The 252,273-nt window shown below is 35.3% G+C and overlaps 22 protein-coding genes, 3 long non-coding RNA genes and 1 pseudogene across 53 annotated transcripts; 13 read left to right on the top strand and 13 right to left on the bottom strand.

Annotated features, from left to right (window-relative positions):
- The first annotated feature begins 15,496 nt into the window (after positions 1 to 15,496).
- LOC117793409 lies at positions 15,497 to 16,428 on the top strand. The gene is made up of 2 exons (XR_004618265.1): positions 15,497 to 15,538; positions 16,200 to 16,428. It is a non-coding gene; the product is annotated as an uncharacterized LOC117793409 (long non-coding RNA).
- Positions 16,429 to 16,486: 58 nt separating this feature from the next.
- On the top strand, positions 16,487 to 25,097 carry LOC117785155. Its single transcript, XM_034623064.1, has 3 exons — positions 16,487 to 16,691; positions 20,633 to 20,744; positions 20,809 to 25,097. Exons 1-3 carry the CDS (start codon positions 16,520 to 16,522, stop codon positions 24,905 to 24,907), a joined length of 4,383 nt encoding a protein of 1,460 aa, XP_034478955.1. The 5' UTR covers positions 16,487 to 16,519; the 3' UTR covers positions 24,908 to 25,097.
- A 3,100-nt stretch (positions 25,098 to 28,197) lies between these two features.
- Positions 28,198 to 28,700, bottom strand: LOC117784502. The gene is made up of 2 exons (XR_004617427.1): positions 28,610 to 28,700; positions 28,198 to 28,556 (listed from the first exon to the last, which is right to left on the bottom strand). It is a non-coding gene; the product is annotated as an uncharacterized LOC117784502 (long non-coding RNA).
- A 1,895-nt stretch (positions 28,701 to 30,595) lies between these two features.
- Positions 30,596 to 73,306, top strand: LOC117780297 (GRAM domain-containing protein 2B-like). Of its 8 annotated transcripts, none has more exons than XM_034616787.1 (10): positions 30,596 to 30,714; positions 34,685 to 34,744; positions 41,545 to 42,689; positions 59,464 to 59,703; positions 67,263 to 67,684; positions 68,857 to 68,960; positions 69,018 to 69,417; positions 70,931 to 71,403; positions 71,477 to 71,596; positions 72,623 to 73,306. In XM_034616787.1, exons 3-10 carry the CDS (start codon positions 41,659 to 41,661, stop codon positions 72,800 to 72,802), a joined length of 2,970 nt encoding a protein of 989 aa, XP_034472678.1. In that variant the 5' UTR covers positions 30,596 to 30,714; positions 34,685 to 34,744; positions 41,545 to 41,658; the 3' UTR covers positions 72,803 to 73,306. The 8 variants fall into 8 exon arrangements, with proteins under 8 accessions (XP_034472678.1, XP_034472670.1, XP_034472703.1 ...); XM_034616779.1 differs by lacking the exon at positions 30,596 to 30,714 and adding an exon at positions 33,710 to 33,928; XM_034616812.1 differs by lacking the exons at positions 30,596 to 30,714; positions 41,545 to 42,689 and adding an exon at positions 33,715 to 33,928.
- Positions 54,294 to 54,816, bottom strand: LOC117780388. Its single transcript, XR_004617078.1, has 2 exons — positions 54,690 to 54,816; positions 54,294 to 54,624 (listed from the first exon to the last, which is right to left on the bottom strand). It is a non-coding gene; the product is annotated as an uncharacterized LOC117780388 (long non-coding RNA).
- LOC117780365 (sperm flagellar protein 1) lies at positions 55,085 to 56,058 on the bottom strand. Its single transcript, XM_034616883.1, has one exon. It carries the CDS (start codon positions 56,056 to 56,058, stop codon positions 55,294 to 55,296), a length of 765 nt encoding a protein of 254 aa, XP_034472774.1. The 3' UTR covers positions 55,085 to 55,293.
- Positions 57,306 to 58,872, bottom strand: LOC117780352 (sperm flagellar protein 1-like). 2 transcript variants are annotated; one of them, XM_034616854.1, is made up of 3 exons: positions 58,653 to 58,872; positions 57,785 to 58,598; positions 57,584 to 57,722 (listed from the first exon to the last, which is right to left on the bottom strand). In XM_034616854.1, the coding sequence occupies exons 2-3, from the start codon at positions 58,575 to 58,577 to the stop codon at positions 57,676 to 57,678; spliced, it is 840 nt and encodes a 279-aa protein (XP_034472745.1). In that variant the 5' UTR covers positions 58,578 to 58,598; positions 58,653 to 58,872; the 3' UTR covers positions 57,584 to 57,675. The 2 variants fall into 2 exon arrangements, with proteins under 2 accessions (XP_034472736.1, XP_034472745.1); XM_034616845.1 differs by having other exon boundaries at positions 57,306 to 58,598.
- Positions 73,307 to 74,132: 826 nt separating the features above from the next.
- Positions 74,133 to 87,107, bottom strand: LOC117780288 (DNA-directed RNA polymerase III subunit RPC1). Its single transcript, XM_034616752.1, has 7 exons — positions 86,963 to 87,107; positions 84,992 to 86,850; positions 84,782 to 84,927; positions 79,328 to 79,745; positions 77,863 to 78,298; positions 75,816 to 76,854; positions 74,133 to 74,595 (listed from the first exon to the last, which is right to left on the bottom strand). The coding sequence occupies exons 1-7, from the start codon at positions 87,004 to 87,006 to the stop codon at positions 74,389 to 74,391; spliced, it is 4,149 nt and encodes a 1,382-aa protein (XP_034472643.1). The 5' UTR covers positions 87,007 to 87,107; the 3' UTR covers positions 74,133 to 74,388.
- LOC117780360 (brachyurin) lies at positions 81,230 to 82,824 on the top strand. Its single transcript, XM_034616868.1, has 2 exons — positions 81,230 to 81,411; positions 81,995 to 82,824. The coding sequence occupies exons 1-2, from the start codon at positions 81,286 to 81,288 to the stop codon at positions 82,727 to 82,729; spliced, it is 861 nt and encodes a 286-aa protein (XP_034472759.1). The 5' UTR covers positions 81,230 to 81,285; the 3' UTR covers positions 82,730 to 82,824.
- Positions 87,108 to 87,607: 500 nt separating the features above from the next.
- On the top strand, positions 87,608 to 98,120 carry LOC117780376. The gene is made up of 4 exons (XM_034616892.1): positions 87,608 to 87,763; positions 88,406 to 88,826; positions 96,897 to 96,993; positions 97,897 to 98,120. The coding sequence occupies exons 2-4, from the start codon at positions 88,805 to 88,807 to the stop codon at positions 97,943 to 97,945; spliced, it is 168 nt and encodes a 55-aa protein (XP_034472783.1). The 5' UTR covers positions 87,608 to 87,763; positions 88,406 to 88,804; the 3' UTR covers positions 97,946 to 98,120.
- Positions 98,121 to 98,762: 642 nt separating this feature from the next.
- On the top strand, positions 98,763 to 102,998 carry LOC117780344 (eukaryotic translation initiation factor 5). The gene is made up of 3 exons (XM_034616834.1): positions 98,763 to 99,185; positions 100,402 to 100,881; positions 101,481 to 102,998. Exons 1-3 carry the CDS (start codon positions 98,973 to 98,975, stop codon positions 102,204 to 102,206), a joined length of 1,419 nt encoding a protein of 472 aa, XP_034472725.1. The 5' UTR covers positions 98,763 to 98,972; the 3' UTR covers positions 102,207 to 102,998.
- Positions 102,999 to 103,716: 718 nt separating this feature from the next.
- Positions 103,717 to 105,029, bottom strand: LOC117783229 (lysosomal aspartic protease-like). Its single transcript, XM_034620516.1, has one exon. It carries the CDS (start codon positions 105,005 to 105,007, stop codon positions 103,769 to 103,771), a length of 1,239 nt encoding a protein of 412 aa, XP_034476407.1. The 5' UTR covers positions 105,008 to 105,029; the 3' UTR covers positions 103,717 to 103,768.
- A 1,198-nt stretch (positions 105,030 to 106,227) lies between these two features.
- LOC117793947 (EF-hand domain-containing family member C2) lies at positions 106,228 to 110,076 on the bottom strand. The gene is made up of 4 exons (XM_034634409.1): positions 109,885 to 110,076; positions 109,256 to 109,803; positions 108,075 to 108,345; positions 106,228 to 108,011 (listed from the first exon to the last, which is right to left on the bottom strand). Exons 1-4 carry the CDS (start codon positions 109,933 to 109,935, stop codon positions 106,539 to 106,541), a joined length of 2,343 nt encoding a protein of 780 aa, XP_034490300.1. The 5' UTR covers positions 109,936 to 110,076; the 3' UTR covers positions 106,228 to 106,538.
- A 693-nt stretch (positions 110,077 to 110,769) lies between these two features.
- On the top strand, positions 110,770 to 117,311 carry LOC117793557 (alkaline phosphatase). Of its 3 annotated transcripts, none has more exons than XM_034633905.1 (5): positions 110,770 to 110,963; positions 113,811 to 114,747; positions 115,640 to 116,103; positions 116,691 to 116,995; positions 117,062 to 117,311. In XM_034633905.1, the coding sequence occupies exons 1-5, from the start codon at positions 110,944 to 110,946 to the stop codon at positions 117,193 to 117,195; spliced, it is 1,860 nt and encodes a 619-aa protein (XP_034489796.1). In that variant the 5' UTR covers positions 110,770 to 110,943; the 3' UTR covers positions 117,196 to 117,311. The 3 variants fall into 3 exon arrangements, with proteins under 3 accessions (XP_034489796.1, XP_034489797.1, XP_034489798.1); XM_034633906.1 differs by having other exon boundaries at positions 110,770 to 111,031; XM_034633907.1 differs by lacking the exon at positions 110,770 to 110,963 and adding an exon at positions 113,585 to 113,732.
- Positions 117,312 to 118,267: 956 nt separating this feature from the next.
- On the top strand, positions 118,268 to 129,724 carry LOC117780670 (protein ROP). Of its 2 annotated transcripts, none has more exons than XM_034617307.1 (8): positions 118,268 to 118,747; positions 121,393 to 121,575; positions 121,663 to 121,818; positions 123,281 to 123,384; positions 125,648 to 126,167; positions 126,245 to 126,480; positions 127,575 to 127,742; positions 127,815 to 128,222. In XM_034617307.1, exons 1-8 carry the CDS (start codon positions 118,720 to 118,722, stop codon positions 128,220 to 128,222), a joined length of 1,803 nt encoding a protein of 600 aa, XP_034473198.1. In that variant the 5' UTR covers positions 118,268 to 118,719. The 2 variants fall into 2 exon arrangements, with proteins under 2 accessions (XP_034473198.1, XP_034473191.1); XM_034617300.1 differs by lacking the exon at positions 123,281 to 123,384 and adding an exon at positions 122,517 to 122,626 and having other exon boundaries at positions 118,274 to 118,747; positions 127,815 to 129,724.
- Positions 129,725 to 132,917: 3,193 nt separating this feature from the next.
- LOC117793477 (dynamin) lies at positions 132,918 to 157,429 on the bottom strand. Of its 7 annotated transcripts, XM_034633790.1 has the most exons (17): positions 157,255 to 157,429; positions 151,443 to 151,516; positions 150,608 to 151,364; positions 149,554 to 149,670; positions 149,265 to 149,493; positions 148,267 to 148,424; positions 148,066 to 148,172; positions 146,334 to 146,527; positions 145,198 to 145,317; positions 144,102 to 144,113; positions 143,100 to 143,105; positions 141,632 to 141,835; positions 140,825 to 140,918; positions 140,326 to 140,459; positions 140,118 to 140,260; positions 136,387 to 136,533; positions 132,918 to 133,707 (listed from the first exon to the last, which is right to left on the bottom strand). In XM_034633790.1, the coding sequence occupies exons 1-17, from the start codon at positions 157,398 to 157,400 to the stop codon at positions 133,626 to 133,628; spliced, it is 2,724 nt and encodes a 907-aa protein (XP_034489681.1). In that variant the 5' UTR covers positions 157,401 to 157,429; the 3' UTR covers positions 132,918 to 133,625. The 7 variants fall into 7 exon arrangements, with proteins under 7 accessions (XP_034489681.1, XP_034489686.1, XP_034489682.1 ...); XM_034633795.1 differs by lacking the exon at positions 136,387 to 136,533; XM_034633791.1 differs by lacking the exon at positions 143,100 to 143,105.
- Positions 157,430 to 157,474: 45 nt separating this feature from the next.
- Positions 157,475 to 179,128, bottom strand: LOC117793475 (transcription elongation factor SPT6). Of its 6 annotated transcripts, none has more exons than XM_034633787.1 (7): positions 178,980 to 179,128; positions 178,775 to 178,859; positions 177,734 to 177,957; positions 176,882 to 177,001; positions 176,656 to 176,810; positions 170,422 to 175,354; positions 157,475 to 157,809 (listed from the first exon to the last, which is right to left on the bottom strand). In XM_034633787.1, the coding sequence occupies exons 1-7, from the start codon at positions 179,016 to 179,018 to the stop codon at positions 157,672 to 157,674; spliced, it is 5,694 nt and encodes a 1,897-aa protein (XP_034489678.1). In that variant the 5' UTR covers positions 179,019 to 179,128; the 3' UTR covers positions 157,475 to 157,671. The 6 variants fall into 6 exon arrangements, 2 of the variants coding, with proteins under 2 accessions (XP_034489678.1, XP_034489679.1); XM_034633788.1 differs by lacking the exon at positions 157,475 to 157,809 and adding an exon at positions 170,236 to 170,408 and having other exon boundaries at positions 171,180 to 175,354; XR_004618277.1 differs by lacking the exons at positions 170,422 to 175,354; positions 176,656 to 176,810; positions 176,882 to 177,001; ... (1 more) ...; positions 178,775 to 178,859; positions 178,980 to 179,128 and adding an exon at positions 158,604 to 158,671 and having other exon boundaries at positions 157,700 to 157,809.
- LOC117793478 lies at positions 159,704 to 165,942 on the top strand (annotated as a pseudogene).
- LOC117793479 (cytochrome b5) lies at positions 166,758 to 169,282 on the top strand. 2 transcript variants are annotated; one of them, XM_034633799.1, is made up of 4 exons: positions 166,758 to 166,951; positions 167,017 to 167,105; positions 167,167 to 167,235; positions 168,764 to 168,929. In XM_034633799.1, exons 1-4 carry the CDS (start codon positions 166,844 to 166,846, stop codon positions 168,846 to 168,848), a joined length of 351 nt encoding a protein of 116 aa, XP_034489690.1. In that variant the 5' UTR covers positions 166,758 to 166,843; the 3' UTR covers positions 168,849 to 168,929. The 2 variants fall into 2 exon arrangements, with proteins under 2 accessions (XP_034489690.1, XP_034489689.1); XM_034633798.1 differs by lacking the exon at positions 168,764 to 168,929 and adding an exon at positions 168,969 to 169,282 and having other exon boundaries at positions 166,770 to 166,951.
- A 716-nt stretch (positions 179,129 to 179,844) lies between the features above and the next one.
- LOC117783015 (ceramide synthase 6) lies at positions 179,845 to 191,931 on the top strand. Of its 3 annotated transcripts, none has more exons than XM_034620181.1 (7): positions 179,845 to 180,079; positions 180,258 to 180,655; positions 188,848 to 188,968; positions 189,575 to 189,796; positions 189,857 to 190,194; positions 190,267 to 190,411; positions 191,565 to 191,931. In XM_034620181.1, exons 2-7 carry the CDS (start codon positions 180,471 to 180,473, stop codon positions 191,760 to 191,762), a joined length of 1,209 nt encoding a protein of 402 aa, XP_034476072.1. In that variant the 5' UTR covers positions 179,845 to 180,079; positions 180,258 to 180,470; the 3' UTR covers positions 191,763 to 191,931. The 3 variants fall into 3 exon arrangements, with proteins under 3 accessions (XP_034476072.1, XP_034476062.1, XP_034476054.1); XM_034620171.1 differs by having other exon boundaries at positions 179,845 to 180,087; XM_034620163.1 differs by having other exon boundaries at positions 179,845 to 180,655.
- LOC117783034 (josephin-like protein) lies at positions 185,895 to 186,543 on the bottom strand. The gene has a single exon (XM_034620193.1). It carries the CDS (start codon positions 186,528 to 186,530, stop codon positions 185,940 to 185,942), a length of 591 nt encoding a protein of 196 aa, XP_034476084.1. The 5' UTR covers positions 186,531 to 186,543; the 3' UTR covers positions 185,895 to 185,939.
- A 1,324-nt stretch (positions 191,932 to 193,255) lies between the features above and the next one.
- Positions 193,256 to 194,596, bottom strand: LOC117783716 (splicing factor 3B subunit 4). The gene is made up of 3 exons (XM_034621250.1): positions 194,450 to 194,596; positions 194,301 to 194,384; positions 193,256 to 194,238 (listed from the first exon to the last, which is right to left on the bottom strand). The coding sequence occupies exons 1-3, from the start codon at positions 194,481 to 194,483 to the stop codon at positions 193,334 to 193,336; spliced, it is 1,023 nt and encodes a 340-aa protein (XP_034477141.1). The 5' UTR covers positions 194,484 to 194,596; the 3' UTR covers positions 193,256 to 193,333.
- A 501-nt stretch (positions 194,597 to 195,097) lies between these two features.
- LOC117794171 (dmX-like protein 2) lies at positions 195,098 to 218,400 on the top strand. Its single transcript, XM_034634690.1, has 15 exons — positions 195,098 to 195,355; positions 200,816 to 201,033; positions 202,425 to 202,573; positions 202,646 to 209,728; positions 211,293 to 212,363; positions 213,282 to 213,506; positions 213,569 to 213,928; positions 214,946 to 215,210; positions 215,281 to 215,368; positions 216,462 to 216,731; positions 216,809 to 216,878; positions 216,947 to 217,021; positions 217,824 to 217,957; positions 218,018 to 218,101; positions 218,169 to 218,400. Exons 1-15 carry the CDS (start codon positions 195,269 to 195,271, stop codon positions 218,367 to 218,369), a joined length of 10,380 nt encoding a protein of 3,459 aa, XP_034490581.1. The 5' UTR covers positions 195,098 to 195,268; the 3' UTR covers positions 218,370 to 218,400.
- A 1,356-nt stretch (positions 218,401 to 219,756) lies between these two features.
- LOC117788469 lies at positions 219,757 to 224,283 on the bottom strand. Of its 4 annotated transcripts, none has more exons than XM_034627251.1 (6): positions 223,941 to 224,283; positions 223,233 to 223,432; positions 222,671 to 222,688; positions 222,151 to 222,415; positions 220,515 to 220,743; positions 219,757 to 220,447 (listed from the first exon to the last, which is right to left on the bottom strand). In XM_034627251.1, exons 1-6 carry the CDS (start codon positions 224,125 to 224,127, stop codon positions 220,330 to 220,332), a joined length of 1,017 nt encoding a protein of 338 aa, XP_034483142.1. In that variant the 5' UTR covers positions 224,128 to 224,283; the 3' UTR covers positions 219,757 to 220,329. The 4 variants fall into 4 exon arrangements, with proteins under 4 accessions (XP_034483142.1, XP_034483158.1, XP_034483150.1 ...); XM_034627267.1 differs by having other exon boundaries at positions 222,214 to 222,415; XM_034627259.1 differs by lacking the exon at positions 222,671 to 222,688.
- Positions 224,284 to 230,378: 6,095 nt separating this feature from the next.
- LOC117793579 (transmembrane protein 132E) lies at positions 230,379 to 239,876 on the bottom strand. The gene is made up of 13 exons (XM_034633933.1): positions 239,745 to 239,876; positions 239,078 to 239,382; positions 237,840 to 239,015; positions 237,576 to 237,781; positions 236,550 to 236,709; positions 236,082 to 236,482; positions 235,649 to 236,025; positions 233,964 to 234,446; positions 233,757 to 233,895; positions 232,658 to 232,778; positions 232,097 to 232,598; positions 231,759 to 232,027; positions 230,379 to 231,239 (listed from the first exon to the last, which is right to left on the bottom strand). Exons 1-13 carry the CDS (start codon positions 239,788 to 239,790, stop codon positions 231,225 to 231,227), a joined length of 4,200 nt encoding a protein of 1,399 aa, XP_034489824.1. The 5' UTR covers positions 239,791 to 239,876; the 3' UTR covers positions 230,379 to 231,224.
- A 6,272-nt stretch (positions 239,877 to 246,148) lies between these two features.
- LOC117785092 (probable serine/threonine-protein kinase fhkB) lies at positions 246,149 to 248,011 on the top strand. Its single transcript, XM_034622993.1, has 3 exons — positions 246,149 to 246,565; positions 246,656 to 247,201; positions 247,367 to 248,011. The coding sequence occupies exons 1-3, from the start codon at positions 246,149 to 246,151 to the stop codon at positions 248,009 to 248,011; spliced, it is 1,608 nt and encodes a 535-aa protein (XP_034478884.1).
- Positions 248,012 to 252,273: the final 4,262 nt, after the last annotated feature.

The following is a 252,273-nucleotide window of genomic DNA, read 5'->3' as shown; positions in this document are numbered from 1 at the left end:
GTATTTCCAGAAAAACTAATAATACCCTCTGTAGAGAGTATTACAAATGGAATCAAATGGAATGGAATGGAATTGGCCAAACCTTAGAGCGCCCACATTTGGTCTGACAACGACAATGAAGATGATGATGATGATGATGATGACAATAATGATGATGATGATGATGGTTATGATGATGACGACGATTGCAGCACGAATCGCTACTTAGATGATATCTAACAGCTCTCAACTCTCAATGTATGTGCTACCATTGGCTCACTTGATTTACGACACATCCAATCCTACATATCTAAATATATATATATATATATATATATATATATATGCATACATATTATATACATACTATAGTCTTACTTACATAGTGCAGTAAAACTTGCTCACGACATTTAACCGACACTCATAATCATCAATTATCTGAGCTGTCGACTCGGCCAATTGAAATTGAACATGAAAATGAAATTGAAAATAAAAATGCAATTGCAAATGGGATTCGGAATCGGAATTGGAATGGAAATTGAAATCGCCATCGATGCCGACATCGACATCGCAATTTCAATTGCCGCAAATATGCAAAGCATTTTGTTAACATTTATTGATAAACTAGTCTCAAGTTTCAGTTACAGATTAATCTCCCCCGTTCAATATTATTGTTTCTCATTCTTAATCGCACTCTGTTTTGACTGCAGCTGTCATTCAATGGTTGAATGATCGTATAGCTGTTTAACTGATCGAATTGTTACACAGTTCTAGCTTTAGTTCTTTCAATATTGAATGCTCGTAGGAGTATTAAAGTCGATACCGATTCTTATCTTGCTTTGATTGAAGCTTTCATTCAGTAGTTGAATGATCGTTTATGAGTTTAATGCTTAATCAAAATATAATGCACTTTTTGTGCAGCTCAAACAACTTGTTGACAGTCTTATTGAAATTGAATACGATATTAAACGTAAAATTGAAAATGTTGACTTGTATCCAAGAACTTATCTTTAAATTATATTTATAAGTAAAATAAATCAAGTTGACTTTCCTTTTTCCATTTTGATTGAAAATGTCGTTTAATAATTGAATGATTTTTGAGTTGACACATGGAAATTGAACATGAAACTTAAATTATTACCACTTCAATTTAAATTTTAAAATTTTTTGATTGAAAAAGCCGTTCAATGGCTGAATGATTATTTAGTTGAACAACTGATATGCTAAAAATAATTTCTATGTCAATTAGTTATTACCAGTTCAATGTAAATTTTACACTTTTTTGATTGAAAAAGCCGTTCAATGATTGAATGATTATTGAGTTGATCAACTGATAGAAACTTTACACAGATCCTTTCTCATATACTTTTCAATATCCTAAAATATATTTAATAATTGCAACTTTTTCTTGACCACTTTTGATTGAAAGTCACTTTCAATGAATAAATAACTGACTACCTGTCGAACAGATTGAAATGCTTTACAATTTGCAGAACACGCAATATCGAATAAAAATAGAAAATGCCGTAAGTATAGCAAGTACAGTAGTTATGCAACTTTGATTTGATTGAAGCTGACGTTCAATGATTGAATATTTGAAACTAATTGAAATGCAATGCAAATCACAAGCGAGTATACAGTTTTTTACCTCCCACTCGCCTCTTCTAAATTTGCCATGCAACATTTGGCATTCAACATGCATTCAACATTGAATTGAAATTGAATTTGGTTGAAATTTGCTTCCTTCAGTGTCATTTGCAGTGCTTGTTGTTGTTCTTGTTGTTGTTGTTTGGCTGATTGCAAATGCAAATGCGACAATGGGTCAAATCACGTTGACACTCGCTGTCGTTGGCTAATTGCTGCAACAAGCTTCAACAGCAACAACAACAACAACAGAGACAACAACAACAAAAATAACACTAAAACAAAGACAACACTCCACACAATCATCATCGTGATCCAAGTGAACCCCAGGGATTGCCAAGAGTCTGTCTGAGACTTACTTCAATTTAGTTACTTGAAAATTTGAATAGCTCAACAGTTAGTTATCTGCTAAAAAAAAAAGGGGTATATTGACTACTTAATATCCTATATTCATAGCCTCTAGTTGCATCTCTAAAGTCTCATCAAGTTCTAATCAGAAATCGTAACAGTATCGGTATCTAAAAAAAAATTTTTTTTTTATAATAAAAAATTCATAAAAAATCTACAACTCAACTTTAATCAAAATTGAAAAATTTATTTTTCTTTCATTACTGTCCATTTTTTCCATACCTTCGATCACCATTATTCCATTATTTTTTTGCTTGGATAAAAAATTCATGAAAAAATTTATATTTCTTTCATTACTGTCCATTTTTTTCATACCTTTGATCACCATTATTTCATTATTTTTTTTTACTTAAATAAAAAATTCATGAAAAATCTACAACTCAACTCTAATCAAATTTATAAAATTTATTTTCCATTACTGTCCAATTTTCCCATATTTTCGATCACTGTCCAGCTGTTTCATACTTTCCCCTTGTCAAAACTAAACCAATTTCCTTGCGGAATATCAATTTTGCCATCAATTCAACTCTAATTTTATTTTACATCAAAATTTGGAAAACTAAATTTTTTCCTATCACTTTCCATTTGTTCCATGCTTTTGACCACTGTCCTTTTTTCAGTATCATAACATTGTAAAATCTTTCCGATTTTCTTGCGGAATCTCAATTCTATCATTATTTACCATAGAATTTAATTCTACATAAATATATGAAAATTCATTTTTTTTTTCATTACTATCCATTTTTTCTTATACTTTCGAAGACTTTCATTTTTTTTTTTTTTAACATTTAAGCCTTTCAACTTCAATTGAATTAAATTACAATGCACAACGCTAAACACACCCTGCAATCAATCTAACTATAATGAATGACCAATGGAGTGGAGAATGTTATGTTTTCAATTGGATTTGCTCCAGTTTCAACCAAATGCGATTTGCTTTCAACCAATTTGTTGAACACGCGCTTTGTTTCTCAGCCCAAAAAAAAAAATATATAATAAAGTCGACAAATCAAAATAAACAAAGATAATAACAAACAAAAGCGGTTAGATTTGCATTAAAGCATAATACGAGACTGGCAGATACCCTGTAATAAATTAATTTAATTATTAATTATTTAAATAAATTAATAATAAGCTATGGTTTGAGATACTCAGTAAAAGAAGGGAAAATAGTTCTAAGTAATTTAGGATTTTCTTAAGCATACCTCATTTACAACATTTTCTGTTTAGAGGGTATGCCAAAAAAGCAACGAAAATTTCATTTTTATGAATTTTACGCCAATTTGGCCAGAGCATGTTGACCAGACTCAGAAGTCAGAGGCCGAACCAACAACTGGACATGTCCATAAAAACCGGCTAAATACAAATTTGGAGCTAATTATAAATGCAGGCAGCACCAAAAGTGACTTTGGCCAGGTCTCAATCAATTTGTGGGCGGACTGCCAAATGCTGCTGCCACTCAATGAATACGAGTAGAGGTTGAAGAAGGGAAGGGAAGGGAGCGAAGGAAGGTGGTTAGAGGGGAGTGGGGAAGTCTAATGCCACACCGGATGGTGGTCGAAGGAGTCAAAAAAAAAAAAAGCCAGTCAAGATCTCTTGACGTTCCGCTTGTGGGCGATGTTAAATCTCGAATTTGGTCGCTTTGGCGATTTGGCGATTTGCAAAGTGTGAAACTAATTTGTCAGCATGACAATAACAGCCAAAAGCAATAAACATCATAATAATATTCAATAAACATCAACAAAATGCGACAATTAGTAGCCACCGATTTGGCCAGCCGCAAATTCGACTAAACGAACAACGAAAATATTATTAAAACGTAACACGCGGCGTATGCGCAATGTGGTAATAAATTGTGCGGTAAATTTCAGTTGTAGTGCATTTAAATTTAAATTTAAATTTAAGATCAGGCTTAAGACTCAAAAAGCTCGAATAAAATTTTAAGCAAATATTCCGGTTGATATGTTTGGATTGTAAAAAAAAACCAGTCAAAAACTCTGTGAACTAAAATAAAAAAAATTAGTTGAGATTTTTTATTCCACTGAATTTACTTGTGTTACAAGTTAACTAATGGTCTGGTAAAAATTTCTTTTTGACATAAAGACAAGAATATGAAATAAAAATAATATTATATTAATTCTTATAGACATTCAAAGCAAAAGAACTTTCCAGAATCTGATATTCTAGAAATAAATTGTTGCAAAACAAGGATAAAATAAAAAAATGTTAAGATAAGCTTACTTAATTTTCATAGAACCGACTTCTGTCTAATTTATCTAATGGTCTAATAAGAACTTTTCAATGAAATAAATACAACGAAAATAAAATCAAATATTTTCCTTTCATTTTTTTAGACATTCTTAGAAAAATGTTGCGGTAACTAAAAAAAAATTATTGCAAAGCTAGGATATAATAAAAAAATGCTTTAAGCTAACTTTATATTTCTAGAACCGAATTTTGTCTAAAAAAAAAAGAAGAGAAAATATGAGAGCTGTTAAAGCAAATCAAAATTCCAATTGAATTGCATTTCTATAAGGGCAAAACAAAAACCGTTCAATTTTTATTAAACATACCAGTCTTTTCAAAAAGTTCAAAATAAGAAGCACACAAAACTAGAATCTATAAGAAATTAATTTTAATAAAATGTCTGCCATAGAAATTGGTGAAAACTGGAAGCACTTTAGCGTCAGCAGCTTGTGCCCATAATTCAAATAGTTTGCCCTGTCGGAGAGTTAAAGAAATCGCCCCCCCTCGGTCCATATCATAATTATAATAATTGTCTTTTTCTGTTGCAACAATTTAATTGAATTATAAACGTTGAGCTAATAAAATCGATGATGTAAATTGCGCTCGCTTGCATTTAACACCTTCAACTATGGAATTTCATCTATTTTTATTTATGATCCATACATGTTGAACAAAACATGTTGCCCACTCTCCAACTAGCTTGTCCTCACCCCCACTCCGTCTCTCCTCTGATCATCCCACTGATCAACCCCGCAACCCCCGCACAACGATCGCTGTTAATCGCATGCAAATTGTATGCAATCGCAAGCGCTAAAACAAAACCAAATCAAATCAGAGACTCAGTCTCAGAGCCAGAGCTATACGAGGGGAGTTTCATGACTTTATCGAAAATTGGCCCATCACTAGCGGGTGATTTGATAGCATTATCGAGCATGGTTTCATCTCTAGCGAGTAAGTCAATTACATAATCGATTAGTATTATTATCTAGTGATCAAATCAATTACATTATCGATCACATGGTCATCTCTAGTAAGTGAATTTATAAAACTATCGAACACAGTGCTATCTCTAGTAAGCGTATTAATAAAACTTTCGAGCACTGTGTCATCGCTAGAGCAAAAAATAAATACATTTTTCAAGTAATGCATCTTCAGTAACTAAATCAATAACATTTATCGAACAAAGTGTCGAAAGAAACATTAGCGAAAGAAATTTAATCTCTAGTGAGTAAATTAATAGCATTTTTCAATGAAAGTGTTGTCGATATCTTAAAAATCGCTCAATTTGTCGAAAGAAGTGTCATCAAATTAACAAAATTGTTGAACAAAGTGTCATCTCTAGAGAGAAAGTCGTTATCACCGTTAGTACACAAATCAACAACTATATCAAAAAGTATGATATCGATATTATTATTGAACAGACAGATAACATCGAACAGATTGTCATATTCAGCCATAAAATTGATAACAGTAACGATAAAATTGTCAACTCTACCGAAAATGTCGATGATATTATCGAAAAGGCGAACCTACATAGAGAGCATATCGATAGCACATCGTATACATATGATATCGATTGTACACAATATCCGTAACTTAAATCAAATTTATTTATAATAAAGCAACATTTTTCTAATAAAACACTATCTATATAGTCATAGGAATGTCTAAAAAAAAGTACACAAAATTTATTTTTAACCAAGGCTGCAAACCGGTTCTGAACCAAACCTCGTAGAACCGGTTCGGTTTGGGCTCGTAAGCAGCCTGAACCGGATCATGAACCGAACCCTTTAAATTATTTACTTTGCGAACCCGAACCTTAACCGAACCGCTTTCTAAAATTAAAGGTTCGGTTCGAAAAAAAAAATAATTACATAAATCTTATGGTTTTCTAATATTACGCAATTGTTTGAGATTTCGGATTAAAATTAGTCATATTAAAATCTTCAAATAAATTTCAGCTATCATAAAAATTTTAATTCTTTTAAAATACAAATTTTATTAGTTCAAAATGTGGAGAAAAATGTATAACAATACAAATATTTTTTGTAGGAAATTGAGCCAAGGTTTGAACCCAAACCAAATTTGCAACATAAACTTATCAGTCGACCCTCGCTCAAGACACGGAACGGGAATTGTTTCGTATCGTATCGTAATGTAACATATCGTATCGTATCGTATTGTATCGTGTCGTGTCGTGTCGTATCATGTCGTGTTATCGTCGTCGTCTTAGCCTGGCCTGCATTGCAACTGTATCTGTATTTGTATCTTTAACTTTATATTTTGTATCTGTATCTGCAACTTTGCATCTGTATCTGGAAATGTCTCTGTGGCTCTGGTTAAAACGCCTCGAAATGCCGCCGGGCTGTGTAATTGTAACGCAACAATCAAAATCAATTGCTATGTAAATAAAATTGCAAATTAAATTACAAATTGATTACCTCACTGAGTCATTAATTAAATCGACAAATTTAAACAGCGACAACAACAACAACAACAGCAGCAACAAAAACAAAAACGGGAGCAGCTTACAGACAGAGCGACAGAGATAGCGATACTAGGAGCGAGGGAGTTAGCATAAGAGACAGTCTCGTCAATTAGTACGTAAATGAATTCGAAATACTTAGGATACCAGCGAAACAAATATTTACATACATATTTTGTATCTAAGAACTCATCAAAAAATAAAACATAATTTAGTCCTTATAATAATTTGGACTTTTAAAAAAAACTACCCTTATTATCTTTTTTATAAAACAACTTGAGTTTACAAAATGAAGAAAATATAAAAACAGTAGAGAAAATCGAATTATGAAACAAGATTCTCTTCAAACTTTGGGATCAGAAGATCTTCAAATTGTTTCAAAATTATCTTTAAAATTTGATCTTATCAAAGATCATTTTAATTCTTGGGTTTCTTCAGGTAATTTTTTTCCTATTAGCAATATTTCAAATACTTTTTTCAGGTATTTTTGAAGATATCAATTATAGATATTATCAATATATCATTGAAATTTCTTTACTTTTATCTACACCAACTCTATCTTTCCTCAGCCAATTTCAAGTCTTATCAGCCCTCTTTCAGTTGTTCAATTCTTTCATAATCAGCTCTTTTTATAGTTTTCCGCATTTTAACCCTCAATTCTCTTTTAATTCAGTTCTCTCCGTTCTAGCTGTCTCTTCACTTAGTTCATTAACTTACTTCATCCCTCGTTTCTTATGACCCTTATTTCTTCTCCATGAGGATCTTTTTTGACGATCGCTGTGTTGGTATTTTAGTTTTTGTAGCGAGCTTATAAATTCTCAAAAACTATGGCTTCAATTCTTCTACTAAGTTCTGTAATTATGTGAGTTTCTTAGTTCATTCGTCGATCAATCGATTCTTCGCCATGAGGATCGTCTTTTAACGATCGTGTTGTTGGTTTTTTATTTTTTGTAGCGAGTTTATAAATTCTCAAAAACTATGACATCAATTCTTCTTCTTAGTACTGTTTATTTTAGTCCATTCGTCGATCAATCGATTCTTCTCCATGAGGATCGTCTTTTAACGATCGTGTTGTTGGTATTTTAGTTTTTGGAGCGAGTTTATAAATTCTCAAAAACTATGGCATCAATTCTTTTTCTTATTACTGTAGTTATGTAAGTATTTTAGTTCATTCGTCGTTCAATCGATTCTTCGATCAGTGCGATCATCGATCGCTTGATTTTTTGATCAATCGCTAATGCAACAAAGTCAACGCTAAAGTGGCACAGTGGGCAAATGCAATCAAAACTAAAAACTCGCTCCAATTAGCGCAAAATGTGGGCGACAATTGAAGAGAAATGAGAGGAAGAGAGAAGTAAAGGAGAAGCAGGAAAGAGGAGGGAAACTATCAGCTTACGACTCGTGCCAACAAACTTAATGAGCGGAAAAGGAAGGAGGAAAGACAACCAAAGGAAGGGGAAATGGAAATACGACTTTGTTCAATTCGAAATCGATGTGGAAGTGGAAGTTGAGTTCGAGTTCGAGTTCGAGTTGGAGTTGGAGTTGGAGTTTCAGATCGAGAGGGAGTTGCAGCTCGGAGGAAACTTGGGCGCAGCAACAAGTTAATGCAACAAAAACAATTTGCAGGCGAGGCACAGTGCAACAAAAAATGTAAGCAGCACATGAGCGACTAGAAGATACCCTAGACCTTGATTTGAAGACATTCAAATGAAAAATTTATTAGTGTTTAACACAAAATTTCTACAACTCTTGCTTTCCACTCATGGCGGTAGTTTAGTTAAAACCTCCATTGGGGTTAATTATCTGAATTAATTTAAAGCGTTATAGTTGCATGTTAATGATTAGAATTAGAATTAGATTTGAATTAATACTAAATTTAAGTAAACTGTATTATTTTGTGACAATAATCAAAAGTTCCTTACATCTTGTAAATTAATTATAATTTTCACTTTTACTTTACTTTTACTAAAAGTCCATTGAATTTGTATCTACATTGTTGTCAATGATTTGGGATTTAATCAAATGAAATGTAAAAAAATTGCATGCAACGATTTTGCAAACATTCTTTCACTTTGAGAAAACATTCCTTTTTAGTAGCTGATACTTCCTATTACCTAGAAGGGTATATTTTTATATTATACACTTATTTTTGCCGTAAACCTTTTTGCAAATATATTTAAAATTGTCTTTTTAAAGAACAAAACATTTATATAACCATTTTTCCACCTTAGAAAAAGTTTCATTAATTTTTTTTATTACTTTATATTATAAAATTGTACACAGGGATTAATTTTTTGATAATTTTGCAATAGATCTTGGTATACGGAAGAAAAAAAATGATAAAAAAAAAGAATTACTATCAATATTAAATTAAATTAACTTAAACTATAACATATACCATATTTATATAAAAGATATTAATTTTTGAATAAGCTAAAAAATAAATAAATTGGAGTAGACGAATTTAAGCTAATCCACCCAATTTATTTAGGCACTATATATATTATGGGGTATAATCAAGTAGTTATGTGTTCAAGATCATTTGACTGGCACGACATTTGGCTAAGTTATGGCCTGGCCTAAGCCTGGTCTGAGTTTGGCCCGAACCGTGCCTTGCCTGAACTGAACTGAACTGAACTGAGCTTGAAATTGGCCTGGCTAACACAGTTGACCAAAACGAGGACAGTTTGTTCAATCGATTTAATGCTGGACACAAATTTGACACCCCCTCCACCACCCCCTTCTCTTTTACCACTACACCGAAAGAAAAAAACTAGATGTATAAATAAAATAAATCCAAAGTGTCAATAGTCAATATGGCTCAAAATAAATTTATTTTTGTAGCTTATTAGATTTTTGTTTTAATTATTTTGGTTGCAAGGCTGCAAAACGGTTCTGAACCGAACCTTGCACAATCGATTCGGTTCGAGTTTTTTTTAAGCAGTCCGAGCCGAAACCTTGACAATTAATTACTCCACAAACACGAACCTAAAGCGAACCACATGCTTAAAAAAAAAAAGCGTGATTCAAAAATAAAAAAATTATAGAAATTTTATGTTTTTCTAATATTACTAAACTAATTTAGACTTTGAATAAAAATAATTCATATTTAAATCTTCAAATAAATTTAGATTACTATCAAAACTCGAGTTTTTACAATGAAAAAATGTAGATTTTAATTTAGACAAAATATAAAAAAAAAATATTTGTATTTTATAAAATTGAACGAAGGTTCCAAACCCAAACTCTGAGTTCAGGGGGTATATAAACCGGTTCGCGAAAGGAACCTAAGTCTTGTTTTACCTTTATCAAAATTTTGTTGGTCTGCAGCTTTGACTTGATGAAATATTTTATGCTTTTTTAAATTTTTATAATGAAAAATTGTGCCCAATTCCTATTTTATTTTAATTTTATTCTTAAAACATACTTAAAAAAAAAATATATGTTAAGTTCAAGAATTTTAAGCTTGATTTTTAGAATAAATTTTTTTTCAGTGTGCACTCTGCCTCTCTTTCCTCTCTCTCTCTCTCTCTCTCTCTCTTCCTTAACTCCCTCAACAATTGTTTGGCTTTTGCTTTTGGCCGTGCCCAAGACTGGCGCTTTGTCAATCAGCAGCAGCAGCAGCAACAACAACAACAACCACAAACAAACAAACAACAACAACAGGAGCAGGCGGGAGGGGGAAGTGGGCGCTGTCGGCCAGTTTTTGGGGCGTGTCCGACCCCAAATGCCAAAGCCAAGTTTGTTGTTGTTTATGTTATTGTTGTTGTTGTTGTCTTTCATTAGTCGTGATTAGTTTTGAAAAGCCAAACAACAGCAACAACAACAAGCAAGTTTGCCAATTTCAAGTTGTTGTTGTTGTTGTTGTCTGAGTGCCACTCGTCGCGAACAACAACAGCAACAACAGCAACAACAACGACAACAACGACAACAAACACGGCAACAACTCAAGCGCCACTTGCGACTCTTGACAAATTGTGAGCAACGTTTGCAATTGAAACAATTTAATCCAAACAGCAGCCACAACAACAACAACAGCAACAGCAACCAAAACCAGAGCAAGCAAACAACATTAAACCAAACAACGCACAGTGGCATACAATGCAACAAAAAGCAACTAAAACTCAGAAATGTTAAAAAAGCACACTAATCAAAAAGAAGAATTTTCTAAAATCAAAACGACATAAGAAGTTAAACTTTGAGATTTAGAGAAAAACTTTTTCTTACAAAGTTAATTACATTTGAATGAGGGATGAATCAACAGGTCAAACCATGATCAAAATGACATTCCGCTTGAAAATCAGTTAAGTTTTGCAAAAGTTATGCAAGTTTGAAGTTGGTCAAACCTTTGGACCAAGCAACTTTACAAGTCAAAATTTTTGTCGAATATCCCATGATTTTTTACAAAAATTTGAAGTGTCTCAGAATCAAGTTAAAAGTGTTGTTATATGCTAATTACGATATTAGAAGTAGAATAAAAGGAAAAATTTGAGATTTAAAATTTTAAATTTTCGAAAATCACAAGGGGGGACCCTTAGCATCGAACCCATGATTTATAAGAAAATAATTTTTTTTATAAAATTTATTAAACTTGAATGCGGAATGAATTTTGAGGCCAAATCAAGATCAAAATGACATTCCGCTTGAAAATCGGTGAAGTTTTGACAAAGTTATGGAAGTTTGAAGTTGGTCATACCTTGGACCAAGCAACTTTACAAGTCAAAACTTTTGTTCAATTTTCCATGATTTTTTACCAAAATTTGAAGTGTCTCAGAATCAAGTTTAAAGTGTTGTTTTATACTATTTACGATATAAGGAGTCGATTAAAAGTGAAAACTTGAGATTTAAAATTTTTAATTTTCAAAATATCAAAGGGGGGACCCTTAGCATTGAACCCATGATTTATAGGAAAATAATTTTTTTTACAATATTAATTAAACTTGAATGCAGAATGAATTAAGAGGCCAAACCTTTGACAAAATGACATTCCACTTGGAAATCGGTGAAGTTTTGACAAAGTTATGGAAGTTTGAAGTTGGTCAAGCCTTGGACCAAGCAACTTTACAAGTCAAAACTTTTGTTCAATTTTCCATGATTTTTTACCAAAATTTAAAGTGTCTCCGAATCAAGTTTAAAGTGTTGTTTTATACTAATTATGATATACAGAGTCAATTAAAAGTAAAAATTTAAGATTTAAAATTATGAATTTTCAAAACTTCAAAGGGGGGACCCTATGGTATTGAAATCAAAACCAAGAGTTGAAAGAAAAATAAATATAATATAATATAAATTAAAAAAGAGGTATTCTACATATTAAAACCAAAATAGAAATTGTATTTATTAATTTTTAACTAATTTAATTTAGATAAATGAAATAAGCTATTTATTATTTTATCTTAAAAATATAGAGAAATTATTTTAATATTAAAACTAGTATTTGATTTGAAACAAACTTTGATTACTTAAATTGTTCATTTGAACTAGCTCGTATTTAAAAAATCATACTAAACAGATTTGCCAGAAATAAATAAAAAAAAATTAACAATGTCTAGTTCGTACGAACTAGTTCACGTCTAAAAAGAACTAGTTCACAAAACAAATATATATAGATGAAAAGTGAAAAGAGTGAAAAAAAAATAATAAAAAACTAAAAAGTGTGTGATTAATTGAATCGATTCGAATCGGAGCTGAGTGAAGTGAAGTGTTTATCCAGATATCCAAATGGGCAGTCAGTTAAGTGCATTTGAAAGAGAGCAAAGAACTGGTTCACAAATGGGCGATAACACTTGTGGTACAGCATTTGTGGCACTTGTGGCACATTAAAATACCAAAGTCGCAAAGTGATTAATTGACATTTTACCGTTGAAGTGTTGTTATCGAATGCAATAAGTGGATAAGTGAATAGTTTATGAATCAGATGAATGGCAATTAATGCGATGATGATGATGATGATGAAGGTGGTAATGATGATGATGGTGGTAAGGGAATTGAGGAAGCGATTAGCGGCCAGTCGACATATCGATAACTGTCTCTATCGATAACTAATTGCAACTGCATGCATAAACATGTCAAGTGCGCAAGTTTTATGCAAATGCCCAACGAGCAAACACATGTCAAAGCAGGTGGGTGGGGATAAGGTGGGGTGGGGGATGGTAGTGCAATGTAGGGTGGGTCAAGGGGGTTGCTGGTGGCAAGGGAAGAGGGCTTATAACAGCTCCTTTGCGTGTTACACCGGGCGTATGATGAATGTGCATTTAATTGTGACCTGTGGATGTGGTGGGGGGTGGGGGGTGGTTGGGTGGTCAGTTGTAGGCGGGGGCTAAATGTTTCCATTTACTCGCATTCAAGATTAAATTCTATGAAAAAAAAAAGGCATGCGAACACGACAGCAAAATAGATAATAAATAAATAATAAATAAAGTAAACAAACAACACCGGTAACAACAACAACAACAACAACCACATGTCACACATTTGCATATCAACATTTCACATTTAATTCATTTGAAAGCTTTTCTCACTTTAGCGTCAATTTTTTTTTATTTGTTATTATTTTTTTTTTTTTTTTTTTTTTAACTGAAATTCAATGAGCCGCATTTCCAGCAACAACTCGCACTTGCTTGATCGATCCCCCAACAATCCGAGCTAGTGACGAAAGCGTGCACGAACACGAGACACGAGCACGCAAAGAACACGACACGATTACGATCTTTAATTTAAAAGAAAAAGCTTACGATTCTCAAATGTACTTTTATTACATTTAGCGTGTGAGAGAAAAAAACCCAATTTTTGAAACAACACAGATTTCCTAATACAAAAAATCATAACTGTAAAATATTTTGAAAAATAAATATTAATTTTAAATTAAAAATAATATTTCATAATTTTGTTGGAAATTTATTGATAATTTTAAAAAAAAAAACTAAGATAATAAGTTTGGAACAAAAAATTAAATTAAAATCTCTCAAATTGAAAGAACAACGACATTTCTAATGGTTCTATTAAAAATCCCTAAAAATTTGTGGAAGACTGCTGAATGTCTTCATTATTTCATAACAATATATTTTAAGCATATTTTCTGGGGCAGAATACACCTACAGATGTGTTTCAGAAATCTCCAATGATTTTCTAGAGAAATGTTTTTGAAAACAACCGTGCGAAATGTTGGTGTTCCTAAAATGTTAGAGATTTAATATTTTCAAACATATTTTTTTGGCATTTTTTTTCAATTTAAAGATATTTTAATTCAATTAAATAAATATTACATTTTGTCAAATCTCTAAAAAAAAATTTAGACATTGGTTTCTATTGGTTTCATTTTTGGTTTCTATTTTTCAGGAAAACCAACAATTGCTTTTGAGAGATTCGTAGAACACAGCTTTTGAGACATAATTTTATTCAAATATATCCCAAATATTATGTTTAATATGAAATATTAAATGAGAGTAACTAATTTTAAATTTGTTTCTAGATGATCTAAAATAATATTTAAAATTTCAATTTAATCCCACTATATTTGTTAGTATATTGAATATTATCAGCTGACAGACACATAACTGTAGCTGTAGTTTTAATCATAGGCGTAATTACACCCGTAACAGTAACCGTTTCTGGCAAGAATTTAATTTTTCTCCGTGTCACGACACTTTTGTCATCACTAGAACGTGCAATGTGCAATTTGCGTTGTGAGATGTGCGATGTGCATTGGGATGGGATCGAAAGCGATTCGATCGATACGATCCGCATAATGGATTTATTGGCATTGATTTACACGTAATCCCTGCCCCGGGGGCAACAGGCATAAAATTTATGGATGGCATTTACCTAATGGCATTATTCAAATGTTAAATGCTAAATAATATGCAAAAATGTATAGTGTTATTTGTAATTTACACGAAATATAACACAACATAGTTTTTCACATTCCTATTTTTCTTTTTTTTTCTGCATTATTAATTAACAATTGTCGTTCTTGCTGTTTCACATTTCGCAGTAACAGGGGAAAATCCAAATAAGCATCCGACTTTTTACGGACTATAGTCATACACAATTATTACACACGTTAATTAAGTCTTTTTGAAAAATATCAACAGTATTTAAATTTTGCGCCTATAAGAATGCTTCACATTTAATTAGCTTTAACTCAACGAAACTTAGCGACGCATGTGAATAAGCTAACATGCTAGTTGAGACACACACCCGTTCAGGTTGCTCACTCAACGAACTTGAACGAACACTTAACAGCAGCTGTGCAGCTGTTACAGCAGTTGCTTTCAATGCAATTTAACAATACGTTAACAGTTCATTTTAAAATCTTCAGACAGCTCGCAGTTACATTTTTGTTAGCTTTTTAAGCGATTAGTTTGCATGAAATTAACAATTAAATGAAAAATTTTAGTTCGAAATTAGATTAAATGAAGTCGAACTTTTTTATGAATGGTGCGAGTTCGTTGTGCTTCAAAGGATGAATTTGTGCAGCTAAGATTAATTTAATTAAGCCCCAAGTTCGACAAAATTCTTACTAACATTTAAGATTTACTAAAGATAAAATTGAGAAATATTTAGTAAAAGTTTGTTTTCCTCTGTTCTACTATTTTTGGCAATTCAACTAAAATAGTACGATTTGCCAGATCGTAAATTTGTTTCTGGCACCAACCTTTTGTGACAGGTGGCAGCCCCGCATAAACAGCTAACTTTTCCTGTAAAAAGCTGGCAGCACTGTTAAGTTGGCAACAATTCCCACTGAAAAGCCGAAGACGACGGCAGCAGGAATCGGTCGGTTTAAATTTAAATTATTTATATATTTTTTTTAGTAATATTAACATACACCCACACACACTTGAAAGTTTGTTACAAATAGTGCAATAGTTTGTTTTTTTTTTATATTGTTGTTGCACGTTAATGTATGTGTGTAAAGTTTAAGTGAGATTTTATAATTGAACTTGTTTAATTGTTTTATTTTTTTGTTTGAATCCTTATAATTCACTGGAATTGTTGTTGGCAAAGTGTTTGTGCAAAATGTGTGCGTGTAAAGTGCAAGTGTATTTGTGCTGCCAACGCATAAATTAAATTCAAGTGAAAAATCAATACGAGTACCGTTAGTTACACCGTTAACATTTTGTTGTTGTCCCATTGCGCATACAAATTGTACGCATGTGTGTGTGTGTGTGTGTAAATTTGTTACATTTGCAAAAATGCAGAAAAAACAACAACTAAGATTTAAAATGTGTTTGTGTGTGTGTGTGTATTTACTGTTGCCAAGCAAAGGCATCCCCCTCCCCCTTCCATGACTCCTTACCACCCCCCCTCCTCCACCACCCATGACTATGCAACTCGTGCAACGTTTTCTTACAGTTATCCGTTTTCCTTTTTGCATCTGCTTCTTCATCTGTTGTTGTTGTTCTGCTTTCTATCTTTTTTGCTCTTCTTTTTTTAGGTCAGCCAACATTCGGGATTCGATTGACGCCTTTATTTTTATCTGCTGCATTTTTGACTTGCTGCCGGTTAAGATACACACACACACTTGCACACACAAACTTACACACACACACACACATGTATTGATGAAAGGATGCTCAACAATTATGCAACGCTAGCGACATCTAACGGCGACACTAGTCAACACTAATCAAGCAGCAAATAAAGCTTAATACAAACTAATCAAACTAAAAATAGAGGAGCAAAAAAAGTAGTAAAAAAAGTAGTAGAAAAGGAGCATAAAAAGGAGCAGGAGTCAGTGGAGGAGGAGGTGGAGCTATGGCAACCACAAGCAACTCGTCGGCAACTCCATCGCTGGCCACAACACCGGCAACAACTCCAACGGCAATGACAACAGCCAAAAGATTGGGCTACACCTCCCCACCCTCGGCCACCGCATCGGTAATATGCGAGGAGGTATTCGATGAAGCCTGTCTTCCATCTTCAGACGGTAAGTCATTCACAAAAACAAAAACATAAAGATATTGACCCTTATCGAAAACGTCACCTTTAACCGGTATTAACCGATTGAAACCTTAACCGTAACAGCACATTTTTATTACACCTTTTTTATTATATTTTACCGAGACCGGAAAACCGATATAGTTCAAACCGAAATAACCGATTAGTAACCGATTCAGGTTTTATATTACATTTACTGTTGGTTCAATCAAGCATTAAATGCAATTATGTTATTTATGTTAGGTGCAATCATCGTTTTCAAACCACTTTTGATTTTAATTTTAAATTTTGACCTTACCATCTTACATCTTTTTTTAAATCGAAAATTTTTTGTTAGCATTATTTTTTAAAATTTTTAAAAGTAATATTTTAGTTTTGCATTGAACTCATGACGGTATTTTGAAACCGAAAAATTCCGGAAACCATCACGAAACCGATGTAAAAATCCAAAATAAATAGAAACTGTAACCTTAATACGTATAAGCTTTCCTTACCAAGATTTTCGCTTGCTTACCTTCGATTTTCCCTAAAACCCAGTAAGTCCCTGACCTATTTTGAGTTTTTTTTTGCTTAAACTGTTCATCAGATACAAATCTATCATAGCTTCATTATGTCTTCTGCAAACTTTAAAAGATTGAGTGCTAACACTTTGGTGAAGTATCGATATAGTAAACTTGAAATTTATGTATAGACGTCTATTAACCAAGCCCTAAATTGATTCTTTCTAAAAATAGCCATATAAATCTATAAATATAATAAAGTAAATAATAAGTTAAATATAGAATCTATCTATCTATAGACTTTGCCATAAAATGCGTCAGAAGCTTGCAGAAATGTCTGTAACAGACAGAGGGAGACAAGTTCCGTTCGATTAAGTCAATACAGTGAAACTACGCTATGACACACGTCTCAGATATGCTTTATTTTATTCAAGTAAATTGAAAGATAGCTCAGAAATCGATGATAGATTGCAAGAAGAATGCAAAATTAGTCAGTAGGGTTGTATTTATAAATATTTATAGATGATAAATCATTGAAAATTGAAAAGTTTTTAATAAGGATGTTAAAAATCGTTAAAAAAAAAGTCCATATTAATTATAAAATATATGCTCCTTTAACTTTGAAAGCAATTTAGACATTTCACTTGATTTACTTTTATGAGTAGTTGCTCTTAAGCAAGCTCCACTGTAGCAGCTACAGTTCGCCTGGCACATTTGTTGCATTTCCTTGAAATGTGGTCGGAAATGAAAATGTGATTATAAGATATCTAAATATGAGATGTTATGCTATTAATTATATTATATATATATACGTATAGTATTTATGTACCATATTATATATTCTTGGTCCTTGGGGTTTGTTATTTAATACGTTTAGCGTGTTGTCCTTCAGCGTTCGTTTAATGGGTCAACTTGCAACACTTTGTGTACCCAACCAAATGGGTGGTTGTTTTTTCTGTGGTCCCGCTTTCGGTTCAGGGTTTGGTTTCACGTTGGGGCAGGGGTAGGGATGGGGGTTGAGGTTACAGCAACAGCTGTTCCGGAACTGGAACTATACATAAAGAGAGAGAGAGAGAGAGAGGTGGGTAGTTAGTACTTGGAACTTTGAAACTGTTGACAAGCCTTTGCATTTCATCGTTTTCAGTTGAAACTGTCAAGTTGTCAAGTGACTGGACCTGGCAACCAGCTCCAAACCAGACGTGTGTGGGTGTGCTTGAGTGTGTGAGTGTGTTTAAGCGTGTATGTGTTCGCTATGACGACGTATTTCCCTTAAGAGAATCACCCTATTGAAGTGCGTGGGCCAAAACGCAGTTCAAATTCAATAGCATAAGTAAAAACGCAGTTTAAATTCCCAGCACACATTTTTTTTCTCTTTAAATATGGTAAGACTTTCTTAAGAAAAATCCTTATACCATTTCTTTATAAAGAAGAATGTCAGTTTTATATCAAAACTGTCATTGCCATTGATACAAACAAGTTACAGTCATTAGATCCGTCTGGTTTTGACATAGCTTCAAATTGACTCCAAAAAACAATGAATTATGTAATTTCAGCATAAAAAATTCTCTTTTCTATTGTTTGTTTCCAACACAGCTGTCAGAATGGTCATCCAATTCGACTGATTTCAACAAATCTTTTAATTAACCTTATAAGTAACAGCTGTACCAAGTTTCAGCAAGATTTACCCACGGAGTGCTGAGTTCAGATAGTTAGTTCAGATTGATGAATATATTTGGTAACATTTTAACGAAATCAATGTAGTTTTCAATAAATTTCTCATTGTAAACAGTTTTTTTTTGTTGAATTAGTCTACAAAGGAGCATATCCAATGTATGTAAAATTTACAGGGTATTGCAACTTGGCAAAAACAACAAGTTTTTGTGGTGATTGTTCGTTGCCCAGGGAAACGCTGACCGCTGCTTAAGATACGAATACGAAAACGAATCCAAATTCGAGAATTTTAATGCGGCACATACCTCGTGGTGGCAAGTTGACTCTAGTGTCAATTGGTGGTTCAGTGGTTGCGGTGGTTGAGCTGTTTCTGCTGAAATCAATAAGCGTATTCGTATTCGTATTCGTAATGCAAAATGCAGGCCACGTCAACAAAGCCGCTGCCACGTTCTTAGCCCGGCTTTCTCTCTCTCTCTCTCGCTCTCTCTCTTTATCGTTGCCTATTATGACCAATGTTTGCACAACGAAATGGAATTTTTAAGCATTTAGTTTCAGTTTCAGTTTGAGATTAGGCTTGCGACTTTCAGATTTGTGATTTAAGCTAGAAAATTGCCTCGAGAGATTTTTTTTTTAATGAAAAAAAACGGTCCATTGAAAAGAAACGGTCCATTGAACGTCAACATCTTCTGTATTTATGTTTTTTTTTTTTTGTAGTGCAACACAAACATTTAAGTGGAACAGCTCGACAAAAGTCGAGCAAAATATTCCAGCGAAACGAGCAAAAGGCAAGAAGCTTTAGTTCTATTTAGAAATCAAAAGGTACGCAAAGACTTACTAGGAATCAAAATATTTACAGCCTGATTGGCACTTCTTTTGAACCAAAGATTTATTCCAGACGGCAAGTAAAAATAAAATTCATATTAAAAAGCACAAAATTAACTGCTCAATTGGCAATTGGAACAAGTTACTCAGGAGAGTTTCAGAAGTGTAAATTAAACGAAAAGCAGCCAAAAATCGGTTATTGGTTGGTTTTCGGTTGGTTTGTATTGTTGAAATACCCTGACAAACTTTGTTTTTAATGAAAACGTTGGTAATAAAAGCTTCACTTTAGCTTCGACTATTTTAATAGCTATTTTTCAATTAAATAAGGTCCTTAATCATTATAAGTTGTATTACAAAAATTACATGGTACTTAATAAAAACAAAATTATAATTTATTTATAATTTAATTAAAAATATAATTTTAATTGAACAAATAAATGTAATACTCTTTTAATTAAAAGTACTAGTTGATAATAATAATAATAATAGTTGCAAAAAAAAATAAAATTTAAAATGCTCGTCTTTATATCCAGTTCTTTGATTCTGATGTGTTTTATTTCTTTGTAAAATATCATGCCGCCTTTTAAAAGAGTAGTCGATAGCTAAAAAGATCAGACTCTCTTTGCAATCGCTTTCGAATAAGCCATAAAATTGGAAATATTGCTCAACATTTTGAACTTTTCTCAGCTAAGTGCTTAATTTAAAACAAACTCTGCAAAAGGTTTATAGCCCAGTTTTTAAATAATTAATATTGTCTAGATTTTCGACTAGTTTTGGTACCAATTTATAAAAAATATTGAGAAAGCAAACCGAGTCAAAAATAATACTTTGACAATCTCTGCATTTATTTTTTACTCCTGTCACTTTTATAATAAAAAAAAAAAGAAATTTTAAAACATTTTTAATAAAATTGTTTATGAAATTGTTTCGTTTGCAGAGATTAACGATTATGCCACGTTAATTGGCATTGAGCCGAGCAAGGAGACACACTTACTTTATCTGGCCAAGGAAGGACTTATGGCCGCATTGCCGGCCGAGTGGAAAATTTGGTAAGTTTGGCTTAAAAAATTTATCAAAAAAAAGAAGAAAAAAAAATATATATATATATTTTAGTTATTCGGAGGAAAAGAGCGGACATTACTATTACAATACGCGAACGAAGCAATCGCAGTGGGATCATCCATTGGACGCAGTGTATCGTGATCTTGTGGAGCAGACGCGTCAAAAGCTGCAGACAACTGGAGCAGCTGGAGCTGCCACGCCCATAATTGATAACTCGGATGACGTGTCGCAGCTGGATTCGGGAATACGCAGCATGCAGGGCACGGATGAGCTGCTGGACGACATGAGTTCACCCCTAAACAATGGCAGCAGTCATCAGCCGGGTACATTGGCTAAAACAACAACAGCAACAGCAACAACGGGAACAACAGCAGCCAACTTGCCAACAAATAGTTTTCCGGGTCCAAGTGGTTTCAGTGGCGGCGTTAGTCGATTTTTGGAATCGCGTAGCAAAAACTTTGGACCCATTTTTCAGCCGGTGAAGAATACACGTTTCGAGGTGGCCAAAACCAATGCACAAATCAGCTTGGCCATGAAATTTGGACAGCCGGCGACGACGACAGCAGCTGCAATGAGTCAAATGGAGCCAACGTTGGAGCCAACAACGCAACGTAAAGGCGCCTTTCAATTGTCCGGCACGGGAGCCATGTTCCTCAAGTCCCGACGTCACTTGGAGCAGCAGCAACAACAGCCATTAACAGCAACAACTGGAGCAACAACAACGCCTGCAATAGAGTTGCAGAGTCAAGGAACACATGGTGTCAAGGGCATTTTAAGGGACTCCAGTTTGACGGACATGCGACGTCGTTTCGATCGGGAACGGGAACGGGAGCGGGAGCGGGATGAGGACGCTGCTGTGGCTGTGGGTGAGGACAAGAAGAGCGTACGCTTTAATCTGACGGAAACGATACGCATGAGAAGCTCACCAGAGACTGAGGATAATGCGCATAACAAAGTCAATCAGAGTCCTGAATTGAGCATCAATTCCGATGACGAGGAGGAGGAGGAGGAGGCGGAACGGGGGGCCAATGAGGAGGATGTGGCTGAGGATAACGATGAGGATGACAATGAGGAGGATGATGATGATGATGATGTCTGGGATGAGGATGTCTTGGATCCGGATGCCATGGAAGGCATGTGCAGTCTAAATCCATTTATAAGCGATGCCAATAACAAATCCATAAGAATCATAAATCTGCCCAAAGCGCAGACAATACAAATGCTAAAGGCAGCCGAATTGGAGCAGTGCAAGCAGGAAGCGGGCGCAGCAGGAGGAGTGGGAATAGGAATGGGAATAGGAATAGGAGTGGGTACCGCAGCAGGAACCACTGCTAGCAGTTACCTGGACAAGCTGAAAGAGAGCGCCACCGTAAAGCCGCTCTATGAGGATACCGACTCGGATTCCAAAGGCAGCTCGGTGCGCAGTTTCATCATTAATAAATCGGAGCAGGAATCGCTGCATGACAACAATCCCTTTGATCTCGACGAGCTGGGACGCAAGCACAGTCACGAGCTGGAGCAACTGCAGCGCAAATCCGCTCAAGCGGCACAAATGGCCACCGATAAGCTGGGACTGCGCTCCCTGAAGATGGCCAGCAAGCTGGTGGGTCTGCTCAAGCAAAAGGATAACAGCAGCACGGCGAGCACCACGAGCGAGGTGCTCAATGAGGCAGCGGCCCTGCAACAGTTGCAACAGGACATGGAGAGCATTAAGCGGGAGCACGAGGCGCGCTTGAAGAGTTTGCGGCATGAATACGATCTGCGCTTGACCTCGCACCAACATCAGCTGGAGGAGGCATTCGAGGTGCAGCTGGAGGAGTACCGTGTCCAGCTGGAGCATCAGTTGCAGGCGAAGCGCGCCCAGGTGGTCAGTGAGCACAAGACACGCATGGCCACGCTGCAAACCAATCACGCCGAATTGCTGCACGAACTCGAACGGGATTTGCGCAGTGAACAGGAGATTTTGAGGCGGGAACATGCCGCCAAACTCAATCAGATGCGGGATAAGCTGGCCCATGAGCTGGAGCTGGAGAAGCAGCGTCTGCGCGACAATGGCGAGGAGCGTCTGTATGAGAAAGTGCGCTGTGAGAAGCGTTTGCTCGAGGATAAGTATCGTTGTCTCAAGGAGAAGTATGTGCGGCTCAAAACCGATGTCAAATTGTCGCTGGAGCGACGCAGTCGACGTCGTGAGGCGCAAGCCATGCAACAACACGCACACACACACCACACACATCACACACACCATCACAACAACACCAATACCAATACGAACACTACAACCGGCTCGGAAACGGAGCGATCCATTTCACAGAAGCCTTCCATTGGCAACAGCGATAATCGTTCCTTGAGCTACTCGGAGCAGGCAACCGCTGGCATCAGTCTGGGTACAGCAGGAGCAGGAGCAGGCGCTGGCGCCGGAGCAACTGTTAGTCAGGGAGCCGCTGCCAAGGTGCGTCCACCTGTGCCGCCCAAGACGCATCTGAGCAGCAAGCCGGGCATAGCCAGCAAGTATATCAAGCAACTGCAGCTGCAGGATGATGCAAACACCTCGTTGAGTCAATCGGATACAACCATATCGAATAATTATAGCAAAGGACGCTATTTGGCCGCGCCCACACCAACGCCCACGGCCACGCCCACGCCCGCCTCCGCCTCGGCGGTGGTGCTCAGTGACAATGGCAACTCCGATTCGGAGGCAGTGGCTCAGCAGTGCAATCAGGAGAACAACAACAACAACAACATTAATAAATCCTTGGCACCGCCGCCACGCAAGAAACTCTTCTCCCGCACCAAATCCGCCTCCACATCGCGTCTCAATTCGGATAATTCGAATAACTACAAGCAGCTGGAGCGACCCTGCACGCCCGTGGAGAATCTGCGGCATCAGCTGCAGAAGCTGGAGGATCTGGAGGATCAGTTTCCGGAGCATACGCTGGATACGACCTATCATCTGCGTTATCCCTTCACGGACATTTCCAACGAGCATGCGGCGGTTGTTGGCTCTGTGGTCGGCTCGGAGCTGGAATTCTTCAAGCATCGCATACACTTGGAGCGGGATTCAGTGCGTCGAGCCAAGGAATCGCTGCGAACACAACGCACCAATTTTCGTGCCAGACAACGTGAGATTAAACAGCGTCACAAGAGCATTGCCTTGGCCGCACCGCGTCATTCCCTGGATCAGCTCATCCAGGAGGAGAAGGAGCTCACCGAAATGGAGGTGAATCTGCACCGGACACGTGCATTGCTCGGCGAGAAGGTGATACGTTTGCGCCACTTGGAACAGAGTCTATTGCGCATCTATGAGAAGGAGAAGCCCACGGCATTGGAGCAGGAACCCAAGGATGATGCCACCACCTTAAGTGATCTCTCCTCGCATTCCAGTTCGGGTTTTAGCAGCACGGATTTTGCCAGCGGCGCGGATCTGCACAAGCGCAAGGAATACTTTCAGCAGGAGTCCAATGAATGCATACAAAATTTGGAAATTCTCAATGCCGAAATCCGTGAAATACTCGATATACTCAGTCAGAAACAGCAGCAGCAACAACAACAGCAACAACAACCAGCAGCAACGGCATCACATCATGCCTTGACTAGCTTATCCATGGGCATGTCCATGCCCATGATATCGCCCAATGAGCTCAGCTGGTCGCACATGCTCAGCCAGCAATCCTCGACAGCCGCTGCAGTGCCTCCGCTGCAGTCGAGCAGCGCCGGTCATAGCATGAGTGGTGGTACCGGTACCGCCGTACATGCACCGCAATCGATACCCACACTCGCCGATCGGCTGGAAACATATCGTCAATTGGCCGCCGGACGCATGCACAGTTCCATGGGTGGTGCCATATTGGCAGCCAATACCATTGTCTCCCAGAGTCCCAGGGCGGTCAACTATACGACCAGTTTGGTGGAGCGTACACGCGACTTACGCAACTGGTTGCGTCAGGCCAAGACGGAGCATGAACTCTTGACGGGAATGGGCATGCAACATGGTCTCTCCATGCACACAGCCAGCGGTGGGGGCATAAGTGGCATTGGCGCCGCAGTGGGCTGTAATGCACCGTCGGGTGCAACAGCTAACGGTGGTGGTACAGCTGGTACCAGCTCCACAGCAGCTGGTACCACTGCCGCATCGGCACAAACTAATTTGTAAGACTTCCCCATCCATGGCTCCCATACCCGCTAATCCCTCTCTAGTCAAAACTAACTGCATTATTTGTAATTATTGTTTAAGCATTTCTTTTTTAAAGTTTAAGTTTTAGTTAATAACTATCTTAGTTTAGATTTAAACGCTGTACATAAGCAAAACGCCTTTTTACCTATTGCCTTTTTGTTGCAAACACATACACTCATAGCTTAATACCCTGTACTTTATGAACTTCAGCAAAAAAAAAAAGCCAAGTCTTTTGTTTAAATGTGCATAGTACAGGGTATACTCATAGTCGAGCAGCTTTATATGTTACAAACTTGTTTAAACTTGTTTCTAGTCTCCAAAAAACATACCCTATAATTTGCTGAAAAGCCAGCAAGACATACTCAGTGTAGACTGAAGTCAAATGAAAACGAAATCTCAATATTGATAAATAAGTAAATAACAAAATATGATTATTAAATAATTTAACTAAGTAAATTAACTTCAAGTTAATCTGACTGTCATAGTTAATTAACAACAATTAACGGATATGAAAAGCTGACTTGATAATTATTATAATTATTGCATTTTACTTAATTGTTGCAAATGTTTGAAGCGTGCAAATGTTTAGACTACAATTCATAAAGAAATGCTAATTCCGAAACACCATGAAATAATTAAACTTTGGGCAAACGCGTGGAATAAAATACCCTTGCAGATGGTATATAATAACGACTAGAAATTCGTTTAGAAACATTTTCTAACAGTTTTCGAAAGTTGCCCATTCAAAATAACTTAAATTTGACCCTGTTAGACAAAGTTTTATCAAATTCCAGTGAAATAACGTTACTGGAAGTCCAATTCGGATATCTTTAGATTCTCGTATGATACAAAATCGTTGAAGAAACATATTTTACAGAGAATTCCCATTTTTCAGATGTTCTATAAGGTTTTCCAGCGGAACGACCGATCGTTACCATAGCAACTACATGATATAGTCAACCGATCTGTACGATTCCGACAATCCTAAAAGAATCAGCCCTATCAAATTCCAGCTTCATAGCTTTTCCGAAAGTCCAGTTTAGATTATAATACACTCTGCAAGGGTATTCAAGTATCAGCTTTACATACTCTATTAATTTTATATAGCTGATATTATGATTTCTCAATGTGACTAACTAAAAATGCACAACTATATACTAAGATATAATGCTAATCAAATAAATTTCATATTATCTGGTATTCGAAACGAAATAAGAATTACAAAATACGTATGCGAAGACAACAACGTTTTATTCGGAATCTCCAATTGAAAGTTCTATTGTACTTTGAAAACGATAAATGATACCAAATACAAAAGTTAGCTAAATATTTCTCATTGTAAACTGAGTTCAGAGCGAACAAACCTTACAGATCTTCAAAAAAATATTTGGTATTTACATATCAGTACTATTTATAACCCATTTGGGATCTGTAGAGTTGGTTTTGTCTCGGGGCAAAGTTGAAATCGATTGTACCAAATAAAAAAAAAAAAAGAAAAAAAAAACAATATGAAGAAAAGTTAAAGAATACATTACAATTATTGAATGTTTAACTGTTTTATCTTATAGATATAAACCAGATAAAGAATGAAAAGAGATAGAGAGAGAGAGAGAGTAAAGAAAGAAAGAGATAGCAAATCTCAAGCACAATTAACGGAATGCAGGAAATATTGTTGAAGGTTGTTTACTTAGGCATGGAATACAGCATGATATGATATGAATATAATACTTATACAATTTAGCTAAAAAGATACTCTAACAATTAGACGAGAACCACGTAATATTGTAACCCCTTCCTCTCCCTCCCCCACCCTCCACTATCATACTACTACGGTTCAACCTAGTCTAACCAACTATTTAAACAATATCGACTCTAGCTAATGTTTTTTCTAAATATTTTTATGATAGACCATCAAATGCAGATACAAGATACTTTTCTACTATTTTCTATGGTATTTCTAGAGTATTGCGTCTTAGAAAATTGACACTAATTTGGTTCCTGATCACATACACATTCACATTCATCTAAACGTAGATATTTTAGAAGGTTAAGTCTGAATCTGAAATACCGACAGTTGTGCCCCCATCAATAGTGAAAGTATCAGAAAATTAAGAGTTTTAGAAAGAGAAAAGCAAAGCGTGCCCATATATGCCATATAAATAAATCTATATATATATATATATATATGCTCGTACTTAATACGATTGCCTACGATTATTATCGATCGTTTATCGATTACCGTTTATAATATATGTACTTATGTATATGTGATGTTGTGATATTTGACTATAGCGATATAAGGCTTAAGTTCATTTTAGTTTAATCAAGTTTCTATTTCCGTCCTAAGTTGATAATCCCCACGCCAAAATCTTTCCTTCCTCTTTCTCCCCCTAGAAAAAGACGGCGTCAATTGGTTTTCCTAGATATATTCATGTGATAGCTACGCGAAAATTGTAAAACTTTTAAGACATTGCTAGTTTTGTTTGCTAGATAAGTATTACCCGATATATATAACTTTATATTATTAATATATATACATATATTATAATCCTAAAGAATTCTATTCATGCACCGCTATTCATACAACAAGTAATACTTATCGAAAATCAATAGTTTCCACATAACTTATAGCAATTTATCAAGCCCAATTTCCGATTAGTTAAAAAACTCCCCCAAATTATAATACTTACTATAATAATGATATACGAGTAATTTTTGAAAATATTGAAATCAAAAATTGTTGTTTCGGTTTTTCGATAATTGAGTACAAAAAAAAACGTATTTTGACCTAATGCAAAAATCAAATGAAAAATTCGAATAAAAACAATATTTATTACTAATGCATTAACTATCTGAATATAAATGTGAACAAATTATTATATTTATTGATTACATGATATATATTATATTAGATATGAGGGTTATCAAGCTATCGATAGACTTGCTACGTTTTCTCGTAAACATAAAATATCGTTAGTGCTATCCATAGTTTGATTAACCCCATAATATGATATGCGAGCAGCCTTATATGCACAGCGGCCAGAAAAAAAAGAGAGAGACAAAATCTGGGCCAAACTGAATGACAAATTTACCAGTGAATGGATCTATTGAATTTTGCTTGAGAAAATACATAAAGAACAAGATAAACGAGATTCCCATTAACCAAATAGAACGAAAAATAAACAAACCAAATAATAAATATAAAAATAATTAGCACGAAATTTAACATGAATTAGTAAAGAATGGCAAATAAAGTAATATAATAAAAAATATAATCAAAGTCTTTTATTATAATATATATACTTCTCTATACATAGATGGAAGAAGATAGAAGAACTGGAATGGCGCTTTTTCCAACAATCTTGAGAATGGAACCCAAGTATTCACTATGGTCTCTTTCATATTAATGGTCTCTTTTATAGATACGATCTTTAATCTTTTATAGATAGGATCTTTTATCTGTTAATCCATGTATTGTAGCATATTTTCGGGATCCACATAACTGCAACAGATGCTTAGCAGCCATTTGAAGAGCTGTGTGGATGCACTTATAATAAAATCCAGAAACTTTCCATTTGCAACTGTATTCATCACCTGGGTTCCATTCACATTCAACACGCGATCCATTCTGCGAAAGTTTAACTTCATTCTTCTTCATAATATTAGCAATATTTCACTTACCCAATGGCTAAAGACTTTGAGCTCAAATTTTCATATTATTTTTAACAAATTATTACGAGACTTGTAAAATTTCCAATTGAAATATACAAACATGATGCGTCGCTAGCTTTTCAAAAATACCTACACCTATAACTATCAAAGTAAGCCATATATAATAGGAAGGCGAAACAGGAAGATAATATATTATTGGTGTCCAAAATTTCTTCATATTTTAATCAACCCATTTTCACAGCTCCACACCAAAAGTTAATCCATAAATATGCCACTGACGTAGATAATTCTCCTAACCCCCACTCAGGTAGGAAATAGAGGTAAATAGAGGTCGAGGACAATTCTTTAGTCAAAGCTGTCGCTATGCCTATTGTCGTATCTTTCTACTGTAGTAGTCTCTTTTTATTTATGTTGCTTCTTTGTCGTCGCTTTCACTCATCATACTCTTTCATTCATAACCTTGTCAAGAGTGTTGTAGATTTGTGATGAACTTTGCAACGTTTAAAAGTGAGGCATAAACTTATTTGAAAGGATTTTATACAAACAGCATCCTACAATTCAAGGTACATTTTCCTTTTATTTAATAAGTTCCGTTTTTCTATCAACATATCTCATCATGTTTATAAATGCGATTTATACATTGTATTAAAGATATTCTGACTTGAGCAACCCAATGATGAATAAAATTTTAGCTTGTCTATATATGCTTAAGAATTTTATATAAAATCTAACTACTGTAGCTATTTACACACTAAAATAGAATTATTGGTAGATGTGGTAAGTGTAATTCGTAAATTTATATAAAATCTAAATACTTGGCTTTTAATAAAGTTTTGGAAAAAATTGATTCAATGTAGATAAAGGTGCATAGATTTAATTGTTTCAAAAAAAATTTTAACCGATATTCGTAATCTACGGTTAATTTTAAGAAGCTTTCATCAAGAAACCATAGTTCTAAAATGAATTCCTGGTCCCCGCACTTTGAGTTAAAAATCTTTGTATTTTTAGTGCTTACGTAGACGAAAATATTTTAAAAGTTCTGGCCCTAACAAAAGTTTTATTAGCAATCTAGTCAGGATCGGAATAAAAACACTAAGGATAAGCTAATAATAACCTGCTAAAAATTTCAAAGACATACATTTTTCAATTCTAAAATCAGGGAATTGGAATTGATTTTAAACTATGGTTTCTCGGTGAAAACATTTAAGAATTGATCGTAGATAACGAATTTGGGTTAACAATTTTAAATTTCTTAGGCTAATACAAATCGGTGCATTCTAATATGCTTGGTATATAACATGTATATTATGTTGTAAAAAAAAGAGTATTCAAATGTCGTCAACAAAATGTTATTAGCGCATTTTACGGTTGGTGTATGTTTTTTATGGCCATTTGCTTGCCAATATTCTTGTCAATTCGATAATGAGTGTGAGGGTGTAAGGGTGGGGGTTGGGGGTGGGGGTGTCTTTTTGGCATGCAAAAGCTTTTCTTTTATTTTTTTTGTTTTTGCAAACATTCGAATGGCACTCGAGTCAACTGAACGAAGCCCTGGGCGCAAGAGGAGCCCAAAAACAGTCGACATTCGTTGATTACCTGCGCTCACAACAGCAACCTGTGCTGTGATTTACCGTTACGCAAAAATTAACAAAATACAAAAGTACTAAGGATCAATAATAAAGCATGAATTATCTTAGTCCATATGAGCACGTGGACGAACAGCTGTCGCAGTCGCAGTCACTGTCGCCGTCGCCGTCGCAGTCGCAGCGCAGCAGCAGCAGAATGACCAGTCGCTCAGCTTCGCCGTGTCGCCGCACCAGAGGCCGGGCGAATTCATTGACCCCGTCGCAGGACGAGAGCGAACAGCCGTCGGCGTCGCAGTCGACGTCGCCGTCGCCATTGCCGCTGCGTAAGCGTCCACCGCGACCGACGCAGCTCAATGAGATATTTCGGCCGCGCTGCAACACAGATCCCACTCGCAGTCGCTGTCAAAGCAGCCACAACAACAACAACAGTGGCAAAAAGTCGACAGCGACGCGCAGCGTTTTGGGTTCGCTGCTGCGACAGACGCTCAAGGTGACGACAGCGTCGGTGGGCTTAAGCGCCAGCGATGAACGGTAAGTCAGACAGAGAGAGAGAGAGAGAGCTCTCACTTTCAGAAGTAAAACAAAGCTCTAACCTGTTGAAGTGTGTGAGAGTGCGAGTGAGATGCAAACTTGAGATCAAAGCGTGCAAGAGTTGACCTCATTTCTCTTATGTAGATCGTATTACGCTCCAATTGCTGTCTCCCTCTTTCTGCTGGGTCATGACACTAACATTTGCAAGTAATTGCTGTTGTTGCTTTACATTTACAATTACATTGCAATTCGTTTTGTTTATCTATGTAACTATTAGTCCATCTATTACATTTTTGGCAACACCTCTCTACACTATAAATGTTTGTACTTTATCCGCCTAGTTGCCAATTAATTTATAGCATGAACTTTTCTTTTTCGTTTTTGTTTTCGTTTGCACAATAAACAAATGCATTCCAAATGTAAACATACAATCCAATACACATGCTCACAGTGGAAGCCATGTGATTAGTTGCGGCTGACAGCCGATAGATGGCACTGCGCAACTTTTACATCACTAGCGGCAACTAATGAGCTTGACCTTTCACGTTTTGCCATTCTTTGCTTTTCTTTTGCGTTAGAGATGAGCACACGTTGTGATCGTCGGGAGTCACGCGCACAAATATAAATGACGCACATGTGTATGTACAGTGGGTCACAGGCTATGTTTTGTTTTTATTGCTTACTTGACTTACAATTTATTTAAAAAATAAAATAAAAATACTTTGCTTTAGTTTTAGCAATAATTATACAAATTTAATTTTTATAAATATATATTTCCCATTAAAAGATAAATTCATTAAAATATTTCAGTGTTGTGGCGAGAGTCACTGTATGTATGTGTATGTAAATGTATACGTGCGATTAACAGTGTGTAAATTTACTTTATGTCCAGTCATTTGTAGTCATTAATTAAAGCACTATAATATAATTAATGTAAAACTTAGTAGGGGGCACACGATAGTCGATGACATCACGCGTGCATCTCACAGACGCGCCCACAACAACAACAATCCCACATACAGTTATTCAAGAAAGTATTTGGACAAAATAAATATTCACAAATCTGTTTTTTTTTTTAATTTAAAAAAAAACTAAAATTTAGGGAATACCGGGACTGGCCTCTGAATTTTATAAATTTTGTTAAGAACAATTTATCCTTTATATCTTGATTTCGATTTTAATGCAAAGCTGGACTCTCAATTCACTTTTTCTTCGAATTTTATTAATTTAAAAAAATTAAAAAAAAAAATTTTCCCTTAGATTATGGGTTTGATGCTAAGGGTCCCCCCTTTGAAATTTCGAAATTTGAAAATTTTAAATTTCAAGCTTTCACTTTGAATCAACTCCTTATGTCGTATTTAGTATAAAGCAACACTTTAAACTTGATTCTGAGACCTTTCATTTTATTGTAAAAAATCATGGGAAATTGGACAAAAATTTTGACTTGAAATGTTGCCTGGTCCAAGGTTTGTCCAATTTCAGACTTCCATAACTTTGTCAAAAGCTAACCGATTTTTAAGGGGAATGTCATTTTGATCATGGTTTGGACTCTCAAGGTATTCTGCATTTAAATATAATTAATCATGTTAAAAAAATTTTTTTAATGAAATTTTGAAAATTTTTAATCTCAAGTTTTCACTTTTAGCCAACTTCTTATTTCATAATTCAAAATTAATTAAATTTTAAAATTGAATTGTTAACCATTTACAATAAAAACAAAAAAAGAAATTTATTTGGAAAAAAAAATTGTGAAAATTTTTGATATTGTCAAAACACTTGTTAAACTAACTGTTTGCTCACACATGCATAAGAGGCAGCGCTGCCATGGCAGGAGCTCAGCCCACGGCTTGGGCCACCGGGTACGCAGCGTCTGCAGCATAAGCAAGGTGCTCCTGACCTCCCACATAATCGTACATGTATGTAGGCTCATATGTATGTGTGTGTGCATGCGCAGATTGCGGCAATAAAAGCCTAACTTCTCTCACGAGAGAGCGTGAGACAAAATGCCGGCCACAGAAGCAGCATCTGAGCGAGGCTCGCCATTTGTACAGTTTGGCAACTAATTTAGTTGACAAAGCAATAAATTTACAAATTTGTCTTTAATATTTAGTAATTAAAATTTGTATATCTTTGTTTAAAGAGCAGCTGTAAGAAAATAAAAAAAAGAGTGAGGCTTTTTATTTATAAAAAAAATATATGTACATATGTGCATTTTTTAACAAATCAATATTAATTAGTTTCAAGGGCTATTTACAAAAATAGAATAACTATATAATATATAAAAACTGCTGTCATAGAACTGCATTTAAATATTTTTGATATGTTAGAAAGTTTAAAAATTTAATAGTTTAACTATACCACTGCACGAAATAAGATTTAAGTCACTGTATGTACTATATTCACCTTTTCTATTTTCATACTCTTTGCTGCGCTGCTCGCGTATGCATGCTGACGTTCTTGACAACAATGGGGTATTTTGTTCCGCACTCTCTCTCTCTTTGCTAAGCTGTCTTTAAATGGCGGCTGCTTTCTAACACTTTTTTTTCTAGCAGAACATAAGCAACAAAAACAAGATATACAGTTGTACTCACATAAAAGTTTGTTTTGTTTTGTTGTTGCGAAATGTGTGTGTGTGTTTGTTTCACTGTGTTTTGGGGGTTGCTTGCAAGCTTACATTTGCGCCCACTGTAGCAGTTCTCCCGCACAAAATTCACCACCAGGCAGCAGCAGAGGCAGAGGCAGCGACAGCTGCGACGCGACGTCGCTGCATGCTAACGGTACTGCTGCTGTGAATGTCATAATGCCGCATAGACAGCAGAGTAAAAACAGAGCTAGAAGCAGAAGCAGCAGCAGCAACGGCTTTATTTTCCATTTATTTGTTGTTGACAAAACAAGATAATTTTAAATACAAATATTTCGCGAATTCTATTTCGATTATAACAAAAAGCAAACAAATTGAAAACGAGAGAAAATCGTTTTGTTTTTGTGCGGCATTTAAGCATTTGTTCTGTGAGTGAGAGTGCAAGTGTGAGAAGAAAAACAATATCAAAAGCATAAGCGAAAGCGAAAGCATAAGTTAAAGCGCACGCACAAAAGCAACAACAACAATTCACAAAAAGTGCAAAAAGTGTCTGGAAAATTTGTATCAAACGCAACAGCATGTAAAACTATTGCGAAAATTTGGCAAAAATCTGTGTGCGAATGCGAAAGCAAGGTGAGTGTGCCCCCCCCTCCCCCTCAGCCTTTCATTTACTCTCGTTCTCTTTTGCTCTCTCTCTGTGTGTGTTTGCATGTTTGATGTGTGCGTGTGACGCTGTCGGCTTGTGAGCAAGAAGAAGAAGCGGCATTTGCCTGTGTCCGCTGAATCTTCTTGTTGTTTGTTTGTTTGCTTGTTTATTGCTGCTGCCTGCAGCTCACCTTTGCCCAGCCCACCTCAACCCACCACACCACACCACACCACGCTCACATATGTATGTATGTGCACACATTTACACGCATACTGGGGCTTCCTTCTGATTGTGTAATTGTGAATTATGACAGTGCAAAGCGCAACCTTTGACTTTGTACCTGTCGGTGTCAAGGTTCGCACAGTGGCACCAAACTATGACGAACCCATTTCAAAATATATTCTGTTAGCAATTGATATTTAACATATGAAAATACTTAAATACTAAAATAAACTTTGTTGTTTTATAGTAATTTAAAAATATAATTTTAAAAATTTAATTTGTTGTAATTATAGTTCTTACAAAGAAGTTTGTTTTTGTGTTTAAGTGTGTTTATCTAAATATATGCTTAATTACCTTCAAACAAATTTTAATCTCAAGTATTTGAAATTTAACTTTCAAAATTTAGTATGTGTTTCAAAACACATAATGTAAAACTTATTTTCTTTTAAAAGTGATTCAATATGAAAACATAAAATTTTATGTATAGCAAGTGTTTGTTAATTGTCATCTGCTTTTCACAGGTTAACACAACTTGCCACAACCGGTGCTATAGGCGACAATGCGAAACGGAAGCACTCGAGGTAAGTCTATAATTGATATGATAATGATATGATAAAGACTAATCATCATCATCATCATCACAAAAGTGACCAGTTGCCGTTAATGGACTTGAAATGGGCAGCTGTTTGGGTATTATAAAGAGTGTGCTCTAAATAATTACATGGTATTATTATTTATAATTTATACAATCGGAATATGTTTTTTACATATTCACGTTTAAATCTGCGTTTGTTTCTCTCAATATTTTAATATTTCATAAGAGAAATATACATTTATTTTCTTTTTACTCACCTTCTTCCATTTCTATTGTGTTTTTTTTTTTCCTTGACTCGATCAGCATATATACGTAAAAACTGATTATTCTAGAACGAGTAGGTCATCAGATTGGGAATTAAGCTCAATGAAATAAAACAAAACAAAACAAATCTCAATCATTGCTATCACTTGACACATTCTACTGATTGGATCATCTACGTAATTTTCTACTCTAAAACAAAAACACAAACAGATTGGATTATACATCTATCTTTCCATCTCAAGTGTTGGTATCAAGAATATTGTTTACATATATATATATATATATATATGTATTGTATATGTTATGCTGTGATTTAAAAGACCCCACCATCATATCGCTGGATGTACCTATATATAGACCAGGAGTTTTGCCTGCGTCAATTTAAGAGCCAAAGACCGAGTTCAGTTGATTAAGAAACTCATTCGTCATCAACATTTGTTGTCTTGTTTTTATAGTACTCTAACAGAGGCTATATCTATTAGCTAACTAGAAACAATTATATAGAAACAAAGCTTTATATTGTTTAAAATAAGTTTAATATTTTTCATCTATTATGGCATTAAATGGTCGGCTTACTGAATAATCTTGTTCACAACTTTCTTATAAAAGCCCCGAACTGTTTTTACTACACATAATATAACCAATAAAATTTGTACATACAGATTTTTATATACATGTTATACGTATTTATTGTCATTAATTTTGAAATCTTATTTTGTTGCGCATGAAAATAGATATGTCATAAGAAAACTGGGTGGTCTTTTGCCAAAGACAAGTCCCATCAGCTACTGATCGATCAAAATAATAACATATTTGTTCAATTAAATCGGCGGTTCAATAGTATTTTGAATTCTGATTTTTTGATTTTGACCTAAAAGTAATGAAAACTGCATAGCATACTTTTCGGATTGTTTTCATATGACCTCTATGAAAATGTATAGTTTACCAATTATTTGAATTCAACTATCTATGAACTACAATATTGCATTGCAAAAAGCTGTATTATCTTTTGATGTCTAAATAAATCATGGAACATTTTCAAAACCAACTTAGTATCACGTTTTGGAATTAAATTGAATTCTTATATACAAGACTTTTCAAAATCAATCCTTAGATACATTAATCAAATTTTTCACAGCTTGACAGCAAAATGCACTCTCTGTTTCTTAAGGTATCGTATGATATATAGAAAATATATGTTAATAAACCGTAATATGGTATGATGTATGTGTTTATGTTTGTATCTCATTTCTTGGATAAATAAAAAATATAATTGTCATTTGAAAAAGATCAGCCAGTTTTCTTCTTATATATATTTAAATTTTTTGAGAAAGGCTTGCCAGTTTCTGACCGGAATAACCGAGATAATCCTGATTTCCAAAAATAAAAAATGGTTCGATTTATCATTTATTTTCCAGATTTGCCTGGCCTAAATCCTATTAAATCTTTGTTCTTTGAGTTCACAAGTTATATAAATTTCCATAAATCTAAAACGGAACTCGATACATCCATAACTTTCCAGATCTGCTTGGCTTTAATCTTAAAGTTCATTAGTAATATAGATACACAGATCGCATTGATTACTTATAGAATGCTCAATTACTGCACGACGCTACGTTGATTCGTCATGCGATTCTTCCGGGTCTCAATTGGAAATTCATTAGGTATTATCAACTATACGGGACTGTGTCAGATCGACCACCTGTTCGTTCTATAGCTATATAGATAGCTAAACAGGTGGGTGTGTATTTTTTTTTTTTTTTTTATTGGTTGGCTTATACTATGTATGTTCATATCATAATTTGTTTGATTCATTAGCCAGGTGTACACTGTACAGCATATGTATGTTGTTGTGGTAACACCTGGAAGGTATTAGTCATATGATTTTGTCAGCGGGTACAAAGATTAAAGTTAATTTCGGTAGCTTTTGTCGTCTAACGATTGCGTCTTACGCAAGGCCCTCTCAATGTGACGTATATAGTGACTCTATCTAAACTTGACAATGCGGAAAAATGCAACGGTTTTCACAGCGATTTCTCTTAATTTTCTCTATCTCGCATTTTCTTTGTCATCTTCGAATCATGATAAACCACAATTGTGTCAATGTCTGAGCTTTTCTTCAACTTCATCTTCATCCTCATCATTTTTCTTAATTTATTTTTTTAATTTCATACTTTTATGTTTAGTGCCTAGATAGATAAAATAATATATTTTTTAATGAGACTATTAAACAAAACAAAACGCCCCTTGAAAGTGACGCCCCACATTAAAACAAAGCATGTGCTATAACAAGAGTGCTCGACTGGCAAATACCCTGTATGTCCATTTTTTTTTTACAAAGTTGCTAAAACTTAATCTGCACAAATGTGAACAGATACTATAATCATGTTGTGTGGGTTATCTTATATAGTATTTGCTGGTAACATAATTCATAAACGTCTTACGCCCTAAGGTAAAAAAAACAAATTTAATATACAGAGCTCATTTACTAACTGAGTTCTTATGCACAGATAACTCTAGTATAATTTTCGAATATTTTTTGTACAAAAAAAAAACGAAGAATACAATTTTAAGAACCAAAAATAAGGATAGAATTGAAAAGGAAATAAAAATTTTGCATATTAAATCAGAAAATTGGAAAAAAAAAACATTGCGAGTTAAAAAATTTATACAATTCTACTTCATTAATATTGAAAAGAGTAGCTAAGATTTTCAATGCGTTAAATTCAAAACTCTTTCAAAAATTTAAAATTCTATCATAGGACAAATATCAGAAAATTGGGGAAAAAAAACATTGCGAGTTAAAAAATAAATAGAATTCTACTTCATTAATATTGGAAAGAGTAGCTAAGATTTTCTATGAGTTTAATTCAATCCTCTTTCAAAAATATTCTTCAACCTCAATTATAAATATTTTTAACTATAATATCAACATTATTCCCAATTTTGGTCTTTCAGTTTGGCCTGCTTAATCTCGTTATGTTTAGTAGATATTATTTGTCAAAATTTTTATAGATACACAAGCGCGTTTCTTTCGCTTTTATGATTACAGGGTATCAGATAAAAAGTTAGACAAAGCAATGATTGCAACTCTAGTTGTTGTTGAGTTGCTGTTGTTGTTGTTAAGTTGCTGTTGTGGTTTTGAGCTGCCTCCCAGCTTTAGGGTGACCATGACTAGTGGCTTGAGGCGGTTTTATTATTGTGGTACGAACTTGACAGCTGTGTTTGTGTGTGTGTGTGTGTATCGAGTGGTGCCATAATGTCACCTCATCCCAACAGTGTTGCCATATCGATAAACAGCCCGCACTTATCTTTGCGTTTTTATCAAAAATTATTTGCTAAAAGTTCAATTACGACTGAAGAGAACCTTTTGGTGAGGGGGTGTGTGGGGCATGCAATTCACCACCAATCGGATGACTTTTTTTTTTGTTTTCTTTTATTGTAATTTTGCATTATTTTAATGCTGTTTAGTGTTTTTCCCCCCCTTTTTTGCTGTCATTATTATTTTTGCAGACTGACAAACTATAAAAACTGAAAAATCATCAGCTTAGGTAATAGAAAAATAATAATAAATACCAAAAAAAAAAAAAATAGCACGCTTGTGTGTGTGTTTGTTTGTATTGCCAAATAGTTTTAGGGTCAGTCGAAAAAAGGTTGCGTTATAAATAATTTGCAGATCGAAAGCAGAAGCCGCATAACGGTTAAGTTTAAAGCTCAGCTGGAGATCCGTCAGTTCCTTAGATAAACTTCAGCGCGAGAGCGTGGGAGATAGTGAGTGTAAAGAGAGAGAGAGAGAGAGAGAGAGCGAGAGCAAAAACATGAGATCAGTGCTGTCAACTCTTTAGGCTTTTAAAAGCTATATCAATTTTATTACATTTTAAAACAAAAAATGCTAGGAAATCTGCAAGAAAACCGTATAAAAAGCTATTTTCGAAGGATGTTCCAGATATGTAAACCAACCGCAAACCAGCTAATAATGTAAAGTAGGGTGCATCGATTTTTCACAAAGAATGGCAGCCCCAACTCGTAATCTACGATCAATTCTAAGACGTTTTTGCCAAGATACTAAAGTTCGAAAATCAATTCCTGGTCCCCGCTTCTTGAGTTTAAATTTTTGTGTATTTGTGTATTTGGACGAAAATTATATTTTAAGGTCCTTCGATTCCATGAAATTTTCAAAGTCAAGAGTTTTGATACCAATCTAAGAACACTAAAGATATGCTAATAATAGCATGCTAAAAAAAATTTATTAGTTAATTTTTCATTTTAAAAAGCGGGGAATAGGAATTCATTTAACAACAACGGCTTTTGGGTGAAAACATCTTAGAATTGACCGTAGATTACGAATTTGGTTTACCATTTTTCAATTATTTTGAGCTCATACAAAACGATGCACCCTAATGTAAAGGTTTTTTGTCAATTTTGCCGTCTTTCAGTCTGTCCAAGTTCTGAAATTATAAAATTTACAAACACTGAAAGAGGCAATATAATAAATTTTTTCATTATTTACAATCAGTAAAAAAAGTATTAAAAAAAAATGTTAAAATAATTAAAAATTTTCCAGTAGCCAGTCTGCATTTGAAGAATTTTTCCGCTATTGGCATTTGGAAAACTCCAAATGTAGCGGGAAAATAGCTGAGTGGACAACAATGCATACGATTGTAGTTGTTGCTGCTGCTTCTTCGTCTTTCTATTCATTGTTAAATTTCTTAACAACAATAACAAAAAACAGCAGCTGCGAAGCAACGCGACGCGACGCTTGCGCTGACGTTGACGCCAACGCAGAGCCGCAAGATAAGCGCGTCGAAGAAGAAGTTCAATACACGCGCAGACATACATGCTCACATACATAATCACACACACATACCACAAGAGCATACATATTTATAGTGCCGCGTTGCGTCGCCGTCATCGTCTCAGATGTTGTTGTTGATGTTAGGCCTCTGCCGCTGCCGCTGTCGCTGCTGCTGCTGCTGCTGGACGTGCGGTCTGGCAGCAACGGTGCTTCAATTTCAAATTCAGTGCGAAAGCGAACGACAACGCGAACGGGCAGCCGGTGAGAGCGAGCGAGAGAGAGAGTGCGAGCGAGCGAGCAAGAGCGATAGCGAGCTTTTTAAGCAGGCAGCAAACTGTGCCCGCTTTTCCACAATTTAGTTATTTTATACATTTTTTTATTATTTTTTTTTGTTGTTGTGCGTGTACATTTATTTTTTGTTCTTTTTTGTTCGCAACAATTTATCAACAAATAAAAAGCTATTTATATGTTGAATGTTTATGAATTAACAACAACAAAACAAAAGCAGCATTCAGCTGAAAACAACAACAACGTCGATCGCAGCCAACATATAACGGTGTTGAGAGAGTGCGGTCAAGTGACATCATAAAGAAGCCAAAAGTGACGGAAACGTGGCCAAAAATAAATGCAAAAATAAAAAACACAAACAAAATAAGAATTCTACTCCAACAAGAAGAACAAGCAGCAGAAGCAGAAGAAGCAAAAATAACAGCAACAACAACAACAACAACAATAACAACAAGAGCAGCATGTGGTAAAAGCACCGAGAGTTTGTCTAGTTCAAAACCAAAACAACAACTATGCAAAGTGAGAGAGAGTGTGCCAAAGAGAGAGCGTAGGCAAAAAGAGAGCGTGTTATTAAAATGCCGGGCGGCTGCTGTGTGGCGCCATCTAGTGTCGTACGCAGCCCCAAAAGCAAACAGCTGATGTGAGGCATCGAAAATAAAAGAGAGCAAGATATCAGAGAGAGAGAGAGGGAGAGCAAGAGAAAGGTAGCGACTACTGTTATTATTATCTATCATATTATCTAAATCTAGGCAAAACAATGATTGATAATTCAAATAATTATCAGTTGCAGCTGTTTTAGTCAAAAATATAAATGGGAGAAAAATGTATAACAGTTAACAGTTTAAAACTGAACATAACGTTTAACTTCAGTTCAAAGTTCTTTAAGAAATGTGCAGAAAAAAATGATCTTATTCTCAACATTTTACAAATGTTTGTTATTAGTACGATTTTTTTTGTAAACGACAAATTTAGACGCTTATCATTTGAGGAAATTTCAAAATTTGCGTAGGTTCAGATTTCCGGTTGACAAAAATTGTGATTGATTGCTTGAAATTTGAATTTTTCTCTGAATAATTTAGCTATTTTTGCATTTGTGATTAAGCTAAAGTATTACAATTTGTATATTGTTTATTGACCCCCTTAAACTTTTTGAAAAATGTTATTAATCTCTGCTCTCGGTTATTTGAGAAGATTAAATTGTTTTTATAGACGCACTTTAATTAAAAGCTTTTGTCCTACAATTGTTATACGCAAATTACACACACGCATCTCATGTTGTTGCCTGTCAAGCAGTTAAGGCAGAGCTTTCAAAAGCTCACTAATACTAGTGCACTTTCGTTAGTTTTAAAGTATGAGTTTAGTGATCTTTCACTTTGCGGGGAATTGAAAAAGTAGCAAATGAGTATAAAAATAACTTGGGATGGTTTGTTATTTTCTAGCAAGTGAATGAATGGATGATCATGCTGCTGATAGTGAAAAGAAGCAACTGAACTAAAAAAAAGAACACTGTGAAATAAAAAAAAAAAAAGAAAAAAAAAACAATAACAATAACAATGTCCACAATCAGCGAGAATGACAATGGAAATGATGTCGTCGTCGAGTCAAAATGGACAGATGGCGATGCCGAGAGCACTTTGCAGCAGTTAAAGGCCAAAAAGAACAAATCCAATTTGTTTGTCATCAAATCCTACAGATTCATTGACAGAACCAACAATAATTACAACAACAACAACAATAATAACAACAACAACATGAGCAACAACAACAAAACAAGTGTTAAAAGATCTGAGATGGAGCTGCTGTCACCGGAAATGGATCCCTTTGTGGATATTACGCCCCTGGTACTCTCACAGCCGGATGGCAAGAAGAAGGAAGCGCGTCCAAAGAAGCCAAAGAAACAAAAGCAGCCAAAAACAAAGCAGACAAAGTCAAAGACAAAGCGCGATAAAGCTGAGGAGCAGGAGCAGCCGGAGGAGGAGAACATGGATGTGGATACAAATGAGCAGGAAGACCAAATATTGCGTCGCAATGTCCAAGAATATGAGGAGTTATTGGAGCATTTACCCAACAGCTCAAAACATGGCTCATTGCCACGCCCCCAATCGCTGCCAGCCAAGGTGCATTTTGAAACAGCCGCCTCTCGCATCGCTATCGATCCCGATGTCGATGCCGAAGCCGATAACGATAACGATACCGATGTCTTGATCAGATCGGCGCCAATGCCAGCGAAACGTTTGGGCGCCAACATAAAACGTGAATCGTTTTTGCGACAAAGCTTACAATCGATACGTCGCAGTTTTGGCTCCAACAAACACTCATCGAAGTTATCGATAGCCGGCACACAAGGCACATCACCTGTACCATCGCGTGTCTCATCGAATGCCTCGACAACATCTTCCACATCATCGTCCACAACATCGTCGTGCTCCTCCTCGGCGGCCATCAGTCTGTTGACCAAGGCCCAAGCTCATAATCACATTCTCGATGAGTTCCTGCCCACACCTGTCGTCCTATTGCTCAACGATGATCCCATAATGGCCAACGGCAAAAAGTATTACAGTGATGCTGGGCGTGTCCCGAAGAGGTAAGCTGCGAGAATTCAAGTTTCAGATGAGTCTCAGCTTGAACACTTACTATAACTTTCATATTACCTACTTTCTTATCTAAAGCTTTGCAATTTTAATGTGCTTTGAAAGCTTTTAGCTGCTTTTAAGACTTTAATATGCTTTTAAAAGCTTTCATACTTTACTTAGCTTTAAAGCAAAAATGCTTTTGCAGTTCTAGATGAGTCTGAATCTTTAAAAAATGGTTACTTTTTCATTAAGAAATTATTTAACGAAGCTTTAATGTGCTTTAAAGGAGCTCATTAGCTTTTACAGCTTTAAATTCAAGATTCAGATGAATATCAGCTCAATACTCAGTATATTTTTCATATTATGTAGCTATTCAACTAAATCTTGCAGCTTTAATATGCTTTAGAAGCTTTTGGATGCTTTTTATATTATAATTATATTTTTAAGAAGATCTAGATGGGTATAAGCTTGAAAACTTATCAATAAGTTGAACCTTAAATATTAAGTTATTATTTTACCAGCAATTAATACAGCTTTAATGTGCTTTGAAGGTGTTAAGGAACCCTTACCGCATTAAGGCACTTTAAGAGCTTTAATACTCTACTTAGCGCAAATACTATTACAAACGCAAATTTCCATGAGCTTTTTTGGCTTTCACATGCTTTACCAGCTTTCAAGAGCTTTTTCATCGAAATAATTTCTGAATTCAGATGCAGTTCAAACTTGGCGCGCCTTTTCAAATAACGTTCCAAAAGCTATAAAAGTGAGCTTATTTTATTTGAAGAATTTGAATAAAATTTATAGCTCGTTTCATTCATTGATAGCTTTTACAATGCCTGATCTGATCGGAAATGATCGCGGCTTTGGAGCTGATCGTATCATTATGTGGACAACAAACGACTTCCCCAATTGCCAGTCGCCAATCCGTCAATGGAGGGCAATTGAGATCGCCTGATGATATTCCCATTTGCATTCAGTTCATGTCCACAGAGACACACAGCAAAGAGAATGAGCAATTGAGCGATTGAGTGAATGACAAGCCGAGACACCGCTAAATAAATACATAGATAGATAGATAAATATATATATATATATATATATATATATATAATTACGCAAACATCGGCATAATGCCGTGACATATTTGGTGTCCATATCTATTCGTATTTGGCCTCTGCAATGCAACTGCCGTTGCCAAAGTTGTGTCTAACTCAGCTGATGGAATTTATCATTGACGTCACAGAAAAACAAAGTATATTGTTATTATTATTATTGACAATTTTTGCCAGATTCTTATCATTAAATACGGTGTAGGTAAAATGAGTAAATATATCAGAAAACATTAATAGCATACAAAGAATTTTATATATATAGATTCTATATGGTTTCTAACAAATATTGAGTAATTATTAGAATGAAAGTTTAAAATATGATCAGCTGCTTAAACAATCTACAGAAAAAACGACTCTTCAAATACGGATTCTTCCGGAAAAAACTTTTGCTTTAAATTAAACAAATTCAAAAGTCTAATTTATACCAAAAAATTAATATTGGTGTAAATCTTTTCAATTTGGAAAAATTTATAAAAGAAATCAACATTTCAAAAAGGGTTTTTCTTTAGTTAATAAAAAATTATTGACACGCAGCTTTGGTTTAGTACATTTAATTATAAACTATAAAACTACAGTGCATGTGATTATCTATAAAGTAACAAGATGAGGGCACTATTTATGGGGGACAGACGTTACAGGGAAAACAACTTTGATGTAGCTGCATTATAAATAAATTATAAATGTATACAAAGTGTCAACGGTTTTCCAGTGTTGATATTGTCAAAGTACAGCCAGCTACAGATAGACTTGTTGGCATTATTACACATAAGTACTTGGTGTGTATCATGTATTAAACTCCCCTTTAGTTCCCTTTCCCCCACTCCCCGGGGCTGCATGAACCCTTTTATGCCCCCGCAATGCTTTAATGCAATCTGCGCAATTTAGCATTAAGATGCGTGCAATTTGTAGGCGTTTACTTTTGTTCATTGCACTCTCACTGCTATGTGTGTGTGTGTGTGTGTGTGTGTGTGTGTATGTGTGTGTGTGGGTGAAGTCACTTAATTTATGAAATAGTGAAATATTTCGAGTGCATTTGCCTTGATTGAATTTCCAGCGCTTTTGTTATCAAAGGCGTCGTTTAGTTACCCCAAGTGACCAACCCCACCCTCTTTCATCCCTTCTGTTTTCTACTTTTCCAGCATGACGAACAATGCAAGTGCCATAACATTAACACAAATGGGTCAATTGTTCGTTATAGGTTTTAAATTACATTGCAATTTGTTGACAAATGTACAAAAATGTTGTAAATTTGTTAAATAAATGCATTGAGCAATGCAAAAATAAAATAAAATAAGTTACAGCAAATTGCTGACTGCACGAAATTTGATAAACAGGCCATAAAATACTTTAAATAAGTTATTGCAACACTTTGTTTATGACAATATGGATTATTATCGTACTTTGCACGAACGGGTAGTTCAAATTTACAATTATATGATATGCAGCTTTTCCACTGAAAGCTACATATTATAAAGCTTTAATGTGCTTTCTTAAAATTCAAAATAACCTTAATTTAAAGCATTTTTTTTGTTCAGTTCAAAATATATGTAAATTTTAAGCTGCAAGTGAGTTGAAGCTTTCGAAAACAATTATATACTTTAATGTGCTTTAGCTAAAGAACAAAACTTTCGACAAGTAATAAAAATATGGGCAAAAAGCTTCTTTTCAATTTAAAATATTGATCTGTTTGGAGCTGCGAGAAGAAGAAGAAGCTTTTAAAGCAAACTAAAAGCTTTAATGTGCTAAGAAACAAAACTTGCAACAAATAATAATCATATAGTTTAGGAACTTCTTTTCAACTTAAAATAAATATCTATTTGGGGTAAAGTTTTTAAGCGCAACATAAATACTTTAATGTGCTTGGGCTCAACAAAAAAACTTGCCACAAATTATAGTCATAAAAGATAGAAGCTTCTCTTCTATTTTAAAAATGTATCAATTTGTAGCTAAAAATGGGGATAAGCTTTTAAAAGCAGCTAAAAGCTTTCATAGGCTGTAACTTTAAATTTAAAACTGTAACAAATAACAAGATTATATTAAGTAGCGATGTCAAAATATATCGAAATATCGACAACTCGATTTTCGCGGAAGCGATTATCGAGTACTTCAGCTCGATTATTTTTTTGACGATCTATCGAGTTGAATAAATCGATTTCCATGAAAAGTCGACAACTCACAGTGGATTGTTCATCTTTTCAACAAAAATTGAACGACCGTAATAAATAACCTACCAAATTGACAAAGTTTGAATGAAACATGAAAACGATGCAATATATCGACAACTCGATACTTATTTTTGGCGATTTTCTATTTCGATAAAAAACTCGATCTAAAGTTTTGATTTACGTCACTTATGATTAGAAATTGATTTTATTTGCTTATGCCCTTTAATTGTTTTCCAAACGCTTTCATATAGTATTTGGTGAATCCAATGCTTAAGCTAACACTTTCAGCTAGTGTCATTTGTGAAGCTGTCGCCCTTTTGTTAGGCAAAGACTTGAAACGAGAATGAAAATACATATATTTGTTGTTTGTTAGATGTGAAAGCGTGTTTGATTGATGTGCTCCAGTTGAAGGAACAATATGAGTACTGAACTTTTGGCACAACGATCTGCAATCAGTTGTTGTGGTTGTAGTTGTTGTTGTTGTATGAATAACATGTGTGAAGATGCCACTTCCCCATACCCCATTGTTGCCCATTCGCCACCTTTGAGAGATTAGCGTTTCATCTAAAGATAATCGCTTGCATTTAAATGCAAGGCACTTTTAATGCACAACCAGAGACAAGTGTCACACTCACACACACTCACACATACACTCTCTCTCTTACTCTCTTTTACTGTACTTGCCCCCCCACACAGCATCAGACTCCCCTGCCTTCTCTTTCCCTCTTTTTTTGGCCTACCCATTGAGAGACGTGAAACACACTTCACATTCAATTGACAGCGATCCGCTCAGTCTCTTTTTTGTGTGTATCTGTGTGTGTATTTGTGTATCTGTGTGTGTGTGTACTTCTACTTAGATGCCATGCCATTGAATGGATTTTAATAATTTCACATATTTCAGTCTGTCAGTCAGTTTCAGTCGCCGTCGAGCAAACCGCGAAATTTGCCGCATAAAATAAAACACCTAAAATCCCAAACAATATTAATGCGAAATAAAAACAAAACGAATAAAAGTACAGAAAAAAAGTAGTATACAAAAAATACTAACATATATTTTTTTTTAAACATTGCAAAGCACGCCCCATAAATTATTATTTGGGTATGTTTAATAATCATTAATTCATTTGTATAAATATTTTGACAGCACTTTTTTTTTATTTATTTTTTTTTTTGGCAACCAAGTGAAAGTGTTTTGCCTATATATTTTTGATGAAAGTTTTTTAGAAAAGAACTGATAAAAAGAGTAAGAAAAACAGCTGTGTACAATGTGTCGTATAAATTTATAATACACTCTTTTAAATTATATGCTTGGTTTGCATACTATGAGCTAAATAGTAAAAGCTCTTTCTGGTGAGTTTTTAACTTTTAGCTCGCAAAAGTAGCAGGTTTTAAATAAAGAATAATCCAAAAAATTTAGTAAGTTAAATTAATATTTTTCTAAGTTATTCGTTGGTACAGAAAAAAAGGGCTTGTAAATGTTCTATGATTCCTAGGTGATTAACTAATTCATTACGTTTGATTCTGCATTTATATTCTAACTGATCCCAATATTAGCAGCTATACCAAGATTTATCCAGATATTTTTAAGGACTGACTAGTTCAGATAGATAGTTCAAATGTTTATACGCTTTTCAAGAGTATAAACAACTAACTGCAGCTGAGTCTCTCTATCTATCTACATATATGAGTTAATAACAATATTTATTTATTTTTTTTTTTATATTTTTTTTTTTTTTGTGATAAGCGAGAAACACAAACAAATTCTTTGGGAAAAACTGAGCTCCCACACACATCTACAGTTAGTGTTTGTATATATGTGTATATAAACAGCGAGTAGCTTAATTTAATGTCTTTTGTGCGAACCGGTTCGGTATAAGCTCTATAAATATAGAAGAGATCGCACGGGGTAGAAAAAAAAACAACTAAATTATCGCCAAGTGGCAAACAAATAAACAAACAAATAAACAACAAACGCAACAGACGGACAAACTTAGTAAATTCTCGTAATTATATCATCACAAATATAAAAAGAACCTAACAAATATTGTCATAAAACATTTTGAACTTTGTGCTAAACTATTCAGATACGATTGTATATATACTATATATGCTATTAATGTATATATATATATGGAGAGATATAGTATGTAATTGTGTGTAGTCGTATACTGTGGAGACTAATGGACTGACACTGAGCGTGAAAGATCATTTTCATGGTTCTATTTGCTGAATCATTAGCTGAGCCATGTCTAATCAATGGAACTACTAAATAGTGGGAGAGAGATAGCGAGAAAGAGGAGGTGAAGAAAATGTACCTTAGCCAATTTTTTTATAATTTATATGAATATGTTAGAGTCATGGCAAATCAATGGAACCACGTAATTGGAGTCTAATTTAATGAAATTGAAAAAGAAAGAGTGCGAAATGAGCGAGAGAGAGAGAGAGAGAGGGATAAAAAAAAACGGAAGATGGTCATTAACTAACTGCTTATATCCTATATACAGCGAATGCTTCAAGGGTATATTCATTTTAAATAACACTTAGAAAAAGTACTATCTAAATGTATTTCTGACTGTACAACTGAGCTAAAGATACAAAATTAGGCACAAAAAGATACAATAATAAGAATACAAAGAAGGACTTTAATTAACTATGTATTCCTTTTCTTTAAATATGAAAGCTTTGATCACTTTTTCATTGTACTCAACGATTTAATGTACTAAGGCAGCTAAAGATATGAAACTTTTTACAAAAATATTTTGAAACAGATAAAAAAAAGGTCTTCTAGTATACCCTGTATTTTTTAAATGTTAAAAAAATAGAGAAACTTCTAAAAACTGAATCTAAATGATTAAAAAAGCTAAATGTAAACAAAATAGCGAGAAAAGAAAGATCTCCAATTATAATAAATGTTAAACACTGTATTTAAAATATGTTTAGATAAAATCATCTATAAAACATAATACAAAATATGTTCATAATTTTCCTTTGATAAAAACAAAAAATGTAAAGTAGCTTTTATATCTTTAGGATAACTGCAAGTCGAGCATTTTTTTGTATTATTTGGTACCTGTATAATAAAACAACAGCAATAAATCGCCGAGCATGCCAATAATATATACAGTTCAGAGGCCCAAACAATTATTTATGATATCGCAATGAACTTCAAAGCTGACGTAAGCGAAAATGGCCAATTATAATTTGCCTAACCCGCTTTTCTCTTTCTCCTCTCTACTTGCTCTGCTCTGAAAATTAGTAATGAAAACAAAAAAAACAAACACTATAAATTATATTTGCATCTGCAGCTATTTAAAAAGAGATTTTTCAACTAGTTAATACAAATCAATAGACTGGGAATATGTTTAAGACAACATATGAAATTTACAACATAATATATTAAGTGTTTCAAGTGTGCTAACTGTGTGATTGGGCTTGGCTATATATTTTTGGGCAAAGCGTAAATTTGAAGTGGAAAAGTAACTGGATAATTTGGGTGCCTTGGTTGATACGATAAGTCTTTATAAATGATTATTTTATTGCCTGCAAATTGCATACCCTATAAGCAAATGAAAAGTGTAGTCTACAAAACCACAATCATTTTTTTTTTTTTGCTTTATTTTTCTTATTATTTTACATTCACTTAAAGCTAAATATGATATTAATTTATACAGAGTTTAGAATTTTCTTAACAACTGAAATATTTTATGTATTTATTTTTTATTTTTTTTTATTGTTTACATTTGTGTACAAAAATTTTGTTTTTCAAGGAAAAATTTGGGAGAAAAAAACTTGATTTGCACAATAATTTTTTAATATTAATTAAGACTAACAAAATGCTTAAAGTATAATTTCTCATGATTTTTATATTTCCATATTTGCTTTTACTTGACGTATTCTGATAATTGCATTACTAACCGCATTAAATGTTATAATCTGGAGATATTTTAAGAAATATATTTTTAAGCTCACTCATGACTGAATAATTAAATGCTGTTATTTACTTATATATACATAAATTTACTAGCATAGCTTTTCTAAAAGTCTAGTTCAAATAGGTTGGTAAAAAGTCGGGTCTTTCTTAAAATGTATAAATAAAAATCTTTCTTATATATTTTACATTATGTTACATATCTTTGTAACCTCGTTGATTTTAAAGTTTACTGCTCTGCTTACATACAGGGTATCTCAAAGTCAAGTTCATTCAAAAAGTGATTAATTAATTGTTGTTGTTGACTGATTTTGCGCTTTATAAATACAAACACAACACACCCGCTGTACTGATAAGCTAAATTGTTAAGTATATATGTGAATATATCTGTCTATAATATGGACTCTATATACTTAGTTGATATAGAAGACATATTTATATATAACTGGTTTATGTTTGGTACATGCTTCTATGACTCACTGTGCCATTAGTTAATGGGTCAGGGAAAAACCCTGAGATACAGGCAAATATTATTTTGTATGCATATCTATCTTATTTTTACTTTGTTTTTATTTTCTTCTTTTTTTTGGCATCCATAAATTGAACTCGTAGTTTGTTCTTCCTGGATGCTGTTGTTGTTGTTGGTAAATAAGAAAATTTTCAACAAAATTTCCAAAATATTTACGAGCAACGTCAAAGTCAAATTTGCTTAAATTTTCTATAGCCAAAAAGAATTTTCTTTTACGTTTTTGGCACAGCATGAATTTTCTGGCGGCGTCAAAGGAAAAATAGGCTGAAAACGTTTGACTATTAAATTGCTGATTTCACAGAAAATTGCATAATTAATAAACTAACAGAGGAGCAGAAAAATGTGAGGAAAGAGGAGAAGGGAGGCAAAGGTACACACACAATTTGATGATAATTAAATGATACAATTTCCGCTGAAAAAAAGTACAAAAAAGATCAAGAAATAAAATAAAAAAATGGCACAATTTATTCTCTTTGTTTCGGCATGGAAGGAGGGGTCTTCCCGGTCTTCCGCCCTGGATTACTGTGAGACTGGAGACAACGTCGCGACTTCGACTTTTAATTAGTTGCATGTCGGACTCTTCTGTCTGCCTGCTGTCTCACTTGCCTATTTTCCCTCTGTTAAACTTTTATTGCCAACAGTCATGAAAATTTAATGCTGACCTGTCGCCACAAAACGCCTGTCCAAGCCAGGCCAAGTCACGGAGGCGTCTCTCTTGACGCTACTTAATGCAATTTGCACTGCATTTCATATAATTCCCCATCTCACTCTCTCCCTCCCTTTACTGCAAAAGCTATGCTCACGCGGTGGTTAAACATGGCACACAATGGGTTAATAAACTTTGCCCTTGCACACAGCTCAGACTATGCAATTCAATTCTGTCGAAAGGGTTGCGAGGTTGCAACAAGAAATTGCACAAAGTCTTTATAGATAGATAGTTAAAAAATTTTTTTTTTTTTTTTTTTTTTACAAATTTTGTTTGTCTAAGTTCATAAATTAAAGACAAATCTTTCAAGAATTTACAAATATGTAAAAAAGTATTGCAGTTTTTTGATTTGAAATCAGATTATTTGCTTATTTCTTGGGCTATTTTATAACATGAAAAAAAAAATTCCATAATTTTACTAATTGTTTAGATTATTTGATTTTGAATTAGATTGTTTGCTTTTTTCTTTTTCTAAATACTTTTCCATTTAATTTTATTTATTTATTTAGTGTAATCTAAAAACAGTGAATTAAAATTAAAGTTATATAATAAAAAAAGTCTTTAAAAAAAAATTTCAATTAAAAATTAAAAATAAAATGAAAAAATTAAAATTTTAAGGTATGGTGTCTAGCTAAGGTTTTGAAGGCAGTGATTATACACTTGAAAAAAAATCTAGTGACGTTTTTTTAATCAAATAGTTCAGACAACTTGTTTACTTTCTGAAATTTTTAGTGCCTTTGATATTTTTCAACTCATAACTTGCTAAATTTTGTAAAGAAAAATTTAAGAAATATTTATAGACTTTAATTTAAGGTTATGTGTAAGTTTTTAGATCCTCAAAAATATCCATTGCATACTTTTTGGAGTTTCTGTAAACTAGAATTTAATAGTTTTCGAATAACGTTTTATTTAAATTGCTTGCCTGGGTCAATTACTTATCGAGCTGCCCTCGCAGCTACTCGTATTGCATATGATAATGAAACTGCAAATGTGTTGCATAAGTTCTTCAGTCCCTAAGCCGTACTTTGTAAATCGATACTCAAATATAGCCAGTCGCCTTTTTATTCCTCACTCTTCTCGTTTCTCATTTCTCATTTCTCTGCTCCTCTTCTCAGCGCTTCTCACTTTTTTTTTTCTTTTGTACATTTGGCTTTCAATTACAAAAATAGAGAATGCAAGTCACCAAATTTTCAGGGTCATGGAAAATCAGACAGCTGTGTCAATTGTGAGCGAGACGCGTCGCTTAGATTGTAGTTTTTCCCCCTCTGAGAATTCAAATTTAGTGTTGCAAAACGTTCCATTTTTGCTTCTCTCTGGTTCATTACAGTTTGCAGTGGCTCAAAGGATATTTTACACGTATGATTCAGTTTTAAAATCTCAACCCAGTTAGAGATTCATTTTCTATATCGTATATTTCACTGAACCGGTTTAAAATTGGTTTTGTGTCGTATCTCTGTAAATATTTGACTCACGTTGCTGAAATTTGGTATGCACAAAGCCAAGACACTTATAAAAGTCTTAGCCTGTAATTCGTCCTGCTGTGTGACTGTCGTGTGGTTTTTGCCAGCCCTGGTGTTCACTGGAAGGTGGTATAAATTTGATGTGTAAACTGATTTTGCCCAACAGTCAGTGTCGTGTTCTTGTGCCGTGCCAAGCAAAATTGCTAATTCCAGTTGAAAGTATGCAAATACTCGTGAATACACTCAAAATTGTATTCGTGTGCGCAATTTGCTTGTAAATGCCAGTGACTATCAAAATTGTTTGCACATGTAAAACAAAACGCGACGCTGAATTCTTTTAGTAACTGTATCCGTTTTTTTTTTTATGTGTATCTGTGTGTATTTTTTAATATTTTAGTGCTTATCAAAGTGTTTAAAACGCATAAGACTTAATTTAATTAAGTTATCAAACTGCGAGTTCAGCTTGCTCGTATCTTTGTATCTTTGAGATACAAAATGTATCGCACGGGCAGCGGCAGCGCCCTTCTCTGTCTCGCCCAGAGCTTGACTGCATCTCGCTACAATAACAACAACAATAATGTCCAAGGGACTGCTGGCAAATCGGTGCAAAAATCTGGCAATAAACGCATTTTACTCAAGGCCAGGTATGAAACAGTTAAAAGTAAATAAATATGTATCTGAAGCTCAAATATTTTTTAAAATTAAAGAACTTTTTATCTCAAGTTTATGCCTACATAAAAATGTCGCTTTTTGACCGAAACAATTGGGAAATGAAAAATTAAAAAAAAAAATAATACATATTAATTTTATTATAATTATTTTCTTTATATTGAAGACATTCTCATTTAACTGCTGTTTAAATTTCGTCTTTATTGCATTCAAATTTTTATTAAGTTCTTGAAAAAAATTATTTGTTGCTGAAATTCAACTTATACTTGATTCTGAGACCTTTCATTTTTTTGTAAAAAATCATGAAAAATTGGACAAAAATTTTGACTTGTAAAGTTGCTTGGTCAGAGGCTTGACCAACTTCGAACTAACATAACTTTGTGAAAACTTAACCGATTTTCAAGCGGAATGTCATTTTGATCTTAATTTGGTCTCCAAATTCATTCTGCATTCAAATTTAATTCATTTTGTAAAAAAAATTAGTTTCGTCTGGATCATGGGTTCGATGCTAAGGGTCCCCCCTTTGGAATTTTGAAAATTCAAAATTTTAAATCTCAAGTTTTCACTTTTAATCAACTCCTTATAACGTAATTAGTACAAAACAACACTTTAAACTTGATTCTGAGACACTTCAAATTTTTGTAAAAAATCATGGAAAATTAGACAAAAATTTGGACTTGTAAGGTTGCTAGGTCAAGGGTTTGACCAACTTCAAACTAACATAACTTTGGCATAACTGAACCGATTTTGAAGCGAAATGTCATTTTGATCATGGTTTGGCCTCATTATTCATGCTGCATTCAAATTTATTTAAATTCGTTAAAAAAATAATTTCACGCTAGATCTGGATTTCGATTTTCATGATAAGGGTCCCCCCTTTGAACTTTTGAAAATTTTAAATCTCAAGTTTTCACTTTTAATCAACTCCTTATATCATAATTAGCATAATACAATACTTTAAACGTTTCATTTCCTTGTCAAAAATCATGGGAAATTGAACGAAAAATTTGACTTTGAAACAGTTAAAAATTTAAACACTATACAAATTAATTTTATACACATCTAATTTTTTATCACAATAACAATTTATATGCAGTTCCTTCATCTTGAAAACGTTCTTAATTATCTGTTCCATCTATTTTGGAACAATTGGCAACTAAAACATTGATAAAATCTTCCTTCTACAGCTTTCTTGAATAATTTTTTGTTTTTTTCTTTACTTTGTGGGTTTTCTACTAGTCTCTTCAGCTGCCAAGATTTGTATTCTATTTTAATCTTCTGGGGAATGAGTTGGAAATGTAACAATTTAGGAAACTCTTTAATTTTGACAAGTTCAATCAGTTGTGTGGTCATGATAATCCCATTTTGTGTCACCGTCTGTAAAAGATATAGTTTTGAATTTTTATGTTTAGTTTCCTATTTGTCTTTTGATCTTGTCTTACCTTTGGCGGAATGAGTTGGCGATGAAAAACTTTTCCAAAACTTCTTACATTTTGAATTATTTTCTTTCAATCGCATCTGAGTGAATTGGATATAAAACATTTTGGAAAATCATCTTTGGAATTTGAAAAATAGGCTGAAATGAGTTGGAAATAAAACACATTTAACAAAACAATATGTACATATATTTTGTTGTCAACATTTTATTTTACTCACCCACAATTTGAATATGTACTTAAAAAATATATTTGTTGAAATTTTTGGTAAACCTCGAAAAATATTGAAGAAATCACGCAAGAAACCCGCAAAAATGTTGCAATTTTTGGGATTTACACAATGAACTGGAAAACGATGAGATTACAGATAGAAGAAGAAGTAGAAGAGGAAAGTCAGTGGATTGGAGATTTTCAAATACATTTTTACTCTGTGGAATGGAATGCAATTTGCAATTTGAATTGAAACTTATGAACTTATTGCGAGTTACTTTTTAAACGTTGAGTTGATAAAAGAAATATTAAAAATAGTAATCAATGTGTAAGGCTTTTATTCCGTGCTGCATGTTGCCGTCTCTTTCTTGTTTTCTCATTATTGTAGATTGCATAATTGCTAGTCGGAAGAGGCTGGAGTATTTGTATGACGTTTGCGAATACAACCGAGTGCCTCGTAACTGAGTAATGAGGTTGAGGGAACGCGTGTGGAGCTGGAACAATTGTTCCCATGCGGGCTATTGCAGATTTTAATCGGGGATTTTCCCATTTGCATGAGCAGCTCATCGATACGCTCCGTTTTGACCTTTATAATGTTCTCCATGTGTGCCAAACGCTTTTGATTCGACTCAATGATTGCCTCCTTGGCCTGATTATCGCGTGCCATTTTCTCATAGAGTGAATAGAGTATCATCTTTTGTGGCACCTGAACGATGCCATCGCCCACCTGTTTATTAACCACAACCGTTTTCACCTCATCATTCTCCTCCCAAATCTGCTCCTGTGCCAATATCGCATTACGTGTCTCCACCACACGCTGACGCTTCTTCAATCGCATTATCTCATGTAATAGCACCTCGGCAGCCCCATGGGCTCCCGTCGATAGTAATTCCATAAACTCACGACTCAGTGTCAAATTGAATTTGGCCAAGACTTTGTAATTGAATGTCTCCCAATTGGCAATCTTCAGTTGAACGCTGCTACGCTTTGGAAAATTATTCAGGTCGACGAGTCGTGGATGATCGCGTTTCATCATCTCCGCCAGGGGTAAAACATCGGAGAAATCACGACGCAATCGTGTTGTATTAATATCGTTCTGTTGCAGCCATTTGTGAACCTCGGCGATATCCTCATTGCTGAGGTTCTTGCTACTGATTGTGTGCATGCCGACCGGCTAAATATATATGTATATATAGTTATTGATGTATATATATATATCTAGATATATATATGGTATACACACTGAATATTGTATATATCTCACGTGTCTGAGTTGAGATGAACATGGAATACACCAACAATTGAATTTCTGCCTCAAAGTTTGCTACGATTATATTTTATGTTAAAAAAAAAAAATACTTTGCTAAACTTTTTCTATGGTAACTTTAAGATATAGTTATCCAATTTGTTTGATTTCAAAATATGCACTAGCTGTAGCTCTAAAAATAAGCTGTACCAAGTTTCATCAACAAAGCTCTACTGAGAGTCGAGTTACAATAGATAGGCATAGAGTTAGATGGTAATTTATGTTTGAAAATATGAATATAATATTCCTAAGTGAACAAGTTGTTTTACTGCCTCTGCATACATTTGTGTAGGAAGTCAAAGTTCTGCTAAGCTTTTATATCGAGCTTTTGTGGTTAAACTTCCTGATAATACTCGTAACTTTAATTTTATCTTTATAGAGTAGTGATTTAAAAAGCAAAAACTGTGAGATATAGTTTCAATTTGATTGATTTCAAATTATGCACTAGCTGTAGCTCTAAAAATAAGCTGTACCAAGTTTCATCAGCAAAGCTCTACTGAGAGTCGAGTTACAATAGATAGGCATAGAATTAGATGATGATTTAGATTTAATAATCTGCATATTATATTCCTTATTGATAAAGTATTTTTATCACCTCTGCCTATATTCGTGTAGGGCACCAAAGTTCTGCTAAGCTTTTATATCGAGCTTTTCGCAAATTATCGCGAGTGGCAGTTAAACTTTTAGATAAAACTCGTAACTTTAATTTTATCTTTACTGATTAGTGAACAAAATACAATGCTTGACGTTTTCTAAGCACTAAAAGCTTATTGGAAAGCTTTTTAAATAAGCTTTTTGATGGTTATTCCTTTTATATTTTGTTCTACTTAAATCTTAAATAATTTTAACGATATCAAGATTTAAAAAAAATTCTAAATAAATAAAGCGAGTCAGAATTTATTAATTTCTATAATTTGTATTTTTTTTATTTTGTTGCCAAAAGAAATGCCAATCATAAACTAAAATTTAGCACAAATGCATTTAGAAAATGAAGAAGAACCCTAAAGTGTCTTTTTTTTTTTTTGAGAACAGCCGAAAAAGAAGAGACAGAGACAGAGATGTGGATAGAGCAAGAGATGTAAGAAAAGTAGTAAGAAAAGTAGGAATATATAAATATAAATAGAGCGTTGGATAGATTAATGAAATTGAGACAATTTGACGGGAAAGGAAGCACCGGCGATGCCAATGCCAGGAATGGCAATTGTTCCAATTTTATGCTCAATGGAATTGTTAGTGTTGCAACGAATGCGTTTCTTCAGACGCAAACGTCGTTTGTTTGAATTGTTGTGGTTGTTCGTGTTGTTGTTGTTTGTGTTGTTGTTGTTTGTGTTGCTGTGGTGTGTGTCAGTTGTTGTTGTTGCTGTGTTTGTTGTTAAGGGCTTGAGATGCTCGACAACATTTGCCACCTGCTGTTGCAATTCATCGATGCGTTCACACTTCAATTGCAGCATATTCTCCAAGTGGGCGCTCAATTGGTCAAAACGGGCGATCTTGGCGTTTTTTAGTTGCAACTGATTGACGGCCTGCATGTAATGGGAATAAAGTACCGTACGTGGTTGTTTGTTTTGTGTTTCTTGTTGTTCACCTCTTTGTTGTGGTTGTTGTTGTTGCTGTTGTGATTGCTGCTGTTGTTCCCTAGTAATGCCCGAAGCACCTGCAACATCGCTGCCAGTTGTCATCACACGACGATTGCTGTTGTTGCCACGTGCGGCAGCACGTTGCAAGATGCCAGCGGTGGCCATTTGTAATCTCTCGGAGCGTTTGAGCGCTGCCTGTGCCAGCTTTAAGGTCTTGGGCATATTCGGTTTTGGCGGCAACACCGAACCAGCATCATCATCATCATCCAAAGCAGCTGGAATTTTCACAGCATTCGCTGCTGTTGTTGTTGCTGTTGGTTGCTCTTTGAGCTGCTCTGCATTCTTATGCAGCTCATTATTAGCCACATTATCAGCCTCAGCATGCCTATCATCCTCCTCATCTTCATCCGTGCTGCCATTCGCCTCACGTGCCTTACGCTCTGCCGCCATTTGTATGCGCATTATGTTAAAGAGCAATAGATCCACAGATCCGGGCACACTACGTGCCACACGCACCATTTGATCACGGCTCAAATGCAGTCCCAGGCGTGCCAGGACACGTTTATTGAAGGACTCCCAATTGCACAGCTTATTGTGTACACTATTCCGTGGCGGATAGTAATTCAAATCAATTAGATCCGGATAATAGCGTGAAAGGAGACGTGCCAATGGCAAGACGTCCGTAAAGGATCTGCGCAGATTTGTGGAATTGATGTGATTCTGTTCCAGCCATTGATTCAACTCGTATTGCTCCACAGCATTCAGCGATGTCTTTTTTGCACTTGTCGTTTGTCTCGGCATCTCATCGACTGCACTATTTTACTAACATATTCAAATTATTATTTATTTATCTTTAATATATATTTTTTTCTTTACCAACTTCCAAGCAAACAAATGTTTCACTTCTGCAGTTCTTCGCGTTTTTAGTTTTTGAGTCTTGTTTTTGGTTTAAAAAAAAAAAATGAAAAAGAATTTACTAAAATACGTTTAATACTTGAAATTTATTTACACTTTTTCGGTGCTCTGTGTGCTATTCTCCAAAAGCAACTGTTTTCTGACTATTTCATAAATTCATGCGTATCTCGATGAGCCAAAGCTAACTAGATGGTGATATTCTGGATTTAGAAATAAATTGCAATGGGATATTAATTTAATTTGTTTAATTATAATATATAATTATACTTTTTATCGCTTTTGAAATATACTTTAGACTAGAACTTATATTATAATCAGCTTATTTGCTAACTAATCGCTCGCTCTACATATTTTATTATTAATATTTAAATCAATTATTTTTTTTTTTTGTACACCTATTATTTTAAAAATACTTGTCACAGTTTCCTTAACCAAATTTTTAAGATTGTAAAATATTTAACATGAACTGAACTAAAGAGTGTACAATTAGAAAAATAATTACAATTAAATACAAAGTCAAAAAGCAAATGTTATAAACTTTGTTAATGTTGTGAAAATGCAAAACAAATATTCCAACTTTTATCAATGTACACATAATTTATGAATGAATGAATGCACTCATAAATTATGAATTTTATTTTGCTTTGTGTCGCTTTGTTTATGCTGCCGCCTAAAAGCATGCAACACTTTTTTCTCTACATCTTTTATGGCTGTTATCACATTACGCATACGCCACATTGACTATTGGCATTTGTTTGAATGTAAATTGCAGATCGACGAGCAGTGTTGTTAATACAGTCGTCAATGGTGGCAACAGTGGCACTGATGAGCGTGCAACGACTTCCATGGCACCATTCCAGTTGTCCGCCACAGGATCAACAACAACAACAGCAACAACACTGAGCGAACAACAACAGCAGCTGCAACAACAACAGCTAGAGCAACTACAACAAAGACGTGAGCAGTATATACAACAACTAAGTCTACCGGAAACATTTGACCCTGCGGAAAGGTGAGTGGAAAAAGAGCTTAAAAATTACAGGGTATTTTTATCTCATCATTTCATCAAAGCAGTTTTGTAAACTAACTAGATGAAGTATTTTCGTTAAAGCAACTTTTTATTTAAAATTATCGATAATACTATCGATTGAATTTGCTTATGTCTTCATATCGATGGTGTTATCGATTTAAAATTTTTTTATTATAATTTTTGTGGTTGCATTTAAAAAAAAAATTTCTTTAATCAGTTATTACAAAATGTCTTTTTTACTATCGATAGTTTTTCAATAACAAATCGATTATACTATCGATAGTATTTAAAATTTGTAATAATAATTTTCGTAGTCGTGCTTAAACAAAATTCTTTTACTTAACAAAAAAGAAATTTCCATTTTACTATCGATAGTTTTTTTCATAACAAATCATCGATAGTATTTTAAAATGCATATAAGAGATTCTACTGAACTTCTTGGTCTGTTTTAATTAATCGTTTTTTAAAGTCATATCGATAACATTATCGATAGTATTCAAAAGTACCATATACCATATACCAATGATATTTTTGTCCAGCTTTGATCAGTTAACTGACTTGGGATTCAGCTGAGATATATATATTTTTGCAACTTACCGATTGACCCAATTCCCTATTGAGTTATTGTGATGTGCAAATGCTGGACAATCGCATTGGTACAATTGGTGAATTGGTGACCCTCGTCGGTCGATTGGCCGATAAGATAGGGCCTAGGCTAATGCGCACCTAACGACGCTGATCGCATCAAAGCGTCACTTGGCCACCTGTTGGCACACAGCTTATCGAAGAGCAAATGTCGTTTTTATTTTCTTTTTATTGTCTGTTTTGTTTGGCAGCTGGCAGTAGGCGCACGAGGGAGGCTACTATGGAAGAGAAGGGAAGGGAAGGAGGTAATATAACGGAAGGTAAAATAGTCATGCGGTGTGTTATTGTTATTATTATTATTATTGATAAAGACAAACACTTCTGAGAATGCCAAAAAAAAAAGAAGAAAACCGCAGACTTTTTTGCCTCATGTCTGCTCATAAACTGCCATGGGACCAAATTTCGGGTTGATGCCTTTTTGCCACTTTTCCCTTTCCCATTGGCTTGATGGGTCAGGTGGTTGTTTTCAGCTGCCAGCTGCAAGATACTTTCTACATCATAGATTACGCCGTACAGCCAGCTGCGGAGTTTCACAGCCAAAATGTCGCGTAATCAATTTACAGATAATTTTGCACTCTTTGTTTGTTATTTGCTAAATGATTTCCGTATAAAGCTGAACTCCTTAGGAAGCCAAGTAACGTTTTCAGTTTCTTGATAGGATGTTTCGAGTGTTATCACATGCAATTACAACATTTTTTCGTAGTAACATAATGTAAGATTGGGTAAAGATGCTCAAAACAAGTAAATGACCTTTACTCGTTGGTTTGCTTACAATAACTAGTTGATTTTGTTATACTAATTGATATTTCTAACGTACTAGTCACTAGTTTACTTTTCACTCGTTATATTTTGATCAATTAGTTGGTCTCCAATAGAGCGAGTAATCTCTGACACAAAATAACTAGTGGAGTCTCATTCTCAGCTACTATTTTACTTCTCAATCTGCTAATAAATTAGTAAATCGCTGCTGTAAAATACAAGCAGCGAGTAGATGACTTATCACTCGTTAGTTTTCATCGACTAGTTGATCACTCGCTAATTTAAGTCCATAGTTTTTTTTTGATCATTAACTCGTTATCAGCTTAGTAACTCGTTAATATAGGCTACAAACGAAGAGTTGATAACTGATCACTCGTTAGTTTTCGTCGACTTATTGACCACTCGCTAGTTTAAGTCCATAATTTTGTTGATCATTAACTCGTTATCAGCTTAGTAACTCGTTAATATAGGCTACAAGCGAAGAGATGATAACTCATCAGTCGTTAGTTTTAGTGAACAGTTTTCGATTTTATGGGATAGATTCTTAGAATAAATTACTCAACATTCGATACATTTGATTTACAACATTCGAAATCAATTGAACTCATTAAAGGAATATTAATTCGCTAACATGCGCTATAAGCAACGAGTTGATAGCTTATTACTCGTTACTTTTAATCAGCTCTTATGCCATTTTTAACATTACTTATCAATTAGTAGCTCGTGATTTGTAGCTCGGTACTTTGCTGTCAAATTTGAATTGAAAATTCTTTGATAAACAGACGAGTTTTATTGATGGCACGTGTGGATCGAGTAAACATAACATAGGTAAATAGATGTGTACATACTTAGTACATTATTTATGTTTGATAACCACTTGAAGTGAATTGCATTCATGTTCTCGTTTCACGGATTGATAAGCGGTTCACATGATTCACGACATTCACATGCTGAATGATAAAAAGGGGAGAGGGAGACAGAGAGAGAGAGAGAGAGTAAGAGAAAGAGAGGGAGGGGGCATGTCGTGCCCCTCCTTCAACGTCATGTGATGACTCAGAGTCGTATCTTTTAAGAGGTAGCCAATTGTACAAACAATTAATGTCATATGTGTATATAACAAATAATTATAATCAGTGGCTGATATTTTATAGTACATCACTTGACTCGTCGGTTGGATGAATCATGTTTGCCACCAGGTTGTAATTATTGCTTAATCTATTACAGGGAATATTGATAGATCCTTAACAAAATTTACCAAACTATGCATATAAACAATTTCATTGATGGATCTATTCACATAAATAGATCTGTTCACTTAAATGGATCAATTCACTTAAAAAGTACTACTGATAACACTTTTGAATTAGCTATTATCTAAGACCAAATGATACTTGAAATATTGTTTGCATTTCATTTTGAATTGCTATCAGATAATTATATAATTAATTGACACTTCGTTCATCTATTGGCAAGAATTTCAACTTAAATAATTAACTAATTGTGGTAGAACTAACTGGGCTACTATCTCAAGGTGTCTGCAATCTGAAAAGCATTTATATGTAGCTGGCATACCCTGTAACATGCATTACGAAAAGATGGGCATGCTAGTCTAAAATGTATTTTCTACAGTTTTCGAGTTGTACTACTCCATTAAAGTGTCTGTTAAGTTGAAAAAACCACTTACAGCTGTTAACTTCTTTGCCTACTCTGTTAGGTCATAACCGTCTTGAAAGCATAACGTTATTTGATCAACAGTGTTATCCTTATGTTGACATTCACTTCCACTGCAGCTGTTAATAACAGAGCTGACAACAAACAGCGCTGCTATTAACGATGCCGGCGTCGACGCAGTCAAAAGCCCAACGCCAACTGTCGTTACCGGCGCTGTTAAGCGTTTCAGTTAATGCGAGACGCTGTCGCAGATATGACCAGCGACCGGTAGAAATAAAATTAGTGAAAACAAAAAGAAAATAAACGAAAACAGACAAAGAAAACGCAATAACAACAACTGTTGAATGCAAGAGTCAAACGCCGTTAGTAACTTGCACTCAGTTGGACAGTTAACAGTTGGAAATCTCGCTCTCGCGCTCTTTATCTGTCTGCTCTTTGTCTCCGTCGCAGCTTCAACTTCGTTTCGGTTTCAGTTTGTGTTTGCCGAGGTTGCACTTTTTCGGCTGCAATCGTGGAATTTAAAAATACAAATATATTTTTTTTATTAAATTATATAGTATTGTGATATTGGTAAAGAATGCATGTGGTTAGTGAAAGTTCACGCGGAAGTGCCCGTCTCAGTGTCTACTTTGAGCAGGATCTCTGTGATGATGCTGAAGTTGACAGCAATGTTGAGTCAAAAATGGAGTGCGTTGAAATTCGCCGCATTGCGGATGATTCCTCGCTCGAACTCTCCGCTGTTGATAGCAATAACAACAACAGCAGCAGCAACAGCAAACATAACGAGAGCATCGAGAGCAATGGGCTTAACGAAAGCAGCGAACACAACGACAGCAATGTCACACCTCCGCCGGTAATGCGACGGCCCAAAAACAAAAACAACAGCAATCGCTCTCACTCACGTTCGAGAGAGCGCAGCTTTGTCTATGCTGCCAGCGGCGCTGTCGTCGGCGGCGCACGCACTGTGGCGCGAACTTTCAAGCGCATGTCGCTCATCGAATCCAGCAGTAGCGGCAGCAGCAGCAGCAGCAACATCCGAGAGCGAGCAGCGCAAGAGAGCATCGCCCAAGATGGCGTCGATCAGTTGAAATTGAGTGCAAAGCACAAACAACAGTACAACTCCACACCGTAAGTGAGATGCTGCACCTCTGCCTGCAGACTTGCATACGTATAACAGTTACCCTGGCAATGCAATATTAGGTATTGCAAAGTATAAGAGTTTAGACTGAATAGATAAGGATTCGTTAAACATGCAATTTAATTATAAGAGATGGAAATAAATGCTGGCCTTCTAAAATGATCTCTGCAAGTGTCTTATACGTATAAGAGTTGGAAGGACTCTGGCATATGTGATTAATGTCAAGTATAATAGTTAAAACAAAATACATGAACTTTAGTTATAAGATACAATTAGCTGTATGCAAGTATCTTATACGTATAAGAGTTGAGAGTACTTTGGCAATTTATGCGAGTTTTTTCATACATTTCATTTCTTTATTTGCTATTCTTTTGCAATAGGATTGACCCTTATTTTAGGCTTATAAGGGATGAAATATACCAGGAATTAAAATACATAATATTTCAAAATGTTGAAATATATTGTGAACTTTTGCATTATCAAAGAGTCTACTGCTAAATGAAATATTGTTAAGCCATTATGAGCTTGCATAAGTCACAAAAGTCTGTTGCCATAAGGCATTTAATCATTTTCTTTATTCCGGAATGTTGCCTCAACGTAACCGGGAGTTTATGTATTTCATAAATTATACCTGATATTTCTCCTGATATACCTAATATTTCTCTGATAACCCAATTGACTGACTGAACCTTTAACCAGCACGTAAAACATGTTTATTTATGGAAGATGACACAATAAATTATTTTAGTTGAGTCAGTGAAGTGTTAGAGGTCAGGTTAGGTTTTTGGTAAGACTTTAACCAAACGAACAAGTTCAGGCAGGTCACTTACTTTCAAGTTAACAAGACGATAGCTTTAGAAACAACCCATTAATTATTTACCATAGCAGTGTTTTAATTATAAGATCACGATTTGTACTGATGCTTATCTTAAACTAAAAACGATAATTGTGCTGTAGTGTTCATGGAAAATGTCTCCAAAGGTCTGTCTACTCAATGGGGTTGACGGCCAAAGCATTAGCTGATTCACACCTTTTTCGTGGAACTGATAAAACAATAAAAAAAATAGAAATAGAAATAAAAATACGCGAAGAGCTTATGGAAGCAAATAATGCTTATCAATTGTATATGGAATGTAGACAACTGTTCCAGCTCAATATTAAATTAGATCATTTCAATCCGAGACAACCTGCAGACAGAGAGAGATACAAAATAGGAGAGGGCAAGAGATAGAGAAAGAGAAAGGGTGCGAGATAAAAAAAAATTAAATAAATCTTGTGGCTCAAACAAACCTCAAAAATGTTGTTAATGGTTCGGTTCAGCGGTTCGAGCCATAGAGCAAGACATCGGTTCGGTTCGCGAATTGGTTTATATACCCCCTTAACCCAAGGTTTGGGTTCGAACCTTGTTTAAATTTCATACAAATAAAATATTTTTTTGCTATACATTTTTCTCTAAATTTTTAGCAAATTTAATTTCATTTTAAAAGAAATCTAATTTTGATAATAATTTAAATTTATTTAAAGATTTAAATATTTACTTATTTTAATCCGAAGTCTTAAATAATTGCGTAATATAAGAAAACCATAAAATGTATGTAATTATTTTTTTTTGATATATATTTATGCTGATAACAATTTTCAAAACTAAAATCCATTTATCACAAATGCCTTCAGCTGGCTATAGCGTAATTATCATCCAATCTTCATATAGCCCATTAAGCATTACCTTGCAGACTAACACCTGACAATCGGCACCTGTTGCCCCAAAGTTATATCGCTAACTGTACTCTCAATTGGGCTATTAAATGCCGTTTGTTACTGCCAACTGTATTTCTTATACCCTGTACTCATAAAAGTTTACATTAAAGGCAGACACGACTCAACTTTGCCACTTCTTATAAATAAAATAAAGAATATTTCTTTAAAAATTTAATTTTTTTTAACAAAGCAACAATACAAAAAAAATATATATAAAAATTAATGCTCTTACAAACAAAACTTTATCTCTATTTTAAAACACATTATTAACATTAATTTAAAAAAAAAAAAGAATTATTTTGAAAAGAACACAAATTTTTATCAGTATATTTTTACCCATCTTAATTTTTATAGCTGATAGTTAGCAAATTAATTACAAGTATTACAATTATTTTTTTTTAGTCTGATTTTTATTTTCACGCATACTTTTCAGCACCTAAATCAAAATTACAGAGCATCCTTCAATCGTTTACACCTGAAATTTTTGACTTTTTTATTGTCCCTCTATAAAAGACGGACGTAATTTTCTACTTTGATACCGATAGGCCAAGATTGTGGACTTAATACCCTGTTCCAGTCATCTGAACAGATGAAACATGGTCTGGTCAAAGCTTTTGAGTTTTATCTCTCTTCCCCTTATCATTGAATAATTTCAGTTGTGATTAGTCAATGGCAATGGCCTCGAGGCTCTTATCTTTGCCCTAGAAATGTAAGCTTGTAATTTGATAAAGCTGTATTTATAGCACGATCAGCTGAGACTAGGAATATAGAGATATCAGATTTCCGAGATATATAGGTGTCTTAAGCTTTTAATATATTATTAATATAAGTGGTCAGCTCAGGTTGACGATTTAAGAGTGTTTCCTAGGGTAGCTTTTACTCTGAGTGGAATACAATAAAAAAATTATCAAGAATAATAAAGTTCCATTTCTTAACTATCACAGAGTTACTCTGTTTTTCCAATTTTATTAAACAAATTTCACATTAAAAATACCAATAGTAAAAAAAATAAATTTTATTTAGTATATTTTGGTATGTCATCAATTATTATTTACATTTTTTTTTAATTAAATAAATAACTTTTATATGATTCATTTTATTAAAAAAAAAAAACAAAATTTATTAATTAAGTAATTATTGCAATATTTTTTAAATATCTATGAAAGTTAAAAATAATTTCAAAATATAAATTGATCAAAGAGTTTTATTTTTCTTTTTCTATGATATCTAGGATCCCTACGAATAATTAGTATAGATATCTAAAATTTATTCAATGAAATAGTTTTATTGAGGTTTTTTTTTTAAATACTCATTTTCATATATGGTTTATATAAATTCTCTTTTAAATTATGCTTTATTTTCTTTATCTCTGCTTATAGACTCAGTAACTATTTTAAAAAAATTTAAATATCTAGGATCCCTACGAATAATTAGTATTGATATCAAAAATTTACTTAATGAAATAGTTTTTTTGAGGTTTTTTTCTTAAATACTCATTTTCATATGTCATTCCTGTTTAATATAATTTCTCTCTTTAATTAAACTTTATTTTCTTTATCTCTGCTTGCAGTTCCTTGCCCCAAAGCTACGCCACTTCGGGTGCTCCTCTCCAGCCAAGTGGCAGTGTCCACAGTCTCGGCAGCAGTTCCAGTCACAGTCACAGTCCAAGGAGCAGCCAGAGTCACAGCCAGAGTCACAGTCAGTCACAGGTCAAAGGCAGCGGCTCAACAGCCGGCAGCAAAGGCAGCAACACGGCCAAACAACATGATCAGCAAACGTCAGCGGTGGCAGCGATCTCTTCAACATCTGCCGCCGCTGGCGTCGGCGTCGGCGCTGGCGTTGCGGCAACCGCACAAGTCGCTGCCGCAACTCCTCCGGAGAAAGAGAAAGAGAAGGAAAAGGAGAAGAAGCGCAAGGAAGTCTCCAGTTCACGTGTAAAGAAATTTCATCGTCACTTCTCTCAAGTCTCCAAAGATGAGAAGCTTATCAATTGTAAGTATTAAACGACAGATGGCGCTTTAAATGAGCTTTTTATTTACAATTCTCATAGAGAGTATTAATAGATTTGAATTGAGATACAGTTAGAAGATATATATAGATCTATATATATAAATAAATTTTATCAAATTGATCTATCTTTAAATTGAACTATCTAAGCCTGACTCTTAGTGGATTATTTCATAACCCTGTCAAAAGTTATCCGATTTTCATGTAAAATGTCATTTTGATCATGATTTGGCCTCTAAAATTATCCTACATTTAAAATTAAAAAAAACAAAAAAAATTTCACTCTTTAGCTTGGTTTTGATTTTTATACCAAAGGGTCCCCCCTTTGAAATGTTGAAAATTTTAAATTTTAAATCTCAAGTTTTCACTTTTAAACAACTCCCTTTATCGTAATTAGCATATAACAACACTTTAAACTTGATTCTGAGACCTTTCATTTTTCTGTAAAAAATCATGGAAAATTAGACAAAAATTTGGACTTGTAAAGTTGCTTGGTCCAAGGTTTAACCAACTTCAAACTTGCATAACTTTTTCATACTTGAACCGATTTTAAAGCGGAATGTCATTTTGATCTAAGTTTGGCCTCTTAATTCATTCTGCATTCAAGTTTAATTAATTTTGTAAAAAAAATTATTTTCGTCTGGATCATGGGTTCGATGCTAAGGGTCCCCCCTTTGGAATTTTGAAAATTGAAATTTTTAAATCTGAAGTTTTCACTTTTAATCAACTCCTTATATCGTAGTTAGTATAAAATAATACTTTAAACTTGATTCTGAGACACTTCATATTTTTGTAAAAAATCATGGAAAATTTGACAAAAATTTTGACTTGTAAAGTTGCTTGGTCCAAGGTATGATCAACTTCAAACTTGCATAACTTTGGCATAACTGAACCGATTTTAAAGCGGAATGTCATTTTGATTATGGTTTGGCTTTTAAAATCATTTTGCATTCAAAAATTATTAAAATTCGTTAAAAAAAATTTATCTCAATTTTAAATCAAGTTGTTATAAGAAATAAATTACAACACTTAAACATTTTTAAAATTTTCGAAATTGATTTGTTGTAAGGATATTAAATTTTCGATACGCTAAAGATATCGAGAATATTTCAGGGCTTAATTATTAATAATTCCTTTGCTTATAAAATTTTTTGTAGACTTTTCGTGTGCTCTAGTTGGAGATATACCTCTCCAAGGACATCTCTACATAACGGAAGATCATTTTGCGTTCTATTCCAATGTTTTCGGTTATGTCACAAAGGTAAGCAAATATAAACTTTTGCTGGCGCCATCTAACGTGCAGAACTCTTAACACTAGGTTGTTATACCAACAACTTCGGTAACAAAAATCTCGAAGGAGAAGACGGCTAAGATCATACCAAATGCTGTGGGCGTGGCAACAGCGGATGAACGTCATGTCTTTGGCAGTTTCATCAGTCGGGAAGCCGCTTTCCGGCTCATGTGCACGGTTTGCACTCAACTGGCGACTGGCAATGAGATTCTTCCGCTCAAGCCATTGCCCGTGGACGTGGAACTGACCGAGGAGTATCTCATCGATGACGAGAGCAGTTGCTCCATCAGTGGCAATGAGAGTCCACCACATTTACGATCTGCAGTTGCCGCCGCTGCCGCCGCCGCCGCTGCTGCTGCTGCTGCTGGAGGCGCCTCCGAACCGGAGACGATGTTGAGGCAACGCACTCTCAGCGACAGACATTCCGGTAAGATTACCCGATTTTTTTTATACCTTTATTTATTTATTAATTTATTAATTAATTTATTTATTTATTTATATATTTATTTATTTATTTATTTATTTATTTATTTATTTATTTATTTATTTATTTATTTATTTATTTATTTATTTATTTATTTATTTATTTATTTATTTATTTATTTATTTATTTATTTATTTATTTATTTATTTATTTATTTATTTATTTTTATATTTTTATATTTATTTATTTTATATTTATTAATTTTAAGATCATAATATAAGTCTAAAAATTATATAATTAACTAACAATTTAAATTAATATTTAAATAAATTATGAACTAAAATGAGAATATGAATTATAATTACGTTGATAACAAGGCATGTCCGACTTGATAAAGTAATTTTCAAAAAAATTTTATTTGAATTTTCCTTAAATATTCCTAAAATTTCTAAAATATATATAAATTTCTGCAAATTTCAAAGCAGCCCTACTAAATTTTCATTAATTTTCACAAATACTTATGGAAATTAGAAGCAATAAGTGTTGTACATCAAAATCGATTTTAAAATCAAGCTGAAATTTTTGAGTTTTTTTAAAAATACTTTTTTATGGAGAAAAATTGACAGTGATGGGGAAAAAATGGAAAGTAGCCGAAAAATGGACAGTGATTGAAAAAAAAATTAATTTTTAAACTTGATGTAGAATCAAAATAGAGGTCAAATAATTATAAAATAGATATTCTGCAAGGAAATCGGCTAAGATTTGACAAAGTTATGACGGGAGGAGTTTTCGAAAATGCGTCCAGGGGAAAGTATAGAAAAAAGGGACAATGTTAATAAAAAATTCGAATTTTGCAATTTTTAAATATAAATTTAAAATTACGATATAAATAATATGTAGTTAAATTCAGTGTGGACTAATTTAAAATCGCGTTTTTTTATAGTGTGCTTTATTGTTTTGGAAAATCTAAGGGTTGTATAGAAAAAAAAGGACAATGATAAAAAAAAATTCGAATTTTTCAATTTTAAAATATAAATTAAAAATTACGAAAATTAATATGTTGTTAAATTCAGTGTGGACTAATTTAAAATCGGGTCTTTATAGTGTGCTTAATTGTTTTGGAATATCTTAGAGTTGTATAGAAAAAAAGGGACAAGGATAATAAAAAATGCGAATTTTTCAATTTTAAAACAAGTTTAAAATTACAATATAAATAATATGTTGTTAAATTCAGTGTGGACTAATTTAAAATCGGGTCTTTATAGTGCGCTTAATTGTTTTGGAATATGTTAGGGTTGTATAGAAAAAAAGGGACAAGGATAATAAAAAATGCGAATTTTTCAATTTTAAAACAAATTTAAAATTACAATATAAATAATATGTTGTTTAATTAAGTATGGACTAATTTAAAATCGGGTCTTTCTTTATAGTGTGCTTAATTGTTTTGGAATATCTTAGAGTTGTTTATTCTATCAGTTTGATTAATTGCTACTCTCTCTCTCTCTCAATTTTATAGATCTAACGGGCAAAAGCACGCTGACAGTGGACACTGGAATGGCGTTGGTGGGTCAAGTGATCATACGCAGCTCTGCACCGCCGGTGGTGCACTATGAGGATGAAACGCAGGCGTTATTAGGCGGCTCTGGCAGTCGTCCATCCACATCGCATTCAGCCTCCGCCTCCGCCTCCAGCTCGGGTCCAGCTTCCAGCTCATCCTCACCCATTACCGTTGTGGGTGTGGGTGTCGGAGTGGGCGTGGCTACAGCAACACCACCGCCCACAACACAGCGCACCACAATTGGCGGTAGATTGAGTTCAATGCGCTCCCGTCTACGCTTACAGCTGCCAACGCTGACCGAATTGCATGTTCTCTATTTGGGCATCATGTTGGCCATCATGTTGGCCCTCTTCTCCGTCTTTTTGCTCTATCGCATTCTGGACATTGAGGCCAAAACACATCTCTACAATACGCCAGTTGATTTCAATTTGGTAAGTGAGATTTATATACATGTATATTTCAATTAAAAATTGTGTAATGATTTTCTGTTCTACTTTCTTACAGCGCTCGGGCAACGATGAAGATCTTTTTGCTGAAGCTTTGCGCTGGCAGAAAGAGCTTCAGGATAAAAGCACAGCCGAAGCTCAACATATATTATCCAAGAATCTAGAACAAATATCCAAAGTAAGTCTTGAATAAACACAACAAAATGCTCACAATTGAATAAGGCAATAAAAAGAGCTTTAGTTAATATTAGGAAACTTGAGAGAGGGAGCTTTATGTAGAGAGAAGAGTACACTGTTTTCGGAAGAGCTTTAAAAGTTGAGGTTGGATTTTATAATGCTCACAGCTGAATAAGGCAATAAAAACAGTGATAATTTAGAGCTTTATGTAGTTACTAAAGCAGTTCAATCTTGAAAAAGCTTTGATCTAACATTGAGAGTGTAAAATGTTAAGCTTGCATCAAGAATATTCTCAATTGCATAAGTCAATAAATAGAGCTTTTATTTATACTGAATTTTTTGAGAGCAGGAGCTTTATGTAAAGAGAAGAGAAGATTTTTTTCGAAAGAGCTTTGATCTAAGTCAAGGGAAAGGAGATGGCAAAAAGTCGAGCTTGAATTAACAACACTCACAGTTGAATAAGCCAATAAGTACGGCTTTTATTTATACTAAAAAAACTTAAGAGAGGGAGCTTTTTTATGGAGTAAAGCAGCTTTATTTCGGAAAAGCTTTCATCTAATAGTGAGTGTATAAAGTTAATCTTAAAACAAAAATACTCACAATTTAAAAGGGCAATAGAGACAATTTTGCAAGCTTTGAGCAGGAGTTGGAAACTTAAGAGTGTAGAGCTTTATATAAAAGTAGAATAGCCTAATTTTTGTGAGAGCTTTTGGCGACAGACAAAAGCTGATAAATGCGGAAATCTGCGATTTTCAGAATAAACGTTAGGCACTTTTGCATAATCTTATCAATATTATTGGCCTGGCCAACTGGGCTACTAGACTAGTTGGCGGAATTGCTTTGAATGCTTGAGATACTTAAATAAGTTATTGCTATTTTTGTCTGTGCCTTCAAGAAGTCAATAAAAGAGCTGTCAAATGATAATGATACTTATCAGAAAAATATATATAATATATAAAAGAATAAGACTTGGTATAAATAAATTTGTGACTTGTGATATTTATTTCTTTTATCTCTATTGAAACAGGTGCGTCGCAGTTTGGAAACGCTCTCGATGCTGATCCATGACAGGAGAGCGGGCTATGCACAGCCGGAGACGGAGATGGAGACGCCAATGGATATGGAAATGGAGGCGGCGGAAGGATTCGAGTCGGAGCTGTTACCAAATGTCCATGTGGCCAGCTCCGCCTCCGATTTCAGTGACTGATTTTGCTTCATTTTTTTTCCGATCTTTTAAAAAAAAATGTTTTTTTCCAATTTAGTTTAAGAAAAAAAGAGTTGAAGAAACAATTTTTATATAGTCATAATGCGATATAGTATATATAGTGGATTTAACTGAATTATCTGGAATTAGCGCTAAGAAACAAAATCGCTTATTGCGTTTTTAATTTTAAGCTCCAACTAAAATATGCATCAAAAATTCAAGTGGCAAGTTGCAAGTTGCATGTGTTGCGTAAACTCTCTCTCTCTCTATTTATATATAGACGTATATATTTAATCGAAAACATTTGATAAGTAGCCTGTTCCTGCTCCTGTTCCTGCTTTTGCTTTAGTTTCTGATTCAAATTTCAACTTGGATTTTATATGTTTACTTTATTTGTAAGTTTCATGAAATAATTGAAATGAAATTAAAGTTTGTATCTATCATTAAACGAGCAACAAAAACCAATTTCATTTGTATAAATAATAATCCTGTGATACGCATATTTAAGTTGTTTTTTTTTTTTATTTTTTTCTCTATCTTAATTCGAAAACTATCTCTATATAGAAATAATGCTTTATAAAGTGAAAAAAATTGAACGAATTTCTTTGTTTTTAGTTAAAGTTTTTTATTGATTATGTTTAACTATTGCAAACTGCAAATACTATCTAATTAATTTTGAATTTGTAAATTTGTATTTAAATTACACACAGATATATGCAAAGCAAAGATACCCTATATATAAATATACAAACTACATACATATACTACAAACTCTATATTTATGTAATAAATAACTAAGTGAATTCTAAATGAATGCGTTTTTTTATCTCAACTATATACTGCATATGGCAATTTATATAGGGTATATCGGTGTTAACTTATTGGATAAGCCCGTTCCCATCCACCAGCAGATACCCTGTAAAATTATCTAACTCCACAGGTTTACATCAAAGGATATGTGGACTCATCTAAGGATCGACCTGAAAAATTGCAGCCTAAAGACAAACCAAAAATGGATTTTAAAAAAATGCAAAATTGCTTATAACTCAAAAACTAGCAGGACGACTTAAAAGTCCTTTGGCCAGTTGATAGTCCTTTCTAAAAGACTTCATTTGGCATAAGTCTCAATAGTATCCTGCCAAAAACTCAGCAGATATAATTTAGATTCATTAGTTAACAGACTGTTCAACGAAATCTCTCACTGATTTGGTTTTAAAACCGAAGTTAAGGATATTACAGGTTGAATCAATTGTTATTTTACCATATTAGAGCTATTTAATTCCTTAATGAACAGACCTAGATTAAAGACAAAGGTTTAACGCAATGAATCAAATGTAGTTCTTACAATTTCTGTCAAGTTTATTTGTTTTATCGCTGTGCACATCGCCAGGATCGCACTATTTTTACTTGTCTCCACTCTGAAGATGCTTTAACAATTGGATGTGTGTGAATAGATGGCGTTGTCTAACTAACTGGTCTAACTATTTACTTAATTAACAGCTTAAGCTACGTTTACGGCATGTCACAGGCTCTGAGTGGGCGGGCGGGTATTGGTATTGGCATCTATAGCGAAAAGGCATAAAGATGCGCTAGGCAACCGGCTGCAAGCCCAACGCATTAAAGATGGTCGGTTCCGTGGGTGGCACCTGTTTGTCCTCGTGATGTTGCAATAGCTTAAAGATGCCCGTGCCAATGCCCGCTGGCATGCCCAAAATGATGCGCTCCGAGACGCCATTGATGGCATCGGTTTGACCATAATAAGCCGCGTCAAACAAATGATCCGCCGTCTTCTCGAACTGCAAGTAAACAGAAAGGCAAACAGTGAGTTGAAAGTGTAAAAATTAGAGTAACTAATCAAAGAATCAAACCGAAACCAATAAAGGTACGTTCCAAAACAACTATTTCGGTAAAAGGTTCTATTTTTTTCTTCTTTCGGCTTCGGTATCAGTACCAAATCAATTTTAAAACATTTTAAAATGAGGAGGTGTCGTTTTATAAAAAATATGACATCGAAGTAAATATCTACATCCAGAGTAATAAATTTATTTAAGCGAATTTAATAAATTTTTAATGCAGAATAAATTAAGATGTCAAACTATGATAAAATTGACATTCCGCTTGAAAATCGGTATATTTTTGTCAAATTTATGACAGTTCGAAGTTGCTCAAGCCTCTGATCTAGCAACTTTACAAGTCAAAATTTTTGTTCAATTTGCCATGATTTTTTACAAGAAAATGAAAGGTCTCAGAATTAAGTTTAAGGTGTTATGCTAATTACGATATAGAAGTTGATTAAAACTTGAGATTTAAAATTTTGAATTTTTGAAATTTCAAAGGGGGGACCCTTACCATCAACATGGAACCATGGCTATTAAAGTCGAAAATAATTAAATTTTCTAAATGAACAAAATTTGAATACAGAATGAATTAAGAGGGCAAACTATGATCATAATGATATTCCGTTTGAAAATCGGTTAGGTTTTCACAAAGTTATGTTAGTTCGAAGTTGGTCAAGCCTCTGACCAAGCAACTTTACAAGTCAAAATATTTCTTTATTTTGACATGATTTTTTACAGAAAAATGAAAGGTCTCAGAATCAAATTTAAAGTGTTGTTTTATACTAATTACGACATAAGGAGTTGATTAAAAGTACAAACTTGAGATTTAAAATTTGAATTTTCAAAATTTCAAAGGGGGGACCCTTAGCATCAAAATCGAGTCTTGGTCGAAAATAATTAAATTTTCTAAATGAACAAAATTTGAATGCAGAATGAATTTAGAGTCCAAATCATGATCAAAATGACATTCCACTTGAAAATCGGTTCAGTTCTGATCAAGTTATGACAGTTGGAAGTTCGTCAACTCTTTGACCTAGCAACTTTACCACAACCGTACCGGTACAAGCGTTTCGGTTTTCGGTTATTGAAAGAGAATTAAGTTCAGTTACGGTTTCTGTTTTGGTTAACGGTTCCGATACCAGTTACGCTGTTATTCCCTGTAATTAACGTTGCCTTACCGATGCCAAATTGAAGACACTTTCACGCATCTTGGCCAGGCCATGACGTGTGATGCCCAGCACTTCGCCACGTGCCGTCATCTGGCTGGCAAGCAGCATAATGTGACGCCAATCGACACTCATGCCGTGTCCCTCCATCACATCCGTAATCTCGCCCATGATAATCGTACGTGCCGCCTCAATGCCCAGTGTCTGATAGATTTCACAGATATTATTGCTCCTGGTGCGATTGCCCACGACGCCATGTGTGGCAATCACCTCGCGCAGTCCGTAACCCTCGATGCACAGTTTATAGGTGGGCGGTTGTTGGGCATCATCCACCGCAATGACGGCACGTGCAATGTTCGGCAAACCGGCGACAACAACATTCTGTATGGTTGTGGCAAGACGTGCCAGTTCGGCATTAATTGTTGCATTCCTAGTCGTCTCGACACGCACAATGATGCGTGATTTCTTTGGCGCTGCATGCACCTGATGCGGTTTAATGCGCAGCCGTGACTTTAAGATGCTAAACACAATGCTATCCAGATCAATGTGCAATCCCAGCACCTTGATGCGTGCCATATCAATGCCAATGACCAGATGACAACTGATGGGACCACAGACCAGCTCCACATACGAGGAGAGCTCTCCCAGCGTTGTCTTCTCAATGCGCGCCTTCACTTGACGTGCGAATTCCATGCTCGTATTGTTCTTCAATTCCGCCGTAATAATTGGTGTTGAAATCGTTTTCGTTGCATTGATAATCTCCACAATGCGTGGCACACCCTGTGTAATGTTCATGGAGGCGACACCAGCGAAATGGAACGTTTTCAGTGTCATCTGTGTGCCCGGCTCGCCAATACTCTGGGCCGCAATGGCACCCACTGCAGTGCCGGGCTCGGTAACGGCACGATTGTAGCGATCATTGATGCGGCGCAGAAACTCCAAAAGTTGCACGGCACTGATGCTTTCAATTTGATCGCACAATTCCCTGTGATTTGCCCCATAGTGTTGCTGCAGCTGTCCAATGCGCTTCGATACAGCCTTCAAGTGGTTGCTGCGAATTGAAATTGAACTCGTTACTCGCTAGAATTTAAGAGAGACCTTAACGTTTATAAATCTTAAAAACAAATTATTTAATTATCTTTATCAAAAAATTTAAAACAAAAAAAGCCCCCTTTTATATACAGTCAAATGATTTCTGCGAAATGAAAGATTTACTCGTTACTCGTTAGAATTTAAAAGAGACCTTAACGTTTATAAATCTTTAAAAAAAAGTATTTGTTTATCTTTATCAAAAAATTTAAAACAAAAAAAAACCTTTTTATATATAGTCAAATGATTCCTGCGTAATGAAAAATTTACTCGTTACTCGTTACAATTTGTCTCTCTTAAATTGTAACGAGTAACGAGTAAATTTTTTAGATTATAGTTCCTAAAATATAAATTATATTTTGAGATATAGTTTTTAATTTTTATCAAACAAAATTTAAAAAAAAGAACTATTTTTCTATCTGAATTTAAAAATTGCAAAAAAGTAATTAAATTTAAATGTTTAATATTTATCATTTTTAATGCTTTATAAAAGAAAATTAATGCACATAACCAAAAATACCAATAGTATTTTTTGTTATTTTTTTTGTACTTACAGACTTTTTTTATAATTTGGTTTGCGAATTCAATTTTTATTTTAAATTTTGTTTAAAAAAAAAAGTAAAACCAACTCTAATATTAAATTTTAATTATATTAATTAAAGATTTGAGTCAAAAGTCTGTGATTTTTTTTATGAATTTAAAATAAAAATTGAAATTTTCTAATTATTATAAAATTATGCCTAAATTCTTTGAGCTAGATCACAAATAAGATTAATATAAGATTAATTTGTATGATTAAAATTCAAGATAAAAGTTTATACTGTTTTCAAAATACCACGTCCAAATCTAAGATTTCCCCATTTATCCATATAAGTTTTCTGTCTGATTTAATTTGTTTAAATTCATAACTCTTATTTGTAAACCCTGTTTTGAAATAATCTCTTCATCTTCTTATCAACTGTTTTCTTACGTTACATCCAGTTTAAAGTCTGCACGCGCTTCTATAAATTCCGCATCTTTTAACATCTCTTCCGCCTTATCGACTATTTCCTCCGCCTCTAATGGTGGCTCTTTGCCTCGTGGTTGTTGTGCCCTCAGATTGTTGTACTGATGGCTCAGATCTACGGGCTTGTTGCGTGTCTCCATCGAAACGGGATCAAGGCCATCGCCACCGTAAATTGTGTCCACCATTTCATTGATCGCATTGCGTACTGTGCCATCGTAGTGCACGACTAGATCCTCTAGGCATTTGACCAGACGACGCTGCAGATAGCCCGTCTCGGCGGTCTTTACGGCCGTATCGACGAGACCCTCTCGTCCGGCCATCGTGTGGAAGAAGAACTCGGTGGGCGTTAGGCCCGAGTAGAAACTGTTCTGGACGAAACCACGTGCCGCAGGGATAGCAGCTGCAAAGAGTCAAACAACGAGTAATAAGTAACGAGTAACGAGTATTAAGTAACGAGTAACGAGTATTAGGAGTAATGAGAAAGGGAAGAAATTCAAGAGTAATGTGAAAAATATAGTGAGTAATGAGAAGCGAAATACAAGTATCGAGTAAAAAGTAACGAGTTAATTTATACTTCAGAAAAGAAAAAGAAAGAGAAATAATTGATAAATTCGATATATAAGTATAAATTTGAAACCTGAGAATATAACGAGTGATGAGAATGGAAATACAAGATTCAAGTAATACAGTAAGTAACGAGTAGCATGCTAGAAACAAGAGAAAGGGCAGAAATTAAAACGAGACATTAATGAGATACAAGTAACAAGTAATGAGAATCGAAAGACACATAACTAGTAACAAACGACTATCATATAATAAATAATAAATCAAGAGAAATAAGGAACGAGTCAAGTATCACATGAGAATAAAGGAAAACAATTAATGAACAACGTAATATCAAGAAAAATATCGGAAGCTTGTTGTGAGTAAATAGTAACGAGTAAAGTAACAAAAAAATAACAAACTATGTACAAAAAGCAAAACAGATGTACTTAGTGATTATTTAAAAGTAATGTTTGAAAATGAGTAACGAGTAACGAGTGTCATGCAACGACAATATGCTGGATTTTAAAGAGCAAATACCAACCGTTTAAGTCAGTAGCGAGTGGTCGATCTTATGAGTACTAAAGTACAAAAAAAAAAAAGATTTGCATGTGACGCGTAAGAATTGATATTCAACGAGTAACGAGAGAAAAAAAAACGGGTTGGCATAAAATAATATAATGAGATATGTAACAAAAGGCATACGACGAGTCATTCACTAATAACGAATAACGAGTGACATTTTAAAGAACATGCAACGAGTAGCGACTGACATATAACGAGTAATGTGTTATTAATGGCGTTTATCGATGTGACAAGATAATTAACAACTAGATATTGATAATGAAAGATAAGTAACGAGTAGTTAATAACGAGTAATACTTACAGTGCCTGTCGAAATGTGGTAAAGCGCGATTCTCAAAGCCATTGGGCACTCGCTTGCCACTGATGGCCTGTTGACCGACACAGGCGATCATCTGGGAGATATTGATGTTGGAACCCTTCGATCCACTGAGCGCCATTATTAAAGCGCTATTTGTGGGATGCAGCTCGGCAAAGCACGTCTTAGCAGCCTGTTCACGAATTCCCGACAGTTCACGAAGCATAACGGCCTCGAGGGTTTCATCGGGTGTACAACCGGGCTGACATTGAAGGGTGCCCGCCTTGAGTTTATCGATATAGTCGTTACATTTGGAATATCCTCGCTCCAACAGGATCTGTTTGTGTTGCAACAACTTGGCACTCGGCGTCACATCGCTAATGCCAAAGGAGAAGCCACGATTCTGTATGAAGAACGACGCAATCTAAAAATAGAGCAAAAGCGTTAAAGAAAAAAACCCATATAAAACTATTTACAATTTAGCCTTAAATTGTTAAAATTGTTTAACTGTTTAATTGTGACGATTTCCCTGTATTCGCAAAGCCCTCAACTAAACAAGGCCGTAAAATCGCGTCATTTTTAATGCCAGAAACAGAAACAATTCTGGCGAAAGTCACTTGAAAGATCTTGTTGATAATGCCAAAACCGCAGACAAGATGCACAGAGGAAAAGAGGGCCAAGGAGCTAAGTACGTAAATGCCTCGTTCTATAGCGATTTAATTGACTGAAATCGCTTGTTGGAACAAGCAACAGGTAACGAGCTAATTAAATGACACTAAACTACAAAAACAAAGGGGAAATACCAAAGAACATAATGAGATAATAAGTACTTTGATTTCATTAAATTTCTATTTATTCACTGCTGTACTTTTTCTTTCTGCTTTGTGTTTTACTTTCGTAAACGTTTCTCTGGCTTGCTCTACAATTATATGAAAGTGTTACCAAGGTGTATATACTTTGTTAAATAAATTTTTTAAATTGGTAGAAAACATTTTCTCTTTAAATACTTTCTTCTCTGTTGTTTCTTTTCATTTATGCTTTGTGTTCAACGTTCGTAAACGTTTCTCTGGCTTCTTCCATATGTGTAGACAGAATTTCATGTTGAAATTAAAAAAAAAAATTGGGATCGATCGGAGACAAATTCAATATTCATTTATATCCAAGAATTTTTCTTTACCATTTACTGAAATTTGCCAAAACCATGAAAACTAATTTAGTACTGACAGTATAATTGTTTTATTTTCCAATTTTCCTCCTAAAGGTTCAATTTTTAATAAAACATGCAAATTTATGCTTGGCATTTATTTTAAGCTGTTTCAATAAAGTGACATACAATTGTCTTCCCACATTTTGCTTCTATTTTCCACCCAGGGGGATCACATTTGCTGTAATCAATGAAACCTATGTCAATTCAATTTGTGGCATGATTTTACAACTGTTTGAAATTGACAACAAGAAAACTTACATTCAACCGTTGTTCTCAAGCAATTTTCCCCCTTGTTGGGGGGATTACCCGCATTTTGTTTGCTAGTGTAGAAAACAAGTGTCAGTGTTATCAGTGATAAGAGCTGCTTCGGTTGTTGGACAAAAGGAATTGACAAGAAACAGAGACAGAGACACGAGACAGGCACAGATAAAGAGAAGGGCAGAGAAAGAGGAAGAAGTGGAAAGAGAGGCAGAGAGAGAGAGAGAGAGTTTTAAGTAATACAAAAGTTAAAACAGAATTGGCGTCTGAGTAATTAATCTTATCGAGGGAGCTGGCCAAATAACAAGAACACGACAGCTCGTGTTAATAACAAATTGTACAAAAGAGACATGAGAGGAGGGAGGCGTCGAGTGGGGCAGGGGAGAGGGAGGAGGGGAAGCTAGGCATACAGTGGACTGCATATAATTGCGAAAAATGTCGCAATGTCGCGCAGACGAAAACGAGCAACAAACGAAACCAGGTGAAAATAAAAGGGGAGATGAGAGTAACATTCAAGGATTTGGTCAGCAGACAAGCAAGTTGCCACTTGTGGCTGCCACAAATGCTCCTGTTTTTTCTATTCACACTCCTAACTGAGGCAGCACCACAAAAGCAGCTGGAAACTGTAAGTAATTCTAACTATCAAACATAAAAAAACAAGGCATTAATTAAGAAATTAATTAAAAGAAAAAAGTTAAATAAAAACAAGAAAAATTGAAAACTTTGACCTGACTAACTCACTGACTCACTGATCATTGCACAGCGCAAACCATAAGAACTAGAAGTCTGAAATTTTCACACAACATAGATGAGACAATATTTTCTCTGGATCTTTTCTTCAAACTACACTGCAATCAATAATAAACTTGGAAGTGATGAAATAAAATTTAATTTTCCAATTTTAATCGGTTAATATTTAACAAAGTTATGACAGTTTGACGTTTTGGAATAAGTGTTAAGGGAATAAGTGCGAACAAATGGAAAGTGATCAAAAGTATGGAAAAAATGGACAGTGATGGAAAAAAAATGAAACTTTCCAATCTTATTGCAGTACCAAATTAGAGGTCAAATAATAATAAAATTGATATGCCGCAATGAAATCGATTGAGATTTGACAAAGTTATGAATTATAAGTTATTTTTCAAAAGTTTGGCCGACAAGCAATTTATGTTAAACGATTCCTGACAAGATTTCCCCACTTCCTTCAGCTCCAGGGACGCATCATCTCGGGCAAACAGGCAACAGCTGGACAATTTCCCTGGCAGGTGATACTCAAGCGCGATGAATGGGATGATCTACTGTGCGGTGGTTCCATTATCTCCGACAGTTGGGTGCTCACCGCTGGACATTGTGCCTATGGCAGAGATTCGCTCTATTTGGTGTTTGGCACCATCGAACTGAATGATGACAGTGCACAGAGCATGACATCAACGAAGCTCTTTGTGCATCCCAATTACAATGATAAGATGAACAATGATGTGGCATTGGTGCAGTTGCCACAACAGCTCATCTTCTCCAGCAAAGTGCAGCCCATACAATTGGTGTCCAGCTCACAATCCGGAAATAATTATGTTGGCACTCTGGCCACAATTGCGGGATTCGGACTCATTGATGATGAGTATCTGGATTATTCGCAAGTTCTGCTCTACGCCCAAGTGCAGATCATTGCGAATGACAAGTGCTTGTCCATCTTTGGATCGAATGTGGTGCTGGCGTCCACCATGTGTGCCGAGGGCAATGCGGGCACCAATATGTCCACCTGCAGCGGAGATTCCGGTGGTCCCATGATCACCTACAACAGCAGTACAGGTCGTTGGGTTCAGATCGGCATCAATTCATTTGTCGCCGAGGATCGTTGCACTACGGGATTACCCTCGGGCTATGTAAGGCTCACCTCGTTCCTGGACTACATTGCGGAGACAACGGGATTGACTCTCAGTTAATTATAATCCTCCACATCATCATCCACGTTTCCTTCTTCCACTTGATATCGCAAATAAAGCGCAAATACATTTGTTTATTACTCGAACCGCAGAAACAAAATCAAAAGAATTTCCCATGCCTCAGACTGATAAGATAGTACTACGATTTCTTCCTATTCTTCCAATTCCCTTTCAGTTTTCTCTCTCTACAAAGCATTTTCAAGTGCCTAATTCTTGACATGAACAACAACTCATCAAGTGTTGAATTTGCCTGGTTAGTGACAGCTGATGACAGTTTCTTAATATTATTATATGGTATTATAATCATCGGTATCGTTATCTTTATTCCTACCAATTTATTGAAGGTACGGTTTTACATATTTTTTTCAGAGTAAACTATTTTAACTAGAGAAATTACGTGTATTTCTTAAGTAAAAACTTGAGATTTAAAATTTTGAATTTTCACCCTTACCATCAACATGGAACCATAGCGATAAAAGTCGAAAATAATAAAATTATCTAAATTAACAAATTTTGAATACAGAATAAATTAAGAGGCCAAACTATAATCAAAATGACATTCCGCTTGAAAATCGGTTCAGTTTTGGCAAAGTTATGGAAGTATAAAGTAAGTACAACCTTTGACCTAGCAACTTTACAAGTCTAAATATTTGTCAAATTTCCCATGATTTTTTACCAGAAAATGAAGTGTCACTAAATCAAGTTTAAAGTGTTGTTTTATACTAATTACGACATAAGGAGTTGACTAAGAGTAAAAACTTGAGATTTAAAATACTGAATTTTTAAAATATCAAAGGGGGGACCCTTACCATCGACATGGAACCTTAGCGATGAAAGTCGAAGATAAAAAAATGTTTCTAAATGAACCAAATTTGAATACAGAATGAATTAAGAGGCCAAACTATGATCATAATGATATTCCGTTTGAAAATCGTGTCAGTTTTGTTCAAGTTATGACAGTTGGAAGTTGATTAACTCTTTAACCTAGCAACTTTACCACAACCGTACCGGTACAAGAGTTTCGGTTTTCGGTTATTGAAAGAGAATTAATTTCGGTTACGGTTTTAGTTCCGGTACTAAAAACTAAATGGTTAGTTTTGGTTAACGGTTACGGTGTTATTTCCTGATTTTTTCAGATTAAAGAGGGTGTAAATTGTATAGTTTTTGCTTCTTTTTTGACGAAATTCAGAAAATTTTAAACAGTATATATTGCCGGAATGGGAGTAATTGGTATTTTTTTTTTTGGCTGAAGTAGTTATAATAGGAACAGATCTATTCGAAAAGGGGTACAGCCTCAACAATAGAACGGTATGATGAAGAAGGGTATAAATTTGAAAGTTTGTTCAATCTATAGCTTAAGTACATTTAAGTTAAGATTATAGCAGATGGAGAGAATAGCAACTGTACAAGAATTTCCAGTTCCAAAAGATCTTTAGGATTATCTTTACTTCATTCAGAATATTATAGAAATTTACAATACGATATACCATAATTATATAGAGATGCATACATTTTTTTTTCAAAAAATGGTAACCCAAGTTCGTAATCTACGGTAAATTCCAAGAAGTTTTTATCAAGAAACCTAACTTTTAAAATTTTTCAAAAAAATGGTAACCCAAGTTCGTAATCTACGGTAAATTCTAAGAAGTTTTTAAGAAGAAACCTTACTTTTAAAATCGTCCTAGTTCCCGGATTTTAAGTTGAAAAGTTTTTTTTTTTTTTAGTTCTTGCATTAACAAAAACTATGTTTTAAGCAGAATTGGTACTTTGATTCTATGAAATTTTAAAAGCTTTGTTTTTAACAAGAGTTTTGATACTAAGCTTCTCTTGATCGGACTAAAAACACTTAAGATATGCTAATAACATGATAAAAATTTCAAAACTAATTTTTAATTCTAAAAGCGGGGACTAGGAATTGATTTGATACTTTGGTTTCTTGGTGGAAAGATCTTAGAATTGATCGCAGATAACGAATATCGGATACAATTTTTAAATTTTGTTGGGCCCATATATACTATAGATCATAGGAGTAAAAGAGAGGGCAATACGCACCCGAGCCAGACGCCACATGGCTTTGGTGGCAAATGCCTCGCCAAAGTCGCGCAGTAGCAAATAGAAGATGCACTGCTTTGTGCCCGATCCCATGGTGGCCTTATCCATGGTGCCGCACATCAGCTCCGAGTTGCGTATGTGAATCCCTGGAAATGAATGAAACGCTGCTATAGTTAAGAAGAGAGAGATGGATAGATTGATGGGGCTTACAGGAATCATTGGCACACAGATCCATGTTGCCGGTGTAGTTGCGTCCCTTGTTGACCATGTTGAGACGCACCTGGGAATCGCTATTGGGACGCATCAGCAGATTAAACATTTGTTTGCCCGTCCAGAGGCGACGTGGCTTCCAAATGGCCGGCGGTGGCATTTGGATGCGCATTGTGGCATCCTCATTGGCCAGAAAACAGGCGGCCAATTGCATGGCCTCCTCTTTAGTAAGGAATACCTCCTTCTGGGTGAGCAGATAGCCGCCAGTGATGAAATCCTGTGTGGCTGCAATCAAAATCTCACCATTCTTGGGTGTCACCAGGTTGGATTGATTGCCCATTAGGATAAGGGCCTCGGCACGTGCCTCCTCCGTTTGGGGCAGATGCAGATTCATCTCGTCGCCATCGAAATCCGCATTGTACGGCGTACAGGCGCATTCATTGAACCGGAATGTGCGCTGTGGCTGCACCTTGGCCCGATGACACATGATGGACATCTTGTGCAGCGATGGCTGCCGATTGAACAGCACAATATCCTCGTCCCGCAGATGACGCTCCACAATGTCGCCACACTTGAGCTCCTGGGCCACCTTCTCCCGGTTGCCATAGGCCAGATACTTTTTGAAACTGGAGCCACGTTGTTGCACATAATTGGCACCGGGATGCGTGCTGGGACCGTTCCTAACCAGCTGTTTCATCTGTCGGATGTTGGCGGGATTCACACGCTCCGGATAGGTTAGAATCTTGGCCACACGCACGGGTACGCCCACCTGATTGATCATCAGATTGGGATCCGGTGAGATGACAGTGCGTCCACTGAAATCCACACGTTTGCCCGAGAGATTACCACGAAATCTGCCCTGTTTACCCTTGAGACGCTGGACAATGCCACGTGTCGTCTTCTTGGGTGCCATGTTCAGGGGAATCCCGCTGATCTCACTGTGGAAATACAATGCCACATGCAGCTGCAGAAAGTCCCAGTCCTCGTGTATCAGCTCAATCTTGCCACCCGTTGCCATGTGTCGCTGTATCACATCATTGATCAGCAGTATCTCACTCTGCTTCATGGTCAGATCATCCTCGGTGGTTCCCGCCTTCACCTCCGACAGCACCGAGGGTCTTATACACGCGGGCGGCACAAAGACACGTGTCACTATCAAATGCTTGGGATGTGCACCACGGGAACACATGCCCAGCAAGGCGACATCACTTTGGGGTATCTGCTCGAACAGATCGAGCACCATCAGAGGCGTCAACTCCTCGGCGGCACTGTAACTGCTCAGCGTTAGATTCAAGTCACGATTGAGCTCCGTGGAGCGCAGCATCTCATCCATGTGACTGGTGAAGAGTGCATCCTTCTTGCGACCCTTATAGGGATCGTGTAAGATCTTAAGCAAACCAGGACCCTTCTTTACACCACCATTGGCAGCCGCACAGTGCGGACACTTGGTCACCTTCTTGGCCTTGGCCAGCATCTGTGAGTGCAGCGCCTTCTTGCCCAGATATGAGAAATTCGGATTATGCAGCTTCTTTTCATACACCGCTCGATCCTCTGCCTTCAACATGACATGGGCGCATGTCTTGCAGATCATTTGCAGTATGTTGATGGTGGAACGAAAGTGACCAATGTGGAAAACGGGCAGCGCCAAATCCAAATAGCCAAAGTGACCAATGCACTCATTCAATCCCTGTCCACATGTCTCGCACACCGCATCCTTGGTGCTGATGCCCATTCTTCGATCCAAGACGCCATATGGCACCGGTTGACGTTGTGCCTGATACAGATTCTTGGATATAATCCGCACCAGTGACTCCTGTTGAATCTCATCGGCGCCGCTTATGCCAAACTGCACATGTGAGCTACATATGTGTGTGTTCGTATGTGTGTGTGTGTGCCCGCAAAAACAAACCAACAAATATTACAAATGTGCCGAACTGAATTTCAACAGTGTGTGTGTAGTAATTAACTTACATTTTCTTGTTAAGCGCCGAAGCGCGAAACTGTTCCTTGGGCATGGCGTTGTCACAATTCAACAACAATACCTGTTAAGCTTATCAAATCTATTCAATTTAATTTAAAAACCATATGGACCCAACTTGAGGTTGTCTCGCAACCAGTGCTGCCAACTTTTTAGCGGATAACCAAAACTGTGTGGCAGCCTTGGTTTCTAGCAAACGTTTGGCAGCCTTAATTACCATATTTTGATCAATTTCGGTTCTTTTTAAATTCTCTAATTATTAAGCTAGAATTTTTGTTTGAGTTTTGTTTAAATTAAGGTATTGCAAATATCAAAATACCATTACTTTGCAATAAATTTAATAATTTTATGAAAATTTTAAATTCGAAATTACATAAAATTAAGGTAAGCATATTAATGAAGGTTTGAGGCTTTTTATCCCAAGGGGAGAAAAGTTACTAATTTAAATTAAAAAAAATACTAAAACACGCGGAAAACTCCAACAAAAACTCTGAAAAAAATTTTAAAAATTCTAGCTTCGTAATTAAGAAATTGTTATGAAAAAGATGTAATATTTTTAAGTTACCATTTTGTCATTTGACCTTTTGTAGTGCATATTGCCAGATCGGTGAATTTAACAGTGTGGCAAGCTTTCGATCGGGTGGCAGCATAATCAGTTCGTTTGCCAACAGTTTGTCGTCGTTCTCCGAAGAAAATCAAGTGTTAAATCGCATTAAATAACCGCAAGTCAAATTAACGTCAAATAAAAATTGATGAATTGAAATCCAGTATTGTTTTGCGTTTTGAAAAAAAAGGTAAAAATATTACAAAACATACACAACCTCAAAAATGACAAATGGCGTGGCTTCTTTTTTATTGTCATATATACATATGTACATATATATTTATGTATATATATATGTGTGTGTGTGTCTCTGTGTGTGCAGTAAAAATTATAATTACGTGCAATGTTGGCATTACATATCTATGCATTATATCAACTGTGCGCTTTGTGCTATCTGTTGCACTCGGACTTTATGTTGATAAGAATTCGATTACAATTTCACAAATTGCAAATCACATATGTACATATGTATATAAGTGTGCATGCGTCTGCATATATGTGTGTGTGTGTGTGCGTGTGTTTGTAAATCTGCACTGGCCATAAAGTATTCAAGAAGGAATACCCCTTATGTATTGTATTTTTAGTGTACTGCGCACGTTTCGTTTCATTTCATTTTCGTAGCCAACAACAAATTGTTCAGACACACAAACACACACGCACGCACGTTTGCAACATAACAGCAAGCTAACATTAACAGCTGAGGTAGCTGCTGTTAAGCATACGCAATTAACATTCGCACAGTCTGAACAATTTCATCAATAACATTATCAGTTTTATTATCAAGCCTATTGGAATAATCCAAATTATTTTTTATAATTTAATATCATTGCAGAGTTCTTGCATCATCTGAAGCAGCTAAAGTTCAGAACAACAAACAATAAAAGCAAATAAAAGCTATTTTTCGCGTGGTTAGCGTTGCCAGCGGCAAATCGCAAAACGCGATTTTTTTTAACAGTTGCGCGAATTTCTCACGTGGCAAAAAATTAAAAAACAAACAGTAAAGTAAAAAATCCAAAATACAGAAAGAATCAGCTACGGTTATATATTGTACATCTATATATAATTTGATTTGGAACCAAAACAAAAATAACAACAACAACAAAACCGCAGATCGTTCGCTGACACTAAATATTTGAGGACCTTGAAGAGAGAGATTTTTTTCGATCCACTTCCTTATCTAATTCGTGAGATTGTGTTGCCCACCCCAAGCAGGGGAAACATAATATCTTATATGACTTTTGAAAGATTAAGTGGTAAGTACTTGCAACCAATTGTCAATTGACAATTGTCAGTTACAACAGGCACATACAGTGTGTCAAGTAACTCTCTTAACAAACAAATAAATTGTGCTTTAATTAAAAAAAAAAATATCTCATTAACTTTTAAAACCCACGAGCAACTTTAGTCAAACAACAAATAAGATATAAGAAACCAAGATTTCCACTGAAATTGATTCAAAAACTCACATATTTTAAATATAATAATATTTTTCTTTATTAAATCTAAGTTATTTTAACATTTACGCATAAATTAACTCACTTGAACGAAAATAGAGACTGCAAAATTCAATTTATCGAGTTTTTCTATATTTTTAACTGTTTTCTTAAAAATTTTACTTTCAAAATGAAGTCTTTTTGTTATAATGATTATTTGAAATAAAAATGTCTATTCGAGCATTAAAAAGTTTATAAAAATGCAAAGAAAACACTTCAATTCTGATGCAAAAGTTTTTAGTTACTAAAAAATAAAATACATAAATTCTCAATAAAATCGTTGTTAAATTTATGAACCGTCATGTACTATAAAGTAACGTTTATATGAAAGTAAAGTAACGAGGCTATAGAAATGCCCAAACGCTTACAGTATTTTTATTGTTTTAATAGCGAAAAACATTTAAATACTTTATTTTATTATATTCTTGGTTTTTTTTTCATGTCTTATGGTTGCTTTTTATTTCTAAAACAAGGTAAAAAGAGATTTAAATTAATATTTTCTTTTCAAATCAATTAGTTGACAAACTGTATATATTGCAATTTAGTAAATAAATAAATATACGACTGTAAGTTAGTTGTGTAAGTTCAGCGACAGATAACGCCAGTTTAGTTTAGTCGTAATCGTAATCAAAATTGCGCTGCAATTCGCTGATAATCATCAGGTAAAAGTCTATTAGTCTGGGCCAACCACAAATCAAAAATATAAAAAAAAACCCCAAACAGAGACCGATTTATCATGAATTTAGCCAAAAAAAAATTAGATTTGGGACTCAATTAGTTTATTTTTTTTATAATCTTTGAAGTTGTGCAACTTGTGACTTTGCAGCTCGTTTACCAACACTATTTTGATCACACGGCCACAAGTAGCTTCTTAAATATAAACATTCAAAGAGGTGTTAGGGAGTGTAAATAGAGGACCGTAGACAAAACCATATATTCACGGTTCCACACGCACTTAATGACCATAAAAATCCAGTGCTCTTCAAACTTCCTTTGCAAAATGTTCAAAATTATTTTTTTTTTTCACCATATTATTTTTCGATTGAGATTTTTCCAAATAAAACTCACAAATCCACTATGTACTTGGTAAACTGGCCACAAAATGGACAAGTCAAACAAAACTAGTGTTGGTAAACGGTCCGTAGTAGAGACGAATTGCACAAAGCAACATAAAAAATAGGCAATTTTGTATGGAAACTTCAAACATTAAAAAAAAGAAACTAGTTGAGTCCCAAAACCAATTTTTCATCATTTGTGATCTGTTTATTGGGTATTTCTCTTATTTGATTTTCCTACCTTCTGTTTTTGATATTTTTCTTTTAAAATGAGTAAGCACAATTTGTAGCATTTTCCAGCAATAAAAACTGTGAAGATCATGAACAGGAACATCATTATTATCAACACACTACATGGGGATTTTTTATGTGTGTGTGTGTGTGTGTGTGTAATGAGATTTGTTGTAGTCTGTTAAGCTTAAAGTGCGCATGCCGTAACCGATAAACACGATACATACAAACACACATATATCACCTGTATAGTTGGTCAAGTAATTGTCTTCACAAAGAAAAAAATTTATATATATTTTTTTTAAATTTTATTATAATTTATTAAAAAACTTAGGTGAAAAAATCCATTTTAAAAATTAGAAAGAGATGTTATTTTTCACTTTGTCAAAACCATTACTTGACTGACTGTAAATACATATGTACATTAATTTTTCGCACACGGAACCAATGTTACTTAACAGTGTTCTGTTACTATGGTACTTAGTACCTGTATGTCTACAAAACATGTTGCTGTTGGTCAACAGTAGTCGGTTAACAGCGCATTTGTTATAATTTTATGCACCAGAGACAATACGCAATCAATCTCAATCAAATTACACATTCACCCAAACCCTTCTCTGTTTCTGTGTCTCTCTCTGTCTGCTCTGCTTTGTAACAATACCTAAATAAGTAGTTTAGTTTCCAGTTCCATTTGCATTTTGCTTGTGTTTCTGTTTCTTGTTTGGCATTTTGCAAGCTTGCCCAAACAATAACAAAAAGAAGAGAAAAAAAAACACTGATAAAAGTCAAAACCAGTTTATGGCATTGGTCGGACTATCCCTCCCCTCCCCCACCTCCCCCTGCCCGGTATATATATCATCTCATCACATGCTTTTGCTTTTAACTGCAATAACAGGCCCTCTCTCGCTCTCCTCTCTCTCTCTCTCTCCTTTAAGCATTTTCCTTTGTTTTGCAGTTAAATATCTCGGAAATCGCTGTTTAGCTTAGGCAAGTGCCACTGTAATTGCAATTTAAGTCAATTTTAAATAGGTTTTTGTCTTTTACATATTGCTTAACATTTGATTTAACATTAACAGCTTTCTGACTGTGCACACTTGTTGTTGCCTCTCGCAATTTTCTGTTCCATTTCGCGTAATACAATTGCTGCTGTATGTGTGTGTTTGTGTGTAAAGTGGGTGCAACAACAACAACAACATTAAAATACTCTCTTTATGGTTGTCAACAAAGGGGAAACTTAAAATAGCCCATGTTATCACCCCCACCCCCGCAAGCTTCTATTCACCACCCACACCTGTTTTTATTTTTAACTCTTTACAAATAATTACTAGCAAAATTCTGTTTAGTTTCTGTACTTTTTTTATTGAAAACAAAAACAAAACAATGTAAAATTGCCGTAATTTATTGAATTATGCGCTCTGATTCATTTGTTATTCTGTAGAGGTTTCTTTCTTTCATTCTTCGGTCACGCCGTAATAGCCGAGAAATCGGGTACAACACAATTGAACGTCTAGTTAAAACGAAATGTACTGTATACCCTACATATATGGAATATGTTATACTTTAATTACATTTGTCATGCGATTCTATATAAAAGAAGAAAAAAATGTAGAAAATCTGTATTCGTCATGGTTATTCAAGTGCATGGAAATATAAAAATAAGAAATATGAACTGCGATCCATATGCTCTACAGTTTCTACAGTTTTATATATGAAACGAAGAGATTATAGATGTTAATGTTATTGCTTCATTTTCTTTGATGTCAAAAATACTGCTAAATTTAAAGATAATATTTCATTTCAATTAATCATGTAATATAAAAAATATACATACGTACATTTTCAAACATTATTGCAACTGATTTGCCAATAAAGTAAAAAATTAACACACTGCATAACTCATGCTCTTGCACTGATTTACAGGGTATGCCAAGTCAATAAATATTGACTGCAGCCTGCTGGCAACTTCGATTGATTCAGCTTCCCACAAAAAGACAACAACAACAACAACGTGTCGAATTGCTCTCTCAGCTGTTTTTGCACTGCAGCCGCAGCCTACGCTCTTGCACTCTCTCTCATCTCTCTCTGTCTCTTTGTGACGCACACGTGCCCGCAAACACACACACACACACACACACACATGCAAGTCTGCGCTTGCGTTCTCTTTAGCCTTTTGTAAAATCTCTCTGTCTGATGCATCATGACCTGCAGTTTTCACTTTGTTCCTGCAGTTACTTTTGATTGATGAGCACCAAACTGAGCTTTTTTTGCTGCATACTTTTGGGCTGGCCGCAATAAAACAACTTGCAATTGCTCTTTCTCTGTCGCTCTCTCTGTCTCTGCTATGCATATGCCTAAAACAGTGCTGCCATTTTAGCTATTTTATAGTTCAACTTGGCTAGTTTATAATTTTAAAAGCTAGACAAAAAATATGACATCTGGCTGTTTTATAGCAGATTTGACTACTTTTACAAATTTTAAATAATTAATTTATTAATTAAATTAATTAATTCAGAATCCGACAAATGTAAAAATTCTGTAAATAATGTCGCTGATATCGGTGAAGTTGCGCTTTTGCTATAGAATAAGAAAATATTGAAACCTTCACTATCTACAAATCTTTAGCAGCGCATTGCTGCTTTAATTTGTGGAACACACCTGAATTACTATTATTGAAAGTTAAACTAAAAACTTAAAGGCTAAATTTTGAAAAAAATAATTTTTGTAGCTATTTCTAGCTACATTTTGTTGTTAAATTTGTTATTTTAGCTTTTGAAATTCTATCAACACTGGCCTAAAATATTGACCAGAAATGCGGCCACAGAGTTGCATTCCATGCCGTTTAAAGAGGGTTGTGTTGGGGAGGGGAGTGGATGGCCGGGATAGAAGGGAAGGAGTTGACGTTTCTGGTGGGCTGGCACAGTGGGAACATCTGTTTGTTGTTGCAGGACCAAAGCACATGCGCAGTGATTGTCCACGAACTGCTGTTCGAGTGTTCGGCTCTTCGGGTTATGCTCTTCCATCCCCGCCAGGACAACCCACACACACACACACACACACACACACACACACACACACACACACGCACACGCACACACACACCGAGAGAGAAAGTCAGGACCTCGCTCAGCAGCATCGCTAACGTCAGTTTATTCGTCAGCGTTAAACCCATCGCAAGTTTTCAACAATTTTCCGCATTGTACTTGAAACGTGAAAATTTTCCACGCATATTTTGTTTGTGTGTGTGTGTGTGCATGTGTTTAAACCAAAAAAAAAGCATTAAAGCCAGCTTTAACATTTGCTTTTGGCCAAAATGCAAAGAAAGAAACAAACACGCTCAATTTAAGCCCCAAAAATGCGTAAATTTCCTTCTCTTTTTGGGGCAACAACATGAAAAAAAGAAAACATGCTCAGTTTCCAATTGGCATTGTAATTATTGGATTTTTCCTCAGTTGAGCGTGTGTTTGCGTGTGTGTGTGTGTGTGTAAATTCCTTGTTGTTGTTGCTGTTGCTGTTCATTTTAAATTTGATTTCCTTTTGCTTTCCCATAGGAATTTAGTTTTTCATTGAGTTTTCCTACATTTTCTATTCAATTGAAACTGCATAACATCATTATATACATATTTTATTTAATGTGAAACACCCAAAATTGGTCAAAAAAATACAAAAAAAAGAAGAAATCTGGCTAACAAAAAAAAGACACATTGAACAAGAGACAGAAGAGAGAAAAACGTGACGGCGCTTCATCAAAGGCAACTATCGATGAAGCAGTAGAAATCGATAATTTATTCGATAAACAAGAGCAGCAGCAACAGCAACAACAACAGCACGAAAGAGAGAGAGCAACAGTCGAAACTATTCTTAAGATCGTCTTCTCAACATTTCTTTTCCTTTTTTTTTGGCTCTCTTAAATTTTGAATTGATAACTTTTTGTTTGAATTTTTGCCAATCTCTTGAATTGACGTCTTTTAATGCTCTTAACGCTTTGTCGTTGTGGTTTTCTCAACATTCTGTTGCCTCAACCTGTGGCAATAACAACAACAACAATACCAACAACAACAAATGATATTCTAACGGCCACAACAACATTGTCGCGAATTCGGAAAAAAAGAACAAAGCGAAAAGAATTATTAAAGTCAATAGCAGTACATAAAATAGCATTAACAGCTAAAGCCACTGTTAACCAGATACAGATCCTGTTGTTGTTCCTGTTAGCCACTGTGGTGTTGTGTACGCCAACCGATCGGAAAAACGACATCAACCTGACGCCGCCGAAGCAATTGACGTTGTTGTTGACGACGACGTTGACGTTGACGTTGCCATTGCAATTGCAATTGCAATTTTTGGCCGCGTTCGTTCAGCTTCTGCAGCTCCAGCTTCAGCTTCAGCTCCACCTTCACCTCCATCACCTTCTCCTGCTCCTCGTGAGAACGAAATTTCAAAGAGAGCTGCATCATATGCTGTGCGATTTAACCATCCAGCGACATACTGTGGCCATTACCTATGACCTCAGCGGTGAGTTAAGCAATTCTCAACACACACACCCACACACACAGCCCCACACACACAGACGCACACACACGGACAGAGTGTGACACACCTACACATGTGCACAGCATTCGTTCCTTCGCTCTCTCAGTCTCTCTGCTCTCAGTTGATTTTACATATTATGTTTATGCGGCAGCTTAAATAGGTTTCAATAATAACGCATTTGTTAAGCAGCTTATTCAGGTGTGTTTCAGAAATCTCTAGAGATTTTAAAGGAAAATGTTTTTGAAAACAACCGTTCAAAATGTTGGTGTTCCTAAAATGTTAGAGATTTTAATATTTTTAAACACATTTTTTCCACATTATTCAATTTAAAGATATTTTAATTCAATTTGATAAATATTTAATTTTGTCAAATCTCCCGAGAATATTTTAGACATTTAAAAGCAATAGATTTTTGTCTTCAGGAACACCTTGAAGTTTATTAAATGAGAACACTTGAAAAAGTAGCTTGCAAAACACGGTTGCCACTTAATAAAATAAAAATTCGCCAAATAAATTTTGAAAAGAGCCATTCTCATTAAAAACGACCCAATTTCAATTTAAATGAACACAATTATTCTTCACTAATGCAAAACAATTTTTATTTAACTCCTATTGTGTGTACATTTAATAAGTTATTTTACAATATTAAAAAAATGTTATCAAATCAAAAATATTTAATTTAAAAAAAGAAGAAAAAAGCACATTAGTTTCTTTTTAAAATTTAAATTTTGAATATATTTGTTTAGTTAGCCTAAAATGTTCTATTGACCACAAAATTTACGTACTCTTTTCTGCAATTTTAATAATGTACATGTATGGGGGTTTTTTGGTATTTCAATTGTAGGATACATTTTTATTGTTGGTATATATGCAGATCTAAAATTTAAAAAGTTTTGGAAAAGGTTTTGTTTAAACCAAAAAAGAACCATTGCGCCAACAGGCCGATTGGAAAAATCAAAACAATTTTGATTTAATTAAAATTAACTGCCTTATAAGCCCGGTAACAGTCAGTCAGCTGTCTGACTGTCAGCTGTTAGTTGGCAGTATCTGTTAAAAGAGGTTGCGGTCTGCTAAGATTCTCCTTGTATTAATCGGGTATCGATTAAAACAGCCTTTGATGTTTCGGTCTCCTATTATCACATTTTTAGTGTCAGCTGTCTGGTTATCGGCTGTTAGCTAACAGCAGCTGTTAAAGGAGCCTGCAATCTGCTGCGATCCTTCTTGCCTTTATCGGATATCGATTAATCGGCTGCTTAACAGTGTTGGCAAAATTTAAATAATTTCTTACTGTTTTGATTTTGCTGTCAGTTAGATTTGAATGTTTAAGGCACTCCACACAATTCTCAGATCAGGCATTGAATTTGAAAATTATTCGATAACCAGTCTATCAGAAATTTTCAGTGTAAATCTCAAATTTGCATTTTTCTCTGTCAGCGGTTGACAAAACAAGAAATGCAATAAAAATTAAACGTGAATTGAAGATAAACTGTCAAATTCGATTTCATCGATTGTCGATAGTATCGAAACAATATCAATATTTTTGATGTGGTCTAATTTCTGGTTAAGCTTTGGTTCCAAATTGCTGCGTATCAAGAGAAGAGTGCCGATGCTTTGCTGTTCCCTAAACTCCCGATGAGGCGGCATTAAAAAGGCAGGCCTAAGAGCGAGCAAGCTGTCGATCGTTCTAGCCCCGTTCTAATCCCCCCCCCAACTCACTACCTCACTAAACAAACACTCCTAAAGTCCAGAACTATCTCTTCGTTTAGTTTCTATATATATTTTTTAAGTGTTTCGAAGTGGGTTTCCAATGTTGTTTACTTGCTATGCACCGTCTCAATCGCTGGCCTAACTGTATGCCTGTGTGGGTAAGCTAAAAAATAAGAAAAACATATACAAAAAAGGGGGAGTCCCACATATCAACACAAGTATATGAAAATGAGCTACATAGATGCATCTGTTTAAGGTACTTCCCCTTCCATTTTTTGCTAATGATTATTTCTCATTCATATTGCAGAAACACCAGCAAAAAAAGGCGCACCTCCAATTCCACAAAAACGGAGTAAAAGCTTCGAACTGTGCATGAATTCAAAGAGGCGAACTATAAGTCATCGGTGAGTAATAATTAAAGTAACTTAAAGAAACATTGAATTATAGAGTAGATCTTTGGAAAAAAAAAGATAATGGTGTATTAGCCAGTGCTCATCTAAAAAACGAAATACAAAATAGAGTACGACTTATCATGAATTATCAAATTGTATAAACCTTTTGCGGAAACCTCAAACTTTAAGTATTGAAACTTGGTTAAATATACAATGTATTGAGTTCTTTTTACTATAAAATAAACAAACCCATGTGATGTAGTTGGTAAAAATGTCATAAGAAGGACAGGTCAAGGAAAAGTAGTGTTGGTAAACGGGTCGTAATAGTAGAAAGTTACACAAACAGGGATAAAAAGTTAATTTTTCATGGAAACCTTAAAATTTAATAAAAAATAATAAACTAGTCCAGTTGCCAAACTAATTTTTATTGCTGAATTCTGGACATTTTGACCTCTATTCGGGTTTGTTTTTTTTTTTAGATGGGCCCAGGATAATGAAACTTTAACAAAAAAAATAGCTGAAATAATTGGATGTGACATGCTGATACTTTGCATCATTTTTTGATTTATTTCCTTAAAACATTGATGTCCTTCTTGGAAGCTTTCACTATACATTACTACATGTATAACTCTTTTTTAAATGGGTCACACAGACACTAACGTATGTATGTGTGTGTGTGTTTGGTGCCTGGGGAAATTTGAAAGCTTTTGCTTTACAATTAGAGCACAATTGATTGAAGTGTACCTGCAGTATTTGCAACTTGAGCATCTACACCTTGTCCTCTGTTAATCAAATGTTATTGCTGTAGAGCAACTAGTGGTTAAAGTGCGCGAAAAATGTGCTTCCAGCCAAGAGAAATGCATTTTCTTCAAGTAAATTAATTAACCTATTTTCTATTTTCTCAATCCTTTGCAGGACTTCAAGTAACAGACATCGGAAGTTACAGCCGTTCAGGTACACGTGAGCCAACCATTGTACCGTTCCAATAGTTTTTTACTAAAAAAAAATTACAAAAATAAAAAAAAAAATTAAAAAAGAAAAAATTATAAAAAAAAAACAAAAATTAACTTGAGGAAGAAAAAAAAAACACCAATAGTTAAGACTATGCCAGATATATAGAGACAACATATGAAAAAAAATAATACAGTAAGGCCCGCACTACAAGCGAAAGAAAAGGAAGATATTGGAATTGGAAAGCAAACCGAGTTCAACACTTGAAAAAGTCGACAGAAAGAAGACGAAGTGGGAGTGCAAGAAGATAATAAAGCAAATAGTAACAAGGAAGAGATAAAATCAAATCAGTTGCCATCAGCACAAAAAAAAAAACAAAACAAAACAAAACAAATACTAAAGTTTAAAGTTTGAAAGGGAAAAAGGAATTCGGAAAAGAATAAACCAACCATTTGTTGCCACTTGATGCACGAGTCGATGCCCAGTGGACGTAAAGCGAAATCCAAATCAAAGTCGGACTCCGAACTCCAATCGGAATCATCGACAGCAGCAGATAGCAGCAACAACAACAACAATAGAATTGTGACCATCTGGATCAATAGTTAATCATTTAATTAAATCAGCGCGAGGAGCAAAGTTGAAGTAAAAAGCAAATTTAATGAACGGGAACGAAAAGCAAAGCAACTGCAACTGCAACAAAATAGCCGCTAAAGTCAACAAATTGACGCTGCCAGCCGCACAATCAGCCATAGACAATTGGAATTAGCCCAAAACCCAAAAAGAAATATCCACTCAGCACTCAGCAAACGAAAGGGACAGCTGGAGAGAAAGATAGAGAGAGAGACACAGAGAGAGAGAAAGAGCCCTATATAATCCAACCTCAACCTCTAAAGAGCCAGAAAAGTATACGTAATCCAATTAAATCAAAACCGAACCGAAAAGCAGCAAAAAAAATCAACACGTTTAATACAACAAATCAAATAATAAATTGCAACAATCAACTTTAAATAGAAGAGAGCAAATCAGTTAAACGCATCAAAATGGCGACCGTTAATGTTAATCGCAGCGTCACGGACATCTTCTATCGCTATAAGATGCCCCGTCTTCAGGCCAAGGTCGAGGGCAAGGGCAATGGCATCAAGACCGTCCTGGTCAACATGGCCGAAGTGGCACGCGCCATCGGCCGTCCTGCCACCTATCCGACCAAATACTTTGGCTGCGAATTGGGCGCCCAAACGCAATTCGATCATAAGGTATGTGGATAATACTCTATAACTATCGTTAAAGTCTCATATTTGGAAGTAACATATTGCTTAATTTGAAGTCTAATTAAGCACATATCTTATTCATTCTTATAGCCTATTTCCACGACAGCACATTTGCCTCATTCGACGCCATTTTCATCATTCGGCCCGAATGTGGACTTCATTTCAGTACAAAATCCGAATGATCATTTTGGCTCATTCATAATGAATGTGAAGATTTTTTGTCATTCGTCCCGGCGAATTTCAGTATTTTTTTTTATCGAACACGCGATGTTTATCGATAAACTCGTGATAAAAAGCAATAGGCATTAAATTTGCGCCAATTATAATATCAAAATAAATATTACAATGTTGTTATTGTCAGCTTTTTATAATTTGTGCACAGAAATCGATCAGCTAATTCGCTTTAAGTGAATATCAAATGTCTTAACAGTTTCACATTTGGTCGTGAAAAGCCAAATATGAGCCACATTCAAAAGTGAGTGGTCGTGGAAATAGCCTATTAATCTTTCCATTTCATATATTAAATTTTTCACATTAGCTTTTACTTTAAACGATAGTTTAGTTACTCTCGATAGTTTTGTATATCAAACAATATCTCAATTAAATTATTTCCATCAATCATTCACATTTTTGCATTCTAATTATTTCTTTTTTTCTTTTGTAAACTCTATCTTTCGCATTATAAAATTCACTTTAGCTCAATTATGCCACATTTCTAAAACTGCAGGACTATCGTTAAAATCATTATGTTATATTTGGAATCTATCCATTCTTTAAATCAATTCAAACTTTATTTAACCATGATAGTACTCTCTCAAGACAATCAAAAATATGAGCTTGTCAATCATTACATTTTAAACTAAATATATTACAATTTTATATTTAGATACGTCAAAAACTATCGTAAAAGGCACATAGCCAAATCAGTCCAAATAATGACAATAATATCGATAGTTTTGACTATCGTACCGTATTAAAAGACAATTGAACACATGCATTTATTATTAACTACGTGTAAATATATTTTATTTGCTTTATTCTTAGTTATCCGCATTATGAATTTATTATAAAAATAGTACTCTCGATATTTGCGATGGCCTTAGAAGGTAGCACACCCTCCCTTTAGTTATTATATTATTTTTAATTAATCACGTAAATAAATAAATATTTAATCATATCTCTGGCATTTTTCTGTTGACAGAACGAGCGTTTTATTGTGAACGGTTCGCATGATGTGAACAAGCTGCAGGATCTACTTGATGGCTTTATACGCAAATTTGTGCTGTGTCCGGAATGCGATAATCCGGAAACCGATTTGACTGTTTCGGCCAAGAATCAAACCATCTCGCAGTCATGCAAGGCTTGTGGTTTCCATGGCCTACTTAAAGTCAATCATAAGGTCAATACGTATATTGTTAAAAATCCACCATCCCTTAATCCGGCTGCCCAGGGCTCCTCCCTTACCGAGGGCAAACGTTCAAAGCGTGTCCAGAAGCAAAAGCACGAAAATTCCGATGGCTCCATGTCCAACAATTCGATGGCCAATAATTCTGGCGGTGAATCCGATGGCGGCAATGGCACCAATCACGCCAGTCAGACGGAGGCTGAGATCAGTGCTGCCATACCAGAGAAGAGCATTACCGAGGATGACGATGATGGCTGGAGTGTGGATGTTTCCAAGGTCAGCTATAGACGTCAACTTATAAATTATTTCAGCTGTAAACTAGGAAATGATTTGTAGATCGATATTAGCAGTGTAGATTTACATTGCGCTGTAACTTAACAGAGTGTTAATACTTGAAATTGTATTATTTCTTAAAATGCTGTTAACAATGTAGAAGTTATCCTCAACTCTGTAATGTTAACAGGCCCAAAAGAGCGATGAGCTTTTAACATTGTCTTAGCAGACTTAGAATTTCAATTCAATTTGTAGCCTTTATTATTATAAGGATAAAACACATATTTATTAATAATTCCAGGTCAAAACGTAGGGAAATTATCTAGCTGGACTTTAAAAGTCAGAGCTGGTGAACATAGATTACAGCGTTCTGTAGAAGTGCTGTTAATTCTACTGTAGACAGCCACTTAGCAGAGAGTAAAGCTGTAAGAGCCTACTGGAGAATTTTTAACATATGTAAAAGTAGTTAACAGAGCATTAACATCTTTCTATTAGTTAAACAAAAAAAAACCAATTCCTACAGTTTACAGCCTTGGATATTATCATATATGTAATAAAAATAATAAAATTGACTGCCGATTAATTATAATTGTTATTTGCAGGAGGCGATTCGAGCACGTCTACAAGATCTAACCGATGGCGCCAAGGGTATGACTATTTCGGATGATTACGACAAGACGGAAAAGGAGCGCATTGACATCTTCTATGAGCTGGTGAAGAACAAGCGTGACAAGAAGCAGTTGGACGATGTGCCAACCCACAAGGAGCTGCTGATGGAGGCCGAACGTCTGGATATTGTGAACAAGGCACCCTTGGTGCTGGCCGAGCTCCTCTTCACCGAGAACATCATCAATGATGTGCGCAAGAATCGAATTCTGTTGTTGCGCTTCACACACAACAATCCAAAGGGTCAGCGGTATTTGATCGGTGGCATTGAGCAGACAGTTGAGTTGCATGAGAAGACGTTGATGAGCAAGGTGGCTGGCATCTTTAAGATCTTCTACGATTTGGATATACTTGACGAGAAGGTGATACTCGATTGGGCACAGAAAGTGAGCAAACGTCATGTGTCGAAAAAGGTGGCCACTGAGATCCATGAGAAGGTTGAACCGTTTGTCCAATGGCTGAAGGATGCCGAGGAGGAGGATTCCTCATCCGATGATGATGAGAATGGTGGCGGTGATTCAGATGTTGAGATCGAGTACGATGATCGTGCTCGCGTCGAACCATTAAAGGTGGTTGCCGCAGTCACCGCTGTTGCCGCTGCCAACAAGAAGAACGCCATGGACGATGAGGATGGCGATGAGATCGATATTGATGAGATCTAAATATATCAATGTATCGGCAGCTGCAGTTTCTCGAGTCTATGATGGATTTTTGGGGGAAATTATGATGCATTTAAGCGAGTGCAGTTCGTTCCCCCTATTTCTTCATCCATCCCATACCATCCCATCCTTCTCCTCACTTCGTGGTCGCTTCTTAAACTTTGATGAATCGCTTCACGACATTTCGATTGTATAATTGCATTATCTTTACACCCATTTGTAACAGTAAACACACTAATTGAAATTAAATGCACATATTTGATATGGCGCTGAGTAAAAAAAAAATGTTCAACAATTTTGCATTAACAACAACAACAACAACAGCAACTACAACTTACAACTACAAACAACCTGTTTTAATCAATTCTTCGGCTTTCAATTGTAGTGTATTCTTTTAGTCGTTATCTCGCGGTTTCTTTTGATTTCACACCCCCCCCAACGTTTTTTTTTCTTCTTCATTATTAAACTAATTTGATTTTTTTTTTTACATGTTTTAAATGTTTAATTAATTTTAAGTGCAGTACTTAAGCTAAATGCAGTAAATAATCAGAAATTAATTTTGTCTTTTAAATTACAATTTTTCAAATATTTCAATAAATTTACAATAGCAACAAGATTTACAAATGGATTTTATGGTAATTCAACTACAACAACAATTTTTACATACATTTATTAAATATATATATCTATATATAAATATACAACATTAATAACTTTAACCAAAATATGCCTAAATACAAGAATTATATACAACTAGCTGCATTTTTAACTAAAATCACAGCAAACAAAAAAAAAGGAAATGGGGTAAATCTCCCTGCCCATTATAATACATTTTATTACGCTAAGTTATTATTTAATGAAAAAAAAACTCCCTACTTTTTTTTTGTGCAAACCCAAAATGCTATTTTCAATAAATCTAATAAATAGAGACTTATAAAATGTAAAACACATTCGTTTTATTCTTTAATGCATTTAAGATGGGAATATCGATTATGTTTGCACTATAATGACTTTCACAAAACTTTTATAAAATGAGGAGTTTTTGAGTACTGGCAAATGTAATTTTTTCATTTAGCCATTTTATTACATTCTATTTTTACTTTCATTAGTTCCAAGTAAATGAAAATAAATAGATAACAATAGTGTCTTCCATCAAAAATAAGCTCGTTATCGACTAGGCCACAAACAGCAGCAACAGAAAAGATTAATTTGACTGGCGTTAAGAATCAATAATAGATAAATGAGAAAAGAAAATAGCTCTAGTCAATTTTCACAAAAAAAAAAAAAAAATTGGAAAAACTAACTGCAGCTATAAGTTTAAAGTTTCTACACCACATCTAAAATCGTAAATTATAATATTAATTCAAATCGGATATTAGTATTTGTACACTAAGCGATATAGAAATTTCAAGGAAAAAAAAAATATAATAATTATTTAAAATATGACTTCAATTTAGAAAACAAAACTTTTGCAGTTAATGATTGTAAAGAAGTTTAAACAAAATAGAAAAGAAAAAACAATTTGTATAATATATTTCAGATAGATTCTTCGATAATTATAAGATTTAATACAGTTTTAAAATAATATTTAGTAAGGCAAACAAACTGAAGATAGTTGTAAAGCTGGCAAATTGGGAATTTGCTTGATTTGTGTATTGTGCACCGGAGACAGAAGCGAATCCGATACGATTATTGCCCACATCGAATTCCGTATAGTATTGTCCAATGAAGATATCGCCCAGAATCCAAAAATCAGTGCCCATGGTTTGAATACCAACGACACACTCACCATCCAAATAGAGAACATAGTACGACGGTGGAATACCAAAGACAGTACCACCAATCACGAACTTGAGCACGGGCATCGAACTAACCGTAGAGCAATCAACGGAGGCATCCGGATTTATGTCCAGTGTACTATACAATTTCGTATAGGCATCAATGGGTGCCATGATCAGTGAGGTGCCAGTATCGGCTATAGCCTGACAATTGCTGCACAGTGTAACACCATTCAAGACGGCTTCCGACATATCGAACTGCCAATAATCATCCCTAGATATAGGCACATACGTCATATTGCCAATATAGTAATTCGGATCCGATCCACCCAGAATTAATTCACCACCCATACTGGTGGTGCCATCAATTGACAAATAGAATGAGAATACCGGTTGACTGATCAATGCCTCGTTATACATATTGTAGAAGGGTGGAGTGACACTATCCTCGGCAAGATTGGCAAATCCCATGCCCAGAATGCCATCAAAGGCGACATTATCAAAATGATTATCCAACTCACTAACGGCCACGCCAAATGTTTGATTCAATATCACCAAATTATTCACAGTCACCGTATCCATGGCAAGGTAACCGCTCATTCCACCGGTTCCATACTTGAGCGTTATATCCGAACCGTTTGGTACAAATGTTGTGGATTGATTGGGATTGTATTGGGTATGGGAAAGACAGGCGGTACTTGTGCAATTATATGATGGCACCCAGAGATTTGCAGATCCCGTATCGAACATAACGATGAATATAACTCCGGGTGTTCCAATCGTAATTTGGCCATAATAATACATATTCATGGAGTTCGCTAAAGGCTCCCCGCTTATTATGTCCGACGTGGCCGTTGTTGCCACATTGTACTTGCCACGCAAATGTGCCACCTCGGACATCACATTCTTCCGGCTCTTTACCGAATTCTCCCACTTGTAGATCGGCATGCGATGCAGAAGATCGGCTCCGGCTCCGACTCCGGCGAGAGCCGAAACCAAACCGAGTACAATAAATGCCTTAAGCATTTTTTTAGTTGTATATCGAATTCAATACTAAGTTTTTTTGTATGTGCACAACACATTTTTATACTCCAATTATTTGGTTGTTATCAGTGTGGGGAAATCAATCAAATCCATGCAAATCTCCTATTGATAAGATTGTCTATATCGAACAACTTAAAGGTAGTCACTGATGGTATTTTAAGCGCCCTCAATACATACACACAACAACAAAAAATCACGCTCCCAATTTGTACGATAAAGACATTAAAGCTGCTCAAGTGTTCGTCATCGATGACGCGTCTTAGGAACGATAAAGAATCAATTCAAAACTTCAGTTACCACGTGCTATTCACAATAGAATATATCACAAAAAATGCTTGTTAATGAAATTACATAACTCAATTCTCTAGCTTTAAATTTAATATATTACTTAATCGCATTAATATTGGATAAAAATAACTCATGCTACGACTGTTTTATGATTTTAAGCAATGAAAGCGCCTAGAAGTATGCAATTATTTTTATAACGTCTTATAAAGTAGCTCAAAAGTCAGAAATCCAAACCATACATTTTAAAAACACTGGAACACTACTTTATATATCTAATTTGTTATATCTAAATTAATTTTTTCTATGATTCATATGATTTATAGAAATTTTAATTTGAAATAAACATAATTCGCAGTAATCGCTTCCAATTTCTCAATACTTAAAGATGATATAATATTAAAATCAGGGACCGTAAATAATGATTTATTTTTTTTTAATAAAAAAAACACCAACTTATAATTGTCCTAGAAAAAAATGATTCTCACCAAAATCTTTATAATTTTACAATCGGATTCTGTGTTCGTCTCTTAACCAATATTATTGCATATCCTTACTAGTACTAATTTTTTTTTTAATAATTATACAGAATCCGTAAATTACTGTTGAGTTTGAGCGAAAAAAATAAAAATCATTTTTGAAAAACATTGAAAAAAATAAAAATCATTTCTGATTTTTATTTTCTTTTGATCAATAATAATAATTTTTTTTAATTTTTATTTTTTTGATCAATATTTTTTGTTTTTATTATTTTTTTCATCAAATATAATAATTTTGGTGTAATTTTTATTGAATTTCTAAAAACTAATGATTATCCTTGATGAAAAATATAAAAAATTTAAATATAATCATTACCAAGTAATTTTTATAATATAACCTATAACGATTACGGTCCCTAATTGAAATAGAAGCGAAAATTTGTAGGTTACTGATACTATACGTTTTTATTGATTATTTACATGTGATTTTGTAGTTTCTTATTAAAATATATAGTTGTATATAGATCCAATTTCCTGTGATGTTATTTGGTATATGATAATTGGGTGTCTGTTATTGCTGATGTTGTTTCTTGAATTGTGGTATTAGTTGTCTCCCAATGTCGTGGTACAAGAAATTTCGATCTATCTACGGAACTTTAAAAAAAAAACAACAGCAAATAATGCAAAACAAAATTAAATGAGATGTAGCCTGTGGATGATTGAAGATCGTTAATCGTTGATCGTGATGATTAACAATTGGCCGTTTCGGTTGGTGGCAATATTCGGGCATCTCCGATCATATTGGTGGGCTGGGCTTTGGGCGTCGGTAGATTCAGGGGAAGATTTAAGGCCTTTAACAGGCAGCCGAAATCAACGACGCGTCCCTTGAACTGAAAGGGAAGTTTGGGGCAGAGTTCGAAGGCGTAATTGATCGGTGGCATGTCACAGCCCTTGAAGCAGGAGACATCAATGAAGTTCATCAGATCACAGACCTCGATATCATCGCAATCATTGCGATTCAGTACAGACAATATGTTATCGATCAGTTCCAATGTGAAGGGCATACGGAAACCGCGTAAGGTGGAGCGCACCTGAGATTCGGGCATAAATGGTTTATTCGTGGGATTAATGTGATGGAAATGCTCCATTAATTCATCCCGACCGTTCCATAACGATCGCTTGATCTCCAAATGGGCAGCCGCCAGAACTTTGTCCCTTGAACAGGCATTTGGAGGCGCCTGCTCTCCGGAAAAGTGTCGACAGATCGTGATAATCTCATGATCACTGATCGCATTGCCCATCAGAGCGATCAGAGCACCTTTCAGGCTCTCAAAGGACACGAATACGGCACGTTTCTCCATTTTCTTCTCCAGATCGCTGCAATCCGGCACACAAGTCGATACAAAATCAGCCATACGGGGCTCCAAAGCTTTGCGTATTTTCTCCAAGATCAGCTCGATATTTGTGTACGTAAATTGTTCCGGATGATGTTCCATATACATGAGCGTAAACTCATCCGCCGACACCAGATGAAAGATAAAGTCCTTGATCGACATGGTGGCGCCAATGAAGAAATTACAGGGTCTATAATACTGCGGCTGTTTGCACGAGAATTTCTCCTGTCCGGGCATCAGGACACGGGTGCGTTTCATGAACTCACCACCAAGGAAGCCCGAATTTCGCACAGCGACCTCTTGCACCTGCATCGTATCATCACTCAGATAATAACTGATCACAAAGATACGCTCGCAATTCTCCCGGATCGTGGACAACATTTTGGCACCAAATCGTAGCACATAACGATCGAGTTTGATGAACTTACGGAAATCAGTCTTTGGCCGCTTGATCACAATGGACATGCAATTGCCGGCGGAATCTTCGTAGCTGCCCCAACCGTTATATGGTGGTAACATTCTTCCCGATTTATCGTACGGCGCACAGACATCCGATCGTGTCGGCTGTGGCAATGGTGTAAACTGTTCGATGCCATAATGATCGCGATAATATTGACGGGTAAAGGGATCCATATCTGTGATGACTACGGCACGACCATAGACATTGATGACGCTACCGATCTGAAGATCACGTTGACTATAATACAAAATCTCCTTGTTGCCCAAATTGAGGGGATCCACACAATAGCGCACATTTCTCGATGAGCCCAACACATTGAGTAGCGTCACTGGCGTCTGTTGTCCTGGCAATAACATGCCATCGAATTCCTATAAACAAAATGCCAACAATGATCAATCGGTGATCTTCATTACAAGATCATTTACACTCACGCGCTGTAGACGTCCACGCTTGAGGAATGTTGTGGGTCCATCGCGTCCCGAGTTACGTATATGCGCCTCCTTCACCTCAATGGTATCATCAGCCAGATAATAACAGACCTCGAGCTTACGCACATCGCCCATATCGGTGCGATCATCCCAATACGCCTGAAACTTGAGAATCTGGCGATCATACTTCAGAAACTGCGCAAACGGATGACGTTTCTCTGGCGGAGCGCTGGAACGAGCCTGTCCACGTTTTCGCACCGCTTCAGCGGGATCTCTATGGAGTAAAGGATCATTCGAGGATCATTCAGTGATCAATATAAGGCAACGAGTGAAAAAATCAAGTATTTCGTGCTTAAAACTTTACATTTTAAACTTGATTCCTCATTTCGATTAATTAATTAAATTAAGCATATTGATCTTTCTTCAAGCTAATAATCACTAATAATGCAGTTGATTAAAAGTAAAAAATTGGGATAAAGCATTAAAATCGAAACCAAAATCCAAAGTAAAATTTTTTTAACAAAATTAATCAAACTTGAACGCAAAGCACATTAAGAGGCCAAACCATGATCAAAATGACATTCCGCTTCAAAATCGGATCAGTTTTAACAAAGTTATGAAAGTTTGAAGTTCGTCCAACTTATGACCTAGCAACTTTACAAGTCAAAATTTTTGTCCAATTTTCCATGAATTTTTACAAAAAAATGAAAGGCCTCAGAATTAAGTTTAAAGTGTTGTTTTATACTAATTACTATATAAGGAGTTGATTAAAAGTGAAAACTGGAGATTTTAAATTTTAAATTTTCGAAATTCCAAAGGGGGGACCCTATGGTCTTAAAATAGAAACCGAGATCTAAAGGCAAAATATTTTTTTACCGAAATTAGTTACATTTGAATGCAAATTAATTAAAGAGGCCAAATTATAATGAAACTGACATTCCGCTTCAAAATCGGATGATCTTTGACAATGTTATACAAGTTTAAAGTTGGTGAAACAGTCTATATCGAATTTTCATACTAGAATTTTAGTTGATTTAAAATTTTTAATTTTTTAATATTTGTAATGCTCTTTTTCAGCAATTCTTGCTTGTATCAAGTATAAATTTGAAAGAAATGCAATTACTTAATTCCAGATCATGCAATCTTAATTTCAGTACGTCTGTTTTCTCTCTGTGTAGACTTACATGGCAGCTGGCACCGGATCAGGCACAACAATGCCGCGTTTGTTAAGGAAATTGCGTGTAAAGTGATCACAATCGAATATATGATAGTTACGATCAAAGATCTGCACGGTCTTGTCCACATTGAGATCGATAATGGATAGAAATTCATTATCGCAGGGTGGCGGCTTTGGGACACGTTGTCTATGTAGTACACAGCCTTGAACAATTCCCGAATTCTCGACCTTTGGCTCGTGTATATCGATGGTACCGTCCTCCAGATAATAAAAGATCTTCACATGACGCACCATATATGGGGCATGAAAGTTCTCCTGCAGTGTCTGCTTGAAGTAGGCTTTAAAGCTCAGCACCTTCTTGTCATAGGCCAGCCAGGGCGGCAGCCGTGGACCCGACCGAGGCGGATATAGTGCCTGGGCTTGGGCCGGCGGACAACTAATATCGACTACGACACCAGCTGGATCCACGGGCGTCGACTGTAGCCGATCGGATAACATTGGTATGCCGCGAAAATTCAATAACGATTGCGATTTCGGATAGTACACTTTATTAACCTGTTGCATAGATACAAATAAACAGTAAATAAACTTAAATTTAAAGTTTAATTCAATATTCTTTTGTTTGTTTTTACTTACATCGCGAAATAGCGTGCCCGGCAATAGGGGCATGCCTGGTATGCGCAACATCTTGATTAATTTTTGTTATGTATTTCCTGTATTATACTTATTCAATTGTGTATTTTAATTATTTGTTCGTGCGACTGACTGTGTAACACGCAACATACTAAGCCTGTTTCTAGAATTATTTCAAACTTTTTCTCAATTCTCCATGCCTACTCGGCCCACATCGACATTTGAATAAATAACATTGCGCGCCACTTTGCTGTTAACTCACTCTCTGTTAACGTTATTGGTCCGAACAGCTTAACGAAGCTTAACATTTTCATACCATAGCAGCTGCGTGGCAAATGTTAGGCTCAATCTCTCGTCTTCACAACAAATGTAAATCGTTTCGTTAGTGACAACTTTTAAAACTGCGAGTTGGAATTCTCGCTTTTATTCTTTTCAAAAAAATATGTGATCTGTAAATTTATCGCCCTATTAACATTTTCTTCTGGTTGAGTTTCATTATCTACCAATCGATAACATGCTGTTATAACAGCTGTTCAGTCAATGTTATTGCCTCAAGCGCATGCTCTCACTTTCGCTCTCTTCCTTTCGTTTCGGTAAATGTTTTTGTTTTTGCTCTTGTCCGTTGAAGGGAAAGTGCGAAGCTTATTAACTTTTTCACAACTCTTGCGCAATGCCAACTGAATTATCTAATTAAAATGAGTGAAGTGGCAAGTATTAAAATACAAACTAACAATCAGAGTATTATTTTGAATTAGTTAATTAGTGTTGTTTAGTGCATGTGCGAGCTACAATTTCAATGCGCGCTGTCCAGATCAAAAAAAGGGTATACGAGTTTCGGTGTTGCGTCACCCACGTTTCTTTTCTTGCTCCCTTTACTTTATTTTGATTTGCAAAACGTTAAAAACGTGCGTTGCGAACGGTCGATTGTATTTCTGCTCGTCTTGTTGTTGATTTATTCAAAAAGAATAACAAAAGGAACTGAATTTGTTTAAAATTATAAATAAATTGTTGTTGGGACACTTTTATAAATAGCCCAAAACGGAAACTATGAATTGATTGTCTATGAAGCGATTGTCGAAAAGGTTTTTATATGTAAAACAGATGAAAAATATTTAATTAAATACCAAAAGTGCCTATTAGCCAATGACAAGTGAGTGAATTTGTTTTTGTGTTATGGGAATTGAATATTTACTCTTCTCACCCTTTTCTTTCATTGCTCAGCTGTCAGAGGTGGGGATAGTGAGTAAGAGAGAGTGAGAGTGAGAGAGGGGGCGGGGGATACAAAATACTCTTTCATTTTTTCGGTGGGATGCTCTCATCATGTTTTCCGCATTTTTTGCTATAAATCAATTAGTCTGGACATGACCATTAGCAAAATAATACTTATTTCAGTCGAACATGATATTCCTACACATGATATCCATACAGTTAGTCGAGAAAGTATTTTAACAAAATAACAATTCACATAGTTTTGTATTATTCTCAAAATACTTAAATTCGATTAAATTTATTTAATTTTTTTAACTTGTTTTAAGAACCATAGGCAAGAATAAATATTTTTAAAGAAATTGTGTAAATTTTTTAATTTGTTAATACACTTTCTTGACTTACTGTACGTACATACATACATCCATCCATACACTCCCACACATTTTCCAATTAGAATGTTTACAACGGTATTGTTGGAAACAAGTGTTTTTCTAAAAAGTAGGAATTAATTAACTTTATTAATTGAGAACATCAAACAAACTTGAAGGAAACCAATTACCATAGAAACTACATTAATAAAACAGATATTATTGAACTTAATATACACTGTAATCTGAAGAAAGTTTTATAATAAAGCAGAAAACATCAAGTAGAGTAAAGATCCCATAGAAAGCTTATTAAATCAATGGATAGTAAAATATAAGTCGTGAGTATAAGAGCTAGACATGGCATAGGGGTTACTCTAACACATGCAGATCAAATAACTTATAATTAACAGAGTGTCTGCTATTCGTTCAGTCTGTATGTATTACCTTCTTGTTGTTCTTTAGTCTGAGCTAACAAAGTCAACAAATTTTTCTCAGGTTCGTAATCTATAGAATGCTTTATTTAGATTATATGTTTATTGGAGGCCTAGGTATATGATAAACAACCAAGCTGAGATATTTCCCAGTTCATTCTGACCTTATGGCACCTATAGTAAATGCTTACGCTTGACTGCTTCTATTTCAAATCGGCTTAACGATCAATGTTAATGTATTAGTATTTCTCATATCTCTCACTCTTGCATTATTCCATTGCAAATGATGAAATCGGTTATACAAGTGGTCAAATGGGGATCTAATCTACTAATCATACGGCTGTTGGAAGATATTACTTTTCTTTACGTCACGCTCAATCAAATAATTGTTGTTCGCTATATTTATTTTTTACTTTCTATGTAAAACATGACACATCATTGATAACAATCAAATTAAATTGTATCCCTCCCCACCAAGACAATCTAACTGACCGATTATAAATATAAGACTTATTAATTTCTGTACGCAAAATTCTCAACGTAGCCGAAACTGAAAGGGGCCATAAATATCACATTGTTATGGGCGTCAATATAAAAACCTTATCGCATCGTCGTCTATGCCTTTAAGACATCTACGTCGAACCCAACGACGGTTCAGATGCCGTACCTCCACCATCCAAGTCAATCAGCCTCTAATTTATAAGCACTATTAAAGGGTATTTACGTGACAATATCACAATAAATTCTACGCTGTAAACAACTTTTGAGGTATTTTGGAGTTTATATTTAATTATTTTTTGACTACGATGTTGTAAAGTAAAGTGTGAGTCATAAAGATTCAAAATTTTGTTTATTTTTTGTTATCATCTGGAACTAAAATAATTTTTAGATTTTCTTTCAGATTTTAAAAATGTTTTCGGTATGGCAAGATGACAATATTATCTATAAGATTTATTAGGATAAGGATCATTCAGTGTAGAACTTTTCTTTAAAAAGTAGTTACAAGTATCACATATAGTTTTAAAAAAATGTGTTCTATAGAGTTTAATAAAATGTTTATTAAAACCAAGTTTGGCAAATGTTTGCTATGAAAAGACGTCATTTAAAAAAAATAGGTGGATAACTTTTATTGTTGGTAGCGAAAATATCTAGATTCTTTCTTTCTCTCAGATTTTAAGAAAGTTTTCGGTATGGCAAGATGACAATATTTTTTATAAGAGTACTTAGAACTTGGATCATTCGCTGTAAACCTTTTCATTGAAAAGGAGTTACAAGTCGTGAATGGTTTAAAAAATCTGTTCTATAGAGTTTAATAAAGTGTTTATTAACATCAAGTTTAGGAAAATGTTTGGTATGAAAAGACATCAGTCTAAAAATAGCGGTAGAAAAGAAAGGCTGTAGTTTCGATAAGAATTTATGGTTGGTAGTAAAAATATGTTGATCATAATTACTTTCTGAATAATTTTCAAAGCACAAATCATAAGAAGAAAAAAGAGCTATTTCCTATAGTCTAATAGAGCAAAGTATATAAAATTACCATAATCAGTTATCAATTTGAGCCACATATGTTGTGAGTGAATCAATATGCCCCATTTGCTGTAGGGTATTCATGAAAATGTCAGCCAATATGGCAGATGGAAGCACACGGAAAGCACACGGCCCGGTAACCAAAGAATAAACACTCAGCGCCATAATCGAAAGTCAGTTAATAACTAGAACGGGAATCGAGGGTCTGTTTGACCATTAGTGTTTCGGTCAATTGGGATCGTGACGTGGATGATCAGAGTGTAATCTAATTGCAGTTTCTAGCTGGAAACTTGTTTGGGTTGCCTCTTATCTGAAAGTAGGCAATGATATAGCTGAGATTGCACCAGAGACTATATCAGAGACTGGCAAATATCATATATCTCGCAATTTACAGGTCGCATAGAAGCCTAATCAGCGATCAGCGTGAAGAGAGACGAAGAGAACAGATTGAAACGATGTCATCAACGGGCACGGATAGCACGAAACTCGGTGATGTGGGATTGATTGAGGTGCAGCTGGACAGTCTCGATTCGAGTCACAATTTTACAGTGACAAATGGCGGCACACCCGGAATGAAATCTCAGTCAGATGGGCAACAGCAGCAACAGAAGAATGTCTTCAAATCGAAAGTCTTCATTATAGCCGTCACATTCTCCTCCGTCCTGATTGTGGCCATGTGCATTGGCTTTCTGGTGCACTATGAATTCTCTGGAGATGTCAGTGACATGGAAACGGTCGCCTTCTGGCATGTCACATTGCCACAGGAGCAACAGGTGTGGTATGATCGTGGCATCGATGAACTGAAACTGGCCCTGAATCGTCAGCTGAATCGTCGACGTGCCAAGAATGTGGTGCTTTTTGTGGGCGATGGCATGGGACCCAATACGGTGACAGCTGCCCGCATCTATGGCTTTAAGGAGGAGGGTCTGCTCAGCTGGGAGCAATTTCCACACATGGGTCTGCTCAAGACCTATTGTGCCGACAAACAGGTGCCCGATTCATTCTCCACGGCCACAGCTCTATTTGGCGGCGTCAAGGTCAACTATGAGACGGGCGGCGTGGATGCCAATGTGCCCCTGGGCAACTGTACTGCCTCCCTGAATGAGGCAAATCACGTGCAGACCATTCTCAACTGGGCTCAGGTCGATGGCATGCGCACGGGATTTGTGACCACGACACGGGTGACACATGCAACGCCAGCGGCACTTTATGCCCATGTCGCGGACAGACGTTGGGAGTGCGAGGCGGGCATGCCGGCGGAGGCACAGCAGCAGGGTTGCTTCGACATAGCCAGACAGCTGGTGGAGCAGTCAACAGGCAGGCAAATCAATGTGAGTATCGACAAGGGTTCTCAAAATCTCCATTAGATGTCTCTGTTCGTTACGGCGCCAATAAGTCGCACAGGCAAAAACTGAAATCACAAATATTTCTTTGAAAGTTTAAGTTGTTCGTTACCTTTTTTCTAAACGGCGCCAAGAAGTCGCACAGTCAAAAACTGAAATTACAAATATTTCATTGAAAGTTCAAGTTTTTCGTTACCTTTTTTCTAAACGGCGCCAAGAAGTCGCACAGGCAAAAACTGAAATTACAAACATTTGATTTTTAATTCGATTTTTTACCGGTATTTATTTTTAGTTTATAGATTTGCTTGTTTTTCTTACTTTAAATTTTCAATTACATATTTTCCATATTTTAGTTGTATTACAAGTTAGTAAATATCGACAAAGATTCACAGATTTTTCATTAGATGTTTTTTTTCGTTACCTTTTTTCTAAACGGCGCCAAGCTGTCGCACAGGCAACAGCTGAAATTAAAATATATTTAATTGAAAATCTCACAATTTTTCCATTAAATATTTTTTAAATCCGATTTTTTCCGGTATTTTTTTTGGTTTATAGATTTTTTTTGTTTTTCTCACTTAAAATCTTCAATTACATTCTTCCCAGTCTTAAGTTTTGTAATTTTTTTCTGAATTACAAGTTAATCTTGTTAATTTTGGTATTCTTAGGTTCAGTTTTTTTCAAAATCTAGTTCAGGTTCTTGTCAACTAACTGAAGATATTTTGACGTCGAATTTTTAGAAATTTATTTCAAATTCAAAAGTATTTCTCAGATAAAACTTCACTTAACTATGAAAAATCGGGAGTTAGTATAGTTTGTCAACAGTCTTGTAGGGAATCATTTGTGTTACAGTGCACATAATTTAAGACAATTAATCTTGCAGGTCATCATGGGCGGTGGTCGCCAGATGCTCGTCTCGAATGTCAGCGGCACGGACGCTGATCCTCTAGACACCTGGGCGGGACATTCCGCCGACGGGCGCAATCTCATCAGGGATTGGAGGCAGTACAAGGCGGATCAAGGCGTCTCCCATGCTGTGGTGCAAAACAATGGTGAGCTGAGAAATCTCGATGGCCAAAATACCGATTATGTTTTGGGCATCTTTGCCAATGGGCATCTCAAGTACGATCATGAGCGGGATCACAGCGATGCTGGAATGCCATCCTTAAGCAATATGACGCTCAAGGCACTTGAGGTGCTGGGTAACAGTGATAAGGGCTATCTGCTTGTGGTCGAGGCGGGCATGATTGATCAGGCACATCATCGCGGCACTGCTCGGAAGGCGCTCAGCGAGGTAATGGCCCTAAACGAGGCTGTCCTGGCGGTGCAGGAGCATCTGAAAGCCAAGTGAGTAAGCTGATCTTTATACTTAATGCGTCAGTCAGTCAGTCAGTGAGTCAGGACAAAGAGTTTTATATATTTTTAGATTAATCCTATTAATCAGGATATCAAACCGAATCGAGTATCGGCTCAGTTATTGTTTCGGTTATGTTTGTATTTTGGTTTCCCGGTAATATCGGTTAGGAAAATTCTTTGTATCGGTTTTGTAAAGGTTACCGGTTTTTTTTTAAATACGATTTCGAAATACCGGTAAGACTTCGGCTAAAAATATAAAAAAAATCGTTATCTAAAGAAATATAAATAAGATTAATCTACAAATCTAAATCAAAACTCGTCTGAAAATCGATTAAATCATCAAATTAAATTTAATGCTTGATTGAACCGATACTAACCGTTACACATGAATCGATTTAATAATTTATTTCGGTTTAAAAAAATTGCGGCTTTTCGGTTTCGATATAAAAAAAAGTTTTGTTTTAGTTAGGATTTCAGTTACGCTTACCTTTATCAATCGGTTAATACCGGTTAAAGGTTGCGGTTTTGCTTACGTTTTAATTAATTAAGCCTACATTCTTGTTGTATAATTAACACAGGGATCAGTTGGATGAGACGCTGCTGATTGTGACCGCTGATCATTCGCACAGCTTGACCATCAATGGACATCCGGATCGTGGTGCTGATATTCTGGGCATGGCGGGTAACTCCAAGACAGAGGGAACACCCTACACAACGCTCACGTACGGCACCAGCTACAAGGGCTTTCAGGTGGATCCTGAAAAGCTGCAGCGACAAAATCCCGCGCTAAGCGATACAACCGATTGGGAATACACGCAACAGGCGGCGATCAATACAAATGAGAATCTGCACGGCGGCTCTGATGTGACAATACACGCGCGTGGTAATTAACTTTAACATTATTTAACACTATTTATATAAATACTTATACATATTTAACTTCTTCTAGGTGCCATGTCGTATCTCTTCCATGGCGTGCACGAGCAAAGTTATGTGGCGCATGTTATTTCCTATGCGCTGAGAATCGGACGCTTCCGTGATAGCACCATTGCCGAATCGCTGGCAGAGCTAATGCCTTTGTAGCTTTAAATCTCGCATAAAATTTGTTTTTTTTTTTGTTTCCCTTTACTTTAGATATTGTGATAACGTTGTTTTTGTTTTATAGCAATAAGAGCAAAATAAAATGCAATTGAGCATTAGAAATATTAAAAACGGCGCCTTGACTATTGCTTGCAGCCCTGCCATACTAGCGTTGCCACTTGGCAGTTCAAGTGCTGCCTTAGCTACATGGCGCGCACTTCAAATAAATCTTATTCTTAAACAGAAATGCACAAATTTAATTTCAAATGAAATAAAGGTGATCATTTGTATAAATTTATAAAGTTTGTTAATTTAATTCTAAATAAAAATAGCCAAAATTGAATAAAAAATCTAAGCATAATTCTGCAAAAACTTGATCTGAATATGGGAATGGAGCTTTTTTGTGCACCATGGGCCGCCAGACAGATTTTTGTTGCTATGTACATGATAATAAACACAAGCTGGCAGCACTGTACTACATTTGTAAAACAGCTGTGCCGCTCAGTCTCTGCCGATGTTTAACTTTCTTGCATCGCAATTTCAGCTATTTTTCGGATGCTTTCCAGCCAGGAACATTTTCTATCTTTTAGAGTTGGCAACTTCTACAAACTGAAGTTAAATTTTTAAATTAAGCGCGCGTTTCCGAGATCTTTTCAGGGCTGTCAAGGCTTTAAAAATATGTTTATTTAAATTTCTGCCAACCTTAACGGCCAAACTACCAGCACTGATATAAATTGCAAATTTAAAATAGCAAAAAAATCAATAATAAATTAATAAATTTGATAAAAATTTTAAGTTCACAATTAGATAAAATAAAGGTTAACATTTTAATAAATGTTTAAAGTTTGTTTAAAGGGGAGAGCAGTTACAAATTTAATTTAAAAAAAATATATTAAAAAAATCGACAATATTATATTAAAAACTACGAAAAATTAAAAAAGGTACATTTATTCAATGTGCCTACTTTCGAAAATTGACCTATTTCTTTAGGTAAGAAAATCGAACCAGATCGGAAAATTTTACTGGGTGGCAGCCTTCGGTAAAATTTCTTATGTGTGTAAGTTGGAGCACACACACACAGACAGCATTTTTATATGTTGCGTTAATAAAATACACTCACTAACATATTTTCAAGTGCGACTGCGAAGATGTTTTGAGTTAATTTTCATAAGTGTGTTGTATATTCGACGATTGAATTTATTTTGAACGATTCGACAACTCTACACCGTATCTAACAAACTGCAATTAACAGAGGAAACACACGCATTGATTCCGCATAAACAATTGTTATTATTAGCCGCGTTTTCACCGACGTTTGGTGCTAAATTATTATTATTTGTTTTTCTTTTTCTGTGTTTCAAGTGGTGACAAATTGGTAGTGCTCTTAATATTGTTAAATAGTTTGAGTGTTGCGACGGTCGCACAGAAAATACACAAAAAAAAAAATAATATATAAAAAAAAAATATATAAAGTTGTTTCCTAATTGATAACAGCCGGGGCGAAAAGCCAGTGGAAAAGCAGCGAAAATGGCGTTGAAAATGTTGGTCGGTCAGAGTAAGTGCAATAATCACAATAATTCTAATTGGAGTTTACGTTGAGTGACTAACACACGCACACACACAAGCATGCACACATACACATGCACACAAGTGTCGTCAATAGACAAGGTTGTGTGTGATAAACATGACGCCCCACTTACATGCATACAGTTAGGCAAGAAAGTATTTTGACCAAATCTAAATTCTACGCAATAAGACCGACATTATAGACATTTAACAAAATTTTGTTATGCATATTTATTCCAATTCTTATTTTATTATTTAAGATAAATAATTTTCATCGTACTTAACTATTTTAAATTATGTCAAAATACTTTTTTGACAAACTGTACATTAACTACAAATACGTCATGGCAAAGTTTATTGGCAATTTGACATTTGTTTTCAGATATGCAGAAATTTCTGCATTTGCATATTATTCTTATCAAATGAGCAGGTTCACAGTGTCTCCCCATCGATTTTTCCCAACACAACAAACCGCCCACCACCCACCGCCCACAGACGCGCAGTCAACGCCAACGCTGTTTTTTTTTTTTATGGGTGGGTGTGCTTTGTGTGTGTGTCTGTGTGTGTGGGCTGCGCAGGCAGAGACAGAGGCGGTGACCTTTGCCGCAGGATAATCAAGCCGCATACCACCTACCACCCACCCCCTTCCAACTTCCATGTACATATTTAGCAGATTCCTTTATCTGGCAACCTTTTGCAATCGCAATTAAATCTCTGATCGAAAGCTAACGCTGACATAAAATCAATCAGGCAACGCCATTGACTAAACGGCTTATTATTTCATGCACTCTTTCAGCCATTGTTGTGGTTGTTGTTATTATATAGTGTTGTTTTGGTTTTTGTTTGTGTTTTGTTTTTGTGAATGACCTGGACATGAGTCATCGTTGCTTATGGAACAATGATTTGCTTTATGAGTAACATTTTTACCTCATTCCTCCCTCGCTGGTGACTGCATATTCAATTCTCAGCTGCTTATGACAGCCGCATATACCCTTTACTAGCAATACAATGGGTATTATGAGGCATATGTAACAGACCCTATCAATTGTATACAGTCAAACCTCCCTATATTGCACTTCTAAACAATGCTATTATGAATTGATTGAAAGTACACATCTTCTGATACCCTGCGTAAACTGAATAGACGCAATGGGTGTTTAAACTTTGTGCACATTGATGAGACGCATAGAAGCAAGCATCTTTGCTACTGTACATAACATATACGTGTACAGTGGCTCTTAGCATATTTGACACACTATCTTTGAGCTATATTTTGTTTTTAATGCTTAACTCAGATATAATAGTCAGATATAATTAGTCAAATAAGCTGTGAGTCCCTGTATGTATGTTATGATAGTTTTTTTTTTACTGGATATCTGGGTATCTCTAAGTCGAGCAGTCTCGACTAGAGCGTTTTTACTAATTCCTTCTATAAGATAAGAAGATGTAGATGCAAAGTTATAAATAAAATCTTTATCTAATAGAGTGATAAATCACTATAAGGCATTTCTATTGTATCTATATTTAACATCAGTAATTACAGTCTGACAGAAAGTGATGATTCAAATACAGAACAGAAGAATGAGCAACAACAATACTTAATTGCTTATTTTTAATTCGATTCTCGAATATAGAATATGACTTTTATGTAAATCCTGTAATATTTAATACAGGTATAAGTGACAAATATTAAATTCCTTCCGCATTGCCTCAGAGATTCACCGTACTTGCATTTAATTTAAATAATTTTTTTAATTAGTTTGAAGTTGGTCGTACTACGGATTTAGCCCTTTACAAGTCCAAATTTTTGTTCAATTTCACTTGATTTTTTACAAAAAAATGAAAGGTCTCAGAATCAAGTTTAAAGTGTTTTTTTTAATATTAATTACGGTATAAGAAGTTAATTAAAAGTGAAAACTTTAGTTTTAAAATTTTGAATTTTCGAAACTTCAAAGGGGGGACCCTTAGCATCGAAATCAATTTCTAGTAGAATCTAGAGGAAAATATATTTTTTAAAGAATTTAATAAAATTTAGTTGCAGAATGAATTAAAATGCCAAATAATGATTAAAATGACATTCCGCTTAAAAATCGGCTCAGTTTTGATGAAGTTATGACAGTTTGAAGTTGGTCAGACTGCGGATTTAGCCACTTTACAAGCTAAAATTTTTGTTCAATTTCACATGATTTTTTAGAAAAAAATGAAAGGTCTCAGAATCAAGTTTAAAGTGTTGTTTTATACTAATTACGATATAAGGAGTTGAAAAAAAGTGAAAACTTGAGTTTTAAAATTTTGAATTTTCGAAATTTCAAAGGGGGGACCCTTACCATCGAAATCGAATCTTGGTCGAAAATAATAAAATTTTCTAAATGAACAAAATTTGAATACAGAATGAATTAAGAGGCCAAACTATGATCATAATGATATTCCGTTTGAAAATCGTGTCAGTTTTGTTCAAGTTATGACAGTTGGAAGTTGGTCAACTCTTCGACCTAGCAACTTTACCACAACCGCGCCGGTACAAACGTTTTGGTATTCGGTTCTTGACAGAGAATTTTAAATTAATAATAAATTTTAGATAATATAAATAATTGTAAAGTAGTAATTGCTAATGACGTTCTCAACTTGTTGCAGAGATCATGAACGAGGTGGTGAAGTTCAAGCCGCCACCGCCGAAGAAGGCGGGCGCTGCAGGTGCCGCAAAGGCCGTCGGGGCAGGTGGCATAGAGTGGCGTGTCCTGGTTGTGGATAAGCTGGGCATGCGAATGGTCTCTGCCTGCACAAAAATGCATGAGATCAGTGCCGAGGGCATAACCTGTAAGTCTATCAGTCGATCGATCAATCAATCGATCCAACGATAACAACACACTTTTAACTCCGACTAATGATCAATTGTTTTCACAGTGGTCGAGGACATCAATAAGAAGCGTGAGCCGCTGCCCACAATGGATGCCATCTATTTGATAACCCCATCGGATGAATCGGTGCGTTCGCTGATTCGCGACTTTGAGAATCCGGCACGTCCGATGTACCGTTATGCGCACGTCTTCTTTACCGAGGGTATGTGCCAGTCGTTCAGTCAGCCACAAATATTCAATATATATAAATTACTTTTATCAATAATAATATCTAACCTAGTATTTGATGCTACTAGAACCTTCTATATATGTATATTTTTTGGCTATTTTCAATTTCATTTTCGATAACTTGTATCGATTACACTTTTTTCCTTTAAACTTAAATTAATGTTTTTTTTTTAAACCTTCTCCCCATCCATTAACCTTGGCATCTACAGTCTTGGATAAAAGTATTGTGAATTTAAATAATTCTACAGCTAATTTTTTTAATTTATATATTTAACTTAAATGATAAATAATCTTATAACTGGTTTTCACGCTAGATATTTAAAAATATATTTGACCTTAGCAGCAATTCCAAAAAAATTAAGTTTTGTATGAAAAACTTTTGAATTTTTTCAAGTTACTCGTATTTTAACTGAATGAAAACCGCATTTTTTTTACTGAACGTCACTTTACAAATCTACAAATAACTTTCTGCTTGATTTTTGTAAAAATTCAACCCAAAAAATGTAAATTGTACTCTAAAAAATCATTTTTAATTTGCAAAAAGAAGTCAAATCCTATAAAAAGATTATTACTTTGATCCATGACTGTATATATGTTAATGTACGCCCGTAAGACCGTATGCCAGTATAAAAATATGATCCAATAAACCAAAATTATATATATATTGTGTAGCAATACCGCCCCGCATATTTGAAATGCTCCAATCGCACAAAGACATTTGTCGAAGATATGTGCGCACCTGCAAAGAGATCAATATTGCCTTTTTGGCCTATGAAGCACAGGTATAGTTTGAATAATCAACAAAGCTCACAAAAATAATAGAATAATAATAACTACATTTCAAGAAAAATCACACTCGTTACTCGCCACTCGTTGCTGTCACTCGTTACTCGTTACTCGAATTTATTCTCTCTTTCTATCGATTACTAAAAACTGTGCCAATCGTTGTTTACAACGATGTGTCCTCAACAGTGCTTGCAACTAATTTCAAAACTGGGTGCCACACAACAACAACAACTATTATAATTATAATAATAATCGTTAATCGATAACATTGACTGCTTATCCCTCACACATCCCTAATTAGCATATTCCAAAACGGTTTCATTTGTTTTACTGTTTGTTTACATTCTGTTATTTGTATTTTTTTTTATGTTTCTTGCTTTGTTATTCCCTATCTGTCTGTCCTTAAATATGTCTATCTCTTTCTCTTACTCAAAACTATTACGCTCAATGAGTTTACTTTACAGGATTTAGATCTAAGCAGAGAGAACTATGGGTACTACGATAACTACGTCTAGTCTTCGTATAGATATATATATAAAAAAAAACGAAAAGAAAAAACTCAAAACATATACATAAACCATATAATACAAAATACATCAACATTGTAGTAACGATAAGCGAAATTTTATATTATTTATAAATAATTATAGTTTGCCCGGAGGAATTGTTTAACGATTTGTGTAAATCGTGCGCTGCAAGAAAGATCAAAACTCTAAAGGAGATTAATATTGCATTTCTACCATATGAATGCCAGGTGCGATAAAAAACAACAAATAAATACAAAAACAAAACCCAAAAACCATTAAAAAATATATATATATATTCGTTTAAAACGTGTAAAATAGAAATACTCCCCGCTCTCTCTATCTGCCTCTTACTATCTGTCACTCCCTCTCTCTCTCTCTTTGATACTTGAGGCAAAAATAACAGTAAATATAAGTCAGAGCGATCTTTAATTATTTTAAGCATTTATTGCTCTCTCTTTCCTACTCTCTCTCTCTGTCTGTCTCGCTCTTTATCGACTTGTCTCTTCAATTCAATGCATTTCTCAATAGTTATTATATCCATGTATTATATAACTGTCTCTGTCTCTTGTACACAAATGCTGTCTCTCTCTCTCTTACACGCTCTATCTGTCTCTGTCTCGGTGTCTATATGTACTGTGTTGTACTTGTTGTTGTAAATATTGAGACCACATTAACTAATTTCAACTCTGGGTTAACTGTTAACTGTCAACTGGTATTTTCCAACACTTGTTTTTGTTATTTTCAAGCCAGAGTTTGCAACACTTTACTAAAATAAAATGAAAAAAAAAAACTGTCCAATTAGCCTCTAATAATAACAACAAAGATCTCCTTAAGTTTTGTTAAACTTGTTTTGTAGTGTTCAATTTAATGTATGTAAATTGTATACAGAAAAGCAAATCGTGCCTAACCTAACACTAACACATCTACTAAATGTGAATATCAATTAATAATAAACAACCAAAATGAAAATTGAATAATCTCATCAATCATTATTAACAAACTACATGGGGAAGTTGGAAAACTTGCCTTTTTAAATCAATAGAAAATTCCACAATACCGTTACTCGCTTCGCTCGACACAAAGTGACCAGGAACGTTTAAGCTCAACTGTAACGAGTTGCTTACTCGTTATTCGTCATGTTGTGATGCGACGAGTACAACTCCAGGGCACAAAAAAAAACAATACTAAATAAATCGATAACTTTATATTATTCTCATGCTATGTATTTAATTGTACTGTAAATGTAACAACTGTCAATTGGTTTCGTGTTCTCTTGCTATTTTTTAATGTAAATATTGTAACTCGTTAAAGTTAAGTACTCACTCACACACACACATGCACACGCATACACAGGCACTCATACATACTCGTATTTATATTAAGTATAAATTATGCTTAAGCCTGTTTTCTCATGTTTTTTGTATAAATTTGTCAGTCACATGCTAAATATTAAACATGTAAAATCTGCATTCAATTGAGCTGCAGCCAACTTAACAACTTGGCGTTGCCAGATCTGCGCACAATGCTGCAGCATGAGAAAACGGGCTGCTATCATTTAACGCTTTCTCTGTCATGTGTGCATGCCGCTCTCTCTCTCTCTCTCTCTCTACTACTTCTCTCATCTATGTGCTCATACAATTTCGCTTGCAGCAGTTCAGCAAGCAAATGAATTCGCCTTATATGGTTGCCAGTGTTATTGACCGTTAAAAAAGCTAGATTTTAAAAAAGCATTAATGTAACCCAGATCACAAAGAAAAATTTTGGATTTTAATGTTTAGCTATAATAAAACCGATAAAACAAGCTGTTCTGGCAACAATGATGGTTGCTGATAAAAATATCGATATACCGATAAATAGTTTTTCTTTTATATATATTTGAGCGGTATTTTTGCAGTAAAAAAAAACAGTGGCAACACGACGAACTTGATACCATCGATAATATCGATATTTTTTGTCAAAATTATCAATTGAAAAATTATCGAATTATTATCGATATCAACACGACGAATTTGATACCATCGATAATATCGATATTTTTTGTCAAAATTATCAATTGAAAAATTATCGAATTATTATCGATATCAACACGACGAATTTGATACCATCGATAATATCGATAGTTTTTGTCAAAATTATCAATTGAAAAAATATCGAATTATAATCGATATCAATATTTTAAAAAATATCAGCAGCTTATTGCCTTCAGCTGTGTATCGATAAAGGATAAATTGGATTTTTAAAAACATTAAAACATATGCTTGCTGGACTCCGACATACAAGGAAACATACCTCACATACCCATATACACATATGTATATGTATATTTACACAGTCCAATTGACCGAGACAACTTCCCGCTCATTCGATACATATTCGATAAAAAATTGAACGAATTCGAATTCGAATTAATTGAGAAAAACCTTTCTGTCGGTTGTCGTCGTCCGGTCAATTTTGGTCCGCATGGTCGCCGCAATCTTTTATTCGCCGCAGGTCTTCTCACTGGATTCGCCGGACACGTTCCAATGCTTGTATTCGCCGGCGTTTGCCTCCATACGTGGCAAGCACATCGAGCGAATTGCCGAGCAGATAGCGACACTCTGTGCCACCTTGGGTGAATATCCGAATGTGCGTTATCGCAGCGATTGGGAGCGTAATGTCGATCTGGCTGCGTCGGTGCAACAGAAATTGGATGCCTATAAGGCCGATGAGCCGACAATGGGCGAGGGACCCGAAAAGGCGCGCTCCCAACTCTTGATCTTGGATCGTGGCTTCGATTGTGTCTCCCCATTGTTGCACGAACTAACGCTGCAGGCAATGGCCTACGATCTATTGCCGATCGTCAATGATGTGTATCGTTATACGCCCGGTCCCAATCAGGCGGACAAGGAGGTGCTGCTCGATGAGAACGATGATTTGTGGGTGGAATTGCGTCACGAGCATATTGCTGTCGTTTCCACACAGGTTACCCAGAATCTGAAGAAGTTCACCGATTCCAAGCGCATGAGTTCCAGTATGTTTGAACCAAATCCACAAATCCTCTCGCCCGCTCAGCCGTTGTTGTTATCATTCCAATTATCCTAATTGCAGCTGACAAGTCCTCAATGCGCGATCTATCGCAGATGATCAAGAAGATGCCGCAGTATCAAAAGGAGCTCTCCAAGTATTCCACCCATTTGCATCTCGCCGAGGACTGCATGAAGTCCTATCAGAACTATGTGGACAAATTGTGTCGGGTCGAACAGGATCTGGCCATGGGCACCGATGCCGAAGGCGAGAAGATCAAGGATCATATGCGCAACATTGTACCCATTTTGCTGGATGCGGTAGGCAACACATACACTACATACAGTTGATCATATAATTGTTTTGACAAAACTACAAATTTACATATTTTGTTCATTTTTAAAAATACTTGAATTTATTATTTTAAATGTTCTAAAATCCACAAAAATATAGTAAAAAAAAAGTATTTTGAATTTTGAGTGAACTTTTTATATTGTCCAAACAATTAATTGATCAGTGAGTTGATCAAACATTCCACATCCCTTAATCACAAAATCAAACTGAAGAGAATATCAGAATATCAATTATGTTCGCGATTTTGGTTACACAATATATATACAGATATATAAACAAAATATTTTCTTAATATTCAAATAGAAGATCTACCATTTTTACACATTCTTTTCAATATCTAGTTAAGATTTTGATTAAAAAAGATACAAGATTTCTTACCACAAATTCATAGAACATTTATATATGTATATTTAAGTAAAAAATGTGTCTCAATTATATAATAACTATATTGTCCAAATAATTAAATGATCAACTCACTTTAAACATCCCACAAATCATTAATCACAAAATCAAAATATCGAATATGATCGCGATTTTAATAAACAAGATAACTACATATTAAAACAAAAATTCTCTTAGTAAACAAACAGAACATTTATAATTTTTGCTTATTCTTTTCAATATCTAATTAAGATTTTGATTAAAAAAGATACAAGATTACTTGAAAAAAAATGTAGAGAACATTTATATATAACAAAGTCAATAATGTGCCTCAAAAACTTTTTAACTAGACTATGCCAATAATGAAATCAATTTTAATTTCAATAGAGATTAGAAATTTTCAAAAGAACAAAAATAATTTCCATTCGAAATGATTTATTTAAACTAGAGATTTTATAGATTTTGTGAAGTACATATATATTTAAAGCTATCTGGCATTGTGGAAAAGTAGTTAAATAATTTTGTAAAATAGCTAGATTTATAGCTAATAGCAATTTATTAAATTTTCTAATTTGAAATACCGTGTAAAGGCTTCGATTTCGATAACGTTGCGAATGTCTGTTTTCAATCTAAGCTGTAAAATTTTTTTAATTACAATGTAAATTTGTTCTCGCCACAGAATGTTTCCAACTACGACAAGGTGCGCATCATTTCGCTCTATGTGATGATCAAGAATGGCATTTCCGAGGAGAACTTGACCAAGTTGTTTACACACGCACAGCTGTCGACCAAGGATCAGGATATGGTGCGCAATCTCAGCTTTTTGGGCATCAATGTGATTGCAGATGTAAGTGTTTTGCTTAAATTAAAGATACTTTTTATTAGTTTATTAATTTTATATTTTGAAAATCATTAATAGAGTCGCAAGAAGATTTATTCGGTGCCGCGCAAGGAGCGTATAACAGAAAGCACCTATCAGATGTCACGTTGGACGCCAGTGATTAAGGATATTATGGAGGATTGCATTGAGGATAAGCTCGATACACGTCATTTTCCATTCCTCGAGGGACGCGCCCAGAATACGAATTACCATGCACCGACTAGCGCTCGCTATGGCCACTGGCACAAGGACAAGGCGCAGACGCAGGTGAAGAATGTGCCGCGTCTGATAATCTTCATTGTCGGTGGCGTTAGCATGTCCGAGATGCGTTGCGCCTACGAGGTGACCAATTCGGTGCGCAACTGGGAGGTGCTAGTCGGCTCATCGCATGTTCTATCGCCTGAAATCTTTCTCAGCGATTTGGGCAGCCTCTCCAAGGAGGATTAAAGCGAATCCCCAATCCCAATCCCTCCCCCTCAACACAAAAACGACGAAAACCCATACAAATAACCAGCAAAAAGAAAATTAAAACCAGCAGAAAACTCGAACCCAACTATGCTTATTATACATCTAGCCAATCTGTAATTTGTTATTCGATAATACATATTCGTAAATTCGTATTCGTTGTCAACACTTTAGTTCCCTTAAACTCTATACTTATAATATGACAAATTTGAATAAATTATTCATCATTATGGCTCACCCTACACAGGTGGTTACATAAATATATATATATATAGGACTATATATAGTAGTGCACCTCTTCAGCTAACTAACCCACAGATCAAAAGAACAATACACACACACATACTTAACCAAAATTATTATATACATATATGGTATATATACAATATTTACAGATATACACAGTCCAATATGTAATCTGTAATCCAAATAACATAACATACTTAAGTAATTCACAGCTATATGCATCTATATATATATATATACATATATATATTTTTCAGCTATTTATGTGTGTCAACTCGTTTATTAATTTATTGTTCGACAGTTTAATGTTATAACCAAACATATACCGAAATGATCTACAACTTTATTAGCTCTTTAAATCTCAGTGGAGTGAAAAAAAAATATAATAAAAACAAAAATATTGTTTGTTGTTTATGTACATCACAAATTTGAAATTAGTAAAATGTAGTTATGCTATAACCGATATTCAGTTTAAAGAAATTACAAAAAAAAAAAAAAAAAACAGAATATCTGGTACCAGAGTTGTACTTACAGCTTTACAGAGGCGAATTATGTTAAAATGCTAGTCCCCTGTTAAGCAATAACAACATTATGTTAATGCTTTGTACGCTCTCGATGTTACATTCAATTATCGAACAAAATTGTTTATCGAAATTGCATTCGATCTAGCACCATTAACATATACAAATTCTAAAACTTAACAGTAAAGATGTTAACAGTATGTTATAGAGCTTGTATGCTCGCTATGTTAATTTCGTGTATCGAATTCAATATACAGCAAGATAGGATGATCGATAGATAAATCGATTGACACACAAATACACAGATGCACACACACATTTATATACACAGGACACTTAACATTTAGATCAGATACAACGCAATGGCGGTTCGCGATGATAAAACTTGTGATTCGAGTTTCGAATTTCGAACTTCGATTAGAAAATGAAAACACAATTAATTGCATAACAGCATTAGCTTAAAATTTTTGAAAAGCAATATATTTAAATTTGCAAATAAGTTTGTTACAGTCTTTCAATTGAAACCAATATTGTGCGCCTTCCACAAAACTTAAGAACTCAACAATAAGAGAAACTCAACTACGTGTATTCGAAATCAAATGCAACATAAACCTTTTTGATGCAATTACATTTTTTCAAACTAACAACAAAAATATTAAAAAAAAAGCTTTAAATCAGATTTAGCTTACGAGAATAAATAGTAAACAACTTAAAAAATAACAACTAATTGAAGGCAATGTTAAACTATAACTATTTACACAATACATATATTAATATTAACTAAAAACATATATGCTATATACATGCATATAAAATACTTATACTTATACTCTTATACTTACTCTTATAATTGGCAAAGTAGCGATAAATTGCATTTACTGTAGTACAATAATATGTATGTGAATGCAATTTCCAACCAAATGCATTTTCTTTAAGAATCCCCCAAAGCCCTTCAGTTCAAAACCGCGAGGTAAACTTAAGGAATCATCCAGGAATGTTCGCTAAATCTTGAGGGAAATTAGAGGCAGAGGAATTCTGAAACTGAAGGGCTACTAAAATTGTTTTTGAAAAGTATTATATGTTATTAGTATTTTTATGCTCTTGTTCTTTTTATTATATACTACATACATACTATAAATATCGATACTTACTTTTGTTACATGCATAATAATAATAAACAACAAAATATTTAAATATATATGTATTGTTTTTTTTTTTTATTTATCTGTCTTATTCTTTTTTATATATACTATAATCTTGTTATTTGCATAATAATAATAATAAAAAAATATTTAAATATCTATATTGTTTTTAATACTATTTTCTTTTTTTATTTATCAATCTCAAACGTAGCTATGTAAGTTTAAAAAAAAAATTCCAAAACAATCTCTCTCTTTAAATAAATAAAACTTATACTTGTATTTAATAATATATATTTAAAGAAAAATAATTAAAATATACTATGTATGCATTAGCTCTAAATGACGCCTAAGCCGATTCCACTTCCGACCAGCACATGCACACACGCACACACACACCGCATGCACACACACTCGTAGCGAGCACGCGCTTACCAACACTGGTGGCGCACAACACACAAACATCATGTCACCCACCCCACCAACCAGGGGACGCGGAGGGGGATCAATTCGCACGCACGCTCAATACCATCGAGCCAAAATGGATCACACTGGCGAATTGCCCCAACCTCGTGACGGCGGTCAGCTGCGTGCTCGTGAGTGTGCGTGCGTGCGTGAGTGCGTGCGTGAGTATGTGAGTAACGGGTGTGGGGTGAATATACATACATGCATATGTAAATCGGAGTAGGCGACGTATTATTCAGAATTCACGTTTAAATGTTTATTGCTTGTGAAACAAAATCAAGAAGGAAGAAACTTGGAGATGGAGAAAAAAGAAGAAAAGGAAAGGATCAATGGATCATAGAGTAGCCGTTTATAATTAATGTCTAGTTCTTAAGCAAGTATTCTATACACACTTATACATATATACATTCTGTAACCAAATGTAACAAAATGGGGTCAACTTTTTGCAATATTTCTCGACAAATCCAAAAAAAAAAGGTGACAAAAATTATATCAATGGGAAAAAAACAGAGATAAGAAGAGATTGACTCTTGGAGAAAGTATATATATAATTCGAACATATAACACTTACATATTGTATTCAAGAATTAAGAGAAATTTAAGAAGAAACTAAAAACAAAAAACAAGCAAAACAAAATTGAAATACTTACAAAAAAACATTCACAAATTCTTATCATAATAAGAAGTTTTTTCTAGCATAATTTTCGAAATCGAGAAATAACTAGTAAATGAATTATTATTATATAAATATACATATACATACATATATAAAGATTAAACAATTTTTGCAAATTTACATAAACTAACAAAAATTTATACATGCATACACATTTTAAATGATTATACGATATATAATTCCAATTGTGGAATACTTAAGAATTGCTGTCAATTTCTTAAACATAATTAACAATTAACGATTACCTAATCTAGTAGCAACAATTTAGAAAACAATCCAAATACGAAATTCGAATCACAAGTTTTACCAGAGTTGTTTTTTTAAACTGGCGGACCGCTTAGATTAGACCGTTAATAGATACGATATTCAAATAAAATTAATTTAAAATAAAAAAAAAACAAAAAACAATAGCAACAATTATACAAATTTCAAAGTTAGCAAATTCATATACTAGTACGTTATACATATACATAAATATTAAATAATTAATAACATAATAGTATGTTTTAAATCAAATTACCTTATACTGTAACGATCACGATAACAGTCACAATCACGATCACAGTGACTGTTCGTGTTTGACAGCAACAACATCCAACCGATAACAATATTTATATGTGTGTCAGATTCCAATAACAGTGTACTTACTTAACTTAATTAACAACAACATTATAACAGTGAAACAAATAAAATCAGCTTTGCATTGCAAAGTTAAATAAAGAAACTACAATTTGGGCAATTTTCTCTTATCTATTTAACAAACTATTTTCACAGTGCTGGGTAACACTGGCGCCACCAAGCGGTCGATTGCAAGAATTTTAATCCCAGGGGAATTTTTGTTTATTTCACTACTTTAACTCAATTATTTTGTAGACGATCAATTAAGGTAATTAAATCGGTTTAAATGAAATATCGAAAACTCAACTCTAATTTGATTCAGCATCCATTTTTTACTTTCCCCTTGACACCTGAAAAAACCAACAAGTAATTTGGAAAAGCCCGATTTTTTTAACTCGATGTATTATTTGTCGATTTTTAAACAACTCCATTTTTTTCTATCGATTTTTACAGTTTGGATTTAAATCCCTAGTTTAATCCTACATTCGATTTTCGTCTAGAAAAGTTCCATTCCCACATAGAAAAGTCAGTAATAAATGCGATATATTTGTTTAATTCGTTATAGTTTTCAACTTTATTTGCATTTGCATCTTTTTTTATGGTGTTCTTAAACTTAGTTGTAAAATTAATATGTATAATTGGTTGCATTTGTTTTGTATATAAGTATATAAATTATATAAAAAATTACTTGTAATCATTTTAGACGTTTTGCCAAAAAGTAATTAAGTGTAAATAAACATACATGTCTAGAAGGCGCTGAAACATACAGATATATATATTTATTTACTGTTTTCTACAATATATATATAATATGTATATTTTGGAAAAAATTGTGAATTTAAAGCGTTTCATGTATATCATAATTATTATTACATATTTTAATTATGATACTATTATTTATAACAATTGTGTATTTGAAATATTTACAATGCACAGAGAGAATTGAGAATTTAAATTGATTTTTTGGATGTGTTCTCTAATTGTTCTTTGTTGTTGTTATTGTTGTTTATCATTTGTTTAACAATATTTCTATTATTATATTTGTAGCCCAGCTGGAAACGCACTGTTGTGTATGACTGTGTTTAACGGTATCTAGTATATACTGTATAACTGTTTTGTTTTCTTTTTTTTTTATAACTGTATGACTGTATGACAGTTGAGGCTGCTTTCACATTCACTTAGTCGTATAACACTATCGTTCTCTAGCTATTTAGTTTTAATTACAAATGTATGTATATGTTGAAACGGCAATTTCATATATGTGTGTGTGTGTGCGTGCGTGTGTGTGTATAGGTAAGTGTGTGTGTGTGTGTGATTAATCAACTACGCTAAGGCTATGATATGTCTAGCATTTCTAAGGACCAGTCGAAAGTGTTCTACACACTTTAGTACACTTTGCAAAATATGTAAAAATTAAAAAAAAAAATACAAAAAAGACATACACACACACAGTCAGAAAGTCTGACAGACACACACACATACATACATTTGGCAACTGCCAATTAACAATACACATACATAATAATACAAATTGAGTTTTACAGTGATCAATTAACCCATTACTACTCATATATAAATATATATATATAGACATATATATCCAGTTCCAACGGTCAGTACTGCTCCATCGATTGTTTATCGCTTGGATGGATCTCGCTAGTTATCGGATATCGATGGTAGATGGGATCATCGTTTTGACATCGTGCTGTCTCGCTCTCACTCAATAGGGACGTCCATTGGTCGTATTACCGTAATACGAGGGTCGATCAGGCAACTTTGGTGGCGCATTCATTCCAGGTCGACTGTGAAATATATTGAAATATTGAAATTAGTTATCAAATCGTTACAAATATTCACTGAAAGCTCAAAGCAAGTTTTGCATGTGGAAACATTTCAAAGAGATTAATGAATATAGTTAAAAATAGTATAGTTAAAGTTATTAGACAACTCACCCAGCAGGACAGCAAACAAATGTTAGTTCTGTATAGCAGTTTATTTCTTAAAGAATGTTTGAAAAGCAAAACCAACACCAAAAACAACAAATGAACAGGACAAGAGTCAAATACGAAGCAACTCATTAACATTAACAGCCTCCTCTAATGCTAAGTCATAAACAGCGCTGTTAACCCACAGAGCCAGAGTGTAACAGCCTGTCAAATGGGTGATTAACAGCGCTGTTAACTAACATAGCCGGCCAGTGTTATCTACTGAAGTAAAAACAATCAACCTCCTTTTTCTTTTTTAATATATATATTTACTTTTTTTTTGTTTTATTTATTTTTTTTTTTTTTATAACATTGTAGTTACCCCTCAGCATTTCTGCATTCTACCGTTCTTCATTCTTTGCAGCAACTTTTAACTTTCAATTCAATAAACAGCAATTAGTAAGTGCTACATGTTGGTTGGGATGGTTTTTTTTTTTTTAGAGGGTTTCATCTTTCATCATATAAGTACATATTTAATTATATATGTGTGTATGTATGTAAATATGTATATGCTAAAGGCGTTATGTATGTCTGATGTAAGTATGAGTGTGTATCTGTGTCTCTGTGTGTGTGTGATTGTGTGTGTGTGCTATACTAAAACAAACACATAGAGGAGCTAAATACTTGTGACATTTCTATATATACACATATATATAGATATAATTGTTTTTTTTTTTTTTGCCATATTATCATAACTCGAGAAGATGTTGGAAAAAACGGTTAATTTCATAGTTTGCATCGATTGCTTATCGATATAATTATCGTTTGCTGCTGCTGTCTCTCTAACGATCAATCAATAGATATATCGAATGTCATAAGTGTGACAGCGTATGCAATGAAATTAAACAATAATTTTACATAGCATAACATACATATAACAAATATACACTATACATACATACATACGCATGTATGGAGTATATACTACATCAGCAGATCCAAAATCCTTTAAAAGCTATAGTCATATATGCATATTATTTACTTGATTTTGCAATATTTTTTATATGCATGCTGTTTGTACAAACTACCATTAACATTGGAAATTTTAGAAAGATTTTACACAGCTATCGAATACAATATATATATATATATATATATATATATATATATATATATATATATATATATATATATATATTTCGAGGTTATGTTTCGAGGTTAACTTTTATCAAATATGCAAGTGAGTACGGCAAAAAAATAGTCGGAATATATTGTAATATTGCCTTATTTTAGTTTCAAGCTGTTATTCCATTAACAGCATCGACTGCTTAACAGCTGTTAAACGACACCGATAGATCTCAACTTAACAGCTGTTAACACACTTGCAATTTACTTTTCGAGTGTGTTTTATTCAGTTTGTTAGCATACTTTTTTGCGCTTCCTTCAAATACATTTGCATTCACATATAGTACATACATATTAACTGTTACTTCATTAGCCTTTTCTCACACCAAAACTCCCATTCCTCTTTTTCGAGTTGCGTTCTCCTTATATGCATGTATGTATCATGTATAAGTACTATATTTAAATATTTTTCATTCAATTAATTTGGGGATATTTTGGTATCTTTGTTTAATGTATTTTTATAGTTGCTGCAGCATTAACAAATACATATGTATATATATACATATATCTATATATAGATATATATACATATATATATTAATTATAAGGTGGTTTTAAAAACTACACAAAAACACATTATTTTTTTCATTTTGTTTTTTTTTTTTTTTTTAGCAACAATTACAATTTTTCTGCCTTTAAGCAATTCGCATTATGAAAATTTTCTAAATAAGATACTATGTATTATGTATTGATGTATGTTACTTTGTATGGGTTATGTTCGTATGTATATGTTTCGTTTGCTCAATTTCGCATTGCTTTATCGTAAAATGTAATTAACAACTTTTAGGTTAGGATTTAGAGTTATTTTTATAGAGATTCATTATATTTAAAGCAACACTTGACGAGTGTGTGTGTGTGATGAATTTATATGGAATGTCCAAATAATTACAAAATATACATATTAGAGCTGCATAACAAACGATACTACTGTCGATAGTATTTGATAAATCGTTGCATTCGATAACATATCGATACATTTGCAACTCTAATGCATTTGACAAGAACAAGAAAAACAACAGAGAGGAATGTTACTTTTTTTTAAAATTAATCAATTTAGTTTCAACACACAGAAATATGTTTAAAAAAAAAAACACAAAACTAACAAAAAAATTGTAGGAGAAGGAGTAAACAAAAGCACAACACATGTACATGTTAAATGTAGTTAAAAAATAACAAAAACACAATATGAAGGATGAGAAGAGAGAAGGACGACGTCGCATCCGTTTAGCTCGCTCGCTCGCTCTCTCTTCGGTGCTTTTGTGTGCGTGACGTGCGTGTTTGTTCTTATTTTGTTTGCGCGCTCTCTTGAAAGCTTGCTCTCTCTTGCATATTCTTTCATTCTGTGGCGCTCTCAGTTTTTGATATCTTTACTTGAATCGTGTGGCGAAAACGTTGGAGAGTTCATTGACCGCCGCGTTGCCAACTGCCTGATTCACCTGTCCCCGCATCTGCTCCGGGATGTATCGATTGGCCCCCGATTGCTGTGTTATCGCTCCGCCGACAGCTCCAGTGACGCGACTTGAAAGTTGTAAAAGTATTTTTTTTTTTTGTTGTACTGTTGTTGCTGTTTCTGTTCTATTTGATTTGTTTTATTCAAGGCTGCAAACCGGTTCTGAACCGAACCTCGTAGAGCCGGTTCGGTTCGGGTGCTAACGCAGCCTAAGCCGGTTCATGAACCGATCGTTTTAAAATATTGACTTTGCGAACCCGAATCTAAACCGAACCGCTTTCTAAAATAAAAGGTTCGGTTCGGAAAAAAAAAAATAGGTACATCAAATTTATGGTTTACTAATATTACGCAATTTTTTGAGACTTCGGATTCAAATAAGTCATATTAAAATTTAAATAAATTTAAATTATCATCAAAATTTTATTTCTTAAAAAAAAATGTAATTAGTTCAAAATGTAGAGAAAAATGTATAACACAAATATTTTTTGTATGAAATTGAACCAAGGTTCGAGCTCAGAGGGTATATAAACCAATTCGCGAACCGATGTCTTGCTCTATGGTTCGAGCCGCGAAAACGAACCATTAACAACATTTTGGAGGTTTGCAGCCTTGGTTTTATTCAGAAATTTTGTGGTTTTTTTTTTTTTTGGTTTATTGCTGTTGTGCAAAAAATTAAACTAGGTACAAAATGGCGCTGGCGCTATGTGATCAAACAGTTATCGGAACGCTTGAAACCCCTTTTTATCGATTTGTTTGTTTCGCTCCTGCTGACTCTGTGGTGTGTGTGTGTGTGTGTGTGTGTGTGCGAGTGTTAGTGTTTGTGTGTATGTGTATGTTTTTTGATTTAGTTACAAATTATGACATAAATATAAATTGAGAAACTATAAGCAAAAGCAAACAAACAAAACAAATTATAAAATAGAAATCTAATAAAATATAAGTATTATAGAAAAAAGAAGACAACAAAGTAAAAAACACGTGTGTGTATGTATATATTATGATCATTCTTTAATTTATTTCCAGCACACACACACACACACACACACATACACTACTCAATGGGGACATCGGACAGAGAGCAAGAATTTAAGAGAGTTTATGTCAAATTGCAGCATCAAAGCACGCTTTCCAACACTGCACTGCAGAGATTGAGTGAGAGAGAGAGAGAGAGAGAGAGAGAGAGAGAGCCACAGTGCCAGTCAAATAAATGTGAACATCTGTGTATGTCAGTCTGTTTATATGTGTAGTTGTGTTTATTTTTAGGCGCCTCTCTCTTTCCTTCTTTATATATAGTATGTGTAGATATAAATGTTTTGCATTTTTGTATTAGACTACGTATGTATTTATTTCTTCTTGTTGCGTACACACACTGAACAATTAATATGTAACTTTTCTTTATTTTTTTTTCTTCTTGTTGTTGTTTATAATTAATATTATGCATGTAGTGGAATTTTTGCTGCTCATATTACATATAAATACATATATACTATATATATATCATTTAATTCTTTCTTTTCTTTTTTATGCTTTTGCTTATTTTCTTGTGTTCTTTTTTTTTGTATATTTATTTTTTGTTTGGTTTTTATTTAACGACAACAACAACAACACAAAAAAGGTACTTTAGTTAACTTAAGCATATGTTTTTCTCATCGTATATGTATAAGTATGTATGTATGTATGTTAGAGAATGCATTTTAACATTTACAGGACACTCTGGTCACACTCTCACGATTCCGTTCATTCGCTCTGTTCAATCGATAACAATAACTATCGCGAAAGTCAACTCAGCTTAGCCTAAATATCGCGTCGTATCTACTATAAATATATGTATGCATATATATATCTATTTATATGCGTATGTATAATTGATAAAAACTAACAAACTCTGAAATCTAAGGAATAGTAGAGCAGGTTACATTTCTCACACTTATTATATGATCTCCAATATAAATATATCATGATAAACTGATTTCTGTGCTTGGATCATAAGCTGTCTTTCCTCATCTATATCTTTATCTGCTTTTTGTGTCATTTTTTATATTAATAAATTGTATATAATATATAAATATGTGTATATCATAATAATCAGATATTTGTAATTGCGATATACGATATATATACGGAATAGTATTAACGATATTTAAATCATTTAACATTTGTTAGTGTTGAGAAACGACAACTCGTTGTAAGTAGTTTTGTTCTATGCTGCTGAGCGAGCTTTTCTGTAGGAGACTGTGACTGTTATCACTGAGAGAGAGAGCGAGCCGAAGAGCGTGAGTTCGATACGATTATACTTAAAAAAGATTCGATAACGATTCAAATGCGACTCAGGTCGATTTGTTGGTTTCTTGTTGGTTAAAGCGAAAGCGATTTTAGGTTAGTTTTTTTTTTTTAAGAGAGTAAATGCCTCGGCTGGGGCTGTGGCTGACAACTTAACGACGTCTGTGTGTGCGTGTGTGTGTGTTTGCGAGCAATTCATTTTGACATTGAGGTTAGGTTTGTGTGTGCGTTATTTATAATCGATTTAAATTTAATTAATTTTTATTATTATTATTATTATCAATTGTTTGTTTGGCGTTGTTGTTGGTTTATCGCAATTCGTTTCAACAAATTTTTGTGAGCGAAATAGAGAGAAAAAAGAGAAGAAACAAAATTTTATATTTTGTTAAGTTTGTTTTCGACTTGTTTACAGTTTTTGTTATAATAAGTACAAAGGCTGCTATTAAAAAAAAATAATAATAAAAAGGTTAAACAAAAACAAATAAAGCACCTGCAATTCTGACAGCTTGCCCTTTATCTACTTATAAACAAATATATTTATGTTTTGATGCTGTTCCAAATTACAATTTTGTTAGCATTTCGTTGAAGATCGATAAAATATCGATAATCTATATATATATATAAAACTGTTTGTCCTGACTAACTGACTGACAGAATTATAGATTTATTTTTTAATCTATTTCGCAAATATTTTTATGTTTAATCCAAAAAGGGTTGTACTCCCTCTAATCATTTAAATTATTTTTTTTTTTGACATTTTTAAAATTTTAAAAAACTTAACAAATAACGACTTTGTCAGTTGTTAAAAGGACAAGCTGCATGCTGCTGGCAATTATTTAAAAAAAAAAGAACGTAAAAAAAGTATGCACAAAACAAATGAAAAAATTAATTAATTAAAAAGTATAATTATGTTTAAGCTATATACAAAATAAGAATGGTAACAAAAAAGTTTCAAGCGATTGAGACATACATACATATACATATGTATATATTAATGTACATAAAGTTAGTATTTCATAATCATGTAAGTATGTATGTATGCATATGTGCGTGTGTGCGTGTGTGTTGACTTTCGCTATATAAAAAGAGGTCCCAATCGTCGATTAAATTAAATAAATAATGATCTGTAACGTACTCCAATTTCGTAATAATTTTATAAATTAATTGGTTAAGCGTTTTCCAACCAAATTGGAATACGAAACAGTTTAATAATAATTCAAGTAGAAGACGTAAAAAAAAAAATGTACAATAAATTACAAAGAGCACGAGTTCTATATAAGTAAGTTAAAACTGTACAGGGCGCTTTTAGCCAACTAAAGATATACATATATGAAAAGCATTAAGGAGATTTAATCGAAATGTGTTGACTTACGATGGTAGCAATGGTGGTGGCAGAGCACCACCTGGTCGTCCACCTGGCAACGGTGGTGCACCACCACCAGGACGACTTGGTATTGCTGGCGCTGGACGTCCAGTCGCCGGCGGCAATGGTGGATTACGGCCACCCAAAGAGCCCTAAAATAAAGAATTGAATAATTGTAAAAATAATTCAGTTAATAGTTAAGTCATTTGTAGTTTACCTGTGCGGTGGGTGCTGCCTTTCGTGGGCCACCAGGGCTGGGCGGCGATAGATGTGGATCCAAGCCACTTGGTAGCCAATCGTTCTTCACGGGCGGCGGCAATGGCGATGATACGGTTGCCATTGAAACGTCACCTGGTTGAGAAACAGAAACGACATTGTATAAAATGCAAGATTATAAAAGAATTAAAAGCTTTTACTGTATAAAAGAGTCTACAAATTTATGAAAAAGTCTAAAAATGCTGCTTCTTTCAACACAAAGTATCACAATTCTGAGAGAAACGTAAAGCGTAAAACAATTCTTTCTTAGTTTTTATTTTTTTAATTCCCATCTATTCTCATTCCACAATACATATTTGTACGCGTCTGTTTTTAACTGTTATAAATTCTTTTACGGTTTTATGAAGTTTCTAGGCTTGTCTTCATTTGTTGGTATGTTTTTTTTCTCCCACAAACGGCTTTTTAGACCTATGATAACCTGCTTTCCGGGCATTACTTACCGATAATTTGCAATGAATCCTTGCAGGCGCGGTACATGCGCAGCATTTCCTCGCGTCTTGTTGCCGACTCGGCGGATTCTTCCATCATTTGTGCCTGTTACAAGAGATATGGAAAATATATTAATAATAAGATTGTAATCAATAAATATTATAAAGTTGTTTGTCCAATTGACCGAGCATTGTACAGGCCAAACGGCTTAAGCAACAGGTTTGAAATTTTAACACAACACAGATGACAAATTAATTGGCGTTCAAGACGGCGTTTTGGAAAATTCGACCAGCAAGTGCGCTGACTCACTCTCAAGAGCCCCTCGGTTCAGTCCCCGGACCAGACAAGATTTTATTTTCATTTTATAATCTCATTTTTTTTAATACAATATTTTTTAAATTTTACAATACTTATCAATTTGATCAAAATCTGAACAATCGGAACAATCTGATGTAAATTAACCTTTAGTATGAAAAACTATTTTGTTTTCTTAACTGTCTTAACCAAACTCACAAATAATGTATTTGGGACTACCTGTTACACCCTAACAAAATTTCGTCAAAATCGAATGACTATATCATATAGCTGTCATAGAAACAATCGGATGTAAAGTAACCTTTAGTATGAAAAACTTTTTTGTTTTTTTGAGCTATCTCAACCAAACTCACAGAATATGTCTTTTTTTACCATTTGTTACACCTTGACAAAATTTCGTCAAAATCTAATGACTATATTATATAGCTTATCCCACGGATAATTTGTCATGTCTGTGTTGTGTTGAAATTTCAAGCTTTTAGTTGTATATAATGAATTCTTACCTGATCACCAGAGGCATACAGATGTGCCAATAGCTCGCCATTGATGAAATCCTTGGCATTGTTGATGATGAGCATCATAATGGCCTTCGGCACCATATCCCGTGTGGTCTTTGTGACGATCTTCATGTACGAATCAACCAGATTACGGATCGTCTCCACTTGACGCTCCAGTTGTGGATCTGTCGAGCTCTCCTCGCTAGCCGACTGTTATCGTTGTTTTGTTTTAGTTTTGTAACGTAACGTAACGTATTATCGTTTATCGATAGCAATGTCGATATTAACGATTAACGCACATTTTGATGGTGGGGAAGGGATTGTAACACATATGTAATTTGTTTGTTCAATTCGGTTGATTGATTGGTTCGAGGGGGGCAAAAGTAATGGAAAAAAATACAAACAAACAATCAATTAAAATGATAAAAGTGTATGTTGAATATTGCACAATCGAAAAATACCAAAATGGTGAAATCGATTTTTTTTACGTTTACTTTTTCTTTCAAGTACTATTCTACAATGTGTATTTTTTTTTCAATTGAAATGCAACAAATAAAAACCAATGTGAGATAATAATAAACAACAATAACAACAGTAATAATAAAGTCAAAACTAAAATGTATTAAGCTTTACAATACCCTTTTTTCTATTGTGTTATTTGTATTCGATTTAATTGTGGTTAATAAATATTAATTGATAAGTATTTGTGTGAAATTTGTCATGCTATTTAGTAAAAAAAATCAATGCGTTTAGTGTCTAATTTTAATTTGGTCCCAAAATGTGTTTTTAATTTTACTTCAACTAAATTCCCTTAGAATGATTAAATTATTAAAAGTTAAAGTTGGTGAGAAGAGACTAAAACTTGTTATTTTTTTGGTGCTTACAAGATGACAGGTGGCAACGCTGTTTAATCATATTAATCAATTGAGATTAGTTGAAATTTACTTTCGGGAATGAAAAAATGGTGTTCTATGCGAAGAGATTCAAATATTTAAAAATTTCACTTTTATTGTGAGTTTGAATTGAACAAAAGTTAGAAATTTCCTTTTTTTAGTTATTAATTAGTTCTTCAAATCGTTAGTGATGCAAGTTTTAGTGTTGCGCTGTGCTTAAGAGCTGCAAATCTATCGATACCATACGATAACTTAAAGTTATCGCCAAGTTTTCGATTATTTCACAGATCTATGGCACAGCATATTAATTGTAGAATAAATAAAAGTGTTTACAAGGCGATTCTATTAGAAAAAGGCGATAGAATGTTAAAAAACGGAGTTTGCTAATTACTTGTACTTGTAATTTATATTAATGATAAGTATGTAATGCTTTCAAAGAGTCAAAAATTTTAAGAGTTGTGTGTTAATTCAACGAATAAAACTGCCCATGTCATTTATCGGGTTTACATTACGAATGCATACAAAAATAATTAAGTAAAATTCAAAGTTTGAGAACATTGAAACGGGAAAAATGAACATACTTTTTGCTGTAAACGGTTGGATATATATGTTTTTTCGTATTTCGGCATTACAATCATTATTGACATTGTAATTTCGGCATATATTTATTAGTTTTGTTTGTTTTTATATGTGGTCATTTCGTTTGGTACGTGGACGGGAAAATAGAAGAAAATAATTTATAAAAAATATTGTAAAATTAAAATCATATGTATATTGATATATTTTTTTATATTTAAGTATTAAGAACGTGAGAATTACCAGTATATATATTTATTTCTATGCATAAATATATGTACCAGTGTTAACAAGTTAATATTAACATACGGGAAAATAAATGAAAAAGGTTAGATCACAAGGTAAACCATGAACTATGAGCCAACGAGGAGTTATCATAAATGTTTTGCGTGTTAAATCCCAACCGAATAAGCCATGAATTTGCATCCCCTATTTCATTGGTTAGTGCTGTACAACGCCGAAAGAAACTAAAATGTAGGTTAGGTGGAGAGTAGGTAGGGAGGGAACATAAAAATAGCAGACCTTCACCCAAATTTTGTTCCACCATTGTGGAGTCATGTCTATTACACTTTTTTGTGGTCTGTCAGTTGGGCACTAAAATAAGTAATTTTGAATCAATATTGTAAGCCATAATTTCGTTGTCCAATTAAGTACGTATAAAAAAAAAATCAATTTTCAATGTCCAATTTGAGTGTATCATTAACTGATTCCCACTTTTTAATTGGTAACTATGAAATAAACTTTATATTGTCCTTATCGACTAGCAGATACTCTAAAAAACAATCTATCCGCATTTACTAAACGTTCGCTATGAATTTAAGACAAACGGATTCAAGTAATATCGGATAATTTTCTTGCTATCTGTAAATCCCTTCTATTTATTTGTAGTGTATTTCAGTAAAATCATAATTTTTTATTTAACCAAAACCAAAAAACAGACAGAGAGAGACAGAGAGAGCGTAGGAAATATGCAAAGTATATTCTAAAAATGATGAAAAGAAACAAACCTCTTGTCCTTCCTGCACATACAAAGAGTATATATATGCACAATATTAATCAAATTCACGTTTTATATATATAGACGTGTATTTTAATATACATATATATATATATGATGATAGTTGTGGTATTTTTAAATTGGGGCGCGACGTTAAAAAAAAAAAACAAAGAAATATATGATAAGTTATTTCGTCATTAAAATTGTAAAGATTTAAACATATTTTAAAGTCCATTCAGCACACAATATACGATTTATATAGATATAGATATATGTATAAGTATATTTCTAGATAGATAGGTAATGAAAAGCTGTTTTTACTGCAACTGAAAACAGCGCTGATTAAAGGTATGTAGACAAAAAAAAAGGGAGAAATGAGGGGGTGGAAAGAAGTAGAGGAAGATCGCTCTATAAAAAGCTTCCTAGTTATGAGATTGAGCGACACACTGTTATGTTAACATTGAAATTTGAATAACAGAAACTTTTATATTAACATAAGGAGCAACAGACTCAGACACACTGTTAACGTTGTAATTAACAGGTTTACAAGATCTATAAGTGAATGACATTTCAATACACAAGATGTTATCAAACAGCACTAAATAAAAGATGTTAAGAGAAGACGCTGTTAAGTTTACAGTAACAGCAGTAAGAAGGGAATACGCTGTAAGTTTACATTACACAACAGTTTGACATTAACAGACAGATAAATAAATGTAGCGCTGCTATGTTAACACAATGTTAACAAGCTGTAAATTTGACATGTATCTGCAGATTTTATAGGTGTTAACAGATACCGAAAAATATTGATTGTACTTCGGAATAAAGGTGTTTTAGGGCATAGAAAAATCGAGAAAATTGGGGGCTTTTGGAGAGGGAGTGAAGTATTTAATTAGATTGAAAGTCATGTGTTAATTGAACTTGTGTTGTGGCTGTTATCTAATCATATTTCAAATACACGTACACATATACACTGAGGCTTAGAGTAAGCTAAAAGTTTAGCACAATCACTAAATTAAGATATTTACTAGAGATATAGTTATAGATATAGATAGACGTATAGATAGTTAGATTGATAGATAGATATGTGCACTGGGCATACGCACCTCATCGCCATTCTCCTGAGTCTCCTGCTTCTCGGGATAGACGCCGGCTCGGAGGAATGATGCCTTCCAGGATTCCACATCCTCGACCGTTTCGCATGACAGCTCCAGTTGTTTATAATCCTAAATGTGTAACAATTTGTGTGTGCGAGTGTGTGTGTGTGTGTGTGTTTGTGTGCAGGAGGAGAAAGAGAAGCGTCCAAGCGCAAAGAGAACAAATGGATAGGTATTTTTGTCAAGCATTTGGTATATGGGACAACGTATTACGATTACGATTACGATTACGATTACGATAACGATTACGATTACGAGTACTTGGACGGGTTGTGGTGGCATTGGTTTGGCTATCGGTTATCGGTATTGGTTTGGTTTCGTTTCGTTTGGTTATTATTTTGTACTTTCTTTCTTATTTTGTTTTTTACTTTTTTTTTTTTAGCTTTCTTTGGCTTTTGAGTCAAGTGATTCGCAGCGTGTGTCTTTGGACCAAAGGTTAGTTAGTGTTTTTTTGGTATCGGTGGTTGTATATAGCTATATATTTGGTTAATCGGTATAACGGTATATATATATATATATCGGTTTATCGAGGGAAATGCCTTTAGCTAGCGTTTGGTTTGGTTTGGTTTGGTTTAGTTTCGATTTGTCATGCTCACAAATCAGAGGCACAAAAGGAGTTTCCACAGCTCGAAGCTTATTGCAAGCTCCTTTTATCCTTTGATTTGACTCTAAATGTTGATAAAAACATAGTAATTTTTATCTTATACAAAAAAATTAATTAATTGCATTGCCTGCCCAACGAATTTCATTTTTTTTTTTTTTTATCAAATTTTACAAATGTTTAAAATTGAATTTAATCTCATTTTATGCCGAGGGCAACTTGAAACGCAAAAATTGAATTGTTCTATTTTTTTTTTTTTTTTAAGACAAATTTCGTTGGAACAAAAGAAACAAAATATGTTTTAAATAATTGAATGTAACATTATTTTAACTACAACAAATAGTCAGACGATTATTTGTTGTAGCAAATATTGTATAAAAGTTTTCCTTTTCTTTCTTTTTTTTTTGATTATTTCATTTTGTGGTCTCTTTTTTTTTTAGTTTTTTTGTTTTCATTTTTTTGTATGCTAACAAAAATTACTAACCTTATAAACATTACGTCCATCGGGACTGAATAAAGCAAATGTAACACGTCTAGACATTGACATAAAGCCCTGTTCAATATCGCGCAATTTCAAACCATCCAACGGCAACATGAATTTCTTCTCCTTTTCATCCTCATCCTTGTACCAGGAAATGCTCTCCGATGTTAGCACAAACCAATAAGGACGCGATCCGCCTGTGAACAACAAAAGATATAGATGCTAATATAATCCAGAAATTTATATATATATATATATATCTACACATATAACAGTTGTTTTTTCTGTTTTAGCCAAGTCATATGATATTGATGAGAGGATATGGAATGGAGGAACAGGATGGTTTCGGTTCAGTACGGTTTTTAGGATATATATATATATAATACATATTACTAGGCATGATTCTGCAATCTCCAAGTTCAAGCATTTCAGATAGTACAGCACAATAATGTCGTTTGTTTTAGCAAAATCAAAAAGTAATTGAAAAGAAAATCATTGAATACAAACCAAGTAGGCGTGGCAAAAACCACAGCAAAGCTTTCAATTTCAATTCCACACCAAAGTTGTTAGAGAGAAAATGGTCAATAAAAGTATAAAAGTAAACAAGATCGAAAGAAAGAAAAAGAAAACACCAATAATAATAATTCAAACTAAAAAAAATGAAAAGGAAGTAAAAGAAGCACATAAATTAAAGAATTGACATTTTAAAAACAAAACAAAACTCAAGTCACATAATTTTTAGTGAACGAAAGTGTCAAAATAATACAAATAAATACATAAATTGATTTGTTTTGTAACAATCCCCATGCCACATGCCTAAATACGCTAGTTGCTGACAGATGATAGATGGAACCTAACATTGCAGCATTCTTGGCTTTACTTTTTTTTAGAATTAAATTAGCATTTTTAGGTCCTATAGAACCTTTATAGGTAGCTTAAGTTTTTCTACATTTTATTACATGTTGGAATTTAAAAAATTTTAAAAACGAATTTTAGTTTCTTGGAAAATAAACTAAATATTCTTTACTAACATAAGTAAGAGACTTAGCTTTACACTCTTGCGATGGGAACTATGATAATACATGGCTGATTTAGTTAAAGTTGCTTAAGGCAAGTTATAGAATGATATATATATATTATGATATTTATTAAGTTGAATTAGTTTAAGTGCTCTTTAATTGTTTAAATGCAGGAATGTTAGACGGAGGTGTCAATTAAGTGCTGAGTGCAATTGAATGTTGTTGTTTTTATTGTTGTGTGTGTGTGTGTGACAAGGTGTTGCGAGTTAATATACCCTTGCAGAGGGTATTTAAATTTTGTCAGACCCCATATAAAGTATTTAAATTCTTGCTAAGGATGAACAGTGCTAAGTTGTTATAGACATGTTCATTTGCTTCTCTGTAAACATGTATCTGTTTTAGTAACGATTAATATTTAGTATAAAAATCAACTTAATACCACATATTATGTATTTAACATTGTCTTAAATATCTCATTTAACTGGAATTACAATCTATCATAACATGTATCACATAGTTATAGCACATTGGAAACCATCGATCACAAATTTAATTTTTGCATGCAAATCTTTTTTCATTTCTTAAGCTTTTAATCTGCAAGGGTATATCTAATTTTCGGTGTGCCGAAGATAACTTTTCTTTCTCTTTTTTTATTTGTTAGGGTGACAGACAAACATTTGCAGCTTCTACTGCCGATTGGAGCAGATATCACATACCTTTCATGATGCCCAAATTTTGTATGACCATGTGACCCTTGCGTATAACCTGATTGCCCAGCTGTCGGGTACCGGTCTTATTTGCATTCTCAGATTTATTCTGAGCACTATATAAAGCGATAAGAAGGAAAAGAAGTTCGAGCAAATAATTAATGTAACAAGTATCAGTTATATAAGGATACATTTAGTTTGGGCACATACTTGGCAAAGCCAATGAAATCCTCGTGATTGGTATTCATATAGGCGAGCTCAAAGTCAATCAATAGCAAGATTTGCTCCTTGCAACGCTGCTCCCGTTGACGCACATGTGTGGTGATAATGCGTTCAGTTTCCTCACGCAAACGTGGATAGCGATTCATCTGATAGAGACAGAGGGAAAAAGATTAATCTTATTATACAACTAGCTCTTATGGTTTGTGCAGTTCAACGATTAGTCAGTCAGTGAGTGAGTGTGTCAGGACAAAGAGTTTTGTATATATAGAAGATTGATTCCTCAGATAGATAAGATTAATCTCATTATACAACTACATTTCATGGTTTGTGATGTGGAATGATGAGTCAGTCAGTGAGTGAGTCAGGACAAAGAGTTTTGTATATATAGAAGATTGATTTATCCGATAGATAAAGACTAATCATATCATTCAACTAGGTCAGTGCAATGATTAGTCAGTCAGTGAGTGAGTGGGTCAGGACAAAAAGTCTTATATATATAGAAGACTGATTTATCAGATAGATTAAGATAAATCTTATTATACAACAAGGTCTGTGCAATGATAAGTCAGTCAGTGAGAGAGTGGGTCAGGACAAAGAGTTTTATATATATATGGAAGATTGATTTATCAGATAGATAAAGATTAATCTTATTATACATCCAGATCTCATGGTTGTGCTGTGCAGTGATGAGTCAGTCAGTGAGTGAGTCAGGATAAAGAGTTTTATATATTTAGAAAATTGATTTATCCGATAGATAAAGATTAATCATATCATACAACTAGGTCAGTGCAATGATTAGTCAGTCAGTGGGTCAGGACAAAGAGTTTTATATATATAGAAGATTGATTTATCAGATAGACAAAGATAAATCTTATACAACTAGGTCTTATAGTTGCTGTACTATGATTAGTCAGTCAGTGTGTGAGTGAGTCAGGAGAGGGAGTTTTATATATATATAGAAGATTGATTTATCGAATAAATGTTACCTTATCGGTGCACATGCGCACAACAACGGACAATTCCTGTACGACTAGATCCACACACTTGATCACCGGCTCCTTGAGCAGCGCTATTTGACGCTTTACAATCGCCTCAAAGGCCATGTCTGGGGTAAAGAGACCGACACGAATACCATGAATATTGCGAATGGCAAACGAAATCTCGCGACGCAGCTCCTTCTCATCACATGCCATTTTAACAATCTCAAAGCGTAGACTACAAAGACAATCTGCATTAGTATCTAGATCAATTTTAAATAAATATAACTACGCATACCGCTCGTGGAATATGCGATTAATTTTGGCACCGCCAGATAATTCATTTGTATTGACCAAGGCGGAACCGCTGCCCTCGATAGTGCGCTCAAAGTCCGACTGCAGTTGTTGTATCATTCTGTTAAGATTTTATAATATTATTTATTTAAAATTAACAAAAGTTTGATACTAAAATGTAATTTAAATTAATTAAGAAAATTTATGAGCATTCATTAAGCACACTTAATTGATAAAAAATTTAATTAATTTAGAGTTAAAATGACTAATTTAAATAAAAATAGTAGATTTGGTATTAGAATTAATAATAACATAATTATAATTTCTATTTGAATAGAATTGTATTATCACTTGAATTGTATTATTAAAATGGAAACATTCTATATATATAAAACTGTCTATCCTGACTGACCGACTCACAGGTATTTGTGACAGAAAATAGCTAAGATAGCAATTAATCCCCTCAAAGAATTTCAAATTTCTGTCATTTCAAGCAGTTTAGCTAATTTAATGCTAGATCTAACATATTTTAAAAAGTTTTAGTTGTTTTAATTAAATAAAACCATATAGCAACACTAGATTTTTGTTTTTATAGGTGCATTAATCATTAAGCTTAACTTTTACTTATTATATTTATTTTTATTATTTGTTTTTCGTTTCCAATTCTTTTTTTCCATTTAACTTAACTTTTTTACTGTGCATATTTAGGCAACACCGATTTCCATATCAAATTTTTATTTTAAAAAGTTTATTTTTAACAAATATTCAGATATTTTAATTAAAAAACAACTGACAAAAATAATTTCTTGAAAATTGAAGTTTAGTTTTATAGTTTTTAAGATTTAGCTGCTTATACAGATGCACAGATTTAAAAATAAAGAGTATTTGAAGTGAAAAAAATACACATATTTGCTTAATAAATTTTTGAAAGTAGTTAAACCCAATGGGTCTTATACATACATTCTAATAACTCGTTTTAAGAACCGAAATAAAGTTAAATTTTCATTTAAGCCTAAAATAAAGTATGTAAACTGAAATCTTAGTTAGTTGGTACTCACTGTAGCATAGCCTTTGTCTTGATGCTGGCATCGCCGGGCTGGAAATGCTTAAACTCCTCGACCTCCTTCTCCAGTGTCAGCATTTGCTTCTGCAATTTATCCCGCAGACCGGGCAACGTGTCCCGAATGTGATTCGTGAGCTGTTGATTGAGGACACGCTGCAAATAGGGTGTGCCCAGGCGATCGGCCATGTGGCGGTACGAGGGATGGCTGAGGAAGAATTTACGCTCAGCGGCCAGCGCCTGATGGATATCCTTGCGCCCCTCAATATCCTTCTGGGAGCGATTGACAACGCCAATGTAACCGCGCCGCAGTGGCAACAGCTTATTCTCGAGTATGTCACGAGCATCGGTGCCCTCGTCCATGAGATCGAGCTTGGTGATCACACCAATGGTACGGACACCCTGTGGATCCACCTCTTTGGCCAGCTTCAATGCATCCGAATTGGCCAAATCGGTATTGGCCGGCGTTACGGCCAATATGAGACAGGTCTCCTTGCGTATAAATTGGAATATCATTTGCTTAATCTGCTGCTCAATATCCACGGGCTGATCACCAATTGCCACCTTCGTTAAGCCCGGCAAATCGATCAGCGTCAAATTGAGCACATATGGCGAATAGACGCGCAAATTAATCGGAATGTTTGAGATGCCCTTATTGCTACCCGTTACACGATCCGTCTCATCCTCAATCTCCTTTCGTATCTCATCAAAGCTGGAGAACTTTTTACCCTTACAATGCAGAAATTCACCATATTCTACAAATGCAAATACAAATCATATCATATCATTATTAAAGAGTTTCTTCACATTTTGCTAGTATTATCGATACTTACCGGTAATACCATTGATCAATTGCAAAATCAAAGGTCTGCGCGTCACAATTCCCGAACCTCGAGGTAAAAAGTCTCTGCAAATAATCAAAAAACAACAAAATTAGCTCTCCAATTGCAATACTCAATTAATGTGTGTGTCTTAATTTATTTTCAGGTGTTTATTGTAATGGAAAAGTTTAATAGATTGTCACAATTCAAGTGGTAACCGAACTAACACAATGAAATATCGTTAACGAGAGCTCGACCTTTCAGTGCCTTACAGAAAAGAAAAGATTTTTTTCATATTTTGATGCACAATAAAGATATAGCCCAAAATATTCATTAAATTGATATTTCGCAAGGAAATCGGTTGGGATTTGGCAAAGCTATGACAGTTAGAAAATTTTGATAAAGTGTCAAGGAGAAGTATGGAAAAAAAGAACAGTGATCGAAAGAACGGATAATATGGACAGTGATGAATTTTGATACAGAATGAACATAGAGGTCATATCATGATAAAATTGACATTCCACAAAAAAATTGGTCAAGATTTGACAAAGTTATGAAAGCTTGAAGTTGGTCACACCTTGGACCAAGCAACTTTTTAAGTAAAATTATTGCCCAACATCGAAGATATGAAATGTGGAAAATAAACAAAAAATAAATGCAGAATCAGTTCAGAGGCCAAGCCAAGATTAAAATGACATTCCGCTTGAAAATCGGTTGAGTTTTGAAAGAGTTATGGCCGTTTGAAGTTGGTCAAACCATGGAACAAGCTACTTTACAAGTCAAAATTTTTGTCCAATTTCCCATGATTTTTTACAAAAATATGAAGTGTCTCAGAATCAAGTTTAGAGTGTTGTATTATACTAATTACGATATAAGGAGTTGATTAAACGTGAAAACTTAAGATTTAAAATTTTTAATTTTCAAAATATCAAAGGGGGGACCCTAGCATCTAACCAATGATTAAGGGGAAAATAATTTTTTTTACAAATTTAATTAATTTTGAATGCAGAATGAATAAGAAAGCCAAACCATTAACAAAATGACATTCCGTTTGAAAATCGGTTTAGTTTTGACAAAGTTATGAAAGTTTGAAGTTGATAAAACCTTTGACCTAGCAACTTTACAAGTCCAAATTTTTGTCCAATTTTCCATGATTTCTTACAAAAATATGAAGTGTCTCAGAATCAAGTTTAAAGTGTTGTTTTATACTAATTACGATATAAGGAGTTGATTAAACGTGAAAACTTAAGATTTAAAATTTTCAATTTCCAAAATATCAAAGGGGGGACCCTTACCATCAAACTCAAACCATGGCCTATGAATGTCGAAAATATGAAATGTGGAAAATAAACAAAAATTAAATGCAGAATCGATTTGGGGATATTATAGGAGAAAATGCACAGTGAAAATTGTTTAATTAACTCGTTTGATCGTCAAATAATATTAATCGTGTTATAGTAGTTAAAAATCTATTCCGTAAAAATCGATTTTTTTCGATTTATTTGCCTATCTATGTTATCAATAGTGTTTAAAGATTTGTGATAAATGAGTCATGGATATGACGATTAACAGTCAGATTACACTCGATTGTTCTAATGATCAATTGTTTTGATTAGCTTCAACTGGAGTTGTGGGAAAAGTCATCGAAACCAGCGGCAACATGTGCGATTAATTGGCTGGGAAGCACAATCACTAAAATAACAATTGTCAGCACACAACTACATACATATGCACATACAGACATACATACACACACACATATATTTATTCACATATATGTACACAGTAAGTTTTAGGCTCATTACTTAATTTGACCTGTTTCTGTTGTGGCAAACAAATCCCAACCCAAAGTCAACAAAGCCACTATAAATATGAATATCAACAACAAACAGCAGCAGCAACAGCAAAATATGTGTGTATGTATGTATGTAGTTCTTATCGAAATCACACACAATATCAATTATAATGACACAAACATGAATCATCGATAACATCCACTTAATAATAACGGCACTCAAGTGGGTGGGGGGAAGTGGATTGTGGGGTGTGGCAACAACTTTGATAAACAATAAAAATAAAATAAAATTACATTTTATTTCCTTATTCTTTATTTCTAATCGCATTTCAAACATACACATTAAATTGCATGTGATGAGTAACTTTACTTACGTACATATGTACATACGTACACACGTACATACGTAAGCACAAGTTGCAAATTAGTTAGATGATATCAACAGCATTTCTATAAACAAAAAAAACTCACATGGAAACACAAAAAAGGCAAAACAAAACAAAGCGATGACTCAAAAGCAGAAACAAATGTGCTAACTCTGCTTTTATTATGAATAAATGTTTGCAAATGCAAACAATTAGTTAAAAAGAGGTCAAAAGCAGCTGCTGAAGATAAACTCAAATAACAAAACTCTCTTTATCATTCGCTCTCTCTCTCTCTCTGTCTGTCTCTCACGCATAATGCAATGCATGCCGGCTGCTGCAGTTGACCGATCGCTCTCTTTAGCCGCTGCCATTGCAAGCAAAGCTCACAACACACACACACACAGGCAAAGGCAGAGCGAGAAAGAGAGAGACACACACACATACAAGATCAGCTGCTGCTGCACTGCATTTTCTCTTTCCAATTTTGCTTTCGGTGTCATTTCATGTTTTGGCAATTTTGATGTGCTGCGTTTTTAAACATCTCTTGTTTCTTTATTTTTTTTATTTAAATTGAGTTGTTTGTGTAATTGTGTGTATGTGTGTGTGGCATGTGGCAGCATTTTAATAGGCTGTGGTATTATTTGTTTACTTGTCGGCACAGTCGTGGCCAAAAATATAAGCAGCAGCAAAATGCGTTGCGAAAATTTCTTTGTTTCTTTGTTTTTTTCACTTATTGTTTTCTATTATTATATTCGCCTTAGTATGTGTCAGTCTTTAAACTAAAAAAAAAAACAAAAATACGCAACATACATTTGTATGTATGCAAGTAGGTGGTATTAATTGCCGCAACCCACTCCACAAATATTCCAATTGCTAATGTCATGTTGCTATGTAGGTGTTTATGTACGTATGTATGTATGTAAGTTGCAGAGAGCGAGAGCTGCTTTCAGCATCAGCAGCAAATGCCATGAACTATTGACATTTCGAACAGAGCTTTCAGTCAATGCTACTGACATTGAATACTCTCTTGACTTTTCGCTCTCTTAGGCAGTTTGAGCTGCTCTTCAGTTTGACATGCACTTGCATCATTAACTGACATTGATGACAACACTGCAAAAGCTGCATCAGCATAAGTAGCATAAAAAAAGAATAAAACTAGGTCATTAACAATATACATACACATAGTTTACTATGTATAACTATATATATATACTAGCATACAAATACATGTGGTATGTATGTATGTATGTATGCATGTATGTGTTTTATGTGAAGCCGGCGCATGCGAAAATGAACTGTCGTTGTTGCTTTTATTGTTGTTGCTTGTGTTGTTGCTGTTATTGACTGCAATGAGCTTATGTAAGAGCAACTGCATGTCAAACTGTATTTAACAAGCAAATTACTGAGTTATATACATGTGTTAAAATTAACATAGATATATATGTAGATATAGCTACTGATACATATACAGACAATCAAGAAAGTGTTTTGACAAGAAAAATATATATGTTCTCTTTATCAATTTTTATTTCATTTCTTATTTTATTATGCTTGTACAAAATAAAATTAATTTTTTTAAACATCCTTGACTGATTGTTATGTACATACATATGTATGTACATACATACTGAATTTATCACAAGTGTCAAAAACACCCACGTCAATTCAATACATACAATTTGTGTACAACTTCTAAGCAGGCAAAGAGCATAAATTGCAGAGTGACAGAATACATAAGAGATTGCCCACATACATAAGAGAGCAACACATACATACAGGAGATGTGGGAGGTGGATATGGAGAACTATCGATAGTGCCATCAATAGTTCCCCCACCTCTAGTGGGAGTGTAACTGTATTGCAAAAACATGGAGAATTCATTTCAACATCAAAGTAGCTATGAAGCATGACAATTTAGAAAACAAACAGTATCAAAAATTTTAAAATAAATACAATTCACTAAGTAACCACAGTAAAAATGCCGATAGTATCGATAATAGTTCAATTAATTCGCATCACTAAAGATTAGTTGTAGATGGCGCCACCGCCGTAAAGGACTTTATCACAATATTATATAATTTTGCACTTTTGCATAGAACAAGCAGACACACAGGCCAACATAAACGTGTATGTGCCAAAGAGGGGATTGAGAGGAGCAAGAGAGCGCTGGTTCCATTCATTAAGAGTTACAAAAGTAACAAAAGTAATGGAATGAGGGTGGACTGAGGTAAGGCAAACAGCAGCAGCAACTACAAAAATGTAGGCTATCGTAAGCTTCGGCGTCGACGTCGACGTCAACGACAGCATTGCATAAATGCCAAAGTGAAGTATAGCAGAGAATAACAGGGGGTGGGGTGGGTTGAATTGTTATAGTGTGGGTGGAGTGGAGAGGGAAGGGAAGGGGGGCCTCTTTAGATAGGCAGAACGAGCGCACAAAAGAAAAAAAGGAAACAAATAGCATGTGCGCTGCAAAAGGAAATGTCAACGTGCATTGATTTTTTCCCCTTTTTTCTTTTTTGGGGCGTAAGTATTTTTTGGTGGCTTATTGTATTTGTTTTTGTCGTACAACATTTTCAAGGGGCGGGCGAAAAGCCGATAGATAAAAAGCGAACGAAGCGCAATGAGAGAGACGCACAGCTAAAACGGAGAGAACAAATTGTAAGTGCGAGTATGAGAGAACAGGAGCAACACACACAAAGAGAATGACAGAGCAAAAGAGGGGGAGAGAAAGTATATCATTAAAAATGTTTTTATTTATTTTATCGCATTTAACTCAGAACTTAAGCTGCCAGCAACAAAAAAGAATTAAATAGATAAACAGTATGTCAAAGAAGTGTTTTGACATTATCAAAATTTACACATTTGTTTTTTATGGTTAGGAAAAGTAAAAATTATAATAAAATGAGAAATAAAATAACAAGTATTAAATAAAATAATACTTTTATTTTATAATAAATATTAATAATAAAATTAAATACATATACATATTTTTAAAGAGAACGTGAACGTGTAATTTTTTTAATTTGTCAAAACACTTTCTTGCCTTACTGTTTGCATGTGTGTAATATGTATGTATGAGTAACTATCAAGTTTTATAGTAAAAAGTTTACAGAGCATTTATCAGTGATAATGTCCCTATTCATATGCAAGTGGGTGTCACTGCAAGTGTGTGTGTGTTATGTATGTAAGGTGGTTGTTATGCTGCCAATGCTCTGCTGCAGTCGCTGCCGCTGCTTCTGGTGCTGCTGCTGCTGACTATGTATAACTGAATGCGCATTTACTGCGACTAAAACATATGTATGTACATGCGATAGGGGAATTATTGATGACCACCTGCACGCACCGCAACACCCACTGACCAGCAAAAAAACCAAAAGGAAAAAATAAGAGAGAAACACAAAAAAATAAGCAGGAATGCTGGTTCATTGATTATTCACCAAAAATTCACACAGACACACATCCACACGCATATGTGTATATGTATTAGCGAGAGCGCCACTTGGAGCGCTCTCACAAGCACAGACATACACATAGAGAGAGAGAGAGAGAGATGAGAGTAAAGAGCTTTCGCGCAAAAATATGGATTTTCCGCTTATTGTGTGTATTTTATGTATTTTTTCTGTTGTTTTTTCTTGTTGTGAGTTACTTTAATGATGATTACTTACTTGCCCACAAAGTTCTCTAGAACGGAACTCTTGCCCGCAGACTGTCCACCAACGACGGCAATCTGTGGCAAGTCCAATTGCATGTGCACTCCCAGCGATGTGAATGCATCCTGCAGCTTATTCACGATCGGTATCAAGTTATCCATGCTGACGACGACTCTCTTTCGAGCACAATCTGATCACAAAGTCTCTCTTAACTTTTTTACTATTTTTCTTTTGGTTTGTTGAACAGTTAATTGCTGCTAGTGCGAGGAGAGAACGAAGAACGGCGTTTAACCTACGACGACGACGCCTACGCCTCTGCCACAGTCGCTGCCTGTGCCACAGCCTCTGCCACTGCTCGCTGCTTGTTATTTGTGGCACGCTTTGCTTTGCACTCTGCACTCTTTTGTTACGTTCTTTTCTTTTTGTTGTTTTTTATTTAGTTATCAAATTGTTGTGAATGTTTTTTGCTCTCTCACACACACACAGACACGCACACATACGCGAACTTGCTCTCTCTGCCGACACCAACAAACACTGCCACTTGTGTTTTAGTTGTTGTTGCTGCTGCTGCTGTTGTTGTTGTTGTTAGCGAAAGAAAGAAAATTAACACAGTTATTAACAGCAAAAAAAAATCTAAAAATAAATGACCAAAATGTTTTTCTTATAAGAATCCAGTCAGAAACACACACACACACACACACAACATACACATAAACGACACGTTAACGTTAACTCAGCGGCATCGAGCGCGTAACGTAACGTAAGCGTGCCTTTGCTTTTGATTCTGTTTTCTGTTTCTGCTCTTGCTCTTGGTGCCTTCTTTTTCGCAGTGTGGCCTCTGCTTTTGGCTGCGCTGCTTTCTGCTGCTGCTGCTTCAGATGCTGATGACGACGACGGCGACGCGTTGGGGCGGGTTTTAATGTTGCTGCGCTCTTTCTTCTTGCATATGATTTTCTCTTTGCTTGTGTGTGCGCGCAGGGTTGTTTTTGTTGTTTATCAAAAGATTATACTGCAAAAATTTAGCTAACCGATACCGATAAATAAAAAAATTAAAATTTATACATATTTTTGATTTCAGACACACAGTCTGACTTTATGTATTTAGTAAAAAAAAAGAATTTGTACAAAAAAAAACCCAAAAGTAAAACACAAAAGTATAATTTGGCAAGTACACACACACACACAACGGAAAAAGGTGTTCGCCTCTTGACACGAAGCAACAAAATTGATGGAACCAAAAAATTCTTTGGCAATTTTTTAAATATTAAAATTAGTTAGTTCTACTGCTGTCGTCGACGGTCGACACAACTTGCGAATTGTTTCTTAAAACGACAATTGAACAATTACAAATAAATTACGCGTACCGAGCGCTTTACGTCCGCCCCTTTTGGCTTTGTTTTTGCTTCTGAATAATCGATGACAAATACCTTTCAGTGGCGCTGCAGTATCGATACTGACCATCAGGGAAGATATTATTTAATATCGGCACTTGTTCAATATCGACTTTTTTTAAATACCAAAAATACCAAGAATATGCCCTTTTCACGCATGTCCAATTGGATAATTATTATATACCATGTTTACACAGTGCCTTAAGTTGTCATTTTATGTCACAACATTTGTGTTCACATTGCTCCGTGCCACTGTACCTGTCAAATATGACTCTCCGTACCCCTATGTAAGCCCACCATTAAGATGAATGTGTTTATAAATGGTTAAATAAGTTCACTCGTTCATTTCACTAACCCGTTTATTTGAACTTTTGGAGGACACAACTCTGAAGCACATCAATGTTGCCAACTTTTTAGAGGGAAAACTACATACATACATAGTTTATCAAGCAAAAGAGAATGTTGAATCTTACAATGTCTGAGTATCCGTCTAAAGAAAAATATTACTTTATAGATGAATTGAATGAATAATTCTACACTACTAAATGCTATGTTGCTGCCAAGAATACAATCGATGTATCAAGTACCGAATATTTTTGTTGTTTATAAAAGTAATACTAACAAATATTACATATTCATTTACAGAATGAACCATTTTGATTTTGGCTTTTGTTTATCAAATTGCCAAAATGTATTAAAATATATATTTGCGGTCACTTTATTGGTTTTTATTTTATTTTTAAAAATAATTTAACTTTCTTATTTTTGCTTTTCTTTGTTTTTACTTTTTCTATGGCTTCTTCTTCAAAACAGTTTTTTATCCACTATTGTTTTTTTTTTATTTAATTACAAATTTTACACTTTTATGTAGTGTTATCAATTTTTTCAATATAAACTTTATTCCATAAATAAAAGAAAGTGGCGGCAAGCTTCAAAAATAAACGGCGAATAGCATACTATAATATCGCACAATTATATCGATATTATCACTATCACCAAAAATAAATATCGCCTACAACTATATCATCGATACAAATACTTATCGATAATCAATGTTTTACGAGCAGCCCTGACTTGCTGAAGAACAACCCAGCTTTATTGCATTACTATTTCAGTGTTCAAACAGTGCAGACGTATAAAAAAAAGTGCAAGAAAATATTAATAAAAAAACTTGTATCAGTTCATAGTATAAAGTAAATAAAAAGGTATGTACATGTATATTTTTCAATATTTTAAAACTCTAGAAATTAACAACATTTTTGCTGGTCATTGCAATTAAGTTCAAGCTGTGACAAAAGAGAACAAAGAAAATTACTGCATCCAATGCATACACACAAATTGTGTGTGTGTGTGTGTATTACGATTCATAGTTTGTTCAGAAAAGACATTTTATATGACAATTCGACCATTTTTTGTCATTACTTATTCAATAATTTGCATTTTTCACAAAATGCATATCTTAAAATAATTAAAATTCTTTGTTTTAATGTAATTTCCTTGTAAATGCACGCACACACACATATGCAAGCGTACATAAAACGCCATTTTATGGGCGACTTCAAAATGGCGACGCACAAAGAAAGAAATGCAGTAAAAGTAAATACAGTTAGTCAGGAAAGTGTGTTAACAAAATGCACATAAGTTTTTAATTTTTAATTAAGAAAATTTTCAAGAGAAGATGCATAATGATTTTTGACCAAAAACTTTCTTAACTGTTTATATGTACATATGCGTCATGTGGAGATGAAGATTAGAAAAAACGATTAGTCATCTTTCCTTATAAGCAATTAAATTGAGTGATGAAATTAAAGTACAAAGAAACTGTAAAATAAACATAGAAGTGCATACAGTAATGTCATAAAGTATACACACAATTTCGTTTGTATAGTGCCAGTTTATAATTTACTACTGCGCAGGGTTGGAAAACGTCAATGCTCCAATTTATAAAACTAGGTCACTACGCAGAAAAACGTTACTGCGCACTTTCCTTTTAACTGTGTGGGTGTATATATATATATATATATGTGTGTACTCAACACTATTTTTTGCACCAGTGTTGCCAACACTTTGACAGTTAAAATAGATTTGAGAAAAATAAAAAGTGAACAAAAGTGGAAATATAAAAATGGTTAAAAAAGGCAAAGCTTAAATTCACAAAAAAAAAAAAAAACTAAATTTCTTTTTCATTAAACACTTAACAGATAAAATGCTAGATTTTTAGCATATAAAAAGCCATACTGGCAACACTGATTGTCACAAAAGCTGTATCAGGGTGACCATTTTTTTTCTTTCTCAAATTAAATCGATGTATACCTTTCATCAATTTTAACTGAAACCTTTTTCGTCTCTTACAATCTCAATAGGAACAGGAAATATGCAGATCTTCGTCAAGACCTTGACTGGCAAGACCATCACCTTGGAGGTGGAGCCCTCTGATACCATTGAGAATGTCAAGGCCAAGATCCAGGACAAGGAGGGTATTCCCCCAGATCAGCAGCGTTTGATCTTTGCCGGAAAGCAGTTGGAGGACGGACGCACCTTGTCCGACTACAACATCCAGAAGGAGTCGACCTCCATTTGGTGCTCCGTCTGCGTGGTGGCATGCAGATCTTCGTCAAGACCTTGACTGGCAAGACCATCACCTTGGAGGTCGAGCCCTCTGATACCATTGAGAATGTCAAGGCCAAGATCCAGGACAAGGAGGTATTCCCCAGATCAGCAGCGTTTGATCTTTGCCGGAAAGCAGTTGGAGGACGGACGCACCTTGTCCGACTACAACATCCAGAAGGAGTCGACCCTCCATTTGGTGCTCCGTCTGCGTGGTGGCATGCAGATCTTCGTCAAGACCTTGACTGGCAAGACCATCACCTTGGAGGTCGAGCCCTCTGATACCATTGAGAATGTCAAGGCCAAGATCCAGGACAAGGAGGGTATTCCCCCAGATCAGCAGCGTTTGATCTTCGCCGGAAAGCAGTTGGAGGACGGACGCACCTTGTCCGATTACAACATCCAGAAGGAGTCGACCCTCCATTTGGTGCTCCGTCTGCGTGGTGGCATGCAGATCTTCGTCAAGACCTTGACTGGCAAGACCATCACCTTGGAGGTCGAGCCCTCTGATACCATTGAGAATGTCAAGGCCAAGATCCAGGACAAGGAGGGTATTCCCCCAGATCAGCAGCGTTTGATCTTTGCCGGAAAGCAGCTGGAGGACGGACGCACCTTGTCCGACTACAACATCCAGAAGGAGTCGACCCTCCATTTGGTGCTCCGTCTGCGTGGTGGCATGCAGATCTTCGTCAAGACCTTGACTGGCAAGACCATCACCTTGGAGGTCGAGCCCTCTGATACCATTGAGAATGTCAAGGCCAAGATCCAGGACAAGGAGGGTATTCCCCCAGATCAGCAGCGTTTGATCTTTGCCGGAAAGCAGCTGGAGGACGGACGCACCTTGTCCGACTACAACATCCAGAAGGAGTCGACCCTCCATTTGGTGCTCCGTCTGCGTGGTGGCATGCAGATCTTCGTCAAGACCTTGACTGGCAAGACCATCACCTTGGAGGTCGAGCCCTCTGATACCATTGAGAATGTCAAGGCCAAGATCCAGGACAAGGAGGGTATTCCCCCAGATCAGCAGCGTTTGATCTTTGCCGGAAAGCAGTTGGAGGACGGACGCACCTTGTCCGACTACAACATCCTGAAGCACATCAATGTTGCCAACTTTTTAGAGGGAAAACTACATACATACATAGTTTATCAAGCAAAAGAGAATGTTGAACTTTACAATGTCTGAGTATCCGTCTAAAGAAAAATATTACTTTATAGATGAATTGAATGAATAATTCTACACTACTAAATGCTATGTTGCTGCCAAGAATACAATCGATGTATCAAGTACCGAATATTTTTGTTGTTTATAAAAGTAATACTAACAAATATTACATATTCATTTACAGAATGAACCATTTTGATTTTGGCTTTTGTTTATCAAATTGCCAAAATGTATTAAAATATATATTTGCGGTCACTTTATTGGTTTTTATTTTATTTTTAAAAATAATTTAACTTTCTTATTTTTGCTTTTCTTTGTTTTTACTTTTTCTATGGCTTCTTCTTCAAAACAGTTTTTTATCCACTATTGTTTTTTTTTTATTTAATTACAAATTTTACACTTTTATGTAGTGTTATCAATTTTTTCAATATAAACTTTATTCCATAAATAAAAGAAAGTGGCGGCAAGCTTCAAAAATAAACGGCGAATAGCATACTATAATATCGCACAATTATATCGATATTATCACTATCACCAAAAATAAATATCGCCTACAACTATATCATCGATACAAATACTTATCGATATATCAATGTTTTACGAGCAGCCCTGACTTGCTGAAGAACAACCCAGCTTTATTGCATTACTATTTCAGTGTTCAAACAGTGCAGACGTATAAAAAAAAGTGCAAGAAAATATTAATAAAAAAACTTGTATCAGTTCATAGTATAAAGTAAATAAAAAGGTATGTACATGTATATTTTTCAATATTTTAAAACTCTAGAAATTAACAACATTTTTGCTGGTCATTGCAATTAAGTTCAAGCTGTGACAAAAGAGAACAAAGAAAATTACTGCATCCAATGCATACACACAAATTGTGTGTGTGTGTGTGTATTACGATTCATAGTTTGTTCAGAAAAGACATTTTATATGACAATTCGACCATTTTTTGTCATTACTTATTCAATAATTTGCATTTTTCACAAAATGCATATCTTAAAATAATTAAAATTCTTTGTTTTAATGTAATTTCCTTGTAAATGCACGCACACACACATATGCAAGCGTACATAAAACGCCATTTTATGGGCGACTTCAAAATGGCGACGCACAAAGAAAGAAATGCAGTAAAAGTAAATACAGTTAGTCAGGAAAGTGTGTTAACAAAATGCACATAAGTTTTTAATTTTTAATTAAGAAAATTTTCAAGAGAAGATGCATAATGATTTTTGACCAAAAACTTTCTTAACTGTTTATATGTACATATGCGTCATGTGGAGATGAAGATTAGAAAAAACGATTAGTCATCTTTCCTTATAAGCAATTAAATTGAGTGATGAAATTAAAGTACAAAGAAACTGTAAAATAAACATAGAAGTGCATACAGTAATGTCATAAAGTATACACACAATTTCGTTTGTATAGTGCCAGTTTATAATTTACTACTGCGCAGGGTTGGAAAACGTCAATGCTCCAATTTATAAAACTAGGTCACTACGCAGAAAAACGTTACTGCGCACTTTCCTTTTAACTGTGTGGGTGTATATATATATATATATGTGTGTACTCAACACTATTTTTTGCACCAGTGTTGCCAACACTTTGACAGTTAAAATAGATTTGAGAAAAATAAAAAGTGAACAAAAGTGGAAATATAAAAATGGTTAAAAAAGGCAAAGCTTAAATTCACAAAAAAAAAAAAAAACTAAATTTCTTTTTCATTAAACACTTAACAGATAAAATGCTAGATTTTTAGCATATAAAAAGCCATACTGGCAACACTGATTGTCACAAAAGCTGTATCAGGGTGACCATTTTTTTTCTTTCTCAAATTAAATCGATGTATACCTTTCATCAATTTTAACTGAAACCTTTTTCGTCTCTTACAATCTCAATAGGAACAGGAAATATGCAGATCTTCGTCAAGACCTTGACTGGCAAGACCATCACCTTGGAGGTGGAGCCCTCTGATACCATTGAGAATGTCAAGGCCAAGATCCAGGACAAGGAGGGTATTCCCCCAGATCAGCAGCGTTTGATCTTTGCCGGAAAGCAGTTGGAGGACGGACGCACCTTGTCCGACTACAACATCCAGAAGGAGTCGACCCTCCATTTGGTGCTCCGTCTGCGTGGTGGCATGCAGATCTTCGTCAAGACCTTGACTGGCAAGACCATCACCTTGGAGGTCGAGCCCTCTGATACCATTGAGAATGTCAAGGCCAAGATCCAGGACAAGGAGGTATTCCCCAGATCAGCAGCGTTTGATCTTTGCCGGAAAGCAGTTGGAGGACGGACGCACCTTGTCCGACTACAACATCCAGAAGGAGTCGACCCTCCATTTGGTGCTCCGTCTGCGTGGTGGCATGCAGATCTTCGTCAAGACCTTGACTGGCAAGACCATCACCTTGGAGGTCGAGCCCTCTGATACCATTGAGAATGTCAAGGCCAAGATCCAGGACAAGGAGGGTATTCCCCCAGATCAGCAGCGTTTGATCTTCGCCGGAAAGCAGTTGGAGGACGGACGCACCTTGTCCGATTACAACATCCAGAAGGAGTCGACCCTCCATTTGGTGCTCCGTCTGCGTGGTGGCATGCAGATCTTCGTCAAGACCTTGACTGGCAAGACCATCACCTTGGAGGTCGAGCCCTCTGATACCATTGAGAATGTCAAGGCCAAGATCCAGGACAAGGAGGTATTCCCCAGATCAGCAGCGTTTGATCTTTGCCGGAAAGCAGCTGGAGGACGGACGCACCTTGTCCGACTACAACATCCAGAAGGAGTCGACCCTCCATTTGGTGCTCCGTCTGCGTGGTGGCATGCAGATCTTCGTCAAGACCTTGACTGGCAAGACCATCACCTTGGAGGTCGAGCCCTCTGATACCATTGAGAATGTCAAGGCCAAGATCCAGGACAAGGAGGGTATTCCCCCAGATCAGCAGCGTTTGATCTTTGCCGGAAAGCAGCTGGAGGACGGACGCACCTTGTCCGACTACAACATCCAGAAGGAGTCGACCCTCCATTTGGTGCTCCGTCTGCGTGGTGGCATGCAGATCTTCGTCAAGACCTTGACTGGCAAGACCATCACCTTGGAGGTCGAGCCCTCTGATACCATTGAGAATGTCAAGGCCAAGATCCAGGACAAGGAGGGTATTCCCCCAGATCAGCAGCGTTTGATCTTTGCCGGAAAGCAGTTGGAGGACGGACGCACCTTGTCCGACTACAACATCCAGAAGGAGTCCACTTTGCACTTGGTGCTCCGTCTGCGTGGGGGTTACTAAATTTGAACACAATAATAATTAAAAACCGTTTATGCTACAACAAAAAGCTGCTTATGAGCTATACTATGTATTTTCACAATAATTAATGTTTCGTGGTGTAGATCATATATATGCTATAACATAAAGCTGCTATGAGCTTTACTATGTATTCACAATAATTAGTATTCTGTGGTGTATTCATGTTAATTGAGAATAATATGCTCTAAATTCAAAAACATTTAAATATTCAATTAATAAAGTTCATTTGTGTGCATTAAATAACTTGAGGTCTTTGAATTCGTATGAGTTTTGTATATTTAAATTGGTTTCGCGGGCGAAACTACAAAATCGATAACAGATCAGCACATAGAATATGTGACGTCAAGTCAATTTTCATAATTTTGCAAAGTATTCATTCCGGTAACAGTTGTTATCGGTTAGTTGCTTAGTGCAAAAAAAATGTTTAAAAAATTCTGTATTTAAACATCGGTATCCTTACATCCCTAGAGACATGTATGCATTTCAGCAGTCGTCCTTTTTAAAAAAAAATCGATTTTTACCCCACCAAAAAATAAGAATCGATTTTAATTGGCCCCAGTACTACTGTACGATGACTGAGAAATTATGACGCAATTATTTAAGACTTCGGGTTAAAATAAGTCATATTTAAATCTTCAAAAAAATTTAAATTTTTATCAAAATTCGATTTCTTTAAAAAAAAAAATTTAATTAGTTCAAAATGTAGAGAAAAATGTATAGCAATAAAAATATTTTTGGTTGGAACCCAAACCTTGGGTTCAGGGGGTATATAAGCCAATTCGCGAACCGAACCGATGTCTAGCTCTATGGTTCGAATCGCTGAACCGAACCTTTAACAACATTTTTGAGGTTTGCAGCCTTGGTATCTATCTCTCCTCCACAATCACAAATGATTGTACAATGTACATCACTGCCGTTCAGCAGAACAATCATAACAATTTCATCGTTCTGGTTTTCTGGTGAACGCATCCACTGAGTTAACATATTGCATAGGACTGTATTTTTTTCTTTATCGAACTATCGATTATTTTTCCATCAGTCAAATCAGCTGTAGTTCAACCAAAGCACACAACAGGTTTAATAAAGAGACAGGCTGCCAGAAATTTGCTCCAAATTTGTTGATACATTTTTTATAATAATTGAAATGAGCAAGGAATTTAGTTTGGCCACCATTAAGGAGCACAACAAGCCCGACGATCTCTGGCTGGTTATCGACAACAAAGTCTATGATGTGACCAAATTTCTAAACGAAGTAAACTTTAAACATTTCTAAATCTTTGCACATTATTTAAGTGACGCATTTGCAATTGTTTTTAGCATCCTGGCGGTGAGGAGTCTCTAATGTCAGTTGCTGGCGTCGATGGCACCAAGGATTTCAATGAGGTCGGACATAGTGCGGAGGCGCGGTAAGAAAAAACTAGAGAAATAACCCATACAAATGTTTAAATTATTTGTTTGCCTTTTCAGGGAGCTATTGAAGAAATTCTACATTGGCGATCTGGCAGCCAGTGATATTAAAAGGAAGTCGCCTGTTGGGTGAGTTGCCACCGAGTTCAAAAAATTCCCCGCAAAAAAAAAAAACAGAACCCATTTTTGCCGAAATTAAAAACATAACCAAAAATGTACTAATTGAAGCGTGTCAAGAGCGAGATAAGAACATTGCCCATAATAGCTGCATTCTAACAACAACAACATTATCATTGAACTAATTAACACATGTTTAATCTCTGATGCATGACTCAACTTGGAACTGGTTTCGCTCCGGCTTGCTGTAAATTACTTGCTCCAAACATTTCATCATTTAACTAAATTTCATGTATATAACTAATCAAATTTAAACTGTAGCTGCCCAAGCATTCCGCATGACCTTCTTTTATTTGCTATATTTGCAATTTTATGCATATATTTTTGCGAAATCTACATAATAATCGAACTAGTTCAAGTGCAGGTTCATTTGCTCCTTAGTGAAGTCTGTGGATGCTGTATGGTCTTTAAAGTTTAAACAGAATCCTCAAGGCATGTGTGGACTGCAGTACTGCTTGTATTTCAAATATAGAATCCAATTCGATAGCAGCAGAAATAGACGTTGACTTTAGGAAACTCTTTACTCTGAAAATTTAAAGAAACCAAATTATACGGGTGTACCACAGAAATTCCTCCCAACCAAGTTTGCTTGAAAATCAGCTCTCGGTGTTACAGAAATTTTGATAAAAATCAGTGCTAAATAAATGTATTGAATCATATTAATGATTGTAATAAAAACAAAAACCGACTCGAGCTTTTTGTTTTTAGTAATATATGAAATCACTACTTTTTCTGTGACACTGAGATTTCGAACTAAGGTTTGAAAAAAATTCACTAGATATTTGCTGTGACACACCCAATACAAAATTATTCATCAGCTTTATAGGTAGAAATTTTTTCATGATTTTATTCAAAAAATTTCAAAATAAAACATATTTTTGAATCTTAATTAAAAGAAAGTATAAAATAAAAATAAAATATAAAAAATTTTTGTTAAAATACCTTTTATTTTGTATATTTTTAAAGTAAAAATTCAAAATTGGAATTATTTAATGATTTCAAAATTATACTTGAGATTTAAATATTTTAGAATATTATTTTATAGGAGCAAAACTAAGATTTTAAATTCATTTTTATAATGATAACTGACAATTAAAGTTAATCATATTTCTAGGATTGTCTTATTTAAAAATAAGATTATTCTAAGATTTTCAAGGAGATGCAGATGTTTTTTAAGTTGACTGATTATCGGTATACGAATCTTTTTTTTGCAAGCTACAAGTGCTTCTCCAGCACCAAAGTGAGATTCTACAAGAGCTAGAAGACAGCATTTCAGATTTATAAACTAGTTGTAAGTGAGAGCACAGATCATAAATAAGAGTGTATATATTGTGTATAAATCGTAAAATATCTGTATATAAAGAGCACAAAAGCATGCTATATATTGCACGTTACTTTTCTGATTCTCTTAAATCTTTCCTTGATCCTTATTTTCCAATTCTATTCTTTCATTGTTTTTTTTTTTATATTAATTAACTAGAGCCACGCCCACTGACAAACCTGAAAGTACTACTGATGCCAGTTTTGAGCCAGCCGCCCCCAAACAATGTTGCATTTTGCATTAACCCAAAAAACACCTGCGTCCCCCGTCCCTTCTTGTTCCCCACAATCCATATACTATATATTTCATACTAATTAATTGTACACATTTTTTGTGTGTTTTATAATTTTTTGTTTGCAAACAGTTGCAGAGAAATTGGAGTCGCTGTGGGCGCCATTTTACTGGGCATGGCCCTCGTCTATGTGATCAAGCGTGGAATGGCCAAGAACTGAACTCAGGATTCAAATCCCACTCGATTGTGTGCTTCACCTCATTCCGATTGCGATTTCGATTAAAGTCACTGTGCAAGCTGATTAACAGCTGCAACTACAACAAAAAAGAAAAAATAGTCTAATGTTCTTTGATATTACATTCGTAAAGTTCGTTGATATTTTATACCTGTGAAAACTGTAAAACGTCAAATAAATCAATAATTAAATATGTTGTAATCGATAACTATAACTGAAAGTTGTTCTTTTTTTTTGGTTTTATTAAAAAAAACGAAAAATTTATTCGAAAAAAAGTTGAAATTTATTTCATCTTTGGGGATTCCAATTATTTTGTCACTGTGTAATCTTGTCACATTTGGAATCAATCAGATTATCGATACAAGCTTAACGTAAATATTTTGAATTGTATGTATGTTATGTTAACGTGATGTTAAATTTGCACAGTTGCAGTTGCAACAACCTAACAGTTTTATGTAATGTGCAGCCGAATATTATGTTAATATGCGCCTATGTTAACAAGTGCAGCTTAACATAATGGTATTATGCTGCAATGATAATAATGCAAAATTTTCTTTATTGTAAATTTTATGTTTATTTATATTTGTTGTATTTAATGATTGTTTGCTTAACTTATTAACTTGTTCTCACTCTCTCTCTCTCTGTCTCTATCTAAACAATGTTGTGTTAAAGAAACGCAAAATTTATCAGAAAAAAAAAGTTGAAATTTATTTCATCTTCGGGGGCTTCATTTAATTATCTTATTTTTTTCTCTCAACACAGTTTTGCATATGGGCAGATTGCTGTGTTACTGCCATGTCACTTTTGCAATCGATCAAATTATCGATACGTACTTAACAGAGTTATATTGTATTTGCATGTGTGTGTGTGTTATGTTAAATTTGCATACAGTTGCAGTTGCAGCATGTTAAGAATTTGTAGCTTAACAGCAATGTTAATGATGTTGTTATGTTGCTTACAAACTGCAGCTTAACAGAATGTTAATGATAATAATTGTTTATTTTTATTTATATATGTATATATTTGCTGTATTTAATGCTTGTTGTTGCATGCATAGGAATTTGCAATTGCATTTAATTTGTGAGTGTACAGAGAGTGTGTGTTTGTGTGTGTGTGTGTTTGTAATATACTTATGGCTTATGTATATTATTTTTTATATATATATATATATGTATGTATATTATTTAAAACCACTTTTGCGCGCTTGATTTGATTTTAGTTTTCATCGTAGAGCGGCGTGGAATCGCCCAGATTCATGGAGTGTGGCGAGGTGTTTGTGCGCGGCGTGCTACGCACCGATGACTTGGAAGATGCACTTGCTCCTGCTCCGCCTGCTGCTCCGGTTGCTGCCACGCCGGTTGCTGCCCCACCGGTGGCTGCTGCTGCTGCTGCTCCAGCGGCAACATTGCGACTTCCACTGCTTGTGTGATACTCATTGGTGGGCGTGGAACCGGCGCCAAAACCAGACATGCTTAGACCAGATTGCTGTTGTTGTTGTTGTGCTGGTGCTTGTTGTTGTTGTTGCTGTGTGGGTTTTCGTCGTGCCCAGGAATCATTGGCCAGCTGCCAGTCGAGGTTCTCTTTGGCACGTTGCTGTTGCTGATGGTGTTGCTGCTGGTGGTGTTGCTGCTGATGATGTTGCTGATGTGCATGATGTTGCTGCTGCTGCTGCTGATGGTGCGCATGCTGCTGATGATGTGGCAAATTGGCCGCATTATTATACGCACCCGGCATGTCATAGTAACGTGGCGTGCCACCATAATGATGCCGCTGACTGCTGGATGACTGTGAGCTGGGACTGGGCACATTGTGGCCGTAACGTGGCGTCTGTGTGCCATGTGGTGTGTATGGTGTCATGAACGGTGTCTGGCCGCTCGGCGTATACGGCGTATTGATGTGTGCACCAAATGTGGGCGTGCTGCCGCTGCCATAATGTGCCGAGGAAGCGCCGCCTCCCGTTCCTCCACCAGCTCCTCCACCACCTCCACCATAGCCAGCAATGGAATGCGTTACAGAGTAAGCGCTGGAGCTGCGTATATCGCTGCTGCTGATGCCGCTGCGCGGTGTGCCGCCCGAGATGCTGCCGGCGCTGCTAAAGGCGCCACCACCACCACCTGCTGCTCCTCTTCCATCACCTCTGCCCTCGCCCCCGCCAGCACTCAGCGAACTTAGCGACGCTGTGGTAGGTGGTCGCATCATGCCATGTCCATGTCCATGGGCATGCCCATGATTTGTGGGCGTATTGCTGGAGGGTGTACTGCTCAAGCCACTGTTGGACATCATGCCCGCTGTGGGATCCAGCCAATGCTCCTTGAACCAGCGCAACAGACTGCTCACGGAATCAAAGATCTGTCCACGGAAACGATAACCTTCCGGCATCACCGTCACATACTCATGCCGCACCTTTGTCTTGGGCAAATAGGAGAGTAGAAACTTGCCCGGCATACTCTTGGATGCACTAAAGAAATAGTGTATCTTTTTGGGATCCTTGGTCTTCTCATCGCGCAACAGTTGCTCCATGAAATCCCGTTCATTGACATTCGCCGGCGCCGTATTTGGCTTGTAGTATTTGTATTGCAGGAGTTCGCGTGCTGCCACCGCCATGGGATTAATATGGCGGGCGATGATCTCGTCCAGATCTTCGAATTCCTCGGTGCCAATCCAGAGACTGCGACCCAGACTATATTCATTCTCTTTGCCCTCCTCGCGCACATCGATGTGCTGGAATATGTCATCGGCTACCTTCCAGGTGGCGGTTAGGTGATCCTTGGACTTGCTGCTCGGACGCAGCGCCACCTCACCCTGATCCGCCTCGGCGAGCATGGCAATGACCTCCGCATAGGATTTGTTAAAGAAACTCGGATGGGCGATGACACGACGGGCGTACGTCTTCCGTTTCATTGCCTTGGCCTTGGCGTCCGTCACCTTGCGATTGTCCAGCTCCTCCGTGACGAAATCATAGAAGGCATCGCGTCGTGGTCGCCACTCATTGTTCACATCCTTCAAATCCGCCGACTTGGAGCTGCAGTCCACGGAAAAGCGATCAATGTCGATCTTAATAATGCGCACATGAATCATTTGGGCAACACGGACACGCTCCTCCGGATTGCGCACCTGTTTATCCGATAGATTCTTTATGTGTATAAATCCGGGCAGACCATTCTCCAGTCGGCAACGCACGCCGGACGCTTGACCCGGACAATTGTTATCATCGAAATGATTCCAAACATCCGATAGCTCTGGGAAATCATCCTTGTGACAGAATGGACATTGCCAGCTGCCGGATTCTTCAATTCTCACTGGATTCGCATTGTCCAGCTGATCGCCCTGCGGACGTCGATAGGTGAAACCCGTAACCATGGCCGTAACACATTTGCCCACATAAAATGAATCCGGCGTCTCCTTGGTCAACATATCGAATAGCTCCTCCGCACTGGGCTTAACATATGCACAGCGATAATCCTTGTAGAGACTGCTCAGCTCATTCCGGATGTCATATAAAGTAATGCTCTTGCTGCCAAATCCCTGACGTTCCAGCTCCACAGCGAATGCATCCAAATCGAGATCTTTGAGACGCTCCGGTGACTCCAAGATCTCTTCGAGTGCACCCGCTGGATTCGTTTCCTCATCATCATACTCCATGGCATCAATGGCCATTTTACGTGCCCACTCATAGGTCTCCGGATGCACACGGGAGCCATCTAGGACCTCCACATATGCCTCGGTGCTGTCGCCCAGCGAACTCGTATCGATCTTGATGAAACCGCTGCAATTGATAAACACCTTGGGACCCAGATGACACACCGTGACCAGCTGGGTGCGATTCTCCAGCCGTTGATTGCTCTGCTTGAGCAGCTTGAGCAGCGCCTGTCCCTTCCTGGGTCCCAATCCACAAATGTATTGCAACAGATTCACTGTACGCGAATTCTGTACCATCAGATTAATGTCCAATCCCACCTCGCTGGTGCGATTGATAAACTCCAGGCTGAGCTGCTCCAGCAATAGTTCACGTGGCACACGCTCCTGCAGCGGATGATAGCGAAGACACAAGATCTCATCATCCGCATCGCATAATTGGGAGTATTCCACGAGCGGATCTTGCATTTTGCGGGCCAACGATGCCGCCTGTTTGAGCAGCGGTGGATACTCTTTAAAGTCCGCTTCACCCTTCTTGGAGTTGGCATAGATCTTGGCCAGCTCATTGTCAATGATTTCCACCTCAATGGGCGGAAATTGCTCATTGGTTTCCAGCTCCTTGAGTATCTCACGTATGTCCGCCTGTATCATTTGTGCATCTCGTGACTCGGCGCCAATTACGATAATATGTGGTTTCTTCATCTTGATGAAATCACTCAGCTTACGCAGATCTGCAATCTTTTGGGCCTTCTCCTCTGAATTATGCGAATTCTTGCGCTTGAGTATGCTCGGCAAGCGTAGATAATCGGAGATGTCACCCTCCACGCTGGAGATGGCACAAAATGCCGCCACCGATTGATCCGGATCATAGGCCAAGCCCAAGGCGCGTATGCCACGCAATGTGCTCCATTCCTCGGAGTTATGATGTTGCGGCAATTCGGGTTTATATGGTGCCACCTTCAGCCATTTGTACAGCTTGGCAATGCAGGAGCGCAACACAAACTGTTGCGCCTCCTCGTGCAGTGTGGCACGCAGCTCCTTGATAAGATCGGGTATTACCCACTTTTTAAGCGCCAATTGTACGCACTCGGCACGCAGCGAATTCCACTCCAAGACATTCTTGGCAAACTGATCCAAATGATACAATTGTGTGGCCTCTGTTACATAATCTCCTGGCGGTCCATTCGCATTGGCATTGCCCTCAAACTCATCCAGAAATGTGATCTCCAGCAGTTTCTCCTCCTCGGCCATCAGCAATTTGATGAACTGATCGCCAAATAAATCACCCACCGGTTTCTTGGCCACATATTTCATGGAATACACCGGTGAATTCTCATCTATCAAGACCATGCCATTTTTGGTGGGTCGTATATTAAGTCTAGCTCGATCGAAATACACTTCCCGCATGGTTTTACGCAACAGTGGCTCCTGTGCCAATTGCCGGGCAACCACATATTTGGCGGCATGTAGAACTTCATCCACGGTCATGAAACGTGGCGATAGATATTGTTTGGCCAGCTCGGTGGGACTGAGACTCTCCTGATTCACCTCATTACGTTGATAATTATCACGTAGATTTTCGGCAAATTGTTCGGGCGTCAAACCCACATGTTTGGCAAAGCCACAGATGCCTGCTTTACGGAATACCGCATAGGGACTACTATTTGGTGCCTGTTTCAATTGCTCCTCGGCAGCCAGCTCCAGTTCCTCGGCCGCCTCATCGGCCAGTTCAATGGCATCGGCTGCAGTGCCTTCACCATCGCTATTTGCCGCATTTGCTGCCTGTTTGCGGGCACGTGCCTCACGGCGTTCCTGCAGCTGTTTACGCCGCAATTCCGTTTGCATTTTGGGCAGCTCGTGTGAATAGTTGAGCAGAAAATACATGTGCACATCCTTCAGTTCCTCCATGGACTGCACATCATTTAAGCGCTCAAAATCGCTGTCCAACATCAGACGTACATCGTCCGGCAATGGTTTATCCGGATCATCACAAAGTGTTTCCAGCTGAAATTGTCGCATTTTCTCAAACAATTGCTTCAGTTTACGTTTGCGCTCATTGAGTTGACACCAACGTTCGTCATAGTAGTAAACCTTCCAGAGATCATCGATATTTAACTCTGGTTTCACATATTCCTTGCGATAAAACGCTATAAATGGAACCTCCAGTTGTTGATTGCGTAGAAATTCCAATGTTTGTTTAATTTTATTAACTGCCGTCGGTGGTTTACGCATCTTCTCACGATTATCCGCTTTCTCCTGCTCGGATACGGTTTGTTTGCAGAACGCAAAGCGATATATCCAATTGGCCTCATCGTCCAGCTCATGGGATCCCTCGGGCACTGGCGTTACGGGCACCTGACGCAATTGCATACGCTCCGGAATATCGGTTTTACGTATCTCATTATCCAAATCCGTAAAATGGCCACGTTTCAATTCACTTGGCTCATAAATGTCAAATATGGTTTTTTTGGTTGCCTTCTTTTTGGGTGATTTCTTCTTTTTCGCCGCACGAAAATCATCGCCACCCAACAGATCCTCATCATACTCATCGCCCTCGGATTCCTCCTCGTATTCATCCTCTTCGGGTTTGTAGAAATCATCATAGTCAAAGTCAACGCCAAAAATATCTTGACCCTCCTGCAGGGATCTGAATTGAAAATGGAGGGAAATTTAATTAATTATCAATCAAGTTGTTAAATCATACTCTATATATATAAAACTCTTTGTCCTGATTGACTAACTCATTTTTTCTATTCACATTGTAGAGTCGAAACCGTAAGAGCTACGAGGCTAAAATTTTCACACATTTATTATAAAATCTGTTCAACTTTAGGTTAAATGTGGGAGATAGATAGAGAGAGAGCGACAAAAAGTATTGCTTTCTTTTTCCAGAGATATTAGAGCCCAAATTGTTAAGCAGTAAAAGTCGCAATATACTATTAATTTCTAAATAAAGAAACTAAACTGAAGGAAACTCTAAAAAAAATCTCAATAAAACTCAATATTATCTACTCCGCCAGAACCACTTTCATAAAAAATTATTTTAAAATAAAGTATATTTTTTTTAGTTGAAAAACAATAAAATTATTACCGGCAATTTCTATTAAATGTTTTGAATATATGTATTACATAATTTTATATGCCTTAAAAAGTCCTGAAAAGGGGAATATAAAATAATAGCGATTCCCATAATGAACTAGAAATTATATGACTGAAATAATTATCATATGTATTACAAAATACACATAATAATGAAGAAAACTTTAGAAATTAAATGCTATAAGTCCTATCTTATCTTTCAGAAATTAACCTTTACACAAGAAAGCTATAGAAAGGTAAGCATATGAGCTATATCTTTCAGAAATGTATATTATCTGCCGAACTTTAGCTAATTAACCTTTAGAAAAAATTGGGAAAAACATTAAAGTTGGCAAAATTCCCGTATGTAAACTAAGAATTACAATCGATTAAGAGTTTTTAGAGAGTAACCAGTAGGGTGCATCGATTTTTCAAAAAAAAAAAAAAAAAAAAAAAAATGGTACACCATATTCGTAATCTACGTTAAATTTTAAGAAGTTTTTTTTTTACCAAGAAACGCGTTTTAAAATCAAAAAGTCCTTGCAAGAACGAAAATAATGTTTTAAGGACAACTTGTCTTTGTATTTGAAAGTCCTGGTTCTAATACGAATTTTGATACCAATCTTGTCAGGATCGAACTAAAAATACTAAAGATATGGTAATAATTCATGATAAAAATATTTAAAAAAAAAAAACACACGTTTTTTAATTCAAAAAGCGGCGACTAGGATATGATTTTAGAACTATGGTTTCTTTGTAAAAATATCTTAGAATTGACTGTAGATTACGAATATGGGGTACTATTTGTGCATTTTTTTTGACCCATACAAATCGATGCACTCTAGTAATCAGTCTTATCAATATACTTACGCATCTGTAAAGATGGGTCGGCGTTTCTTCTTCTTCTCCGCTATGGGACGACCATTGTCATCGACTATAAAATCATCGGCATCCGATTCGCTGTCCTCGTCATCAAATGCATCCGCCTCACGAATGCTGCGCTCGCTGCGTCTCTCGATGCTTTGCTGTTTGTTGTAATACATAAATATATATATGAAAAGGTATGCCAAATGGTTATACGTGATGTATGGCTTACATCATCGTTCTCATCGAACAGCTGCTCGGCAATTTGTTCCCGTGCCAATCCCTCATCCACGTGCTGTTCCTCGCCATCGCTTTCGTTGTCATGAATGCGTCGCAGGCGTTTAAAGCGTTTCTGTAAAGCAACATTTCAAATAATTAATTAATGAGTATATATGTATTGAGATTGTATATAAATCAGATAATGAATCCGTAATCTTATCCGTAACCTAAAACCGGTACTAACCGATTGAAATTGCTAACAGGAATTAAAATCCTAACCGAAACAAGACTTTTTTTATTTTACCGAATCCTATAAACCCAAATTATTCATACCGAATTAACCGATTAGTAACCGATTCATGTATAACGGTTAGTTTCGATTCAATCAAGTATTAAATTCCATTATGTTGTCAAGCTGTAATCATAGTTTTTCCAAATAATTTTGATTTTAAATTTGAGTATTGATTTTACTAAATTGATCATTTTTGAAATCAAAGCATTTTTGCTTATTAGTTAATATTAATTTTAAATTCAATTATGTTAGGGTGTAATCATTGTTATTTAAACTAATATTGATTTCAAATTTGAGTATTGATCTTATTAAATAGAACTATTTTCAAAGAATTTTTGTTTATACACGTATTAATTTTTTTATAAAACATTTCTAGCACTAATTTTCATGAACAATAATCTAATGGGTGTTTCGAAATCGAAACCTGCACAGACCGGTAACCGTTACGAAAACGATATACAAAGAATTTGAGTCAACTAAAAACCGAAAAACAAATTACAGACATAAACTAAACTTAAACTAAAATCGATATTCGTCTTGGTTTAATACTTTGATATAAATAATGCGACTTACTCGTCGTTCAACTTTAACGCCCAAATTCTCTTCGATTAAATCATAATCATCATCTTCCAGGCGATCGTCCAGATCATCATCCTCATGTTTTTTACGCTTTTTAGCACTGCTTCCTTCTTCGTCACCGCCGCTGCCCGTATCTGAATCATTCTCGCTGCCATCCTCCTCAATGGGATTGTCATCAATCAGATCCTTGAGCTCCTCACGCAAACGTTCTTCATCATCTATAATAAAATATATATGATATAAATGTACATATAAATATAATGTTGTGTGAAAATTTCAACCTTCTAGTTCTTATGGTTTGGGCTGTGCAATGATTAGTCAGTAAGTCAGCGAGTCAGGACAGAGTTTTAAATATGAATATAAGCACTTTTTTGTATACACACTACCTCAATTAACTGCTTTGACAAAGTGTTAGCCTTTTAGGTCTTATAGTTTAATCTGTACAATGATCAGTCAGTGAGTCAGGACAAATAGTTTTATATATATTGTTAGAAAACAATTTTGTATAAAAAAATAATAATATAAATTACTTGTTTTTTTAATATTTTTTTTTTACTTGTTTTAAGAAACATGAACTAGAAAAATAAAATTTTTCTCTTATTTTGCAAAATAAAAAAAATTTTGTCAAAACATTTACTTGACTGACTGTATTTACATAGTAAACAATTGTCAAACACATTTGAACATTTAGTATTAAATTAAGTGGCATGAAAAAACTTTCTTTTTGTATTTTTTTTTGGTATTTTGTTTTACAATTGAAATTGTTTTTTTTTTTGCGCTTTGCGCACACAAAGGCAAACATAACCTCAAAGTTGTAAACAAAACGTAGACAGCAATAAATTGCATAGTTTTATATATATATTTATGTACATGAAAACAACGACAATTGTTGACACGAATATTGTATACACTGAAAAATACCCGGTTTAGGAGGCGTGTCAAATATACACAATTTTTTTGCATATTGTGAAATTAGGCGGGATTCGAGTTTTGTTTGATTTATTTTCCTTTTGTTTGGTTGTTGTTACTACGCACCTTCTTCCTCCTCGCTGCTGTCGGATACGGCGGCTTTTAACTTTTTGAGTTTTTTACGTTCATGCACATCCAATTCTTCCTCATCCTGTAACAGAAAAAAATGCAATATATATATATACATACACATACACACGCACAGGAGCGCATACAACGCGTGAATTTTGGGGCATTTAGCGCGCCTTGCATATACGCAAAAAATACATACCTCCGATTCGGCGGCTTCGGAATCAAGAAATTCAGCCATTCTAATAAATTAAATAACTAAATTATATGCTAAAAACGAATTTAACTAAAATTAACACACAATAAACGTCGCTTGCAATGTCACAATAAAAAAAAACTCTGAGATCAAGAAGCAGAAACGTCAAAACTTGTATGTAGCAGTGTTGTAAAAGGCCTGCTTCTAGTAATGTGAATAAACATTAGTGCTGCCAACTTCTTGAAGGAAAAAATAGCTGAAATTAAGATAAAAAATAGCTTTAAAAAAATGGCAGCCCCCAAAAAACTGTGTGGAAATCTTAAATTCCAGAAATAAAATAACGATAGTTTGAAACGTCTAGTCAATAAAATGCGATAGTGCGCGAGATTCAACTTTGGCAGTTATTTTAAAATGTAACAAAAAAAATTGTTTAAAAAACAATAAAGCAAATATCAAAAATCCAATGATATTTGAAATTGGATAAAATAAAAGGGAATGAGTCGATGGAGGTTTGAAGCTCGTCACCCCTCAGAAACAGAAGCTATAATATAATTTGACTCAAAAACAAATGGCAAACAATAGAGAAAAATATCTAACAAAAATTCTGCAAAAATTTTAGCTGAATATGGGAATCAAGCTTTTTCTGGGAACTAAGGCTGGCAGCCTGCTTTTTGTTGCGACATGACTATAAAAAAAAGTTGGCAGCACTGCATTTGTAAATCAGCTGTGCTGCTAGTTTTTTAGCTATTGCATCGATATATCAGCTATTTTTCGGATGCTTTCAAGCCAGAAGCAGCTATTTTTGTTCTTTCAAAAAGTTGGCAGCACTGCACCCCATGTAGCCGAGTTGCTTGCTTTTTCTGTACGCCACCGACACACGAGCGATAATAGTAAATAAGCGGTTCGTGTGTGCGCGCTTGTTATATAGTTATACCTTTATAATAAGTACAATTACATTTTTTTTTTGTCAACGGTTCAACATTTGCTAAGCTAGTTTGTTTGGTTTACATTCAAAACTAAAGTGTATTCCTCGTATTTTTAGTATCCCTGTGTGGCGGCCTCTGGTGTTTGTCATTCTCGTTTTTCGGCGCGTTTAGTTCTTAAAAGTGCGTAGGTGTGTGCATGTGTGTGTGTGTGTCAACGCGTGTTTTTTTTGTTGTTTGCGGTTTGCTCCAGAATTCCAAGTGCATGCAAAATAATAAAACCACACAGTAATGTTATATACATATAAATTAAATTGACGCCAAGAAAATCAGCTAAAAAAGAAATAAGAAAAACTTACAGTCATAGGTAAAAAGAAAACACGGAGCATTGAAACAGAAGTCAAACCAAATATAATTAAAAAGAAATCAAATAGCAAACCAAATAGAAGAAAAAAAAGCAGGCTGAAAAAGTCCAAATAGAAATAATAAATTAGAAATTGTGACAAAATATTGTAACGAACATAAAAAAGAGGGTAAAATAGAAACAAAAAAAAAGAAGCGAAACGGTCTCAATATGAACATAATCAATAAATTCAGTAATGCATTCTGGAGTACGGACATTTGGCTGCCGCCAAATACAACATGGGCGGATATTGCGCCGGGTTCGAATCCAAATGTGGTCTATGCCGATTATCGGGATTTAATTTGGCCAATTCCGTTGGCCGCTATCATTATGCTGGTGCGTTACACATTGGAGCGGTAAGTTTCATTTATCACATCCAAAAAAAATACGCCCTATTTTCCTTTTCGACTGCGACTTTTCCAGTGCCGCAATTTATGAAACTTATGCGGCGTCTCTGTCTGTGTGTGTGTGTTGGTTTATTTGAATGTCGCGTCGCTTTCAAACACTGACACACCTACGCATACACACACTTGCATGCATATTTCATTTTCGTTTTGATTGTGCATTCTGTGCAATGTACAGTTAGCAAACACTCTTTATTTTTTTATTTTTGCTCTTTATGCCAAACATAACCTCACGTGGAAACGCCCAACATTATTTGTATGCATGCATGTGTGAGAGTGTGCGTGTTTATATTAATGTTTGTTGTTGTTGTTGTCTCTCTTTTTACTTTGCAACTTTATGTTTTCCTTCATCCACTTCTTCAATTTCAATTCCAACAACTACAACGCGATCCAATCGAGAATCTCAATTTCCCTACAATGTACACAAATATGAGAGCGCTATGCGATCCACATCATCCACAATCGACGCCTCCACTCCCCTTCCCACCACAGCCCATGTCGGTAGCTAGTACAAGGCTTACTAATTGTTTAGTTACAAAAAAAAAAAATGCTATTTGTTTATACTTGTATGCATTGTACAAATACTAGCATAACAATAAGAAGAACACAAAAAAAAAACCTACTACAACTGACGCTGCATGTGCTTTTTTTTTTTATGTGTGCCGCACAGTGGTTCCAAAGCATGTGAAAAACATTGCACAAATCGGACATTCGATTAAAATAATATAATATAATAAAAGGTGTTTATTTTTGCAACGAAAAAAATATATTCTTAACCATTCTATTTTTTTAGTTCTTATTTTGATTTGTATTTGTTATTTTATTAAATTTAATTTAATATGAAACATTTCGTAAGGCCTTCAACTCAATCTGTTGTACAATTTAAGATTATTAGATTGTCATTAAAACATAATTAGTCTTTTGTGAAAATCGTATTTATTGCTTATTTATTTATTGTGTTCTATTAAATAGCTAGACACAATAATAATTGAAATATCATTTCCAACATAAAATTCATTCATTCCACTCGTTAAAGCTTTAACTATTTTTTTTTTTTTAATTTGCATACAAATTAAAAATACAAATATTATTTTTAAATTACACTTTGTTTATGGTTTATCTTCAAATGCGTACCCTAAGTGCATTTAAAATTGGTTGCATATTTGCACCTAATAAAGCGATCTAATTTTTTTTAGTTTTGAAATACTATTAACCTTCAGCTTATACTCACCTCTATTAAACGTTTTTATTAAAACGAACCTTAAACTTCATATTTTTTTTAAAGCTCCAAAGTTTTTGAGTTGAAAGATCAATAGAGTTGTATTTTTAGCATTTAGTTTATTTTTATTTTTGCCCTAATTAGTCACAAGCTTCTTAACGAATTTGTCTTATTTGAATGAATGTTGCATTTTGTGTGTGCTGACTTTGGTGTTTTGTGTCAGTGTGCAACAGACCATTTGCCGCTTTTTGGGCCGCAATTAACATTTGTTTAGCATATAACACACACACACACACACAATGCATATATATATATATATATATATACATACGTATAGGGAGTTGTGTTTGTTGCGTGTTTGAGTCGCTTGCATTTTGCATGTAATTAACATAATTACAAATGTTTCACGTGAGTTTTTGCAGACACTCACACATAGAGGGCGCACCTGGCCTTCGTTCCATTCCGCTGTTTCCCCCTCCCCGCCAAATTGTTTGACCATCCTGGCAAAGTTACAACTCAAATGGCGACACTTTGCAGCAGCTAACTTCACGTATTAAAAGCTTGACCCAAATAATAAAATTTTTTTTATACTCGTGCCCGTTTAAAATGAGAAAAATGGGGAGTTTTAGTATGAAACAGATTTTTGTTTTTTGATATATCTTAACCAATCTGACAGAAATTGCATCTGGGTATTAAACTTTTTGACCAAATTTGGTTTAAATCCATTTCTTTCATTGTACTTAAATCATACAAATTTTAAATGAATTGTAGTTTTATTATTTTTTTTATTGAAGCTTGCAATATTTAAATTTATATATTTATAGTTGATGTTTTTTAAAAAAGAAAAGACCATTGGTTTTTTAAAGTTATTATGAAAAAATATGAAATGTATCTTTAATAAATCTAATATATTACAACTATATTAAGCATTTATTAAGATAATTATAAAAAGTGTGCGTATTTAGTAAACATAAAAAGTTGGAACACAACCTAATGCTTTAATATTTGTCATGGTTGTCTGGTGTTTTGTTTCTGACTATTTTTTTGTGTGTTACTTTTGTGATTTTTTTAAGTTTTGGTCTTAAAGTTTCAGCTCTTAAACGAGAATTTGACTTTCAGGGTCGCCAACAAATTGTATGTGTGTGTGTGTGTGTATGTGTGTGGCATCGACAGAACTTCTTCCTCTTCTTCTTCTGCCCCTTTACTCAAATGGGCAACATTTATTTGATAAGATTTGCGAGCAAGATTTACGTAAAAGTGAAATAAATTTGATAATGCTTTGCTATCGCGATTACGTTATGCGTTATATGACTGCGACTGTGTGTGTGTGTGTGTGTGTGTCTGTGTGGGTGGTGGATGTTTGTACATGTATGTGTGTGAGTCATAATGAGTCAGCTTTCATTCCATTCTTGGTTCTATCAAGTTTTTCTATTTTTTTTTCGAAATTGCCACACACTGGAATTGGAATGTTGCAAACCTAATCAAATCATCCAGCAAACATACAAAAATGTATGTACATATGTGTACAGTGAGTCACAGCTTAATTGACCCACTTCAGGCTTGGATATGTTTTCTTTTTATTGCTTTATACAGTTAAAATGCAAAAAAAAAAATTAAAATATTCTGCTTAAGCTTAAAGATTAATTAACAAATCTGCGCCTTAAGTTTATTCTTAAGTCCTTCCAATTAAAAGTTAACTTAATTTAAGGTTTGTAGTATGTAAGAGTAAGTGGGTCAAATAAGCTGAGAGCCACTGTATTTACAGTAGGTCAAGTAATAGTTTTTGACAAAATGACAAATTTCACACATTTTATTTTGAAAAACTAAAAACTTTTTGAGGTTTATTTATTGATAGATTTTTTTTTTTAATTTTTTTTCATATTTTATTTTATAGTATATTATTGTTCTTAAAACAAGTTAATCACATGCAAAATATTAAATTTATAAATAATTATTAAAACAAAAAAATACAGCAAAGTGCGAATTTTTCATTGTTAAAATAATGATTTGGCCAACTGTATAACTTTGATGGGATTACGTATCAGTTGGACGCTCACAAAGCGATATTCATATTTAAAGTTCGCTATTAAAATTGGCCTACACATACACACACACACAGTTGCACACACACATTTGATTCATATTTTTTTTTATAATAGCTAAATCTAATCAGGGTCAGCAAGCCGGCAACAACAACAATTGTATATGCAGGTGTGTTCGTGTGTGTGCGTGTGGATTGTGGACTGCATCTTGTGGATTGTCTTGTCACTTGAATTTCCAAGAATACAAATACACTCATACTCATAGAAATACATACGCACACATAAACAAACATGACACTTTTAGTTAAGTGCTATTTGTTATTGTTATTGTTGTTGCTGTTCTCGTTAGTCTACTAAATCCAAACTAGTTTATTTTTATTTTATTTTTTTTTTATTGTTATCGCTGTTGCCGATTGCTCAACAGAAAAGGCCAAAAAGTGCACGTGCTTTACAGAGAAGGCCATAAATACACACACACAAACACACACACACAAACACACACACACTCGCACACCAGTGGTGCCAATTTGGCCTTTTTTTGGGATAGATTTGTCCTATTTTTTACTGCTTCAGCCGGAAAACATCTCAAACGTCCTCTATCCGAAAATCTGGCCTTTTTCTTAGATTTAATTTAGATTGCCGGACAACTTTGATATTTTAAGTTTTTTTATTCAATTTTTTCACTGTTTTCTTTCGTCGTTTTGTCCTTTTTCCGAACAATTTTTGGTATCACTGTCGCACACATTCATATGTATGTATATATGTATGTATGTTTAATTTCCAGTGCAATACGTTAAATGTCCAATTAGCATGCATAGATTTCATCTTTTATTTCTTTCTTCCTTTTGCTCTCTTCTTATTGGAAATCAGCTGTTTTTCGCGCGGCCTTTGGACAGCAATCGATAACAGCATTTGATTCAAAAGTTATAATGTTATCGCCGGCTAAGCAGAATATTTGTATTTTGTTTGTGTTGTTTTTAAAGGTTAATTTGCAAGACACCAAAACATGAGTCATATTTTAATGGAAAAGACGAAAAAAAAAACACATGTCTGCTTAAGTATTGTATTGTTATCATGCAATCATTTGCGTGTTGAATTATCGTCAGCCAAATGGTAAATGAGTCTCCCTGTGTAATTTGCCAAAAAAAAAATTGAAAAAAAAAGTCCAAAAATAAAAAATACAAGTGTGCATGTTGTGGCTGATAAGAACGCCAATTGCTCAACTTGCACTCACTGTACACTTACCACATTTGTAATGTCCCCCGTTTGGCTTTGTCAACAACAACAAAAAATGGTTAAATAATTGTAGCGTTTATCGCAAATTGCTAATCGAGTAGTCGCACTCACACACACACGCACACACACATGCATCGAAAGTGTACGTAACTGCCATTAAATGCACGCACATTGCGACTGTTGATAACATGTGCCGGTATATCGATAAGTATATTTAAACGATAATATGGTTTTAACTAATATCGATATATATATAATTTTTGTTTTTGATTATTTGGCGTTGACTGAGGGCAGTTGGAAAATGGGATTTTAAATGAAAAATATATATTGAAATTATATACAGTAGGGTGCATCGGTTTTTTCGAAAAAAAAAAAAAAAACAAAACAAAATGGTACCCTATATTCGTAATCTACGAGCAATTCTAAGATGGTTTTTTATTTTACCAAGAAACCATAGTTCTAAAATCAATTACTAGTCCCCGCTTGTTGTTTTTTTTTTTTTTTTTGGTTTTTTAATAAGTTTTGAATGTTTTTTTTTTAACTGCTTTTGGATAAATGAAAAACATCGAAGCTCATACCCACTAGTAAGCCGTGTTATCGTTACACACACGGAACAACCCAGCAAGCATTTTTGATCAATTTTGATTCTTTTTTAATTAAAATAGTCAGAAAATAATCGCAACACATATTGTTATCGATAACAAGGATTTTATTTGTATAAAATTTTTTTAGACATAATTTATTCGGTTGACTGCTGCAGTGAGCGATATTGTGGTTTAAGCCAAAATTGTTGTTGCTCTGCTTCTTCGTCTTCTTCTTCTTCTGGCTGCTCCCTCATAATTATAATAAAAAGTTCATGATCGTTATCGGCCAGCAGTTGATGACGTAGAAATTCGATAAATTGAAATTCATCGCCAATGCGTCGAGGATGCGTCAACTTGGAGTCCAGATTATAATAATGACGTTCGATGCGACGCAATGCGATCCAATGACGTGCACGCATCATCATCCACATTGAAGTGGAACCTATGTTCATAATGAAACCAAAGATGGCATCGAAATTAAGGCAACTGGGATCACGACGTCGATCAAACCAAATTGCCTCACAATTGCGCTGCTGCACCGCATACATAATGCAATTCACATCATAGTTGCCCCATCCCAGCCACGATCGATGGGGATTTAGCCAGATCCGTGGTGTTAGCTCATAACAATATGCATCCAACTGTTCCTTGGTGAACATTCTGGCGCGCTGATACAAATTGTTGAGCGCATGCAGAGCGCATAGTTGCGCCACCTGGCGTTCGTGATAAATGCTGCTGGGCGGCATCTACAACTGAATGCCCTTTTTCTCCTGTTGTTGTTGTTGTGAAATTTTTGTGTATGATTTGATTTTCAAATGTTTTTATGAAATTCAATTTCCAAGGTTACTGATTTTATTTTTTGTTACATTAGAATTAATTTGTATTGATTGATTGACAGCAGGAGTTATTGTTCAAGCACGCACTCACGCTGAACATTATGAATTCTAAACTTGTCGCCACCAAAAAAAAAAAGCAGAAAATTAGTAATAATAAGAAAATTATTTATGTTCAAGCGTGCAGACACACACACATACATACATTCCTAAATATATATGTACATATGTATGTTTATTAATGCGGGCCCAAGTGTAAATTTAATCAAATAACAACTTGTGGCATTTAATACACTGCAATCCGATTCGTTGTGGATTTTATACATGCATAGATACAAGATACAATCCAAGATGCCATCCAATTCGTTGTGGATCTTATACATGCATAGATACAACATACATTCCACATGGATCTTATTGTTGGTGTCCAATTCAATTGAATGTGGAGTTTTAAATTGAAATCCAAGACGTAGATCATGTTATTGAAATCCAATGCGAGTGGATCATATCGATTATATGGATCATATTGATACATCCAGTGTCCAGTGCAATTGAGCATTGCAATAACTGAAATGTCGAGTATCGATATCTAATATAATCGATAGGTAATTTAAATGTTGTACTGATTTTTAAAATTGGAATAATATTATTTTTGCTAATGCCAGAAAAAAAATATTGCTAGCATAACATAGCCCTAATAAATATATAATATACTAAATATCGCATAAAATATCGTATATTCACATATAACATGACTGTTATTAGCATATGTTAAATTTTGCACTTTATGTAAAATATTTCATAGCAACTTTTGTTGTTATATCTAGTAAATTTTAACAATTACAACGATACTAAGTTTGAGAATACCCTAAATTAGATTGTTAAATTCATAGAGCATCAACTAGTCGACGCAATCTATAGCTTGAACTTAAACTTAAATAAGCCGCTGAGGTCAGCAATGTTATAACTCTGTAAGACACTAAATCAAACAAAATTGTTGTAAATAAACTTGAAATTAAACCAGAACGACCCTTTGACTCTTTTTGTGGAGTGTAAATAATATCAGTGGACTTTTCCTTAATTCCAATTGTGAACGCGTGTATAATAATAAAGAGGGGAGAAGATGGCAACAAAACAAATCAACGAAGAAAGAATTGAAAACTGAAACTGATTTGAAATGCCAGACGCAATCGCATTGTCGCTTGTCTTCTGGCTGCTGTATAATATGGAAAAGATTGTGGTTGATTTGAGGCCCGGCCAATTTCAATTTCATTAGCAAATTAACTTCCGAATATATTTATATATATATGTATATATATATATATATACATATATATGCTGGTACTTGATTATGCATGGGCGCGAACTGTCATCGACATTTCAGCTCGTTGTTGTTGTCAACGTCTCTCTCTCTCTCTCCAGTGTTGCCATGCTTCACACGTGCCAGACTAAATGGATGCCCAGCAAGGGGGAAGACCCAGAGTTTTTGCTACTGAATTCCAATGCGCCCATTTTGGCACTACGTTTCAAATTTCCGCATTTTAATATGTATGCATGTGTAATGAATTGTTAGGCCTAGTTAAAGTTATTGCGATTCAACAAACTACATTTTTAAGTACATATATGTAACCAGTGCGCTGTTGCCAAACTTCATTCACTTTGCTTAAATAATGAATCCACAGCTAAAGTACCAGAAAATATGGTACTATTTTACAGTAAAAAGTAGAATCTGTAAAATATAATTGAAGTAGATTTAATTAAAATATATTTGTTAGGTGCGCTGTTGCAAAACTTCATTCTAGTTACAAATATCAAGTCTTCCCAAATCACTTCTTTTTTTTATTAAGTGTAAAGCATTGATAAAATGAACGTTAATGAAAAAATATTACATTTCAAATTGCTGCTGCTAAATAATGATAAATTCGATTTTTCACATCACAAAAATAAGTTAAATTAACTCGATTGATCGGCAAAGAAATAATCGAGTTAAAGTAGTCGAAAAACGCTATCGAAAAACTCCAGTCATCGATTTTTCCATATATTTTTACATCACTAATGTTTAATAATTTGAATGGTTCTTTGTTGTTTTATTGGATAACTTTTTTGATATTAAATGTACTATTATGATATATGTACTCAAATAGCCTATCTTATTCAATTAATATCTTAGTTAGCGTTAATATATGCATAAATACTTACAAATTTGTTGTTCTATTTGCGTCTATTTTAGCTTTTGGATATCACCAGTCGGCAAATCTTTGGGCATACGTAGCTCTAGACCTAAGAAAGCGGCAAATGTTCCTACATTAGAGGCGGCATATGCCAAATCATCGCGTTTGGATCACAAGTGGGTAAGTACAACAGTAAAGAGATATATAAAGATATGGATAAGACTAACAAAATATTGGTAATAAGAGCCATGATCTTAATACACTCATACCTGAAACAGATTATATGGATAGGAAAATCTTAGCTATGGTTTTCCTGGAAACAGGATAAACTTTGAAATATTTCTCATAATGATTAATTTTATCAAAAATTTTTGTTCCTAATTATAAATTTCATAAAATAATAAATAAATTGCAATTTTTATTTAAAAATTTATATTTAAATGTAATTTTTATAATGAAAATTTAAATGCACCTACAAACGTATCAATAAATTTAAAATGTATCAAAATAATTTTTTTTTTTTTTATATTTATTCATATTTGATATAAATTTTATTGTAAATTCATTGTAATTTATTTTTTAAGATTTTAAATAATTATTTTTTTAATGTGATATATTAAATTGTATATCTATATATATATAAAACTCTTTGTCCTGACTCACTCACTGATCATTGCACGGCCCAAGCCGTAAGACCTAGAAGGCTGAAATTTGCACACAACATAGCTGAGACAATTTTATCGTGCAATATATTTAAATATTTATATATTTGTTCTTATTTTTTAGCTGGCTCCGCTGTCCAAACAGGCGGACATGAGTGAACGCCAGATTGAACGCTGGTGGCGTCTGCGTCGAGCTCAGGATAAACCATCGACATTGGTGAAATTCTGTGAGAACACCTGGCGATGCATCTATTATCTGTATAGCTTTATATTCGGCGTGATTGTGCTGTGGGATAAGCCCTGGTTCTGGGATGTCAAGAGCTGTTGGTATGGTTATCCTCATCAGGTAAGATACGATCGAGATATATGCGAATATACATACTAATTACTTTCACTTTTTAAACAGTCTGTTAGCAGTGATGTCTGGTGGTATTATATGATATCGATGTCGTTTTATTGGTCGCTAACTGGCACTCAATTCTTTGATGTGAAACGCAAGGATTTCTGGCAAATGTTTATACATCACATGGTCACATTGTTGCTAATGTCCCTCAGTTGGGTGTGCAATTTACATCGCGTCGGTTCGCTCGTCCTGGTTGTTCACGATTGTGCCGATATATTCCTGGAGGCCGCCAAATTGACCAAATATGCCAATTATCAGAAGGTCTGTGATGCCATATTCGCCATCTTCACCGTCGTTTGGATTGTCACACGTCTGGGCTTTTATCCTCGCATTATCTACAGGTTAAATATATTTTATATAATAATAATAAAGAGTACTTTTAATTTACTTAAATTTCTCCTCTTTTTTTTCAGCTCATCTGTTGAAGCTCCACGCATTCTGCCCATGTTCCCAGCATATTACATATTTAATACGCTGCTATTGATGCTTCTGGTGCTGCACGTGATCTGGACTTATATGATCCTCAAGATTGTGATCGACTCATTGCAAAAGGGACTGGTAGGTTTCATTGCATTGTAGTTTAGTGTAAATTCTTTTAATTTTGGGAGTTGGAGTGATAAAAAATGTATGAGTTTTTTACACTTTGGATAAAGACTTCTTTTCTCTCATAGTCTTATATTAATTACTCGAAAGACAAAATACATAGAGGTAAAATGATTAATACAGAGAGATAAATAGAAAGAGAGACAATGAGAGAGTGAGAAAGACAGATTGAATGTCAGAGAAAGAGAGGGAGAGGAAGAGACAGAGAGGCATATACGATAATTTTCGACCACATGAAATGAAAATACCACGTACAGTAACAACTTCAATGAAAATACCACATACAGTAACAACTTCAAACTGCCATAACTTTCTCAAAATGAATTCGATTTTCTAGCGAATTATCATTTTGATCATGGTTCAGTCGTTTAACTCATTCTGCATTCAAACTTTATTAAACTCTTCCAAAAAAAAGATTTTTCCCACAGTTTTTCTTTGATATTTAAAGAATCGAAAATTTTAAATCTCAAGCTTTCACGTTTAATCAACTCCTTATATCGTAATTAGTATAAAAAAACACTTTAAACTTGATTCTAAGATGTTTCATTTTTTTGTAAAAAATCATGGAATATTGGAAAAAAAATTAAACTTGTAATGTTGCTTGGTCCAAGGTTTGACCAACTTCAAGCTTTCATAACTTTGTCAAAACTCAACCGATTTTCTAGCGGAATGTCATTTTGTTAATAATTTGGTCTCTAAATTCATTCTGCATTCAAAATTAATTAATATTGAAAAAAAAAACTATTTTCCTCTAAATCATGGGTTACATGCTAAGGGTCCCCCCTTTGTATTTTTGAAAATTCAAAATTTTAAATCTCAAGTTTTCAGTTTTAATCGACTCCTTATGCTATAATTAATATATAACTACACTTGAAACTGGATTCTGAGACATTTCATTTTCTTGTAAAAAATCATGGAAAAATTTGGACTTATATATTTGCTAGATCCAAAGTCTGACAAACTTCAAAGTTTTATAACTGTAAAAACTCAACTAAATTTCGATGGAAAAATTTTTTAATCATTCATTCTACATTCAAATTTATGCAAAGATTTCATATCTGAAGTTTCAACTTTTGGTGGTTAATCATTTCGCTCGTTTCTCTTGCAGATGTCCGGCGATATACGCTCCAGTGATAGTGAGGATCTCACAGATAGCTCAGGGAATGTGCGTGTGGCCAATGGATCGACGCGCTCAAAGTCCAAGTCAGCAGGAACAGGAACAGGATCAACAGGAGGAGGAGGAGGTGCCACCCAACGCAAGGTGAATAATCACACATCTGATGCAGCGACAGCAGCAACAAAGTAAAACACAACAACAACACAGCTGGAGGGGGAGAGGAAGAGATAAAGATGAAGCTGAGGATGAGGATGGAGATGAGGATGAAGATGAGGAGCAGGATTAAACAAACCGAGACCAGTAAATGTGGATTAACAACAACAACAACCATCAACAGCGACAGCAACAGCAACAAAAACAAACAAAACAAAAACCAAACCAGTTCAGAACGTTTTTTTATGTTAATTATTATTTTTTATATATTATAAAAAAAAGTATATATTTTTTTTATTGAATAAAAAAGAAAACTAAATTTGAATAAATGCGAGCTAATTAAAGCGCAATTAGCATTTCAAATTATTTATTATTTAAACCAAAAAAATTAAGAGAGAAAAAATGAATAGGAGTTAATTATTTAAGTTGAGTCGAAGGGCAAGTAAAGGTCATTTTTATAAATTTTTGCAGCTGCAGCAAGAACACTAAATAATAATTAAACTCCTAAATCGCTTAGACAACAATTTAATAATTAAACTAACTCAATGGAGAACAAAAAACCAAATGCATTCAAATTCTATTGTAAATAATTTAACTGTATGTTTCCAAAGTAAATAAATAAATGTATGCGAAGAAAACAAAACAGAATTTCAAGTTTGGGATAATAATGACACCATATAAAGGAAATTTTTATATAGTTGAAGCTGCGATTAGGTAAAAAATGTATTTTTATAAATTTCATGTTCTTTTAAATTGCTTGTTTTATTGTGTAACAGTGAAAAAATGTTAGGAAACCCTCTTTGTTTAGTTTATTCAAGAAACTGGAAATTCTTTTTTTAAATAACTTTATTGGCTGATGTAATGAAGGAAAAATTTAATAAGCCAACAAAAAAGAAATTAACTTTTGAAGTTTCCTTTGATACTACAAAAAAAATACATTCTTAATCAAACAAATTATAATAAACTCAAAAGTTATTTTGTAATAGTTAAATTAACAATTTCACAGAAAAATACAGGGTATATAAAAGTTGAAATCGCTCGATTATAGCTTTTTCTACTAGTTTGAAGTTGATAAAGTCTGAAGAACACAAGATATGTACATTAGGGTCCATGGATTTGGATGGGCCCAAAAAACTGTACAAAGTTGAAAACCCAAATTCTTAATCCAGAAACCATAGTTCTAATATCAATTTCTGGTCATCGCTTTTTGTATTTATCTATATTATAGATACCTGAGCCTTGGACGAAATTTGAGATTAAACAGATTCAACTGTTCCTGATATGACGTGTAACTGCAACTAGATGGATTAATTTAATTTTTACCTTTTGAATTTATTTCCTTTGCTTTCTTTAAATTAATTTCTTTCTTACAAATTTCCTTCTTATATTTATTTAATAGTTATCAACATTTTTCTTTAGGAACCCATTTCAATAATCTTCTTGTTAAAAAGTTGAACACGCAAATTGATCCCTTAAAAAGAAAAAACCTAGACATACCCTTGGCTTAAAATAAAGTATAAAAATTAAGGTTTACATCTTCATCATCGGTTTTATTGGATCGTCTAAAATTGTATAAACTACATGCTAGGCGTCTCGGATTGAGTTAGTTAGTACTGATAGCCATCTGGTTGATAGGGACGTGCAAAGGGCGCCGGTGCGAAAGGCACGGGTGGAGGACGCCAATTCGTTGGCGGTGGTCGCGGCGGTGGTGCGGGCATTCCCGGTGGTGCCCACGCATTCGGGGGCTGGAGCATGCGAGGTGGTGGCGGTATGCCCATTGCCGGCGGCAGTGGCGGTTGTCCCCCACCCATGGGTGGCAACGGTGGCGGTGGTATTGTTGCTGGGAATGGTGCTGGCTGTGGCACTGGCGGCGGTGGTGCAATCATGCTCATATTGTTTGAGGATACCGGCACCACGGGCGGCGGTGGTGCCATCATGGGTGGTGGCATCATTTGACCGGGCATCACTGGCATCATATTCTGTACAGGAGCATCGGCGAACAGTTGATGTGGTCGATCCGCATGTGCCGAGGGATTCTGTGCGGCCAAGAGACGTTCCGCCGCCGAACCGTGACGTTCGCCCTTGTGATCCTTCTTAAATGCATACGACACGGATATGGGACGATTACATAGATATTGTCCATTCATGGCATCCATGGCAGCATCGCTAGCCTCAAAGCTGGCAAAGTTAATAAATGCAAAGCCCTTGGATTTGCCCGTTTCCGGATCACGCATTATCTTTGGCGTTTGCAGTATAACACCAAAGGCGGAGAACGTATCGTACAGCAGTTTCTCATCCACCTCCACGTCCAGATTACCAATGAATATATTGGCGCCCACATCCAGATTCTTTTGATGTGCCGACGCCTTATTGACACGTATGGGTTTGCCATATAGCTTTATCATATTCATTATTTTGATGGCATAATCGGCGTCCTCTTCGCTGAGGAATTCCACAAAGCCATATCCCTGATGCATCTGTGTGACACGATCCTTGGGCATGTGCACATTTACTGCAAGTGATTACACATGGAATTAATGTTATGTAAAGAGATAATGCCAATTAATAGCTTACCAACTGGTCCCGCCTGCACAAACAGCTCCCAGAGCAATGTTTCCGATACCTTGTCGTCCAGTCCGCCGGCGTAAATCGTGGCGTCTGTAAATAACAGGCAAATATTGCATCAACTACATTCGGAATTGTTGGTTTTATTAATTACACACCTTGATTACGTTCAGCAATAGGACCTGCGGCCATTTTGCTTGTCGAGTATTCGCCAAATTTACGTAGAAATTACAAATTACAAATCTATCAGTCAATTCAGTCACAAACCAAACCATACACGGCGTTTCAGTAAAAGCGTTGCCACCTTGGCCGAATGCCACCCTGTTCAATTCTCCGATCTGGCAAGATGTACCATATTGGTTAAATTGTCAAAATTGGTAACTTAAAAATGATCCACATTTTTTTCGACAATTTCTTAATTTTGCAACTAGAATATTTAACTTTTTTGCGGAATTTTTGTTAGAATTTTCTGAATTTTTAAATATTATTTTCTGTATTAAATTTGTAATTTCTCTCTCTTTGGGACGAAAAGCCTCAAACCTGCATAAAAATTAATGTAGTCCAATTTCTAATTATAAATTTTCTTCAAATTTATTAAATTTTTATTGAGTTTTTTGCGTTTTTAATTTTGCATTTTTAATCAGTGATGGGCGACAAATATCGACTAAAAAAGTTGATCATCGATAACAAAGATTAGTTCGTTCATCATTTGATGTTGCCATTTGATGACAACAATATTGAGAGCTTTTTAAGGCTGCCTGATCTTACTTTTTTGGAATTCTTGTACCAAGCCTGCCAACCAGTTTTTGGTTGCGACATGACTCTTAAAACAAGTTGGCAGCACTGTAGCTACATTTTTATGTAATGTCACTCACTTTGTTGTCGTTTTACAAAGAAAAAATCGTGCTAGTAACCAAACCAAAGAACCAAGAATATTACTTTGTGCGCTGTGATGTGATATCCAATTAGAACAAATAATGAATTGTCATCAAATATTGAGCGGTGCCTGCAATGCAGGTGACCGGTGCTTCGCAATTGGCTCCGTGGAAGGCATACCTTTTACAGTAAGAATACGAATACGAGCGATTACGATTACTCGACTCTCTCTATAGCCAAGTTTTTTTTCCTCTACCATTTTTGTGTGTGTTTTGTTGTTGTTTTGTTATACATTTTCGTTTTTATCACGCATCTATATCATATTGTACGACCAACACATATGCACACGTACACATACAATTACAAATTTACAGTCATACATGCCTGTCTGTATATAATGTACATATGTATTTACTATGTACCCGTTTACGTTAGGTACTTAAGGGTACAACTAGTATGTACACATTTTCCAACACGGTTGTCATTTTTGTGGTTGTTGTTGCTGTTGTTGCAAATTCCAATTGGAATATCTAATTCCGATCAGCCAGCCATTGGGGGATTTTTAATGTTTTTATTTACATATTCGTACTTGTATATTTATGCATGCATGTGTGTGTGTGTGTGTTTGAGCACATATAAATAAATGTGATGCTTGGCTGTCACTGTCGCCGTCTGTCTGTCTGTTTGTCTGTGTGGTCAATTAAATCAAAAGCAAAAGGCAAATGATGAGTTTTGAGAACTTATTTGTTGCTTTTGTATTCTTTTTTGTTTTGTGTAGAACTCGATATCAATAACAATGAGCAAATTCGATAACTACGTGATGATGTTTAAACAATTTCCATAGTCGATTTGAAATCAATGTTTTAACATGTTTTGTGGGCTATTAATTTCATTTAAAGGTCAAGTGCCTGGCTGTAAACAAGCCTCTCACGTTGTTGTTGCCTTTACGCACTCGCACACACACACACACACTCGCACAGACACATGCTTTACATACATATAACATTCGATTGGTCAAATGGCCTTTGATGCCCTAAATTCGATAAACATACATACACACACACACACATGCACAAATTAGAGCTGGAAATGTTCGATTCTTTTGCAAATCGATGCGACACGATTTTAAATCGATTTTTAAGATAAAATGCTTTCATTTGTAATTTTGCAATTTTTTCTTACATATTTCGTGTAAGTTTAATTAATAATATGTGTGTATAAAAAAAGAAATTATTAAACACAAAAAAACAAAAAAACCAAATTTAATTAATATTTAATTTATTTTTTTTTTAAGAACAGTTGACTAGATATATAATAAAATTATAAAAAATATATAAAATTAAAGATTAATTATGTTCTGTGTATTCAAAATATGTTTGAGTACTAAAACCAAATCGATTTACGCAGATTATGATAATAATCGATTTAATTGATTAGAAATCGAATCGAGTCTCAGACCTAGCACAATATATATGTACATAAGGTAAAGTGCATGTATGTATGTATGTATGTGTGTGTTTATTATTTACTGCCTGCAGCCTGCAAATCCTAACTGCCAAAAAGAGATAAATTTTATATTTTGCCAGAGACGAACAAACGTCAATAACAAATAAATTATACACGGGCCATAAAATGCTGCAAAATTGTCGTGAGCACGCATTTATAATGTCTGTGTGTGTGTGTGTGTGCTGGCAGTGGGGGGAGGGTGAGGGGGAGGTCGGCATTGGAGTCGTTTATTTTTATAATCACATACATACATATCAAATATTAATTACTAACAGTCAACACCCCCCACCCCTTTTAAGCACCCAACCACCCACTAGCATTATGTGTGTATGTGTGTGTGCGTGTTTGCATTGATATTTGTTTACCGCTATATAGCGCCTGACGTCTGTTTAGAACTTATTAATGTATGTGCATAGGTATAAGTGTGTTTGTGTGTGTGTGTGTATATGTAATTTAGCAAAGTCACAAGCATAATTAACTGTTTCTGCTATGAAAACTTCAAATACAAAAGTGCTAAACAGCTACCACCCCCACAACCACCTCCACCCTCAACCACACCCCCAACCCCAACGTTTGGCAAAAAATTTCATTTAAAAAGCCAACAGCTGCCCTTAGTCTACATAATTACAGTAAGTCAAGCAATTGTTTTGACAGACAACAAAAATAATAGTTGTTTATTTTAAAATAGTAAAATAAATCAAGAATTTAAATAAATAAATAAATAAATAATAAATAACAAATTATAAATTATAAGTTGTCAAAACAGTTATCTGGCTAACTATATTTGTTTATTACTCTTTTTTTTTTTTAATTGTTTACCCTAATGGATCTGACTATTTATACTTTTTTTTTTTACCTATTCTCAGAACCATTAACAACTATAATAAACAGAAAATTAAATTCAAAAAATTTATTTTTCCCCCTAATAAAATATTGTAGTTTATAGCTTAGTCAAAACAACAGTAGATAAACAAGATTAAAGCCGTTCATTTAAGATAGATTTATTGTAACTTTTAAAGCAGCTATCTTAGCGAAAAAGTAAGAATTTATATATATACATTTACTTAGTGTCAACAATGAACAGTTGATTACAATTTAAATAATATTGTGCAAATTTGTTTAAATTAAAAAATTAATATTAAACTGGAATAAACATATCAACTTGCAATTTTAACTTAAAAGCTTTTTATAATTTAACTTTTTTAAAAAACCTATTGATTTATGTATTTACAAAAAGGCTGCAAACCTTCAAAATTTTGTTAATGGTTCGGTTCGAACCATAGAGCTAGACATGATACATGAGTGAGTGAGTGAATGAATGAATGTACAGGTCAAAGAATTTTATATATATACATAGATTGGTTTTTTAATTGCTGCAATTTATTGTTGGTGCGCCAATACTTTTTTAATTTACTGCATACGCTGTGACAATATTTTTGGTTTCAGTTAGTTTTTTTTTAAATTAAATTGTTCAATAAGATTAAAAAAATTATACATACAAAATAAATTAAATTATTTTAAATACCTTAAAGCAATAATATTAAAAAAAATATACATGCAAAATAAATTACATTGTATTGAATAACTTAAAGCATTAGGCTAAGAAGCTGCGTTTAAATAATTTTAATATCGCTTTTCGTTTAGTTGTTATGACTGCTTGTTGAAATTAGCTGTGAGACACTGTGTGCCTGTGTGTGTGTTTAGTATGTGTATGGGTGTGTGTGTGTGTGTATCTGCATTATATTCTGTAATGAGCTCTGTGTTGACATTGCCACCCATTGTGCATTTAACTAAATGCCATCATTTCAATTGTTGTATTAGCTCTACTTGCTCTACTCTTGAGTATATTTGCATTTAATATTTATAAACACGTTGCGACATATTCTATTTGCCAGCAGCAACAGCAACAAATGTAATTTGCACATAGACGTAGGTTGAACTTGAAAATAGACAAATATATATACACACATATGCCATAGCATTCAGAGTTTTGTCAGCGCAACAACTGTCCGCAGCGATATCATCGTCTTTGTAATCGCTTCACACTTGAGATGATAAACATATCACTAAAAGCGGACACTGAACAACAACAACAAGGGGAACAAAAAATACCTTCATACTTCTAGTTAAAACCCAATCAGGGCATGAGCAAGTTCAACTTAAAATATACCCTGTAGTCAGTTTATAATTCAGTAGAAGCTTTAACTTTTACTGTTTTAATTTAAGCGAATCTATCTAAATTATTTAGTTCTTAAAAAGTCTCTCAGCTACATCTATTACACAAAATTGCACGACTAACAGCATACCCCGTGGTCAGTGGAAAAATCAATAAATGCTTCTTTAAATTTTGGAGACACATATACATTTGCAAAACTAACAACATATTCACCTTGTAAGCAGCGTCAAATTCAGTAGATAATACTCTAAATTTCGGATTTACCATAATATACAAATTCTAATAAAATTCTCTAGTATTTATGAATTTATTTTCTTTTTAACTTCACTATATTCAATGTATTGTATAAAATTCCATGAAAATTGTTCAGTACCTGTAATTTCTATCTGATACTGTTAATATACCCTACAGTATTCAACTTACAAGGTATCAAAAATTATCACACAATTAGCATTTATTATGGATTCTTAGAATTTATTGTGGAAAATATCAAAAATCTGTAGCATTTACTTTTGTGCTTTTTTTGCTTGACTTTCTAAGCTTCCTTGTATGAAGTTTTAAAGTCTATAACTTTTGAACTGATTATGCTAAATTCTATGAAAATTCTCTAGTATCTACTTATGGTTTCCCCCAGTTCAATCTGTTACCTATACTTTCACAATTTTATTATACACCTGCTTTATTCAATTTACAAGGTATTAAAAATTATCGTAAAATTGGGCAAATTTCGCACACAAACATTTCATTCTCGTAGATAAGGTTGCTCTTGATAGGCAGCGATAGTCTATATATATATATATGCATATATACGACTAAAACTTTACCGTGCGATCCGGAATCAATTCAACATTTGAAAACTATATTAGATTTGGCACGCGTTGAAGCTCGTAATTGAGGGTTATTTAATAAATGTGACTCAGATAAGATATGTACATATGTGTTTTCCCCCGATTTAGTTGCTCTTTTGAGTATCCTGAACATGTGCCAACATTTTGTGCTCCATGGTCACTTGACAATAAATGAAATGCCTATAATTATGATGTTATGCTTCTAATAAACTTAAGAATAGATTACTTATACATAATTATATTATTAATCTCTGTCATCAGCTGTTAGGCAAATTTAAAAATGAATCCTCCATGGTCACTTTAATAATTCCTTATGTGGATTGGAAACTATATTATTATTATAAACTCTATTAAGTAAAAGAGTAAAAGACGGAGAAGGAGGCATCTCAGACCCCATAAAGTATATATATTCTTGATCAGCATCAACAGCCGAGTCGATTGAGTCATGTCCGTCTGTCTGTCCGACTGTCCGTCCGTCCGTGTGAGCGCCTAGATCTTAGAGACTAGAAGAGGTAGAAATACCAAATTTTTCACATAGATTTCTATAGACTCCACGCAGGTCAAGTTTGTTTTAAATTGTTGACACGCCCTCTCCACCACACCCACAGTTTTCGAGATAGTAAGTTTTTAATGGAAATTACCATTATCTATTAGCTCACTTAATCGCAGCAAGATCGGACAAGTAGAACAAGTAGAATTCAACACAAGCTCCTAAAAGTATGCAGTAGTTTTTATTCGGTAGTAATTTCTATAAAGTACTTTAATATATTTTGAAATAAGTAACGGGTATCCTATGGTCGGGATCTCGACTGTTTCCCTTTCCCGCTTGTTTTATTAAAAGCTATTATATTATACATCTTAAACTTTATTGACTAAGCTTTCCACCATGGTCACTTTATTGAATTATCATAATCCGAATCTCTTATTTCTCCACACTTCAACCCTATCAACTGTTTAATTGTTATTAACAATTTGTTAATCTTAAATCCATCTGCTGACTAACACTCTAATCACTTTTAATCCTCCACGGTCACATTATTTCTTAATCATAATCACATGTAGATAAGTTAATGTGACATTTACTGATAACGTTGAAATGTATTTTATTCGATTGATAGGCATATGCTGCCGGCTGCAATGTGGTCATCCTGGCGAGCACCTTCGAGCGCGTCCAGATCATTCCTGGCGCCAATCATGGCTATGTCAAGATATCGGCATTGGACTGCAGCACCGATACCGGAAAAATAGCCGCTGCCTATGAAAATAAGATATGCATTTTTGAGCCAACGCCGGTGATTGAATCGAGCAAGCATAATACACACTTTCTGGACTACAGGTGGGTAAATAGGGGATACAAATTGGAAGTGGAATAGAATTTGGATTGGAATTGTAACTACGAATTCTAAATTATTTATTGGGATTAAGATTGGAATTGAAGCTACGATTTCTAAACTATTTATTGGGATTGGGAAGGAAATTGAAACTACGATTTCTAAATTATTTATTGCTAGATACATTTCAAAATTGTTAATATATAGACAGATTTTGACCTAGACACACCGTTAAAGTGTTTTATATCGAATTATCCTAATAATAATAATATTTTCACCTAGTTAAACTCGGCTTTTTTTTTTGAAGATCGTTTAAGTTAACTAAATAGATTTTCATGTAAAATCAAAAACTCTACTCTAATTTGATTAAATCAGTTCTTGTCCATTACTGTTTTTAATTTTTACATACTTTATTGATGCCTTTTTCAAAACTTCAAGCTGTCATAACTTTGTCAAATCTTGACCGATTTTCTTGCTGAATATCAATTTTAACATTATTTGGTCATTATTTTAATTCTGCATTAAAGTTGGAAAAATGTTTTATTTTTGTTTCACTGTTTTTTTTTTCCATAATTTGCCACTGACGCTTTTTCTTAAAAGAAGTGAGTTGGGAAAACTCGATATTTTTAACTCGATGTATTATTTGCCCATTAATCGAAAACAATTTGTACAAATCGATTTTAAACTCGATACACAGTTTAGATTTACATTCAAATTATTATACATTATTCTACTGAATCCCAACCATATCGATTAAATATATAAAAATTTACATTATTAATTATTTTCAATAATTCTAATGAATCCCAACCATATCGATTAAGTATATAAAGATTTACATTACTAATTATTTTTAGGTATTCTACTGAATCCCGACCATATCGATTTAATATATAAAGATTTGCATTACTAATTATTTTAAATTATTATACTGAATCCCAACCATATCGATTAAATATATAAAAATTTACATTACTAATTATTTTTAATTAGCCTACTGAATTCCATCCATATCGACTAAATACATAAAGATTTATATTACTAATTATTTTCAATAATTCTACTGAATCCCATCCATATCGATTAAATATATAAAGATTTGCATTACTAATTATTTTCAATTATTCTACTGAATCCCAAACATATCGATTAAGTATATAAAGATTTACATTACTAATTATTTTCCATTCCCAACCAAATCGATTAAATATATAATGATTTGCATTACTAATTATTTGCAATTATTCTACTGAATCCCATATCGATAAAATATCGATTAAATAGATAAAGAAAGTTATGAATGTTTTTTTAAGTTGTTTAAGCAACGCAAATTTGTAATTTTGTGAGTTTTGAATGCATACTAATATTGAGTGTTTTTTTTTTGATTGATCTATAGATGGGTGCAGACAGGATCCTTTACGAGTCACTCGAATGTGGTGACATTGTCGTGGAATTTGGAGGGGACACGTCTGTTAACCGGTGGCACCAACATACAGCTCTGGAAGAGCAAATCGCCCACACATCAGCCGGAGGAGGAGCATACAGGTGAGCAGCAGCAGAGAGAGAGAGAGAAGGATGGAAAGAGAAAGATACAAATTAATTGTAATTGATTTTCAGGTGTTAAATTTGAAATTGGCGAGAGCAAAGAGACAAAGCAGTCAACAAATGCTCAAACGGATGATGTATCGACGTGGGAGAACATTTGGTCATGCCAGACGGCGATACCCATTTACCATATGGCATTTAGTCCCGATGGCACACTATTTGCCACCTGTGGACGCAACGATCGTCTAGTCAAGATCTGGTATGAGAATAAGCAGGTGCTCTTTCCCGCCAAAAGCAGTAGCAATAATGCCGGCACCGCAGCCGGATCAGGAGCAGCAACTGGAACAGGAACAGGAATCGGAGCAAATGCATCACATGATGCAACTGGTGGTGATTTAAATTTCACCTATGTGTACATAGCACATCCACGTGCCGTATCCAATATTGTGTGGCGCAAGACAAGCAAATATATGCCCAAAGGATCTGTTGCCAATATGCTGGTGACTTCGTGTTTGGATAACATTTGTCGCATTTGGATTGAGACAGTGCTGCCGGATGATGGCATGGTCAATATGACACAATATGATCCATTGGCCTCACAGAATCCCAAATTTCGTACGCATCGTCATAAGCATCGATTCATGCAACGTTTGAAGCATATGAAGACCTGTTTCCATCTACGTCGTCACATCAAGGCTGGTGCAGCGCATGCGCATGCAACTGCTCCAGGAGCAAGTGGCTCCATTGCTGGTGGCGCTGGCGGTGGTGGTGCTGGTGGTGCTGGTGGCAGTGGTAGCGGTGGTGGCAATAATCATGGTAATCCCGCCATGGGCAGCTCACCGGCTAGTTTTAGCAATTATCAGGGACCGATACCATCGTTACCATCGTCATGCAGTGTCCATGACTTTCATTCATATGGCTTTCATGGCTCTGGCGTGACACCAGGGATGCATTTCCATTTGGCGGCATCGATAAATGCCGAAACGGATATACCATTGGTGCCATCGATGCAAACATCGGATCCGAGCAATCAGAATGTCTTCATATTGCATTGGCTGAACAACAAGGAGATGCATTTCACCCTCCAAGCGGAGGCCATACTCCAGGAGCTAACCAAAAAGGTCATCGACGAGGAGAATGGCCAACATCATCATCACAATGCCCATGCGCCTGCCTCCACGGGCACCGGCACGGGTGTGGGTGCCGGCGTTGATCTGCCGGATGATGCAGTGCAGCAGCAGCATAAGAAATTTACACGCAACTCCAAGTCCGTATCGGTGGATGATAGCGGTGAGGAGTATAGCAAATATTCCCAACATACGGCGGCAACAAATGCCGGCATCCATTTGAATTCCATGTCGAATACGACATCACAGAACTCGTTGAATCATGATCAACAGAATCCCATAACACAACTTGTGGACTCACTGGACAATAAGATTGAATGTCTGCTGAGGGATTGGCATCAAAGTCCGGATTTATTATTTGCCATACATCCGGTTGATGGTAGCTATTTGATTTGGGTCATTGAGTGGCTGGATGACTATTATCCGGGCTCGTATCGACAGGCGCAGGTGTCGTTCTCCACCAGAATACCATCGGCATTCCCGCTGGGCGATGCCATGTCCATGTCCACGACCGTCAGTCTCTTCAATACGGGCACACATCCCTTGGCCTTTCGGGATATTGCCAATAATGTGCGGAGCAAGGATGAGTTCCACAAAACCGGCGGCAGTGATCAGAATTCGCTGAGAAGTGATCAGAATTCGGGACAACAGCATTTCGATAAACATGATGAGCACGACGAGGAAACCGATCAGGCGGATCAAGATGATGAGCATGATGAGGATCATGCGGCGGATCGTAGTGCAACAGCTGGCGGAGGAGCCAGCTCCAGTTCGCAGGATTCAGCTGGAGCCAATGCAACTGGAGCGGCATTGCCATTGAATGTCTCCCCATCGGTATCGATGGTAACGAAGCATTCAAATGGCACACTGAATCTTTGGCAGCTCACGTTCGCATTCAAGACCAAGTTCACCCAAGTATTAAGCATTGGCCATGTCAGCCGTGCATCCGGACATCGTTTCCGTGTGAATGACATCACCTGTCATCCGGTATTGCCGCTGCTCGTCTCCACATCACATCACAATCTACCCGACTCGGAGGTCAAGTCACCGATGTCACCATTTGAACAGCCGCTGGCGGGAAGCACAGGTGTGGGAATGGGCGGATCTGGAGCAGGTGGTGGTGGCTCCTCCTCCTCCACCACCAGCAGTAGCGATAAAGATGTATTTACACCCACTGGTTTCTGTTCCGAGTTGATATTGTGGCGTGTGGACGCGGTGGGTCCATTGTGTCACTCCGGTGGCGTTAGTGAGCTGGCCAGGATTAACTCACCGGAGATCTCGGCCTTTAGCAATGTGGCCTGGATACCCACGCTCTTGCCGAGCACCACATTGGGCAGCTATAGCAATTCCCCGTCCGCCTGCTTTGTGGCCAGCGATGGTGAGAATCTGCGGGTCTATCAAGCCGTCATTGATGCACGCACATTGCTGGCGGAGATCTCATGCTCGGAGAACTTGAATACGTTGCACAAATCGCATTCGCTGTCATCGATGATGTCCAATGCGTCATCCACATTGAAGGCACAACGTTCCGCGCTGCATGACAAGCTCAAAGTCGTCTCCCAACAGTCGACAGCACGTCCGGGTTGCATACTGCAATTGGATGCGATCTCGGATGCGAAACATGATTGGCAGAACACACAATTTCTGCATGTGTTCCAGGCACAATTGATAACGGGCGGACAACGTGCTGTCCATGTGGATATGCATGATCTGGAGGAGCCCAAGATGAACGCACTGCTCGAGACGGACATGGATGCCATTGTGGATCTGCAGCGGAATGTGGACTTTGAGGAACCCTTTTATATAGTCAACATCGAGAAGACATTGCGTGGCAGCACCATACACATGTGGCGCATTGTCATCAGCTCCAAGCAACAGAACTCATTCCTCTCCGAGACGGCCATGTATGTGCCGGATAGTAATCTCACGCAGGAGACGGACGAACAGCAGGAGCAGCAGCCACGTCGCATGTCCCAGGGTGCGGAAACCCTAACCGGAGCCGAGCAATTTGGTGGACCACAGGTGGAGGCGCCACATATATCGATAACCACCAAGAAGGTGTGCACCCAGGAGTTGCCACTACCCGAGGGTGTGGATGTCATACATGCCTCACCCGCCGCTGGCCATCTGAGCAGCTCGAGCATTTATCCCGCCTGCTTTGCGCCGTACATCATTGTGACCGCTTGCTCGGATTCGATATCGCGTTTCTGGAAATGTGAACCCGTTGGCACGGATGCGTATCATTGGTCCGAGTGGAAGATGTTGAGTCGCATCCAACAGTCCGCCATTGAGATACCCGGACAACCGTTGAACATAAGTGCCGCCTATTCCGGCCGGATTGCCTGTGCCTATAAATATGGCAAGAGTTTTACGCGTCCAAATCGCGGTGATCCCGACTCGCGTTATGTCAATCTCTGTGTGGCCATCTATGAGTGCGAGAGCTCCGGCGGCTCCGAGTGGGTGCTGGAGGATACCATACACCTGAAGAATGTGCATCTGCCCAGGATTAATATTGGACATGGCATCGATTTGAGCTATCTGCATGATAGTCGCCTGCTGGCCAAGAAGCAACGTCTCAATCAGGTGTTGCACACCTTTGCCCACGATCCGGAGAGTCGTTCCCCAAGAAGTGGTGAAACTACGCCGGAATTGACCACGGTTAAGCCAACGGCAAATGTGTCCGGACTGCTGACCGTGCCCAGTTTCAGCACATTGCAATCGCTGAGGAAGAGCATTGCGGAGAATGGCAATACGTGTCCACTGACCCAGAAGCATCTGGTGCAGCTGGATTGGGTGTCCAAGGAGGATGGTTCGCATATCCTAACCGTTGCCGTCGGCAGTAAAATACTGCTCTATACGCCCGTTAGCTCGGACATTGCCCAGGCCAATATCAAGGCCATGAAGGAATCACGTTCCGTCAATCGTCCCATTCTGCGCAAGGCGAGCTCCTTGGCCCAACCGAATTTTGTGGATGAGATACGTTGGATGAAATTGCGTCAGATTGATTTGCAAACGGCGGATGGTTTGCCGCCATTGCCCATGCAAATCTCTTGGGTGCGTGATGGCATCCTGGTGGTGGCCATGGACTCGGAAATGCATGTGTATTCCCAATGGAAGCCGCACTATGGTGCACACTTTATGTCTGTGGCCGGACTGGGTGAAGATGTGCCGGATACGCGTAATCTAAGGGATGAGGATTTGCGTTCCCTGGCCAATGAGTCCACACAGCTGCGCTTGAAGAATGTGGCTTCCATGCCACTGATTAGCAAGGTATCCACGGCCAATTTGCAGCTACTGAATCACGACAAGAAACGTCGCCTGGCGGCCAACAGCAGCATGGCCAATATGAATGGTGTACACCAGGATGGAGCAGGTGCTTTTGGCACTGAGACTGCTCCGGCCAATGATGATTATATGACGGACTTTGGACTGTTTCAAGCCTCCCGGATAGCGTGTCCCGTGCTGCCGCAGTATCATCCCAAGCAGCTGATGGAGCTGCTCAATTGTGGCAAGATCCGTTGGGTCAAGGCGATCCTAGCACATCTGGTGCGTTGCATGAGCGGCGGTGGCAGCGGTGGCAGTGCCAATTGTGGCATGCCACAAGATGATGATGGCAGCACCGGCGGCGGAGCTGGAGGCGGTGGTGCTCCTGGTTATGGTGCCAGGCAACGCAGCTGGTCAAGATCTAGAACCTTAAGCATTAGCTATACGGCGGATACAAGCAATATACAGGCGGAACATCGCGGCAGCACCACACAAATCCCCGAGGAACTCATGCTCGACTATGCGGAGATTAACTCGATTCCGCCGTTGCCACTGTGGGTGCTCCTCAATGCGGATCGCGAGCAGACGGGTGGCAAGGCGCCAAATGCCGCCGAGGGCGACAAGGATTACAATGAGCTCTTTGACATGCACAACTCGGATGACAATCTGGATGAGCTGCTCTGCGATGGCGAACAGAAGCGTCAGGAGCGTCGTCTGTCGCTGCCGGAGAAGCAATCGATATCGCACTTTGGACCCCGGCAGGGTCAACTGCTCTCCCGTCTGTTGACGCACACCCATCTGCCCGGACTGTCCTCGCTGGATCAGATGCATCTGTTGGCCTTGGCGGATACGGTGGCCACATGTAATACCGATTTCTCCGATAAATTTGCCGCTGATCTGGGCAAGAGTCAAGGTGTGAACAGGGGTGTCGACAGTGGTGTTGTTGCTGGCAAGGAGCAGGGCACCGATTCTCTAGATGATTGTGGTCTACGTTTTCTGCTCGCAATGAAGCATTTCACGTACTTGCTGCGTTGTCTGCCGCTCCAGCAACGGGCGCAATTCCAGCGCCAAGGCGTCGGCACCGCCAACATCGTTTGGGCCTATCACTCGGAGAGCGAGGAGGAGCTGCTGCATCTGATACCCAGCTACACCAAGGGCGACCTGCGTTGGGCCACTTTGCGGGATCTGGGCGTGGGTTATTGGCTGAAGAACATCAACACCTTGCGCCGATGCGTCGAGAAATTGGCCAAGTGTGCGTATCAGCTGAAACAGGATCCTCTGGATGCGGCCATCTATTATCTGGCGATGAAAAAGAAATCCCTGGTCTGGGGTCTGTTCCGCTCCAAGCGGGATGAGAAGATGACCACGTTCTTTGGCAACAATTTCAGTGAGGATCGCTGGCGTAAGGCGGCCCTAAAGAATGCCTTTGTGCTGCTGGGCAAACAGAGATTCGAGCATGCTGTCGCCTTCTTTCTGCTGGCCAATTCCCTCAACGATGCCATCGAGGTGTGCATGAATAAGCTGGAGGATTTCCAGCTGGCATTGATTATCGCACGTCTCTATGAGGGCGATGCCGAGGGCTGCTATTATCATCGCCTGCTCAATGATCACATTTTGGGCACGGATGTGGACACGGGTCGCTGTGATCTGACACGTGCCCATCCCGATCCCTTTTTGCGCTCCATGACGTATTGGAATTTGAAAAAGTATCAGGACAGCTTGAATACTTTGTTATTAAATGGTGTGGGCAATCTGCATAGCAGCTATCGGGAGGAGGATCTCTTACGGCCGGACTCGCCACATGCCACAAATCCGAATGTCTTCAATTTCTACATTTATTTGCGAACACATCCGCTGTTGATACGCCAGAATATAGCACTCTCCGCGCAGGAGAAACGCATGGCACATGTTGTACTCTCCGGGTTTAGTTATGCCGGAGAGACAAGGCATGTGACGGCGGAGGATAAGCAACTGCAGCTGGAGGATTCCATAACACCCATTGAACGGCAACTGTATTTTACCACGGCACATGGACACTTCAAATCCGGTTGTCCGGCCTTGGCGCTGGAGGTGCTCAACAAGCTGCCCATGAAGATAAGCGATAGTGATGGCACCACCACATCCAGCAATGCACCGGATACGGAACAGGCTGTGAACAAGGATGAGTTGATCAACTCCGGCATCATGGATCAATGGCAATCATCGTCGGAGCAATTCGATTGGAGTGCTCCGGTTGCCTCCAGCAGCGCCAATGAAGCCAAATTCGAAATCAAATGGGATGACGATGATGATGATGATGAGGAGAATGAGCAACTGGATGAGCTGGATAATGATGATGCCGATGCCGCACTGGGAACACCTCAACCAGGAGCTGCTGCTGCTGGCGCCAAATCCACCAATGGCGAGGTCAAAATGGATATTATGGCACAACAGTTGAAATTTGTTGCCTGCTTGAAGATCCTCATGGAGGAGCTGTCCACACTGGCCACAGGCTTCGAGGTCGATGGCGGCCAGTTGCGTTACCAGCTCTACATGTGGCTGGAGCGTGAGGTGGAGGCACTGAAGCAATTGTGCAACTATTGCAGCTCCGAGCAGACAAACGATCCCAATGATCCCGATGCCGCAGATGCCAAGGATAAGGATATGAATGCCAGCATCTATCCCAGCACCGAGAGGCCAACACTCCACGAGATCCTCATGCAGGACAAACAGGACTTTGAGGCCAAGGTGATGCGAGCCGCCAAACGAAAGCGTTGGCTCAAAGGTGAGTTACCAACTTCCGGAACCATCAATTGAGAAACTGCAATTGATAGAGGTACAGATATAGAAAGAGAGATTGATATATAGTATGGATATAGAAAGAGAGAAAGGAGATTGATATATAGTATAGATATAGAAAGAGAGAAAGAGAGATTGATATATAGTATAGATATAGAAAGAGAAAAAGAGAGATTGATATATAGTATAGATATAGATCAGCGTCTATTGTTTTTCCGTTCTGTTTTAATACGTGGCGCCAGAGAGGCGCACAAGCGCTCGAGTGCTTAATTTGTTATATTTTTTTTAACGTGGCATATATAAATATATAAAGCTAAATATACAAAAAATAAAAATAATTTATGACAATTGTAAGAAAAACATTCCAATGGATAAGAAATATAAAATTAAAAACCTCCCCATTGGAATTTTGAAAAGTTTCCTCTAGATCTGGATATTGATTTCGATGCTAAGGGTCCCCCCTTTGATATTTAGAAATTTTAAAAATTCAAATCCCAAGTTTTCACTTTTAATCAACTCCTTATATCGTAAATAGTATAAAACAACACTTTAAACTTGATGCTGAGACATTTTATTTTCTTGTAAAAAATCATGGGAAATTAGACAAAAATGTTGACTTGTAAAGTTGCTTGGTCTTAAATTTGACCAACTTCAAACGGCCATACCTTGATCAAAACTCAACCGATTTTTAAGCGGAATGTCATTATGAACATGCTTTGGTTATGACCATTTATTCTGCATTTAATTTTTGTTTATTTTTCACATTTCATTATTTCGACCATCATAGGCCATGGTTAGAGTTTGATGGTAAGGGTCCCCCCTTTGATATTTTTAAAATTTAAAATTTTAAATCGCAAGTTTTCACGTTTAATCAACTCCTTATATCATAATTAGTATATAACAACACTTTAAACTTGATTCTGAGATACTTCATATTTTTGTAAAAAATCATGGGAAATTGGACAAAAATTTTGACTTGTAAAGTTGCTAGGTCCAAGGTTTAACCAACTTCAAGCTTACATAACTTTGTCAAAACTCAACCGATTTTCTAGCGGAATGTCATTTTGTTAAAATTTTGACCTCTAAGTTCATTCTGCATTCAAAATTAATTAATTTTGTAAGAAAAATTATTTTCCTCTAAATCATGGGTTACATGCTAAGGGTCCCCCCTTTGATATTTTGAAAATTCAAAATTTTAAATCTCAAGTTTTTAGTTTTAATTGACTTCTTATATCATAATTAGTATATAACTACTCTTTAAACTTGATTCTGAGACACTTTATATTTTTGTAAAAAATCATGGGAAATTGGACAAAAATTTTGACTTGTAAAGTTGCTTAGTCCAAAGTTTGACCAACTTCAAGCATTCATAACTCTATCAAAGCCGAACCGATTTTCAAGCGGAATGTCATTTTGATCATGTATAGGTCTCTAATTTCATTCTGCATTCAAATTTTGTGAAATTCGTTAAAAATGTTTTTTCCTCTATATCTAGATATTGATTTCGATGCTAATAATTTGTAATTTTCCCGCTTTCAATTGATTTGTAGCGAACGAGACGCTGTTGCGAACACTGCTGAGCTACTGTTCGTTGCACGGAGCAAGTGGCGGAGGATTGGCCTCGGTGCGTATGGAGTTAGTATTATTGCTGCAGGAGCTGCAGCAGGAGAAGACGCAACAGCAGCTGCTGAGTCCGTTGCCGTTCCCAACGACGTTGCCACTGCTCAGTGCCTGTGTGGCTGGCAACAAGACGGTTATTGCCGATCCCATCAAGTATTTGCAATCCCAGACAGTGGACATGCTGCAGAGCATCATTAAACTGTTGCCATTCCCCGGACTTGAGTCGAGTGCATTGAGTGAGATCTTTGTGCTCAGGGATTTGGCTGTGGCACTGTCATCGTGCATCTATCAATCGCTATGCGATTCGGAGAGTTTTGTGGTCAATAATTCGACATTTAATGGTTATCCCAGTCCGGGTATTGAGAACATAGCCAAGATCAATTCATCGTTTGAATGCAGCTATTTGGTTGGCAGTCGCAATGCTTTTAATCGACGTCGCAAGTATTCAACGGATGAGCCGGCTGGCATCTGCACCACACCCTCCAAGTGGCCGGGAGTGACCAATTTGAGGGCGTTGTTGGCACGCGAAAAGGATGAGGATGTGCCCAAGTTGAATGTGCTGCTCTTGGAATCGTTTGTGTCCACCTATATGGCACTCTTCATTTACTCCCTGTCCACATGCGATAGTCGTTTGCTCTATCGCCTTAGTGGACACAATTTCACCAATGACACCTGGTCCACACTCTTTGGCGGCGGCATGAAGAAGCTGCTCATCAAGCCGGCAACCCAACCGCATGCAGCCCAGACCCAGGCACAGGCAGCACTCCAATCCGCTGGAGCAGGAGCCGCTGGTGAGGAGTCAGCGGATGAGAATAGTGTTTGGAATACGGTCACGTCCATAACGAAGCAACGCATGAAGCTCAACATGAAGATCCTGGGCAGCTTCAGTCAGAACAGCACGTCCAGCAACATGAAAGAGGATAAGCCCACATATAGGGAACAGTTTATGCCCCCAGAGACATCCATGCTCTCCTATTTCCTCACCAAACCAACAACCGCAGGTGAGTCGCAACTTTTTCTCACACAGATTGCAATAAATTAGACCGAAAATTAAACATTATCCTATATTAATCTTTAAGATTGTATTCTGAAATTTAAAATATATTCATCAAAATGATTTTAAACTCTTATTTTTCATCTAATAAGAGAAAAGTTGTTTTTACATTTTTATAATAATAAAATTTGATTTTTTTAGCAAAAATTTAAATTAGTTTAGTATTTCATACTTTTATTAGATACAATAAAAAAAAATTTAAATTAAAAATAAATTATCAAAAATTTAAATTAGATTGGTATTTCATACTTTTATTAGATACAATAAAAAAAAATTTTAATTAATTACAAATTATCAAAATCAAATAACTTAGTATATTTGGTATATTTCCATATTTTTCGTTCTTAATTCATTTAATAGTTTTCATTTTTATTATGAAAGTTACAAAAAGAAATTTATCAATTTTTTAAAAGGCAAATTTAAAATGCAAAATAAGAATAAATTTATTTTGTACTAAAAGATAAGATAAGATAAGATCTATTGTACCCCCTTTTGAGCTTAGAGCTCTTCCAAAAGAGTGAATAATTTATTGTTATTTAAAAATTGTTTAATTTATGTTAAGAAATAGCAGTTATTTTTATTTATTTGTAAATAATTTGTACTTTTTAGCTTATATTTTAAAAATGATTGCAAATTGTACGCATTCTGTTTTATTTCTCTTAATATTTTATTAAAAGAGTGGATACATTTATTTTTATGTTAAAATTGTTTAGTTTATATTAAGAAATTAGAGTTATTGTTATTTATTTTTGATAAGAGTCAGTTAATAATTTGTATTTGAAAAATAGTTATAATTGTTACGCTTTTTGTTTTATTTTACTTAATTGCACTTGAATAAATCTTGAACTGTTTCTTTTATTGATAGATTGCGATGATTATGACACAGATGATTCGCATGAATCGGATGGCGAGGAGGAGGAGGATGACGATGATGATGTGAATGTGAGTCGCTCACAATTGAAATCCAAAGACAATACGGAGCATGCCAATCCCATGTCATACTCGTGGAGCATACTCCGTCTGGCGCTCATCAAGAATAGCACACATAAAATCCAAGAGTTTGTCAAAGTGGCCGGCATCGAGTTGCAGGGTGAGTTCAACACAGGCATACCCAGTCAATCCAAACTTATTTATTACCCTCTTCCTATTTAGATCTGCCCGTGATTAGTCCGTTGTCGCATGAGGTGCTGCGCACCTTGAATCGCTGGCAGGAGTTTGCCTTGAACGATTTAATTGGCCGTGGTCCACCGTCACGGCATTATATACCCGGTTGTTATGCGGAGAGTGGTATTAATGGCCTTGCCATACACAAATATCGTTCGCTCTTGAACAAGGATAATACACCGTTCATATCGGGCTCGGCAGCGGGTCCGATACGTCGACTGTGGAATTATCTGGTGCGCCAGGAGCCCACACAGGAGGTGTTCATCAAGAGCATCTTCGGGAAGAGCACGGAGTCAACCACACGCAGCTCACATCACACGCATCAGCACGACAACGAGACCGATGAAGGTCGGTATTCCATTTTCATTCTTATTTGTTGTTGCAACTGAATTCGTTTTTAATTTGGAACCATTTTTTTTTTTCGATAATTTCAAAGTAGTATTTTTTGCACAATTAATTAGTGTAACATGCATTTTAGTAATACCATTTAACTTCATTACTTTTACAACAACAAACCACATATTTTATAGTTTTAAATTTTAATTATTTTTGGTTTTTGGACATTTTGCACAATTTTTTCTTATTTTTAATTTTTAAAATTTAACCAGCAAAGCAGTTGTGCACTGCTTGACAGCGTTAACATGCACTGCTTTGCACGACAACTGCAGTGGCAGCGACTGCTGCTAAAAGTGCACTGCTTTGGCTGTTAACAGTGCTCTGTTACGCTGTTAATGCCACAACTGCTTGCTGAAGCAATGTAAATATGTATGTATGTACAATTTATGTATATTTAATTGCAATTCAAACTAGTTGCCAATTGTATTATGTATAATTGATAAGCAAATAACAAAAATTGTAGTAAAAGAAAAAAAAAAACAGTAGTAGCACATGCACACAATAAAACCAACACACACACACTTTATACAAACTACTACTTATACACAAACACAAACATGCACAACAACAGCAACAACAACAACAAGTTAACATTAACATAGCATACACAGAGTATAAGATTAGGCTAAGAAAAGTATAAGAATAAAGTATTCGATGCCTGCGACAGCGAAACTAATGGAATTTATTTAATTTATGCTGCACAAAAATTCACACATACACATTTATTAATTTGGCCACAATTACACAAATAATAAATTGCAAACATTTTAACACTTCATACAAAACATACACACGCACTAACAAAATAAGAATAACATATGTTAAAAATTGTAGTATGGAACAGAATCAGCATGCTAATGATTGCCATCTCTTTCTATCTGGTGCATATTTTCACTTCCCTCTCTCTCTCTCTCTCTCGCTCTCTATCAATATTGCTATCTCTGTCTCTGTCTGTCTTTTGTTTCGTAGGTCAATCGCATTCGACAAGCGAGAACACAGATCATATAAGGATCATTCACAAGGATCATGAATCGATATTCACATTCTGTTTGAAGAACAACAGCTCATCGATGATCGCATTTGCCAATCCGCGAGAGATTCAGGAGTTTGATATCTCACTGCTCTTGGAATCGCCCAATTGGTATGAGGATGAGTGCGATTATGATATGATGAATCTGTCCAAGGATGCCGACACAAACAGTTCCGCCTTCCTCATTATCCAGTCGCAGGAGCAGTGAGTTCCCTATCTCCATTTTCCCTGCTCTCGAGGAACAAATTGTAACTTTTTTTTTATAATTTTTTAGGGCTCAATTTGGTCCAGGAACAGGAACGTACAGTGAAGCCAGTGCAAGCACGCAGAGCGCCTCACAGTCTGGACGTGGCACTTCCATGGTGAGTTTACAATCCAATCTTCTCGAGAATTCTTCATTTAGTTCAGTCAATGCAAGCAGGAGTTTTGAGTTTTTAAAATGATCAGTTTAAATGGTGATATACTTTTTTGAATTAAACATCCTACAAATTTTTTTATAAAAATATTTTTACGAGTTTAAAAAAATTAACTGGTTGATTGGAAAAAATACTATGTATGTACTATATTTGCATGAGGCATTCCTAAAAGGAATACAGCTTTAATTTTTAATATTTATTTTACAAGCGATTTTGAAACGATTTTGAATGACTCTTAATAGACTTAAATAATATATTAATTAATTAATAGAAATGATCTATAAACCACAAAACAAATTTAACCCAAAATGTATATTCCTATTTCTTATTAAAACAACTTTTTTTTACAACAGGATCTTTTTTTTAAAAGGTTTATATGAGTGGCTTGTATAGAATGCTTACTGTAATTTGATGTTAAAGATTTATTTAAAAATGATCTGTCTAGATGAAAAAAAGAGAAAAAAAATCAGATATATAGAACTTTTTTTTGAGGTATTCTGGAAAGAAATAAATTTTTATTTTCGAATATTTTTACAAGCTTAAAAAAATATCTGCTTGAATGAAAAAATGAGATAAACATACTATATTTTGATAAAAAAACACATACTATATTTTGATAAAAAAAAAGCACATACTATATTTGAATAAGGCATCCTGATAAAGACAGAATTTTTATTTCAAAAATGTAATCTATTTTTTAAATTCAATTTTAATCTAAATAAACAATAATATGAAATAGTATTTTAATTTCAATTTCTTTTTTTCCCAAACTTTTTTTAATCAAAATGTATGAAAAAATATTATTTTACAAAGCAATTTTTGGAACACAAATTTTGAAATATAAGCTGAATGCGAAATTTTTTTGAACCATTTCAAAATTTCAAAGCATTTGAATGAACCTTCCTATATGTAGCATCACATGAGCTAAGAGATGCAAAAATAAGAAATTGTGATAAGCAAATAATTTTTGTTATATTAAAAATAAAAATCATCCTATTTACTATAATAATAAATAAAAAATATTTTATACTTTTTGCAGGTATTGCGCCACAAGGTGGACAATGTGAAGCGGATGAGCGCACATCCTTTGATGCCATTGTATTTGACTGGTGGCCAGGATGGCTCTGTCCAGATCTGGGAATGGGGACATCAGCAGCCGGTTTGCTCTCCCCGCACCTCGGGCACCTTCGCCAAGGTGACACGTTGTCGCTTCTCCGAGCAGGGCAACAAATTCGGTGTCGGCGATGGCGATGGCAATTTGAGTCTCTGGCAGGCGGGCATCGCATCCCAAAACAATCGACCCTTCATTGTGAGTATGCGCATTTTAAAGATGCTCTATCAGTTGTAATTCTTGTTATCTCTATCTTTTATCTTGCTTTTTTCTAGACGTACCAGTGCCACAATAAAGCGCTCTCCGATTTCGTATTCCTCGGCTCTTGCAGTTTGCTGGCAAGCGGTAAAATTACAGATACTCTTGAGTCCTTGTTGACTAGTTTAATTTATGTATTTCATTTATTTCTGCAGCTGGCCAAAGTTCCGAGAACAAGAACATCAACATTTGGGACACACTGTTGCCGCATAAAAAGTCCTGTGTGTCCGGTGAGTGTTAAACATTAAATAAACAACAGAAACCCATCAGATATTTACCCATTTTTTTAATTCAGTTTTAAATTATATAAAAGGATAGTTTAGTACAAATGTTTTGATCACTCAAAGCTGTGAAATAGATCGTTTTAATGTAGAATGAAGTATCAGTAATGAAAATGAAAAAATTTATTGATTAAAAGCTAAGGAAAGCAAAGGGAAATTTACATTTCTTAATTATTTATTATTTTTTTTTTTTGAAAAGTTCCTATGAGGAAATGAACAAATTTTTAAATGAATAGTACACGAAATATTTTTTAGAGACAGAGGAGAAATATTTAATTAAATAAAAGTACATATACAGTGACTTTCAGCTTATATGACTCACTACTCTTACACATGACAAACTATAAATGAATTACTCTTTTTATGGTAAGGAAATATAAATAGATTTGTTTATTATTGTTTTAACTTGAGCCAAATAATTTTTATTTTATTTTATTTTTTTAATATATTTCGTCTCAATTAGCAATAAAAACGTAACATAGCTAAAGTTGTAAGCTGAGAGTCACTGTATATATAGCAAATATAACTTTATTTCAAAATAATAAATATCAACTATTTAATAAAATATATATTTAAAGTTGCAAAGAAATTCCCATGCATTAGATATATTATAATATATTAAACTAACTAAAAGCGAGTTGTAGAAGGCAAAAAATACAAGTTAATCATTGCTAGAATCTTCTCAGCAGAGTAGTTAATTCTCAAGAGTCTATAGTAATTTGTTATAATTGGTTTTTGTGTGTTTTTGCAGCATTCACCTGTCATGATCAGGGCTCCTCCTGTTTGGTATTTGCACCACAGCATCAGGTGCTCATCTCATGTGGCAAACGCGGCGATGTCTGTGTCTTTGATGTGCGTCAACGCACGCTCCGACATCGCTATCAGGTGAGTCCATTGTAATCACTTTAACTTATTAATATAACTAACTAATAATACATTTTATAGGCACACGATAGCACCATCAAGTGCATTGCACTCGATCCACATGAGGAATTCTTTGTCACCGGTTCCATTGAGGGCGACATTAAGGTACATGTATAATAAATAACAATTATTGTAGAGTATCATTTAAATAATACGTTTGTTTACTTCACAGATTTGGGATATGAATCAATTTATGCTAATCAATACGTTCCCCCATGAGCATGCCAAGAATGGTTTCTTCAAGCACACTGGCCAAGGTGTTAGCCAGGTTTATGTGGATCCCTTTGGTCGTCTCTTCTCCTGCGGCTCCGACGGTTGCATGAAAGTCCGTCTGCTTGTCGAGAAGGATAATATTGTTCACTCCGTGTATTAAAACAACAAAACAACAAAAACCAACAACATTATATATTGTAATTAATTAATTAATTATGTGTCCAAGTCCAAGTCCATGTCCATGTCCATATAATCGTGTCCGTGTCGCTTTGCGACTTCTGTTTGTCAAACTTTAATTCTTATTATATTATATATGTAAATTGTATGTGTCTGCGTGTGCAAGAGTGTGAGTGTGTGTGTGTATTTTATTACTCTATTTTTTTTTGTTTGTTAAACGTTGATTATTATATTTCATTATTATATACATACATACAATATATATATATATGTACATGCATATATATTTTTAAATATTTTTTTTCTCGCTGTTTTGTCGCCTTGCGTCGACTTTTCCAACCACCACAAAAACAAAAACAACAACAACAACAAACAAACAACCAACAACTAATTAAACGAATTAATAAAATGAATTCGTTTATATTCTATGAGTATTTCCTAAACAGACTATATACATATACTACTTATATAATTACTACTTATATACCTATACATATAAATATGCATAGATATGCCCATATATATACATACATATATATACCAAATTGTCTATATATATGTTTGTATATAAATGCGTATGTCTATCAATGTATACAATACTATATGCTTTAAATCAATTATTAATTATTATATACAAGACATTCTGCAGTATAATAAATTATATATGCTTATCAGAATACACATATATATTCTATATTCTATATATATATATTTAAAAATATAAATATATATACGCGATATCTATATATAGATATGCATATGTATGTCTTTGTGTTATATACTTACTTACTTTGTGCAACAATTTTGTCTGTTAAATCAATCAAGATCTATGTATACCTAAATCAATTACCTAAATAAAGTGCAAAATAAACAACAAACGAAAAGTATTAAACAAATGCGCGATTTGTGTTTCAACTATTCAAAATCTCTATGTGATTAATCTGTGAACCGAGTTTCAAATCGAAAAATAGAGAATCAAGTTCAAATATGCATTTTTCCCAAATAATTTTTTTTTTATCTGTATAGGAGAAATAGGGAAAACTATTTTTTCACTAAAAAAAATTTGGTAGTCTCCAATTTAGCATATATGTATAATATACTTATTCAGCTTTGTATTCTCCAATTTTCAAGAGAATCTCTTCCCAGACATCTGAGTTACTTGAGTTGGGCGAGAACTATAATTGATAAATAATATTAAGAGAAGGTAAAACGTGGTTAAAGTCAACTTTCAATGCCCAAATGATTTACCAGAATAACATCAAAGCATTATTTTTACAGTTAAAAGTACCTCTATAATATATTTAACACTATAAATGTCAACTTTTATGATTATATTCTGTGCCCCCGCCCTCAAACCAAAATTAAATCTCTCGATATATATTTCTTGTTGTAGACATGTATGTATATCATATATAAATGATATGAGGGGATTACATAAATTCATTTTACAGGTTTTATATGGGTTAGCAAAACGAGTTAAGAGCAGAGACAAATGGCTTAAAATGAATTAATTGAATTAGTTTCATAGTTCATTTCCGTTTGCCATTGAAAAGTGTTTTTCTTATTTATTGTTGTTGTTGTTGTTTCTTTTTTTTTTTTATTTATTGTTAGACAATCGAAACAAATTAGACGCTAAGCCATTTATGGGCTTTTAATGATAAAAAAAAACTAGGCAAGAGAAAAAAAAAAAAAAAAAGAGTTCACAAGAGATGGAAAAAAAAAAAATGTGTAAGCCAAAAGAGGAATTATTATATTATTAATTTAATGTAGTTGGCAGCGGAAATCCATTGGGTTCCATTCCCATCCGTTGTACGAAATCAAATCAAATCAAATCAAGAGAATTGTTGCTGCGTTGCAAACTGTTTAGCCGGAACATGTGGGGGGAAATTGTCATCGTCATCATCATCGTCATTATGATCATCATCATCATTATCATTGTCGTCTTATGACCTCGGCGGTTTAATTAGCTTGCTTGTGGGTGGGGGCAACTTGCAGAAGCCAGCTGCATCAAATACGGGCAAAAGTTCGCGCACACGCCCGGGTATCGAGCCATCTAGCATGCTGCAAGTGGAAAAGAGACGGCAATAAACAGAGTGACAGAGAGAGAGAGTTGTGTAATATCACCTACCGACGTTTATAGTCAATTTTGGCGCCTTTTAGGGAGATGTTCGCCTCAGTGGGAAAGAATGTGGCATCATAAAAGTTGAGGCCATTCTGGAGCAGTATATTGTACTCATCCATCGAGGCCAGTGTAATGCGTATTACGGCCGGTGGCAGCTCCCGGCGTTCCGGACGCTCCGATTTCTCAATGGCATCCGCCACAATGCCACCAACAACGTTCTTGGCGCTGCTGCTGCCTGTGAAAGGAACAGGAATGGGAACGGGAACAGGAACAGGAATGGAAAGGCACAGAAGCAGCAGAAAGAGAAAAAGTTTGCGATATTAGTTAAAAAACTTTTGAAGCAGTGTAGAAAGCAATAATTGCAAGGGATTTATAGCTGTGCCTCGGTTAATGGCCACAAACAAAATAATAATAAAAAAAACAAAGAACATTTTTTTAAAATATGCAATAATTTCATTATTTCACTGATCGCTGCTATATCAGCTATATGATATAGCTATTCGATTTAAGAAAAATTTAATCAGTTTAAGTAAAATATCATTAGATACACTATTTGTGAAATAAGTTGACATAGCTCAAGAAACATCAAAGTTTTTCGTACTAAAGCTTAATTTTTCTCCGATATATTCTAAGACATTTATTTTATAATCGTGTTACCATATCATAAGTAACACGATTATAAAATAAATGTATCAGATGTTATAGCATATTACTAAATGCACAATCAATGAGTTTAGTTGAAATATTTAAGAATTATCAGTTTTTAATACTTAAGATTGATTTTTCTAAGATATTTCCTAAGAAAGCTTTAGTTATACGATTTAAGGAAAAAATTTAACAGGTAATACACTATCTGATTAAATACATAATGAATGAGTTGAGTTGAATTATCTAAGAATTATCAGTTTTTAATATTAAAAATTTATTTTTTTTCCGATATTTTCTATAACAGCTGTATGATCTAGTAATCCAACTTAAATAGAAATTAATTGTGTGATATAAAATATAATTGAATAGACAAACTATGAATTATTAAATTCATAATGAATGAGTTGAGTTGGAATATCTAAGAATTATATGCTTTTAATACTAAAGGTTGATTTTTTCCCGATATTTCCTAAGACAGCTATGTGATATAGTAAAACTTTTAAAGGAAAAAATTGAACAGGAAATATACTATATTATTAAATACATAATGAATGAGTTTAGTTCAGTTATCTAAAAAGAATCAAATTTTTTCATACTAATGGTTGAAATATCAACCCGATATTTTCTATGACAGCTATATGATCTAGTAATCCAACTTAAATAGAAATTAATTGTGTGATATAAAATATAATGAAATAGACAAGCTATGATGTGTAAAAAAAAAGCTTTTCTACTATAATATTTGATATTGATTGATCAAGAATAGGTATGCTTTATAAGGCGCTGGTACTCCACCTTAAAGGCTTTACTCATATTAAGAAAAATTATATTTTTGTATGTATAGCCAAAAAATGAGTATTCGTGGTGAGTGAGTGAGTGGCAGTTTGGACTGAAGGCCGAAACAGAAACCGAGGCATGGTTAGGCATAGGTAAAGTTAGAGTTAAAGGTATAGGTAGAGTTATAGGTAGTATTCTTATTGGACGTGTACATTACTTCGTATGGCCGCTCGGCGCAGTGTCTGCATCTGCGTCTGGCTGGAGGACATCAGCTGCTCACCTTCAAGGCCCTTGTCGATGTTGCCAGTTGGGATGTTGCTGCTACTCGAGTGTCCGGGACTCGAATAGATGTGCAGTCGGACGACCTCGACAACCGAATCGAACTTGTACATCGCATGTCGTATATCCTCGACGGGTAAATCCTCTGGCACATCCAACACATAGAGGGTAAATGTTTTTCTTGGACGACATGGTATGGCAATCTATAGAATCAAATTGAATCAAATATACGACTCAGTAAACGGGAAAGGAGGGAAAAATTAGTAGTACAATTATATATAACTTTTCTATATGTTATGCTATATACGTTATTGATGATTGATGATGATTGATCTGAAGAGGAAGAGTTTATGTAGCGATCTGACTAAACAATTGCCAATGTGACGCCAATTAATCAGAGTGAGAGAGACAGACAGAGTACAGTTAGACAGAGACAGAGACAGAGAGAGAGTACTCACACTTCGCGAGAATGTTTGCTGCAAAAATGTTGAAATATATATTTCAGAATTCAGATTTCATGTACGTACAATATATGAGAGGTGGCTTTTTTTTATTTTAAAATGAATACTACTTCTACAATGGGGTTAAAAACTACTAACTCTACTATTATTAATTACTACTAATATAATAATTGTTACATTAAATCACTAGCTTATTATATAGATATTCTACTTAGTGATTTATTATAGTTCTATTCTTGTTCTTTTAGATTATAAAGATCTATAAATCTGAAAAACTATTTTTTGACTACAAATCTATAAAGTTTAAAAATTAAACTAAAATTATGGATAAAAAGATATCCTTTAACATCTGTTAAATGATAAATGTTAATTAAAAAAAAAAACTAATAAAAAATTATAATGTTAAATGATATCAGCTTATTAACTCCTAGAATAATCCCTAACTTCTATTCAAGTTTAAGCTTATACTTTTTGCAATTTTGTGCCCAAATCAAGATCACCCTTTATATATGTTACTATAGCATGTGTTTTAGGAATTTTTTAAAATGATTGAACTTACTTTGCGATAGAAACGTGCACCGGTCACTTTGTGGAATCCCTTCTTGAATACCGCTTGATAGTCATCTGGATGTGAGAATTTAAATAAAATTCCTGTAGCCGTTTTCGTCAAGCTGAAACATCCCTTGAAACTCATTTTTTCACAAATTAGAGCAGCTCGTTCCATGGATAGTTCATAGGAGGGTGTCAGTAGAAATGCGCCTGTAAGTTTTGATGAAGTTTTTATTTGTAACTCAGTTAGTATGATATTGATGATATTACGATATTACAAGTAGTTCTACATTTCTACATATAAGAATATTACGGTTTAGAATAGAAAAAAATCACTTAAAAAACATGCATATAAAAATAAAATAAAGCTCTACTCGGAAGTGTTAGACTAGTTGATACTCTGTAAGCATTTTTGAGGCATTACAATGCCTGCTGATAATATTTTCCTGCATAACTTTTATGTTTTTTAACGCAACACTATGAAATTTTCAAAATATCTTAAAAAATAGTGAAAGTTTATAATAAATTTTCTAGTGAACTTCAATTACAAATGGTAGAGCAGCTTTAGACCCAAATATGGTAACTGCAGCTCTACCAGCTGCCGAGCTCAAAGAGACTGTTTACTTTATAGGGTTACAGTTTACAGAGTAGAAATACATATTTAAGAGAATTAAAAAGAAAACGTTATTAGAACTTTGCATTTTTGAACTTTGAGCACCTTTGGTTAGGAAATTATCGGGCGAGGAGATTTCCGAGTCGGAATCATCCTCCCGTTTATCGGTCCACTTGGGCTCCGATGATAACTTGTGGGCGGCCATTTTGGTAACGATGCCCGTAGGACGCGTTTGCCTGGGGAACTCATTCTTTTCACATTCCAAATCCGATGCGTTGCCGATATAAGACATATTTCGTTATATTTTCTTTTTTTTTTTTCGATATAAACGACGATTCACACGATCAATTCAGATCAATTCTTGATCCAAAACCAAAAAAAAAAAAAAAGAAAAGAAAAACGTTGGAATTTATTTGAGTTGAAGAGTGCACGAAAATTTTGAAGCAACTGAAACATGGAAATGCTTCTCCCATGGCTTTTATATGCTTCGTTGAGTCGCGATCGCAGCTAACGAAATGAAAGTCGAATCACACACACACACACACACACATGTACACACACGATCTTTGGTGTGGCAAAATGTCGTCGTCGGTTTTGCTCAAATTGGAAGTTCTTACAATTGGAATAAGACGTAGACGTAAAACGCACTTAAATATTTCATTTCGTATTGATCCTCGACTCGATTCGACTCGGCCGAGTGGGCGGACATGGCCATTGGCTCAGCCCGAGTGGGTAGAACCTATGTGGAGGCGTTTAGGGGGTGAGCAAGCGATAGAGGGGATCTTATAATGATGCAGGTTGACGCCATCGACAACATCGTCAAGATCACGCGTCTAAAGAAGCGCCAAATGTTGCGTAAATTTCAAGAACACGACTTTATAAGGGCAATTGGCAAAATTTTGATATAGCTAAGCGCCTCTGGAGCGTACAAATTCAATATTAACTATATATATGCATCTGCAGACATATAAAGAGAATAAAGATCATATAATATATGATCAAATAATCTATTTAACTAATTTCATAGATGCAGCTCTACTTACCTTTGAGTTCTTATAGACTAGTTGATGATAGATCATTTCGCTGGCTTAAGATCTACTTTATTGATGCCAATCATAAGTATATATTAATCGAAGAACTCATATACTAATTTCATGTCTTTAGCTACGATAATCTCCAAATTCTTACAATCAACTAATCAGTTGACAGGTTCGATATCGATATATTGAAATTTTCAGGGTGTAGCTCTTTTAATATCTCAGTTTTAAAAATACAGACAGAGTTTATGAATCATCAAGCTTGTAAGTCAAATTTCGGAATGCCAGTTTAGTAAATTCCCACAACATTACATTGTTTTCCTTGCAAAGCATCGACAACATTTTGATTGTGGATTCGTTATACCAAATTTTATGTCTGTAGCTTTGTTTATCTCTCAGTTCCTTGAGACGTTACAATGACTTTCTTGAGACAGACAGATAATATATGGATAGAAGAAACTACACACCAAATTTCGCATCTCTAACTTTGCTAATCTCCGAGTTCGTTGAGACTAGCTAGACTTTTATCGTTTCCAATTCCTACAATCCCAAGTGAAAATAAATAGACAGTGGTTTGGTTTTATGTCATTTCATAATATGTGGTTTATTAATAAATTATTTTATTTAAATTAATATTTCAGTTTTTGAATATTTATAGTATTTTTTATCGTTCAATTTTTTGTGTTGTTGTTTGTTTGCTTCGAATTGATTTTTTTTATCGTTTAAACAAAATGTGTATGTGTTGTTCCACTTAATAATATTATAATAAGTATAATAAACTACTAAAGTGTTTACATGGCAACTATAATTTCATTTCATTATCATTTTTTTCATCTTGTTGTATACATCTTTTGCAGTATTCATTTTTTTTGTTTGCATATTTTTTTGTTTTAGAATTTTTACTATTTTCTCATATAGATAACAGAATTGTAAATAAATTAAAAAACAGAAATATATATTGATATATATATATATATATGTATATATGTTTATTTATAAAGAAGCAAAAACAATCGGAATCGGATGAGCAACACTTAAGAACCGAGTACAGTTGAGGCAAAAGGCAAGCAGTTGGTGCTTAAGGGCGTAAATGGGGCGTGGCCAAAGGGCAATTGTGGGGAGACGTATTATATATATGATATATGGACTATATAATAGATGTACCTTATATATGCTGTATATATATATATCGTTATATTAAGAAGCTTTCTTAGGGAGATCACCGGGAAATGCTAGGGGAATGGGGAGAAAACAAATAGGAAAAGAAAATTCAAGAAACAAATATTACGCCAGTTTTGAAAGGAGAAAAAAAAATAGAGATACATATATCATCAATACTACCGATACTTTAAACACAATGCGCTCCAAATGAAGAAGAAGTCTTAAACGAGTTATCGATTTATCGATTATTAGCTTTACACAGACCTTACATACAAATACATACACAACAACTACGTAATAACTGATACAATGTTAACAATTATGCGGCGGTTTCTCTTTTATCATCTCATCTTCCTCTTCCCCCATTCGATTTATCTCATTTTATAATTTATCGTTTATCGCTTATGTTTCGATATTCAATTTTCGATTTGTTAATAGTTTTCTTTATTTTGGTGTTTTAGTTTAGAGGCAAGGTGCAAATCAGCAGCGGGAGGCGTTCAAAAGTGGGCGTGGTTTGGGGGGCGGGCGGGCGAAGGGGCGTGATACGAAAAGCGGGATGGCCAGGCAGGTGGGACATTCATGGAACTTACATACGAATTTCGATAATTATTAATCGATTGACGATTAAATTTGTATAGATATATCTATATATCGATAACATTGTTGTCATCGATCAGTTTTTTTTTTTTTTAAGGGAGGACTCGTAGTACTTTTTATTGTAGTAGTCTCGTGTGCCAAGCGAATTTTTTGTTAGATTCTTACGTCATCGTTTACGTCTCTGTGTGTGTATCCTATACATGTACACACACTATACATACATATATAGATATATATATATATATATATGCATATGATTTGCAGTAAGCAGCTTAAACAATCGCATTTGCATTTTGTATAGGTAGATAATTAGATGTATTACGATATTTGTTGCTGCCTCTTTTCAGTATTTTATTTAAATATATATAGCTCGATATATCGATATACATATATAATCATATCGATATATATTTGTTTTTTCCGTTTCTTTCATATTAACTATATTATTTATGATTTGTTTTAGATTTAGCTTAAAAAGAACACAAAAAAAAAGGAAAACAGAAACAAACAAATACAATTTCTTTATTTTTTTTTATCAACTTTATCAGCTTTCTATGCATTCTCTTCTTCTTTTTTGGATAATACAAATAGTACATTTATATATGTTTATATATATCTATATAGCTTAGCCTTAGGATTGTGTGTGGTTTCATTTTCTTTGTTTTTTTTGTTTGTTGGGCCTGGTAAAAGCATGGCAAAAATAATGATTGATACTACAGATACATATGTATGAGTGTGATGTATGTATTTTGTGGGTGTAACAAAACGATTTGTACGCTTCGAACTGACTAGAAATTCGAAATTGTCTTATTCATAAGTATAATAAATTTGTGAGATAAACAAAATAATTAATAATTAATTTAAATAATTGTTTATAAAATATATATATTTCTAAACATAATAATAATAATAAAAAGTCTTTGTATTGGAATCGATACACACGATAATTGCGTAAATATGTTGTATGCTTTCTATTTATGTGCATGTATGTTTGTGTGTGTATGTATGTGTGTGTTTATGTTTGTTAAATTTGCTAAGTTGTTACAATCAATGTTGATTGATCAATCATTGGACATACTGAACGATTGAATGAATGGTAAGCCAATGTCACTGTTTTTGCCTAACCATCAATCGAGCATCAATCATTCTCAAATTGATACGATTGATCAATCAAAGCTTCTTAAATCGAATAACAAATTGATGGAAGTTTAGAATTCATATCGATTCGATCGTTATATATACAAATACAGCTATTTTTGGCCACCATCAATCATCACTTCAATCAGCCAGTCAGTCAGTCAACCTGCAGTTGCATTCAAATGATTTAAATCTACGCATATAAAGTATGGAGGGAGAGAACAAGCGTTTCGGCTCGTATTAAGCTCTAGGCACATACATATGCCAAATGATTGACGTCCTCTACGAGTGATTGATTTAATATGGCACTAGCGCATAGCACTGGGATGGCTAGATAGACACGACAAGCACGCATGTGTGTATTTATGTGTGTGTGTGTGTCAAAGAAATGCTCACGTCTATGCAGAATTTAAGATACGATAAGTAAAAACATATAGAATAGATCGAAACTAGTTTACATGCTATAATCAAAGCGTATCTTTATATAAATATATGCATATTTTTATAATACTCTGCTGTCCTTAATTTTGCTCAACATTTTAGAGATGAAATGGATAAAAAAGATTCAAGTTTCTTTACGTAAAATATGTGCAATTTGTAAGCAGCAGTTGTGATACTACAGATCTTCAGAGTGACATATAGATTTCATGGAACGATTCTTTCCTCATATAAGTCTGATTATATAATTTTGATTTCGGTTCTAATGCAACAATTCCTTTCATTATATTTTATTTTTAAATGGAATTCTCAGATTTTACTTGTATCGATTTCCCAATTTTTTGTAAAAATGGCATTTGAAGAATTTTAGATAGAATATCTTTACTTTTTCTTTCATAACAAACATTTTCGCTGTTGTCGCTCCATTAGAACCTTAAAAATCTTCTTTCGTAAAAGTTTTATAATAAAGAATCCAACATCTTATCCAAGAACTAGATCATTTCTTAAATGGATTCCTTAAAAAAAATCTATTCAGCAGTTCTTTAGATTTTAAACGCTTTTTCTTTAAAAAAGATAAACTCTGTAGTTATTCTTATACAGATTAATGTTGAATAACTACAGATCTGTGGTTCTGAAAAAACACAACTGCCAAATAAGCTGCTGGGACAACAGAGTTGTATAAGAACAAATATATAAATATATAGAGAGTAATAATCATAATAGATAATAATAAATTATAAAAGTGTGATTTAGTTGTTGTGTGATGATGTTGTTGTTTTGTATACAAAAAACGTCAATTGCTTTAATTAAATTGTTTTTGCTTTGCGCTTATTTAGCTTTTAGTTTTTTTTTTTTAATGATTTTTTGTTTTTGTATTAGTTTTTCATTAGTTTTTGTTTTTTTTTTCTTTTGTTGGACGGAACAATTTACAACATATGATTATGAAATAATGTTTAAAATGATGTAATGATGTAACAAAAAGTAATACTTGAACTTGATTGAAACTAAACACAAAACGAAAACAACAAACATAATGGATACATCTATATATATCCAAATTAAAATACGATGAGTTTATGTGCGATAAAAACAAAAAAAAAAACTTTTGCTAATGGAATGAATTAGCTCGGGTTGCTATACACTATATCGAAATAATAAGTTAAGAAATCATATAGCATTAGCTTTGTTATACAGTTATACACACACATATATTTATATGTATATAAATATATATATATAAGGATATGCGTATGCCATGGGTTTGTATATAGAGCGCGAGTGAGTTACACATATATAATTAATTTATACATACATATATATATACATCGGTGTATATATAGTTGCATATATAGCGAAACTGTGGCATGTATTATTAAATATATATATTTTTTTGCATCAGCTTTCGAAACTTTTTGTAATTTGCACTTAATTTTTGTTTTTTTACTTGTTTGTTTATATAATAATTGATTTATGTTTTTTTCGATTTATCTCTTCATTGTTAAAATTTTGTTCAATGACAATCATAAAAGAATCAATTATAATAATAATAATAATAATAATAATAAATATGCATGTAATCTATAAATAGTTTAATATTATTTATAAAGCTTAAACGCTCGATAATATCATATAATATTTGGTTACACATTTCCCATACTTTATTTGTTCTTCATCTCCTTCTTCTGCTTCGACTTCTACGTCTTCGTCTTTATGCAAATCGTTCAAATAAAGCTCATAAGCGTCTATATACTTTTCTGTTCTGTTCTGCTCTGTTCATTTAAATTTTTTTTGTTTTTGGGATTATATTAATAATTATATTATATAATTGTTTTGTTATGATTGCGTCAACTTATACAGTTATAAAGCGATTGATATTTGTATTATCATAGCATTATCATTCATATCTATTTGAAATTTCGCATCTTGCTCTTTTGAGATGGATATACATACAATTATGGGGATTAGATTTAGAACTTAGACGTAGCACAAGTGGGTCGATACTCCATATACATATATATATATATAGAATACTTTTTATATAATATATATGTATATATATATTTGATTTGGTTTTTAATAAAGAAACACGAGAGTTTTAATAACAAATACAAATGCAAAAATTCAGCACGAATGTTTTTTTTTTGTTTTTGGGTTTTTTTTCCTAGTTCTTTACTTTTTTGTCATATTTCTAATAAGAAAGAGAGATATGCATATGAGGCCGAAATCTCGTACAAAATATGTTGTTGTATTATTTTAACTATACACATACATGCACAGACACATACATACGCATACACATACACATTCACACATTGTTTTTGGTTAATTAAGTTAAATATTCATATGTTTTATTTGGGTCATTTTGCAAGAAGCGTTTAAGCAATAATTGTTGAAGCAATTGGAACAAGCTATGCTTTCAGATGCTTTCAAGTGTAAGCTTTTAGCAGCTTTCTCTTAAACACTAGATGTGTGTAATGTGGGGAGAGAGATAGAGATAAATATAAAGAGGGAGACAGAGTTCAACCACTTGTGCTAGGTGTGCGTTATAGGGAAGGGAAGGAGAACAGTTGTTAATGTACGATATTATTATCGATATTAAACTAGGTTTACATATATATATATATATATATATATATGATTTATATATGAACTTAGTCTAGGCAATAAATACCTTTTGTTGTTGTTATACTTGTTGTTAAATTTGCTTTGTTTTCTTTATGTTTTTTTGACTTGATTTCAGCGTCGAGAGTATTTTTTTTCTTTAAGGTTTGGATTGCTAGAATTGCGTTTCATTTGTGGTGTGTTGAGAGTGTGTGTGGTGTGTGTGTGTGTATATTAGTTACCCTTTGGTTGCATTTGCATTTGGCGTCACTGCAACACCCGCAACTGCAACCTCAACGAGCTGATCAAGCATTTGCATCTGCTTCCGAGTTGGCGTTGTCATGGGCGTTACGACATTCTGATATCGTTGATGAAATGTTGACAATATCTCGCGAATTTTAGCAATTATCTCTTGTACTCAGGCATTTGATTCCTATAAACAAAAAGAAATAATCGTTAGTTACCAGTAAGCTTATTAAATTAATAATTGTATTAATATGTTCACTTAATTTTCATCTTGTCGCTAAGAATATAAATAATGTAATAATAATATAAAAATATAAACATAAAAATTCGACACAATATAAAATGTGTTTAAAAATTATAATAAAATTTATAACTATCGTTTGTTTAATTTTGTCTACAATTTAATTGTTTGATGAAACTATTGTTTAATGTCAATAACGTAATTGGTAGTAATATAAGTATAGAAATGTTACTTTACAGATGAGAGTGGCATTCAAATCAAATCTTTAAACTTGAAAGTAATTGAAATATTTTACAAGGTTTTATATTGTTTGGGATTTATAGTTGCAGTGAGATCAAGCTCTAATTGCAAATCTTGAAGAGCACAATTTTTAAATAAAAAATATTATTTCTATTAATAAAACCAAAGAATTGTATTGTATCCCTTCTGAACCGTTTTGCAATTCAATCTGCAATCGTTGCGCACCTTTAGGTTGTCGAAATAGTGCATGATTTGCTCATAGTCCATGTCGAGATCATCGAGTCCGAGACGCTCGCCGGGTGCCAACGAATCATCGACGGTGGCCGAGAACATGGGATTGCCAACAACTGTGGCACGCTTGACACGCGATGATTTTGTTGTTGGCTCACTGCTGACGGTTGTGCCCGGCGGTGTCGGCAGCCGTACAATCTCATCAGTGGCATTCGAATTGGCCGCATCGGCAACGCTGCTCAATATGCTATGGTTGTGATTCTCTGTGTGTAAAACAACAATTGAAATCAGTTATAAATACCACTCGAAATAAGTCAGTAACAAGTCAGTACCTTTAATTTGTGTTATAGCTGGAGAAGCTGGAGCAACAATTGTTGTTGTTGCTGCTGCTGTGATGGATGCGGCAGCAACTGTTGCTGTTGTTGCTGCGTTGGCTGCAGCTGCAATTTGTGCAGCTTGTGCTGCTTTGGTAACTCTCTTTGGTGTCAGCGAATCGAATTGAAATGCATTCTTCTGATGCGGATTTGTGTATTCCACCAACTTTTCAGCATTGTGCAACTCCTCGTGTTGTTGGTGTTGTTGTTGCTGCTGCTGCTGCTGTTGCTTGATTTTCATGTGTGCCGATCTCAATGCCGGCTCTTGCATAAAATTATGGCTATGACTGTGACTCCGTTGATGCTGCTGCTGACGTTCCGGCTGATGATGCAACGGTAGTGGCAATTGTTGCTGTTGTTGTTGTTGCTGTGGCGGCTGCTGCGTCGCGTTGTTGTTCTCATTGTGCAAATGCTCGCGCTTAAAATGCTGACTGTGTCGCTTGTTGATCAAATCCTTATCCTGAGAGATATAAAGTATTTAAGAAAGATACTATAAATCAGATTTTCGTTCAAGCTTACCTTGACTGGCACTGTCTGTGGCAGCTGTGGCGGCAACATGGCCCGTGTGCCGACATTGCGATGCGGTGGCACCGGTGGCTTATACTCCAGAGCCGCATCCTTGCGATCATTGGCCAAATAGCTAAAAAAAAAAAAAACAAATGCATTAGCTTGAATTTACAAAAAATTACACTGTGCAATAACTTGGAACATTTTGGCTATTACACGAACAAAACCAACTTTTTGGTGTAGTTTTTATTTTAAATTTATCGCATTTGTCATCATTACTGGAGAATGCGTAAAACGATTTTAGAATGATTTTCGTTTTCAGAAAGCTAATGAATATATCTGTGACTCATTTAAACACAGTTTAAGATTTTAACCAGTAGTTTTAGACCTTTCAGTTTTTGAATTAAGAAATTTATGCTTTTTTTTGAGGTTTTCTTTGGTACAAAAAGTTATTTCTTAGTAGCTAATTTAGTATGAAAAGTTCTGTTGTTTCTTGAGATATATCAATCAATCTCACATTTGATGTATCTGGTAATGTGTTATATATCCTTACCGAGCTTGGTTCAAATAGGTTCTTTAACGCGTATAGTTGACTTAGGAACGATCAGACGAAAATCAATCTTTAGTATGAGCCACTTTCTTAATTTCTAAGATATGTCAAGCAAACTCGCCAATTGTGTATTCATTGTTATCTCATACATTTTCACTTATATTGGTTCAAATGGGTCCACTATATCATATAGCTGCCATAGGACCGGTGAGTCTTAAATCAAGTTTTTGTATGAAAAACTTTTTTGTTTTTTGAAATCTTAGCTTAACTGATAGATAATGTATTTAAGTTGGTCTTATGCAACCTGACTGAAGTTGGTTCAATTCGGTCCACTATATCATATAGCTGCAATAGGACCGATCGGTAGAAAATCAAGTATTAGAATGAAAAACTTCTTTATTTTTTGGAGATACTAATCAAACTCATAATTTGGATATCTTTAATTAAATCCTAACCGAATTTGGTAGAAATTGGACCACTATATCATACAGCTGATAAAGGAACGATCGACATGAACGGTCTTACAATAATAATTATCAGTCTAGAATGAAATGAACTTACTGTTCCGCATGAAGTTTGTTCAGATTGGAGGCTGGCACAATGTGTGTCTGCAACTTGGGTTGTTGCTGGTCAAAGGAGCTGACACGTCGTCCATTGTCGTAGGTAATGATGGGATTGCTGGTGATGCGCATGCGAGAATCTATCAAAAATCGAGAGAGGCAGAATTAATTTAAAATTTTAAGTTAAATTAAATTTTTAAGAGTTTACCACGCGCATTGATGTGATGTTGCTGATGTGTCGGCTGTTGTGGTTGCTGTTGCTGCTGTTGTTGTTGTGGTACATCTGCAACTGCCACCGACTGACGATCAATGGTGGATCGTCCCAACCAAACCCAATCATGTGCATTTGTTGTGGACTCTTTTAAGCGCACATCTCGAAAACCACCGCCACCTGCAGCTCCATTGCCATTGCCTTTGCCAGCGCCCGTCAACGGATCCAGTCCAGATTCAATCATAGCAGGACGAAATTTAGAGGCATAAACCACACACGAAATGACAAAGACAATGATGGCAAAGCAGAAGGCCGTGAGGAGCACATACATGCCCAGTTCCATGGATGACATATTTCCCCCAGCAAAGCCAGCTCTGTTGCCGAAATGTGACTTGTGCACAGCCTGGATGCTCGCCCGATGTTGTCTGGCCTGCACAGTGGGCTCATATTGTTGACTCGAGTCGCGCAACGGAATGCCAACTATAAAGAGAGATGGACAATATAAATATGCTGGACAAGATTGTGCGGTAAGCGGGAACAGTAATGCTAATCATATTCAAAATAAATAAATAGATAAATCAACAACCATTTCTTATTGTGCGTCTAAATTTAAAAATTAATGAATATAATTTATAGTTAAATTTTGTTTAGAAATTAAAATTGAAATCAGAATGTATTTACAGGCCAAATCAAGATCAAAATGACATTCCGCTGGAAAATCGGTTCAGTTTTGATCAAGTTATGACAGTTTGAGCTTGGTCAGACTGGGATCTCACTTTACAAGTCCAAATTTTTTTTCAATTTCACATGATTTTTTACAAAAAAATGAAAGGTCTCAGAATCAAGTTTAAAGTGTTGTTTTATACTAATTACGATACAAGGAGTTGATTAAAAGTGAAAACTTGAGATTAAAAATTTCGAATTTTCAAAATATCAAAGGGGGGACCCTTAGCATGTAAACCATGAATTAGAGGAAAATAATTTTTTTTACAAAATTAATTAATTTTGAATGCAGAATGCATTTAGAGGCCAAATTATTAACAAAATGATATTTTGCTTGAAAATCGGTTGAGTTTTGACAAAGTTATGAAAGCTTGAAGTTGGCCAAACCTTGGACCAAGCAACTTTACAAGTCAAAATTTTTGTCAAGTTTCCCATGATTTTTTACACAAAAATGAAAGGTCTCAGAATCAAGTTTAAAGTGTTGTTTTATACCAATTACGCTATAAGGAGTTGATTAAAAGTGGAAATTTGAGATTTAAAATTTTGAATTTTCGAAATTTTAAAGGGGGGACCCTTACCATCAAAATCGAATCTTGGTCGAAAATAATTAAATTTTCTAAATGAACAAAAATTTAATACAGAATGAATTTAGAGGCCAAATCATTGTTAAAATGATATTCCGTTTGAAAATCTATTCAGTTTTGAACAAGGTATGACAGTTGAAGGTTGGACAACTCTTCGACCTAGCAACTTTACCACCACCGTACCGGTACAAACGTTTCGGTATTCGGTTCTTGACAGTTCCGGTACTAAAAATGAAACGGTTAGTTTCGGTTAACGGTTCCAGTACCGGTTCCGGTGTTATTGCCTGATTTTTGGTTAATTTTTATTATAAAAATTGAAAATAATAGTTAACTTAAATTTTATTAAAACCCTTATTTATTTGAAGCAGTCCTCACCTATAATATCCGCTAGATCTCCCGTATTGCGATAGTTTTTACGCTCTCGTCCCACTGTGCCATCGTTTTGTATGGACTCCTGTTTGCTCACAATATCCACATTGTTAAAGTCCACCTCAATGGAGGCCAAGGCGCTCGCCAGCGGCGCCGCATTCGGTTTGTTCTGCTTGGAGCTGGATGAGGAGCTGGAGCCGGCACCGGAGCCACGACGCAGACGACACTCCTCGGAGAGGAGGAGCGTCACACGCAACAGATTGCCATTGCCCTCGCCCACGGCAATGACACGTGGATGATGCGAGGCGAGCATGGGAGCAAAGGCAACGACTTCAGTGTCCAGACTCTCCACCAGCAGGAAATAATCCTCGACGGCAATATCGCTGTAAGAGATCATTATTACAATTGGCAATAAACTTATATAAGTGATAATCCTTACCGCAATGGCGTCTTGGAGCCATCGGAGAACTCCAGATCGATGTCGAGCAGTCCCTCCTGATATTGTGCCGTCAGTTTGTGCGTCACCGAAGTCTCTGCCAGATAACCATTCTCAATGGCATTCTCCGGCGTAATGGTCAACTGCAGACCGGATATAACCCTCACAATTAACTTGGAAAGATTAACCTTGTCGCTGCCCACACGAATCTCCTTGGTGCCAATAACTCGACCCGTTATAGGAGATAAAACCTGGACATCGGTGCGTCCCATTGATTTGCCCTGCAGTATGCGTCCCTTGAGCGAGGCAATCTTTGGATCTGCCACACGCAGCAGCGGTTGCACCAAATCCGTGACACGCAATCCCGTGCGACGTGATATAAAGTAACTAATGCGTCCAGAGTTCTATAAAAAAGAGTGCATAAATTGTTAAGTCATTAGGATTAATCTGAACTCAGTGTCGAGAACTCACCTGATCGATGGCTAAGAATTTGGCATAGACTTCGACGGGACTCTGTTGATAGCGTGCTCGGCAGATGCTCTTGTCGGAGCCGACGTTGTTGTAGTAGCTCGTGCCATGCTGACTCCACACATACGAACGCTTCTTCCGACGTCGCGATTGTTTGTTGTGTCTGGAATGTGGAGAAAGACAGAGGTACAGTTATCAACTTTACTCGCTAATAAATATTTGTTACTCTTTAATCTATCTTTCCATCTCTAGTTCTATCTTTTTTTATTACTGCTACTCGTTAGTTTATATTCGTAAGTTTCTCATTATCCTCTACTTGAGATTTGCTACTCGTCACTTTGAATTCGTTTACTTAAACCTCGCTGTTTTACTCGACACACGTTTATTTATACTGGTTACTCGTTATATATCATTTCTTCGGATCTTTCCATCTTTAGTTCTCTCTTTATCTTTACTGCTACTCGTTAGTTTATATTCGCAACTTTCTCATTACCCTCAACTTGAGATTTGCTACTCGTCACTTTGAATTCATTTACTTAAACCTCGCTATTATGCTCGACACAAGTTCATTTATACTGGTTACTCGTTATATCTTATTTCATTGTAACTCGCATTTCATTAATTTTAACTCCTTTGTTGTTACTTTTTACTCGTTTTTCTTTTTTCACACTATTTACTCGCTAAATGTACTTTTTCTTTCTCGTTTCTCGTTACATCAAGCTCTTTACTAGTTACTTCTTAATGGCTGCTCTATATTTCATACTCTTTGCTTGATACTTGCTACTTTCTAATGTTTATTCGACACTTATAAGTTTTTTGTTTTTATTTTTTACTAAGCGTTAGATCGTACTCGCTACTCGCCAGTTTCTACTCTCTACTCGTCAGTTCCTACTCTCTACTCGTAAATTCCTACTCGCAACTAGTCAATTTCCACTCGCGACTCATCAGTTTTTACTCGCTTCTCGTCAGTTCCTACTCTCTACTCGACAGTTCCTACTTGCTACTCGTTACTTTGTATTCGACACTTACAGATAATGATTGTCGTCGGTTACTTTCCATCCCTTGATCTGGGACAGTCGAAAATCGGATATGTAAACTTCAAGTGGAAATTCGGGCATCCAGACAATGAACTTGGCCACGCCCACATAGGTGCCGTACTTGACAATAACCGAGGCGTTGGAAGAGCCACGTTGCTCGGAGCCATCCACATAAACGGAGCTGCATGACGAGGAAACCTGCAAAGATCGATATGGTAATGGAAGGCAGCTGAAGGCTATATTGAGAATGTCGCACCTTGATGACGCTCTCGTCCTCGGCATGGCAGGAGCTCTGTAGAGTCACGTCCGCCACTTTGCCAGCCTGCGAGACAATGAAGACCTTCATGGCTTGGGCAACCTGTCGTCCAGTTAGCACCGCCGTGTTCATTACCTCCCAGATCTTAGCCATGGGCAACACCGCCTGTATGTCATCCTTGTTGATCTCCAGCTTGGCAATCAGACGCTTTTTCGTATCATCCGGTGCAATTAGCTCCGATGAATCCTTATCCTTGGGCGTATCATAGACATGGGTGACGGACCACACAATCTTGCCACCATCGAGTATATCATTGGTATCGTCGGCGACCTCAAGGAGCCAGGAGAAGACCTCGTAGACCTCGTTGTTGTTGCTGCTGCTGTAGTTGGACGATTGGCGACTCTCCATGCTGGATGTGCTGGCGGATGTGTCGGATTCCTTGCGGAATGCAGTCACTCTGGCCGTTGTATGCTTGGGATTCTCCTTCTCAATGCTAATGCTCCACTGATCACTGGACGCACTTGCTCCCATTATCCTTAAACCGGCCTTGACACGTGCACGCACCGTAAAAGCGGCCACACGTTGCTCCTGATCTGCATACTGATGCAGAAAGACGGGCACATGCAACTTGGACATGGGATACAATGGATGTTGGGGCAAGAGGAACGTCACGGAATCATCGGCACGCAGTTCCTTGAACGCCGTCTTGGCTGTCAGCAGCGGAACCTGTGCGAATGTCGTCAACGGTTGAATCTGCACCTTGGGCTCACATTGCTCCGGATTCCTCAGAGGTGGCTCAAACACACTATACGACACCTGGGCATAACGTTGTGGCACCTTTGGTGGCAACGCTGCCTGTCCAGTGCCACCAAGATTGTTGTGCCTGGGCGCCGGCAACGCGGGCCACCAACCCAGTGGGATGACAACCTCGGCAACACAAACTCCATCCTCGCCCTCGGGCATGCAGCGTCCCTTGAGCGGCTGCTCATTGGCCATGGCCACATGGAGCAGCACACACACCTTCTGGCGCTGCAGATGGCCACCAGGATCGGCGCCGGCATGGAAGAGCACACGCAAAACGGGCGAATCCTGGGAGACAGTGCCACGCACCAAATGCGCCGAGATGTCCAGATGCATGTTCGGTTGCTGCAGCTCCAGCAAAGTGGCCGTGGAGTTCTGCAAGGATTAGCCATTAACAATATAAATGTATCGACTTAAAGGTTGAATTTGCCACTTACATTGACATAGTCTCCGGCTTGATTGGCGTCCATGGTGTCCGGCACAATGTAGCGAGCGGGCACAGTCTGTTTGGTGGAGAACGGACCATAACTGGCCCTTATGGAGACGGGTTGTGTCGTCTCCACGACGGTAAATCGATCCAGCGATAATACCGAATCATAGGACGAACGCGTCTTGATCGGCGGCTGTGAGGACGATGTCTGGACGTTGGCGATCTCCGGTGTTACAGGTGGTTGGCGTGCGTGCTTCAGGAAGAAGCCGCTGTCAGGTGCCTCGAAGTGCACCTCCACCGATGAGATGTGCTCTGTGTGAAGGGAAACATCAATTAGGATCAATCAGGATCAATTATTGTTAAGGATTAAGGCACGCCCTCGCCTACGGGTGGATTGGGGCGGATGGGTCAGTTTTACAGGGGGAGAGGAGGAGTAGGAGGATTAGGAGGATGAAGGTGGAAGAGGATTAGGAAGAGGAGGAGGAGGTGGAAGAGGATTAGGAAGAGGAGAAAGAAGAGGAAGGGGAAGAGGATTAGGAAGAGGAAGATGTGGGGGAGGAGGAGGAAGAGGATTAGGAAGATGTGGAGGAGGAGGAAGAGGAAGTTGTCTAGGAGAAGGAAGAGGAGGGAGAAATGGAGGGGGAGAAAAGGAGGGTAAAGTACTCTCTACTTACGTGCAATTGCCAGCAGCATCAAAGGAATTATTATGCAGCACTTCATGTTGCAATTTGTGATATCCAGCTGCACTGCTTGCTTGTCTGACTGATGGATTGATTGATTGATTGACTGTTTTGCAGCTGCTTCAACTTCAACAGCTTCTTCTCCTGCCTTTTCTTCTTGTTGTTGTTGTTGTTGTTTTTGCTGTTTTTTGCACTACACTCTTTTGCAATTTTTCTTCCTTTTTGATTTGCAATTCACAATTCACAAATTTAAACACATAAACTTTTGCAGCGTTTAACCGTTACAATTGTGTGTTGTTTTTTGTTGCAGGCAAAAAAAAAATTGATTTATTTTTCTTTTTTGTTGTTGCTGCACCTGCACAAAAACTCAAGCAGTTGTTGTTGTTGTTGCTGTTTTTCGCTGCTGCTTCATCAGTTGCAAAAATCTACAGCACATCCTTTATTGATTCTTTCAGTGTGCACGACACACACACACACATTTACTCATACTGAGGCAAATACGCATGCACATACTAACACACACATATGCACTGGTGCTGCCTTTGGTCGCCTTCGCCTACATATACACACACATTTCATTCATTTAGGCCGTAGTATAGACACATCTTCCCGAGTCTCTTTTTCTTTTTCTTTGGTACGACGGGACAAAACGTTACAAATTGCAGATGCGCTATGTAACGTTTATGTTATTGTATTGTATGAGCACTATTTGAAATGGTTATGGCCACTTCTTAAGCACTAATTAACTAATTCTTTAATACATAGTTGGTATTTCGTTTAACTTTGAAATTTTTACGCAAAATATCGAACATTTCCAAACGAGTTGTTAAAACTGTAGTTTCGAAAAGTGTGGCAGCCTTGGTTCCCAGAAAACGGTGTGGCAGCCTTGATTCACGTAAAAGGCTCCATTCCCGTATTTTGATCCATTTGATAAATGTATTTTTTTTTTTTTTTAATTTAGTCAATAGTTAGAATATTGAGAATCTTAGCGGAGTTTTTGTTAGAGTTTTGTCAAATCGTGGACTTTTCTGCCAAAATTAAACAAATGAAATTGTTTTTTTAAATTGCGCGCTAAGTGACCATTTTTGGCTCCGAGTGTCATACAGAATGTGGCGGCCTGGCGATAGGTTAGAAAATTTTTTGCCGTTCGATAAGAAAAGTGTTGCATACAGCACAGCTCATGGCGGTAAATTGATGTGTTGTCGCAGACGACACATAGATGCCGCCACTGATACCACATCGCATTAGGCGCCAAGCTTAAAGATTTAAATTTTAAAGATGCGGCAAAATAATAGTCGGAAGTCGGATACCCTGCTGAGAGGACCGCAGCAGTTGATTTAATTGCAAGACAGCAATATTATCAAATAAATTTCGTGAAACGTGCAAAGCATATTTAAATTGAATTATTGCGCTTGCAAGTGCAAAATATGTAATTCATATAACTGTAAATTCGGTTCGGATCATTTCTGTGCCACATTGAATTTTACGCTTCCAGAAATAATTCACATAATCTGATATTTGTATGCATTTTTAAAATGGTCGCCATCTTGTCGCTGTTGCAGCAGAATTGTGAGGGCGGGGAGAGCGAGACAGCATCCATTAGTCGTAGGTGCGAGTGAGCTAACATGCTGCAGCATCCCATTGTATGTATATTTGTGTGTGTATGTAACGTTGCATTCTGATTGGGTGCAACAGCATTGATTTCTTGCAACGAAACTTGTTATGGCTCCCATACACTACAAAATGACAAAATGAGAGAGAATATGCATGCGTGTGTGTGTGATGCAAGTATGATGTAAATTGCTGCAATTGTTGTTGCTAGGCAGAAAGAAGCAAGCATTTACCGTTGCTAGCGTATACCACATGACAACAACAATACAAATCATGCATATCATTAAAAGAAACTTTGGCAAATATTGATTTGTCAATACATACATACCTAAATACAGTATATGTATGTATGTATGTATGTGTGCAAGACTTGTACGCATGAATTAATTAAAAATTCCGTTGGTGCCCGCTACGCGAAAGTGGTCAGCAGCAGCAATAACAACAACAATTATAATAACCAATTCAAGTCTTTGTTGTTTTTTTGTTGTTTCATTGATCTCACAATATATTAATGAAAGTTCTTGTGAATTATGTTTTTATCAGCATTTCCTCTTTCGCACAACTTTTACTGCCGTTTGTCCTCCATTTACCAACACTGCGCCACTGATCGATGTCAATCGATAAGCAAACAAAAGAAGTGCGTGCAATGCAAATGAGCTGAAATATCAATGCAAAATGTGTGTGATTTATTGTGTTTAATTAAATGTTCAAGTGTTTTGGCTGCTGCGGAGTTTAAGTAAACGGTTTGAATTTCCATAATATCAAGCAGTGCACATGTGTGTGCGCGCGCATCCAACGCGAATTAATGCAATGCCAAGCAGTGCACGTGTGCTGGCGTACATAGTATATGTGTGTGTGAGTGCGTGTAAGCTTGTATGTATTGTGGCCCAATGCCCGCCTACATTTAAATACTCTTGCAGTGAGAAGTATTATGATTTTGTCATGAGATCTGTACGCAGTAAAGGAGCCGTAACAGATTCTGTCAGGTGTAAATTTATATTATTGTTAGGCATAACGATCTGAGGCTTTAAAGTCATCTATAATCAATCGAAATTCAACTGTTGAGTAAGTAAAGCTTTCTTGTATTTTTCAATATCTTAATCAAACTTAAAGATTGTGTATCTAATGAGATTATTAACATCCTGACAAAATTTGGTTCAAATCGGTTAACTATATCACATAGCTGCCATAGGAACAATCGGTCGAAAAATAACTTTTTATAAGGAAAACATTTTTATTTTTTGATATGTCTTTACCAAACTCATAGATTGGGTATCTAATATTATTATTAACATCCTGACCAAATTTGCTTTAAATCTAATAGCTGTTATAGAAATGATCGGTCCAAAATTAACTTTTCATATGAAATAGTTTATTAATTCTTGAGTTTTCTTAACCAAACTAACAGATTGTCTATGCGATAACGTCTTATATGCCCTGACTAAATTTGTTTAAATTTGGTGTACTAAATCACATAGCTTCCATACGAAAAATCGGTCGAAACACAACATTTTATATGAAAAACTTTTTTTCTTTTGAGATATCTTGACGCAATTTACAGAATGTTTATTTAATATTATAATTAGTATTCTGACTTAACTTGTTGCAAATTTGTTGACTATATCATATAGCTATTATAGGAATAGTCGGTTAAATAATTTAATTTAAGGGTAACAAATCTTCGGCGTGTTGTAGTTAACTGTGCTATCTTGTTGCCTGTTTGTATGTATGGCTGTGTGTGTGTGTCTAGGTATAAGTATCCGGCCCTTTTACCCCTCGCTGTCTATACCGCCCCTGTTGCTACTTACATTCACATTACAAAAGATACGATCGAGAAAAGTTGCGAGGTTGCTGCTGTTGTTGTTGCTGCTGTTGTTGCTGTTGCTGCTGCTGTTTGTTGCATGTCTGCACGCGCAACGCACTTGACTTGGAGTTGGAGTTGGACCTGTGGGCCTCTTGAATGACGAGCAGAGCGACACCTTCTCCATACCAAATCAACTGGATGGACGCCAATAGAAGCTGCTGTTGCTGCTGTTGCTGTTGTTGTTGTTGCTGCTGCTGTTGTTGTTGCTGTTGTTGTTGTGGTCTCTTAAAGATGTTTGTAATTTAATGGCCTGCTTTTGTTGTTGTTGCTGCCACTGTGCACAATTATTATTCAAGTGTTGCGCAGCCGCCGCAACATTTCTCTCTGTCAATTGATCTTTTGTTAAGTTTTCTTGATAAAAATGGGCCTCTAAAAACCTACAATCCCTCTCCCCTCCCGCGTCTGTCTGCATTGATCTCGCTGTCAAGCTAGCTTGAGGAGTGGGAGTAGCAAGAGGAGGAGGAGTAGGAGTAGGAGGAGGGTTTTAAGTTGGGCTCGTCCAACTATAGAGGCATTCTGCTCTTTGGGCTGAGACTGAGAAATTTATGATGTTTCATTAGCATGCAAAAAGAGTGGACAGCCAAATGGCCACGACAAACGAGCGATGTCGTTGATGATGGCTAAATCGAAGTTGGCCAAGGGAATGGGTTACCCAAAGGCGGTGGGGGGGTGAGGGAGACAAGTACTTAAGACTTGAGCAAAACCATCTTTGGGCTGGGTCTCTACAGTCTCTAGTCTCTAGTCTCCAGTCTTAATCTTCGTCTCCGTTGCTGTCTGGAATCTGGGGTCAAATTTAGCGGCATTTGCCCTGATTTATGTTTCTATTTTAAACTTTACTTGTTTCTCTGCTTAATCTTTACAAATTGATTTACATATTCATCCATATAAATACTCATAGATGTGTGTTTCTATTTATTGTTTATAAGCGAATAAATTTGCGGTTTGTGTCGCTAGTTTCGACAGCTCGTAGAAATCTTTTTAATATTGATATTTATTTGCTGTCATAGGTCAAATTCGCTTTCCTTCTTCTACAAAAATTATACCCTGTAAGCAGTGAAATGTGCCAAATGGGTTATACTGAAAGTATTAGTGTGCATGCAGCAAGCTAAAGCAATCAGAGTTGAGTTTATCAAATATCTATTCAATTATTTAGAGTCAACTTTTATTAGTCTAAACTTAGACGAAAATAAAGAAACATAATTTAAAAATTAAATGCAAAATTTTCCTATAAATTCCATATAACTATATAATTTTGGACTGAAAACTCATAAAAATGAGGATTTGTTCTTATCTTTTGTAGATATTTTTCCTATTATTTAGTATACTTATTGTTATAATAATTGCTATATACGTAGATCCTCCACTACAATTTAATTAAATATATATTTTACTTTTGTAAAGTAATTACTAAAAAATAAAATGCAAATTTTTAAATTTAATCGCATTTTAAAGTCAAATTTTTTTTTTTTTATACCGAATTTCTTAGCTTTTTTGAGCTACAGGGTATCTGTTAGTCAAGCAGCAGCGTCTGGCGTGTTACTAATCGTTTTTCTCAAAAAACGCTGCAGGGCCGAATTTTTTAATAATTTGTAGCACTTCGGGCGCCCAATGTGGGGCGCCTAAAGCAAAAGAGAGTATTATAAATGGAGATACCCGTAATTGGATAAGCTATGATTTGTTAATATGTTACTGTTTGGTTTTCCCCTTACTAAAAAAATGCATACATTTTTGGAAAGCTTCCAACTGTCATAATTTTGTCAAATCTTTACCGATTTCTTTAAGGAATTTCATTTTTATCATTATTTGGCTTTTATTTTGATTCTGTATCACATTTGGAAAATATATTTTTTTTTCCTTCAGTTTACATTTTTCCATACTTTCCCTTTGACACAAATTCAACAACTTCAATCTGTCATAACTTTGTCCAATCTTGACCGATTTCTTTAAGGAATGTAAATTTTATCAATATTTTTCCTCTTTATTGATTCTGCACCCAAATTGAAAAATTAAATTTTTTCACATGACTGACCATTTTTCTATACTTTTCACTTAACGTTGTTTTTTAAAACTTCAAACTGTCATAACTTTGTCAAATCTTAACCGATTTCTTTAAGGAATGTCAGTCTTATAATTATTTGACCTCTTTTTTGATTCTGCATCATATTTGGAAAATATTTTTTTTTTTCCACCAGTGTCCATTCTTTCTCTTTGACACAGTTTTTACGACTTCAAACTGTAAATTTTTTATTATATGGTATTTTTTTGAATCTGCATCAAATTTAAAAAATTCAATTTTTTTACATCACTTCATATTTTGCCATAGTTCTTCACATGGACGCCCAACGTAGGGCGCTTATTATTAACCGATTCCAGCCTAAGCGCTAAGAAACATATATAGAAAACTTTCGATGGTTAGTTTAATATATTTTGCAGTCAGTCAGCGGGTTTGCTGGTTTCTACCCATAGATTTGCGAATATGACAAAGAGACAGACTTTGAGCCAGGTCGATTGGTTTGGCCCTTTGACCAAAAAACTTTCTTCCGCTTTATTTGGTGAGCTGTTGGATTTCTGGGGGTTATTAATTGACCATTGACCCCAACATAGGCGAACAAGCGAGCGATCGAGCGATTCATACGATTCATTACAACAACACCAAAAAAAAAAAAAAGCTGAAAGTTTTTTTTTGGCGAAAACGAGTTCTTACAAAGAAATTATGAATATTTATCTGTGAATTCTATGTGTTGGCCCGATCTAGCGATGGCTGATGAATAATTCAGATCGTAGCAGCGCGTTTTTTTTTCTTTTTTTTTTTTTTTTTTTTTTTTTTTTTTTTTTTTGGCAATTAAGTGTGGGTCAATAGGTCCGCAGCGAGCTAATATAAGTGGCAGCCACAGCAGCTGAAAGTTCAGTTTGAATCGCAAAGATGAGGAAACGTTGCGTGTTGACGCTTTTCGCTGTGCTACTCTGGTTGGCCTTGGCCCAAGGAGAAACCAAGATTGAGGTGGACGAGAATGGCGATGAATACGAGCTGAAGCGTTTCTACATCCAGGGCAGACAATTAAGTGGCAGTGGCAGTAAATCCCAGTGTGTGGTAACCCGGCGAAAGCGTGCTAGCCGTAGTATGACGCTACCCGGACCCGGAGTCACGGTCAGTTCACAGCAATTGAATCTGGCTGCGTTGCCAGTGGCTGCAGAGCATCGTGAGACCGTGGTGTTGGATCAGGAGCAGAGTGGCAAGCGTCGTTATGTGGCATTGACCGCCTTGCAACTGGATGATGTGGAAGATGAGGAGGAGGAGGATGAAGATGAGGAGCAGTTGGAGCAGCAGCAAGAGGATGAGGCAGCCGCAGAGGAGGAGGAGGAGGATGAGCAGGAGTTGCCACCACAAATTGTGCAATTGCAGCAGCCACAAAAGCTGGAGCAACAGAAGCAAATGCAGGGGCAAACGAATCTGGTGGCTGCCACATTTGCGCTGCCAGCGAGCTTGCCACAGGGTGTCAGTGTGGTGGCCAATGCGGCAACACATGCCCAGGTGGGCGGAGATGCGGGCATTGTGGTTGTGGAGTCGGAGCAGCCGCCCAAAGTGAATCCCAGCACACATGCCGTCTTCGAGCTGAAGCCGCTGCAGCCACAACAACAACAACAACAGTCACAACAACAATTGCAACAACAATTGCAGCCACAGCAATTGGAGTTGCAGTATTGGCCACAGCCATACGAGGAAGACGAGGATGAGGATGAGGACGAGGATGAAGATGAGGATGCCGAGTACTTCTACTATGGCGGCGTTGGCTTCTACGATGAGCAGGAGCACTTTATCACCGAGGACAGTCCCTTGAGCACTACGGCCATTTGGAGCACGGACGATAGCGATATACATCCTGTGATTAATGAGCCCAATCAGCCCACAAAGGGTGACAAGAAAAGAAAGACAATGAAGCGAAGGAAACCAAGTCAGGAGCCAGCCAAGCGAAGAGTCAAGAAGAAGCAGCAGCAGCAGCAAAAGCGTAAACAGCGTCCCAGTGAGCAGGAGCAGGAGCTGGAGGTGGAGCCGCTCAAGCAGCAGCAGGTGAAGCGCAAGCAGCAGAGCAGCGCAGCAGCAGCAGCAGGAATCTCAGCTGACAAAAGAAAGCCAGCAAAGAAACCCAGCAACAGTGCCAGTTCCTCCAGTTCCATAAGCGCTTCCTCCGGTGCCGGCTCCGTCTCCGCCTCCGTCTCCGCCTCCTCCTCGCACAAGCGCAAGCGTCCTGTGAGCAGTGTGAGCAACAAGCGCAAAACGAATCCCAGCAAGCGTCAGAAGCAGAAGCAGAAGCAGAAGAAGACCAAGCGCAAGTCCAAGCCAAGTCAAAGTGTCTCCAGCAACAACAAGCGACGTCGTCCTAGCAGCAGCGCCAGTTCGAGCTCCTCCATTGGCGGCTACAAGCGACGTCGTCCAGGTCAAACCGCATCCGCATCCCAATCTCAGTCCCAAAAGCGTCGCCGCCAGCAGCAGAAGGAGAAGCGTCGCCGTCAGGAGCTGCAGCGTCGTCGTCGTCGTCGCAACCGGAATCGCCTGAATAACCTAAATCGTCGTCAATATTTCGGCGATGAGCCCATCATCAATTGCATCTACATCAACAAGGATCCACCGACCACAACAGCGCGTCCCTTCTGGAATATCCTGGGACGTGACGCAGCCGGGGAACAGACCACGCCCCTTCCCCCCGTCGTGTCCGTGGAGTCTCAAGTGCGACGCAGCGGCGACTTTGGACATCGCAAGCGCACAAATCTTCGATTTGTGGCCTAAACACAAATTCAGCTTAACTCAAAAACTTTCGAATAACACCCAATTATTTATTTATTTATTGAATTTTTTTTAAAACATATTTTTTTATATTTTTTTTTAATAATATTTTTTAAATTAGCTTTTTAACTAATTTATTGAAAATTTTGTTCGCATTTTGAATTGATAAACTATTTTTTTTTGTGTGCGAATAAATTTTATTGTATGAACAAACAGGGGAAGAGTATGAAAAACTTCCTTAATTTTTAATTATTTATTTTGCTTAATTTTTTTTAGCATTTTTATTTACTTAATAGTGAATTTAACGTTTTCTTAATTTCTAATTATTTATTTTGCTTAACTTTTTTTTTGGCATTTTTATTTATTTAATAATGAATTTAATGTTTTGGGAAGATTGATTCAGGGTGGGTTTAAAATGATAATTCCAAAAAAACTTATAAATTTCAAATTGTCACTATGAAAAAATTGAAAAAAGAACACACAAAGTAAATTTATGACACTCTTTTACATGATTTCAATCCGAAAACATCCTTTCAAGTTTCCATTACATTTAATAATTGTTTAAAAAAAAAACAAAGGACAATTTAAAGTAAATACATATTTAATCTTACAAGAAATATGAATACAAAAAAACGAATACTTACTAATCTTCCTACCTATGTAATTTTTACAAAACACATAAATATTACGAAAATATACTTACGACAACAAATCAAAAACCCTAACAAAAAAATACAATTACCAACAACAATAACAGATAAACATTTTTTTCCATTCTTTATGAAAGAACATGTTAACAAACAAAAACCAAAAAACGAAACTAACAAATTTCTATTAAGGACAAAGACTGCAATAGAGATTTAAAAAATATATAAAACAAAAAACAAAATTAAAAATAATACTATAAATAATACTACAAATAAATAAAAGATATTAATAAAACTATATAAATATTTCCGATTAAGAAAATTTCGTTTGTTTTATTTGCTTACCCAAACATTTCAGTTCAAAATATTTTTTGAATGTATTTTTAAGTATGTGTAAAACTTTTATATTAATTAATTTTTATTACATGTATTTACAAAATTAATGTTAGTTTAGTTTAGTTAGATGCCCCACAAGACATTAAGAATTATTGATTACAGTCAGTAGTACCTTAACTTAAATACCGGAAAAAAACCAAATGCTAAACAACGTTCATTTTGATATACAAAAGCTATAAAAAAGACATTTCACAAAATTTCAACCAAACGCAACTACAATAAACAATAGTAAACAAAACACCAATAATTTATAAATAAATAAATCAGTAAAAAAAAATGGAAATACGAATTACAAGTGCAGCTACCGCATAAAACAAATATATAAATAATATCAAAAACTTAGTATTATGCATAATAAGATATTGTGACTACAATTAAAAAGAAAAGTAAAACGCATAAAACACATTGACACAAAAAAAAACAAAAACCAAGAAAAAACATAAAACAAAACCAAGAGAAATGTTGTTAAGATTAAAATGAAATGTTTATAATCGTTATTCAATAAAATTAAAAATAATTAAAAAAAAAAAAAAACAAGCATAGATCAAATAATAATCTACTAACATAAAAAAGCAAAATGCCGAAGCCAAAGAAATATTTATTGCAATTTGTTATCTAGTTACTTGCTAAGTATATTCACAACCTTCCTGTTTTAATTTCTTATCTTAATGGTTAAGTAATGGCAATTTTAATATTAATCTAGTGCCTTAGATTATTTAAAGTAGAAATAATTTTTTCCCCCACATTGAACGCATGATAAGATACAACTATTTCGGATTCGAGTTCGGGATTCCCCTTTCGGTGTAAGCAAAGGTTTTCTGCTTTTTAGTTAGTAGCTTTAAGTTTTTAGGGTTCAACAACCTTTAACTTGTATATAAGAACAACAGTAATACTGTAGCATTGCCCATAACGTCAATAAATTGATCAATTAGCCAGTCCCATCATGCCTAGCTACAGACTGCCAGTTATATTTGTCCTTTAACCTTCCATTTATATCACCTACACTAGTATCTCTCTAATATATGTATATCATAGTCTAAAGCAGTTCAGTCGTATCATTTAGTGTTAGATTGGAAGTCAATCCTATGAATTATATAATGCTCCCCCCAAACCCCTACAAAATAAAATATATATATATATACATATATATAATATATATAAAAAATACCATCGATGCGACGTGTGCTGCATTCACTGAACATTGAGATAAGATGCCTCTCCTCCTTCAGAAACGGTGAGTGTGCCCAGTTGTTCTGGTTGTGTAAACAAAAAAGTAAAAAAAAAAAAAAAAAAAAAAAAAATGTGCCCAGTCATGTGTATTGTGCCTGTTATCGTCGTTATCGTTATCGTACTCGTATCCTATAATTGGCTTTGGTTCCCATCATACGCATATACATATGCACTGTGGAAACGTGCACCAAAGTCTTTGATTTGTTATTGGAACACTTGCATATACAGTGTATATTATACATATGTACATATGTACATACATATATACATATGATCATATTGTTTGTGCGCCTTAATAAAAAAATAGCTGACTCGCTGAACAATTTAATTTTTTTACTTATTTCACCCATCCATAATAATACTTATTATATATACATATGTACATATGTATACATGCATACATATATATGTACATATATCTCTATAATATATTTACTTAAATAACTGTACAAATATACAAATATTATATTAATGCTTTATACTTTCGTATTTTTATTTTATGTACCTATATCTCTTTTACTTTTTATTTGATATTCTCTATCGGTTTTGTGGTTATTATCTATAACTGTAAGAAACGCTTCAGCGCTGCCTGCTGCACCTGCCGACATCAAATTCTGCTACAGCTACAGCTACAGCAACCGTAACAGTAATAGTAACAGTAACAGTGACAGTAACAGAAACAGTAACAGTAACAGTAACAGTAGATGCAACAGTAACAGTAACAATAACAGCAAACAAATGCCAGAGCTATCAGCAACAGCATTCGCAGCAAAACATCAAACAAAGCAAACGATTGAAAAGCATAGAAAGAATATAAAAAAAATATAAATTAAAAATGAATACTGATCAACTGACAAAATGAAAGAAAAGCGCACTTGGCTACGGCTACGGCTAAGGCTGAGGCTTTCGACGGCTCCTGCTTCTGCCTTAAGTCCCGTTTCCCTGTGTTTTCCTGATTCAAATGCATGTGCGTTAAGCAACCAAAATACAAAAGGTGAAATAAAATGTAAAAGAAGCCGAAAGGATAATGATATGAAACCAATAAGAAACCGCTCGCTGATCGCTCGCAAAGCAAAGACAACAAATAAACAACAACAACAACAACAACAATAAAACAACACTTGGACGCTTAGCAATATTTTGCATCCACTACACACACACCAACACAAACAAGCACACACACTCAGACACAGAGATTAATTACTCGTAATTGATAACATATTCACACAGAATCTCTTGACTTTGTTTTATGATATCGTTTTTACGCTTACTTTTACCAAATACTGAATGAGCATTATTAAACCATTGCCTCTCTACTTCAAATCGCTTAACTATACTTGAATTTAAATATATAGTTCTATATATACTTATGAATAAAAGCAGCAGCAATTACAACTATCAATTACCAATTACCAATTACCAATTACAATTACAATCACCGAAAGAACACCAACACCGATACCCATAAGAATCTCACAATATTCACAATTTTCTTCTTTACTTGACACAGTGAACAGTGATGAGCGCTTTAAATGACAATAGTGCAGCACTGTTAACGGTGACAGTGCAGCTCTGTTAATGTTAAGCGCTTTCTGTTAGCCTTTAACATTGACAGCTTGACAGTTTATTTGGCACATCACGAGCACCTAAAATTTTGTTGAAAGCACACAACAACAAAACACGCAAATATTAAATCAATCAATCAATTTATCACTCAATCAGTCAATCTTAACTATTTCTGAAACATAGAACCACGAGGTTATGTTACACAGACAAATATTAAGATCAACACATTTGTGAATATTTCCAAGTACTATTTTAGAAATGTACTTGTACGAAACATCATAGATAAATATGAAACATTTACTTAATTATTTCTGAGAAATCATCGCAACAATTTCGAGGTTATGTTACACTGGAGTGCGTGCTTGGCTTGATCTCACGATTTGATTTTGGGGTGTTTTGTCGGGGTGAGTCTGATATCGTTGATTG

Source organism: Drosophila innubila, chromosome X (genome assembly GCF_004354385.1).
Source record: "Drosophila innubila isolate TH190305 chromosome X, UK_Dinn_1.0, whole genome shotgun sequence".
NCBI lineage: Eukaryota > Metazoa > Arthropoda > Insecta > Diptera > Drosophilidae > Drosophila > Drosophila innubila.
Note: the sequence above shows the minus strand (reverse complement) of the source record. Positions and strands in the feature narration are given on the sequence as shown.

Coding starts and splice junctions, on each gene's coding strand:
- LOC117785155 (XM_034623064.1), top strand. CDS start 16,520: ATGGCAACCACAAGCAACTCGTCGGCAACTCCATCGCTGGCCACAACA. Junction 16,692..20,632: donor CTGTCTTCCATCTTCAGACG/GTAAGTCATTCA, acceptor TTTCGTTTGCAG/AGATTAACGATTATGCCACG. Junction 20,745..20,808: donor CCGGCCGAGTGGAAAATTTG/GTAAGTTTGGCT, acceptor TATATATTTTAG/TTATTCGGAGGAAAAGAGCG.
- LOC117780297 (XM_034616787.1), top strand. CDS start 41,659: ATGTCCACAATCAGCGAGAATGACAATGGAAATGATGTCGTCGTCGAG. Junction 59,704..67,262: donor ACATTTGACCCTGCGGAAAG/GTGAGTGGAAAA, acceptor CTCTGCTTGCAG/TTCCTTGCCCCAAAGCTACG. Junction 67,685..68,856: donor AGATGAGAAGCTTATCAATT/GTAAGTATTAAA, acceptor AATTTTTTGTAG/ACTTTTCGTGTGCTCTAGTT.
- LOC117780365 (XM_034616883.1), bottom strand. CDS start 56,058: ATGCACACAATCAGTAGCAAGAACCTCAGCAATGAGGATATCGCCGAG.
- LOC117780352 (XM_034616845.1), bottom strand. CDS start 58,577: ATGCCGAGACAAACGACAAGTGCAAAAAAGACATCGCTGAATGCTGTG.
- LOC117780360 (XM_034616868.1), top strand. CDS start 81,286: ATGAGAGTAACATTCAAGGATTTGGTCAGCAGACAAGCAAGTTGCCAC. Junction 81,412..81,994: donor CACAAAAGCAGCTGGAAACT/GTAAGTAATTCT, acceptor CACTTCCTTCAG/CTCCAGGGACGCATCATCTC.
- LOC117780288 (XM_034616752.1), bottom strand. CDS start 87,006: ATGCCCAAGGAACAGTTTCGCGCTTCGGCGCTTAACAAGAAAAT. Junction 86,851..86,962: donor TCGGCGCTTAACAAGAAAAT/GTAAGTTAATTA, acceptor ACACATATGTAG/CTCACATGTGCAGTTTGGCA. Junction 79,746..84,781: donor CCATGTGGCGTCTGGCTCGG/GTGCGTATTGCC, acceptor CTCTATTTTTAG/ATTGCGTCGTTCTTCATACA.
- LOC117780376 (XM_034616892.1), top strand. CDS start 88,805: ATGACTTTTGAAAGATTAAGTG. Junction 88,827..96,896: donor GACTTTTGAAAGATTAAGTG/GTAAGTACTTGC, acceptor TTCATATTGCAG/AAACACCAGCAAAAAAAGGC. Junction 96,994..97,896: donor AGGCGAACTATAAGTCATCG/GTGAGTAATAAT, acceptor AATCCTTTGCAG/GACTTCAAGTAACAGACATC.
- LOC117780344 (XM_034616834.1), top strand. CDS start 98,973: ATGGCGACCGTTAATGTTAATCGCAGCGTCACGGACATCTTCTATCGC. Junction 99,186..100,401: donor AAACGCAATTCGATCATAAG/GTATGTGGATAA, acceptor TTCTGTTGACAG/AACGAGCGTTTTATTGTGAA. Junction 100,882..101,480: donor GGAGTGTGGATGTTTCCAAG/GTCAGCTATAGA, acceptor TGTTATTTGCAG/GAGGCGATTCGAGCACGTCT.
- LOC117783229 (XM_034620516.1), bottom strand. CDS start 105,007: ATGCTTAAGGCATTTATTGTACTCGGTTTGGTTTCGGCTCTCGCCGGA.
- LOC117793947 (XM_034634409.1), bottom strand. CDS start 109,935: ATGTTGCGCATACCAGGCATGCCCCTATTGCCGGGCACGCTATTTCGC. Junction 109,804..109,884: donor CGGGCACGCTATTTCGCGAT/GTAAGTAAAAAC, acceptor TCTATGCAACAG/GTTAATAAAGTGTACTATCC. Junction 108,346..109,255: donor GATCCGGTGCCAGCTGCCAT/GTAAGTCTACAC, acceptor TTTACTCCATAG/AGATCCCGCTGAAGCGGTGC.
- LOC117793557 (XM_034633905.1), top strand. CDS start 110,944: ATGAAGCGATTGTCGAAAAG. Junction 110,964..113,810: donor ATGAAGCGATTGTCGAAAAG/GTTTTTATATGT, acceptor CGCAATTTACAG/GTCGCATAGAAGCCTAATCA. Junction 114,748..115,639: donor CAACAGGCAGGCAAATCAAT/GTGAGTATCGAC, acceptor TTAATCTTGCAG/GTCATCATGGGCGGTGGTCG.
- LOC117780670 (XM_034617300.1), top strand. CDS start 118,720: ATGGCGTTGAAAATGTTGGTCGGTCAGA. Junction 121,576..121,662: donor CAGTGCCGAGGGCATAACCT/GTAAGTCTATCA, acceptor TTGTTTTCACAG/TGGTCGAGGACATCAATAAG. Junction 126,168..126,244: donor TTCCAAGCGCATGAGTTCCA/GTATGTTTGAAC, acceptor TCCTAATTGCAG/CTGACAAGTCCTCAATGCGC.
- LOC117793477 (XM_034633790.1), bottom strand. CDS start 157,400: ATGGATAACTTGATACCGATCGTGAATAAGCTGCAGGATGCATTCACA. Junction 151,517..157,254: donor CTAGAGAACTTTGTGGGCAA/GTAAGTAATCAT, acceptor GATTATTTGCAG/AGACTTTTTACCTCGAGGTT. Junction 148,173..148,266: donor GATTTCATTGGCTTTGCCAA/GTATGTGCCCAA, acceptor CGCTTTATATAG/TGCTCAGAATAAATCTGAGA.
- LOC117793479 (XM_034633798.1), top strand. CDS start 166,844: ATGAGCAAGGAATTTAGTTTGGCCACCATTAAGGAGCACAACAAGCCC. Junction 166,952..167,016: donor TGACCAAATTTCTAAACGAA/GTAAACTTTAAA, acceptor AATTGTTTTTAG/CATCCTGGCGGTGAGGAGTC. Junction 167,236..168,968: donor AAAAGGAAGTCGCCTGTTGG/GTGAGTTGCCAC, acceptor GTTTGCAAACAG/TTGCAGAGAAATTGGAGTCG.
- LOC117793475 (XM_034633787.1), bottom strand. CDS start 179,018: ATGGCTGAATTTCTTGATTCCGAAGCCGCCGAATCGGAG. Junction 178,860..178,979: donor CCGAAGCCGCCGAATCGGAG/GTATGTATTTTT, acceptor TTTCTGTTACAG/GATGAGGAAGAATTGGATGT. Junction 157,810..170,421: donor GTGGGGCAGCAACCGGCGTG/GCAGCAACCGGA, acceptor CAACAACAACAG/CAGCAGCAGCAACAACAACT.
- LOC117783015 (XM_034620181.1), top strand. CDS start 180,471: ATGAACATAATCAATAAATTCAGTAATGCATTCTGGAGTACGGACATT. Junction 180,656..188,847: donor GTGCGTTACACATTGGAGCG/GTAAGTTTCATT, acceptor CGTCTATTTTAG/CTTTTGGATATCACCAGTCG. Junction 188,969..189,574: donor CGCGTTTGGATCACAAGTGG/GTAAGTACAACA, acceptor CTTATTTTTTAG/CTGGCTCCGCTGTCCAAACA.
- LOC117783034 (XM_034620193.1), bottom strand. CDS start 186,530: ATGCCGCCCAGCAGCATTTATCACGAACGCCAGGTGGCGCAACTATGC.
- LOC117783716 (XM_034621250.1), bottom strand. CDS start 194,483: ATGGCCGCAGGTCCTATTGCTGAACGTAATCAAG. Junction 194,385..194,449: donor TATTGCTGAACGTAATCAAG/GTGTGTAATTAA, acceptor TGTTATTTACAG/ACGCCACGATTTACGCCGGC. Junction 194,239..194,300: donor TGTGCAGGCGGGACCAGTTG/GTAAGCTATTAA, acceptor AATCACTTGCAG/TAAATGTGCACATGCCCAAG.
- LOC117794171 (XM_034634690.1), top strand. CDS start 195,269: ATGAATTGTCATCAAATATTGAGCGGTGCCTGCAATGCAGGTGACCGG. Junction 202,574..202,645: donor GCCGGAGGAGGAGCATACAG/GTGAGCAGCAGC, acceptor ATTGATTTTCAG/GTGTTAAATTTGAAATTGGC. Junction 215,211..215,280: donor ATTATCCAGTCGCAGGAGCA/GTGAGTTCCCTA, acceptor ATAATTTTTTAG/GGCTCAATTTGGTCCAGGAA.
- LOC117788469 (XM_034627251.1), bottom strand. CDS start 224,127: ATGTCTTATATCGGCAACGCATCGGATTTGGAATGTGAAAAGAATGAG. Junction 223,433..223,940: donor CGATAATTTCCTAACCAAAG/GTGCTCAAAGTT, acceptor CAAAACTTACAG/GCGCATTTCTACTGACACCC. Junction 220,744..222,150: donor GCGCCGAGCGGCCATACGAA/GTAATGTACACG, acceptor TTCCTTTCACAG/GCAGCAGCAGCGCCAAGAAC.
- LOC117793579 (XM_034633933.1), bottom strand. CDS start 239,790: ATGAAGTGCTGCATAATAATTCCTTTGATGCTGCTGGCAATTGCAC. Junction 236,026..236,081: donor GGCTCCAAGACGCCATTGCG/GTAAGGATTATC, acceptor GATCTCTTACAG/CGATATTGCCGTCGAGGATT. Junction 232,599..232,657: donor CACAGACAGTGCCAGTCAAG/GTAAGCTTGAAC, acceptor TATATCTCTCAG/GATAAGGATTTGATCAACAA.
- LOC117785092 (XM_034622993.1), top strand. CDS start 246,149: ATGAGGAAACGTTGCGTGTTGACGCTTTTCGCTGTGCTACTCTGGTTG. Junction 246,566..246,655: donor AGCAGCAGCAAGAGGATGAG/GCAGCCGCAGAG, acceptor GAGCAACAGAAG/CAAATGCAGGGGCAAACGAA. Junction 247,202..247,366: donor AGGAGCCAGCCAAGCGAAGA/GTCAAGAAGAAG, acceptor AAGCCAGCAAAG/AAACCCAGCAACAGTGCCAG.